The 288,358-nt window shown below is 41.3% G+C and overlaps 5 protein-coding genes and 3 long non-coding RNA genes across 12 annotated transcripts in view; 1 reads left to right on the top strand and 7 right to left on the bottom strand.

The window, feature by feature from the left end:
• The window catches only part of LOC117525675 (serine/threonine-protein kinase N1-like), a 125,661-nt gene extending 25,190 nt beyond the window's left edge, over window positions 1-100,471 (bottom strand). Inside the window, exons 1-10 of one of the 2 annotated variants that reach the window (XM_034187599.1) lie at window positions 99,806-100,471; window positions 35,273-35,467; window positions 28,918-29,023; window positions 26,754-26,902; window positions 26,169-26,289; window positions 11,297-11,442; window positions 8,864-9,077; window positions 6,254-6,448; window positions 2,377-2,486; window positions 2,107-2,250 (exon numbers count right to left, since the gene is read on the bottom strand). In XM_034187599.1, coding sequence (XP_034043490.1) covers window positions 2,107-2,250; window positions 2,377-2,486; window positions 6,254-6,448; window positions 8,864-9,077; window positions 11,297-11,442; window positions 26,169-26,289; window positions 26,754-26,902; window positions 28,918-29,023; window positions 35,273-35,467; window positions 99,806-99,826 — 1,401 coding nt within the window. In that variant the 5' untranslated portion in view covers window positions 99,827-100,471. Of the gene's footprint in view, window positions 1-2,106; window positions 2,251-2,376; window positions 2,487-6,253; window positions 6,449-8,863; window positions 9,078-11,296; window positions 11,443-26,168; window positions 26,290-26,753; window positions 26,903-28,917; window positions 29,024-35,272; window positions 35,468-36,535; window positions 36,679-99,805 lie in introns of those variants that run through there. The other variant, XM_034187598.1, reaches the window with a different exon arrangement.
• On the bottom strand, window positions 49,696-70,576 carry LOC117525677. The gene is made up of 3 exons (XR_004565118.1): window positions 70,566-70,576; window positions 57,395-57,398; window positions 49,696-49,851 (listed from the first exon to the last, which is right to left on the bottom strand). It is a non-coding gene; the product is annotated as an uncharacterized LOC117525677 (long non-coding RNA).
• A 7,345-nt stretch (window positions 100,472-107,816) lies between the features above and the next one.
• On the top strand, window positions 107,817-118,700 carry LOC117526484. The gene is made up of 7 exons (XR_004565302.1): window positions 107,817-108,195; window positions 108,456-108,639; window positions 109,519-109,651; window positions 115,123-115,222; window positions 115,774-115,962; window positions 116,104-116,255; window positions 118,567-118,700. It is a non-coding gene; the product is annotated as an uncharacterized LOC117526484 (long non-coding RNA).
• Window positions 118,701-122,701: 4,001 nt separating this feature from the next.
• On the bottom strand, window positions 122,702-132,761 carry LOC117526604 (GRB10-interacting GYF protein 2-like). Its single transcript, XM_034188662.1, has 5 exons — window positions 132,725-132,761; window positions 132,552-132,686; window positions 132,452-132,508; window positions 124,373-125,310; window positions 122,702-122,856 (listed from the first exon to the last, which is right to left on the bottom strand). The coding sequence occupies exons 1-4, from the start codon at window positions 132,759-132,761 to the stop codon at window positions 124,412-124,414; spliced, it is 1,128 nt and encodes a 375-aa protein (XP_034044553.1). The 3' UTR covers window positions 122,702-122,856; window positions 124,373-124,411.
• A 1,874-nt stretch (window positions 132,762-134,635) lies between these two features.
• Window positions 134,636-221,095, bottom strand: LOC117527124 (proteoglycan 4-like). 4 transcript variants are annotated; one of them, XM_034189306.1, is made up of 5 exons: window positions 220,873-221,095; window positions 142,002-142,649; window positions 141,081-141,174; window positions 135,251-135,414; window positions 134,636-134,926 (listed from the first exon to the last, which is right to left on the bottom strand). In XM_034189306.1, exons 2-5 carry the CDS (start codon window positions 142,543-142,545, stop codon window positions 134,754-134,756), a joined length of 975 nt encoding a protein of 324 aa, XP_034045197.1. In that variant the 5' UTR covers window positions 142,546-142,649; window positions 220,873-221,095; the 3' UTR covers window positions 134,636-134,753. The 4 variants fall into 4 exon arrangements, with proteins under 4 accessions (XP_034045197.1, XP_034045196.1, XP_034045199.1 ...); XM_034189305.1 differs by lacking the exon at window positions 220,873-221,095 and adding an exon at window positions 220,737-220,863; XM_034189308.1 differs by lacking the exon at window positions 220,873-221,095 and adding an exon at window positions 220,737-220,863 and having other exon boundaries at window positions 142,008-142,649.
• Window positions 169,287-180,561, bottom strand: si:ch211-214c7.4 (proteoglycan 4). The gene is made up of 5 exons (XM_034188661.1): window positions 180,546-180,561; window positions 179,580-179,818; window positions 178,243-178,337; window positions 172,425-172,588; window positions 169,287-172,102 (listed from the first exon to the last, which is right to left on the bottom strand). The coding sequence occupies exons 1-5, from the start codon at window positions 180,559-180,561 to the stop codon at window positions 170,676-170,678; spliced, it is 1,941 nt and encodes a 646-aa protein (XP_034044552.1). The 3' UTR covers window positions 169,287-170,675.
• A 7,663-nt stretch (window positions 221,096-228,758) lies between the features above and the next one.
• Window positions 228,759-230,241, bottom strand: LOC117526154. The gene is made up of 2 exons (XR_004565219.1): window positions 229,762-230,241; window positions 228,759-229,731 (listed from the first exon to the last, which is right to left on the bottom strand). It is a non-coding gene; the product is annotated as an uncharacterized LOC117526154 (long non-coding RNA).
• A 2,103-nt stretch (window positions 230,242-232,344) lies between these two features.
• On the bottom strand, window positions 232,345-287,890 carry mcoln1a (mucolipin 1a). Its single transcript, XM_034188439.1, is given in 16 exon segments — window positions 232,345-233,459; window positions 237,017-237,146; window positions 237,257-237,463; window positions 239,686-239,730; window positions 239,732-239,782; window positions 239,784-239,810; window positions 241,453-241,554; window positions 244,404-244,553; window positions 244,661-244,767; window positions 245,036-245,135; window positions 247,757-247,853; window positions 248,119-248,200; window positions 249,976-250,132; window positions 253,491-253,658; window positions 254,756-255,030; window positions 287,541-287,890. Coding segments are annotated over 15 exon segments (1,647 nt in total). The 5' UTR covers window positions 287,572-287,890; the 3' UTR covers window positions 232,345-233,459; window positions 237,017-237,098.
• Between the last annotated feature and the right edge of the window lie 468 nt (window positions 287,891-288,358).

Below are 288,358 nucleotides of genomic sequence, written 5' to 3'. Positions count from 1 at the left end.
AATGGATGCCTGCAAAAACATTTCAAAAAAGTTGGGACAGTGGTATGTTTACCACTGTGTAATATCACATTTCCTTCTAACAGCACTCAATAGCATTTGGGAACTGAGGACACTAATTGTTGAAGCTTTGTAGGTGGAATTCTTTCCCATTCTTGCTTGATGTACGATTTCAGCTGCTCAACAGTCCGGGGTCTCTGTTGCCGCATTTTGCGCTTCATAATGTGCCACACATTTTCAATGGGTGACAGCTCTGGACTGCAGGCAGGCCAGTCTAGTACCCGTACTCTTTTACTATGAAGCCACACTGTTGTAACACGTGCAGAATGTGACTTGGCATTGTCTTGCTGAAATAAGCAGGGACATCCCTGAAAAAAGACGTTGCTTGAATGGCAGCATGTGTTGCTCCAAAACCTGGATCTACCTTTCAGCATTGATGGTGCCATCACAGATGTGCAAGATGTCCATGCCATGGGCACTAACACACCCCCATACCATCACAGATGCTGACTTTTGAACTTTGCACTGGTAACAATCTTGGTGGTCTTTTTCCTCTTTTGTCCAGAGGACACCACGTCTATGATTTCCAAAAACAATTTGAAATGTGGACTCATCAGATCACAGCACACTTTTCCACTTTGCGTCTGTCCATTTCAAATGAGCTCGGGCCCAGAGAAGGCGGTGGATGTTTCCGGATGTTGTTGATGTATGGCTTTCGCTTTGCATGGTAGTTTCAACTTGCACTTGTAGATGTAGTGATGAACTGTGTTAACTGACAATGGTTTTCTGAAGTGTTCCTGAGCCCACGTGGTAAGATCCTTTACACAATAATGTCAGTTTTTAATGCAGTTCTGCCTAAGGGATCAAAGGTCACTGGCATTCAATGTTGGTTTTAGGCCTTGCCGCTTACGTGTAGAAAGTTTTCCAGATTCTCTGAATCTTCTGATTATATTATGGACTGTAGATGATGGAATCCCTAAATTCCTTGCAATTGAACGTTAAACACTGTTCTTAAACTGTTGGACTATTTTTTCACGCAGTTGTTCACAAAGTGCTTATCCTCGCCCCATCTTTGCTTGGGAACGGCTGAGCCTTTTGGGGATGCTCCTTTTATAACCAATCATGACACTCACCTGTTTCCAATTAGGTGTTCTTTGAGCATTCATCAACTTTTCCAGTCTTTTGTTGCCCCGTCCCAACTTTTTTGAAATGTGTTGCAGGTATCCATTTCAAAATGAGCAAATATTTGCACAAAAACAATAAGGTTGGTCTGGTGGAACCTCTTCCATTCTTATCTATAAGTAGATCAGTGAACATATCATAGACCATTTTATAAGTGTTGATTTTTAGAAACTGTGCAAAGCATTTTGTGTCTCTCTCTCTCTCTCTCTCTCACACACTCACACACACACACACACACACACACACACACACACACACACACACACACACACACACACACACACACACACACACACGTGTGTGTGTCAGTGAAATCTACAATAATAATTAGAAATTTCACCCCATCCAGTTATGAAAAGGGAAACAGAGATCAAAATGTTTTGTGTAACAGGATGTCAACATAATTTCTGACGTAAAGTTTGACATTTTACAGGGTGACCCAAAAAATCCCCAGAACCCATAAGAATTGTAATAAATCCTACAAAGGTCCAGCAAAGTAATTGAAATTTGGTGAACTTAAACTTGAGTCTGTGTATGATCATTCCCCAAAGTTTCAGTTATCTTGGTCACGTTACATGAAAGTCATGTTCTTCCAAAATTATGCTCCAAATGGGATGATTTGTTGGTGAAATACTTCCCCAACATGTCTTTGGTCAACCAAGGAAAAGATATTTTGCCTGGAGGCCTACTTCGCCAACAAATCATACCACTGATTCCATCTGCTCAAAGTGATGTTAATCAGTGAAATCACCTGGTAGAGCAGGTGGTTGAAAATAAACCGTGCACCCTCTCGGCCCTTTCTGGAATGAGCTGAATACCCCTGATCTAGAAGGTGGCCCAGCACATAGTAAATGTAATTCTGATAAATGGTCGACATACTGTGAACACCCTAATATGTATGTTATTTTTACATGAGTGTATGCATACCTCAGCCAGCAGCAGGCCCTGTGGCTCCAACTCCAGCTGAACTCTGTGTTTCTGGTTGTCCAAGAATTCCTCCAACTTCAGATACTTCAGAGCACACAGTGAACGGAAGTCCTTCCAGTAAACTGCGATTTCCATTTCCCGCGACTAAAGCGTGCACATGGACAAGTAAATGTGAACAATAAATATTTAATGTTAAAAAATGTGAGGCAAGGGAAACTGTCTCGTTGCAAAGTGTTTAGTATTTGTGTAAGTATATTTCTGAACACTTACTCTTTCTAGCTCTACAGTGAAAGTCTGGTCCCAGGCTTGTTCTCCTACAATCCTCCAGGCGGTCTGACCCACCACGGTGTTGTCCAGCTTTAGCACTGCACTCACCTCAGCTACACACACACAGCAAATGTCATATACTCCATTGGTGATTTTCCTTTGCTGAGTACATGCACAACATGACAATAAAACATGACTGGAAAAAGCTACAATCCTTGACAAATGGAGAGCTGGTATACATTTACGCAAAAATAAATAGAGTTTAAACATTGATTGAATCCCCTTCATTTCTTCCAGAAAGCACTGACACAAGAGTACAACACAAACATGGTTGTAAGCTGCAGACTTAGTATAATGAAGCAAAGGTTTGCTGATATATCGATGGCATGGTGTGCAAGTACGAGACCGCCAAACATCAAAATTAAAGTGACTACTAACCACAGGAAGGAAAACACACCATTTATCTGATGACATGTTAACTTTACTGACAGTGAAGGCATTCAAAATCTGTGATGAAAACATAAATGTGTATGCTTAAATATATTATGTATATTACAATGAAATGAACCATTTGAAAGAGACCAATCTTAACTTTGAGTACGAGGAAGCATTTCGGACATTGGGTCACACCACATCAAGTATACCAAATTAAAGGAAGTTGGATGTGGTAGTAAAAAAGACAGATTCCAGACCTTTCGGTTCCCATCACCAAAACGTATAAATATGACCATTTTAAATTTAGGTCATGTCAACATCTTGCAAGTTCTCTTTATAGTCTGTTGTTAGGTGTGCATGAGCATCACATAAACCTTTGTGCAGCTTCCATATTTGCACTTAAAACTAAAGTAAGTGGATAAGTATTGACACCCAGCATTTTCAATGGTCACAGCAAACCTAATTAACTTAATGTTAATTATTAATTAACATCTTAAGAAGGATGCAATTTTCAACAGGTATACAAGGTACCAGAACTGCTGCAACACGCAATCTGGTCTCTATACAACCAAAGTAGGAACTGTGTGCGCATCGTGAGAATTACTTCAGACCTGTTCCCGGTGGGTGTTGGACTCCACCAGCACTGCTCTTCGTCATTAATCCTGTTTGTGATGTTTACGAATGGCATTTCCAGGTGCATTCAGACTCCTGTTCAGTTTGGTAAGCTCCTAATTGCATCTCGGCTTTTTGTGGATGATGCGGTTCTATTTGAATCATCAGACAGTGACCTCCAATTTGCATGGAGCAGGTCTGACGCCAAGTGTGAAGTACTGTTAATTTGGTTACCTGTTTTTTAATTTAGTATTTGTCTTTTGTCAAATGTTCTTTTCAGTTTTAGTCATATTTAGTAATTTACCATTTTTCTTTAGTCATGTTTTAGTCAACTAAAGGTCTGTTAATTTTAGTCTAGTTTTAGTTAAGAGAGGACACAATGGATTTTAGTCTTGTTTCAGTCGAGACATTTTAGTTTTTTGGCTAAAAAAAGATTAGTTCTGATAATCATTTCAGTCAATATAGTGTTTCACACATCGGAAACACTGAATGTTATCATTACCTGACAAAATACACTTGTTGAATGATAGAAGGTTTGTGGTGTTTTCCCCCGATATTTCAATTCCGCATGGCTTCCCATCAGATATAATTAGACATTTGGGTTTCTTGTAAATCCACAGCACTGTGAAGGTGCAGGTCTTTTGAAACAAAACATTTGTTGAATGCAGTTATTCTACTGGCACAATCAGAATTGGCTGGAAATTTGTTAAAGCAAAGCAGAGTAAAATAAAAAAATAAAATAAATAATTCACATCTTGTAATGTTTTTATTTTAAGAGCCACAACTTGAGCCAATTAAATTTGAAATATGATGCACACTATATATTTCATTATTTTGTTATATTTCATGTTGTATTTGTCATAAAAATGTTAAAATAAATTGATATTTGATGGATATAGCATTTGCTGCTGTGTTCAAAAATCTAGTCTTTTGTCAAATGCTCTTTTTAGTTTTAGTCATATTTAATCATTCACATACCATTTTTATATAGTCTTGTTTAAGTCGACTAAAAGTCTGTTAATTTTAGTTTGGTTTTAGTCACAGAAGAACTCAATGGATAATAATGGAAAGTTAAAAACAAATTGATATTTGATGGATATAGCATTTGCTGCTGTGTTCAAAAATCTACACAGTAGCTTTAATCTGAATCTCAGAGAGCTGATCAGACACTAACACTGTGAGACAGAGTGTACTTGTAAATGTAAATGAACATTAATGCCACTACCATCTTAAACGCGCAGTTATTAAACAAACGTTTTGTCTTTTAGGTCCTTTAATGTGAGCCTCAAAGAGCTGATCAGATACTTTAACACTGTGAGACAGTGTAAATGTAAACTAACACACAGTAACTTTAATGTGAGCCTCAGAGAGCTGATCAGATACTTTAACACTGTGAGACAGTGTAAATGTAAACTAACGCACAGTAACTTTAATGTGAGCCTCAGAGAGCTGATCAGACATTTTAACACTGAGACAGAGTGCAAATGTAAACTCTTTTTTCATTAAATGTTTGTCATTGGCATCAAAATGGATTTACTCCGCAGCACATTTATTATTAATTCATTTTTTAACTCATCGTGTGACATGTAATGTAATTAGTGCCGTTATCTTCTTAAATGCGCAGTTATTAAATGTTTTGGCTTTTAGGTTCCTAGTTTGTATGAAAAATGTAAGTTAACTTTCTGGAGGCTGGTGTCCACTCTAGTGGCCTTTACAGATGATCTACTGCCCCCCTCCTGTAGACAGGAGGAGGAGGAGCTGACACAGCAGCAAGGAGACATACAAAACGGAGACAGCGTTATTTTAAAAGAGATTTCTGAACATTCTCAAAAGCGCCCGCGGTACTTTTATATATTGTGTGCAGCCTTGATGTTTTTTCGTTACAGTAAGAGCTTGTATATGAAAATGGAGAGAAATTTTATTTCAGTTTTTTTTTTCATGCAAAACATTTTAGTCTGGTCTTTTTCATCAACAATAATGCACGTTAATTTCATAGTGTTGTCCTTGTCTAGGTTTTATATTTGGGGAAAGTGCAAGAAGCCCGACTATCCAGGAAGGACTCCGAGTAGATCTGCTACTCCTTCGCATCGAAAAGAGCCAGCTGAGATGGTTTGGGAATCTGGTAAGGATGCCCCTAGGGCATCTCCCTTGGGAGGTCTTCCAGCCATGTCCAATTGAGAGGAAGCCCTGGGGAAGACCCAGGACAAGATGGAGGGGTTATATCTCACAGCTGGATTGGGAATGCCTCAGGATTTTCCAGGAATAGTTAGAGAACGTGACCAAGGATAGGGAAGTCTGGACTGAGCGGCTTGGTCTACTACCAGTGCAACCCGGACAAGCAGTAGAAAATGAATGAATGAATGAATTAATTCATGTAGTTGAACTCGCATGTAGTTTGCCTCTTGAACAGGTTGTGTGGTTTTTGCTGTGCCTATTAAAACAAGCTAGCAACTACAGGGAGAAACATGATGCCAAATATATGTGCAAATGTGTTAATGTACAACTGAATGGGAAATTAAGACCAGAATTAAAGAATGGATAGAATGTGTGGCTGGGGATGTTACCAGAACTTTTTTCTGTACAGCAAATTAGTGATGGAAAACTCTAAACACTGCTTCGGACAGTTTTGAAAGCTCTGAAAAACCCGCGTTTCAAAAATCACATTTCATTTGCCCCCTTTGTTATTGAAATATGAACAAACAAGAATTGTTTTTGGATTTCACATTTAAAAGGTCTGTACATGCACTAGCACATACTTTGCTTGTGTAGTTAAATATTAGAATCAAACATTTCTGAGATGAAATTAGCTCAGCACATAAACATGTACACTTACATGAGAGCTCATCCATCTTGCTGGGTGTTTTCCCACTGACTGAGCCGCTGCGTCCATATAGCCCCTTGCTGCCCCTCATGAATGACCTGGTGTCACCAGGGCTGTAACAGGGCAACATCATAGCTGTTCCTTTACTGCGCCCTGGGACCACCTCCAACAATCCCACACAGCCCAACAACTGCACCTGTAAGGTACCTGATGACACAATTCACATGTAACCAACTAGTTTTCAAAAAAAAAAAAAAGAACAGATAAATAATATACCAACCATGAAGGGTCAACAGTGTTCAGGTTTTCATTACAACCAAACATTTTACCACCTGACTCCACTGATTAACCACATTTAACAGAGGAGAAACTCATCAGTGGATGAGATTGGTTGGAATGAAAACCTGTATAGTGTTGGCTCCTCATAGATAAGGCCACTGTGGAAAAACATATGCCACTTTTGACATAAAAAGAAGCTCTGCATTCTCATCTTCACCAGCATGCAGGTACAGCACATGTAATGATGCCACTTTGAACAAGTCCAATGCTTCAATGTTAGGACTATATCAGCATTAAATGTCAAAATAACCCTTTTTAACATGGTATTAATCCAAATGGCAGTCAGAAACATTGACCTGAAAATGAAAACTGTTCACCCTTTAATGGTGCAGTGGTTATACCTGTGACCAGTGCTTGTAATTAAAGACACCAGCCATTTTGAATGTTTGAACTCAATATATAGAATAAACATGCATGTCATTACACATAGCAAACATTTTCCAGACCATTTGCAGTCCTACAGTGTTAAACAGTATATTTCTTATTAATCAATATGATGGACCCATCATGGACCTAAATGTGAGTTAAGGGTTCTTTCTGGATAATCACGGTTCATAAGCTACAATGAAGAATCAAAGTCTTAGTGTTCATTATATTCCATCTTTTAAAGTGATTCCGAGTCAATAAACGTCTAGTTTTGGCATAAATGCCTGTGTAGCATGTGGATCCAATGGGTCAGTGTTAATGAGGCATCATTCTGTTTGTATTAACAAACTAATTCCCAACAGGCATTTGATTTTAACAATTTTAAAATCTATGAGTGTGACTGAGTCAATCTTGGCTTTGTAATATGTTCTGCAGAGATCATGATCAGCAACAGTAACGTGCATGTTGTATGAACATGCATTTATGCTCAAAATGGGAAATTTAAAGTATTAATCTCTGTAGATAATATGGCCTGTATAAATGGGTTAAAATAAATACACAGACTTCCTGATGCTACACTGTTTATGCGAAGTAGCAGCATGATATTTCCCCTTACAGCTGGTGATTGTGAATGTGCTAGCAATGACAGCAGGCAACACAGCTACTAAAGTGAAATATATGATCACCTACGGAGCGCTACTACAAAGCAGCATGTGCGTACAGTTCTAGCAATTTGCAGATGAATGGAAAATCATTGGAAATTTAAGCACACTGGCACAGACTGTCCTTGTAATGTGACACCAGGCCAATGTCCCTGCACAACAGTGGAGTTAAGAGTTTTGCTAAAAGTCACAACACTGTCACATCACGCTCAGTCAAAACTCAGGAACAGGCAACGGCCTGATTACAGTGTCACAGCATAATGCATTTGAAAATACCACTGTTGCAAAACTGTGAAGTCACAGCATGAGTGCTGTAAACAAACCTGATGTTATTCCACAAAGATAAGTCCCGCATAGCTAAAACTTGCACATTATGTCCAAAAAACACCACCACCACCAACAAAAACATCTTAGAGGAGGAAAGACAAGTGATATGCAAAGGCTGCTTTTGAAGAGCAACTGAAAAAGAAGAGAAAACATTGCACACTCCATGGCTTTTTACTGAATCACAAACTGAGTAGGAGCTGCAGTATTCATTCATTAAAACACACACACAAGCACGCACGCACGCACGCACGCACGCGTCACTAAGAAGGCAAACAATGCACCTAATTAGCAAGCAAATATCCCAGAGTTGGAATAAAAGCCACTGCACCTCCTGACAATGTTCCCTCTGCCACTCAGTCTGGGCAGAATTCAAAGCAAAAGGACAGAGTAATTTAAGCAATTTAAGATAATGTATTATGCTTTGACTCATGAAGACACCTGTCACCTACTAGAGGAAAGTTGCTTAAATTAAATTTTGTTAATTTGTGACAAAAATAATTAAATGGCATGCTGCTTTGTAATACTTTGCTTCCACTTCATTGCTTAGCTTCGTCGGTCCATGCATTCATCAGTGTTAAAAAAAAAAAGCAAACAAACAAATAATAAAAATGCTGATTTCATACAGCACTTGTACAGTGGGATTTTTGCCTAAAGTTAATATGTAAATGTTGCAGACATGAACGAGCGAAGCTCTTCATCATCTCACCATGTCATTTAGGTCCTTCAGACTTTTTTTTGGAGCAAATGCTTCAGGGGAGCATTAGCATGGCTAAAACCATTCAACTTCTGGGGGAACCATTGTTATCTCTGTCAGCTGACACAGGAAGACAGGTAATTGACTATATCCACAATTTAAAAAAAAATAATTTGGACAGCTCAGGGTGGACACCTGCTTGATCTGTATCTGTTTGTTTTTTTTAATACATACCAGTGAGAGGTGAGGGCTTATTGAGGGTGCTGTACTGGTTGGGAAGGTAGGGGGTGCTGTTGCGAGAACTGAAGGCAGAAGAGGAGGCCAAGGCCAGTTCCTCTTTGATGACACTGGCCTTGGGATGGTCCTCTGGCAACTCTACCAGACGCTGGTCAAGAGAGTCTCTCAGTAGATCCAACCGCTGGGAGGACTCACTCAGGCGAGACTGGGCCTGAACAGGAACAAAAAATACCATTATTTCTCAATTCAACACTGCACGCGTGTCACATGTCTCTCCCACAATGCACCCTGTTATATCATTTCAGGGACATTGTCACTTTAGAGAACAAGAGGCATGGTACAAAAAATGGCGTTAAAAAATAGCCTTTGATAGCTGGAAATATTTTTTTCATCATTTAAGAAGTAGAACTTCCACAGCAGTGAAGGAACTGTTGAGGTGCTGATACTGATCAATAAGCAGTTTGTAGTAATGTTGATATGTCAAACCTGGCTAGTGGACAGCCAATATGGCTTTGTAGTATTGCGCTTATTTCATCCATTAAGACTGGCTGCAGTATTTCAGTGATTCCTAATTTAAGAGTGGGAACAACAACAAACTGTGGATACTACATGACTGTCACTGTTTTAAAGACACGTGTCCATTGAAAGTCATTGCAGTTTGTCAAAATACACATGGGAAAAGCAAAATGCATTATTCATTCGCTTTTTTTACTGCTTATCCGGGTCCGGGTCATGGTGATAGCAGACTAAGCAGCTCCTCCCACACTTCCCTATCCTCCACCAAGTCCTGTAACTCTTCCCAGGGGATCCCAAGATGTTCCCAGAGCCTCCTCCCAGTTGGACGTGCCTGGAAGATGACCAGGGAGGATCCTCATCAGATGCCCGAACCACCTCAGCTGGCTGCTTTTGTTGCGTTGCGAAGAAGCAGCGGCTCTACCCATGTGCCCATTGTATACAAATAATGAATGTTTATGAATACAATGGCAAGAATATTACATGGAGGTGAAAGATAAAATGTTCCATTCAACAAGGTGCAATATTTTTTTTCCATTGTATGAATGAAAAACATTGATTATTAGATTTTTATATAATATCTAAATAGACAGACAGCTTACGGCGTACTGGATTTGTTTTTTGTGTTAGAAGAATGAGAACAGTCAATAAGCTCGTTCAAATTGTGCCATCAAAACAAACCCTGCATGTTTGTTTTTAAACTAAGCGCCATTGCAGTGTCAAAGTTTGCAAGAGTGTTAGTGTGAACGAGCGGCCCGTCAATGATTGATTGTTGCATGCATGCAAAATGCAATACATCGTGTTTTTCCATTAAGGTGCATTGCAGCAGTTCTGGTATCCTTTTCTCATGCAGCGCACCCTCCCCCTCCCCCACAGGACACCTCAAGGGACATGATCATATGCCTTTTCCAAGTCCACAAAACACATGTTGACTGGTTGGTCACACTCCCAAGACCTTCTAATATGCCCATGTGTCATGTATCATGTTTCGTTGTATTATTATGTCATGTTTAGTCCATCGTTTTGTGCTGATTTTGTGCCATTTGGGGTTTGTTTTTTGGATTATGTTATCTCTCTGGCTGGGTGTTTCCTACTCTGGTTTTCTTGTCCCCACTTCTCTTGTCTGTCCTTCTTGGAGCTTGGTGGTGGGTGTTACACTCTGTTTGGGCCACGCCCTGTTTCCAATTTGCAATGCATCACGGGGTGTATTTAAACACTACTGGTTGCACTGGTTACTCGCCTGATCGTTGTGCCCTGTGCCATTGTTTCTAGCTCTGTTCCTTGTATATTCTAAGTCCTGCTTCCACGTTGTGTTTGACCACCTGCCTGTTATACCAACCACACCATTGCCTGATGTTTTCGATCTGTTTGCTTCTCTTGGACTGCCTCTGTGTACCGGACCCCACTGATCCCTTCAGTAAACGCCTCAGTGAACCAGAGTTACTGTGTCGAGTCCTGCATTTGTCTCCAGCCATCTCTGTCCGACAGTTCTGATACTAGGAGGATAAAGAGCTGGTCCAACAATCCATGACCATGACGGAACCCACATTGTTCCTCCTGAATCTGAGGTTTAACTAACGGTCTAAGTCTCCTCTTTAGTACACTGGCATAGGCTTTCCTAGGGAAGCTGACAAGTATGACTCCTCTATAACACGAACACACTCTCTGGTCCCAGTTTTTAAAGATGGGGCTGCCACGCCAGTTTGCCAATCCAGAGGTAGTGAATTCCATGCAACATTGTAAAAGATTATTATTATTTTTTTACGCAGTTACAAAAGGGGAACCCAAACTTATGTTTATAAGATGTGACTAATGCAAAAACTGTCTTGCACCTTTCTTACAATTTTGTGCAGAGACGATGGGAATGTGAGGAAGTACGTGCTAGACTGTAAGTGGAAACTGTGAGATGACATTTACCTCAGATAAAGCTTTCTTGTCCTGGATCTTGTTGGCCCCTAAGAGCCTGAGAACATTTTTGGCTCCCTCAGCTACAGCATGCTCCACCCTGTAGTGATGTCTCAGTTCTTCAATACGCAGTTCCACCCCGCACAAGTCCTGATTACCTGCAATGGTGAGTTGGACAGATTACATTATTAAAGCTCCACGTAAAAACACAAACAAAACATATTTGCTACATAGTACAAATCTGGAACACAGACTTAAACATTCCTGGACACACTATTCAATTACATTTGGGGCTGAATTTGAAGGAGGGGCAATCTTTGATCTATGTGGAATCAATGGGTGTCCTGACTGCAACATTTCAGAAAAGGAAGAGGAACTGGAGTGCCTGGCCTTTGACACTGAGCTGCCTGCAAAGAGCTTATAGAATCATGAGGTCACAGGTGAAAGGTGTTTGGTAATGCTGCTAACTCTGTAGGACAGCAAAGGTCCAAGTCTTTGAGTTCCTGTTGACCAATGCCTGAATGGAGTGCTGTGATGAGGGATTTCTTTAAAAACGATATGGAATTAAATTATTTCCCTGAGGTTGTCTTCCAAAACAAGGATATCTTATCGTCTGGCTGTGATGATGAATCCGAATGAAACAACGCAACAGGTCAGATTAAGACTTTATATTTACTCAGTGTGTGAATGGTTTTAATATTTTAAACAGTCAGAACTGTATGAAAGCTCATGTGAGGACTGGAGCTTTAGTTTTAGCTGCTGGTTAGCGCTTGGTCTATTATTTTGGTTTACGTGGCTGAGAGCAACACAGCGGCGTGTTTATTAAAAATACATGAACATACTGCTTCGCTTTAAATACACAGTAATTCTGTGACAGATGATCAGCGTGGACCCTCTTTCTCTGAAAAGGCTTTATTTTACTCTGCTGTCCACTACAGAACACTGTATTGTCGTCTTCTCTGTTTTTCATGGGACCATTACAGTGCCACATACAGGTCTGGCATATACAGTGTTTTCTGTGTCCTACAGCTGACATGGAATGTTTTTAAGCGGTTCAGGAAAGATATTTGTTTTGTTCTAACCGGTTCAGGAACGATGATTTCGGGGGTGGAACCCTAAACCGGAAATGTTAAAATACAGTTTCTGTTCAAAATGAACCAGCTGGGAAAAAATTTCTGGTTCAAAGCCCTGCTTAAAGGTCATGCCACACTGTCACAGTACATAGTTACTGATGTTGCTACTCTTGTGACACAATCATGCCAATTTCTATGGAAAATGTCAGCTTTTTCCCAACTTAAATGATGGCAGCAGATATCCACATATAATAATAGTACGGGATTGGGGAGAATTGAGGAGTGACTTTTCCACATCAGAGGCTCTGGCTTCTATTCCCACAGAATGACAGAACAGATCATTGTGTAAGGATGCAAGGCTTTCATTGCAAGAGCAGATACAGATCATAGAGTACTACTCCATAAGCCCAATTAGCTAAATGGTACTTTAATGATAGAACAACAACCTCTCACAGCAACTAACACATTAAAGTATGCACACATGGAGAGCACAGAGACGAGGAGTGACACGTGGAAAAAAGAAACAGGAAACTCAAAATCAGTCTGTTTAACTTTCATTCAACAGAATAATGATGAAAATAAATGAAGAGAAAATTTGGTGCTCATTTGCTTTGGTTGGTATGTTGCCGATTGACTTATGTGTGAGCAAACCTAAAATTAAGCCTGGTTCATCATATCGTATCTATATGATAATAGCCAAGTGGTCTCTGTGTGTGCATGCGTAGGTGTGCGTGGCTCCGATCAGGGAGAACCTGGGACGAGCTGACATTTGCCATTTGGTATGCTTATATATTTTGGGTCACGGATGAACGTTGCGAAAACAGAAAGTTGAAGAAATTAGTGATATAAGCTAACAACACTGAACAATGGACATTGTGCTGCAATGCACCATGATTCGGGGAGTTTGGGGTTTTAAATGTTGCTATTGTGGTTCATGTTAGTTTCACAGTGTAAAGCCCTGGTCCCAGCAAATAATGAACAGTGAATAATGAGCCACGCAGCATGTTTTATTTTTGGTACGACAGGAGGTATTCAGCAATCGTGGGAGAATAGTGGCTCTGAGAGGCAGAATACTCGGTTAATAAGGCTTATCTCTGAGCGTGGTGCTAATTTCAAGAAATTCAAAATTTTAGCAACAAGAGCATGGGGCAGTTTGTGTACGAGTTACTACAAGGACTAACGAGGATTATAGAGGCAATGGTGTGGTGAGGATGAGGCTGTAAAAGCCCATTATCCGAGCACCTGGCAGCTACGAGGGACTGGAAGGTCAATGACCTGAAGAGAGCTAGCACCACAGTCGCAAAGATTACATTAGTAACACACTACTCCATCATGGTTTAAAATCCATTCCAATCCAAATCTATTTTTGGACAGGCTCAACCCACTTACCCACATAATTCCACCTGCTTTGTGTGCCACACGCTGTATATAAAAAATTATTTTGTAGCAGATTAAGCATTTTCTGTCAGAGCTTGGATGGCGAAAACACCTCTAATCGCTTCTGGAATCACAGATGACTGTTTCATCAGGACCCCCCCCCCCCCCCCCATGCACTGACATGGAGAATGGATTTGAAACAGCTTAAAAGGCAATTATTTGCAATGTGTTTATTGTAATAGTTTGGTAAAACAGTTGCATGTTCATTCCTTCTATATAAGCAGCTGTAAAAGTATGTCTATGATAGATGTAATATCTTGTTAATGGATCAGGAGAGCAGCTGTATTTGCGCACTGATGCAGTAACTCACGTTCAAAATGAGCATTTAGGCAGAACGCCAACTCGCAAAAGAGTGATTTTGCAGTCAATAACGGACGAACAGAAAGTTAAAAGTTGGATCGCGGTGTGAAAATGACTGTTTAAAGCCGCAGAAGAAATAAAGCCAGCGAAACTGCGGCTGGAAAGGATGCCAGCGATAAGGAGCGCAGAGGTGGCTGTCGAACGCAAAATGGCAGCACGCGCAAAAGAGCGATTTTGCAGACATTAACGCATGAACACAAAGTAAAAGTTGGATCACGGTGTCAAATGTGTATTTAAAGAAGCTGAAGAAATAAAGCCAGCGAGAAGGAGCACAGAGGCGGCTGTCCAGAAATGCAGAACGGCAGCACATGCAAAAGAGTGATTTTGCAGACATTAATGGGCGAACACAAAGTTAAAAGTTGGATCATGGTGTCAAAAGAAATAAAGCTAGCGAGAGGAAGTGCAGAGACAACTGTCCAGGAACCCGTGGTTTGGTTCTAGCTGATATGGTGCATTTAATGACTCTGGAACACAGGTGAACAGCAGGCTGACGCACGGTGCACACCGGCTGGACTGTACTGGAGCATGTATTTTGGACTGCGTTTACAAAATGTGACATCTTGAATGGATGCTGTGAATTGAAAACCCACACTTTAAAGGTACCAAGTGTGGGAGGACTGGAGGGTTGGACAAAACCCATGTCTAAACATGCATTAACGTTGCATTACATGGAGGGACACGGATCATATGTGCCTTGACTTGGATCATATGCAGCGACACAAGCCATTCAAGGCTGGACAGGTCTCAAATGAAAGGTCGGTCGTGGCTCACTAGAGGCTGATACCTGGCACGTGAGGCACAGAGAGGTACATAGCGGCACTTTAGTTGCAGATACGTGACAGCTTAAAACGTGGATTATTCTTTGAATAATCGCTGACACACCCATGCATGGCTCATTATTCATGGCTTATTATTCGGTGGGACCAAGGCTTTAGTGTTACTGATGTATTGTGTTTTTGTAGTTAAATGGGTTTAGTCAGTTAAGTGTCATGTTGCCGTTACCATGGGTAACAGAATGAGTGTGTAAAATTAAAAGCACTTGCTTGTGGCTGAATGCAGAAAAGACAAAAAGCTGTGCATGCGTGCAAGCATGGTCAAACTGTGGAGAGTTGACATGTGCCGTTTGGTAGCCTTATTATTCAATATGGTGCAGTTGTCATGTTCCCTTTGCAGAAAAGTACCCCCAAAAATGATGTTTCCACTCCCATGCTTCACTGTTGGGATGGTACTCTTGAGGTTGTTCTCATCCTCCAAACACGGGGAGTGAATTTGAAACCAAAAACTTTTATTTTGGTCTCATTTGACCACATGACCTTCTCCCATGCCTCCTCTGGATCATCCAGATGGTCACTGGCGAACTTCAAATGGGCCTGGACATGTGCTGGCTTGAGTAGGGGGACCTTACGTGCCCTGCAGGATTTTAAACCATGATGGAGTAGTGTGTTACTAATGTAATCTTTGCGACTGTGGTGCTAGCTCTCTTCAGGTCATTGACCAGGGCCTCGTGTAATTCTGGGTTTTCTCAGAATCATCCTTACCCCACGAGGCGAGATCTTGCATGGAGCCCCAGACTGAGAAAGACTGACAGTCATCTTGTGTTTCTTACATTTTCTATTAATTGCATCAACAGTTGTTGCCTTCTCACCAAGCTGCTTACCTAGCGCCCTGTAGCCCATCCCAGACTTGTGCAGGTCTACAATTTTGTTCATGGTGTCCTTAGACAGCTTTTTGGTCTTGGCCATGGTGGATAGGTTGGAGTGTGACTGATTGAGTGTGTGGACAGGTGTCTTTTGTACAGGCGAGTTAAAACACATGCAATTAATACAGGTAAAGAGTGCAGAATAGGAGGCCTTCTTAAAGAAAATCTAACAGGTCTGTGAGAGCCAGAATTCTTCCTGGTTGGTCAGTGATCAAATAGTTATTTAATGCAATTTAATAAAATATTAAATAATAAAAATTTAATAAAATGCTAATTAATTATTTAAAATGACGTGATTTGGCGCAATATAAATGAAATAAATTTAATTGAATTAAAATTCATACAATGCAATTTTCTGGATTTTTATTAGATTCTGTCTCTCACAGTTGAAGTGTACTTACAATAAAAATTACAGACCTCTCCATTCTTGAAAAATGGACAGGGTATCAAATACTTATTTTCCCCACTGTATATACATGTGATTTTTTTTTTAACAAACTTGAAAAAAATTCAAACATTTTTCAAGTTGTCATTTTGGGGTGTTGTGAGCAGAAATGTAAGTGAAAATTAATTTACTCCATTTTGGAATAAGGCTGTAACATAATAAAATGTGGAAAAAGTGAAGCACTGTGAATACTTTCCGGATACACTGCACAGACAGGTACAAACCACAATTTAAGTCGCATATTAAACAATTTTTATATCATGGTTATAGCTCCTTAGAGTCTTCTCCTTTTATTTAGTATTAACCTATTTTTTTTTTCCAAACAGTTCTTAACCACATTTTTACATTTACATTTTTATTCTTGTTAGTTTGTGACTGTTTATTGTATTTTGAACTCACGATTTAACCATGTATCCCTATTCTTAAGGACCAGAATAAAAAAAAGTGCTTGCACATTACTGCATTTATCCTTTTATTCTTATGCTATTGTATCTGTTTTTATAAAATGACATATCATAATGAATAAAATCAATAAAAATGGAGGGGAGTGATTTAAAAGATGCTTCTGATGACTTATCAGCTGTTCAACTTGCTGTGTGAGAGAGACAGAGAAAGAAAGAAAAGGGGGAAGGGAAGGAGATGGATGTGGATGCTTTCATCTCCTAATAAGGTGTTCTGTCTGGTGTGTAGACCTTGCTCTATGAACCCCCCTCCAGCGGGTGTGGTGCCTGGAGATTGTCTGTATATCCACACAAGTGTGTGTGTGTGTGTGTGTTCAAAAAAAGAAGGCATTGAATGTGAACAGCAATCCAGCTGCTAGGAGCAATGGGCAGTCACCGTTCGGCGCATGGGGACCAACTCCAGATGCAGAGACGTTACCTTGGTCAAGGGCAGAGAAAGAAGCAGATCCTAAATAAACATCCTCCTAAATAAGGGGGATTTTCTTAAAAAGAAGATGTGAAAATTCAACTAAAATTTGCCAAGAAGGTACACCTGAGACGCAAGCCTAGAGTTGATGTTTTGGTAAAAGAAAATCCTCCTCTATACCTCTTTATCATGAAGCTATATAACTGGGTACAAAATGCAAAACATGCTCTATGCACAATTTCCCCAGCCACAGAAGCCTATAAATTATTCTGGGTTGTCTTGGTGTCTTTCCTCACTCTTCTCCTTCTTGCACAGTCACAGTTTTTGAGAACTGTCTGCTCCATGCAGATTTACCATAAAGTGCCACACTGTTTGCATTTCTTCGTAACTGATTTAATAAAAAAATTCAAGGCATATTCAGCGACTTGAAATGTTTATGTATCCATCCCCTGACTTGCTTGTCTGAAGAAAACTGGCAATAAAATGGATTATTATATGGCTGCGACGCTACGCGCGGTCTGTTTGGCTGATTACCGGTTGGACATTTTCCCATATCCTGACAATTGGTCTGGCAACGCGTATTTTTGTTACAAACCAGGAAGGTAAAAATATGCTTAGAAAAGCCAAGTCGGACATGAACGCACTCTATTAATATCTCAACAGCATTGGAAAAAACACCCAGATTGACAGCTTACCAACTAACAATCGGACCATCTGTTAGCATGTTCTTCATGGAGGTGAAGAAAGTGAACAAGCCCAATACCGTCAGCAGCATATTTGGGTGAAACTGTAAGTTTGAGTGTTTTTATATATATACATACATACATATACATATATATATACATACATATATACATATATACATACATATATACATACATACATACATACATACATATATACACATATATACATACATATATACACATATATACATACATATATACATTCATATATACACATATATACATACATATATACATTCATATATACATATATACATATATACACACATATATACATATATACATTCATATATACACATATATACATACATATATACATTCATATATACATATATACATATATACACACATATATACATACATATACATACATACATACATAATACATACATACATACATACATATACATACATATATACATACATATACATACATACATACATATACATACATATACATACATATATACATACATACATATACATACATATATACATACATACACATACATATATACATACATACATATATACATACATACATATATACATACATACATACATACATACATATACATACATATATACATACATACATACATATACATACATATATACATACATACATACATATACATACATATATACATACATACATACATATATACATACATACATACATGTCCGTACTGTGTGGGAGAATTTACCCTGAATTTATGTGATTTATTATTATTATTTGCATTTGAAATGTAGGTTGGCTTGACTATGTGTGAGTGTTGTGTGTGTGTTCATTGTAGACACTACAATGTCACAACACACACATGAAGACACTCATGCTCACTCGCACAAATAAGACAAATCCTTTTTTTTCCTCTGTAGTGTTGCAGCACAGTGACTATCCATGTAAGACATCTGGCAGTGTTATCCAGGAGTGAATTTGAGCGACTGCATTCATGTGCTGGGTGCTTTATGTCACCCACACTCAAGATTCACCCCCCCCTTACACACACACACACATACGTCAGTTATAAGAAAATATCAAAACAGTGAGTTTTAAATCATAATGATGGAATAGCAAGTTGCAATTTTGACTTGCTGAATCATAAGTAAGAAATATTTTAGAAATCTCTGTCATCAAAGTATGGCCATAACTGTTCCAAAAGCAAATCAACACAGTATATAGTCAGTTGACATGATTCATGCAAGTTGACTCTTTTTGACTGAGTGATACCATAATATTTGGTTCTGTGTAGCTTTGGTTTTCAAATAACTTTGTGAAAACTCAAGTACTCCAACCTTGATTAACACACAACCCTTCCTCCATGTTTAATCCATGGTTGTGCCCATCGATTCTCCACACGTAGTGCAACAAACGTGCATAAATGCAAGAAAGACGTGACAGATAAGTGAAGCTACACAAATGTAGTGTGTGGAAACCCGGCCCGCGTTGACTGCTGTGTGATTTGTTTTGGCTCCTGTATGTTTGAAGTCTGTGGCTGCTGTAAATGACAAAACTGTTCTAGATGCAAGCAGAAATATGAGTGTAAAATTATATGAAGACAGAAAGTTGAACCCATGCTGTCAGTGCCAGCTGAGGAATTTCACAAATCAAATCATTTAAAATTAGAGAATGTAACTGTCAGCCAGCTGGAATCAGCTGTGAACTTGCCAGTCAGTGACCGCTGAACTAAAACAACATCCTGGTCAGGAATAACTGTGGTACTCAAATATACACAGACCAAAACTTACAACACAACACCCATGTTTATTCATGTACAAACATTAGATGCAAATATAAAACTGAGTTGGTGCAAAAATTACAAAAAGCTGTCATACAGTTTTCTAACATTACCAACAATTTATGATTGTTGAACAGTTCATTTGCACAAGTAAAAGTCTGGATCATCAAAACCAGAACCTTGTGGGGTCCACACAGAACATGAATTTTGTGATGCAGAGAGGTGATCAGCTGTTGCTTTTTGCCTGTTTGATTATGTTCCAGTCCCTTTGGGGTGCTCGAGACAACTCTTGCACCTTGAATGTTTCTAGATAGCACCTCCTTACACTATGATTCAGAATATCCCAAAGTCATTGAGATCTTGAGAATATGGGGCCCATTCAATCAATCAATCAATCAATTTTTTTATATAGCGCCAAATCACAACAAACAGTTGCCCCAAGGCGCTTTATATTGTAAGGCAAGGCCATACAATAATTATGTAAAACCCCAACGGTCAAAACGACCCCCTGTGAGCAAGCACTTGGCTACAGTGGGAAGGAAAAACTCCCTTTTAACAGGAAGAAACCTCCAGCAGAACCAGGCTCAGGGAGGGGCAGTCTTCTGCTGGGACTGGTTGGGGCTGAGGGAGAGAACCAGGAAAAAGACATGCTGTGGAGGGGAGCAGAGATAGATCACTAATGATTAAATGCAGAGTGGTGCATACAGAGCAGAAAGAGAAAGAAACAGTGCATCATGGGAACCCCCCAGCAGTCTACGTCTATAGCAGCATAACTAAGGGATGGTTCAGGGTCACCTGATCCAGCCCTAACTATAAGATTCAAGTCACAAAACATAATTTTGTCTCAATAACCATCTAATTGACACATTAAAAGCTACTGCAACCTGTTTCTGTCACATTTGCAATCGAGCATACAAACAGGTCTACCTCATGCTGATTTTTCCTCATCATTCCATTGTGTCAAAACAATGGCAAGTGATATTTAAACACAAAAATGTTGTGCCTAATTATTTGAAAAATTCGGCAAGGATTACGTGTGGAATTCTATTCCAACTTAGCCGAGTGGGAAAAAAATCTACTCATGTGCAATCAAGTGGAAAGAGCTTTAGAAAAAACAAAATGTAATCAAATTTTATTACTCTTAGGATCTTTACATCATAGCATGAACAAAAATCAACATCACAGTCTTTGAAATTTTTTTTATATATACATTTTTGGGTGTTGCATTGGATGTTTGAGTCAATGTACTTAACTTACAGTTGGCTGATTCGAACAAAAACACCTATCACTGAACTTTCAATTACTTGGGAAGTATCGGTTTTATTTTCCAGTATCTATAATTTAATAAATCTTTTCTCTGTGTTGTCCAAAGGCTACACAGAGGAGAAAATAATAGCTAATTAACAGAAAACAGGGACATTCTGGCAGACTGTAAATGGGCCACCAAAATCTCAATAATGCATCGTATCAGCTGCACATTAAAATGAGCTTGAACCACAACAAAAAAAAGTAGTACAGATGGAGGAGCTCATTGTTTACATTAAATATCAAGAAACAGATGTATTTTAGCACACAAAAGCACAGGTTAATTAATTTCTTTTAAGATATATTACATATGCATAAGAGATAACCATGGTAGGCTAATGGAGTGAAAACTGCTTCCGTCTCTCGTTTCTGACTGACATGTAGCACTGCCCCTAGTGGCAATCCAGTACTGTTAAGGTGAACGACCATAAAACCGTTTCCAAACACTGGTTAGATGACACCAACATGCAGCAGCAGGCATGATAAAAATCAAGGAGCTCTCTAGTTCCTGCACAACGCCCTGGATAATTAACATTAGTGTAATATGGTATAGCATAACCCACAATTATATCGTGAATTATTACAGTTCACATCAGTGGTGAGTTTAAATCCAGTTCATTAACCAACCTCCTACCGTAACATGAAGTGGACAGGAGTGTACCACTTGCCACCCCTCAGCAGCTTACTTACCCAGTCAAAGGCAAAAACCATTTACAGGTGGGTGGACATGGCAATGATTATGGATCTTTTTGTGAAACACTTTGTATGTATTCTTTGAAAGTGCCATATAAATATGCAAGTAAATAAATAAACAAATAAATAAATGACAGTTATTATGTGTAATAGAAAAAAGAACCCCAATAACTTGTGATTTCAATTTATATTTAGGTTTTCTGCAATCAGCACAGGGTCATGAATATAAATACAAATACACCATTAATTTAGTGGCGCTGAAAGTTCCAGAATGTCTGTTAATGTGCCCAGACCATGTAACATTCATTTAATGAACACGAATGACTACAGCTGGTAGCTTCAGTGTGCCAAAATAAAAAAGGCTTGTGTGACAGTCCTTATGGGACTGACCAACTCACAATACAATGGGAAAGTCCAAGTAGCTCAGTAGAGATCTGAGAAATAGAATCTTTGATTCTGACATCAATAATAACTGTTGGGGCCATTTATAGACAATAGGTTCAGTGTCACTATATCTAAATTCTGGATTTGTTAGTGAAGCAGAGAGCTACAACCCCAATTCCAATAAAGTTGGGACAATGTAATTAAAAACAGAATACATGGATTTGCAAATCCTCTTCAACCTATATTCAGTTGGATACACCATAAAGACAAGATATTTAATCCTCAAACTGATAGACATTTTTGTTTTTGAGCAAATATTTGCTCATTTTGAAATGGATGCCTGCAACACGTTTCAAAAAAGGTGGAACAGTGGTATGTTTACCACTGTGTTACAACATCAGCTTTCCTTTTAACAATACTCAGTAAGCATTTGGGAACTGAGGACACTAATTGTTGAAGCTTTGTAGGTGGAATTCTTTCCCATTCTTGCTTGATGTATGACTTCAGTTGTTCAACAGTCCGAGGTCTCCGTTGTCGTATTTTGCGCTTCATAATGCACCACACATTTTCAATAGGTAACAGGTCTGGACGGCAGGCAGGCCAGTCTAGTACCCGCACTCTTTTAGTACGAAGCTACGCTGTTGTAACACGTGCAGAATGTGGCTTGACATTGTCTTGCTGAAATAAGCAGGGACGTCCCTGAAAAAGACGTTACTTGGATGGCAGCATGTGTTGCTCCAAAACCTGGATGTACCTTTCAGCATTGATGGTGCCATGGGCACTAAAACACCCCCATACCATCACAGATGCACGCGGTAAGATCCTTTACACAATAATGTTGGTTTTTAATGCAGTGCCGCCTGAGGGATCGAAGGTCACGGGCAGTCAATGTTGGTTTTCGGCCTTACCGCTCACGTGTAGAAAGTTCTCCAGATTCTCTGAATCTTCTGATTATATTATGGACTGTAGATGCTGGAATCCCTAAATTCCTTGCAACTGAACGTTGAGACATTGTTCTTAAACTGTTGGACTATTTTTTCACACAGTTGTTCACAAAGTGGTGATCCTCACCCCATTGTTGCTTGTGAATGGCTGAGCCTTTTGGGGATACTCATTTTATACCCAATCATGACACTCACAATTAGTGTCCTCAGTTCCCAAACGCTTATTGAGTGTTGTTAGAAGGAAAGGCGATGTAACACAGTGGTAAACATACCACTGTCCCAGCTTTTTTGAAATGTGTTGCAGGCATCCATTTCAAAATGAGCAAATATTTGCACAAAAACAATCAGGTTTATCAGTTTGAACATTAAATATCTTGTTTTTGTGGTGTATTCAATTGAATATGGGTTGAAGAGGATTTGCAAATCATTGTATTCTGTTTTTCTGTACATTTCACACAATGTCCCAACTTCATTGGAATTGGGGTTGGAGCTGCCAGCAACCACTTCAGTAACCTCTGTGCTTCTCTGTTGGTGAATGAATACCTTAGGTGCTGTTATTTCCGGCCAACTGATTCTGTCTGTCTCTGCACACTGAAGAAGTGGTCTAGAATGGACTTTCTGGAAAAAGATTTTAACTGCTGCCCTCAGCTTTGATCAAACTGGTTGTTGGATGATTAGGAAAAACCTAGAAACCACCAAGGAACAGGCCTGTCATGAACTGGAGGCTGAACACCAGTATCAGCCTATAGTCAAACAGATTTTACACTACCATGGACAAAAAAAAAAAAAAAAAGGTTGCCACCCAAGAAAGAGGTCCCTGCTCCAAACTGGATACCTTCAACTTCAACAAAGGTTTGTAGTGGATCACATGGGCAAAGGAGAGAGAGAAGAAAAAAAAAAATCTTTCTGGAGAAAGTACAGAGACGTTTGGCCACAATGACCAGAGGTATGTTTAGAGGAGTACAGGTGAAGCATTGAACAGGACAAAGACGCCCAATCACACAACATTATTGGTTGTGGAATAGATAAAGCAGGATAAAAACTTTTGGAATAGCATTTCCAAATTCCTGATTTGGACTGTGCTTAAAGGACATGTCGCACTGAAATCATAACAATTTCGATTTAGGCTTTTAGTGGGCATCCGATGATTCACCGGGATTACTTTGTGCACTGCCGTGACCGATTTCAAACTATACGGCATTCGCAGCAAACAGCTACGGAGTCTTCAGAAAACAGAGTACTCATGAGTACTTTGTTTTCGACAGGTGATGTAGTTACTAGAAGCGTCCCAGCCTGCGCTTCAATGAGCTGAGGCACAAATTAATTCCAAAGTTTACACAAGTGTGATGCTGTTATGACGACTCGTGTTCAAGTGATAACTGTTCATTTTGATGCAGTCACGGTAAAAGGAGCAGCTGTGAGAAGGTTTTGTGCACCTGCGGCAATTAGTCATAAATGCAGCCTGTTAAAAACGCTATTAAGTGTTCTATATAACTGTGAAGAATCTAATATATATATATATATATATATATATATATATATATATATATATATATATATATATATATATATATATATATACACACACGAGGTCTGTCCGTAAAGTATAGGTCCTTTTTATTTTTTTCAAAAACTATATGGATTTCATTCATATGTTTTTACGTCAGACATGCTTGAACCCTCGTGCGCATGCGTGAGTTTTTCCACGCCTGTCGGTGACGTCATTCGCCTGTGAGCACTCCTTGTGGGAGGAGTCGTCCAGCCCCTCGTCAGAATTCCTTTGTCTGAGAAGTTGCTGAGAGACTGGCGCTTTGTTTGATCAAAATTTTTTCTAAACCTGTGAGACACATCAAAGTGGACATGGTTCGAAAAATTAAGCTGGTCTTCAGTGAAAATTTTAACAGCTGATGAGAGATTTTGAGGTGATTCTGTCGCTTTAAGGACTTTTCACGGTGCGAGACGTCGCGCAGCGCTCTCAGGCAGCGTCATCAGCCTGTTTCAAGCTTAAAACCTCCACATTTCAGGCTCTGTTGATCCAGGACGTCGTGAGAGAACAGAGAAGTTTCAGAAGAAGTCAGTTTCAGCATTTTATCCGGATATTCCACTGTTAAAGGAGATTTTTTTAATGAAAGACGTGCGGGCGGATTGCAGCGTCGGCTCGCAGCCGCCGCGACGCTCCGTCACAGGAAAAACACCTCTGTTGGAAGCCTTGAGGACAAGTTGGAACATCTCCAGCTGATAAACAATTTCTCATATACTCACTCCACTGAAAGCCATCAAAAGCCAACTGGATTTTAACAAATGGTTATCAACACGGAGGTGTTTTTCCTGTGCCGCTGCGTCGCGTCGGCTGCGACCCGTCCGCACGTCTTTCATTAAAAAAATCTCCTTTAACAGTGGAATATCCGGATAAAATGCTGAAACCGACTTCTTCTGAAATGTCTCTGTTCTCTCACGACGTCCTGGATCAATAGAGCCTGAAATGTGGAGGTTTTAAGCTTGAAACAGGCTGATGAAGAATATAAAACATCAGAAACCACTAATTATAAGCGCATGTGTGCAGGGAGATTTACAATCATGAGTCCTTTGATGTTGTGTTGCTATCTGGGACGTTAAATCACAGGTGACATGTCCTTTAAAAGTCAGATCCATGCAGGAAAACAAACATATTTCATTGAATTCAAACAATTCTGGTAAGAAAAGTGGTCACATGCTAGAGCTGAAACAACTAGATTCAGATTAAGATTCAGTTTATTATTATACCCTTGGGTAAACGTTTACAGTAATAAACTAATCGAGTTAATCGATTAAAATCGATTATTAAAATAGTTGTCAACTAATTTAGTCATCGATCAGTTGCTAAATAATTTTGTTTTACCGCAAATGTTTCGTTTCTTCCATATAATCAACCGAGCTTTGCTTTGAATCGTGAACCAATGAAGGAGTGCTTCGAGCTGCTGCTCCATTGGTTTCATTTGATCTTAATTTTTCCCCACTAAAACCTGACCACAGGTTCTGACCACAACTGGGGATGCTAAAGATTAATTTATTTAACTGTTTAAACATTGTCTCCGAAATTTATCAGGTAGCCTTAATAAAAAAAAAAAAATATATATTTTTTAAGTATTTAAGCTCAAAATCACAAATATACAAACATGACCATGTTGATGTTTAACCATAAACCAAACATACCCTGTGTGTCGCCATTCTGCTCGGTGGCCTGCACAGCTTTGCGGATTTGCATACGAATAATGTCGATCTTGGTTTTGCTATCCTGCAGCATCTGCTGAGCGGTCTGGAGCATCTTCTTGTCCTGATCAAATCAAAGACCAAAGACAAGAACCACATCACATAACAGGAAATGTGAAGAAAAAAAAAAATCAAGGAAGAGATTTATGAGACAAAATAGAAAAATAAGAACAATATAATTCAAATAATGGCTGTACTTATTTTTATAGTAATGTAACACTATAACTTCAAGTTTTATAATTAGGGTTTCATATTTAAATGGTGAAGGTCTGTCGACACACGAAAAGGAAAATGGAAATTAAAAAAGTAAATTATTCCAGCACAAATTCCTTTGTGCCCATCTATGTTTGGATAGATACATAGATTTGGTTCCAAACATTTGGACCAGGGAGGCATCCACTTTAGCACCCAAAACCACTTCACCATTGGAAAAACTGTTGTAGTCAGTGCCTTCTGTCATTTACACTGATGGGCTAAACCATGGCTGGAGGAGAGTGCACTGAGTGTGGACAGAGAGGGTGTCCTTACCTTTGTGGAACCATTAGCATAGATGGGGATCATGTTCTCAACTCCCTGTTTGACTTTAAGCTCAATGTTGAGCTGTCTCTCCAGTGCCGCGATGCGGTCTTTGTGGGCCGAAGTCCGACTCACTGCCCCAGGGGACTGAGGACACTCTTCTATGGAGGAAAGGAAATGATTTGAGTTGTACTAAAAATGAGCATGATGTGGCTCACAGTTTGGTCTAAACTAAAAATAGTCTTCATGAAAATTTAATTTCATATCAGATATCTTTACACTCTGGAATTTCTGTGGCCAGGGTGAATGTCGGAAGACGCAAGCAGATCTAATGAGTCAGTGGAGGCTGACCATATGTTCCCACAACAGCATGACATAAAGGTTTAGAAATGTGTCAAAGTCATTACTTTGTCCTCTGCTCAACAGTCCTTATTTATCAAGAATCTGAAGCAAATTATTATTTCTGGCTTGCAGGAGTTTGACCGCAACTCTCCTGTTTTCACAGGAAATGCGTCATTGTTCCAGGGACTACAGTGACTCGTACAGCCAGAATATCTGTTTCGGGAGGAAAGAGACTAAATGAAAAATAGCAAGACCACAAAGACAAAACAAACAAGTGCTGAAACATGGACAAGTAAACGCGCTGAAATATGGACAGGTGCCATGGATAAAATCCACAACAGCCATTTTTTCTATCAGACTGCAATATTCAGTATATTATTCAAGCCTAATCATCTGGTGGTGAAAATTAAGCCATTGTGGAAGTGGCAAATCTTCCAGTTCCTTGAATGGCTGCAAGAGGCTGGTTCTAAAACAGCCACTCTCCGTAGACCCCCATGTTAAAATCCCCAACTTTACTGAAGAAATAAACATGTTTACAGCCTGGTTAAAAAACAAATTAACAAACAAAAAGTTCCTACAGATAGTTTCCCCCATTCATAAGAACTTTACAGGGGGTTATTATGATTTTTTTTTTTAAAATGACTCAGTAGTTGCTACTTTAGACTCATCTTCAAACACATAAATCACAGGGGGGCTGGAGCCTATCCCAGCAGTCATAGGGCATGAGGCAGGGTACACTCTGAACAGGACGGCAGTTTATCAAAGGCCTACTTTAGGCCATAAAGTTATAAATAAGTGGGGACATGGTCTCTTTAAGTGACAGCTGTGTTCCGTGTTCTGTCGAGATGAGATGCGTGGCACCTCTGCTCGACATAAGTCTGTCGAGCTGAGGTGCGTCGTCGAGATGAGGTTCCTCGCGTAACTGCATATGTGTGCACTGTAAAAATTACTTAACGAAGTTCACTTATTTTGATGGGCAAGTAAATGTATAAATTGTTCATCCGAACGTAGTAATGTATAAAATCTACTCACTATAAAACGATACGTATTTTTAACCTGGAGTTAGCTTATTTCGACAGGCAAAATATACATATACATACATTTATGCTCCTAACGTAAAATACAGAAAATGTTTTACTTACTACGCTATAAATACACTGAATACAATTAATAAAAAAAAAAAATTTTTGACAGAAAAAAACAAAACAAAATGCGCATGCGCAGTTGCACGTCAAGCGAGTTACATCATCTCCCCACGTGCAGTTGCGCGAGGCACCTCATCTCGACGGGTGACGTCTTCAAGTCTGCGGTAGGGCGATGTACGCATGCGCAGTAGCACGACGCACCTCATCTCGACATTCACCTCATCTCAACGGGATACCGGCAAGCCGTGCCCAAGGCTCCCGCAAGCAGAAACTGCTAACTGTTGTGGACTCAACTGTGTTTGTTTATGAGTATTTTATTACAAATATCTGAGCTGGCACGGCTTGCTGTTGATTAACTGTATAAATGGACCACCTAAAAGCTGTGTGCTCCAGCATTTATGTTGAGTGAAATTTCAGTTATAGTTGATTTGATTTGTATATTAGCACCATCAGCACTAATTTTCAGGTAGATTGTTATTTTAATTAATCATATTAATTTTCTGCCCCATATAAAAGCCAACCCTCATGAACCACACAGTTCACAAAAAATACACACTAATAAAACTCCCGAACCATGGTTAAGACCAGCTCTCAAGTCCTGTCCTAGTGGTCACACCATACTGTTTAATTCAACGCTATCCATTTCTTAATGAGATGACCAAAGGAATGACAGCGCCTCATTTACATACCTTTATTTTCATCTCCTCCTTTCACCACAATGTGTGCATCAAGCTCCTGTAGCTGAGCATGTAGGTCATCAAGCTTGCGGTTGGAACTCCGTAGCTGATTGTCAACCTGTTAAGATGGGAAAGATTACAGCTTGATTTCTGGTGACACAGAAGAAATAATTTTTGCATGTCACATTTCTGTGCCCACTTAGCAAATCTACAAATCATGAAAAGGCAAGGCCAACATAACACACACACACACACACACACACACACACACACACGAAACTAAACTTCTGACCAGGGATGGGTACTGATAAGATTTCATCGATTTCGATACCATTACTGATTTCGCTTATCAATCCAATTCCTTATCGATACCTCTTGTGAATTTTCTGTGTACTAAAAGTAAACTTTACAGGTTTTCTATGTCAACAACATTTTATTGAGTCTTAAAGTAAATAACTGTGAAATTGGTCACTGGATCCTTAAACTCTGGATATAAATAAACTCTACATGGTGGATCCTTGATCTCTGGACATAAATAGAAATAAACAAAATCTGTAGTTACTGTCAAAAGCATTTCCTTTCAGACATTATTGGCATTAATGTCTTTCCATACATCTGAGCTGAGCTCTTGCAGCTGCGCTGCACGTCAGGATGTAATTCATAAAGAATGCAGGACGTCTCAGTTTGGGACAAAAAAAAAAAACATTTTAGTCAACTGTAGTTCATTCTCTGTATTACAGCCTTTGGAAAGAGGTGTCATTTTATTTAAAGTGGCAATTCATTTTGAAGTTATTAAGTCCCTAAGGTAAGATGGGACCTGATTATTCAAAACCTTATAAGTAAGAAGAAGAATTTTAAATTCTATTCTAGAATTAACAGGAAGCCAATGAAGAGAGGCCAATATGGGTGAGATATGCTCTCTCCTTCTAGTCCCTGTTAGTACTCTAGCTGCAGCATTTTGAATTAACTGAAGGCTTTTCAGCGAACTTTTAGGACAACCTGATAATAATGAATTACAATAGTCCAGCCTAGAGGAAATAAATGCATGAATTAGTTTTTCAGCATCACTCTGAGACAAGACCTTTCTAATTTTAGAGATACTGCGTAAATGCAAAAAAGCAGTCCTACATATGTGTTTAATATGCACATTCAATGACATATCCTGATCAAAAATGACTCCAAGATTTCTCACAGTATTACTAGACATCAGGGTAATGCCATCCAGAGTAAGGATCTGGTTAGACACCATGTTTCTAAGATTTGTGGGGCCATGTACAATAACGTCAGTTTTATCTGAGTTTAAAAGCAGGAAATTAGAGGTCATCCATGTGTTTATGTCTGTAAGACAATCCTGCAGTTTAGCTAATTGGTGTGTGTCCTCTGGCTTCATGGATAGATAAAGCTGGTTATCATCTGCGTAACAATGAAAATTTAAGCAATGCCGTCTAATAATACTGCCTAAGGGAAGCATGTATAAAGTGAATAAAATTGGTCCTAGCACAGAACCTTGTGGAACTCCATAATTAACCTTAGTCTGTGAAGAAGATTCCCCATTTACATGAACAAATTGTAATCTATTAGATAAATATGATTCAAACCACCACAGTGCAGTGCCTTTAATACCTATGACATGCTCTAATCTCTGTAATAAAATTTTATGGTCAACAGTATCAAAAGCAGCACTGAGGTCTAACAGAACAAGCACAGAGATGAGTCCACTGTCTGAGGCCATAAGAAGATCATTTGTAACCTTCACTAATGCTGTTTCTGTACTATGATGAATTCTAAAACCTGACTGAAACTCTTCAAATAGACCATTCCTCTGCAGATGATCAGTTAGCTGTTTTACAACTACCCTTTCAAGAATTTTTGAGAGAAAAGGAAGGTTGGAGATTGGCCTATAATTAGCTAAGATAGCTGGGTCAAGTGATGGCTTTTTAAGTAATGGTTTAATTACTGCCACCTTAAAAGCCTGTGTTGGTACATAGCCAACTAATAAAGATAGATTGATCATATTTAAGATCGAAACATTAAATAATGGTAGGGCTTCCTTGAGCAGCCTGGTAGACATAAAGCCTTAAATAAGACATAAACCATTTCTACAAACGGACACAACCTTTTATTTAAACAATCTTGGAACCTGAAGCCTTGAATCATATTTACTCTTGTTATACACATGCCGTGTTCAACTCAGCCACATTGGGTGTGCAGCCAGTACATTCTGAGCTGAGTGCCGGTCCCAAGCCCGGACAAATGAGGAGGGTTGCGTCAGGAAGGGCATCCGGCGTAAAACAAGCCAACCGAACTATGCAGACTCAGAATCGAATTCCCATACCGGATCGGTCGCGGCCCGGGTTAACAACGTCCGCCACCGGTGCTATTGCCCAACAGGGTGCCGGTGGAAATTGGGCTACTGCTGGGCGAAGACGACGAAGAAGAGGAGGAAAACGCTGCCACGAACAGCGGGAGAAGAAGAAAACTAGAAGGGTGGAAATGAGAGTGGGGACTTTGAATGTTGGTAGTATGACTGGTAAAGGGAGAGAGCTGGCTGATATGATAGAGAGGAGAAAGGTAGACATATTGTGTGTGCAAGAGACCAAGTGGAAGGGAAGTAAGAGCAGGAGCATCGGAGGTGGGTACAAGTTGTTGTACCATGGTGAGGACAGGAAGAGAAATGGTGTTGGGGTCATTTTAAAGGAAGAGTATGGTAAAAGTGTGCTGGAGGTTAAGCGAGTGTCTGACAGGGTGATGAGTGTGAAGTTGGAAATTGAAGGGGTGATGATGAATATCATCAGTGCATATGCCCCACAGGTTGGTTGTGAGATGAAGGAGAAAGAAGATTTCTGGAGTGTGTTAGATGAGGTGGTGGAGAGTGTGCCCAAGCAGCTAGGACAGTACTGGGTATGACATCTGGACAGTGGAAGGAAGACAAGGAGACTTGGTGGTGGAATGAAGAGGTCCAGGAAAGCATAAGGAGAAAGAGGTTGGCGAAAAAGTTTTGGGATAGTCGAAGAGATGAAGAAAGTAGACAGGAGTACAAGGAGATGCGGCGTAAGGCGAAAAGAGAAGTGGCAAAAGCAAAGGAAAAGGCATATTGCGAGCTGTACAAGAAGTTGAATAGTAAGGAAGGAGAAAAGGACTTGTACCGATTGGCCAGACAAAGGGACAGGAAAGGATGTGCAGCAGGTTAGGGTGGTAAAAGATGCACATGGTAATGTGCTGACAAGTGAGGAGTGTGTGCTGAGAAGGTGGAGGGAATATTTTGAAGAGTTGATGAATAAAGAAAATGAGCGAGAGAAAAGGCTGGATGATGTGGTGAGAGTAAATCAGGAAGTAAAAGAGATTAGCAAGGAAGAAGTGAGGGCTGCTATGAAGAGGATGAAGAGTGGAAAGGCAGTTGGTCCAGATGACATTCCAATGGAGGCATGGAAATGTCTAGGAGAGATGGCAGTAGAGTTTCTAACCAGATTGTTTAATAAAATCTTGGAAAGTGAGAGGATGCCTGAGGAGTGGAGACGAAGTGTGCTTTTTCCTATTTTCAAGAACAAGGGTGATGTGCAGAGCTGCAGTAACTACAGAGGCATAAAGCTGATCAGCCACAGCATGACGTTATGGGAAAGAGTAGTAGAAGCTAGGCTTAGAAAACAGGTGAAGATCTGTGAGCAGCAATATAGTTTCATGCCAAGAAAGAGCACTACAGATGCAAAGTTTGCTCTGAGAATACTGTTGGAAAAGTACAGAGAAGGACAGAAAGAGTTACATTGTGTGTTTGTGGACTTAGAAAAAGCTTATGATAGGGTGCCAAGAGAAGAGTTGTGGTATTGTATGAGGAAGTCTGGAGTGGCAGAGAAGTATGTTAGGGTAGTGCAGGACATGTACAAGAATAGTGTGACAGCGGTGAGATGCGCAGTCGGAATGACAGACTCATTCAAGGTGGAGGTGGGATTACACCAAGGATCAGCTCTGAGTCCTTTCTTGTGATGGACAGGTTGACAGATGAGATCAGACATGAGTCCCCATGGACTATGATGTTTGCAGATGACATTGTGATCTGTAGTGAGAGTAGAGAGCAAGTTGAGTCTAGTCTGGAGAAGTGGAGATATGCTTTGGAGAGAAGGGGAATGAAAGTCAGTAGAAGCAAGACTGAGCACATGTGTGTGAATGACAGGGAGCCCAGTGGAATAGTGCAGTTACAAGTAGAAGAAGTGGTGAAAGTAGATGAGTTTAAATATTTGGGGTTAACTGTTCAAAGTAATGGAGAGTGTGGTAGAGAGGTGAAGAAGAGAGTGCAGGCAGGGTGGAGTGGGTGGAGAAAGGGCAGGCGTGATTTGTGACTGAAGAATATCAGCAAGGGTGAAGGGGAAAGTTTACAAAACAGTAGTGAGACCAGCTATGTTGTATGGTTTAGAGACAGTGGCACTAACAAAAAGACAGGAGGCAGAGCTGGAGGTGGCAGAGCTGAAAATATTGAGATTCTCTTTGGGAGTGACAAGAATGGACAAGATTAGGAATTAACGTATCAGAGGGACAGCTCAGGTGGGACGGTTTGGAGACAAAGTCAGAGGTGCGAGATTGAGATGGTTTGGACATGTGCAGAGGAGGGACCCAGTGTATATAGGGAGAAGGATGCTGAGGATGGAGCCACCAGGCAGGAGGAGAAGAGGGAGACCAAAGAGGAGGTTCATGGATGTGCTGAGAGAGGACATGCAGGTGGTTGGTGTGACAGAGGAAGATACAGAGGACAGGGTGAGATGGAAACGATTGATCTGCTGTGGCGACCCCTAACGGGAACAGCCGAAAGACAAAGAAGAAGAAGAAGAAGATACACATGCCGTGTTCATCTTATAAGTGGTGAGGGGAAATGTTTCTCTCAAGCTAACAGACAACACTTACAGTAACAGGAAACGCTGCGGCCCCACTTATACCTGGCATTAAAACATGCAGGCATCCATTTCAAATGAGCAAATATTTGCACAAAAACAATAAAGTCTATCAGTTTGAAGATTAAATATCTTGTCTTTGTGGTGTATTCAAATGAATATAGGTTGAAATCATTGTATTCTGTTTTTATTTGCATTTCACACAACGTCCCAACTTCATTGGATTTGGGGTTGTAAGTTATGGTGGTGTTTTGTTTTGTTTTTTTGGTTTTTGCAAAGTAGATGAATAACCCATCTTCAGCAAGTGAAAAGCCAAAAGCAGAGGAGAATACTGATTTATGGAGCTGCTTCACCTGTGGTCCACAGGACAATCTGGATGTGGGAATGTGTGACTGGTTACATTAACTGACAGTATGCTAACCCATTCAGTCATACATTCCCTTCCAAAAAAACAACCCCCCCCCCCCCCCCCCCCCAAAAAAAAAAAAAAAAAAAGGCTTTTTCACAATGCAATGATGAAATGAAATATGAATACAGCACTCTGCGATGTGATTTCTAACAATTTTGTTTTATGGATATGGTTGGAACAAGTGGGATTATACTTTAGCCTTTTTGTGGTTCTCAAACTATGAGTTTGAGTCACCACTTCTGGGGTCACCCTATTTTAGTCTCTCAACTTAACTTTGAACTTTTTAATATTTCACATTATAAATATTTGTTGTAAGAAACAACAAAAATGCCACAGACCAGTGGCTTTGCATGAAACACACATACTGTATTCAATACAACAGCAAATGTCAGTGATCTCATCTTTAAATGGAACAAATTGCACTAATTGGAGTGTAATTTTCAAAATGGCATGGGTAACTGCCCAAGAACATCCTTGATATTGTTGAGGGATAAGATGGATGTGGTCTGTGTGACAGAAGAACATGCAGATTATGAACCCAAATTCAAGAACACAAAGAAGATATAGATGAAAACAAAGATGATCCTCAATACTCCTGCTTCATGGCCTAAGCAGAGTTAGGATCACATCTTTTCCTAGACAGGGGTCTGAGGAAGGCCACTGTAGTAGGTAATACTTTACTTTCTCTGACAAATCTGAAACTTATATGCAAACCCTTCTACTCCAACATGACAGAATAGTGAAAGATGACACATGACTAAGCACAAGCAGAAAAAGAGCTTATTGTCATTGGTCTTGTGGGGTGGGGGGAGGAACTACAGCATTTCCTGTATTGGTCCTTCACTGGAGAAAAAGTCCATGAAACATCTGTTCTACATATTTCTTCTTTGCAAATTTGCATCTTTTCCTTGTTGATATTTCACATCTTTCATGAGCCGTGAAACCTATGCAAAACCTTCTCCATAGTCCATCTACACTCATACATATGGCTGATTTGACAATCAAAATGTCCAGGGACTTCTAAAACTCTATCAGGGACTGATAGATAAAAGGACAGAGCTTCCTGTTGTGGATTTACCTGCTGTGCGTTTCTCTTGTCAGTAGTAGCCCTGCGCAGGTTTTCAGCTCCCTCCTTGATCTTCAGTTCCTTGCGTATTTCTTTGCGGATACGTTCTCTTTGCTCATCCAGAAGCTGCTGTACGCCAGAGTCAGAGAAATCTGAGTTCTGGTCCAGACCAAGTTGCTCCAGGACAGACAGCCCACCTGGGTCACTCTGGATGAGTCATCAGCAAGAGAAAAGAAAGATGTGGGACATCAGGGGAAAAGGGAAAAGTCATTAAGAACAGAATAAACATCTCAGATTGGTATAACTGCGACCTTACAAAGACACATTATTACCCCTTAGGCTGGTAAGATGAGGTGTTGGGATTAACAATTATTTTGGTAATTATCTAAGGTAACACATTGATTATACACCTAACAGAGTGACTAATACAATGATTATTCAACTGCTGCAATAAGAGGACTAGTAAGGGAAGCCACCAAGACACTCAGATAACTCTGAAGAAGTTATAGGCTTCTGCAGTTACGACTCAGTGCTGTGCAGAAGACTGTGGTAAATTTAATGTCAAATATTGTGAAGATGCTAAATATCTAATATTTATGAATAAATAAAAGTAAAACGTATCAAGCAAAATGTGTCCAAAATACTCTGATCATCAAAAATATTATAAAATATTTTGGATTATCAATTTATTGATTACTATGACTCATCACTGCAGCCTTAGTTGAGAGTGATGAAGACGTAAACACATTTACACTCTGTATTTAAACAGTGTTTGTTCAAATTATTGGGCTCATCTGAAAAAATAAGAAGTTTTTCCATTTTACTTACTAGCTTTATTAAATTGTCATTTATATTTTAGTCTTTATTTTATTTGTTGCCAATTATCATTCTGAATCTTTACATTAGGACCACAATGGAAATAAGTGACTTATAAAAATATACTAAATAAACTGAAATTCCATCCACACAGACACAGTCTTTCACATGTAAGCATGACAACGTCTGGGTGACAGCTGCTCAAATTTCTAGGCTACTTATTCCAAACTAGTCATTGCTACAATTTCTTAATATACCTTGTAGAAAAATTTTCACCCATGCACTCCGGTCACACAAGCTGCATAGGTATTGCTTCCAAAATAATGAGTTGTGTAGACAAAGAACAAGCCAGAAATATTCAGGAACACGCAGGAGAGAAAGTGTGTCACCAGAAAATCAGTTGCTCGCCTACTATTAGATGAAACACAGAAAGCAAACAAGTAAACAACAACACTTGACCTCTGAGCTGTCCTCATCGTCCTCATCACCATGCCAGCACATAGTTCAGACAAACAGGATGTCCCAAAAGATCCAAAATACAGCAACCTCGGTCCACTCCCGGGTTAAGACAAGCAGTTAGTGCCTCACTGAGCAAAATTGGTTGGCGTGGAAATGATAAAATGAGATAAAGAGTTAAGTGAGGGAGGAGGGGGAACGCCTCCAAAAGGCGAGGATATCCGTCCCAACACCAAGCTGGTCAGGCCTTTCCTGTTTCCTCTGATTTAGCGGTTATCAGTGAAGAGAGCAAGAAGGACAGAAACTCCATGTATCAGGAATATATTATCCCTCTAAGTACAATCAGTTTCCTTTTTAAAATTATTTCTGGATGCAACACTATAAGACCATCTTATCGATTAATCAGACTTCTCATAAAGTGAATCTGTGGCCCTATTTCTGTTCCCACACTGGCCAATCATATCATCTCCAGGGAGACCACGAGTCAAGGATGTGTTTTCCAAGCATTAGCTCAAAGCCAGAGAATTATGTTTGGACAAAATCCTACAAATCCAGTCCTGATTTCACTTTCCAGTTACCATATGAAACAGCATATAAGACAGAAACACATTCCAGTCTGAAAACATGCTTGAACCTCTTTATGAGCAGTAACAGCTGCAGTGTGCAAAGTTTGCTAGGCTCACACATCTTAAGCAGGGGCATGATGTCCCTGCTCAATCTTGCACAAAGTTTGTGAGACATGAATTTTCCATTTGTATTTAGCAATTCATAGATATCACATAGCTAGCCGTGCACCACAGCCACTGTTCAGGCTGCTATTAATGTGCCACAGGGCTAAATGTTAGCTGGCTGCCACACCCCATTTTAGGATTGGAGGTGACAAAGTTTATTTTCATAGTATCTCTAGAGAAATTTTGCACTGATGGATCAAATTAAAATACTAGTAGAGTAGTGAAAAGTTTGACCATGACCAAGAAAACATTCCAGGCTAGTGAAGCTATTTAAGGACAAGTACACTTTTTTTTTTTGTTTACAGCTTTACTCAAAAAACATTTTTAGAAATGAAGCCTCAGTGCTTCAGTCTGTCTTTCATTTTGTTCAGGGCCGCCAAAGTCAATCCAGTAGAGATTCACATAGGGAGTTAAAACAAGTTTCTGTAATCTGACTAGGATCAGTTATACACATAGCAGACTAGCTGTTTCACTGAGTGCTCTACTACCCTTTGACAAATCCTTTTTTTTTTTTTCATAAGTTGCTTAACAGGATATATGTGCATGCCACAAGGGCATCTCGAGTAGCGCTCTAAATAAATTTGCACTGTGGTGTTGCTACTTTGAGCAGACAGTGGATTTTTGTAACTCCTGCAGTGGTTGATGTGGCGACACAGTTTGTTGCCAAGTTTGCCTTCCCTAGTGGGTACATTCACAAAAACGATAGCCAGTAGGGGAATTTTTTTGTCACCATATTTGGTTTTCCTCAATGATCCGTGCTGCAACATGAGTTTTGTGATGAACAGAAGAAAGCCTGCAGAAGAAAGCACCGTCAGCAATCTCAGCTGTAACATTCATTCATTTTCTATACATGCTTACTCCAGTGAAAGGTCACGGGGGGCTGGAGCCTATCCCAGCAGTCATATAAGCCTAGTAACTGTGGAACCCTTGGTGAATCCCCCTGGCAGATCTATGTGCAAGCATTCTGGGGTGTGCCATGAATCATATGAATGCAGTGTGTGCACACAATTAAAATGAAATTGTCTTTTCAGCACAAGAAATACATTCTCAAGTGCACAAATTAGCCATAATTGGATGCTTAAATTAACCAGGAAGGAGTTTCATAAAGAAGGTCATATTTATAACACATAAAGTAGATATCAATACCTTCAAAATGGAATCAGTTTGAAGAGTTTTATTTACTGCCCACATGAGCTTTTCTTCTAATAAAATTCAACCACTAAATATTTTTTTTTTTTCAGATTTCAGAGGTTTCTCCCACAATAACTGTTTACCACAGATATGTCAAATTTACATATTTCATAGCCAATATAGCTGGCACTAAGGAGCCAATAAATGGAAAGGCTTCTGTGAGTGTAATGGTATGCTTCAGTGTCTCAAACATGGATGCTCGCAATAGTCAATGTAATATTTTCCATAGTTTGAACATACATAAACTTCACAGTTTAGTGTCAATGTCTGTTGTTTGACTATAGTCCAAGTCTAGATGTGCATGAGAACTGCCACAGAAAATTTCAGGCCTCTAAGTCCATTATTTGCTGAGATATTCTACCTTGAACATGGCTCCAGAAATGACAGCCATAATTTTTGCCTAAAAAACGGCAGACCCCATGCACACTAAATTGGCCATATCTCAGAAACTACTTGGCCTACAGGCCTCAACCTTCAGATTTGTTGTTCTGAATAGTCTGGGAATATTTGGTTAAAATTTAAAGAAAATCTGAGACAAAGTGTGTGAGGCCCCTCAAATATTTGTTGAATTGACATGGAATGACCCTTAGTGATGGGGAGAAGACCTCGAACCATACAAGAATAGCAATTGAATCATTATCGTTTGTGTACCTGTTTGTTAAATGTTGCATCAATCACTGACCTTCAACTGCTTTTCCGGGTTCGGGTCGCGGGGGAAACAGCTCCAGCATGGGACCCCAAACTTTCCTTTCCCATGCCACATTAACCACCTTTGACTGCAGGATCCTGAGGCAAGGCGTTCCCAGGCCAGTGTGGAGATATAATCTCTCCACCTAGTCCTGGGTCTTCCCCGGGGTCTCCTCTCAGGTGGACGTGCCTGGAACACCTCCAAAGGGAGGGGTTCAGGAGGCGTCCTTACCAGATGCCCGAACCACCTCAGTTGGTTCTTTTCAACGCAAAGGAGCAGCGACTCTACTCCGAGCTCCCCACAGATGACAGAACGTCTCACCCTATCGCTAACGGAGACACCAGCCACCCTCCTGAGGAAGCCCATTTTGGCCGCTTGCACCCACAACCTAGTTCTTTCAGTCATTTTCAAAATAATTTAAAATAGTTTTAAAAATGTTTAAAAATTTCAGTTTATCACTTAGCAAGGTCAACTAATTCAATATAAAGAATACACTTCACCCTCGAGCTTCACTGCTGACCCACTGTAGCACATCAAATATGGCAACAGCAAATGAAAATAAATGAGTCATTTCTCATCCCATGCAGCTTGTTAGCAAAGTAGCCCAGTGAGGACGATACAGCAGCAGTGACAAAGGAGGTAATGACTGCGTAATTTATTAGATAACTCCACCAACAGAGGTTAATTCAATCAGACTGTGTGAACAGTCTGGAGAAGCCCAGGGCCAAATGTAAAAGGATAAGACAGAACGTGGTTAAAGCTCAGATCTTGTGTTCCCTCCCTCTGCTGCTTTGTGACAACACAGCCTGGAGTCTTCCTACTGAGTCACCATTCAACACAGACAACAAAGACCATGCAGAGGTCAGGCTAAAGTGTAGCAGTGCCTACATGTTTAAAAAAAAAAAAAAAAAAAAAAAAAGGGGGGGGGGGGGGAGCACGAAAAACACTCATTTTCCCAAACATGATGGCATGCCTCTTGGGGCCGAGGCCGCAGACTGGAGCCCAAAAGTCTGTCTTTTTATAAACCAGTGTCACAACTGAAGAAACATACAATGCACAACAATAACAGTGCAGCCTTCAAGTCTATCTAAAAGTCATTGTTATTCAGAAATCACTGTGTTCTCCTTTCATTCAATGGAGAACCACTTCACCCATTTTTACCTGTTCATCTGTTACCATGGAAGCTACACGTACACAGGCTAATAAACTGTTATACAGAAACTGCTGCCTTTGTAGGTAAGATAGTATGCCGCATCCACACCGGGCGCGACCAGACGTCACAAATCATCAAATAGGAGGAGCTTCCATTCCGCTTCCCGGCTCCGGTTGTCAGTCAAGTTAACATGACGGACCTTGATCACACGGAGCGAGTTGTTGTGGAAAGCTCCCAATTCGGGGAGTATCATTATTTGCTGCACGAGCTGCGTCTGGATGACGGCCGCTTTCAGCGGTCCTTCTGCTTCTGCTGGACCCAGTTTGAGGACCTCCTGTCCCGTTCCCGAGTGCACATGTAAACAATAAAAAAAAAAAAAAAAAAAAACTCGGTTGCTTGCTGTGGGGCACCATTAACTACATCTGTGTAGTTAATAAGTAAAATAATCACCATGGACGATTCGCTCACGCGCGCACATAAAGAGAAAAGAAACTCCGCTGCTTGCTGTGGGGCTGCTCCTCCTCTCTTCCCCCAAAAAATCTGTCATAATTGTGTTTAGAAACCAGTCACCATTTGTTTTATTATACATCTGTGTAGTTAATTTATAAAATAATCTTCAGGGACGATTCGTTTGCGTGCATGTAAAAAAAGAAAAAAAAAAAAAAACTCCGCTCCCGCTGCTGTGGGGCTGCTGCTCGCTCCAAAAACTCTGTCATAATTGTGAAATAAAGGACAAAAGAGACATAAGTCCTGCTCACAGGCTGGCTTCCAGAGACAGGACATGTTCACATCTTCAGTCAAACTCCGGACATCTCCACATCACTACATATTCAGTCCCTGATTGGTTATTGCGTCGCGACAAGACAAAAAAGTTCAGATTTTTCAACTTGGGGAGGAGGGCAACGCGATGTGACGCGACGCAATATCGTGCTACAAACATGCCAAGCACTCAAAATCGCTTCACTCGTGTTGCTTCATTCGCATCCATTGCGTTGTGCTGCGTGGCTTGGCACCAAAACGCGTCGTTCCATAGGGATTACATGGCAACCTGTTGCTGCTGTCGCTCGTGTCGCGCACGGTGGCCCAGTGTGAACGCGGCAGTAGAGATCATTCAAATCAAAACTGTTCGATAATAAACAATGTTAATGCAACGTGACAAATCATACATAGATTTTGCTCAAGAAGCCCCTTTTACAAGTTGAAGAACAGACATTGTAAAACTTAATGAGGCCAAGACAGCATCCTGAATATCACAATAATGCATTTAATATTTTCTAACACGCTTTACATTTCGAGAAGTACAACAGAGAAAATGTAACACATAGGAGACATTAAATAAACAATAATGCTATCCAAAAACACAAATTATTCGTCAGTTATGTTACCAGATACTTGGAAGGATGCTTGTTTTGATGTCCCATCTGACTTTGTTGGTGTCTTGGACCAAAAATTGTCCATTATGTCTGCAATGTTCCAGAACACAAGGCAATGCCTTACAATGAATTAAATTAATTACATTAGACAGATTAAAGCCTCAGTCTGTTTAGTTTTTCAGCCGATTTATAAAAGTGTGAAGATCATATTTATACAAGATCTGAAACATCTTTCGCAGCTCAGCACGTTACAGTATGTGTGCGTGGGGGGGGGAGTTGTCAATTTAATAAGTGAAGTGCGCAACGCATCTGCGCATGCGTGGGTCAAACGGGGGCAAAAATTCCAGCTCCCAAACTCGCACCGCTCCCACTGAATTTCGTATACAGTAGCATTAGCGGACTGTAAAAGTTAAGGCTTTTACAGGGATTGTTTCAAAGGCTTTAAGCCTTAAGCGACGCATACAATAATGACAGGGGCTGTTTTCAAATGGTCAAACGGAATTTATAGGCTTGAAATTTGGCTGAAAACACACGACTGCAAAGCTCCGCCGAGTCCACCCAAAGACAGAAAAAAGAAGAAATGTGGTCGTAAACCTCTGTTTATTCTACACAATTTCGCCACATAAAAGAAAGATCCAGACGGATGTAAAAGACAGACTAAAATTGTAAGTTTCTTGCACACATTTATTTTGTCAATATCCTGAAACAGTGCCACCGTTTTTGTGCATCGGCTTATGACTGTAATGTCGCGCCAAGAATGACGTGGCGCGTAATATTGTAAAATTGACATGTTCTATAAACAAACTGCATGCATGCATATACTGTATGTCTGTCAACTTATCAAAACAAACGTGACACCAAAGAGGTTACATGCAAGACTCACCTTCATTGTCGTCAATTTGAAGCTGGCGGAGTAGCGATTTCTCATCCCTGCTTAGCAAATATTCTGCAATATCCACAGTTTCAGTTTCTGGACTTCGTCTAACCATCCGTCAGTTGCCTTCAAGGGGTCAGAAATTTGTTTGTCTCCAACTATCAACAAGGACTGGTCATTTTTGACAGCAGCGTGCTCTTCCTCCTTTGCCGGCACTCACGGTAGTTTCTGTACCGATGCAGCACACGCAAGCACAACCAGCTCTTCTTTCCACTTCTGTCCACTGCCGTACGTAGTCCTGGTTGTAACAGGCAATCTGCGGATCTTACAAAAACGCTTTAAATCGTCAACTTTCCAGCAGTTGAAATGATCCAAATCACAGCACTCCATACTGCTTTCTGCCACCATAGCTTGTGGGTTGATAGTCGAAGAATTCAGCCTACCCATAATGCACCGCGCGGCCTGAGATGCGCACTTCGCTTATTGGATTGTTCATTGAACTGGATGGTTTGTGGGAAAGATCATTTACAGATCTCTTAATGCCACGTCTCTCAACACTTGGAACGCGATGGAATTGATTTGGTCATCGGCTTCATGTAGCATTTGGTAAGCTATAATGTCAACAGCCAGTGATGACATCAAAAGGTACAATGTGTTTTAAGTGGGGGAAAAAAAAGTCTTGTGTTACAACTCAGCATGTCCAGTCATGCTCACAAAAGACAGAGAGGTCAGTCAGGGAAAAGACTAAGAAAAACAGCAAGAGGAGACAAAGCAGAGAGGGGAGTATGGGGACAACGAGAGAAGGAGAGACAGATGAAAAACAGCTGAGGGTCATAAGGGCTGCAGAAGAAAGTCGAGACAAATGTGTTGAAGGAAGAGACAAATGTGGCCAACAAAACTGATGACTCAGCAACTACATGGCAAATATGCTGTACGGCAACTGTACCAGTCAAGTGTTTCAAGTGTTAAATGTTTACGGAAAGAATCATTAGAAGTGTTTCATGGACTATGTTCAGTGTATAAAGTAATGCATGTCTCCAAGAGGGATTCCCTTCTGGAAGTTATTTATTTTTAAAATATGTGCAAGCTGAAAAAACAGTTTCTTTCTCCTTACAGAAAGAGAGTTGTGTCCAGAAGGGCATCTGGTGTAAAAGTTTGTGCCAAATCAATGCAGATCATAAAAACTATAGTTGAGGAGATGGACAATTCACTGAGCTGGTCCTGAATTGGGAGCAGCCAAAAGGAATACCGAAAGTAAGCAGAGAACGCCTTCAAAACCACTTGTTTCTGAATGTGTTGAATCAACACACATGGGAAATTACCAATACAAACACTGGCACACCTGTTGTGTTAGTGTTACAGATGCACTGTAAACCTGAATGTTCAAAAGATTACGTAGTGTAAAAAGTTTTAAGAAAACGTTCTACTTACTTAAACATTTCAAGTTTGTGTAACATGGTCTTGCTTTTTGAGCAAATTAAACTAAAATTTTGTAATTGAACTAACTGTATATCAAGTAAGCATAACTGAGGCACAACTTAAAAAAAATTAAGTAATTACATATGAAAATATTTGAGTAGCAGGGGTGATAATGGCCAAGTTTTGGTTTTGGTGCAGAAGGTTCCTGGTTCAATCCCACTTGCCACATTTCTCCATGTAATGTGGAGTTGTGTCAGGAAGGGCATCCGGTGTAAAACTTGTGCCAGCTCCACCTTGGATCTGCTGTGGCAACCCTGAGTGAAAAACAAAGGAGCCGGCAAAGGGACTTACTTTTACTAAATGAACACTTTAATTTAATTGTAATCATGAGGTACAAGTAGTATATAATCAAGACTTTTAAGTTTGTGGAACAACAGACTTTTAAGTTTATGAACTCAAAAGATTTGTGGCAATTGATTACCTCAATATTTTTGGGTCCTGCTAACTTCTTTGGGTTTACAGTGTGGTATGTTATAAATAGAGGTGACCTGACCTGGATGGGGATGGGCTAGCTGTCTGCCTGAGTAGGTGCTATCCAGGATCCAAAGCGGTTACATAGTGTGTTGGGTGTGGTGAAGCATGGTACCAGCACATGCTCACAGACGTGACACTCCAATGTAATTAAAGTAAATGCACACTAAATGATGAGATCCACATATGTTCCAGATGAATCCTGGTCAAATTTTAACATTCACATTAAATATATAGATAGAAATAAATACACAATCATTTTACAAAACTTCATATAATAAATAAACCTACAAAACAAGATATTTGTAATAAACATGGTGTTGGAACAAATTCTGTCTTAAAACTGTGTGAGCATGCTATCCCCTCACTGGACAAAAATCCCATTTTCCGCACAATACGTATGCGGAGGTGCAAAACTCCCAAACTGGACAGGACCACAAATCCACTGCTGTGGAAGACTTGTGGAAGTGGATAAAGCTACTGTCTGGAAATGGAAATACTGTTCAAATTCCAAGCTTTTTATACATTAGTGTAAAATTTAACCTTAACCTATATACTAATCCGAACCTCAACACAAAGCAATTGGTAGAGCATCATTACAAAAGTGGAACCACACAGTGCCCTTCCAAAAATAGTGGTTGATTTTGGGAGTGCAGAATTCTCAGGGTTCATCCGCCTTCACATTCTGAGAAGAACATCAACATCACACTGTTAGCTTTCTCTGGTCACCCCCCCCCCCCCCCCCATTCTTTTTTTTTTATCTGACTGGTGAAAACTCAACTGTTCTCTCCAAGTAGCTGCCTTTATGTATGACGGTGTCTTTTTGTTTTTTTTTTTGTTTTTTTAAGGAGAATAAAATTTTAAACTTCCCTGACCCACATTTGGTTAGATTATTTGGTCCATTTTGTTACTACAGATATATATATATACACATGCAGGTTGAATGTAAATACAGTACAGGCTGGTCAGGGTGAAGCTGCTGCTTCATATTTCACAAACAAAATGAGTGTTTGTCACAATGATGCTGGCAGCCACATGAGTCATATTCATCTTCCACTTCAGAAGGGGGAGGGCCACCTGTCAATCAACATCTATTCCTGACATTTAGTGAGCAGAGCACAGACCTGTCAATCACTGTTCATTTCCTACCAAGTGACCGTGTGAAGATCTCAGACAGCTGTCAATCATCTTCAGTCTATTTCATGTCAACGCTACAGTTCTCACAGTGCCAAGGAAGCAGACACAGGTACTTTTTTTGTAATGACAGTAATTACTGTAAAATTCATCCAGGTAATAATGTAAACAGCGTGGTCTAAAGTCTAACATTTGTTTTCACGATGTAAAATAGTAAGTCCCTTCGGCTGCTCCCTTGTTTCCATTCGGGGTCACCACAGCAAATCTGAGGTGGATCTGCATGTTGAAGTGACACGGGTTTTACGCTGTATGCCCTTCCTGACACAACTCCATATTACATGGAGAAATGTGGCAGGGGTGGGGTTTGAACCCTAACCCTTCCACACTGAAACCAAGTGCACTTAACTACTTGGCCACCACCCCTGCCTTGTTTTCACCATGTAATAATCCAAACTACATTTTCAAGATGTTGATACTCAGGAAAGTTTGAGAATGAATTTCTGTGACTCCCAAAAACGTCCTGATGATCCTTAACACACAGTAAAATGAACACCTGATTAAAATATTAATAATAATAATACTAACAGGGCTAAACTGGGCTTAGTATCAGTCTGGCTTTCCACAATGTTATCGTTTCTGCAACACAGACACTGTTTCAGTTTACGTCTATGGTTAACCAGTTCTTTGGTACAATGGTTGTGCATGTTTGAGCATTATGAATGAGTGAAAGCAGTCTACGGTCTGTGACGGCTCAAGGGTATCCAAGTCAAAGTCAACAATCCAGACATAGCTATTCCAACGTCATCAATATCACTGGGTTTTTAACTTTTGGGTTGTGTTTTTTATTTATCTTTTTTTTTGTGAGTGTGTGACTTGTTGCGATCTGGGAGTATGCACTAGTGCCGTGTGCTGCCACAATGTATTGCCGCGTTTCCCATACCACAGATCCATCCTCAAACCGGTTATCTGCCAAGATGGTTGCCACCTAGGACTATTTCCACATCTTTAAAGTAACCATCTATCTGCCGTACCCAGATGAAACCAAGCTGCAATCTTTGATCATGTCAGATGAAGTCAACCTGGAAGTGCAGTATCTTAACTGGCCGACTGAGGCTGGTTCCAAAACAGAGGACTCTGTTAAAAAGTCCTCTCGTAGCATCTTTAGCACAGAGGCCACTCGATGCGGCTGATAGTGGAGAGCTGTGTCTGTTTGGATTATTTTATTACAAACACCTGGAATAATACATCTTGTTGTGTGGTGAAGCATCCTAATGGATCCTCTAAGACATCTCTGTTGCAATATTCAGGCAGAGTTCTTGTCAGATTTAACATTGTACACTAACAGCGTTAGCACTTTTAGCAGCTGTCAGTAGCTTAAGTTTGTTAGGTCCACTTAATGCATGATTACTGAGAAAATAATGACTTCATCGTACTGCTACTGTGAACATGGTGACACCCAGAACATGGCCCAGACACGAGCTTCATATCAGCTGTTCTGGGCCTCTATTGAAAACCTATGAGTGACACAGGTTTTGTCTAGTACATATGCATGCGCACACACACACACACACACACACACACACACACACACACACACACACACACACACACACACACACACACACACACACACACACACCCACCCTGTGGGTTTAACAAGCACCCCTTTGGCCTTCTCCACCTACTGGGGGTCCCCAACACTGAGGAACCTGTGTGTTGTTTACAGAAATGAACCACGTGACCAAAATGTCATAGCTAATGAACATTAGCCACTTTCAGTGAGCACATTGGTGGTGCAGCAAGTAGAGTGTTCACTCAAGGCTTGGTTTCCCAAGCCAGATCTTTAATTAATTTATATTGCCACCATGTTTCATATTGTCATGAGCAGGTGACAATGGCAAGGACATGCATTTCATACAGTAGTAATGTCCCCCCCCACGTGAAGTCTGCAATGTTAACTTATCATACTTGACTCTACATAAATAGAAATATATATGTGTGCGTATATACACACATATACATATATACACACACCCACTGAACAAAACTATAAATGTACCACTTTTGTTTTTGCTCCCATTGTTCAAGAGTTGAACTCAAAGATTTACAACATTTTCTAAATGCACAAAGACTTATTTCTCTCAAATACTGTTCACAAATCTGTATAAAGCTGTTAAAGAGCACGTCCCCTTTGCCGAGATAATCCATTCCACCTCACAGGTGTGACATATCAAGATGCTGATTAGACAGCATGATTATTGCACAGGTGTGCCTTAGGCTGGCCACAATAAAATGTGTATATAGAAAATGTTTTAGATCTTTGAGTTCAGCTCATGAAAAATGGGAGGAAAAACAAGTGTTAATATTTCTGTTCAGTGTAGTTCCTTCAGCTTCACCCTTTTTGACTCGGGGTTGCCACAGCAGATCCAATATGCATTGGCATGTTGATTTGGCACAAGTTTTATGCCAGATGCCCTTACTGACACAACTCCCCATTACATGGAGAATGGGCAGGGGCGGCCTTGAACTGGGAACCTTCTGCTCAGAAAACAAGTGCAGAAATTTTGACAAATGAATAATGTAATATTATTTGAAGTCTTAGACATCATTACAAAATATAAAGTGTGGTGGTAAGTAGGCTACAAAGAAATTTCAGCGCCTATATAGTAGAGCCCGACCGATATATCGGCCGGCCGATATTATCGACCGATATAAGCCCTTTTCAAAGTAGTCACTATCGGCAGAAATTTTGCCGATAGAACGCTGATAATTTCTCATAAACAGAACAGTTACTGAAATAATGTTTGTGTCAGCAATGTAAAATGTCCTTGCACCGTTTGTCCAGTAGATGGAGGTCTGACTCCATTCAACTGAGAGCTGCTTACATCCCTGCTTAAATGTGTTCATCACCGGCCCCCATAGTTCGCCGTCACACTGCACTGATCGGCTGACAAAAGCATACAAGTAAGTTTATAAGGATGTAGTTTGTAATATCTTTGCGATTACAGTCACCCCACATTTCTCCCGTTTCAGTTCAACTCAGTTTGATTAAGTCAGTTTATGTAGTAATGTGTCAAATGTGCTTCATTGTGTCGCCCACGCTTTTTATTAAGCCCACGTTGTGTAGACCGTTTTTCTAGCATGAAAAACTTTTGTTTACTGCTAAGAGGTTGAAACATTCAGATTCACTGTTCGTCCGGAAGGGTTCTGGGAATTACTGCCGTTCGCCATTAACCCTCTGGGGCCGATGGCGTCATACACGATGGCTGGGACCAAGCTTTAGTAAACTGTAAATAACTTTTTAATGATATGAGATAGAAACTTACAGCTATCAGCAAATCAGCCGATTTATCAATTATCGGCATTTTTTTCATCCAACTATCGCTATCAGCATCGGCCTCAAAAAATCCATATCGGTCGGGCTTTACTATATAGATAATGGTGTTTAGTCTTTAAAAACACTACCAGTCAAAAATTTGGACACACTTTCCCATTCATGCGGTCCATTCAATTGAAAGAGAAAGCGTGTCCAATCGTATTTATGACTTTACAGCTACCAAAAAGAAGATTAATATACAGCTGAATGGACAATCATGATGAAAATCATGTTTTTATTTAATTATAGAAATGTTAGCCTCAATTAACTCAATTAGATTTAATCAAGCTTGCAATAGTAGCACTGAATTCCATTTATTCTTCACTGACAAGTGAAGAATAAATGTGAAGTCAGGGACTTGTATCAAGGGAGGATCCATCACGCTTTAAAACTAGCCAGCCTGGAGAGTGAGTGGGCTTTAAAGCCTTCCACCATGTAATCGACAGTCTTACCATCCTCATTACACTCAGGTGCTGCACCTGTGTCTTCAGACTGCCACTTGCTCTTTTCCCTCCCCCTACTAATACAGCAGAACAGCTGACAGAAACGGATGAGAGACACATTGTTGTGGTTTGCCCCTGGTCCTGCCTGGTGTGCTGGTTTCTGTTTTTGTCTCTGTTTTCAGGTGAAGCTGAGGTGGAGTTACTGGGTGCATCAGGGCTCGGCTCCTGGCTGTCAAGCAGCACATGGGCTCTACCCCATCTGTCAAGACTGCATGTGCCTTTGTTTGAGCGGAGTCTCACGGCTGATCAGGATTTCCCCTGAGTGGATGTTCACAGCTGATGTTCATCTCGTCTCATCACCGTTCCAAATTTAACCTCGGACCAGTCATGGGTTCATGGCCAGAATCTACTGCTTACATCTGCTGTTTTCCTCCTGAAGAACCTCCGTATTCCTCTGTGTTGGAATCAGGTTGCCATGGGTTCCCCAGCTGTGCCATTCCATCACTTCCAGCTGGACTTGTTCATTGGGGCTTGCGTTTTGTCTCAGTGTTCTTTGTTTTGTGTCCCATCGCCACAGATGGAGCTAATGTCACTTTTTTGTGTTTTTCCGTTGTGAGTGTCTGAGCTCTTTAACTTTTCTTGATGTGTTTTTTCCTGACTGGAGTCTTCACGCTCCGTACGTTATGTCGTAACTCCTCCGCTGTGGGCTCCCATGTTCACAAAAAGTATCTGGTCGTGTTTTTTCCACTGCCGCTTCCAGGCGCAGTATGTAACCCATCGTGTTTTTCCTCCCGGGATTTTCCAGGCTTTAGAGAGCACCTGTCAAGGGGAGCTTCCATGCTCTGGACTTAATTAATGGTGATTTCCCTGTTAAGCGCTCAGGCTTAATTTGAAGTCTTTGTTTCTCTGCAAGTTTTTCCGGTTCAGACACAACTGCCCGTGTATTTCTTTGTGAGCTTTTGGATTGTAATGATTAAGTTATCAAAATTGCGTTTTTTTGCTGTGCGAGTTCCAGCTCTAAACATTATTTCCATATTTAAAGTGGATCATTCGTGCTTATTCCAAGGTCACGTCTACCTGCCGTTGTGCTTAACCCTTGATCTAATCTGCTGGCCGCCTGCTGTGTTTTTCACCCGCAGCGCCTGGCATTAATCAGCTGCTAATTATCAGAGTCCATTCCATTTCGCTTTGTTTGGTGATCAGCGGTTATTCTATTATCAGAGTTTATTCACGTCGACGCTGTTTCAGGAACAGTGTGCACTGTAATGTAGTTTTTCTACTGACTGAACTGTTAAGTTATTTTGTGCCTTCAGTGATCAGATCCACTAACTGATCACCACGCAGCCGCTAAGTTCCTGAGATTAATGTACCTGTGATTTTCTCTGAGTGCAGCACCCAGAGAATTCTAACTCGCAGTCCCCCTTGTTCAATAAACGTTTAGTTATACGTCCTTGTCTGCCTTACTGCCCCTGCATTTGGGTCTGACTCCTAAACCCGGTCACCAACCGTAACAGACATGCTCACTTCTGCAGAATGATGCCAAGAAATAACTCCAGCTTATGTCTCTGGAGCACTCATGATTGACATTATAAACCAGGAGATGAGAAACATTGGCAGCTAAATAAGAACACACTAAAAGAAATCATGATATAAAAAAAAAAAACTTATGTGATTACATAGTTTTTTTATTACGTAAAAATTTTAATTGGTGTTATTGTAGACGGTACGATAGTTATTTAATTCTGGACAGAATTGATTAAATAAATGCCACAGAGAAACACACATTATGGCATTACTGAACCACAGAATTTTGCATTAATCATGTAAAACATTAAATATGAATGGCACAGGCTTTGTCTAGTATATATATATATATATATATATATATATATATATATATACACACACACACACAGTGAGGAAAATAAGTATTTCAAGACCCTGTGACTTTTCAAGTTCTCCCAATTAGAGATCATGGAGGGGTCTGAAATTTTCATCTTAGGTGCATGTCCACTGCGAGAGACATAATCAAAAAAAAAAAAAAATCCGGAAATGTACTCTTGTAGAGAAGAATAATCAAGAAGTCGCAAAAGCTGGAGTTTTAAACCTAACCAGACCCCTCCTACCGAGAGGCAGACTGTTATAGGCTGGTGACTAAACAATAGCTCTAATTAGCACCTATTGTGCTCTAGTTAACACCCTCCTAATGACAGGGCAGCTGTCCCTCTCCTGATGGCTCCCTTGACGACTCTGCTGATGATGTGAATGACTCATTACCATGAACAAAAGACTGAAACTGCTTTGACCTGAGTACCCCATTGTAAACAGGGGATAAAGCGTGTCTCAGACCCCCTCCCCGGTTAAGGCTAGGTTTCAAACGTTTCACAAAGAATGCCTCTTTGACCCCTCTCTCAAACCATTTCTTCTCTCGGGCTAATATTTTAACTTCCTACTTATTTTATGCAATAAAATGAAAATTAATTATTTAAAAATCATACATTGTGATTTCTGGATTTTTTTTTTTAGATTATGTCTCTCGCAGTGGACATGCACCCAAGATGAAAATTTCAGACCCCTCCATGATTTCTAATTGGGAGAACTTGAAAAATCGCAGGGTGTTCAAATACTTATTTTCCTCGCTGTATATATATATATATATACATATATATACATATACACACACACACACACACACACACACACACACACACACACACACACACACACACACACACACACACACACACAAAAGAACTCTGTTTTTGTGTATATATACTACATTGTGAACTATACTACATCGGTGAACAGTGCCTTTTAGTTGTATTTGTATGCTGTGATTTGTTTATTTACACCCAAAGAAGTTTTTCCTTACCAGTGTTGCCTAAGTGTTTGCCCTGGGTTGCGTGAGTACGGTTAGATCTCATCACTGTGAAGCATGTTGTGGTGACTTATGATGCGATTTGGTAGTATGAAAGAATATCTGAAGGAAGAAAGAAAGTGAGACTCCAGTGTTTCTGTGCAACCCAGTAACAGAAAGAAACATCTGGAGGCATTCTTGTCATGTCTGAGTGATGACATCAGTGAAGATGGAAGGACAGAAGGATGAAGGGGCAGACAAAGGAAGAGCAAACAAGGGGAAAAGGATAGAAGGAATAAAGCCACAAGAGCCAAACATGGTCCAAACCACTATCTGAGAGTATGATGGGCGACCGAGGTTTTGAGCCTGACCCAGAAAAAAGAAGGGCATGGTTTTCATCTTTTGCATTCTGAGAAACCAAGATTTTGTTATATAACATGTTTGAAATATAGAGTAATGTTCAGCCTTTAAGAAGTACACAAACCAGTGATGCCCAGCCAGTTCAAAATGATGTAACTTGCGTGTGGGTCAGTGAAAATTAATTTTAAACATATAAAGTCAAACATTACCTAAAGGCTAATAATGTATGAGAAAACAATTACGGTATACTGAAATATTATTGGTTGAATAACACTAATTGTGAAAAGACAGCACATGCTGACCACAGACATACGTGTGACTGGCGAGTGGACATGAGGACTGTGCACAAGAGAATTTAAAACATAAAAGCACACCTCAAAGAAAAGTAGGGTGTGAGAAATATTTGGAGAGGAAATTCTGTGTAGTAACTGGGCAGGGGTGGCGGCCAAGTAGTTAGTGCACTTGGTTTCAGTACTGCAGTGCCATTTTGCAGGGTAGGCATAATTTTGTCTTTCATAATATTCACGGTGGTCAGGTTGAATTAAAGCATTGGGTGCTGTTTGGCCGCTTGTGGATGGACCTGCACATCACTGACAACTGTTGATAGCTTCTTATTTTGAAAACGTGATTAAGTTGCGGTGAACAGTGAATTTTGTAGAGGATGTCAACACACATCAATTAACAGTACATCATGTAGCACAGCTCAATTAACAGTATACAAAAGGGAACAAATCCCATACTGTGGAATAACTGTACACTAAACAGGCCATAGTTGCAATATTGGATAACTTTGCTCTTACATCACTGTCAAAATTACTGTGCACGTTCTTCTGGATATGATCTGTAATGTGATCAGACATAACGGTAATGAATTTGACCAAAACTAAACGTCTATGATCACCAGCGCCATTGTGGTGAGTTCTCAATGCAAAAAGCTCTTTGTACTTCCTAGAGTGTAATGTAGCCCCACTCACCCACATACACACAAATCTGTAAGCAAGGTCAGATCAGAAATTGCAGTATTTACAGTTGAAGACACTGGGGATCTTATGTCTAATTTATCATGTCAATTACAGTTTTCAAATATTAATCAAATACAACATTCTACAGCCCTCCATGACAGTGTAGGTGTGTCACTCAGACAGGTCATCTCTGTAGATGTGTCTCACGGGGTAAGCAGTATGGATCAAATATAGACTCCATTGATTGAGATGAGCCATTTCACGCAAATGCTTTGCTTACAGCACAACTACAGAATTGTGCAACTTGGAGGATATTTAATCTGAAAACACATTAAACCATAAAATATTGATGAGAACAGACCTTGCGTAATACTTTTTTTTTTTTTTTTGCATCAAGAGCAACTCAAATTACAAACTTTTTGGGGGGGGAATAGTCATTTCATTAACACAACAAATTATGCAACATTTGGAGAACATGTGCAGAGTTGCAAATAATAAATTTCAACATATTAGGCTGTCTATGTGTCAGCCCCACAATAGACTGGTGGCCGGTCCAGGGTGTACCACCTCTTGCAAATTGGCCACTGAGATAGGATCTAGCCCCCCATGATCCTGAAATTAAATTCGGTGTTTCGCAGTTGTTAAATCTTGCACCGTCTGGCGGTCCATGACTCACGCGAGAGATCGTTTCAGCAGAGTTCTGGTTTTGGGCACACCTCATGAAGCGTGGACAATAAGACAACATCGGCGCACAGCAGAACTTTATCACAGGTGCTACACCTCCTCTAGATAACCCTCTCAACTTGAGAGAATGTGTCATCATAATCGCTCATGAACTCGCTGACTTGGCGCCATCCACATCCTCGCTTTGCCATTGTTTATATGCGCTGTGAGATTGCGGAATTCTGCTGGCACCGTGGTGCATTCTGGGAAGTGTAGGCAGCTGCCAGGGGCATTATGGGAAACTACAAACCACTGAATAAGTGGGTTCATTAAATGCACGGATGAATGAGTAAAATAATAAATGATAAATTTTCTTAGAGTGAAATGCCAACCTTGATTTAAAAGGTTCCATTAACAATGCATGTGTGAGAAAAAAGACTGACTGTGACAGTACGCATATTTAACAGCAAATATTTATATCTGGTGTACAATGTCCTTTAGGGCTGCAGCTATCGAATATTTTTGGAATCAAGTATTCTATCGATTAATCAGATAAAAAAGTACTTTTGTATTTTTAAACAATATCAGTAGTGGCAGGGCTCTCCCTAAGCAATGGCACAATGTTGCTGTGCCATCATGCAGATTTTTAAGTTTAGGATGTTCCCTCTCTCTCCGTTTTCCCAGGTAATTATTTATTTTTTCACATTATTAAGTTTTGGAGCTTTGCCAAACCATAAGCCCAGGCGCTCTGTGAAATCTTCAGTCTGCGGACAGGACATTCTTTTTTTTTTCTTATTGCATATTTCATTTGCACTTTTTATTATTGTGATTTATTCAGTGTTTAGTGTATATTTGTACATGCCGTACAGAGCAGCTCAAACCGAAGTCAAATTCCTTGTTTTCTGTGGATACTTGGAGAATAACAAAGCCTTTGAAAAAATGGCTGTGGAATGCAGCATTTCCACAACAGCTGCACTGATAAATTAACTCTACAGCCTGTTAAGAAAAACTCTTATCAAATGTGAATATAGGCATTTTTTTAAATAGTTAAACATGATTAATTTAAAGTGCGCTTCCTTTCGCTTCATCTGCGGAGGTGGAGAGCTGCCAGTGGAGCAAACCACGTTTTAAAAAATATATATACAAACACACTGCTTAACTTTAAATGCATAATAAGCCGTTTCAGACGATCAGCACAGACCCTTTCTCTTAAAAGGCTTTAGTTTACTCAGCATGTGGCTTTGTAAACTTGTAGCATCGCCTGCTACATTGATTAGTGCTTACATTAGTTATGTGCATGCTCTACGGTCTTCTAGGTTTTTTGTGGGAGCGTTACAGTGCCACCTACAGGCCTGGCATATGTACTACAGCTTTAAATGAAGCTTTGAGGCAAAGAATTTGCCTCAAACATTTTTTGTAATCGAATTACTCAATTAATCATTTCAGCCCTAATGTCCTTGCAGCAAAGCCTTCTGCTTAAGCCTACCAAGATAAGGGAGTGATTTTTCAAACATAATAGTGCCACCATATTATTTCCAGAAATTTGCTATAAATTGTTCTATTTGGTGACATCATCCTCTTCTAGATTTGTGCCGTAAGACAATACAGCTGATTTAGTTTCCTAAAATGAAACTACTACTACAAAAAATGTAAACTCCAACAGACACGGTATGAAACTGCTCGATAGATGAGTATTAATACGTTTAATTCATTTTGCTTTCACTGCTGTCACACTTTCATCTGTTTCAGTGCACACAGAGGAAGGGCAGAACCATCACCGAAGAGGAGAAAATAGACAGAAACCATCCATCCCCAAGAGACAGACCAAGACTGAAAAACCCTCAGAGGCGAGATGGAACATGGGAGACAAAGGAAAGAAATGAACAGCCAGAGAGGAATGCAGAGGGGCAGGAGGTAAGCGGGGCAAGGTCTGAGACAAAGCAAGGGAAGAGCAACGGTCAGCCAAAAAGTGAAAAAAGGAGCAGGTGGAGGAGGAGGGGGGTGAACAGCGCAGACTGCCAAAGGCAACTGATGGATAAATGAGCATGTGAGAGCATGCTGGGAGTCCAGAGTCACTGGCAAGTACACAGACCTGAGTCACATGAGGAGAACGAGGACGAGGCAAAAGAGAGAATTCACTGTTCTACAGAATGCGTTCAGCGGTGGGGAAACATTCACAGAGTGGGCACATTTGCCAGGGTCTCCACCAGTGCAAAGTAAAATAATACACTAAAACATCTAAAATCAATTAACTAATCAAGATGGGACATGTACGCTATAATCCTGCATCACACGTTTTTAATTGCACAACTTTTGCAGAGGCCCTACAGATTTAAGACAAAAGAAACTGAAAATGCATCATATCTTTTGGAAAACACAAGTCTGCATGGTCGCATTGGGCAGGAAAGCAGATAGAAAAGGTAGAAGGACTGGAAAGTCTGAAAGAGAATGAAAAACAGATTAAGAAAATAAGATTTGTCTAGAAGAAAGCCCCATTCTTGCATACAGGTTTTTAACAACTTTCTACAAATATACTATGTCACATACACTATGTCACAGTTGTTGTGGTGAATCTTGACTATTGTTGGAATTAAGGCATGTCTTTCTTGTGCGAGTGCTCAGGAGTTTATTCAAGTGGGTTATCAAGCCGACTAGAGCGATCAATGCATACACGGTGGACAACCTGACAGTCCAGAGACAGTATGAATTGTCCACTGTTGCGGACGCAACATGTGGCACCAATAACAAATATGGTGAATAGACTGTATTTATCATTTATTTAGCATCATTCCATCTGGATCAGAACCTCAAAGTGCTTTACAATTATGCCTCACATTCACCCAATCACACAGACACACTCAGACACTGATGTCAGGGTGCTGTGCCATGCAAGGTGGTCACACACCGCAAGCAACTAGGGGATTAAAGACCTTGCCCAAGGGCTCTTAGCAATTTTCCAGTCTGGCTGGGTTTTGAACTGAGGATCCTCTGGTCTGAAGCCCAACGCTTAACCACTAGACCTGGCATGCCCAACCAGCCGATCACAAGTGGTTGGTTCATGCATGACCGAGATCGAAAAATTGCCCGAGCTTTGGCTTGAATGTCACAGCTCTAATCTTGACCACATGACCAACTTGACCAACTTACAAGACTTCTCTATGACAACCCTCTTGCCTTATTACAGCATAGAAGATAATTAATCACAACTGAACCAAAAACAGCCACGATTTATAAGAACGCCATCAAGACTCTTATCGTAATACAGTCTTGTTGCATGAGTTGACAAATATCCAGCAACAACCAAGATAACCTGCCACATCGCAGCAAGATAAAGCAAGACTGCAATATAACAGCAAGAACATCTGTTAAAGTTTTGTTAAAGTGGTGTAAAGGGTCATAGCTGAATTGTACAGGCACTTAATGATGTCAGCACCAAGCGGGAAATACCTGGGTATTCTACAAAGATGGCAGCCCGGGGGCGCTCGGGAGAGCGAAAAGTTCAAATGTCCGATAAAGGTGTGTACTTGCGGGACTCATGTAAAAAGTGCGGAATATCAGCTCTTTAGTATTTTTCTTATAGGAAAGTATTGCATTTCTCTCTGTGTAATGTTCCCCTTTAAAAACAAACTTGTCTATTTTGGCCCCACCTAGCTGGCAGCACAGTGACCACTTGTGTTTTGTTACTGTAAAACACCCACTCTGATTGAAAATAAATGGCAGCTGGTTGCTTTGCTTCCATCTCTTGCAGCTAACGTGACCAAGAGGTGATTTGGGTCCCAGCCATGCTTAACAGTACTGGAAACAATGCTATCAGCAGAACACCCTCTGCTGGACAAACTATGTAATGATGCTATTTCCAAAGGTTAAAGTGTTTTTCTGCACTGTTTAGTCCATAAAAAAGTTTTCATGTTCGCAAAATCAATACCGATAAAGATATGTTGGTGAAAGTATCTGCCAATATATCAGTCGGGCTCTGTTTAGCACAGCACATCAAGCCACATACATGAAATTGACACAACTGGGAAACTATCATAAAGTTATAAGTAGTCACAATCACTTGGCATGGTAAATAATAAAAGTAAAAGCCTGGTCCCACTGGGGAGAAGATTAATTGCGCATGAATTGAGCTTACAAATTACAGGCATTTGTTGGCCAAAAATGACAAATGTCTCAGTATGAATTATGGATATATTAATAATGTATAGCAAATATATGAGGAACAATCACAGATGTATAAAGGAAATAGATCGGACGCATTGCGAAATATTACAGATGTATTGTGAATGCATCTCGCACATATGGTGGAAACAGCGGTTGTATTGTGCACGCACGGCATCTGCATTGCGGTCATAAAAGAAGCGCACTCAGGCCTTTCGGCATCACTATTCACACCAACACCACAGCCTCTGGAGCAATTGCTGGACTTGGACACGTTGACTGTTATGTTGTTGGATGGCAGCAACTATCACACGACATCTTTGGGGATCCATAACTACATCTCCACAGGTGGACTGGCAATGACTGGCAAGTATGTCGATTTCTGTTTGTTATGCATTCGCAAACTGTCCACAAATCAGATGCAAAGCAGACATAATACAAACACTTTATTCGTGGCCAATCTGTCTGCATTTGCTACAACTTATTTTAGTTTGTGATGTGGACGTGATAGGCACGCTATAGATCCGTTTTACACACTGTCCTAGTCCGCTCCCAAGCCGCAATACCCCATCACTTGTGGAGATCAGCGGATAAACAGTGCATAGATCGAGTATGTAAGGTGGATGTCATCCGCAACCAAAATTTTGTGCAACTCAAAAATCCTGGCAATGGAAAACAGTGCCTCTGCAGATAATTGAAGACGTGTGCGGGCGTCAGCCGACTCATACAAGCATGTTTCACGGATATTGTGAATGTTTAGTGAATATAAACCACTTTTGTGCGCAATTCATACGCAAATCTTCCTAAACGCCAGTGGGACCGGGCCCTAAGGGTAATATGGCAACAAATATAATCACTATTTTTCCCCATACTGATTGATATTTAGCACAATATGTCATTTGATAATGCTGTCAGTTTGAACAGTATAATGACTGAAGCTGAAGAAACCAGAGGGTTTATTATTTGAACTTTAGAATACTGTAAATATTAACAAAAGGAACATGAACATTTAACCATTCAAAAAATATTAATCTGCCTTAAAGCAAAACAGTTAGTCCAAGGGCAGATTGGGGGTGGGGGGAATCTGCCATTGGACTTTTAAGATTTAGCAACAATTAACCCAGCTAGATAAATATGTACCAGTCCATGAGTCAGCAAAGTATAGCAAGGTTGTTCACCTTTTCTTAGCCAGATAGTTTAAATGTTTTCCGTTACTTCCCATCATAATGTCATAGGATCACATTCAAGACAGTACAATACAAGTTAAAAAATAAATAAATAAAATAAAGCATCTTTTTTCTATGATTGCATTTTGTCCCCATGGAACTGCGACCAAGACATATTCACAAATCCTGTCCCCTTTCCCCCCTTTACAAAATTGATCTCCCCCTGAGTTAGTTTGCTTTATAAAGCCCCTTTCACACTGGTATATTCGTAGAGCTACTCATTGCAGCATATCGTCTACGCTGCAATGAGCAGCTCTCCGCCCACTTTACGTGGAGTTTTTTCTCAGTACGCAGCAGTATGTTGAGGGCTACGCGCGTAGGACGGAAGAAATTAAACGTTTAATTTTCTTCGGCGTACAGCACAGCATGAAGCCTTCACCTGAGTACACGCAGCACTGTGCTACTGTCCGCTACTGTGAGCCCGCCCATGCTGTAACACCATACTGTACGCCATTTCACACCTCCCGCCGGGCTCCATTGTTCTTCTGGAGCTATAAATACTGCAAGATCGTTGCTTCACTTTATCATACTGGACTCATTATATGAGGACTGTTCACCGTGTCGCAAAGCTGACTGTTGTCATTTCATAAAAGCTCTCTCTCTCTCTCTCATCAGACTTGTGACTTTAAAATAAAAGCGCTCTTCCTCCCACTCTCTCTCTGTGTCTGTGTCTGACCAGACCTATCACTGTGACTTTAAAATAAAAGCGCTCTCTTGCTTGCGTGCGCACGCTCTCTCTCTCTCTCTCTCTCTCACAGACTTGTGACTTTAAAATAAAAGCGCTCTTCCTCACACTCTCTCTCTCTCTCTCTGTGTCTGACCAGACCTATCACTGTGACTTTAAAATAAAAGTACTCTCTTGCGTGCGCACGCTCTCCCTCACTCTCTCTTTCTCTCTCTCTCTGTGTGCGTGTCCAATCAGACCTGTGACTCTTTAAAATAAAAGCGCACTCGCTGCATGTCAGTGCGATAATCAAATGCCCTGACTGATCAGGTCTGATCAAACCTGATCAGAGCTGTGACTCTTTAAAATAAAAGCACACTCGCTGCATGTCGGTGAGATCATCAGACGACCTGTTCGATCAGGTCTGATCAAATCAGAGGACCTGATCGGAGCAACTGGAGGTTTAAAAGTTTAACGAGTCACAGCGTTTTGTTCAGGGCAGCCTTTACCACAGCCAGACTCAGCAGCATCTGGACACAAAGAAAGTGATCCACCAAGACAAAAAAAATAAAAAATAAATAATAATAATGTTAAATGACTGTTTTTGAGCCGCATGACACCTACAGTAGATAACAGAGCGTACTTCCACAGAGGCAGAAAATAGCACTGAACTGGTTTAATAGCGGCATGGTACATGCGACTGTGTGCACACATTAAAAAGCAAACACACGCAGCTGCAAGTATGAATGAACACTGAAAAGGGCCTTTTCAGCACACATTTTCAGCAACAATTCAGTTATTTTTTTTCAAAAAAATCCATGCTCAACGAACAGACAATTTGAACCCAAGAGCCGGGCAGAAATTTGCCACTACCCTCAGCTTCGGACACTGCTGAAGAGAGCTCTATCAAACAGCTTGGCTTCAGAAACCTCCCCCTCCCCTCATCCCCACTTACGCAGAGAGCATGCAGCAGTTGTTGAGAGGTTTTACAGTGGCTCCTCTCCGGTATCGGAAAATGTCACCGATACTGGATTGGATCGGTCGCATCCCGAGTTGCCACAGTTACTTTGAAAAAGTAAGCCAATTAATTAGAGGTGCACTGATCGATCGGGCACCGATCATTATCGGCCGATCACACTTTGATCGGTGATCGGCAAAATGCGCCGATCAAAAGGACCGATCACAACAGTGCAGGCAGTAGCGCAGAGAGAGCTTGGTCCTGTCATGACACGCTTTCCTCTGTGACGTAAACTCATTTTGACTTCTGATATGAGCTGGACGGACAAGGAGAGCAGTCGCCATCATCTAATGCAGTCCATGTCCATCCAGCTCATATCAGAAGTCAAAATGAGTCAAATGGCTCTGAGAGATCTAAACAGACTGCTGTGTAATGAATGGAACCACACTGCCATCTAGTGGATATCCAGTGTGCATGAGTGTGTTTTTGTGAATCAGTAGGCATTTTGATTTTGTTTATTTTTCATATGAGTGTGGAGGTACAGAGAGTACAAAGAAGCTTTGTTCATTTGATTTGCTTATATTGTGAACTGCCATGATACTAAGTTCGAAAAAAAAAAAAAAAATGATTGAATTGATTGACTGATTTGTTTGTGGATCTGTGGATTTCGCAAAAAGAATGTCTCAAAATTACGTCACAGAGGAAAGCGATGAATGCATGTAATTGGTGATCCACAAATGCTGAAACTCAATTCACATATACAATTTCCAGTTTTACAAATGTAATTTTTTTCTTTTTTTTTTTTACAAATTAAGTTTTATATTTGCAAATATATTATTTGCAAAGACCAATTTACAAGTTACAAATATGAAATCTGCATTTGTGGATATCTGAACACACTTGCAAATCAATGATTATTTGTAGATCACCCTGTGTGCATTTATAAATATTAATGAGACAATTTTAACCCCATAGAATGAGGGCTGTATTTTACATTCTCAACGTATTATGTGTAGGCTGTAACCTGAGCAACATGAAACATGGAAAAAAAAAACTTGCTGGTAGAACAAAGTCAGTGTAATAAAACAAAAGTTGGCAGTTATTCTAGTGTCTTTATTTGAATGCATGTTTTTTGTTTTCATCATTAAGTTTTAATGCAAAAATAGTCCTATACATTAGACCTATATTCTTATTTTGGGCATGATCCAAATATGTACTTGATCAGTATCGGCAGATCAAAATTTCAGTGATCGGCCTACAAAATCTTGATCAGTGCTGTTGTGTGGGCCGCCCGAAGAGGAGGTACTGCTGGCCCAACACCAGAGGGCGCCCTGCCTGTCGTCGGGTTTCAGGCACCAGAGGGCGCAGTCGCCACAGGAGTCCGCCAGGTGCTCGGAGCTGACAGCTGTCACACTTCATCATTCATCACATCACATCCATAAAAGCCTGGGAGAGACATCATAACTCTGCCGAGTTATCAGCTTACCCGTCAGGTAAACTACTCAGCCGTTTTGTGCCATTCGCACACATTTTTGCAGCAGAGCTTTTTGCAGTTGTAACCTTTTTGTACACTTGCAGCTTGTAGCCGAGTTTGTGGAAGTTGGAAGGAGTTGGCATTCCCACTCCTCACTCCAGACTTGTTAAGTGTTACATTAGGCACTGCACATACTCTGTGTTCCTGTGTTTGGAGGTGGAGGTTTTTCCCTCAGGAAGGAACTGTGATTTTTGCTGACTGTTTGCTGGGTGTACACACACCCACCTTTAACCTGTGTCTGTTCCTGCCAGCAGTACCGGATCTGACAGCTGGAAGAAGTGGCCACCTGGGGACTCAGGACTTGGCGGCTCCGATGTATTGCAGATCTCCGTTGGCAGTGGAACCTCGTGGGTCCCGGCTCTTCTCTGGATAGGCGTGTCCTACCCTCGGGCCTGCCCACGCGTCACCTTTTGTGTAGATTGATTGACAGACTAAAAGCATATTTGGTTGTTGTGCACATTTGCAGAATAAATTGTTATTTATTCAGACTTCCTATTGGCCGTTCATTTATACCCCCTGTCATGGGTCTGTGTACTTCACTTTGCCAACAGGATAACTCGGCCACGTCATGGACTCCGAGGGGCGTTAACCATCGTTTGAACCACCAATAGAAATGCAAGGTGCGCAGGCTCCACCAGGAGGTGAGTTGGGTGAGCTGCAGCGCATCCTCACCAACTTTATGGCTCGGTTGGATCGGTTAACCGAGCAGGAGATTCACCTCACCCGCAGGATGGAGGCTCTCACCGCTCAGGTAGAGGCGCGCGCGTCAGACGCGGCTGCAGCCACCCCTCCTGCAGGCCTGTTGCTAAATAATGATGATCCAGTGGTGGTTCAAAGGTTCCCCCCCCTTCTCCTGAAGCTTACATTAGTCCCCCAGAACCATACGGGGGTTGTGTCGAAACGTGCGCGGACTTTCTGATGCAGTGCGCGCTCGTTTTTTCGCAACGCCCCGTGATGTACGCGTCAGACCACAGCCGGGTGGCTTTTGTGATTAATTTGCTTCGAGGCAAGGCATGCACCTGGGCTACGGCGCCACTGGGAGCAGAACTCACGGCTCCTGTCGACATATACTGAGTTTATCTGGGAGTTTCGACAGGTGTTTGATCATCCGTTCAGAGGCGAATCCGCTTCTAACGTGCTATTGTCAATCCAACAGGGGCACCGGAGCGCCGCTGAGTATTCAGTCGACTTCCGCGTTGCGGCAGCGAGAGCCAGCTGGAATACGGTAGCGCTCCGCGCCGCCTTTATTAGGGGGCTGTCTCCGGCCCTAAAGGAGCACCTGGTGGCGAAGGATCAGCCGCGGGATTTAGACAGTCTTATCTACCTGGTTATACGGTTAGACAACCAATTAGAAGAACATCGACGGGCGCGAGACGAGGGGCGTGACCAGGCACGCGCCATCCCTCTCCCTTCCGGGTCTGAAGCAGCGCCATCCTCCCCCCACTCCAAGGCCAGAGCGTTCCACGTGATACCAGCTCCCCCTGCTGATGTTGCTATGGAAACGAGCAGGGCCAAAATGAAATCAGATAACAGACAAAGGAGGCTGGCCCGTGGAGAGTGTTTTTACTGCAGCTCGAATGAGCACATGCAGAAGAATTGTCCCAAACGGTCAAAACGTCAACACTCACCCTCAAAGACTGGGCTGAGGGTGAGCCATAATACTCACGAGGGAAAAACACGGAAATCCGCACGAATCCCAGTTCTCGATTGGCCGACTGGGGTTGTGGCTCAATGGAGCGAAACCTGCCACTGGGAGTGTTTAAGATCCTCGGTCCCACCCGGTGCGACTACTAAAGAGGAGGTCTGAGTCCCCCCCAATCTTACCGCGGTGCCAGCTGAGTACCATGATCTTGCTGACGTTTTCAGCAAAGATCTGGCACTCATGTTTCCCCCGCACCGACCATATGATTGTGCCATTGATTTGGTCCCGGGTGCTGAGTATCCGTCCAGTAGACTGTACAATCTCTCACGTCCTGAGCGCGAATCAATGGAGACCTACATCTGGGACTCTTTAGCTGCTGGGTTGATCCGGAACTCTTCCTCCCCGTTGGGTGCAGGTTTCTTTTTTGTGGGCAAGAAGGACGGCGGACTCCGTCCATGCATTGATTATAGAGGGCTGAACGAGATCACGGTTCGCAACCGATACCCGTTACCTCTATTGGATTCAGTGTTCACACCCCTGCATGGAGCCAAAATATTCACAAAGTTGGATCTTAGAAATGCGTATCACCTGGTTCGGATCCAGAAGGGAGACGAATGGAAGACGGCATTTAACACCCCCTTAGGTCACTTTGAGTACCTGGTCATGCCGTTCAGCCTCACTAACGCCCCCGCGACGTTCCAAGCATTGGTAAATGACGTCTTGCGGGACTTCCTGCATCGGTTCATCTTCGTGTATCTAGACGATATCCTCATCTTCTCCCCGGACCCTGAGACCCATGTGAAGCATGTACGTCAGGTCCTGCAGCGGTTGTTGGAGAACCAGCTGTTTGTGAAGGGTGAGAAGTGCGAGTTCCACCGTACTTCTTTGTCCTTCCTGGGGTTTATTATCTCCTCCAACTCCGTCGCACCCGATCCGGCCAAGGTAGCGGCGGTGACAGATTGGCCCCAACCGGTAAGCCGTAGGAAGCTGCAACAGTTCCTCGGCTTCGCAAATTTCTATAGGAGGTTTATTAAGGGCTATAGTCAGGTTGTTGGTCCCCTTACAGCCCTGACCTCTCCAAAAGTCCCCTTCACCTGGTCGGATCGGTGCGAGGCCGCGTTTAGGGAGTTAAAACGCCGGTTTTTGACTGCGCCAGTTCTGGTGCAGCCTGATCCTAACCACCAGTTTGTAGTTGAAGTGGATGCCTCTGACTCAGGGATAGGAGCCATGCTTTCCCAGAGCAGGGAGTCCGATAAGGTTCTCCACCCCGTGCCTATTTCTCCCGCAGGTTGACCCCGGCAGAATGGAACTATGACGTCGGCAATCGGGAGCTCCTGGCGGTGAAAGAGGCCGTGGAGGAGTGGAGACACCTGTTGGAGGGAGCTGTGTTTCCATTTACGGTTTTCACTGACCACTGGAACCTGGAGTACATTCGGACCGCTAAGCGTCTGAACCCCAGGCAAGCCCGTTGGTCACTGTTTTTCGGACGTTTTAACTTCCAAATCACCTACCGCCCCGGGACCAAAAACCAATGGTCTGACGCACTGTCCCGGGTCCACGAAGAGGAGGTTAGAACAGAGCTGTCTGATCCACCAGTCACCATCTTGCCAGAGTCCACTATCGTCGCCACCTACACGTGGGACGTGGAGAACGTCGTCAGGGAGGCCCTGACCCATCACCCGGACCCCGGCGGTGGACCAGCGAACCGTTTGTACATCCCACCAGATGCAAGGGCTGCGGTTCTGGACTTCTGTCACGGTTCCAAGCTCTCCTGCCATCCAGGGGTGCGAAGAACCGTGGCAGTGGTCCGGCAGCGGTTCTGGTGGGCGTCGATGGAGACCGATGTCCGGGAGTACGTCCGGGCCTGTACCACCTGCGCCAGGGGCAAGGCTGTGCATCAGCCAGAACAAGGACTCCTCCAGCCGTTGCCTGTACCTCGACGCCCCTGGTCACATATAGGCCTGGACTTCCTCACGGGCCTCCCTGCATCCCAGGGAATGACTACCATCTTGACGATAGTAGACCGGTTCTCCAAGGTGGCCCACTTTGTGGCCCTCCCGAAGCTCCCGACGGCCCAGGAGACTGCAGACCTCCTGGTTTCGGATCGTGGTCCCCAGTTCTCCTCGCAAGTCTGGAGGAGTTTCTGTAGGGAACTGGGGGCCACCGCAAGCCTGTCGTCCAGGTACCACCCCCAGACCAACAGACAAGCAGAGTGGGCTAATCAAGATCTGGAGCAGGCCCTGCGGTGTGTCACCTCCGCACACCCGATGGCCTGGAGTCAACATTTGGCCTGGATTGAGTACGCTCACAACAGTCAGATCTCATCGGCGACCGGCCTCTCCCCATTCGAGGTATGTCTGGGGTACCAGCCCCCATTGTTCCCGGCCGTAGAGGGAGAGGTCGAAGTCCCCTCGATCCAGGCCCACCTCAGGAGGTGCCGTTGGGTGTGGCGGACAGCCAGCTCTGCCCTGCTGAGAGCCCGGACAAGGGCGAAGGACCATGCAGATCACCGACGCGCCCCGGCCCCCCCGCTTACCAGCCCGGGCAGGAGGTCTGGCTTTCCACAAGAAACATTCCACTGAACACGGACTCACCAAAACTGACAGATCGGTACATCGGAGCTTTTCTCATCCTGAAGATCATCAGTCCAGCCGCAGTGAAGCTGAAACTTCCAGCTTCACTGCGGATCCACCCCGTGTTTCATGTGTCAAAAATCAAGCCGTACCACACCTCAGACCTCTGCACCCCCGGACCAGCGCCGCCTCCTGCCCGCATCATCGACGGCAAGCCTGCGTGGACGGTACACAGGCTCCTTGATGTTCACCGGAGGGGTCGGGGGTTACCAATATCTGGTGGATTGGGAGGGGTTCCGGACCCAAAGAGCGCTCCTGGGTGAAGAGGAGCTTCATCCTGGACCCGGCCCTCTTGGCCAATTTCTACTAGCGACACCCCGACAAGCTTGGTCGGGCGCCAGGGGGTGCCCGTTGGGGGGGGTCCTGTTGTGTGGGCCACCCGAAGAGGAGGTACTGCTGGCCCAACACCAAAGGGTGCCCTGCCTGTCGTCAGGTTTCAGGACCCAGAGGGCGCAGTTGCCACAGGAGTCCGCCAGGTGCTCGGAGCTGACAGCTGTCACACTTCATCATTCATCACATCACATCCATAAAAGCCTGGGAGAGACATCATAACTCTGCCGAGTTATCAGCTTACCCGTCAGGTAAACTACTCAGCCGTTTTGTGCCATTCGCACACATTTTTGCAGCAGAGCTTTTTGCAGTCGTAACCTTTTTGTACACTTGCAGCCGAGTTTGTGGAAGTTGGAAGGAGTTGGCGTTCCCACTCCTCACTCCAGACTTGTTAAGTGTTACATTAAGCACTGCACGTACTCTGAGATAATCCATCCCACCTGTGAGGTGGGATGGATTATCTCAGCAAAGGAGAAGTGCTCACTATCACAGATTTAGACTGGTTTGTGAACAATATTTGAGGGAAATGGTGATATTGTGTATGTGGAAAACGTTTTAGATCTTTGAGTTCATCTCATACAAAATGGGAGCAAAACCAAAAGTGTTGCGTTTATATTTTTGCTGAGTGTATATATATATATATATATATATATATATATATATATATATGTGGTTTTAATATTTCACAAAGAACGCTGGTTTACAGCCTCAAGAAACAGCTAATCCAGAGTCAGTCATGCAAGTTGTGCATGCCTGTCACAGTGCGATAAAGTGTGTGGTACAGTTTGTAAGTATGCAGGAAAGCTCAAAATATACTTTAAAAACTCTGTTGGTCAGAGTGAGGATGTGCAGCTGTACGCACTGAATGATAGAGAAGTCATGAATGAAGATGTACATGAAGTGCATATGACTGTGCAGGAACAACAGCTGGGAATTCACTGCATTTGTTGTGTGTGCGCATGTGAGAGTATTACGGGTTATGACAGTTACGCACAGGTGTGGCAGCAGAGAAACCAGTGCAGCAGGTCTGTAGCTTTATCTATTTACACAACCTGAAGAATCACACATTCAGCCAACACCGAGTGCATAGTCATTCATGGAGGACTATTAGTAACTTAACATTTACAGTAACAGCATGAATTGTATTTGGAGCATTGCATATACATGACTTCTTTTCTTTTGCATTACATCAGACTTATTACCGTTTTAAATTACAAATTCATATCAAAATGTGATTTCATTTCAAGACATTCTATGTAAAGCTTTTTTTCTGTTTTTTGAAGGAAGGAAATTGACAAGTTATAAATGAATGGCTTCATTGGGTGTTTGGTTGTCCCACTTGATACAGACATAACAGATTAGCTACATGTCTTTTCAATACCTGCCTTGAGCCTTCCATCCATGGAGTCAGTCAGTTTCTTTATGTGCGGAAGAGCAACCTTTCATGCAGCAGCAACCACAGCCTCCAAAATGCTGTTCAAAGAGGAGTATTATTTTCCTTCACTGTAAATTTCACTTTTCAAGAACGGCCCACAAGTTCTCCATAGGGTTTATGTCAGGTGAGGAAGGGAGCCACGTCATTATTCTGTCACTTCTGAGGCCTTTGCTGGCTTGCCAAGCAGTGGAGTACTTGGATACATGTGATGGAGCATAAAAATCATGGCCTTCCTGAATGGTGCAGACTTTTTCTTTGTATCACTTCTTGAAGAAAGTATAAAAACTGGCAGTAGGGGTAGGAGTTCATTTCAAGTCCAAATTCAACCCCAAAAAGGTCCAACAGGCTCATCCTTAACAATAGCAGCTCATACCAGTACCCCTCTGTCACCTTGCTGGTGTCTGACTCAAAGTGTTGCTGTGTTTCCATAAGTGATCCAGCCACAGGTTCATCCCTCTGCGCCATCAAGAGTCACTCTTATTTCATTTGTCCTTAAAACCTTCTGCCTTCAGATGTGTCTTGGCCAATTCGTACCATTTCAGTTTGTGAGTCTTGTTCAGTGTGGTCATGTTTCAGCTGTCCTCAACTTGACCATGAGTCTGAGCACTGAACACATTGTCCTTCTGGAAACTCCAAGTAGATCACAATTCTTGATATTGTGGCAGTGGACGATAATGGGTTACTACAAGTAGTAGAGTCACATTTAATTCTTTTTAGGTCTTTTGCAGTTAAGGCATTTTGCAATTTGACTATATAGTGTTTGTTAAATCTCTTTTTTGGGAGCTCATTTCCCCTGAGGTAAAGAAGTTGCCTAAAAATTGTACACAGCTTAATATTAAAGGATTATTAACCAAGGACAAGGTTAATAATTCAGTTATTTTATGGCTGTTTTTGTAGCTGCACTGACATTTTACATGTCCACTTCGAGCTTGTTTGCTGTTCATTCTTCCAGTTCAAACTCGTCAGTGTAATAAAATTTGCTTTGTCAGTCAATTTCTTTTTTCGCTTTTTGTTTAATTTTGCTTTTAAATTTCTTGTTTAATGAGGGAAATGTTGTGTGTCACCTTGGTTCCTGCCTCTGAGCTGATCATCACAGCTGTCACTTATCACCTGCCTCATTCACTTCGTTTCCCTCTCGTCTTGGTCGGATGGTTAGCAAGGCTCGGATAATGACATGGAGTGTGAGGAGGTTCTGGTTCCAAAGCCATGTACCACGGCATCACTGTGGTTGCATTTCGGTTTTAAAAAGTAGGGCTGCCACGACTAGTCACGACTACATCGACTATTGAAATCACCAACAACTAATTTAGTAGTCAACGAGTCGTTTATTTTATTTGTCTTTGTTCTTCTCTCAATTCATAGTTTTAGGCAGCGAGCTGTCCTGCCATCATCTGGACGTTCAAATTTTGAATAAGACGGCCGATTAAAACAGTGACCGTCTTGCTCATAGCCGTTTACCAAAGGAGCTGTGTGTGCGCGCGTGCGCATGCGCGCAGTCAACTGGCTGCAGACTGCGAGCGAGGGAGGGAGATTCCGGAGGCACGAGATGTACATTCTGCGAGAACCATCAGCGCACGTGAGACAACGAGTACAGAGCAGCGAGAGAATTTTAACCCGAGTGAACATGTTAAAAACAAAAATAAACCATGGAGTTGCCTTCACTTCGCTTTCCACTTTCTCTACCGGTGCAGTTCGGACGCTGCTGTCCTGTTCACACCATGTGCGTGTTGTATACTGAATTTATGAGATCATGAGATGAAATAAACGGTCAAATATCCTTAAAAAAAGAGAATATATAAATGAATTGAGCAAAAATGACGCATACACGGGTTAAAAATAAAAAAACCTGATGTGGAGAAGCTGTGCAGCTGTTATTTTCCAAAGGTATGTACACTCAACAAAAATATAAACGCAACACTTTTGGTTTTGCTCCCATTTTGTATGAGATGAACTCAAAGATCTAAAACTTTTTCCACATACACAATATCACCATTTCCCTCAAATATTGTTCACAAACCAGTCTAAATCTGTGATAGTGAGCACTTCTCCTTTGCTGAGATAATCCATCCCACCTCACAGGTGTGCCATATCAAGATGCTGATTAGACACCATGATTAGTGCACAGGTGTGCCTTAGACTGCCCACAATAAAAAGCCACTCTGAAAGGTGCAGTTTTATCACACAGCACAATGCCACAGATGTCGCAAGATTTGAGGGAGCGTGCAATTGGCATGCTGACAGCAGGAATGTCAACCAGAGCTGTTGCTCGTGTATTGAATGTTCATTTCTCTACCATAAGCCGTCTCCAAAGGCGTTTCAGAGAATTTGGCAGTACATCCAACCAGCCTCACAACCGCAGACCATGTGTAACCACACCAGCCCAGGACCTCCACATCCAGCATGTTCACCTCCAAGATCATCTGAGACCAGCCACTTGGACAGCTGCTGAAACAATCGGTTTGCATAACCAAAGAATTTCTGCACAAACTGTCAGAAACCGTCTCAGGGAAGCTCATCTGCATGCTCGTCGTCCTCATCGGGGTCTCGACCTGACTCCAGTTCGTCGTCGTAACCGACTTGAGTGGGCAAATGCTCACATTCGCTGGCGTTTGGCACGTTGGAGAGGTGTTCTCTTCACGGATGAATCCTGGTTCACACTGTTCAGGGCAGATGGCAGACAGCTTGTGTGGCGTCGTGTGGGTGAGCGGTTTTCTGATGTCAATGTTGTGGATCGAGTGGCCCATGGTGGCGGTGGGGTTATGGTATGGGCAGGTGTCTGTTATGGACGAAGAACACAGGTGCATTTTATTGATGGCATTTTGAAAGCACAGAGATACCGTGATGAGATCCTGAGGCCCATTGTTGTGCCAACATCCAAGAACATCACCTCATGTTGCAGCAGGATAATGCACGGCCCCATGTTGCAAGGATCTGTACACAATTCTTGGAAGCTGAAAATGTCCCAGTTCTTGCATGGCTGGCATACTCACCCAACACGTCACCCATTGAGCATTTTGGGATGCTCTGGACTGGCGTATACGACAGCGTGTACCAGTTCCTGCCAATATCCAGCAACTTCGCACAGCCATTGAAGAGGAGTAGACCAACATTCCACAGGCCACAATTGACAACCTGATCAACTCTATGCGAAGGAGATGTGTTGCACTGCATGAGGCAAATGGTGGTCACACCAGATACTGACTGGTATCCCCCCCCCAATAAAACAAAACTGCACCTTTCAGAGTGGCCTTTTATTGTGGACAGTCTAAGGCACACCTGTGCACTAATCATGGATTCTAATCAGCATCTTGATATGGCACACCTGTGAGGTGGGATGGATTATCTCAGCAAAGGAGAAGCGCTCACTATCACAGATTTAGACTGGTTTGTGAACAATAATTGAAGGAAATGGTGATATTGTGTATGTGGAAAAAGTTTTAGATCTTTGAGTTCATCTCATACAAAATGGGAGCAAAACCAAAAGTGCTGCATTTATATTTTTGTTGAGTGTATTTGTTCAATCGTGAGCTTAATGTAATGTTCAAGCACAAAACGTGACTGATAAGGAGAAAAAAAGACTTCATCACACTAAAATGAACTGGAGCCAGAATAAAAATACAAGCTGCTGATTTCTGTTAAGATGCAACTATATGTTTTATTCATTTCAAAGTGAGTTGCCTCTTACTGTATTCTGATTTACTTATACAAAAAAACAACAACAACAAAAAAAAAAACATGGGGAGTTTATATGTTTTATTCATTTCAAAGTGAGTTGCCTCTTATTGTATTCTGATTTACTTATACAAAAAAAACAAAACAAAAAAAAAACATGGGGAGTTTGGTGTTTGCGTTTGTTCCACAAAGTTTTAAAACACAATAAAATGTTCACACTTTTCTTTATAGCAGTTCTGTAATTCTGTAAAATGAAGATAAAAATAAAAATGTTGCACTATTCTCAGTTTCTCCACTCACAGAAGCCAAACGTTCTTCCAGAGTTGTGTAATTATACTACAATAGTAGAATATAAAGAGGGGAAAAAAGAAAAAAAAAATAGTCAATATAATCTTCAATCGCAATTATTTGCCTGACAATTAATCGGCTCCAGAAATTCCTAATCGTGACAGCCCTAATTGTCACCTCATTTCTGCTTAAAGCTGCACTAGAGTCATCATCTATCTCAGCAACAGATAACTGAATCTTTTGTACAACAATCATTTCCACATAAATTCAGCATTATTTCATCTTAAAAGACGGAGGAAGTGATCAGAGCGCAACAGCCGCGGCTGCTGCATTCACTACTCCGTCATCTCAAAGAATCAGTAGCAACTCACCGATTATCACCTTGTTTTTGCTTAAAACTGACTTTAGAATGATTTAAAAGGTTTTACCTTGTCAGCTGTCATTCCTTCCTTCATAAAGTAATGGGATATGTTGTCTTTATGATATGCTGCTTTTCTTGATGATTTGGCTACTAAAATCAAGTTTCATTGTGTCCACAATGACAATAAAGTTGTATTCTATTCTATCTATTCTAAGTAAATTCTTTCAGCTTCGCTCCATTTGGGGTCACCAGAGCAGATCCAATATGGATTTGGGGTATGTTTGATGCCAGATGCCCTTCCTGATGTAACTCCACATTACATGGAGAATGGGCAAGGGTGATCTTGAAAGAAATTGTTCAAAAAAGAAACTGTTACATACCAACCAACCCCCCCCCCCCCCCCCCAAAAAAAAAACAAAAGTAAGTATGGATTGATTTCGAAAAGTATTTTCAAAGTAAAAAAAAAAAACACAACAACAACAATTTAACATCCTTTCAGTAGTCCTTGTTTTGACTTTCAAATATTGTAGTGCTTTCACAAAAATAGTGATAAAAATAAATTCAAAGCAAGTTGAAAACACAGATTAGATAAACCCTTCGTGACGCCACCTACAAGTATAAATTTTCCGAAGAGCTTGTTTTGAAGCTCAAACAGGGCAGTTAAAAATGATAAGTCTACCTAACTCCAGCAGCGTGGGCAAAAGTAGCTTGACGAGGAAAGGCTGAACCAAACCCCCCCCCCCCCCCCCCCCGACCACCACCAAAGCTATGGTGAACAGGCTAACGTTGGGTATTTTTAACATTTTTTGTGGATCTGGATGTTTTTTTTTTTATAAGCAATGGCTTGGTTGCAAGTGTGAAACATATTATTAGCATAATGCCTAACTGTTACAAAGTCACTGAACCTAATGTCACCAAGCTACTTGCTAATTAATGGGAACCTGGTTCCAATGGCGGTGACAGGTTAAATGATACTAAAATTTCACTCAGTGGAAGTACTGGACCACAGTCTACTTGGATGTTCCGTTTTTACAATTAATTTCCCACTAAGCCATATTTGCAATAAAATGGTGAAATCCCAGCAGCTAACAACCATTGTTAATGAGAGTCCTGAGTCAATCACACAGCGGTAACGCAAAGCAACTACACCCAAAAATGTATATATTTTTGGCTTAAAATAAACTAGTGAGTTTAACCTCCATCCTACCATGTCATTGTAATAAACAGGGAGACTACCTATCAAGACCATAAGAAGTATTATGTACCAAGCTGGCAACATTTAAACATTTATTTCTGCTGTAAAGTGGGGGATTGGTATGGTCAATTCTATGGGAAGTGACCATTCAAGGGACTGCAAGATTTGTCTCTTCCACGCTGGTTTCATTTTTCATCACAGGAGGTTGCCACTCGGTTGAGACCAGCAGTACTACTCACATGCCCATCCAGCTTTAAAAACATCATGCCACTTGGGCCTTATTTTTATGCCATGGCTGCAAATTCTCAAAGGACAATCTATGCTATCAGAGTAATTTGATCTCCAATCCATTATCAGGAGACTGTCAGTGCAGTGTTTGCCATTGTAATAACGGCCATATTCTATTTATATCGCAAAAGTACACTCTGTGCCAAACACACAAACTCTGTTGACCATCCATATTCCTGCACAGTAAGGAAAAAATAAACATGATATCAAATATATGTGTATACATTTGCAATGCAAAAGCACATTCTATTAATTTTTTAACAATCACATACTGAGCCCACATAAAATAAGTATCTTATTAATGCTGCAATGTATAAACATCTGTATCAACATCATAAAGATCTATAGATGTAGATGGTCACTGTACAGTGGGGAAAATAAGTATTTGACCCCCTGTCAGTTTTTCAGGTTTTCCCACCTACAAAGAATGGAGAGCTCTGTAATTTTTATTGTACGTCCACTTGAACTGTGAGAGACAGAATCTAAAAAAAAAAAAAAAGATGATTTCTAAATAATTAATTTGCATTTTGTTGCATAAAATAAGTATTTGACCCCTAGAAAAACAGAGCTTAACAATTGGTACAGAAACATTTGTCTGCCATTACAGAGGTCAGACATTTCCTGTAGTTTTTGACCAAGTTTTTACACACTGCAACAGGGATTTTGGTCCACTCCTCCATACAGATCTTCTCTAAATCGTTCAGGTTTGGAGTTTCAGCTCCCTCCAAAGATTTTCTATTGGGTTCAGGTCTGGAGACTGGCCAGGCCACTCCAGGACCTTGAAATGCTTCTTATGGAGCCCCTCCTTAGTTACCCTGGCTGCGTGTTTGGGGTCATTGTCATGCTGGAAGACCCAGCCATGACCCATCTTCAATGCTCTTACTAAGGGAAGGAGGTTGTTTGCCAAAATCTCGCAATACATGACCCCATCCATCCTCCCTTCAATACGGTGCAGTCGTCCTGTCCATTTGCAGAAGAGCACCTCCAGAGTATGATGTTTCCACCCCCATGCTTCACGGTTGGGATGGTTTTCTTGGGGTTGTTCTCATCCTCTAAACATGGTAAGTGGAGTTGACTCCAAAAAGCTCTATTCTGGTCTCATCTGACCACATGACCTTCTCCCATGCCTCCTCTGGATCATCCAGATCAGGGGTGGGCAACGAGGGCCGAGACACTGCAGGTTTTCCTTGCAACCAATCACCTCAGCAGGTGGGTTGCTGATTAGCTTCTCTCTTGAGCATAAACACCTGATCATTAATGAAATCACCTGCTGAGGTGACTGGTAGCAAGGAAAACCTGCAGGGTCTCGGCCCTTCATGGCACATGATTGCCCACCCCTGATCCAGATGGTTACTGGTGAACTTCAAATGGGCCTGGACATGTGCTGGCTTGAGCAGGGGGATCTTGTTGCCCTGCAGGATTTTAAACCATGACAGCATCATGTGTTACTAATGTAATCTTTATGACTGTGGTCCCAGCTCTATTCAGGTCACTGACCAGGTCCTCCTGTGTAATTCTGTGCTTTCTCAGAATCATCCTTACCCCACAAAGTGAGATCTTGCATGGAATCCCAGACTGAGGGAGACTAACAGTCATCTTGTGTTTCTTCCACTTTCTAATAAATAATCATAACAGTTGTTGTCTTCTACCAAGCTGCTTGCCTGTTATCCTGTAGCCCATCCCAGCCTTGTGCAGGTCTACAGTTTTGTCCCTGGTGTCCTTAGACAACTCTTTGGTCTTGGCTATGGTGAACAGTTTGGAGTGTGATTGACTGAGTGTGTGAACAGGTGTCTTTTATACAGGTAACAAGTTCAAACAGGTGCAATTAATACAGGTAAAGAGTGCAGAATAAGAGGGCTTCTTAAAGAAAAATCAACAGGTCTGTGAGAGCCAGAATTCTTGCTGGTTGGTAGGGGATCAAATACTTATTTTATGCAACAAAATGCAAATTAAGTATTTAAAAATCATACAATGCGATTTTCTGGATTTTTTTTTTTTAAGATTCTGTCTCTCACAGTGGAAGTGTACCTACGATAAAAATTACAGACCTCTCCGTTCTTTGTAGGTGGGAAAACCTGCAAAACTGACAGGGGGTCAAATACTTATTTTCCCCACTGTAGTTGTGTTCGATAACAAGTGTGAATTCCTCACTCAGACTTTAGAGAGAAAGAGTGGTGTGTGTGTGTGTGTAAGATGATGTATATGGCTGTGTCTGGAAGAAAACTGTTGCTACAACTGACTACTTGACACTGCAATTTACATGTCAATTTATTTCACAAAAATATTTGACTTTGAAAGACACTTTTCTGACTCAGTGTGGTCTAAGTGAAATTTTTAGTAGTCAATTTCAAGTTGTGTAACTGGTACACAAGGTCAAAAACCTCAGACAAGCTTGAATTTGGGCGTGTTATGATTACAATTGTGGCCACCGGGTTCCTGGATCTCTAAAAATATTATACACAATAAGCCACAGGGACTTCATGGATTGTGATGGAACTTAATCCAGTACATTAAACCTTGCCCTTTCAAAACCTTACAAGGCTGGTATTTGTGATACAAGTTAGGGTCAGTATTGTCCTTGTTGTGCAATAAAATGTACAAGTGTTAGCGGTAACACACAGCTTTTAAAGGAGCTTTTTAACATGACATGATGCCAAATGTAACTCTGGAAACTTTAGCTTAATTCACTTAAAATTCATCTGAAGTTGATCCATGAATTCACTGGATCAACGCCATCCACGTCCTTGTTAGCCATCGTTTACATGCACTGTGAGACGCCGGAACTCTGCTGGCACAACGGTGCATTCTGGGAAGCGCAGGGGGCCCCAGGGGCATATGGGAAATGTCAAAGTACCAAACGTCAAAGTACCACTCCATTACAAGTTACTTCCCAGCCAAGGCCAGCACTCGTCTTACAGCTGGGTGGACTGATTAGTGCTTTGTCCAAGGACACAAACAGGTAGCACAAAGGGGATTTGAAGCCAGGTTTACATATTAGGAGGTCAGCTCTTTATCCACTGAACCACCTCCTCTGCACTTATGCAATTGAACAGTAGATATATCATAACCTTTACTGGTAGAATACTCAACAACATAAATATTTGATATTTACAGCCTTAATGCCAACCAAAATCCTCAAAAGGTCGAGTGTAAAATGTTTTTTTATTTACAGTAAAGTAATGATGGACAGTGTGACTGTTTTATTAAAGCAATAAACCAAATTTAAACTAGAAGTATGTGTGCACGGCACGCACATACACACACTTTTCTCTTCGAATTGTCTACACTGGAAGACGGCTCTCGAGATCCAACCATAGCAGAGAAAAGATTGGGGGAGGCCAGCAGGTGGTGTGTAGTCTGGACAGATGAGAGCTGGAGAGTAAACAAGACAGAGGCGTGCACTAACAGAAGAGCAACATGGTGGATCACTTTACACTCACGAATATTACCGCTACAGAACCATTCATCTGAGATAGTTTGGTCAGGCTGCATTAGAGAGAGGCAACTATACATTTCCTCTTGAACGTGGACGGTCTCTGAAACAACACTGGAAGAAACACTCCACTAAAACAAAAATAACAAATTACCTTCTATCCAGGTATAATTCTACACGACTACATGAGTAGGATTCCTGGAATCAACACTTAATCTAAAACATCTTCAGGATGTTAAGAGTTTTTGGCCAAATGTTTTCAAATGCATAATGGCACATATTAAGACTAATGTTTGTGACTTTATTTGAATTGGACTTATTTTCTATTGCTCAAGTCCCAGATCTGTATTGGAAGTGAACCTGGTCTAAAAAAAAAACTGTGCAAACAGAATAAAATGCAACTTAGGCTCAATTCTTTGTGTGTCGCTTAAAATATCCAAGATAAAGTCCAGGAGGCAGTTTCTGCTAATCCCAGTCATGCCAATTCAGTTTATTTGGTTCATCAAACCCAGGTGAGCATTTGATTAGGCAAACTAGAGTAAATCATCTGAGATTATTGTAGTCATTGAGACTGATCTGGGAAACTATGATCACCAACTCTGTGATTGGAGAAATGGCAATGGGTATGGCACAAATTTATATTCCTGCAGAGCAAAAGAGCTGCTATTAAAAGAACAACAAGTAAGCCCTATGTAGGCCCTGAGGCCCACTGGTGTCAGTGCCTATCCTTGGATTGTGTAGCATGAAGCTGTTTACAGTCAATGACTCTCCCTGGACAGGACACCAGTCCATCTCAGGTATGGCCACGTGATCTATGACGTTGCGACCAAGTGTAGGTCATATGGCATCTGACTGCTTGAAATTCTACCCATCGGGGGTTGAAATGTTAAATTGTTTCCAGATGGCATGAATTTTTATCATATTGGCAATATAATATTATGAATCCCTTACTTAAATGTCATGGAACAAAATTATAGCGGTGCCAAAAAAAAACCCTCTTTTTATGACTTAAATTTTAAAAACCCAAAGGCTGTACACCTTTAAGTTATTGCTTCTTGGAACAATCTTATGGCAGTTGTAGAGATGATTAACCAAATTAGTGGTTATTAAACACCATAACAATGCTGAGCAATGGGATTGATACATGTGGGCCATGAAGTCTGGGCACTGTAGTAATAATAATAATAATAATAATAATAAACAACCCAATGATGGAAAGTAATGGTCTAATCCCAATACCCTCTTTTCACCCAACCACTTCACCCTTTTCCTTCATTTTGTACAATTATGTCTGTGCGAAATGAAGGGAAAGAGTGAAGTAGTAGGGTGACGGAAGGGTATAGGGCCAAAATGTTTATAGCATTATTCTGTTAAGCTAACCTAGGGTACTCATGCTTGAACATCCTCCTGATGTTGCTGTTTTCTACACACTTCAGGCGTGACCGAGGCCAGCAGGAGTTGCTGTGCATGTGGTAGTCAATAGGCCTCACTCCCCCGACAGCAAAAGGATGTGTGTATCTAAGGAGAAGGAGGGGTTCAATGGAAAGTGGAATGCCTGAGTGTATGGTTATGAGGTCATGAGAATTATGGGATGTTGGTTCCGGTGACGTCACCACACCGAATGGCAGCCTAAACAAGCCTCTCCGCAACGAATCATTAATCTTGCCTCATAATAATAGCCAAATAAGACATTTTCGACAAATACCAGAAAGTGTGGATGAGGCGAAGATGGGGAAAAAGGATAGACAAAAGAAAAACTCAGCTGCAGAGTCTAACAAAGGACAAAATACAGCAAGCAGCTCCCCTGCACAGACCCTGTTCCCTGCTAAAAGTATTCTACAAGGACAAGGCGAGACTGTACCAGACAGTGGTGGAAGCAACCGAAGATATGAAGGACAGAGGACTGCCTGTCTCTGTTGTCACACCGAGAAAGAGCCTGGTCGAGCAGCTGTTCACGGTGGGAGGTCATGGACAGAGGAAGATGGGGGAGGAGCGACAGAAGAATATCAGAGAGAAACTGCGTCCGTTCAGGAGACAAGTCCCACCCTCATAGGAGAAAAACCATAAACTCTGATTAAGGGGGTGAAAAATTATAAACTCTGATTAAGTGGGTGAGCGAAAGAGAATCAGATTTAAACCATATTTAGGTAACTTGCATGGATCAGTATGAACTGTATTATTGGTATATCTATCCTTCTCCCTTATCCAAATGAGAATATATACATGGGAGGAATATGATGTTTCGTTTCCGGATGATGGACAGAGACTGCTTTGGGGGCCCTCATCCCACAGGTAGCAACTAAAGGTTCTCTTTAGCTTAGTTCAGGGTCAGAGACTCCAACCTTGGAGTCACACTTGTTCTTTCACTTGTTTCTTTTCGTGTGTTTTTTTTTGGTTTTTTTTTGTTTTTTTTTTCTGGACTGTTCAGGGAGGAGACTTGTTATTTTTGTTTTGATAATATCAATGTTACATATGCAGATTAACTCATATGACTAGTGGCACAGTGAAATTCAACTCATATAATGTTAATGGGCTGTTGAATCCAATCAAACAGTAAAATCCTGTCAAAAAGGAAGAAGGAACAAACCCATTTAGTATACGTACAGGAAACACACGTAAATGGCAATTAACATAGAAAACTGACACACATGGGCTTCACTAATTTATTTTTTCATCCTATAAAACAGGATGTAGAAGAGGAGTTGCTATCCTTATTTCTAACAGGCTAAATTTTGAAAAGATCTTTGAAATGAGAGACAAAGAGGGAAGATTTATCCTAGTAAAAGGAAATATAGAAGGTAAAGTTTCACCTTAAAACCCATCCACACCCTGTAACTGTGCTCTCAAGGACGCGGGGCAGCTCACGCAGATAAATTCAATGTTCGTCCAGCTAATAACATGAACTGAGACATCTGATCCCACTTTTTAGTATGGTTTGTAATAAACAGTAGATTAGAATTAGTGGTGTCTATTTCACTAACCATGTGTTTTATCATTCAGTAATCTCTGCTTTGAACGCATTGCTGAGGCAGACAGTGACAGCAAAACGGGCTAGCTTAGCAATATTTATTTTTCAAAGGCTGAAAAACTTTATAATCATAGTAGCAGGATAAAACACATCAGTGAGAGCCTACCACTCTCATGGCATTCATGTCCATGATGAACAGTCTTAAACATCTGACCACAAGTAAACGGTATACAAAGTTACCGCAAACACATCCTGTTCAAATTATGAGCTATACAAACAAACCTGACGTCAATGGACATGGATCAGTCAGGGAGCCTTACTAGCTAAAACCTGTGTGTCACCATCTAGGGAGTGTAGAAATATTTTAGTATATGAAAAAACTAAACAGATTATCACAGTTTAGGAGAGGAAAGCCAAAAAGTGTTCTTGAAGAGTGACTGAAGCGGGGGGTGTATACAACACATCGCACCCACCACACCCTGTGCTCAAATAGCCAACATGCATAATAATAGGATCACACATAGCAAGTCGAAATACAGTATTCACATCATACAGTGGCGCCTCTACACTGAATTACTCCCCAGGTGAGACTCCTCCAAGCACCCCCCCCCTAAAAAAAAAACAAATTTGGACTAAAGTCCCTTTCACACCGGGGGTGCTCCGGGTTGCTCCCAGTTGCGCCATGCGTCATTATGACGACGCTGCGTGGAAGCAACTCAGTAGTGACACGATGCAGCTCGGCACCACAACAGCGCGAGGGGCGCAAAGGAGGAAGCAAGTCGGGCGCCGAAAAATTAAACCTGTTTAATTTTTTTGCCGTCCTGTGCTTGACGCAGAAAGGAAGTGGTTCCAGCGCAAGTCGGGGCAAAGAGGCGTAACTCTGGGCAAAGAGGCGTTACCCGGCGTGACTTGGAAGCCAGTTTATGATTCCTGCTGTGTTCCATTGTTCCCGCAGTATAAATCACGCAGGATTGTTTTTATACTGTGTACTTAATGCACTAAAAACTACATGCTGAGAAAAAAAAAAAAAAAAAAAAAAAAAAAGACCACAGAAAAAAAATGCTGACTGTAGCTCAGCTCCTTCTCTGTGTGGAGCTGTCTGGTGAAGAGAGGCACTGTGAGGCAGCAGCAGCTTCTTCTCTCACAAATGTGTTTAAATAAAATCCATAAAAGTCCTGCTCACAGACTGATTGCCAGGAATATCCAGTAAAAAGTCAGGACATCTCTAGTCCACTCATGGACGTTCGTTCACGTGCACGCATGTGAACAATTAAAAGAAAAAAAAAAAAAGCCTGACTGCAGGCATTAGTTCCTTGTTCTCTGCTCAAACTCTCACATCACTGTTAAAAAAGGACAAAAAGGACATAAGTCCTGAGACAGGACATGTCAACATCAAGGAGAACTCCAGACAACTCCACATTTGCTTACGGACGGTTCGCGCGTGCATCTCGTGGTCAAAGGAGGAAAGAAACTATAACAGTACTCAGAGCACAGCCCTGCAGCTCTGCACAAGAACAAATATAAAGTAGAAGAGAAGTCAGAGTGCACAGTCTGTCTGCATCCAAACTGTGCACTCTGACTTCTTCTGTGCAGAGAACCTGCAGGCTGCGTTCTCACCTCCTCTCTGCCCCCTGCTGCACGCACCTGACGCAGATATTCCTACGTCGTCATGACACCACAGGAAGCAACTGGGAGCAGCCCCGGTGTAAAAGGGGCTAAAGAGCCATTTTTACCCAAGGCTATCAAATATGGCCATGGTGTGTCTGTGCGCCTGTGCTCAGCATAAGTCCAGTCCTGTTACTGCCACAGTCTTCAAATTCACAGGACAAGTTCAAAGATGGCTAACCTTGACCTATTTCAAGAGGTTAAAAAGTCACTTGCAGAAATTAAATCATATTTAATATAAAGGGAGGGAAAAAAAAATCATGCATACAATGGTTTTTGATTTCTACTATGAGCTGTACCACGCTCATAAGAATCACCCGGCTCATCACGCCGCTACTGTCTGTATTCACCTTATTCAGCCCCGCCTACTTTTACAACAGAGGCATTTCCATTTTGTCTTAGGACTTCCGGTGAGCGGTGTTTTCAATATAGAAAAATGGAAGATATTAGATGGGTAGAAACAAAAACCTTTTTGAAAAGCTCAAAGGGATCGACTCTGGCTCACCCACGGGTCATAACAGAGAGGAAAGAAGAAATGAAAAAGTGGCCCTTGATTATTTTTAAGTACTTTGTGTTGTCACTAGGCGTGGACAGTTTCGCTATGAGGAACTACGAGCTTTGTGCCACACAGTGCCACTGAAGCTCATATAAAAGCACAATCAAGTTAAAATACTACCCGATAAGTAGTACCACCATAATGCCAAGATTACATAATGTTAATATACGTATGGTGTTATTTCATGCAGTGCTTGGTTGTATCAAACGCCAGAAAATTAGTAAATAAGATAGCAGCTAATGCTATAAACACAGCTTACCCGTTTGTCTCACGAGCATCCGCTGTGGCTTCTTCAACGAAGCATTATAGTTCAATCATTTCTCTGGGTAAAGATCCAGTGGTGTGGGTTTTTCTCCATAAAATGAAAAGAACAGACATAGGGACGTCTGTGTGGATTTTTCAAATTCAGCGCCTTTAGCCAGCACCGGAGATCCTCGTCTTTCAATGGAGGAGGGAAAAAGTTAAATGCTCATCCACAGCACTCAGATCGCTCCTTTCCATGTTCAAAACGTTCTGAAAGCAATAGTTCCCTCTCCTTCCAGTTGTTGTGGCACCCACGAACTGAACAATGAATGTTGCTCATGTTTGGACATTTCTGGCGTACTGTGTTCCCACGTAGCTAATCATCAACTCAGTGGCAAATCGGAAGTTGTTTGACAAAATGGAGCCACCCACCCTGACTTCCTGAATAAGGTGAATAAAGAGACTTTTCTTCCACCATGCGCCCTCCCTCCCCTTTTCACTTCTGTGCATCTTCTCAACCAGGTGCATGGGGTGCCAATTTGCCAATTCTCCACACACGGTTTTGCAGCGCAGATGAATTCTTTTTTTCTTTTTTTTCTTTTTAAGAGCTTGTGCTGCCCCCCATGTGTTATGAAAAAATGCAGAAAAATTCAGAAAGTTTTTCATCTAGTTTTTATCCTTTAAGCAGCAGATTTGACAATGAAATCAGTTTCAGCTTTTGTTCAAATAAGACAATTATAAAAAGGAGTTCTATTGTTATATAAATAAAATTAACAAGTCATCAGAAGATGACATCCCCCCAGTCCCCACAAATCAGTAATACAAAGTGTCTGGGGAGTAAATCCTTGTGCTAAATACGGTCTATTATGTTGTGTGGGCCGCTGAAGAGGAGGTACTGCTGGCCCATCACAACCAGAGGGCGCCCTGTCTGGAGTGCAGGCTCCAGGCACCAGAGGGCGCTGCCGCCTCACAGGAGCAGCCGGGGTGACAGCTGTCACTTATCGCCTACGACAGCTGTCACCAATCATCTGATCAACAGTGGTATATCAGCAGGACGATATCTCCACCTCTTTGCCGAGATATCGCTCTACCAAGGAGGTAACGATCTCAGCTGACTGTGTTGACTTCCTGACAGGAATATCTGTTGCTTGTGTGTGTTGGACAGCAGATATTCTGTTTCTTTTTCCGACGAGAGGTGGAGGTGGTTTTCCCACCATACGTGTTGCTGGTGCACACGCACCCACATCTAACTGTTTTTGTTCCTCGCCAGCAGTACCAGATCCGACAAGCGGAGGCAGTGGCCACCTGGGTGTTCGGGACTTGGCGGCTCCAGTATTCCCGGGGTTCGGTGGTGGAGGAAATCGTGTGGTTCCGGTTCTGCTTTGGACGGACGTCTCTTATCTTCGAGCCTGCCCACGTGACACATTTTTTGTAAATTGACTACTTGTCTACAATTGTAATTCGCCGTATTGGTTGTGCTTCTTCACAACAGTAAAGTGTTGTTATTTGACTTCCTCCATTGTCCGTTCATTTGCGCCCCCTGTTGTGGGTCCGTGTTCCTACACTTTCACAACATATTAGATAATAAACGACCCTTTTATTTTTTTTAACTATATGGATTTGAATGACGTGCGATTACACCAATCATGCTTGAACCCTCGTGCGCATGCGTGAGTTTTTTCACGCGACGGTGATGTCATTTCCCTGTGGGCAGGCCTTGAGTGAGATGTGGTCCCGCCCTCTCGGCTGAATTCCTTTGTTTCACACGCTGCTCGAGACGGCGCACATTGCTTTATCAACATTTTTTCTGGACCTGTGAGGAATATCCAAGTGGACACTATTCGAGAAATTAAGCTGGTTTTCGGTGAAAAGTTTAACAGCTGATGAGAGATTATGGGGTGTTTCTGTCGGTGTAAGGACTTCCCACAGAGCAGTCGTTTCCATGACGACTCGGCGAATCTGTGTGGGTCGCGACAGGAAAAACACCTCTGTGTTGAAAACCATTTGTAAATTCAGGCGGCTTTTGATGGCTTTCAACAAGTGAGAAACTGAGAAATTGTTTAACAGCTTGGGCATGTTCCAACTTGCCCGTTAAGGTTTCCAACGGAGGTGTTTTTCCTATCGCGACCCCCCGCGGTTGGGTCCGGCCCGACATGCAACTCTGCCCACACGTTCTTTCATTACAAAATGTCCGTTAACAATGGAATGTCCGAATAAACTCCTCATGTCGACTTCTTCTGAAAGTTCTCTGTTCTCTGACGACTTCCTGGATCAACAGAGCCTGAAATGTGGAAGTTTTCAACTTGAAAAGGTGAGACGCTGCCACCTCGAAGCGCAGATCGCCGTCAGGCGCCGTGGGCCGTCCTTACGGCGACACTACCTGACCAAAATCTCTCATCAGCCGTTAAAATTTTTACCGAAAACCAGCTGAATTTATCGAATGGTGTCCACTCAGTTGTGCCTTACAGTTTTGAAAAAATTTTGATCAAACAAAGCAGCAGTCTCTGAGGCATTCCTAAACAATGGGGAAAAAAAAAAAAAAAAAAATCAACGAGAGGGTGGGCGACTCCTCACTCAAAGACTGCCCACAGGCGAATGACGTAACCGACAGGCGTGAAAAAACTCTCGCATGCCCACGAGGGTTCAAGCATGTCTGATGTAATCACACATGATTCAAATCCATATGGTTTATGAAAAAAATAATAAGGTCGGATACTTTTCTAATAGACCTCGTATTAATGAAATTGGTCAAGTGGTTCCTGAGATATTGTGCTAACAAGCAAAAACAGAGACAGACAGACTAGACCCCCCCCCCCCAGTATTTTGTACTGGAGGGATAGAAAAAAAAAGGAATGGAATCTCACTCAAAAAAATGTGGGCAGAAAAAAAAACTGGCAAAATGACAGAAAAACTCTGCCTCACTGGATTATAGCTACAGTGTGTCACCTTACATTTACACTCTGTCACAGTGTTAAATTGTTTGACACAGCTCTCTGCCTCACTGGATTAAAGCTACTGTGTGTCAGTTTTGAAGGAGAGAGCACATGCCATGTCCATCAAATATTAATTTGTTTTTAACCTTTGAAACATTATGACGGAGACAGAACATAAAATGGCATGAAATATAACAAATATGAAATGTAACACATTTAAGTTAAATTGCTTCACGTTGTGTCTTCTACACTCCTTTGATATCTTGGCTGTGTGCTGAGGGTCATGGTCCTGTTGAAAGATGAACCCTCACCCCAGTCTGAGATCAAGAGTGCAAATTCTTTGCCTCGAGGCTTCATTTAAAGCTGTACTACATACGCCAGGACTGTATGTGGGGCTGTAACGCTCCCACAAAAAACACTGAAGAAGACCATAGTGCTAATCAATGGAGCCGGCGATGCTACAAGTTTACAAAGCCACACGCTGACTAAAAAACCTTTTAAGAGAAAGGGTCCACACGGATCGTCTGAAACGGACTTATTGCGCATTTAAAGTGAAGCAGTTTGTTTGTATATATTTTTTTTAAAAACATGTTTTGCTCCACTAGCCGTTCTCCACCTCCACAGATGAAGCAAAAGGACGCGCACTTTAAATGAGTCATGTTTAATGATTATAAAAAAGCTTTAATTCAGATTTGGTAAGAGTTTTTAATCAACAGGCAGCTTTTGTGGAAACGCTGCAATCCACAGCTGTTTTTCAAAGGCTGTGTTATTCACCAAGTATCCACAGAAAACAAAGAATTTGACCTTGGTTTGAGCTACACTCTGTACAGCATGTAGAAATATACACTAAACACTGAATAAATCACAGTAATAAAAAGTGCAAATGAAATATGCAATAAGAAGGAAAAAAAGAATCACTGAAGATTTCACAGACTGCCTGAGCTTATGGTTTGGCAAAGATCCAAAACTCTTAATATGAAAAAATTAATAACCCTGCAAAACAGAGAGAGGGAACACCCTAAACTTAAAAATCTGCATGATGGCACAGCAACATTGTGCCAGTGCTTAGGGAGAGCCCTGCCACTACTGATATTGTTTAAAAATACAAGTACTTTTTATCCAATTACTTGGTTAATCGATAAAATAATCGATAGAATATTTGATTCCAAAAATATTCAATAGCTGCAGCCCTAATCCAGGATGTCTCTGTACATTGTTGCATTATTATTATTATTATTATTATTATTATTATTGTTTGCATCATCTTTCCCTCAATCCTGACTACTCCCCAGTTCCTGCTGCTGGAACATCCCCACAGCATGATGCCGTCACCACCATGCTTCACTGTAGTGATGGTGCATGGTTTCATCCAAACATGAAACATGGTGCCAGGCATCATAAGTTCAATCTTTGTCTCGTCAGACCAGAAAATTTTGCTTCTCATGGTGTGTGAGGCCTTCAGGTGCCTTTTGGCAAAGTCCAGTTGGGCTGCCATGTGCCTTTTACTAAAGGAGTGGCTTCTGTCTGGCCACTCTACCATACAGGCCTGATAGTTGTCCTTCTTGAAGGTTCTCCTCTCTCCACAGAGGAATGCTGGAGCTATGACAGAGTGAGCATCCGGCTCTTTGTCACCTCCCTGACTAAGGACCTTCTACCACGATCACTCATTTTAGACGGGTGACCAGCTCTAGGAAGAGTCCTGGTGGATCCGAGCTTCTTCCATTTACAGATGATGGAATACACTGTGCTCATTGGGACCTTCAAAGCAGCAGAAATGTTTCTGTATGCTTCCCCAGATTAGTACACTGAGACAATCCTGTGTAGGAGGTCTACAGAACACCCTGTGTGTTCTCTCAAACACACAGAACTGACAATGGCAAAGAGAATTAAATGCTCAAAGGTGTGGTGATACATGTTAAATGGTGTATAGAAAATAAATCCTTGTTAATTTGGTTTTTAATTTGATTATTTTTTCTTACAAATTCAAAGGCTTTATTTTAACCTAAACTGAAATTACTTATTAACAAAAGTTGGAGAGCTCAGGTGCAAATCCTGACTTAAAAAAAAAAAAAAAATTAAATTAAAATAAATAAATAAATAAAAAATGCAGCTCTGAAGTACAATGGCTGGGCCACCAGAGAGCAACAGTTCATTACACAGGGATTCAAAGTGATTATTCGTAATTAAAATAAATAAAAATCCATACAGATCTGCAGTGCCAAAACAGAAAAAAATGCAAAAGAGCAACCCATTCCCAAAAATCAAACTGACCCTTCCAAAACAAGGAGAGACAAGATTGAAAACTAATAATCTCTACCTAAGGCAACTGTCTCAAAACGTGCATACCCAGTGTCCATGTATTTCACAAAAGGAATAATTCAAACAATTGTTACTAGAGACAAGAGGCAAAGGCAGAGTCAGAGTCACAATCACAATCGCAGAAGCCAGTGGAGGTCGAACACGGAATGATCAGAATCTGGGAAACATGACTACATTAACAACTCAAAGGGAAACACGACTGGAATACTCAATGGGACCGGCAAGAAACTGCCATCAACTGCAACGCTCTAGCACCCATATGAGGAGTCACACACACCTTATGAAAAGACATATTCCCATCAACAGTGGAAACACTGAGGCACGAGGGCCTCATGAGAATTACTGCCAGAAATGGTATTCCACAAGGGAACTGTGCGCTGACAAACAACATGGGCCAGGATCACAAGGGAAATAACTAATGAAGCCTTAACTTGGGATAACAAGGAGAACCAGAGGAGACACAAAAGAGCGCAGAGAAAAAGACACACTAGAGGAGGAGAACTAAAAGCCGCAAGCATGCATAACTTAAAAGTAACCCAAGGGACACCTGTCCGCTGCACCACACACACATGGGAAAAGACCACATAACCAAAAAGGACAGCCAGCCAGAATCACAGAAAATGTGCCGTGAATACGAGGAGAGAGGTGTGAGGGGACTCAAGAGGCGGACAGAAACACACAGACAGGAGGGAGAAAATAAAAGAATGGAGAGCACATAAACCTAAAGTAAAAGACACCTGTTCACTGCCCTCCCTGCGCAAGGAGGAGGTGCACGCAGAACAAGCAGAAAGGAAACCATTTGGTTGTTCTATGTGCAAAAGGTGTGCACACAATGCTGGTATGAAATAAACCCAAATACATGTGAAAAACAAGATGAGGAAAATCTAAATGAACAAAGTGCTGAATAAAGTGATGCAGTAAAAATCATATATAATGGATTCAGGTGGACCAGCGAAATATTAGTTACAGCCAGGAGGCGTTCTCTGATCTACGGGGAATCCCCAGCTCTATTTAGGCTTACGTATTTCCTTGATTAAAAGCCTGACCTTGAATCAAGACCTACTTCATTTGATGACCGGATCAAAACTTTGTCTGAAAAAAATAAATAAATAAATGCATGCCTGCCTTAACCGCCGGACATTATGTTACAAGATACATTTGGTCGAGTCACTCTCTCTTCTAAGACAGCTGCGGAGTGGTACCTTAAATTCCTAAAGCCTGATTTATGCTTCTCCAGCCCCGTAACTCTGTGGTCATGCAATGGTGTTGACGTGCGCGTTACCCTTTTAAAATTCTTTGCCACGTCTTTATGCAATTTACTGCAGGAACAGTTGCTTTTTCTGGATTAATTTGTCCCTCAACAAGCTCCACTTCTGTATACAATCATCAACCTTCAAACCAAGGATACAGTATGTACAATTTTCTCCATGAATTGTGGGTCATTTGAGCATCTTTTTCTGACTTTGTAATATGAAGTTGGCCACATTTGTGGACTTTTCTGTCAAACACATCTGATCCATGATCGAAAAGGAATCAGCTTGTGCACTGCAAAAACATCAAGAATATGACGAAGAGGAAGGAGTGAAAACGCAAAAGTGACAAATTACAGAACTTTGCGGTCTCAGATTTAGCAAGTGCACAGGTTTACAGTCACACAAAAGGCTGTGATCTAAAGCGGTCATCTTTGGTTCATCACACCCAGGGATGTGTGTGAAAGTTACCATATTACAGTGCAGGTAATAAGCAGCATTTTGTTAATAATCACCGGCCTTGAATTATGGCCTGTGTCGTTTAGGTCCCGTGTCTGAGCATGGTTTGAAAAAATAAACGGCTGATCTTTTAATCAAGGAAATAGGGTACCCACTTTCCACAAATTAGCATGTGTCAGTGCTGAACTTCATTTTGTACCTCTGTTATTGGGCATGACCAGACCTCTTTGTCCGGTATATGCGAAGGGTTTTTAATGGAAATACATTACAATGGGGAGAAACATTTTATCTGATGTGAGCAAAAATCCGTTACACAAAATCCATTATATACACTGTTTATTACATGGAAAACAATACAAAAGCATTGGGACTTTTGCTTTTGTCCGGTGAGTGTGAATATCCGGTTTATACGATGACAGTTTAGGCGAGTTTTACTGTATGCACAAAAAGAGACTAACCATGACGGGAATGTGGGGGAAATACAAAGAAAAACCATGAGAAAACAAAAACCCAGAAAAACACTGTACCAGTCTGCACACCAACAGGCAACTTCTGCTGCACATCATAAATTATTAGCACACACAAGTACCAGTTATGTGCATGCCTGTTTAGAGAAAACTATACTGTAGTAGCAGTAGTCATACTTTGTGAAGTACTCACATTCATACTTGTGTTTGGCCATAGAAAAATATGGTATCAGGTCATCCCTGACACTAAGCAAATAAGAAAATGTTAGCAAAATATTGACTGTTATTGAATTTACCAGTTTTGCTGGAAGTTGTGGACAAAACTACTACATTGGTGGTTTTAGATTAAATATACTTTATTGATCTCACAGTGGAGAAATACACATATGACATTGTTTATGTGCACTAAGTTTGAAAAAGTTTCATGGAAGCAGTTTGAGGGGAAAACAGTTTGTGTCTCTTCCATGTGGCTGCTGCAAACTCAGTGGGTTGATGTCAGCTTGAACTTACTAAACTTTCACTTATTTCCAGCCCTTCCAATATTGTGAATCCACTTGTTTCTAAGTGTTGCATTCTTAGGAAAATTGAATTTCACGTTTATCCCTGAGATGGTTATTAAAGCATCCAGGGACATAACAAGCAATCCCCGGCATTCTGACCCTTTTGTTTACTTCCTGAGCATGTCTGTGCATCTGCAGCAGGCACACATTCCCCACAATCCCCTGCATGACCAAAATCCAATATGGCAGGTATGTAATCCCCCTACTCAGCTGACGAAATATAACAACAGTAATCAATGGCACATCTGTGCAAACCATTTTGAATGTTTTCTTTTTAACATCATCAATATTGGGAATATTCTGCCTCCCTCAGAGCACTGCAAAGGAAGAGGACAATAGATTCAGTGTTAAGATGAAGTCATGGCAGCTGTTGGACAGTTCACACTGTTGGTTGATGAAGAAAGTGGGGACAGAAAGGCCACAGCCACAAATGCTGATGCAGACAGCAGAAAAATTGATTTTTCTGCCAGCATTAAAACAGTATTTTATTTTAAAAACAGGAGGCTTTAATGTAATCCATCATAGCCATGGGAAAAAAAAAACACAACATCCATATATTTGGAAACAAAAACCTGACAGACATGTACAGGAGATAGAAGCCCTGTTTATTTGTTGATCCAGAGGGAAAGGATGCACCTCCAGCAACAGGTAAAATGTTTGAGTCTTGTGTGATTTTAAATGAGTGAAAATTGTAACCACAAGTACTCAAGACCAATTAACTACTATCCACAGACTAAAACAAAGGTACACAGCATGAGACAGATGAGGACAATGGTCAGCAAATCAGTTGAAATCTAATGGACAAAAAAGTGTATGTGCACATATTCCCATTATTATCACACTTGGACCCCCCCCCCCCCCCCCCCCCCCAAAAAAATGTACTTCATGTCTTTGGTCACTCCTATTTTTATGTTAGTTCAAAGATCTCACAAAACCCTGTCCACTGCTGGCCATTATCTTAATGGAGGGTCTTTTCATTTCAGTGACCATATTAAGAGGCTACACCTTGCACACCACCTGCATGAGATGCATGTCTCTGGTGCGGATCAAATAATGCAGGTGCAGTGATTCCATAGAAATTCAGATGTCTATTTTTCACTTTTAAGGTAAGCAGTTCTGAGCAAAAAAAAAAAAGACAGCCAGTAAAGTGATCTGTAGGCAGTTCAATTAATGTCATACTGGCAACTGACATAAGTGCGATAACATTCAATGAAATCAGAGTAGATGATGGATGTAGCCTCCTGAACATTGCCATGTCCCAGGACAGACAATTTTGCATTCCAAGTTGTGCTGGAAGGCAATGTAATGACTGCATATAACGCCACAACTGCTCATCAACTACTACACAAAAATGAAAGCTTTAAATGTTCCACCTTGTATCAAGTTCAGCAGATTGAAGTTTAACTGCAATACTGGCTCACTAATTTCAGTAGTGTCAATTTCTTGCTACTCATCTGCCTCCTCTTCCTGCCAACAAATTCAATGTCATTATCCACACAATGTATTTTACTTTGCTGCTAATAACACGACTGCATAATAGCAATTTACCTAATGTTTACATGCTATGTCAGGAAACCCAGCTGTTTTACCATGGCACACAAGCATTCCCTATAAAATGCAAAGCAAGCAGCCTTCTTTCTTGTTAATATCTTCAACAAATGGGTGATGCCTAATGAGAACAGTATGTGTATAAAGTACCTCAAAGTCATACTTGAGTGGAAGTACAAGCATTGTACCATAAAATTACTTTGGTAAAAGTTAGTCTCCTTTAAAAATATTACTTGAATAAAAGTCTTAAAGTATCTGACATTTAATGTACTTAAGTATCAAAAGTAAATTTCATTTCATATAAAATGTACTTTAAGTACAAGTACTGAGTAAAAGTGAGCAGTTAGAATTCCATGTACTTGCATCATGTTAAAGATATTAAAGACTGCTCTTAACCCATCTGTGGCATTATCACCTTCAGGACGCAGGCAGGATTACTTTTTGTGCAACACCTTCCAGCCGAGCTACAATCACGAACAGTGTTGCCGCAGTTAGTTTGAAAAAGTAATCCAATTAGTGATTACTCCTTGAAAAGGTAACTTAGTTACTTAGTGATTGCTCCATTTTAAAAGTGACTAAGTTAGATTACTAGTTACTTTATTAGATGCTTTCAGCAGCTGCCAAAAACAACCTCCCTGCCACCTCAACATGGAAATGATAACCTGTTTTGCCAATACTCACTTTGTAGTGACTGTTTCTTGACATCTTTGAACATAAATACTTGTTTTATAAAAAATAAAATAAAGACATCTTTCTTTACCTCATTTAAATTTTGACAGCACTGTAATGGTAAAACTTACAATTTCTAATCTACATCATTTATACAACCCCAATTCCAATGATTTTGGGACGTTGTGTAAAATGTAAATAAAAACAGAAAATTATTTTTTTATATTGACTTTTACGTTGTCGTAACAAGTAACGAAGATGGTTAAGGGAAATGTATACATTTTATTGAGGAAATGTAGTGGAGTAAAACTGAAAGTCCCCATAAATGTAAATAAAGTACAGATACATCAAAATTCTACTTAATTACAGCAACAAAGTATTTCTACTTCGCTACATTACAACACTGTGTGTATATATGACAGAGAGACAATTAATCTGAATAGTCAGAAGAAGAAAGTTGCATTTCCTTGACTGGCAGATTGAGGTTGGCTACAAAAGTATCAGAAACCCATCTTAAAATAGAACTAAACATGTTTAAAGCATGCAACAAAAAACTGTTTTGGTCTATATAGCAAATTTCACCCTCCACAACAACTACATAAGGGGTGAATTTTTTTTGGAACTTATTAATTCAAGATGTTTTAGCACTTTTAGCAGGAATTGGTAGCTTGATTAGTTAGGTCGTGCCAATCCGTCCTTCATTTGTCCCAGCACTGTCACCCACGCTCCACTTTATCCAAATAGGTGTTGGCCGTGATGTAGCGTGACGGCCAGTATGTATAACAGTCTGTGGTAATAAAAATATCACCGTTTTGCCTTTTTGCAGTTGTGTCACCCTGCAACTCTGCACACAAAAGTGTCATGGTCCTATGATACAGCAAGACTGAGGCACCCATATGACAAATCTGAATACAACCCCTGGCAAAAATTATGGAATCACCGGCCTCGGAGGATGTTCATTCAGTTGTTTAATTTTGTAGAAAAAAAGCAGATCACAGACATGACACAAAACTAAAGTCATTTCAAATGGCAACTTTCTGGCTTTAAGAAACACTATTAAGAAATCAAGAAAAAAAGATTGTGGCAGTCAGTAACGGTTACTTTTTTAGACCAAGCAGAGGAAAAAAATATGGAATCACTCAATTCTGAGGAAAAAATTATGGAATCACCCTGTAAATTTTCATCCCCAAAACTAACACCTGCATCATATCAGATCTGCTCGTTAGTCTGCATCTAAAAAGGAGTGAACACACCTTGGAGAGCTGTTGCACCAAGTGGACTGACATGAATCATGGCTCCAACACGAGAGATGTCAATTGAAACAAAGGAGAGGATTATCAAACTCTTAAAAGAGAGTAAATCATCACGCAATGTTGCAAAAGATGTTGGTTGTTCACAGTCAGCTGTGTCTAAACTCTGGACAAAATACAAACAACATGGGAAGGTTGCTAAAGGCAAACATACTGGTAGACCAAGGAAGACATCAAAGCGTCAAGACAGAAAACTTAAAGCAATATGTCTCAAAAATCGAAAAATGTACAACAAAACAAATGAGGAATGAATGGGAGGAAACTGGAGTCAACGTCTGTGACCGAACTGTAAGAAACCGCCTAAAGGAAATGGGATTTACATACAGAAAAGCTAAATGAAAGGCATCATTAACACCTAAACAGAAAAAAACAAGGTTACAATGGGCTAAGGAAAAGCAATTGTGGACTGTGGATGACTGGATGAAAGTCATATTCAGTGATGAATCTCGAATCTGCATTGGGCAAAGGGGATGATGCTGGAACTTTTGTTTGGTGCCTTTCCAATGAGATTTATAAAGATGACTGCCTGAAGAGAACATGTACATTTCCACAGTCATTGATGATATGGGGCTGCATGTCAGGTAAAGGCACTGGGGAGATGGCTGTCATTACATCATCAATAAATGCACAAGTTTATGTTGATATTTTAGACAATTGAAAGGATGTTTGGGGATGATGAAATCATTTTTCAAGATGATAATGCATCTTGCCATAGAGCAAAAACTGCAAAAACATTCCTTGCAAAAAGACACATAGGGTCAATGTCATGGCATAGGGTCAATGTCAATGAGCAGATCTGATTTGATGCAGGTGTTAATTTGGGGGATGAAAATTTACAGGGTGATTCCATAATTTTTTCCTCAGAATTGAGTGATTCCATATTTTTTTTTCCTCTGCTTGGTCTAAAAAAGTAACCGTTACTGACTGCCACAATCTTTTTTTCTTGATTTCTTATAATGTTTCTTAAAGCCAGAAAGTTGCCATTTGAAATGACTTTAGTTTTGTGTCATGTCTGTGATCTGCTTTTTTTCTACAAAATTAAACAACTGAATGAACATCCTCTGAGGCCGGTGATTCCATAATTTTTGCCAGGGGTTGTATAACATAACACTAAGGTGGCCAAGTGATGCTGTATCATTAGAGGGTTTATCACACTCCAATCAAAACTCGCTCACCTTCAACCACTTACTCCAATTAAGGGTCGCACGGTGTCGCACCTATTCCAGCAGTCATAAAGCGTGATGCGGGGTACACCCTGGACAGGACGCCAGTCTGTCGCGGGGCCACATATAGATAAAAACACATCCACACCCACGGACAATTTAAAGTATCTAATCCACCCAACCTGTGTGTCTTTGGATGTGGAAGGAAACCGAAGCACCCGAAGAGAACCTATGCAAACATGGGGAGAACACGCAAACTCCACACAAAGGCCACAGGTGGGAATCAAACCCGTGACCTTCTTGCTGTGAGGCAACAGTGCTAACCATGAAATCCACCATCCCTGTGAACATTTTCGAAAGTGAGAAATGTATTTTGTTACCAATTTTGCAATCCCTCTTGCTCTGGAGTCAAAATATGAGTTATAAATGTGGCCAATCTGTGGCTTTTTACCCGAGACCGAAATATGGCCATCAGGTATCGCAAAGGCCTTGTGTCCATCTGTCCGTCTGTGCTCAGCATAAGTCCAGTCCTATTACAGCCCGGGTCTTCAAAATAAGAAGGAACATTCTTGGGACACAGACCTTGGACAAGTTCAAAGATGGCTAACCTTGACCTGTTTTAAGAAGTCAAAATGTCACATTCTGTTTCCTATTTTTATGCTCATACGGCCGAGGGCATTTTAGCATTGTGTTATACAACCTCAATTCCAGTGGTAGTTGGGACAGAATACAATGATTTGCAAATCCTCTTCAACTTATATTCAATTGAATACACCACAAAGACAAGATATTTAATGTTCAAACTGATAAACTTCATTGTTTTGTGCAAATATTTGCTCATTTTGAAATGGATGCCTGCAACACGTTTCAAAAAAAGCTGGGACAGTGGTATGTGTACCACTGTGTTACATCACCTTTCCTTCTCATGACACTCAATAAGCATTTGTGAACTGATGACACTAATTGTTGAAGCTTTGTAGGTGGGCTTCTTTCCCATTCTTGCCTGATGAACAACTTCAGTTCAACAGTCCAGGGTCTCTGTTGTCATATTTTGCGCTTCATAATGTGCCACACATTTTCAATGGGGACAGGTCTGGACTGCAGGCAGGCCAGTCTAGTACCCACACTCTTTTACTACAAAGCCACGCTGTTGTAACACGTGCAGCATGTGGCTTGGCACTGTCTTGCTGAAATAAGCAAGGACGTCCCTGAAAAAAATGATGCTTGGATGCAGCATGTGTTGCTCCAAAATCTGGATGTACCTTTCAGCATTGATGGTGGCATCACAGATGTGTAAGTTGCCCATGCCATGGGCACTAACACACCCCCATACCATCACAGATGCTGGCTTTTGAACTTTGTGCTGGTAACAATCTGGATGGTCTTTTTCCTCTATTGTCTGGAGGACACGACATCCATGATTTCCAAAAACAATCTGAAATGTGGACTCATCAGACCACAGCACACTTTTCCACTTTGCGTCTGTCCATTTCAGATGAACTCGGGCCCAGAGAAGGTGGTGGCATTTGTGGATGTTGTTCATGTATGGCTTTCACTTTGCATGGTAGAGTTTTAACTTGCACTTGTAGATGTAGCGACGAACCGTGTTAACTGACAGTGGTTTTCTGAAGTGTTCCTGAGCCCATGCGGTAAAACCGTTTACACAATGATGTCAGTTTTTAATGCAGTGCCACCTGAGGGATCAAAGGTCACTGACATTCAATGTTGGTTTTCGGCCTTGCCGTTTACATGTAGAAAGTTCTCCAGATTCTCTGAATCTTCTGATTATATTATGGACTGTAGATGATGGACTACCTAAATTCCTTTCAATTAAACATTGAAAAACACTGTTCTTAAACTGTTGGACTATTTTTTCATGCAGTTATTCACAAAGTGTTGACCCTTGCCCCATCTTTGCCTGTGAACAGCTGAGCCTTTTGGAGATGCTCCTTTTATACGCAATCATGACACTCACAATTAGTGTCCTCAGTTCCCAAACACTTATTGAATGTTGTTATAAGGAAAGGTGATGTAAACATACCACTGGCCAAGCTTTTTTGAAACGTGTTGCAAGCATCCATTTCAAAATGAGCAAATATTTGCACAAAAACAAAAAAGTCTACCAGTTTGAACATTAAATATCTTGTCTTTGTGATGTAGTCAATTGAATATAGGTTGAAGAGGATTTGCAAATCATTGTATTCTGTTTTTATTTACATTTTACACAACGTCCCAACTTCATTGGAATTGGGGTTGTACACAGGTCTATTTCATAAGTAATGTTTCAAGGAAGCTGATAGCCACACTTTATATTCTTGCCCACCAGCAGTGTTGCATTTCACAACTTTAGCTACATTTTGTTTTGCTTTAAATACTCACAACCAGTGTTTCCACTAGGATTTTTATTAGCAGGTGCAGCAGACAGCTGCTAATAATTATTGTATGTAAATGTCTTTTAAAATGTCTTCAAAAGTGGGCCTTTACTTGGGGAAGGGGGGACAACCCTTTCAACCTATTGCCTTTCTGGCTACTCACCTGTACTGTCACTGTAAGCAGGAGGAAAACAGCCACAACAATGGGGAAAAAAAACATTTATTTATTTATTTTGTGGAAATAGCTACCTGATTGGCCTGTAAGAAGGGTATATCACAGGTGCCGTCCATCAGAAACGGACTTGGTGCATATTTTAAGTGAAGGAGAGTGAATTTTTTTTTTTTTTTTTTAACTGGCGCCATGGCAGTACTAAGTGCTGCCTGTTACTGCTCCATGTTTATGAAAGAGAGCGAGACTGACGCTCTGTCAGATACACAAGATGTACTATTTCATAGAGAAAAATTTGCCAGATGAACTGATGAGTGTATTTCTGTGGAACACTTTGTTCACTGGATTATTTCAACGTCAGCCCGGATGCTGATCAAATAAATGCATGCACGCACATCACAGACAGTATTCTGTTTTTTTTTACATTTCACACAATGTCCTAACTTCATTGGAACTGGGGTTGTATTTAAGCCTGTTATGATATTTAATACATAGATGAGTTTCCTGGAGAAGAATCACATCTGTTTTAAGATGTTTCAAATGGGTGAAAACCCTAGACCTCGTTACAGGACCATTCATGCCCTTCACATACAGTATATTCCATTTAAGAGAAAACAATGTGCAACACTGCTAGGCAGCAGCCCTGTTCCGACCTCACAAACACTTCCAAAATTGGCAGGTGCATTTGAGTTAAAAAAAAAAAAAATCCCACCTCAACAAGGTTTCTAAACTACGGTAACAGTTTAATTTGTTTAATCTCACCTTCTCCATACATTTGAGAAGGTGAGAAACTGAAATTTAGAAGAGGCTAGTAAATTAGGCTAGTAAATTTGGAAAGTTATGAACCCAAACGGTCACTGGGCGAAAACCCTTAACCCTGACACTGGGCCCCAGAAACACCAAAGTGGACCACCAACCATCCTTATTCATCAAAGATGCAACTTGCATCATTATAAAACCCTCTTCCTTTGACTTTGCGTGTGTGTGTAAAATGATGGTTACTTTACAGATTAGCCAACATCCAGGCTGCAGACAGCAAACTTCACTTACTTGAATGGAGTCGTTCGCCATCCCTGCAGCTCAGTCTGCTTTCAGTCGATGATGTTTCACAGACAGTCCGTGCACATGTGGGGTTTGTCTCCCACGCAGTATTGCCTTCTTTACGTCTGGATGATAAAATATTTCTAAAAACAAACGGCAGACTGAGATCTGAACTTTATGCAGTCAGTCTGCTAATACAAAGGCAAACAGTCTGGAGGTGTAATCCGCATTGTTGCTGTGACCGCGCCCCCACAGCGCGTCCGTGTCAAACGGACGGTAGCGCAAAACAACAAAAAAACACTCAAACCTACTTGCAGACACGTCGATTTTTTTGTTTTCCTTAATGTCTTGTATGTATAACACCATCCACAGAAAACCGGCGAGGCTCACTCATTCTCCTTGTTCTTTTTGGCTGCCATTCAACAGCTAGCAAGCGCGCTGATAAAAGTCACATCCACAAAGAAGATCAGATAATAACCGCAGCCGCTTCCTGCTCTTCCTCCACGGTCATATCCGTCAGACAGAAACACGCCTCAGCCTCAGTCACCGTCACATGCCACCAAAAATAAATAAATGGATCACAAGCCGGTCAGCCCGGGGAAATTCATGAAACACCCAAAAAAGAGTAAAAACACGTCAACAAATAAACGCGTCGGTTCTCGATGTGGCGCACAGCACGCGCAAACAGCGGGAGCTGCGCGCGCTCCCGATGCCTGGCCGCTCATTGGTCCAGGCAGGGCAAGCCGGCGGCGCGCGGGCACCCGTGTGTCACGTGACCATGCAGCAGCCCAAAACGCGAACCGTAAAAGTTCCAGTCTGTAATCAAGGTACTCGCGTGTGTGGAGCAAAAACCCGAGAAGAACACAGAAACGTAGTGCCGATGCGTGGCTTTTCCCCAACTAAGCAGAAGCGTATCCACCTGGTACACACAGCCAGGGGAGTAACACAGGGGGGTGTTGATGGGGCACCCACCACCACCCTAAAAAAATTTTAATCCAACAAATGTGAAATTTTTATATGGTACATGTCACATACCTCCATGCAAGGTAGTTGCAACACACCACATGCAGAAAAGTGAGGATTACGCACGTATGTGACATATGAACACAGTTTCACAAGGCAATCACAATAGCAATTAATGCAACCCTTACCAAAAAATAGTACTGATAAGTATATAAAAAGTAAACTAGAAGTATACTTGAAACATACTTGCATATACTACTTTTTGGTAAGGGAAATGTTATGCTTGTACTCTGCATTGCATGCAAATTGGGACAAACTGATTTTTTTTTTTTTTTTTTGCACTGTTAAAACTGTGTCCTCGTGTGTTGGAGGAGGCTCAAAGCAAAGTACCAATCTCCTGCCATCTGGAATGAGGCAAACCCAGAAGTGGAAAATCTTTTGAGACTGGCTCCAAAAGTGAGTTACTTCCCAAAGAAATCCATGTTAAAATGTACAACTTTTGAGGGGAAATAAACATATTTACAGCTTGGTACAAAAAAACTGTTTTAGTCTTTAGTTTTCCCATCATTGCAACTGTAAAGCAGGTGAACATAAACCATAAAATTATGAATAATTAGGGGCATGGTCACTTTGAGTGTGTGTGCCATGAGTCAAGTCCAAAGTTTGCTTGCAGAGGCTGCTAGCGATGGCCCCTAGCTGTTGCAGACCAAACGTGGCTGAGCATTTTATGACAAATAGCTATATAAAGTTTGCTGTGTGGTTATTTTTTGGAATGAACCATCTAAGAAGTTAGAGCTCCAATATTTCCATCAAGAGAATCTTTTGTGTTATTTAGTTTCTTAAGTTAGCATCATTGTTGGGTATCTGTAGCTTGGTGATGTTAATTCCAGTGTTACTCTGCAGTTAGTGAGGAAATAAGATGGCCGTAATTTCAAATACTCTCACCCAAGCCACCTACCATGTAAACTATCACCCAGACTACAAAGTATGTGTTAATAAAACCCCTGAACCAAACATACATTTAGCTCTGAGATGGAGCATTTTCAAGCTTCATTCTTCCAAGCAGGGTCTTGCCTATGCGCCACCTCTATACCCATTTATGAGTTGACCGGTGTCGCAGACCAAACGGTCCCCCTAAAGATCGGCCCACCCTACCTTCACTGTGCATGCACCATTCGGAGCATCCACAGTATTTCACAGATTATCGCCTCGTTTCCATTTAAAATTGCACTCCAGTCATCATCTATCTCAGCGACAGATATCTAAAGCTTTTCGTGATGCCATCACAAAATGGTGTGAGATAGGGTTGTAAATTCAACATACTGCTGCTTTAACTGAAGCACTAATTGTGTAGTGTGGTGCTTCTACAGCACAGGTTTCATGGTTATAATCCTGTGTGAGTGTTTTTCAAGAGTCAATAAGGGAGTTGGAACTGTACCACATTTGAATAGTCTGCCTTGTTTGCATGGAGCAAATTTGCCTACAGAAAGACAGGAGCATTCACAGAAGGTAATCCCAAAGCTCCAGGATACACACTGAATATCCTGTATGCATGGCAACAACATAGACGCTCTAATAACTGACACTAATACAAAGTCATTTATAGGTACCATAGGAACCACCAGACGTTCAAAATCCATACTTATTATAAAACAGAAAAAGAACACTATGTGTATAAACCTACTAGCAGATGAAATTTAAAAAGATATACCAACCACAAAACATAATAATGAGTATAAGCTGTACTGTATATCACATAATGGGTATACAAATATTGAATGTTTATGAGTTCAATGGTATGAATATTTCATGAGGTGAAAGCTGGAACAAACTGGTTTGTTCCAGCTTTCACCGAATTAAATATTCGTTCCATTGAAAGAATGTAAAAACATTCATTATTACCTCCGCCAAGGAAGTTATGTTTTCGGTCGCGTCCATTTGTTTGTTGGTTGGATTGTTAGCAGGATTACTCAAAAAATCCTCAACGGATTTCAATTAAATTTTTACCAGGGGTGTATCTTGGCCTAAGTTAGAAGTCATTAAATTTTGGTAATGATCCGGAACACGAACCGGATCCAGTAATTTTTTTAAGGATTCTTTATCATTGCAGGATAGGGCCAATTTCAACATTTTTGCATCTAACTTCATGAAGACGGGTCACAAAGGCTGAACAAAACTTAAGTTATGACACAACAATAATTTAGCATTTGTTTCTCCTCATTGAATAAACTTATTAGAAAATAAAATAAAAAAACTTGTGTAGTTCATGGAGTTTCTTTTTATAAATACATTTGCTGAAGATCTAAGGGTTTAACCACTGAATCTGAAACATGACGGTAGATGTGTGAAACGACATGGAATAAGACTCTTTGCCAAAGGGTATTCCATGTGACGTCAGTGACCCTATGGCCTTGGCGGAGGTTTGCGCTCTCCGAGTGCTTCTAGTTTGTTTGATATAATGGCTAAAATAGATCATTGTCATTTGATATTATATTAATTTATAAACAACAGAAAAGGGACTTACATTTTGGTGCGGCACTGCACTGACTTTGTGTACTTCAAGAAAAAAAAAAAGGAAAAGAGTTTGTGTACGATCCTCACTCCAGCAAAAATCACGTTAGAAATTTGTCCAGCTTTGGTGCATCACTGCTGCTCTGACATCAACAATCGAACATGAACTTTAAATAAGAGTCCAAAAATAATTCTGACAACGTCGTCCGCACTGCCGTGCACCAACTCTGTGCACTTCCAAAAAAAAACAAACAAAACAAAACAGACTGTGTACTCCCTCAGTGCAGCGAAAAAAAATTGCGTCAGAAATAAGTTCAGCTTTTCATTCTAACTTCCTCCTAACAGCCTCCAGACGGCTTACAGCGCAGTGGATTTGTTGTGTGTGCATGGACGCACGTGCGTGTGTGTGTGTATATACATATATATATATATATATATATATATATATATATATATATACATACACACACACACACACACACACACACAGTGCAATGGTACCAAACGTATGAAACCAAATTTGCACACTAAATGGAACCAAAGTGCACTTTAAATGCAATGCAACACAAATGGGATGAATAATCCATGTCACGTGACATACAAAGCACCAATCAAATGACAAGGATCCACTCAGCCGTTATATAATAAATATACTGTGTATTTACAGTCCTCAAGAAGACGACTGATGTGACATCTTAAGCAGAAATCTCAATTCCACTTAAAATTGTTGCAGTCTCTCTTAACGTTAACACAAAAACATGATGCTTATTCTACTGATTGCCAGTGGCATCAGTCAAAAAGAGATTTGTCAGCATTCCGTCTACATTGCTGATTCAGTAGAGCAGGTGCACATTATAGCTGGGATGTCTGTGACATGCGTGCATGCATTTATTTGATCAGCATCCGGGCTGATGTTGAAATAATCCAGTGAACAAAGTGTTCCACCGAAATACACTTATCAGTTCATCTAGCAAATTTTTCTCTATGAAATAGCACATCTTGTGTATCTGACAGACAATCAGTCGCGCTCTCTTTCATAAACATGGAGCAATAACAGGCAGCACTCAGTACTGCCATGGCGCCAGTTAAAACAAACAAAAAATTTCACTCTCCTTCACTTAAAATACTCGTATGCACCAAGTCTGTTTCTGATGGCCGGCACCTGTTGTTGTGGCTGTTTTCCTCCTGCTTGCAGTGACAGTACAGATGAGTAGCCAGAAAGGCAACGAGTTGAAAGGGTTGTCCCCCCCCCCCCCGCCGAGTAAAGGCCCACTTTTGAAGACATTTTAAAAAGACATTTACATACAATAATAACAATAACGTAATACTTATTAGCAGCTGTCTGCTGCACCTGCTAATAAAAATCCTAGGTGAAACACTGGTAGTGAGTATTTAAAGCAAAACAAAATGTAGATAAAGTTGTGAAATGCAACACTGCTGGTGGGCAAGAATATAAAGTGTGGCTATCAGCTTCCTTGAAACATTACTTATGAAATAGACCTGTGTACAACCCCAGTTCCAATGAAGTTGGGACATTGTGTGAAATGTAAATAAAAACAGAATACAATGATTTGCAAATCCTCTTCAACCTATATTCAATTGAATACACCACAAAGACAAGATATTTAATGTTCAAACTGATAGACTTTTTTGTTTTTGTGCAAATATTTCCTCAATGCCTGCAACACATTTCAAAAAAGCTGGGACAGGGGCAACAAAAGACTGGGAAAGTTCTCAATGTTCAATTGCAAGGAATTTAGGGATTCCATCATCTACAGTCCATAATATAATCAGAAGATTCAGAGAATCTGGAGAACTTTCTACAAGTAAGCTGCAAGGCCGAAAAACAACACTGAATGCCAGTGACCTTCGATCCCTCAGGCGGCACTGCATTAAAAACTGATATCATTGTGAAAAGGCTCTTACCACGTGGGCTCAGGAACACTTCAGAGAACCATTGTCAGTTAACACAGTTCGTCATTACATCTACAAATGCAAGTTAAAACTCTACCATGCAAAGCGAAAGCCATACATCAACAACATCCAGAAACGCTGCCGCCTTCTCTGGGCCCGAGCTCATTTGAAATGGACAGACGCAAAGTGGAAAAGTGTGCTGTGGTCTGATGAGTCCACATTTCAAATAGCTTTTGGAAATCATGGACGTTGTGTCCTCCGGACAAAATAGGAAAAAGACCATCCAGATTGTTACCAGTGCAAAGTTCAAAAGCCAGCATCTATGATGGTATGGGATGTGTTAGTGCCCATGGAATGGGCAACTTACACATTTGTGATGCCACCATCAATGCTGAAAGGTACATCCAGGTTTTGGAGCAACACATGCTGTCATCCAAGCAACATCTTTTTCAGGGACATCCCTGATTATTTCAGCAGGACAATGCCAAGCCACATTCTGCATGTGTTACAACAGCGTGGCTTCGTAGTAAAAGAGTGCGGGTACTAGACTGGCCTGCCTGCAGTCCAGATCCTGTTGCCCATTGAAAATGTGTGGCGCATTATGAAGTGCAAAATACGACAACGGAGACCCCAAACTGTTGAACAACTGAAGTCGTACATCAAGCAAGAATGGGAAAGAATTCCACCTACAACATTCTCCTCTACTTGCACCCACCTTGTGTGTTTTTTAAGAGCTGACGTAACGTGAATTTCTCCTCTGTGAGATCAATAAAGTATATCTTTATCTTTACAAAGCTTCAACAATTAGTGTCCTCAGTTCCCAAATGCTTATTGAGTGTCGTCAGAAGAAAAGGTGATGTAACACAGTGGTAAACACCACTGTCCCAGCTTTTTTGAAACATGTTGCAGGCATCCATTTCAAAATGGGCAAATATTTGCACAAAAAACAATAAAGTTGATCAGTTTGAACATTAAATATCTTCTCTTTGTGGTGTATTCAGTTGAATATAAGATGAAGAGGATTTGCAAATCATTGTATTTTGTTTTTATTTACATTTTACACAACATCCCAACTTTATTGGAATTGGGGTTGTATTTAAGAGGTGAGACTTGTGTTTAATAAAGCCTATACCTATCAAACATATATATAAATATATACATAATAATTTAAAAAAATGCCACAATCAGTCTAGGTACCGACCTTTGAGATTGCATCAGGCCATGCCTAGCATCCACACAAACTTATCTTTTAGTCTGACACTTACAGTGTCAGAGCATGTAATCCTGTAACCCTGTCAGTGTCAGAAGATGCTTCACTCCTTCAAGCATGTCCTGGAAAGTCCTTGCATATCTCTGGTGCACCTTTCTCCCTTGGGCTCCCCAAAACATCATTCTTCCTGGTCACGCTGACTACACCATATTTAGAGTTCTTGGATAATACAGTGGTCGGCCTGAGAACAGAAATGGACAACTACACAGAGATGATCGTTCTAGTTAGTAGCTCTCACACCCCACACACTACACAACTCAGAGAGCACCATCTTCATTCAACAACAAAACGGGCCGCAACTCACTCAGGTAATATTTACAGTCATGGTGTAACCAATAAATTACAACTCGTATGTGGTTTTTAACACCGACACAATGTCACAGTAATCATGAAAACACTACAGAAATAACACAATTAAATAATTACTGACTGCTATTTTCCGAGAGGTTTTGCTGTCCAGTCTCCACCTAGAGTGAACGGCTCACCTGGCTGCCACATAGCCACCACTGGTGAAGTCAGTCATCCTTGGTGACCACATCAACTAGCACATAGTCTTTTAAGTGTCCACAGGAGGCTGCAACGCCCTGAGAAGTCTCAATCTGTCCAAAGCATGGGGTTCCACAGTCATCTACCCTTTGAGCAACAAGGCAACGGAATGGCAGAAGGTAAGAACACAAACAATCACATACCAGACAGGAAATCCACTAACACCAGGCTAGAAACAAAAACAAGGTGAGGTAGCAATATGTCAGCAACAGGAAAACATGATGAATCCCTACAGGACTTGTACAGGAACAAGAGGTTCTGGCACAAGTGACAGAAAACTGAAGGCAAAATTGCACAATTTGAGAGGAAACTGGCATGTGTGTGAACAGGAAACAGGTGTGCACATGAACATGAAAGAAGCCAACCACCACCGAGAAGCATCAAAATAAAAGCACCAATGTAAGCACAAAGAACACAACCATGACACTTCTTGAATGACTGGCAAAATATTTCCTTCCCTAATGTAAATCTTGACTGTGACAACCAAACACAATGCATGTCCTTGAAATGTTTGCGGCATATATGCTTGTTTTCAAGAGACACACATTACATTACATGACATTACAGACTTGGTGGCTATTTGTCATCAGAAGTTTGCTTGCATGGCTAGTGCTAACAGGAAGTAGCACGAAGTGGCTTGATGACCCAACAAAAAGTAACTAAAACTTTAAATGACTCAATACAAAAATAATTAATTAATTAATTCAATAAATAAAACCCTTTAAAAAACTGCAAAGCACAAATAAAAATAGACTAAATTTTTATTTTAGTTTTAACCTTTGACCTCCAAACAGCCTATAGCGTTAATAAAATGGTAACTATAACAACTCGCCTGTTCCAACCCAAGAAACTGTACCGTGAGTGCTATTTATTTATTTAACGGATAAATTAATTCATTTCAATTATTTGGCATAACTCGCTGAACTCTTTACAGTGATGGTCACTACATCAGTCGGTTAATTCATGCTTTTGCTCACAAAAGTTAAGTAGCGAAAGCTAACGATTCGGATTTATGCAGCAGGTCTAAAAGAACGATTTCTTAAATAATACCAATTTACTGTATGTGGGGCAGAACCCATGACGGATAATAAAGTTCGGATGGAAGGCCACGACACCAAAATGCACCCGTTTGATGGAGACACGCTGGTGGACCAAATGCAGGAGGACATGGAGGTTCCTCAAAACTCAGGACAAGGTCGAATAATCCCATATTATCACGTCAATTATGTTCAATCTGTGTAACTAATCTGTGTAACATAACTCCACATTGCATGTCACAGCCTTTGTGAAAAGAACCAAAATAAGAATCATCTCTGCCAAAATGAATAGGAAACGACAGCTTTTGAAATGGGAATAGTGACGACATAGAGGTTTTTTCTTTAAAAATCTGTGCTATTGTTTTAATTTTTTTTGTTATTAATTATTCTTATTTTTATTTGTTTTTTTTATGTGCAGTAATGTGTCACTCGGAGGTGGAGGCGCTGTCTGTGTTGGCTGACGTTGCATTGGCGCCATCGTGTGGTGATGAGGCGTGTTTGGATGATGTGGTCAAGATGGAACAGTGCCTCAAGTCACTCCAGATGCAGCACCAGTTCCTGATGAACATAGCAGATTTCTTACAAAACCAAGTGATGAATGGGTGGGGGTTCGGTGTGACATCACACATTGTTTCCATGTACGAGGTCTGTCAATAAAGTATAGGTCCTTTTTAATTTTTTTCACAGGAAAAACACCTCCGTGTTGATAACCATTTGTAAAATCCAGGCGGCTTTTGATGGCTTTCAGTGGAGTATCTGAGAAATTGTTTAAAAGTTGGGCATGTTCCAACCTGTCCTTAAGGCTTCCAACAGAGGTGTTTTTCCTGTGGCGGAGCATCGCGGCGGCTGCGAGCCGACGCTGCAATCCGTCCGCACGTCTTTCATTAAAAAAATCTCCTTTAACAGTGGAATATCCAGATAAAATGCTGAAACCAACTTCTTCTGAAACTTCTCTGTTCTCTCACGATGTCCTGGATCAATAGAGCCTGAAATGTGGAGGTTTTCAGCTTGAAACAGGCTGACGACGGCGCCTGGGAGCGCTGCGCGACGTCCCACTGCATGGGAAGTCCTTAAAGCGACAGTATCACCTCAAAATCTCTCATCAGCCGTTAAAATTTTCACCAAAAACCAGCTTAATTTTTCGAACCGTGTCCACTTCGATGTGCCTCACAGGTTTAGAAAAAATTTTGATCAAACAAAGCGCCAGTCTCTCAGCAACTTCTCAGACAAAGGAATTCCAATGAGGGGCTGGACGACTCCTCCCACAAGGAGTGCTCACAGGCGAATGACATCACCGACAGGCGTGGAAAAACTCAGGCATGCGCACGAGGGTTCAAGCATGTCTGACGTAAAAACATATGAATGAAATCCATATAGTTTTTGAAAAAAATAAAAAGGACCTATACTTTATTGACAGCCCTCGTATGTGTTTTGGGTTTTTTTGTTTTTTAAGGCTTTTTTTTTTTTAATCTGATCTACAGTGTGGGTGAGCATTTTGCTTCAACAGTGCAAAATTTCCTGTACACCTGTCAGCCTTACCTTAACTACTTGGAATCCACAGCTCGGACCTCTTCCCACCAGTGCATCCCTCCCCTGTTTGACTTCTGTTCAAAGGTAAATAGTTTAATAGTTTAGAAAATATGCCCTTTAAACTAAAAGTGAAAACAAATCTCTACAGCATGATAAGAATAAGTAATGAAATCACCAATGCCAAAATGACGGAATGCATAAATGTGGGCACACTTTAGTATAATGCAACCAAATCATAATTTTTACAGCCAGTTTTCTTTACACAAGTCAATGGATGGACACATGAACATTTCCAAGACAGGGAAAGTGTCTTGGACTCCTTTACATCAAACTTTCATTCATTCATTTTCTGAACCTGCTTATTCCAAGGGTCACGTGGGGGGGCTGGAGCCTATCAAAGCAATCACTGGACAGACTCCCAGTCTATTGCAGGGCTGACACATACAGCTGTGCTATTGACATGGAATTTTCACCAGATGTCAGTAACAACCCAAGTAATACATTCTTGATAAAAATTTGCCAAGATGATGATGATGATGAAACGAGGGTAACAGCCCAAGTAATACATTCTTGATAAAAATCTACCAGGATGATGATGATGAAACAAGGGTGGACATTTCAGCAAGACAGTGATCCCAAACATGCAGCCAAGGAAACTCAGTTGGTTTCAGAGAATGAAAATAAAGCTGCTAGAATGGCCCAGCCAGTCACCTGACATGAATTCATAGAAGAGGCCCACGGAACCTTCAAGATCTGAAAACTGTTTGTGTCAAAAATTGGGCCAAAATCACACCTGAGCAATGCATGCAACTCGTTTCTCCATACAGGAAGTGTCTTGAAGCTGTCATTACCAACAAAGGCTTTTTGTACAACGTATTAAACAAATTACTGTAAACATGTTCAATACTTTTTCCCTGTGTCATTCCATTATATGACACATAACTTAATTTCTGTACTAATTTGTTTTGGTTTCTTTGCATCTATGGATTACTTGGGTTGTTATTGACATCCGCTGAAAATTTCATGTCAGTAGCACCTTTAGAAATATATTTACTGAGAAAAAAGTTTTGATGTGTTCAATACTTATTTTACCCGCTGTATAGACATACAACCTCATTCCCACTCCCACTCACACCTATGGTCAATTTAGAGTCACCAGTTCCTGTAACCTGCATGTCTTTGGAAGTGGGAGGAAGCTGGAGCACCTGGGGGAGGACATACAAACTCCACAGAAAGGACCAGGTCGAAAGTGAAGCTGAGAGGCAATATTGTTAACCAAGATATACAAACAGTGTAATCTTCTTCTTTGTCTTTCGGCTGTTCCCGTTAGGGGTCGCCACAGCAGATCAATTGTTTCCATCTCACCCTGTCCTCTGTATCTTCCTCTGTCACACCAACCACCTGCATGTCCTCCCTCAGCACATCCATAAACTTCCTCTTTGGCCTCCCTCTTCTCCTCCTGCCTGGTGGCTCCATCCTCAGCATCCTTCTTCCTATATAACCTGGGTCCCTCCTCTGCACATGTCCAAACCATCTCAATCTCTCCTCTCTGACTTTGTCTCCAAACCGTCCCACCTGAGCTGTCCCTCTGATATGTTCATTCCTAATCTTGTCCATTCTTGTCACTCCCAAAGAGAATCTCAACATCTTCAGCTCTGCCACCTCCAGCTCTGCCTCCTGTCTTTTTGTTAGTGCCACTGTCTCTAAGCCGTACAACATAGCTGGTCTCACTACTGTCTTGTAAACTTTCCCCTTCACTCTTGCTGATATTCTTCAGCCACAAATCACTCCTGCCACCTTTCTCCATCCACTCCACCCTGCCTGCACTCTCTTCTTCACCTCTCTACCACACTCTCCATTACTTTGAACAGTTGACCCCAAATATTTAAACTCATCTACTTTCACCACTTCTACTCCTTGTAACTGCACTATTCCACTGGGCTCCCTCCCATTCACACACATGTACTCAGTCTTGCTTCTACTGACTTTCATTCCCCTTCTCTCCAAAGCATATCTCCACTTCTCCAGACTAGACTCAACTTGCTCTCTACTCTCACTACAGATCACAATGTTATCTGCAAACATCATAGTCCATGGGGACTCCTGTCTGATCTCATCCATCAACCTGTCCATCACCACTGCAAACAAGAAAGGACTCAGAGCTGATCCTTGGTATAATACCACCTCCAACTTGAATGAGTCTGTCATTCCGACTGCGCATTTCACCGCTGTGACACTATTCTTGTACATGCCCTGCACTACCCTAACATACCTCTCTGCCACTCCACGCTTCCTCATACAATACCACAGCTCTTCTCTTGGCACCCTATCATAAGCTTTTTCTAAGTCCACAAACACACAGTGTAACTCTTTCTGGCCTTCTGTGTACTTCAACAGTATTCTCAGAGCAAACATTGCATCTATAGTGCTCTTTCTTGGCATGAAACCATATTGCTGCTCACAGATCTTCACCTGTTTTCTAAGCCTAGCTTCTACTACTCTTTCCCATAACTTCATGCTGTGGCTGATCAACTTTATGCCTCTGTAGTTACTGCAGCTCTGCACATCACTCTTGTTCTTGAAAATAGGAACCAGCACACTTCATCTCCACTCCTCAGGCATCCTCTCACTTTCCAAGATTTTATTAAACAATCTGGTTAGAAACTCTACTGCCATCTCTCCTAGACATTTCAAATGCCTCCACTGGAATGTCATCTGGACCAACTGCCTTTCCACTCTTCATCCTCTTCATAGCAGCCCTCACTTCTTCCTTACTAATCTCTTGTACTTCCTGATTTACTCTCACCACATCATCTAGCCTTTTCTCTCGCTCATTTTCTTTATTCATCAGCTCCTCAAAATATTCCCTCGACCTTCTCAACACACACTCGTCACTTGTCAGCACATTACCATGTGCATCTTTTACCACCCTAACCTGCTACACATCCTTTCCAGCTCTGTCCCTTTGTCTGGCCAATCGGTACAAGTCCTTTTCACCTTCCTTACTATTCAACTTCTTGTACAGCTCGCAATATGCCTTTTCCTTCGCTTTTGCCACTTCTCTTTTCGCGTTACGCCGCATCTCCTTGTACTCCTGTCTACTTACTTCATCTCTCTGACTATCCCAAAACATTTTCGCCAACCTCTTTCTCCTTATGCTGTCCTGGACCTCTTCATTCCACCACCAAGTCTCCTTGTCTTCCTTCCACTGTTCAGATGTCATACCCAGTACTGTCCTAGCTGTCTCCCTCACCACATCTGCAGTACTTTTCCAGTTGTCCAAAATTGCTTCCCCTCCAACCACTGCTTCTCTCACCTGCTCGCTAAATTTCACACAACAGTTTTCCTCCTTCAGCTTCCACCATCTGATCCTTTGTTGAGCTCTCACTCTCTTCTTCTTTACCTCTAAAGTCATCCTGCAAACACCAAACCATATACAAACCAGTGCCCGATTTACAGTTGTAGAGGCCCAGGGGCAAAGTGAGGTGTGGAGGCCCCTACAGTACGCGTGACCTGCTCTGATGATGTGACCATGGATGAAGGCTTAGATGAAGTGCCCATGAAATCTGTCATTTTTGACATTTTTGATAATAGTTCTGATTCCCTTTTCTTCTTCTCTTTGGCCAGCTTTCTCTTTGTTAGCCCCACTTTGAAAAGTCCTGACCCCTTGTGTCTGTCTTGCTGCTGGCTTCCACTCATGCTGACAAAAGGAAATGGGAATTATTGATTTTTGGACAAAATTGTTTACCAGTTGGCGTAGTATATATTGAACATTGGGGAATATACCGACTTCCGGTTGAGATTATACTCGAATAAGACCAGAAGCTGTTACTGTTTTGAAGCTATTACGGTGAAACTGTTACATTTGGTGTAACTTGTAAGATGTAATATTGCGAATTGGTAATGTCATCAACACAGTTGACGACATCGATTTGACGGTTTGTCATAGTAATAATTTTTTTGTGGAGGCCCCCTATTTGTGCAACTGCCCACCATGTCCCTATGGTTAATCGGGCCCTGATACAAACAGTGTAATATTGTGTGGTAAACTTGTCTGGAGTAGACAGGTTCTCAAAACCTGAACGAACATGAAACAAGGAGACTAGTGAGAGAAGCCACCAAGAGACCTATGACAACTCTGGAGGAGTTACAGGTTTCTGTGGCTGACCTGGATAATCTGTTGCAAAGTTAACTGTGGAGTGGAACAGAGAAGCATTTCTTAAAAGAACATCTGAAATTTCAGCTGCAGTTTACCAGACAAGCCGTAGGAGATGCAAGGCTAGATTTGATCTGAGTTCTCTTAACAAAGAAAATTTTATTAATTCAACCAAAAGCAAAGCAACAAAATGTATAAAATGATCAAGTTATTTTGCATGGTACAGTCATGTGTGAGCAATGCTGTGGAGTGCTTATGGGAGCACTTTGAAAAGACATAAAAACATTGAGGGCCCCTTTGTACATCAGTTTTAAGCAGCGCAGCCCAGTGGGTTCATTGCTAGTTTTTCACCTGATGTAGTAGTCATTTTTACTCCGCCGCCTACAATCTTGATACCACTATGCACACCTGTAGGAGTGTTGGTCTAATAATCATGTGCTGTGATGGTGTATTACAATGAAGTAAAAGTGGAAGTTGAGAGACAATTAAAGGACTCAAATAAAAACAAATAATAATACTTACATTGTGTCTGGCTTGAGACCAGAAGATCCTCGGTTCAAATCCACACCTGACTGGAAAATGGCCCTTGGTCAAGGTCTTTAATCCCCTATTGCTCCCAGTGTGTAGTGAGTGCCTTGCATGGCAGCACCCTGACATCGGGGTGAATGTGAGGCATAATTGTAAAGTGCTTTGAGTGTCTGACGCAGATGGAAAAGCGCTATATAAATGCAGTCCATTGTGTTACAAAGTATTTTTACCTTGTTTGATTGTACTACTGCACCAGGGAACCGTTTCAGGCAGAAATTTAATATGAAAATGGAAACAAGAAGGTTGTTAAAGGTAACAAAACAGATTTTACACAGTATTAATTTTAATTTTATTAATTATTAATGAATTTTCTAAAATGTGATTTGTTGTATTTTGAGTAATCGTTCTAAAAGGAACACTGACAAATATAGATGGAAATGGGGCCTTTTTGAGTGTTTGAACATGACTTTAACAAGTCAAGTTAAAAAATTAGTTGTCTGTCTTCAGTTTGGTTCTGCTTCACTCAGATTCATCTTCCCTGCACATTACCTTATATGGTTGTGTATATTCTTATTCATTATAGACCCACAACTGTCTGAAACATTGACATGTCTGTATTGATGCTGATGCATTGATTATAGACTGAGTGAAGTCAGCACAGCTTTGACTGACACTTGCTGAAGTTGTTGAAGGGCATTCAGAGAACTGGAGTTTTAAACATCTTCATAAAATCACTTTCACTGTACAGTGGTATCTATTGGTGGAGGTCTGTAAACTCTCAACTCTGGTTATATACATGTATAAAAGACCTGTTTTTATTCACTGTATGAAATGGTTTTATGGCAACAAACTAATTTTACTGTGTGTGTAGCTGTAGAATTGTCTCAGCAGATGTCTGACAAGTTGGATCAGCTGGTGTTGACGTACGCCAACTGGGACTTTCTCTCTGTGGACATCACCCAGCACAACAGGTATTAAAGCACAGAGTTTCTTGACCAGTCATATTGGTATATCAGAACACTGGATTATAGTGTGCTGGGGAGGATTTTATAGAGTCAGTTTTTTAAAATCAATAATGTGCTTAAAAATACATACTTGTAGTGGCCAAGGATGTGAGTGAGGGGAACATATAACAGACACAGAGTTGGGCCTTAAAGAATTAAGGTGTAGATTTTTGTCTAGAACCATAAGGCCACATTTCAGATCAAGTAATCCTTTAAATATTTTAGAATATCACATCTATAGGTAGCTAACTAGCATTTATCATCTTCACAGATTAATGTTGTATCGTCATGGAATTGTGGGACTTTAGGGATGTTCAATACAAAACCCCACTAAAAGGACAATAAAACCAATTTTTTGTTTTATGTTGATGAAATTATCAGCATCGGACATTTTGAAGTTTTTTGTCTTCTTTATTTCTTTGCAGCAAATTTCAGTGAGTTTTTCTACGGTAATTTTTCCATTTTAATTGCACTACTCTAATCTTAGACTCCCGCTGCCCTCTCTTCCACTTCTTCAGCATATCTCCCCTTTCCCATTGGCCAGTTTCACTTCAGAGGAATGCAGGTGACTGTGTTACGCTTCTGTAAACCGGCACCGTACACGGACCTGGCCAACATCAGTCCTGTACAAACGCATATTGTGGAAAGTGGAGACACTCAAAGACAAGCAGCAGAAGGAGGCAGAAAACTGACTTAAGCACAGACTAGTGAGTCGGAATTAAGAAAAATTAATTTAACAGAAACCAAAACCTGTTTCATGTTTTTAAGAGTTGAATGTAACAAGTTACACTAAGAAGTTTTAAACTTTTTTTGTTGTTAACTCTTTTTGTATTGTGTGACTGATTCAGTTACTTCTTGTGCTATGAGGACCTTCCGGTACCCACTGAGGATAAAGAGGGACAACCAGTCTAGTGCTCAGAGTGAAGTGATCAGGTTGTGGACTATCAGTCAGTGGGTTCAGATCAAACCTGACCCCCCACACAGGGACCATCTTCGAGTGGTATGCCAACATTTCTCTCTATGCCATTCTAACATCAATTGGCTATACAAGTGTTAGTTGGTTAATGATGAAAGGATTTTGTCTGTGTACCCACAAATGTTCTGTGGGGATGTGAAATGGCAGATTTGTTGTTAGATCTGGAAAGCAAAAGGCAACCTTTATTGTCAGAAATCGGCTGTAAATTTCTTCTTTTGCCTGTCAGTATCAGATCACATGGTGGATAAGTCGACCTGCGGCAACATGCATAAAAACAGTGCAGATTCACCGCATATCTCTGTTTGCACAGATACATTCACATTCTTTTCACCAGAGTTGTGACATGGTCTGGTTTTATAAATCTCAATCATTGAAAAACTGTACGCATGCAGCCTTACCACTCTGGGCACGTTTGATGAACCTGTATAAAATCGTGGGGTGGAACTGTATCAGACCTGCTTAGAAAACAGGAGCAAATAAAAGCATAAAAAACAACCCCCCCCCCCCCCCCCAAAAAAAAAAAAAAAAAAAAAGTTGTTTGGGGGAGCCTGATTTCCACTCCTGTCTCTTGCCATGAATGGATATGCAGACTTTCTGGGTCTGCTGGAACCATTCTTGTGAGCTTAGGATTTTCTTTCACCAAAACATCAAATCTGGGTTTGCATCTCAAATGTACCTTCTGGCAAGTTATAGCTGAACTTTCAGGTCTTCTTTTTAATAAAATCCTTCTCTGTACCACTTCATCATGAAGCTGTATAACTGGGATACAAAATGCAAAACATGCACTATGCACAATTTCTCCAATCTCAGCCACAGAAGCCTATAACATCTTCTGGGTGTCTTGGTGGCTTTCCTCACTCTTCTTCTTGCGCAGTCACTCAGTTTTTGAGAACTGTCTACTCCACACAGATTTACCATATAGTGTCCTCTGTTGTATTTCTTCATAACTGATGTAAAGTTCAAGATATATTCAGTGAGTGGAATGTTCATGTATCCATCCCCTGACCTTCTGAAGAAAAACTGGCAATTAACTGATTACTTACAGGTATTATACCAAAGGGGGCCATTACTTATGCACCCCGTCATCTTGGCCTTTATATTTTGAATTAATTTATATCAAGTTGTAGATTTGCTTTGAGTTTAAGGAAGATAATTTTAGAAATTTTTATATTGAGAAGCCTGATTTACTTTTTATATTTGAAATGGCATAAACAAATTAAAATGTGTGAAATACTGAGGGCTGAATACTTTTGCAAGACACTGCATATATATTTTGGGGGAATAACATAGCTGACTGAATTTCTTCAGATGCTTTGCACCTAAGGTGTCAATTTTTAATAACAAATTGTTAGTATTATGGTGGTGTCATTTTGAGTTCAGTACGTATCTATCTCCAGAACTGCCCCCTTACCAACTTAAAAGTTGTTAAATTTTTGCAACCAAAGCATTTGTCAAAGCAGACTGTGGAACTCGGGGACTTTATTCCTAACAACTGTTTAACAGAACTAGGGTTATATTTATATAAATAAATGTGCTTTGACTATAAAAGCTGTATAAGGGTGATCCTTAGACTACGGGCATTTATGTCCTTTTATCATATTGTATGAAAAACAGAAAAAAGGGGAAATTTCACACTTTTATAGTTATGTTTACAATGAAAATGTGTTAAGAAATTTGTTCTAGTAGTCTGTGATGACTGTTCACCTTTTTCAAGCATCATTATATTGCAAATATTGCCATTTTGTACTTGTCCCACACTCCAGACTTTTGATCTTCAATGATAAAAATGAATGGTAAAGAAACGTTTTTTTCTAATGTTTTAAAATATCTCTGAATAAAATATCAGTAAAATAATCAAATAATAATTGGTGTATTCAATGTCATAACAACTGTTGTGATTTTTTTTAAACAAAATGTAGTTGTCCCACACTATTGCCATAATTTCCACCACCAACACTGTAATGTCCCTTTAAAACAGTTTGTATGAAAGATTGTTTGGGTAGTTTCTGTGGAGATAAACAGTGACATCAGAGCAATGTATATAGCACCAAATCACAACAAACAGTTGTCTCAAGGCGCTTTATATTGTAAGGCAATGGTGTGGTGGAAATTACATTTACAAGGCCAATAGTGCCCGTATCACCCATAAATGCAGTCCATTCCATAAAAACCCTCACGATTGCGCTAAAGTTGAAAGACCCTGAACGGTTCGCCCATGTTTAAGCTCTTGCAATTTCCTCATCATTTCTAACAAAGACATCAATCCCAAACTTTATTGAAATTGTAGCATTGGCTTACAGTTAAATTTTTTCCCCCATGTTTGTGTTGGTTTCAGGATCTTGGTGTAAAATTCCTCAGGGTAAATATCTTAGGATGATGTTTTTGGGCCTTGAAGAACCATCCAGCTGCAAAGCTACAACTACCTGCTGCAGCTGCTGTCATCTCAGCAGTGACATAAACCACCCCTCCGGTCCAGGTACGTATGAGTCTCTGCGGACAGCAGACAACCAACCTGACATCTGCACACAACGCTGCTGCTGACCCGCCAGTTCCTTTTGGAGAGTGGATGGGACTCGTTTCCCATCCGATACCTGTGAGCCAGTTATTTGGGTTCAGAAAAGGTTTAATAAATTTTAGAACTGAATTGTTGAGCATTTACAAGCTGTTAAAATATTGGAACCTAAACCAGCTACATCTGTTATTTAAAAAGTCTGTTCCAGTTTCATTGCTTTGTGTTCTGCTGTGTTTTGCAAATTTTATACAGATTTACATGTTTTGGTGCACAATTTAAAGACTGTTGTACTGTTAAGAATGTTCTCAGGCATTATAAAAAAATGTTTATTAACATGAAACATTGCATTGTAATAATTACACCATTGCAGATTTTCATCCTTCATATGTTTAAAGAAAATAAGGAATATTTTAATTCGGAAGCTGCTGTAATGCGGCTCTTCAGCAGAGAAACACTAATTCTGTTTCTGTCACTTTGTATAAATTACTATGCACAGTGGCAGACTGGGTCATATCGGTGAGTCTAAACAACACATGAAAGTTTCATATTTTGCATTATGAGGTTATAATTCATTCAACTAATTATCAGTGCTCGTGGCTCAACATAAAGGCAATTTTCTTCCAGAGAAAAACCTTAACATTTACAACCAACTCTATTCAGGCTGTGTTTTCATAAAAAACTAAAGGCTACTGCTAAATGTCTACTGTACAAATTAAGTTTACTTCATTACAGTGAGAACTTTAACACTGAAAAACATTACAGATGTCCAAGGAAACAAGCTAAAGATCCAGCAGTGTAAAAATGCAGTGAGCATTAACGTGTCCTGCTAACATAAAAAACAATAACACCCGTGCTTCGGAACTGCTTTTAACAGACTTTGGTGAGACATGCGACAAACTAGTGAGTAAAGGGAAATTTCTGTCCTGGATTCACCAGTGAGAAAAGGCAACAATATGACTTAAAGCACTTGATGAGAAGACTCAGTTTCACATTTAATTTGCTAACATAAAAAAAAAAAAAAAAAAAAAAAAAAAAAAATACAGTTCTGCATGAAACAGTGGAAGATAAGAAAGGTGGAAATAAATAAAACTGGCAAAAACTGAAGAAGCAGTAATAAAATTGGCTTCATCTTTTGAGAGGCTTACTGACAAAGTTTGAGGAACAGTTTAAAAAAAATTTGACAAAAAAAAAAATAAACAGCAGCAACAGACTGACAACACAACCAAGGACGTATAATGAAAACACATACCACTGTTCACAGCTGTTTCTACACACCACCACCTGGAATTATCTGATGACATGTAGTTTACAGTACTCTCCCTTTAAACCAATCATGCCATCTTTAGTTTCATCCTCACTCGTGTTACAAGTTCCAAATTTAATCGTGTTCTCAAGTTCCAGTCTGTTTGCTGGACATAGTCTGTAGCAAAGGCTTTGTGACATTTTAGCCTGCCTAGATACAAACGGTCAAAGTGTTTTTTTTTTTGTTTTTTATTAATTTGAGGGGGGTACATTTACACCAAACTAAAAGCACTGGCTGTGAAAGTGTTGGTTTATTCAAATAATACAAAAAAGTAGATACAGAACAGTGTTTGTCTTCAAGATTAATGAGCATACTTTTGTCTTCGTGGGAGGAGAATAATAGAGCCTCAGAAAAAAAGCAAGCTTTCCATCTATATACTCTGTTCAGGAGAAACACGGCTGTAACCCTCAACACTATCCCTTTAGCTGTGCTAACAACTTTAAAGTCAAGTCATTCTAATTAACAGTGACAAGTGACACCTGTTGTTTTTAAACAGGGTTAAACTTGTTATAGATTTCTGCAATAGCCAAACTATTTCAACAGACATCCCATAACCTCTATCACAATTCCTCAACTTCTATCCACAAATTGTCAGCTCTTTAAAAATAGTGATTCCAAAGAATAATTTGTCAAGTAAACTCAAAGATTAATCGTCAAGCCAGTGTTTCAGAAAATTCTTAAAATTCTTATCAAAGTGCATGTTTCAGAAGTTCAGTGAAATTCAGTTGCTCTTGAGTAGCAACACATCTCCAGTGTCAAAAATCAAGACTATCATTTTAAAAAGAATTATGGCTTTCACAGTGTTTAAAATAAAGAAGGGTTCCGCTACATGTGTCAGTTTAAGCTTGGTTGTGGCTGTTTGGCACAGTCCGTAACCTTTTGTCCATGCACGTGATAGTCCACGGCAGGCATTTGGCATCAAGAAAAGCATCCAGTTTCACCCCTGTTCATCAGCTGCAGTGATGCATCATGGGATTCAATCATTAAGCGTGGGCTAAAAGGACTGAAGTGTAATATCATCCACCAGTCAGCGTGAAGTGTTTCCAACAGTGTAAAGGTGTCAAAGACGAGGTAAGAGAGGTGCAGAGTTAACATGTGGTGTCTGTCAGTTTTTTGTGTCACAGAGATCACGGGTTCACTCTGGCAGCAAGCAAGAGTTTTCGTTGCCTTTACCCGAGCCAAAATACACACTGCACACAAATGTAGGATCTTAATTGCAACTTTAACATCTACGTATACCTACCCATTTGATTTGCAGCATTGTCCACAAATAAACAGCAGGTTAACTGCAGCACCAGAGCAAACAGCATGTTTCATGTGCTCATTTGAACAGTGCAGTTAGAAGTCATCCAGATGTCTGCAGCACCACAGGTTCCATCTGTGTCACTTATCAAAGGACATTTTACTCTCAGTTCTGCTTACTGTCATTTTCATCCAAGCATTCTGAAACATAACCTTTTTGTTTAGCTATACCTAGAAGGTGCACAACAGAACTACTCCAATGTGACATTTTGCTCAACTCTGGTGCATTTATCTGAAATCCTGAAAGACACCCGATGACCTCAGTTCACTGAAAACTAATCTGTATTTGATTTCAGCCCATAGAATCAGCCTTGGAGTCCAAAAAAAAAAAAAAAAAAAAAAAAAAAAAAAGCTTATAAGTAGTTACTCAGGCCTCCTGAATGCTCTGCTCAACTTTGACAGTTGGTTTGTTGGCAGGAAATCCCTTTGAATAAGTAGTTCAGAAAGGAATGAACATAATCAAACAGGTTGAACTATTAAGATTTACAAATATTCATCCAATCACCCGACGCAAATGTCAAAGGTGAATCGAACACCGAGACGTGACCAAAGATATGTTCATGACAATTACAAAAAAAAAAAAAAAAAAAAACAAAAAGGTGAACATCCTTTTGCAAAGCCAGCTCAGATCCAGAGTCTGTACCACAACATCTGGTGGCAGACCAAACCAATGGGTGATTCTTAGACTACGGGCACTTATGTCCCTTTGATCATATTGTATGAAAAACAGAAAAAAGGGGAAATTTCACACTTTTATAGTTATCTTTACAATGAAAATGTGTTAAGAAATTTGTTCTAGTAGTCTGTGATGACTGTTTCACCTTTTCTCAGCATCATTATATGCAAATATTGCCGTGTTTGTGCTTGTCCCACACCCCAGACTTTTTGATCTTCAATGAATGGTAAAGAACGTTTTTTTTCTAATGTTTTAAAATATCTCTGAATAAAATATCAGTAAAATAATCAAAACATAATTGGGGTATTCAATGTCATACAACTGTTGTGATTTTTTAAAACAAAATGTAGTTGTCCCACACTATTGCCGTAATTTCCACCACAACACTGTAATGTCCCTTTAAACAGTTTGAATGAAAGATTGTTTGGGTAGTTTCTATGGAGATAAACTGACATCAGAGCACATGTATATAGCGCCAAATCACAACAAACAGTTGCCCCAAGGTGCTTTATATTGTAAGGCAATGGTGTGGTGGAAATTACATTTACAAGGCCAATAGTGCCCATAGTTAAAGAATCACCCCAATACTCAAATTTCCAGGAACCAATACTGAAACTCATTTTCCCCCATACATTGAACAGGTTAGGTGTAGCCTGGAAGCAAAAACATTTAGATTCTGGAAGAAAGACTTCAAGTGTGAAAGTTTGACCATTCTAATCTTTAAGCAGATATGCACCCATTAGGTTACACTTATACTTAATATACAGAAGGAATCTTGTGCTTATTTCACATTTGTATTTACAGCTCCCTGCAGAAACAGACATACGAGGTCTATTAGAAAAGTATCCGACCTTATTTAAAAAAAAATAAAAAAAAAAAGACATGGATTTGAATCATGTGCTTGCGTGAGCCAACCTTGAACCTTCATGCGCATGCGTGATTTTTTTCACACCTGTTGGTTGCGTCATTCGCCTGTGAGCAGGCTTTGAGTGAGGAGTGGTCCAGCCCTCTCGGTGGATTTTCATTGTCAGGGAAATGGCTGAGAGACTGCCGCTTTGCTTGATCCATTTTTTTTTTTTTTTTTTTTTTTTTTTTTTAGAAACTGAGGGCACATCCATGCGAACACCATTCGAGAAATTCAGGTGGTTTTTGGTGAAAATTTTATGGGCTTCAAAGACATTAAGGGATGTTACTGTCCCTTTAAGGACGGCCCACAGCAGCTGTGGGGCGCGCTGCGCTCCAGCTGCCATCTACAGGCTGAGCGACCATTTCATTTCTAAACGGATCGCGGCGTTGCTTTGCACGGAATTCCTCTGCACGTCTGTCTCAATTTGCCAAAAAAGTGCTGATGTCCACGTCTTTTCACGGATAAAACACAGCGTCCAGTTTGGAAATGAACGGCACATTCCACTTGTAACGAGGAGTTTGTCATGGAAAGAGGAAAGGACGCTTCGCGCGTCACGACGTCAAGCGAGACAAAGAACACCTCCGTTTCAGAGTGCCAGAAGGACAAGCTGGGACATGTACAGCTCTCCACAATTTCTCCGATACTCACTCGACTGGTAAGCACTGAAAGGCATGTAGTGGGTGCCGCGACACGCAAAGCAACGCCATGATGAAGCATCACAGAACATGTTCTGGCATGTCCAGGCTCGTCCATAATTTCTTGGATAATCACTCGCCTGAAAAACCACCGACAGCTGAACGCCATCTCAAAGCCGTCCTGTGAGACCAAAATGGAGGTGGTTTTGTGTCGGTCCAGCAGCGAATCCATTGTGACGTGCGAAGCCTCCGCTCGTCTTTCCATGACAAAATCTCTTGTTAAAAGTGAAATCTGCAGGAAAATAGTTGATGTCCAGCTCTTGTGATAACCAGAGAAATTGCACACGATGGTCACGGACCCACAGAGCGATCAGTTTAGAAATGAAATGGTCGATCAGCCTGTCGGTGGCAGCTGGAGCGCGGCGCGCCCCACAGCTGCTGTGGGCCGTCCTTAAAGGGACAGTAACATCCCTTAATGTCTTTGAAGCCCATAAAATTTTCACCAAAAACCACCTGAATTTCTCGAATGGTGTCATGGATGTGCCTCAGTTTCTAAAAAAAAATTTGATCAAGCAAAGCGGCAGTCTCAGCCATTTCCCTGACAATGAAAATCCGCCGAGAGGGCTGGACCACTCCTCACAGGCGAGTGACGCAACCGACAGGCGTGAGAAAAAAAAAAAAAAAAAAATCGTGCATGAAGGTTCAAGGTTGGCTCACGCAAGCACACGTGATTCAAATCCATGTTTTTTTTGTTTGTTTTTTTAAATAAGGTCGGATACTTTTCTAACAGACCTCGTACACCCCAAAGTCATCGACACCGTGGGTGGGTGGTTGTGGGACGTCACTCAGTGATGAGTCTCCAGCTCGACCACGGTCCACTCCCCCTGAGGGGAGCTTCCAGTGGCCTCTGGGGAGAAACTGCTAACAGAGGTGACTGTGGCAGAGGGGGGAGTGAGAGGAGGCAGCAGGTTAGGCCACAAGCTGCTCTCCAGAGGGCTTAAGGTGCCTCCTCCACCTCCTGGGAGCAGCAGCAAGGAAGAGCAGCCATCTCCATTCAGAAGCAGGGTCTGAGTGATCAGTTGCTGGACTATGTCCACTTTCTCACCCCAGTCCAGGTCCAGAGGCGGCGGTCGCGCTGAAGAATCAGGAGTGCAACAAGAGGCATCACCATCCTCAGAGGAGTGTTGAGGGCAGCTCTGGGTTGCCGGGGAGGAGTCTTGATATTTGTCATTCTCCACCACTGTCTTTCTTATGGGGTTGAGCTCCTCTACTCTCTCCACTTCACCTTCAGCCTCATCTTCACTGTTCTCCAGAGCTTCATAGATGGTGCACAGTCCAGAGGATGGAGACAGCAGGACAGTCTGACCTTTGGCCTGCTGCAGCTCCTTCCCTTTGCTCTCCATCACATCCCCCTGATCCTGCCTTTGCCACTCATTCCTCTTTATCTCTTCTTCTGCTTCATCTTTCTTCTTCCTCAGCTCCTCTTCTTCCCTCCGCTTCCTCTCCTGCTCCACCTCTTCCAGGGGTTTGTTCTGTTGTTCTCGCCGTTGTTGTAGTTCCTGCAGTTGCCTCTGGTGTTGTTCCAGCCTGCGCAGTTGGGGGCTTTGTGCCTGCTGCCCATGACTCCTGGATGGGAGGTCAGCACCAGTCAGCCCAGCAGTATTGGGAGGTTTGACGATATCGCAGTAGGTTCTGACGTATGCAGGGTGTTCACGGGAGTGGAGGTACGGAAGTGCAGTGAAGCCTGTGAGTGAGAGTAAGTGGGAAGGAAGATTACAGCAGTGACGTTTTACTTAAAAAACACACACACAAAGGAAAAAGTTACAGGCAGCAGGACAGTGAGAGCAGTGCAGAAAATCAAAGCAGACAAGTGTGACAGAAACACTGTAAAGCCAAGCCCAAAGGTCTGCAAGTAGCCTGAAGCAAACATTTAGTAGTTTTGTGACAAAGAAGAGAACCAGTAGCTACTGAAATACTTTGAGATGTGAAATAATGAAGAATACGTAAGACTACAACCAGGTGAGGTGACTGGGGGTGGTGGTTTTGGCAAAGTTGGGAAATTTGAGCAGAGAGCAATTGTGTATTTTTAAAGCAGTTTTACAAATGTGTAACAACTGAAACACCCAGAAAATAAAGATTTGAATGTGGGGGGGGGGGGGGGCAAGGCAACAAACCTCCTGTATATGCAATTAATGACTATGGTGAGAGAGAAAAAAAATTTTTTTTACTGCAAACTTGAGAACCTGTAAATGGAATAGTTTTCTTTTCTGAAAGTTTACCAGTGATACATGCAAGAGCTCCATGCACTTAGTCCCACAGCATCACAAGTCAAATAGGTTTCATGTTAAACTAAATGGCACCTACAAGTTGTCAAGCAACACCTTTTTACCCTGAACACGCCAGGCTACAGTAATGAGATGAATCAATGCACCACATGGACATGCATAAGCTTGTATAAGTCAAGGGCTGCAAAATTGTGTAGCAGGAATGCTTAAAAAAGGCAACAGAAAAGAGCAAAAGAGGGCAACACACCCACAGTGAACGCCAGAGATTTAATGTAGGAGCAGGAAGAGGTGGAGGAGGTCAGGCTCTTCGGGTAGGACGCATGGCGACGTTGAAGTTTGATCATTTGATGAAGAGATTTAGTAGAGTTGAATCTTGAATCTTTTGTTTGTTCCTCTTGTCTGGACTAGTTCATGGATGTTGACAGACGTCTTCTGTCACTAGTGTGAATGAGCTCTTGTTTTGTCCAGAGGCACAGGCCAAACATGACTGAAGCGTTATGATTTACTGATCCATTGTTGGCAACATTGATGAGTGAGAGGTGTATATGATAGTACTGAACTCAAATGGTGAAACTAAATCTTTTACAATAAAGTCCCAAACTCAAAATTACACTCCTGGGGCTTCATGTACAAAGACTTGCGTGGATTTCCGACTGAAACATGGGGTACACTAAAACACAGAAACCGGCGTATGCGCAAAAATATCCAGATGTATCAAAGTGTGCATGTTCCGTTTGTACATCCTACTGAACGTGGAACTGAGCGCAAATGCAGAGGTACCAAACTCCTCCCTCTCCATGCCCTATTTGAATATGTAAATTTATGTAAGTAGGTCCTAGGACATGGGATAAACCCTCTGATCATTCCATATGAACACAAAAGAAATTATACAGAGTGTGAGCTACAGATGAATGAAATGACGTGGAGACACGCAGGGATAGATTATTTGGTACCCTGTCAAATGGAATAAACATGAAACGGCGTGTGTGTGAGGCTGTAACTGCTGTGGGCTCAGAGCAGCGCACGCACGCACACACACTTGACAAATACTGAACACGGAGACAATCGGGCGCTTGCTAAGAAACACTGCAGCTCTAGTTTTACCATCAAGCAAAACAAAAAGGTAATAAAAAAAAAACATTTGAATGCACACATGCCCATGTCTGGAATTACATGAATAAACTATACTCACTAAGCAGCACCGTGCCAGCCCCCAAGCTATTCCCAACCCAATGCATTTGCGCATCACATATGATTTGTACATTGATGGAATGAAATTGTTTCCTATTAAGCCAAAATTCATCAGATTCCCAAGGGATTAATAAAGTTCTTTCTAATCTAACCTCTAATTTTTAACGTTTGCATGTGATGTACCTGGATGACATTCAGATGATTGTGTCCCACACAGCTGGCAAGGCTCGGCTCAAGGTTGACAGGCACACTCCTGACTGATCAGCCAGCTCGCGCTGGAATGCACGTGTTGCCAAGATGCCCAGTGTGGTCAGTACCTGTGTGGACACAGACAACCCCTGGCTCCTCGCCATATTACGCTCTGACCGCACAATTCCAGTAACAGTGGCCTTGGTAATCAAAAGCAGCCTATGAGCCAACTGTCATTTGCAATTAAATCCTTGTGTTCCCTGAATACACGCTCACATCGGATTGCACCATTTGCAAGGTCCTCTGACAACACTAACGCAGCCATTGTTAATAGCATTTTTCTTCATCGCTTTGCACATGCTTTTATATTCACCCATGCAATTGCAAACACGTGGGTGTGTTAATTATTCGTAAGTGTCCAGTGTTATCACCGACGACTTGTTTTTACACTATTAACAGTTTCCGAGCATCGCCTGTAAGTGTCAGCAATGGAACAATAGCTGTAGAAACGGGCATACTCCAGCCATGAACTTGGCGTAGTGCACCAAACATTTCCACGGTCATTTCACTTTTGATACATCTGAATGTTAGCATGGAGATGGACGTACTCCACCTTTTGTACATGAGGCCCCAGCTCAAAATCAGCATCACCCTGATTTTTCAATATCTAATTTCATGAAGTGTCTGCCAAAAAAAAAAAAAAAAAAAAAAAAAAAGCATTGTGTAATTTCAAAAAGGAAATGCACACTAAAGTTATTGGCATCCATTTAAATTTTTTTCTGAAAATCCAAAATCCATAAAAGCCACCTATTGTTAAAGCTGTACAGCCTATTAAATTTCACAAAACTGACAATTTAGTTTCTACTGAAATCCAAACATTATAATGTGTTTATTTTTGTAACATTGCAAAATTACAGCTCACTCTAAGAGAACATACTTACCTGGGCGGAATTTCAAGATTATTTTATTTTCCTTTTATCATCTACAGGAGACCACACATGTGTGCATGAATGTGGTTTAGAGATTACCTTTGACCCTTGCGTGATGCATGTTCCCGGAGCATGCATGCTCACACCCGTAAGATGCCTTGTAAATCATTTTAGATGTTAACCTAGGTTCAAAAATAGTGTTTTTAGATTTAGAAGTGGTTCTCTCACAACCTCTCCAAAGTATGAGAAGCATTTTACATTTATACAGAAATAAGGTGTTTGAGCATTTTCTGCCATCTTGGTTTATTTGTTTGAGCGAGCAGCCAGCTGACCTTGCACTGCTTTTCTCTACTTTGATTGGCTGTCGCAATGTGCTTCTCAGCCTCCCCCGCATGATCAATGACGTCGTTACCAAATGTAGGGCATGGCTGTTTGCTTGAAATTTTTCCCTTCAGGGGAATAAATCCATTTGTTCCAAACAGAACAAATTTTGATTATATTGGCAATGTCATATTATGAAACCCTTATTTAAAAGCTAAGGAATAAAATTAGTGGTGTCAATGAAAATTATTTTCATGGCTAAAATCTTAAACCCAGTGCTAGTAAACCTTTAATTGTCAGTGTTTACATAAATTAACCAAGTTTCACTGCAATAAAAAGGGCCCAATTATTCCTGGTTTCATCTGTGCAATTGTGAAGAACAGTAGGGATGGGATGACTAGTCATAATCGTTGACTACGACTAGCTAAAAGCCGACTTTTTTTTTAATGTATCAGCTAGTCAAAAGCCATTTAATAAGTTCATTTAACCCGTAAATAATAGACCTGCAGGAGCTGCCATCAATCCCTTCACTCAGTGAAGAAAGGGTGTGTGAAGCTTTGCAGGTGAATTACTCAACTCAAACAGGTAGTCTATGCCTAGTAAATCAATGCAGGTATTGTCTTCATGCTAATGCCATTTTCTGTATTTGTAATTTTGCGCTTATATTTGTTCAAATAAGTGTCACATTTGCATTTCACCATGTAGATTCGAAATTGGCTTAATTCATTCAGTGTCAAATTCAGTCATTGACTAGACAATGACTAAGGCACCCAACTAGTCAACTAACAAGTTTCATTAGTTGCTCCAACCCTAAATAACAAAGCATCAGAAATGCAATCGTCACAGAAGTTCCAAAGCCTAAAAAGAGAATTGACAAATATCTGAAGATACCAGTTTTAACAGTTTGTAATGTTGCCAAGACATTCTAAGCCTTAAACTCAGATGTCTGAAGATTGATGAACTACACAAACCACCCAAAAAGTTCCAGGCTGACCTGGAGCAATCTGGAGTGGTAGTTTTAACTTGTATCCTATGCTGCACACTAAACCAAGTAAGACTGTTGAAAGGAACCAAAACTAATGAGACAACAAGAGACCAGACTCATACTCTTTGTGATATTGTTTTCTGGACAGATGAAACCAAAGTCAAAGTTTGAGGCGAGGTTCTTGGCTATTTCAATAGGACAAAAACCAAAGCACACATCCAACAACACAAAATAATTGTTGAAAGGAAAGGACAGACCACTTTGAACTGGCCAGCAGTGAGTCCTGAGCCAAATACACTTGAAAACCTGAAATCCATTTCAAGAAGGAGCCCAAAAACAGCAGTGGAAGATATAATCAGTTACATTAAACAATAGGTATGGTTTGTGTTTGAATCACAAAAAAAAAAGATTTGTTTTTACTTTCTTGTTCTATAACCTTTGATCATTTCATTAAACATTGATTAAAAAAAAAAGGGATGATGATAGCTGGAGCCAAAGGGAAGGGCAGCCATGGCAACTCAGAGGGATTCATTGTTCAAACTTTTGTGAAGCTTGTTAAAGATGTATTAATGGAAGAAAAACACTTCAGAGAGATAATACAGCAAGGTGATCTTATTTAATTGTAAGGTCAATGGCCCCAGTTGTATTTTATATCTATTGAGCTCAAAGCATTTGACACATCTTCAAAACCACTCAGCAGCAAACCACATCCAAGAAAGGGATCACTGTAAACTGTACATTTCCCCGATTCAAAGAGCACAATTAAAAAAAAGCAAATAATTGTCATTCTGGTTTATCAAAGAAAAATCCTAAATTTTACTAATTTTAGCTTTCAAAATGTGAATTTGCTCCTTTTATGTTTTGAATTACTGCAATCATTTTGGATGATCAGTCGACTGCAATTTTAAAATCGTTTTGCAGTTCAGACAGTTTAGGTACAAGTTATTTACTTAGACCACTCATGAAATAACATTTACACATTCAACTACTAACTGCAATTGCTGAATTACCAGTCCAAGTTGTGAAAGGGACAGTGATAGAATGTTTCACAATTTTTCTTTACTCCACATCCAAGTCACCATCTCAAAGTTGTTCAACAAGAGCACGCCATGGTAAAGAAAATAATTACAGGAATGTTTATTTAAAGCTTAAGACATACCTACCCAGGCCTAAAGGCAGTGTAGACTAAGTGCGGGGTCCATGCAGGGGGGCACCACAAATGAGGGAAAAAACAAGTAGTTAATTTCACTATTCTTATACTAAAAGTAGTTATTATTGAATATAAAATAAATGTAAGTCAATATTTTTAACTGCATAGCAAAGACTATGATAATAGTTTCCTCACCCCCCACCCCCAACGTGTCTGATGAGTGGAGCCCTCCTCCAAAAAAAGTCCCAAACTGTCTGGTCGCGATTAATTACATGAACAACAAGTCAACAATGTAAAAACGGACCAAACTGTTGGTGCCCAGTGGAGGAAAATTGGGAATAACAAAAATTGGAGGAAAACGGTGACCAATTGGGTACAGTATAAAAAAAAAAAGAAAAGAAAAAAAAAAAGGACAAATTATTTCTTTCTGTTGCATTGCGTCAGTGTCAACGTGCCTTCATCCATGGTTTGCCAATTCCCAACTCCTAAGGCATTTTGGGGTGAGGTTCACCTAAACTGTCCTAACCCAAATAAACTGTTTTGTTGGGGTGGTAATAGTTGGTAAGAGGCTTTGAGCGGAGTTTCTCCCATCAGTTTGACATGCATTGATTGCCAACATCAGTGACCAGCTGTTTACATTTTTATTCAAGCCAACCTCACGGGAGGGTCTGAGAAGTTATGGTTAGAGTTAGAAGGGGTAGAGTTAGAAATACCAAAATAATCGTACTAAAAAAACAATCGCCACAAAAATAAGCATGAGACTGGGCTAGAAATGGCATGTGGTTAAGCAAAGCTTATATTTTTCCTGCTGTAATAGGTACAAAAAAAAAAAAAAAAAAGCCATAACATAGATGTAAACTTACCTGATTATTTGTGTTACATACAGTTCATGATGTCTGTTTATTTGCGCACATCAACCTCCCTCAATTCCGTGGAGGTGCCGGCGCCTCCATGTGGGAGTGTCTATATATTGCAAATAGGCACCTAATGGTGTCACATTATTACTCCCCTTTTCAGATGCTCTTTTGGGGTATCTAAGCATAACTATGTGGTCTCCAAAACAACTCCTATGATTATGTCATAGATGAGTTTGCTACAAGGAAAATGAGGAGTCGAGCTGTAGTAGGCAATGTGAGGGTGAGGACATGTTTAGGTTTGCAGTTGCAAGGTTTCTAATTTGTTCTGTTCTTAACTGTTTTTATTGACTTGTTTGACATTTTATTCTATAAAAAAAAACACAACAGTTTCTTGTGTGAGTGTGTGGGTGGGGAGCGCCATTAAAAATCTTGCCTATGGCGCCAAATTGGACTGGACTGGCACTGCTTTAACGTTAATCATGCCAAAAGCTGAACAGAAAGAAAACTTGGGATACATTTAAAGTGCAAGAAGAGTGACAAGCTAATTCATGATTAAGGAAAGCTACAGGGAAAAAAAAAAAAAAAAAATACAAGTTTACAACTGTTAAACTTATGTATAAGTCAGATAAATACACATGAAAAACGTAATAGTCAATTCCACATTTATTTTTCATTGATTTTGTTTTTGCACTGTAAATAGAGTCGATTCTATGCCAGTTCACGACAAGCAGGAACATCTTTTTAAAACAAGACCAAACCCAAGCACACAGAAGAGTAAATAGGTATTGCACATATAGGAATTAAGCCATATAGTCATAATGGAATCTTGCTCTCTGTTTTTAAATGTGATTTAATGTGATTACATCCACCCCCAGAGATTTCAGGACAACAGGAAGTACAGAGATATTTTGTGGAGATGGAATGGCCAAAGGAGACAAAGGATACGCAGGCAGCCCAGAGCAATGAACTATACGTTACCTGCAAAAGAGTCGTCAGTTTGTTCACAGATAGCTTTATAACAGGGGGGCTGGATTCCTCATCTGGTTGCTCTAGGAGCTCACAGGAGCTTTTCCGGGACCTTGTTCTTCTTCATCACTTTCCATTAACTCTGCTTCCTGGTACCTGTATTCAGCGTAGTGCTGCTCTTCCATTGTTGGCTGGTTGTGAACCTGCTGGACAGCACACGGCTCCTTGGACTCCTCAGACAGCTCCTCTAGGGAAACACACCAGGGCTCTTGGGGCAACTCTCACCTGTTGACTGGCCATTGAGTTTGAAGCTGATGGTCATTACGTCAAACCCAGAAGTCACAGAGGTAGCTGAAGGTAGGGTGAAGTCTTCCCCAGCACCACCTTCCACAGCCTCGGACTCTGCCTCCTCTCCTTCCTCCACAGTAGATAGGCAGCGTTGACCAAGAGGCTGACTTCAAGGTTGCATGGGCAGATTCCTGACCTATCTGATGAATCCCCAATCAACTGAACCTCTCCCTCTGTGTCACTGGCTTCATCATCTGTTACAGATGATGAAGATGCAGTTGTGGGCTCTCCCAGGATCTCATCAGCAGGGAGGGTTTCTGCTTCAGCCTCTTCTTCTCCATCCAAGTACATGCTGAGGTCTTGTGCTCTACCTCAGGCTGGTAATGCTGCGCAGGCACAACTCCAGCCTGAGTGCGAGATTGGTGCTTCTCTTGATCGTAGTCACCAAGTTCCTCTGGGGTACTTGGTTTCACTGCTCACAGTACTTGACAGTGACATTCCTGGGGCAGAGAGGTGAGCTGGAGCTAAGTTCTGCATCAGGGGTAGGCTGGGCTGATTCATATACATATGAGACGCTTCATTTTGCACTCATGTGTGACAGAGGGATGATGAGGAACTTCTCGATTTTCCTGGAACACAGGAAATGGACCCAAGTTCTAACCAAGGCTGGCTTGGGATTGTGTTGGGGTCTCAGAATCTGCTTGCCAAGGGTCAGTGAAGGTGCTAACCACAGCTCCTGCTACCTCCAACATCTGCTGAGGCTTGCGCCCATGGATCTACAAGCGGGTTCTGTTGATTCCACTGAGCAGCTGGGGCTGAGGGCAGCAGGTGAGGAGGAGGTGGCAGTTGGGCCAACCTTGTTCAAGTTGTCCAACCTTTCATCCTCGACAAAGTCATCCTCATCTGCATTGCCATAGCTTTCTAGTCCACTCTCTGTTACACCCTCACTGGCCATTTCTACATCTTCATCATCATCCACATCATTATCGTGCCTGGGTCTCTGTGGTCCTCTGCTTGCTCCGAGCCAACATCCATGTCACAACCACGATCGTAGTCATCCTCATCATCCTCTTCTTCCTCAAAGTCATTAACTGGTATGTCAGGAACCTTCTCAAGTCAGGTGAACCTGCCGAGGCTCCTTCAATGTCCATAGCTCCTTTTAGACTGCCGTCCCCCAAATCGTCAGTGCTTCTGTGCCCTCCAATACGCCAGGGGCACTCAGTTCAGAAGCTCCCTGCTGACTGCCACTGACCTCTTCAGAATCCAGTTCAGACAGCAATGCACCACCATGCCCTCCAAGCACATCCACCCAATGGCCCAGCTGAGCCAGGACGAGACTCTTCAGTGGGTTGTGTCGCACCACTCATTTCTGACACAGAAACCAGCTGACTTCCCTCTTTCTCCTCTTCATCCTCCTCCTCATTGAGATTGTCAGAGGAAACATCTGAGGTGCAGCTGCTGTTGGAAGTGATTTAGATGTAGTACAATCTGCTAATGAGTAAACTGGCTCCGACGGCTCTGTACGAGAGGCCACTTCAGATAATTGAACTTCACTGGGACACAGGGTCTCTCCTGCATCACTAGAGGAGGAGTGGAGGCGTCTGTCTGCTCATGATTTGGAGATATTTGTGGGATGGTTGTCCTCTCAGGACTGTGTGGAGACCAAGCAGCGCCATTGTCTTGCGGAGTCTCTTTGTCAAAGCCTTTGGAAGATGCCTCTTCTGGTGCTGAGGTAGCAAAAAGGGATGGTTGCGGTAAAACTACGGCAGCCTCTTTGGGAACTGTTGGAAGTGCTGCAGCAGCCGGTGTACTTGTAGAACTCTGTACTTTTCCAGGCCCACTGTGCACTGGGACGTCAGTCTTCTTGATGGCAGTGAAAGGCGGCACAGTAGGGTTAAGGCCTTTCTTGCCTGAGAGTTGCTGACTGTAGGTTTGTTGACTGGTAAAGCAAGTGGGGGCCGGCCCGATGGCTGCTTGTTAACAGCACGGACTTGAGCAGTGGTTACAGCAGGTTTTTTAGTAAGCTTCAGTGGGTCTTGAGTTTTGGATTGCTTGGATCTGCTACCCTGCGTTGACATAGGTTTTTTAGCGGCAGAGTTAAGCTTTGTGGTGCCTGGGTTTTTGAGGCTTCAGGTTTTTTGGGAGCAGCTGATGTTGCGGGTTTCTTGGCCACTGTAGCAGAATGCGGTTGACAGACATCTACAGCAAACAGAAACCAAATTCAATACAGCCAAACCAGTTTCAATAGAATGTTGTCATTTATGAGCATGAAAAAATGGTCCCTAAGATTTTGAATAAAATGATGTCCTTCATACATGCATGATAAATGCCCTTTTCTTTCAAAGGTCTACAGCATCATGGGAGAAGTTTGTAATTGAGTTCAGCTCCATGACCTTGTGTCAAAAACATTGCTAGAATAAATTCAGCCTTAAATGCAGTAATTTAGTTCAAACTATTAGAGTATCTTGCCATATCATTTTTAAATTCCAGCCCACAAACATTTGTTAAACATAAGTTTCAAACCTTTAACAGCAGTGGGTTTGGAAGACTGTACTGTTGTGGTTCGGCCACTAGAGGGTGCTGTAGTAACTCTGGGGGCTGCAGTTTTGGCCAATACACTGGTAGAGGGTTTGGTTGTAGCTTTGGTGGGCCTGGTCATAGCAGATGCAGGCCGAGATGCAACAGGCCTGGAAGTGGAAGGACAGAATTAGACAAAGTAAAACGGATGCTGCTTATGTTGTGACTTGCCCTCTGTTGCAACAGTTAGATTTGTAAACCTGATACTCTTCTGCTTGAATTCATGCATAAGGACAAAGAAATTACCTGATCTGACATTTAAAAATAAATAAATTTCACCATGGGAAACCCAACAGAGCCCTAGTCATCTATTACTACACTGACACCACCATATGGAAATTGTATTAAAAATATTAAATTACTTTTCTGTATTCACTAAACCTGGAACACACACACACACGTTGCCACATCTGCCACCATCCATGTAGACCACTGTTTATTATTTTTGATTTCCATCATCTGTGAGGACATCATGGAAGTTGAGACATGCAGCTCCTTGACATTAGACACACAAGTTTTCCATGGAAACGTGGATTTTCGCTTTTGAAATGGTCAGGAACCAATAATTCTATATTTGCTACAATGCCTTGTTGCACTCCCTCACCTACAAAATGGACAGTCTGTATGCCCGGGTGGTTAGCATCCAGGACCTAAGATAGTTCCGTGATGTCATGAGACCCAGATCTGGATGGTTGTGTATGGAGACATTTACTTTACTTTTTAACAGCAGCAGTTAAGAGGAGGTAACAGAAAACAGACTTTTTTCCATATCTGACGTTGCATACAGGTAGAATGTGAGCAGACAGGACCACTCATTATAATAGAAATCAAGACCAAAAAAAGAACAGAAAAAAAGTTTCTGTAGACTGAGATTGATGGATGAACCACAAATGAAGACAGAACTCAGACTTAAAAATCCCACAATGACCCCAAACAATTCATTAAAAGTCTCCCTCTGTGCTTTCATGGGTCATCAATGTTTGAAGGTTGCTGAAGTCTTTAGCTTGATTATGTCGTTCTAGTCTAGTCGTCTCTCTCAACTCTAGTTGTCCAGCCCCACCCTCTGGTTCCCCCCCAGCTCTCTCTCTCACATGACTATTTTACAGGATTTAAAGACACACCACTTAATGTTCTCATCCCTGTTGTGTACTGAAATACATTAAAAATGGTGGAATTATAATGTCTGAATTATCGTTTGATAATGAAATCGAGTGAACACAAGTGCAGCCCCCCCCCCCCCCCCCCCTTGCCTGCCTCTCTTCTGTGATGGAGAGACTGCACTTGCTCATATGAAACTGCAGGGATTGTAAAAAGCACTAGAGTTCAACTGGAATCCTGCCAGGACCATTTAAGAAAGTGGTTTCACTTATTCTCTGCTCGCGTTCCATTGGTTATCTGCACAAATGAACTGAACCATGAGGGCAACTGCAACAGAGCTCAATTAAACTAGGCAACACTTGTCTGGTGTGAAAATACCCTAACAAGAGGGCAGGCACTGAGGGGAATAATGGTGCCTGGACCCTACACATGGTTCCAGGGTGCTGGCTGTAATGGTTCTACTGTTGTGTTATTACCGATTACATTTCCTGCCAGAGGAATGATTTATATTTATTCAAACACCAAAGGGAGGATCATGTCAACTACACAGCCATAAATGGCCTTTCTTAATCAAACTAAAGATCATTGCAAGGGTAAAGGTCAGCACAGGGACAAGTCAGATATTTTGATGAATCCTTTGTAATTAACTCAAACACAATCTCAAATGTTTACCAAGATCCAAACAACACAACAGTGGATATTAATACCCACACAGCTGCAACATTTGGCCAAAGTTCAAAGTGCAACCATGTCACATTCCAGGGAACCTGTGTTCCACCCATCCATGACTTCCTGTTTCTGGTTGTTCCTTCAAACACAGCAGGATGCTGGACTCCACTGGCACACCTCCGTTTCAGACTAAATATCCATTTGGATCTTGCCTGAATGAAAAGGACAGGGCTTGGACAGTTGGTTCAGTTTATCCCCTTTTCATTTCAGTCTTTCTAAAAATAATGGCATTTCCCCCCCTTTTACACTGACTCACAGAGCACCACTTGGAGACAAATAAAAACTGAGCATCAGGAAGAATGGTGTATATGACTTGTAACCCATCCAAAACAACTACTTTGCTCCTTCCTGAGAGTAGGACACATTCTTTGGGCTGTTGTGGCCCCACATTTATCAGCTTGACAATGAAAAGTGAAGGCCTGAGTCCAGCCAGCAGACAGAGTTGTAGCCTAGCACCAGCACTGGCTCTTCACAAGGCCCAATGATTTATGCTCTAGACCTTTTCTGTGAGGACATTAATCCCTTCTACTAAGATTGCTAGACAGAAATCACAGCTTGTTGCCAAAAGTCCAACAGAGAAAAAAATATTAAAAAAAAAGAATTGAGAGGAAAGCATGTTGAGCAAAGCAAAGGCACAACCAAATTGCACCAGTGTCATTTGGAAATGACATTACTTCAATAGGTAAAGACCGTTACCCACGACCAAACCAGCCAATTCTCAATGGTGACCCATTATACATCTGACGATTAATGTGTTCCAACTAAATTTCTACTTCCTGTTGTGACTCCTAAATTTTGGTGCCTCTATGTAGGAAGACCACAAGAAGGTACAAATAAATGCAAGAAAGGCTGTCCAAATGTCTACCAGTGCAAAGACATTACAACAGAGGTTAGGGAGATTTAAATTTGGGTAGGATGGCAAAATAATAACAGCTGCACTTGTCAATTCTAATTGGTCAGCTGTGCAGTGATATTTGTGTGCAGGGCACATTCTATTAACTATACACAATCTTCCACAGATGGACACTAAACACCAGAAACAATGAAGACCATACTAGACAGGTATATCACTTCAGTAGTAACAAGCTTCCCCTGACCCCCAACACACCCTGATCTATATCAGCAGTCTCCAAGACTGTTGTTGAAGAGCACCCACCTTACATGTTTTCCATGTCTCCAGACTATCCACAACAGATCCTCCAAATCCAACATTTCCCAGCTCTTGACTGACCAAGAACACCTGATTGACCAATTAGGCATGGTCAGAGCAGGAAAATATAGATGATGATAAATGCTCTGCAGGAGCAAAGTTGGAAACCGTGATCTATTTTACCTCGCTGAGACAAAATACAAGGCTATCAATACCACTGAAAAAGTTTAGACACAGTACATGCCACATTTTACTTGAACAATCTGTTCTTTTGGGGGCCAGGGGTAGTTTGGTCAACAACCACTTCCAGTGTGTCAGTAATGTAGAAGATAGTTGGTATAGTTTGAAAAACAGGGTTTATATAATAATTTTAAAAAGCTACTCAAGTACAAGAGCAATGTTACTAAAGCAGTGTTGAAGCTAAATACCTTCATGGTAGTACCATAATGAATGCTTAAAGCAATGCTTAAAACTTGTGTTCTGCTGCACTGCTCAGATTTACAACTGAAAGTCATGATTCAGACGAAGCCTGTTGATTTGGCCACGTGATACCACAAGAACCAGCACATATACACATTAGGACCATCATTAAACAAAGGCTTCAACATTGGCTTTTCCATTATACAGGTGGTTTAAAATGCAATACCAGCACGAGGGTAGACACCTACTGCTGACTGGGAATGTGCACTGACTGAGGATGTGTCCTTGGGAACAAGCCAAAGAACAGTCACATAAAAATGATCTACTACAACTGATATCAGACATTGACAATGAACTTCACACTGATATACATCAAGAATAATCACCTTGAGCCGGTCTGTGACACCCTGTAGTACATGTCATCAAGATGTTCAACGCTATGGATCATAGCCACATTGATCAACTCAACACTATGATTGAAACAATATAACTGACTAAATGGCTAAAGTAATCCACTAATATTTTAATACTTGAATAGTCTTTGGAATCCATTCAGGCAATGCTGTTGTATTTCAATTACAGGATGGCATTAGTCAAAGCTCTTCCCGCGAGACAGGTTAGAGACCACTGGTGTATCATTAATAAAAGTTAATATTAAAATCGAGCCTTTAAGTAAAGCAAAGATCCAGAGGATCTCAGTCCTCTGTCAGAGTTGATTTTCTGCATTCCAAAGAAATAAGACATTATCAGCCCAGGTTAAACTAATGGGAGCAGAATACTATCAAGTTAACTATTTACTAGACAGCGTCATATCAACATCATCTCTGTGTGCGATCAGCTCAGGTAACAGTTCTGAGCAAAATTTTTTATTCTTTTAAAAATTGATAGGGAAGCCATATCTATATATTACACACACACACGCGGCGAGTTAGCCATTTTATGCATGTGTAATACAGATGAATTTTAGGCATGTCATTGTATATTTCATGTCACTTTAGTTAAGGTGTAGTAAGCTGCACTGTGTGTATGTTGTCATCAATTTTCATAAAGCAATTTTTGGCATTCATGAGACTCAAGTGAATGATGATAAAAAAGGTGATAGCATGTCACATCGCTGCAATGCTCCGGCATGCCGTACACAGCAGGTAAATTTTAATTGGAAAAACGCGTGCTTTAACTGGCACACGTAGTAAGTATAGTGTGATGTTTGCTACCTGACCTGAGTACCACATGAACTGAAAATAAGGGCTCCGAACTGACTGTGTGAGTTTTCATGCATGTACTCTTTCAACTTAAGGGCCCCAGTGACCTCCCCCTTGGTGCCCCTAGTCACCATAGCAAGTTGGTGTCAACTTGCTTAATTACTGCGGCTGTGCATAGTGAACACACACACACGGTCAGCCTTATTAGATTTTTAGTGATAATTTCAGAGATTCTCCATTTGGAAACTGTGGGTCTCCATCTGATAAAATAGTTTAACTATCATCAGGTCAGCCATTAACAATACTGGGAACATTACAGCTGAAGCGATATTGACAGTATCTTAAGTGCACACACACACTTTCACAAAACAAATACAAGGAACACAAGAACACGTTTTATTTCATTTTGGTTGAGATGGACAAATCATTTTCCTTTAGATGCATTTTTTTCTGTCTGAATAACCCATTAGCAGCACTCATGTTTGTTATCACAAATCAATTGAAATTTTATTCCATAATCATCTCACTTCTCACAAATTTATTATCCACAATCTAAGATATTCAGTAGTTCATGATGAATTGTGCTAAAATGACTAGTTCAACAAAAGTGAAAACAAACACTGTAAAGCAAGTTTTAGCAATTTTGTTCAATTTGGAGCAACTTTACCCAAACCACTCATTTTAAACCAAGATTGTAGCTGTGCCATGAGGAGGAGGCTGACATCTGAACCCAAGATAGAGGGTCCGTTGGTGGAACAAAAGTAGTACTTCAGTGTGGCTCAACTGTGGCCCTCTGTCTTAGGTTATTTCTAACAACATGAGTCACAATCCCAGAACAAAGTCGAAATCTGACTCGATAACAGTCAAAATCCCACAAAGCACATCACTCTACACTACTTTCCAGGGCACCAACATAAAGTCACCCTTTCATGCAGGTTAAGGATAGATTACATAGTTCACTGCAGATCTGCAGGCAAAGATGCAAGTTTAACAAAGACAAAAAACAGTTGATTGAGATGAAAAACAGAAAGCAGTAAGAGTACTGTTTGGGGAGGGAGGGGAGTCCGGTTTCCCTTTTAACATCATTTAATAAAGGCGGCCATTTCTACTCTGAACAGTCAATGGCCTGGTATATTTACTTTGTCACCTGATGCGCATGAGTGGTGGATATACATGCCTGGTGGTCTTTGAAAGGCTGCTACCATCAGTTTTTGATGCGGCTGAAGTGCTGGGTTTTGGGGCATTGGTAACAGCTGATCTGCTGGCAGCAGCTACAATAACAAATAAGAGGGGAACATCACTAACATAAGACTGAACTGAGTGAAGAGAGGGGGGAAAAAAAGGTTTCACTCTGCACAAAATGATATAAGTCATTATAACTTATCACATATTTCAAATTTAACATTTATTCACTATTTGCACTGGTGTCTTAAATCTGTGTTCATACTCAAAGGTTTTTTTTAGTGCAACAGATAAACAATCCTGTAAATGGATGGATGAAATTACTCTTGAAACAACTGACTAGCTACCTGAATTTTCCAACAGGAAGCCATTTAGGGGTCAATAGAAGAATTACACAGGAGTCATGATAACTGAGCATGACATGGCCCAAACTATTCCTTTTAAAACTCTGTTAACTCAGCTAATAATTTGCATTACTTTTGCCCCAAAATTGGTGCAATTTTAACTTTTGACCCCTGTACAAACTGACCTTTGTCACCATGCTTACTGTTTTTACTGTCGCAGATAGTCCAAACTATACCTTTTTTGAATTGTTATGATCAAGTGAATAATTTGAACATAATGTTTTCAATATGATTAGCGCATCTTTTAATTTTGACCCCTGTGCAATTCTTCAACTGACCCCTGCCTGGCTGCCTATTGAAAATTCAGGTGGCTAATCAGTTATTTCAAAAGAGCAGTGTCTTGTGCTGAATTTGATGCTTGTATCACCACTGGCAGGATTCCGCTCTAAATACTCGTATTTTCTTATCTGCTGCACTACTCATATTTCCAGCTGAAACCGCATGACAAATCTGACTCACTCTCTAAAACATGCATACAAAATTATATATAAATAAAAGTCCTTGAGACTCACATGTACTTTTGGGTTTGGGCTCGTTAACAGTCTCGGCTGCTGGTCTCCTGCTAGCCGTTGTTGCTTTCCTCCCATTTGTTACTGTAGCAGCAGCAGAGGTGGTCCAAGCAGGTCCAGACATCTTGTCAGGTACCCTTGTTTGGTTCTTAACTGTAAAAGATGCTACCGCGCCTCCTGCTGGTCTTTTCGGCACTGCTCCTACCACTGAAGCTTTCGTTGTAGAGGTTTTTGTTGTCACTGCCACGCCAGTCTTTGCAGAACGATTGTGAGAGGATTTTGCATCATTCACCATGGAGGCCGGGGCAGCACCTGGCCGTGGGTTACATACAGATGTTCCAGCGTTCTTAACACTGGGCTGCTTTTTAGAGACAGCTTTTGGTTTGACTTCTGGATCTTTTGCTGTCTTACGAGTAGCCTCCTGACCAGCAGCTTCCTGTGGTTCTGATGGGGGAGAGTCTTGTTGAGGTTCGTTACCCTGTGGTAAGGAAGGATTTGCTTCTGCTGTTGGTTCTGTGGTTTCCATGGTAACACCATCCGGTTTCATTCCCTCCTGAAGTGTAGGAGCAGATGTTGCCGATGTTGTAAAATAAAAACCAGGGGCTCAACCTCAGCACCTTGAGTGAGTAGTTCCTCTTACACTTCAATGTCCTGCAGGGGGAAAGCGAAAACTGAGATTAATATTTCAGTCGTATTAAGATACTGAATGTTTCATGAAGTTATGACAAGCACTACTGTAAGCCAAACACCATTCCTTCTCCTGCTAATGTACAGTCCGTGACAGTTATTCGCTCACCGATTTAACACAGAGCCGATGTGACTGTACAGGAAACACCAATCCAACTCCTGAAACTATTACAAGCCACAATGAAAAGACACAGCAAGACGTAAAGTGTGCACTTCAAGGTACAGGTCTGACAAATCTGACAGGGTATTATTTTGCTCCAGATGACTTCTAGCATCTAAATACTGAAAGTGAAAGCTGTGGTTTGAAGTCGTGAAAGCAAACGGAGCATCCACAAGCTGGTGACACGAAGACCACAGAGGATGAAGAGAGGGAGGAAGCAGGAAATGAGCAGCAAATTGCTGATTTGTTTGCAATCATCTTCTGCTATGCAGATGCATATTGTTAATGTTCATGTTCTCCATGTTTGTCGAAGAGAGATTTGTGCTCCAGAGAAATCATCAACACTACTGGGACATCATAATCTAATCAATCCTGCAAGAGGCTGTGGTGAAGACGTGAAAAGGACAAAGTGTATATGTGCAAGTCATGCTGGTCTTTCACTCACTCACTGACTCTCTCTCTCGCGCGCACACACAAAAAAAAAAAAAAAAAAAAAAAAAGAATTTCTCCTACTAATCACTGCCTACATCAGCGTTCTCCATCTACCTACAGACTGTAAACATTAGCAGTCTAATAGCTGGCTGGAGTCACTGGTCCAAAACCGGTGAACGAGTCATCTATGTGGGTGAGTAAAACCAGCTGCTACAGGTCTGACTAGCATATGTGCTTTTCCACCACAGGGACTCGCAGAATTGGCTTATGATCTGGTTTAAAGGACATGGCACACGTTAACATCCCGGTTAGCAACACAACATCAAGTATTCATGTCTGTCAGCACACCTGCGGTAATAATTTGTGGTCGCTGATGGATTTTATTGCCAATTCCTGTTGGGCAAGTCAGCATATCCAGAGAATGTCTTACTCTGCATTTGCTGCCATTTCTCGGCCTGTGATATACATTTTAGCAAACAGAAACATCCCGATGGCTGACAGACCGAGTGAAATGAATGCTGTGATGTCCGATAACGAAGCTTCTGAGGGAGCTTCAGTAGGGTTTACTAAAATATTGCCCAACGTTTGGAGCCAGAGGTCCAGCAGTGGGCCCCTGCCGCTGACAGAGAATGTAGCTGTCGGGGATGATCATGTGGGAAATACAAAATGGTGAGAAATCACTGAATTAATTAACCCTGTTCAGGCTTTTCCTTTTATGTTTTGTTCTCCCAAGTAGAGATGGTAACTTTGTTAATTTTACCTTGCGAGAGTGTCGGATTTTGGATCTCTGTCAGATTTTGGATTTTGATGTGTGCGGAGTCTGTTGTCTACCGGAGCAGCACACAATTTTAAACCTGTTACAGCTCCCACTGTGACTACACGCAGAACTGTCAGCTGTTTTTCAGGCTGCCTGACCACACAGATGTATTTCTGATTTTTCACAATTATATTGACGACAACATGTACAAAGCTGAGCCTCTAGCAGACTGTTTAACAGGCTGCATTCATGATTAATGGACATACACGCGCACCAAGTCTTCTCACAGTGGACAGCAGCTGCTGCTTTTACCGTGACTGCACCAAAATTAACAGTTATCGCTTAAAAACGAGTAGTCATACACGACAGCACACTTGTGTAAACTTTGCAATTATTCTGCAGCTCTGTTCTTAACTTTAGCAGCTACATTCTGTTCAACAGCATGCTGGGACAGTTCCTCAAAGCTATGTAAATGCTGTTGGAAACACTCAAAAAATAAGTTCTCACTAGTACTTTGTTTTCGGCAGTCTCTGTATTTGCTTATTGTGAATGCCGTATACTTTGCACAAAGTGATCCTGGTGTATCAGATGGTCACCAACAGTCTACAACCCCTGGCAAAAATTATGGAATCACCGGCCTCGGAGGATGTTCATTCAGTTGTTTAATTTTGTAGAAAAAAAAAGCAGATCACAGACATGACACAAAACTAAAGTCATTTCAAATGGCAACTTTCTGGCTTTAAGAAACACTAAGAAATCAGGAAAAAAAAAAAAATTGTGGCAGTCAGTAGCGATTACTTTTTTAGACCAAGCAGAGGGGAAAAAAAAAAAATGGAATCACTCAATTCTGAGGAAAAAATTATGGAATCATGAAAAACAAAAGAACGCGCCAACACATCGCTAGTATTTTGCTGCACCACCTCTGGCTTTGATAACAGCTTGCAGTCTCTGAGGCATGGACTTAATGAGCGACAAACAGTACTCTTCATCAATCTGGCTCCAACTTTCTCTGATTGCTGTTGCCAGATCAGCTTTGCAGGTTGGAGCCTTGTCATGGACCATTTTCTTCAACTTCCAAAGATTTTCAATTGGATTAAGATCCGGACTGTTTGCAGGCCATGACATTGACCCTATGTCTTTTTACAAGGAATGTTTTCACAGTTTTTGCTCTATGGCAAGATGCATTATCATCTTGAAACATGATATCATCCCCAAACATCCTTTCAATTGATGGGATAAGAAAAGTGTCCAAAATATCAACATAAACTTGTGCATTTATTGATGATGTAATGACAGCCATCTCCCCAGTGCCTTTACCTGACATGCAGCCCCATATCAACAATGACTGGAAATTTACATGTTCTCTTCAGGCAGTCATCTTTATAAATCTCACTGGAACAGCACCAAACAAAAGTTCCAGCATCATGACCTTGCCCAATGCAGATTCGAGATTCATCACTGAATATGACTTTCATCCAGTCATCCACAGTCCACGATTGCTTTTCCTTAGCCCATTGTAACCTTGTTTTTTTCTGTTTAGATGTTAATGATGGCTTTCGTTTAGCTTTTCTGTATGTAAATCCCATTTCCTTTAGGCGATTTCCTCCCATTCGTTCCTCATTTGTTTTGTTGTGCATTTTCGATTTTTGAGACATATTGCTTTAAGTTTTCTGTCTTGACGCTTTGATGTCTTCCTTGGTCTACCAGTATGTTTGCCTTTAACAACCTTCCCATGTTTGTATTTGGTCCAGAGTTTAGACACAGCTGACTGAACAACCAACATCTTTTGCAACATTGCGTGATGATTGCCCTCTTAAGAGTTTGATAATCCTCTCCTTTGTTTCAATTGACATTTCTCGTGTTGAGCCATGATTCATGTCAGTCCACTTGGTGCAACAGCTCTCCAAGGTGTGATCACTCCTTTTAGATGCAGACTAACGATGCGATCCATTTGATGCAGGTGTTAGTTTTGGGGATGAAAATTTACAGGATGATTCCATATTTTTTTCCTCAGAATTGAGTGAGACCATATTTTTTTCCCTCTGCTTGGTCTAAAAAGTAACCGTTACTGACCTGCCAGTTGAAGTGGTGGAGTTGAAGAAATTGTCCATGACAAGGCTCCAACCTGCAAAGCTGATCTGGCAACAGCAATCAGAGAAAGTTGGAGCCAGATTGATGAAGAGTACTGTTTGTCACTCATTAAGTCCATGCCTCAGAGACTGCAAGCTGTTATAAAGCCAGAGGTGGTGCAGCAAAATACTAGTGATGTGTTGGAGCGTTCTTTGTTTTTCATGATTCCATAATTTTTTTCCTCAGAATTGAGTGATTCCATATTTTTTTTTCCCCTCTGCTTGGTCTAAAAAAAAAGTAATCACTACTGACTGCCTCAAGTTTTTTTCCTGATTTCTTATAGTGTTTCTTAAAGCCAGAAAGTTGCCATTTGAAATGACTTTAGTTTTGTGTCATGTCTGTGATCTGCTTTTTTTCCTACAAAATTAAACAACTGAATGAACATCCTCCGAAGCCGGTGATTCCATAATTTTTTGCCAGAGGTTGTAAATAAAAGTATGATTTCGGTGGGACATGTCCTTTAAGTGGGTACTATGGGAGTTCCATATTACCTGCTTAAACTCTCACCAAATGAGATTTTGCTGTTCCTGTCTCACGCTGTTGCTTTTAATGGATTCAAGTCTAAAAGCATTTGCATATTAAACAGTAGTGATTTGTCAGATAATGCCTGTAGTAAAAGCCTTTAGTCTCCACTGACGGTTGTTCCCAAACACAGTGTAGTATTGCTGAAGCTGTACATCATTTCAGGATCACTGTGATGTGCAATGGCAGCTGTTTAGAATGATCTCCCCACCCACATAATTATTTGTTACCTTGAATTTATTTTTTCATGTTAATAGGAGAAAGACTGCAGGGATGGTGGGAGAGGGGGTGTGTTTTTTTTTTTTTAACCCTTTGGGGCCGATGCCATCAGATATGATGGCTGAGACCAAGCTTTACTAAATTATAAACAACTTTAATGATATGAGATAGAAACTGTTTTTTTTTTTTTTTACTGAAGTTAACTCCGGACTTTTTGATCCACCATCGACCATCTCTGTACTCCTCATAGAAGCTGTGTGATGACGTGCAGAATGTGTGTCCCCGATCGGAATTGGTTCACTGTCACAGTTTTCCAAATCCAATCGTAGGGCAGATTTACCTCACGTGATAAACCAAAGGATTGTTTTCAGGACTGATATCTTACTAGTTGGCCCGTCTGAATAGCCCCCTAACTCCTCCAATGTGCCCTGCACCATTACACACAGCGAAAGTGAAAACAGATGGAGAGCCTTGCATGACAATCTCACATGCTCAAACAGAGTGTGTAACTATCAGGACTGCTCCATTAGTTTGCATTTGAATGTTACTGGATTACTCTGTGGCTCTCTCCCTCTGGCTTAAAGCACTGTTTCCATATCAATGGGGTGAGGGACAGGGGCCGCTCCTCAGACTGTAGGAGCCAAAGTGTGAAATGAAAGCTGCTTGCAGAGTCAGACAGAAGACTCCAAAACACAGTAGAAGTAGAAATATGTGATGTAACCTTTGTGTAATAGACAGAAATTGCTTTGAGATGAAGAGAAACAAAAACGCATAGACCATATTGTATATATTGCTCAAACTGTGCATTTGTGTTTATTGTACTGTCTTTCACACAAGACCTCAAATTACCTTTATAAAGTCTCAAAACAGTTGTTTATTATAGTTTGCTGTGTGTTTTGAATAAATGTGGGGAAAATTATTTTCCGCTTTACTTTTTCCTTTGTTATTTCTGATTGTAAACCTTTATTACACTTATAAAACACAACAAAAGCATATATATTATGAAAGAACAGGTTGTTCTGAAAAAAAGAGACATTAAACTTGATTGTGGGATGCAGGGAGAGCTGTTAACAGCAATAATAAAACATTTATACCAGGTGAGTGAACTGTCCAAAAAATGCCCTTGGACCCCAGAGGGTTAAATAAACAAAACAAGCATCAACATCTAGCCATCAAAAATTAAACTACCCAGAAAAGTTGCAGAGTTGCAGTTCCTTGCTTAAAGCTAGCTCCAAAAGTAAGCCTATTCCCATAGAAACCAATGTTAAGAGGGGCAACTTTAGAGCACAAAACAAACATGCTGACTGCCCATTACAAATAGTTTTGGTCTCTATAGTTAGTTTCCTCCTCAGGGGTCGAAATACATTTTTTAGCCTACTTGCACTGGTCCTAGTAACAAACAACAACAAAAAAATACTTGTGCCAAAAATAAATAAATAAAATAAAAAAGTTACCTGCACAACCAAAGTCACACGGGCCCACTTCGAGTTGCTTCTTCCTGTGGCGTCATGACGACGCAGGAATTTCTACGTCAGGTGCACGCAGCAAGGGGAAGAGGGGACGTGAGAATGCAGCCTGTGGGTCCTCTGCACAGAGAATCAGAGTGCACAGTTTGGCTGCAGCCAGACTGTGCACTCTGACTTCTCTTCTAGTTTATATTTGTTCTTGTGCTGAGCTGCAGGTCTGCGCTCTGAGTTCTGTTATAGTTTATCTTTCCTCCTGTGACCACGAGATTCGTGTGCGTGTGAATGAACTGTCTGTGAGTAAATGTGGCGATGTCCTGTCTCTGGCAATCAGTCTGTGAGCAGGACTTATGTCTTTTTTTTTTTTTTTTTTTTTTTTTTTAACATAGTGATAAGAGAGTTTGAGCAGAGAGCAAGTAACTAACAGACTGCAGCCAGACAGTTTTTTTTTCCCCCCACGTGCACGCGTGAACAAATCATCACAGCAACTCGCTCCGTGTGTGAGAGTCATAAAACGCAGGGAAGACAAAGACAACACACTGGAAATTGTTTTTTTTTTTTCTTATTTATTCCTTTATTGGTTCATTCTACTGGTGCTTATAATTGATAAAAATTGGATAAAGTTACTTGCACCAGTGCTAGTGAAGTATAAAATTACGTGCACCGCTCGAATAATACGTGCACAAACTAGCACATGCACGTACTATTTCGAGCCCTGCTCCTCCATGACAACTGTACAAGGGGTGATTTTTTTATTTAATAACCCATTAGTTTAAGAACTTTTAACCTATAGTTATGCATAATTAGAAGCAGCATTGCTAAGAGCGACAGGTAGTATGTGCTGCTGTTGCAGTCATACCTAGTTGCTGTGGAGGACAGTGTCAGACCCTGAGAGTTTTACGACAAGTATCTAACAATGTGGCTTGTTGTGAGGGTGTTTTTAGACCTACAGTTTGTCTGGCTCTGTTACAGGGGCCAAAAATGTAAGACTTTGCACTAGTTTTTCCCCTTTGCTTGGTTTGTTTGCTGAACAGTTTACTCAGATACATGTCCTATCCAAATATATACGCAACACTTTTGGTTTTGCTCCCATTTTGTATGAGATGAAACTCAAAGATCTAAAACTTTCCACATACACAATATCACCATTTCCCTCAAATATTGTTCACAAACCAGTCTAAATCTGTGATAGTGAGCACTTCTCCTTTGCTGAGATAATCCATCCCACCTCACAGGTTTTACTTATTTGTCAACCGGTTTAAAGTGCGTGTTTGAAATAAATCAAATACTTTCAGAAGTGTGCAGTTACTGAATGGAAACTGTTGACATCCTTGTACAATGCAACTCCAGCACGTGACCAAATGGCACATTCGAGTAGATTATTAAAAACCATTTGTGTGAAGGTCAGGCTAATAAGACCTGTGCTGGCAGGTCCAACAGTTATGTTAAAGATAAGCAAGTCTCCGCTTGCAGTTTTACCACATTCATACTGAAGGGAGCTGCAGACATGTGTTCCTCTCTACTCCTCAGCCACATCCTCCTCTCCTCCTGCTGCCTCCTACTAGATCTGCTTCCAGTAAATTACTACACAGATGGTGTGACCAGTAAAGGCTTTGCGTGACCTGGGAGACTTGCTGCGTTAGAACTGGATCAGGAGAATGTGTATTCTAATGTGCAAAAGAAATACACAGTTTTGAATAGAACAAAGGTTTAAAAGGCAGGAAGATCACAGTAAGTGTTAAAATAAGAATACGCAAGAGCTATAAAAAAAAGTTAGAAAGGAATGACAAACTGAAGATGGCAGTCACCACAAAAATAAGTCTCAAGAACTAAGAATGGAAAAGTAAATTCAAAAAATGCAAACCAAATATAGCTCAGCAAGTAACCCACAAAACATAAAAATAAGTAATTAAAAAACACACACGCTTCTGTTCACTGAATGTCAATCATGTACGAGTAATCATAATTAAAAACAAACCCACTAAAAATATCTAAAAAATAAAAATTTCTACTCAAATTTCATCTTGAGGACTGCATTTTCACATGCACAATATTCAAATTTAGAACAAGGTTTGCAACACTACCCATGTAACGTTTTTGTGGCAACCCCCAAATAACTGGTTTAAAGGCCAGAGAACAATCCTGTTTATCACCACTTACACATTAATATATGAGGCAACGCCACCAAATCGTGTCCCACATTTATTTTCTGACTGCTGCATATTTACATGGTGAAAACATTTCCAAATATTAATTACACAGGCATCACTGTACTTACTGTAGCTTAGCCACAGCTTCTGAAACAACAAACAAAAGGCACCACTGGTTGATAGCCCTGGAATAACTTGCTCAACTAGTTTGTATACTGATAACAGTTGAAGCATGGACAGACAGACCCTTTTGGAAAAATGGGGCAAATTCATGTGCCATGAAACTGTTCAGCCATGGACCACAAACTGGACCCGCTTGTGAGTTTACCCACATCTGGCCTGTACGGCATCTTGTTCTCTGGTCTCTGTTACTAATCTCCAACTCGAACACCAGAGAATTTGAGAAGGGTTGAGGAAGCCAACACAGTGCTCACATTGTTCAATTCTTTTTGGAAAGAAATACAAAAAACACAACTTTAACATAGATCAATTAGCCCATCTTTACAGCCCCTGGGACACCGTTCCATGAATTGCATCCATTACCATCAATCCATTAACATGGAATATTAAAAGTGATATCCATTATCTCACTCGAAAACCATACAAACAAGCCAAATCTGAGAATCCTACACAATTCGTACTGCACATGTCACAGATAAATTTTAGTCACCAGATTAGTGAAAGCAACACAGACACCCCCCCCCAACCACACACATCTAGGAAAGGTTCATCTCTGGTCCTACTAGGTTTTGGTATAGACAGGAGGCTGCTGCCGACCAGAAGTATTTCAAGTCAGACTTTGAAGTAAGGTTTTAGTGCTATTCTTGTTTCATTCCTCAGCCAACAAGACGGTCTGACAGGATCCTTGATATGAGCGGCATGGTTCTAAATCTGCCAGTCCAGTTACCAATGCCAGGGGAAGGCAACATGAATCATATTTCTCAAAAGATCTGCAAATAAAACTGTTCAGCCAGCTGACACCATGGAACTAAGCAGACTCAAAGTAAACAGGTCATTAAACTCAGTTTCACAAATACAGTGTTTGACTAAATTACAGACAAGCAGTGCACAGGAGACTGTTTAGCTACCAATAAACAAAAAAATTATCAGTAAGCATATGAGAGTCTTTGGGATTCATCTCTCCAATAACTGCACAAATGCCAGCAGCATTAAATAGTCAAGTTGAAGGGCTCGCGCATTTAGTGAAAGAAACTCAGTTTTGATTCAAAGCTCATTTGCATAACACACCTCCTTAGTAAGCGTCAAGTCCGTTTAAGACCGTACAGCTACAATTAGTTAATTATAGTTAATTTGTTAAGTGTCACAGCCGTTACAACGTAGAGAGCAGCTCAAGACAAAAGGCACCTTGACACTTGCACAAATCTGATCTGCGCACTAGCACGCAATCTGGCACGCCAATGAGAGAGAATGGTTTCATCAGCAAGTTCTGAGAGGAAATGAGTCATTGAAATTTTTATTTTATGTAGTGTGGTGTCAAGCGGGACAACAAATCGTGTGGCAGTGAGGGAATCAAATTCGTGCAAGTGTCAAGGTCCCTTAAGAGTGTATAGCTTATCTAAAGCAGGAGAGAATTGTGTTTATAAAGACAGGCATCACTGAAAGTTTAGTGGAATCCATCCAGAAAGAGCTCAGTTTTTCCATTCCATCTACTCCAATAAGGAGACAAGTCTTTTGTGCCATCAGGTCTCATTTTGACCCCTTTCCCAGGCAGTTTATCTACATGAGCTGTACCCTCTCTGGTTCTGCCCCTTTAGACTGTGCAGACAGAGCTGGTGCTGAACAAAATGGGTCACGTAATACTGTGTCTACTACAAACAGAGGGATGGAGCCACACTGGCAGCAAAGCAGGGGTTTGAAATACAGACCGTGCTGGAGGTGGAATTGCCTGCTGATGCATTTACACCTTTACGCCAAATAGTGGTACAATGCAGTTTAATGACCTCAATGAGGAAAAAGTCAAGTAAACCAGGAATATTTTGTAATAATTTTCCATATTCAATCGCTTGTGTGTTTGACTAGCCACTGGCCTGGTCAGATCGGGCTGCACTTAACGATTACTGCTGGTACTACTACATGGTGATTAATAGAGTGCAAGAGCCTAAAGCAATAGTACAGTCAGAACAAATCTGATCCGTCCACATTCCAGCGCCGCTTGCTTCCGTAGGACTCCTCGTGTCTGCACAGTGACAGCTGGCACTGTGCGTGTGTAACTGTGATGGAGGAGAGTGTGAGAGGGTCACAGGCCTGTGAATGAGGCCGTGTAAAAGGACCACACGAGTGACTAGATAATGTGCTGACATCAAGTCATTTGCATTCTTAAAACATAAAAGACCTGAATTTCACTTACTCAACACTTTCTGCATCTTCATTCCTTTCTACATTCCAGACACTTCTTACCTGTATTCATACCAAAACACAGCTTAAAGATTTTAACATCTGATAAAACAGGCCTCAAGTTTAAAAGCAAAAAAAAAACCCAAAACTTAAGTCTACTTAAGTTCTCATATTTGAAACATATATATTACAGCACCATTACATGTGGGAGTGAAGTCAAAATTCCCCCCTTTTCCCCTCCAAAAAAGCTTATGTTTCTGATGACACCCTCCACAGAGGCCAGGAGTGACCACCCACTTCAAGGGCTCTGGTTCCACAAAAAAAATCCCATTCATGCTCTCTATTGACCGTTCAGAAAATCCTTTTATAAAAAGTTTCTTGAGCCTTGAACCAAGCCTATCAGATATAAGATGAATCATGACCATAAAAAGATTTGAATTTAAAAAAAAAAAAAAAAAAAAGGAGAGAAAGGAAAAAGCTATAGGACTGTAACTAACTAACCAAAAGGAACTACTCATCCCATAATGCATTGCAAATAATGAGTTTTGGACTCATTTTGTAGTCTGATGTGTACAGTAAAATATAGCTGTATAATATAATAAATGTAGTTATCGTACAGTGCTTCATTCTCAACTGCAATCAGTTTGTGTTTTTCCCTCACAGCAGCAACAACCACCGGATTAGTCATGCACTCAACACATTTCTGTCAATGCCAAGCTGCATACCACTTCTTCTGTGGCAAATATGGTAGTTTAGTGAGCAGTAAATTACAACCATCCATGACAAAAGATCAACTAACAAACAAGTGAAAACAAAAATATAACAAAAGAGATATAAAGTCTGTAAACTCCAGTGCGGCAGAAGCATTTACAAGCACACTAAGTGCAATGTTCTGTAGGTTGAGCCACTGAGCTGCTCACTTCAGCAGCATTTCCCGTGACATATTAACAGAGTGCACCAGCTGCAAAAACAACTGGTTACCCTGCAGTTCACAGGATTTATAAAAAAAAACAAAAAAAAAAAACCCTGTTTTCAATTTAGGACTGTGGGTAGTGTAGTTTTTTCTGGTAACGTTGAAAAAAATACATTTGTTAAAAAAATAAAGTTTTTTGGAATGAAAGATGTGCGGAGGATTTCGCACGTCGGCATGAAAGCTCAGGACGCGCAGCAAAAAAAAAAAAAACACCTTCATCTTGGAAGTCTCACAGGACATGTTGTGGCATGTCCAGCTGTTACAATTTCTCGGATACTCACTCGACTGAAAGCCATCGAAAGCCGTCTGAAAACCCCCCCCCCCCCCCCCAAAAAAAAAAAAAAAGTTGTTTGGGGGAGCCGATTTCCACTCCTGTCTCTTGCCATGAATGGATAGCAGACTTTCTGGGTCTGCTGGAACCATTCTTGTGAGCTTAGGATTTTCTTTCACCAAAACATCAAATCTGGGTTTGCATCTCAAATGTACCTTCTGGCAAGTTATAGCTGAACTTTCAGGTCTTCTTTTTAATAAAATCCTTCTCTGTACCACTTCATCATGAAGCTGTATAACTGGGGATACAAAATGCAAAACATGCACTATGCACAATTTCTCCAATCTCAGCCACAGAAGCCTATAACATCTCTGGGTGTCTTGGTGGCTTTCCTCACTCTTCTTCTTGCGCAGTCACTCAGTTTTTGAGAACTGTCTACTCCACACAGATTTACCATATAGTGTCATACTGTTTGTATTTCTTCATAACTGATGTAAAGTTCAAGATATATTCAGTGAGTTGGAAATGTTCATGTATCCATCCCCTGACCTTCTGAAGAAAACTGGCAATTAAACTGATTACTTACAGGTATATACCAAAGGGGCCATTACTTATGCCCCCGTCATCTTGGCCTTTATATTTTGAATTAATTTATATCAAGTTGTAGATTTGCTTTGAGTTTAAGGAAGATAATTTTAGAAATTTTTATATTGAGAAGCCTGATTACTTTTTATATTTGAAATGGCATAAACAAATTAAATGTGTGAAATACTGAGGGCTGAATACTTTTGCAAGACACTGCATATATATTTGGGGGGAATAACATAGCTGACTGAATTTCTTCAGATGCTTGCACCTAAGGTGTCAATTTTTAATAACAAATTGTTAGTATTATGGTGGGTCATTTTGAGTTCAGTACGTATCTATCTCCAGACTGCCCCTTACCAACTTAAAAGTTGTTAAATTTTTGCAACCAAAGCATTTGTCAAAGCAGACTGTGGAACTCGGGGACTTTATTCCTAACAACTGTTTAACAGAACTAGGGTTATATTTATATAAATAAATGTGCTTTGACTATAAAAGCTGTATAAGGGTGATCCTTAGACTACGGGCATTTATCCTTTTTCATATTTATGAAAAACAGAAAAAGGGGAAATTTCACACTTTTATACTTTGTATGTTTACAATGAAAATGTATTAAGAATTTGTTCTAGTAGTCTGTGATGACTGTTTCACCTTTTTTCAGCATCATTATATGCAAATATTGCCATTTTGTACTTGTCCCACATCCAGACTTTTGATCTTCAATGATAAAAATGAATGGTAAGAAACGTTTTTTTTTCTAATGTTTTAAAATATCTCTGAATAAAATATCAGTAAAATAATCAAATAATAATGTGTTTCACATGTCATACAACTGTGTGATTTTTTTTAAACAAAGTAGTTGTCCCACACTATTGCCATAATTTCCCCACAACACTGTAATGTCCCTTTAAACAGTTTGTATGAAAGATTGTTTGGGTATTTCTGTGGAGATAAACAGTGACATCAGAGCACATGTATAGCACCAAATCACAACAAACAGTTGTCTCAAGGCGCTTTATATTGTAAGGCAATGGTGTGGTGGAAATACATTTACAAGGCCAATAGGCCCGTATCACCCATAAATGCAGTCCATTCCATAAAAACCCTCACGATTGCGCTAAAGTTGAAAGACCCTGAACGGTTCGCCCATGTTTAAGCTCTTGCAATTTCCTCATCATTTCTAACAAAGACATCAAATCCCAAACTTTATTGAAATTGTAGCATTGGCTTACAGTTAATTTTTTCCCCATGTTTGTGTTGGTTTCAGGATCTTGTGTAAAATTCCTCAGGGTAAATATCTTAGATGATGTTTTTGGGCCTTGAAGAACCATCCAGCTGCAAAGCTACAAACTACCTGCTGCAGCTGCTGTCATCTCAGCAGTGACATAAACCACCCCTCCGGTCCAGGTACGTATGAGTCTCTGCGACAGCAGACAACAACCTGACATCTGCACACACGCTGCTGCTGACCCGCCAGTTCCTTTTGGAGAGTGGATGGGACTCGCGTTTCCCATCCGATACCTGTGAGCCAGTTTTGGGTTCAGAAAAGGTTTAATAATTTAGAACTGAATTGTTGAGCATTTACAAGCTGTTAAAATATGGAACCTAAACCAGCTCCATCTTTGATTTTAAAAAGTCTGTTCCAGTTTCATTGCTTTGTGTTCTGCTGTGTTTTGCAAATTTTATACAGATTTACATGTTTGGTGCACAATTTTAAAGACTGTTGTACTGTTAAGAATGTTCTCAGGCATATAAAAATGTTTATAACATGAAACATTGCATTGTAATAATTACACCATTGCCGATTTTCATCCTTCATATGTTTAAAGAAAATAAGGAATATTTTAATTCGGAAGCTGCTGTAATGCGCTCTTCAGCAGAGAAACACTATTTCTGTTTCTGTCACTTTGTATAAATTACTATGCCAGTGGCAGACTGGGTCATATCGGTGAGTCTAAACAACACATGAAAGTTTCATATTTTTGCATTATGAGGTTATAATTCATTCAACTAATTATCAGTGCTCGTGGCTCAACATAAAGGCAATTTTCTTCCAGAGAAAAACCTTAACATTTACAACCAACTCTATTCAGCTGTGTTTTCATAAAAACTAAAGCTACGGTGCTAAATGTCTACTGTACAAATTAAGTTTACTTCATTACAGTGAGAACTTTACACTGAAAACATTACAGATGTCCAAGGAAACAAGCTAAAGATCCAGCAGTGTAAAAATGCAGTGAGCATTAACGTGTCCTGCTAACATAAAAACAATAACACCCGTGCTGGAACTGCTTTTAACAGACTTTGGTGAGACATGCGACAAACTAGTGAGTAAAGGGAAATTTCTGTCCTGGATTCACCAGTGAGAAAAGGCAACATATGACTTAAAGCACTTGATGAGAAGACTCAGTTTCACATTTAATTTGCTAACATAAAAAAAAAAAAAAAAAAAAATACAGTTCTGCATGAAACAGTGGAAGATAAGAAAGGTGGAAATAAATAAACTGGCAAAAACTGAAGAAGCAGTAATAAAATTGGCTTCATCTTTTGAGAGGCTTACTGACAAGTTTGAGGAACATTTAAAAAAAATTTGACAAAAAAAAAATAAACAGCAGCAACAGACTGACAACACAACCAAGGACGTATAATGCACATACCACTGTTCACAGCTGTTTCTACACACCACCACCTGGGAATTATCTGATGACATGTATTTACAGTACTCTCCCTTTAAACAATCATGCCATCTTTAGTTTCATCCTCACTCGTGTTACAAGTTCCAAATTTCGTGTTCTCAAGTTCCAGTCTGTTTGCTGGACATAGTCTGTAGCAAAGGCTTTGTGACATTTTAGCCTGCCTAGATACAAACGGTCAAGTGTTTTTTTTTTTTGTTTTATTAATTTGAGGGGGGTACATTTACACCAAACTAAAGCACTGGCTGTGAAGTGTTGGTTTATTCAAATAATACAAAAAGTAGATACAGAACAGTGTTTGTCTTCAAGATTAATGAGCATACTTTTGTCTTCGTGGGAGGAGAATAATAGAGCCTCAAGAAAAAAAGCAAGCTTTCCATCTATACTCTGTTCAGGAAACACGGCTGTAACCCTCAACACTATCCCTTTAGCTGTGCTAAACAACTTTAAAGGGCGTCATTCTAATTACATGACAAGTGACACCTGTTGTTTTAAACAGGGTTAAACTTTTATAGATTTCTGCAATAGCCAAACTATTTCAACAGACATCCCATACCTCTATCACATCAACTTCTATCCCAAATTTGTCAGCTCTTTAAAAATAGTGATTCCGAATAATTTGTCAAGTAAACTCAAAGATTAATCGTCAAGCCAGTGTTTCAGAAAATTCTTAAAATTCTTATCAAAGTGCATGTTTCAGAAGTTCAGTGAAATTCAGTGTTGCTCTTGAGTAGCAACACATCTCCAGTGTCAAAAATCAGACTATCATTTTAAAAAGAATTATGGCTTCACAGTGTTTAAAATAAAGAAGGGTTCCGCTACAGGGTCAGTTTAAGCTTGGGTTGTGGCTGTTTGGCACAGTCCGTAACCTTTTGTCCATGCACGTGATAGTCCACGGCAGGCATTTGGCATCAGAAAAGCATCCAGTTTCACCCCTGTTCATCAGCTGCAGTGAGCATCATGGGCAATCATTAGCGTGGGCTAAAGGACTGAAGTGTAATATCTCCACCAGTCACGCTGAGTGTTTCCAACAGTGTAAGGTGTCAAAGACGAGGTAAGAGAGGTTGCAGAGTTAACATGTGGTGTCTGTCAGTTTTTTGTGTCACAGAGATCACGGGTTCACTCTGCAGCAAGCAAGAGTTTCGTGCCTTTACCCGAGCCAAAACACACGCACACAAATGTAGGATCTTAATTGCAACTTTAACATCTACGTATACCTACCCATTTGATTTGCAGCGTCCACAAATAAACAGCAGGTTTACTGCAGCACCAGAGCAAACAGCATGTTTCATGTGCTCATTTGAACAGTGCAGTTAGAAGTCATCCAGGTCTGCAGCACCACAGGTTCCATCTGGCACTTATCAAAGGACATTTTACTCTCAGTTCGCTTACTGTCATTTTCATCCAAGCATTCTGAAACATAACCTTTTTGTTTAGCTATACCTAGAAGGTGCACAACAGAACTACTCAATGTGCATTTTGCTCAACTCTGGTGCATTTATCTGAAATCCTGAAAGACACCCATGACCTCAGTTCACTGAAAACTAATCTGTATTGATTTCAGCCCATAGAAAGCACGCCTTGGAGTCCAAAAAAAAAAAAAAAAAAAAAAAAGCTAGTAGTTACTCAAGGCCTCCTGAATGCTCTGCTCAACTTTGACAGTTTGGTTTGTTGGCAGGAAATCCCTTTGAATAAGTAGTTCAGAAAGGAGAACATAATCAAACAGGTGACTATTAAATTTACAAATATTCTCCACACCCCGACGCAATGTCAAAGGTGAATCGAACACCGAGACGTGACCAAAGATATGTTCATGACAATTACAAAAAAAAAAAAAAAATCAAAAAGGTAACATCCTTTTGCAAAGCCAGGCTCAGATCCAGAGTCTGTACCACAACATCTGGCAGACCAACCAATGGGATCTTAGACTACGGGCACTTATGTCCTTTGATCATATTGTATGAAAAACGAAAAAAGGGGAAATTTCACACTTTTATAGTTATCTTTACAATGAAAATGTGTTAAGAATTTGTTTCTAGTAGTCTGTGATGACTGTTTCACCTTTTTCTCAGCATCATTATATGCAAATATTGCCGTTTTGTGCTTGTCCCACACCCAGACTTTGATCTTCAATGAATGGTAAAGAAACGTTTTTTTCTAATGTTTTAAAATATCTCTGAATAAAATATCAGTAAAATAATCAAAACATAATTGGGGTTTCAATGTCATACAACTGTTGTGATTTTTTAAAACAAAATGTAGTTGTCCCACACTATTGCCGTAATTTCACCACACACTGTAATGTCCCTTTAAACAGTTTGAATGAAAGATTGTTTGGGTAGTTTCTATGGAGATAAACTGACATCAGAGCACATGTATATAGCGCCAAATCACAACAAACAGTTGCCCCAAGGTGCTTTATATTGTAAGGCAATGGGTGGTGGAAATTACATTTACAAGGCCAATAGTGCCCTAGTTAAAGAATCACCCCAATACTCAAATTTCCAGAACCAATACTGAAACTCATTTTCCCCCATACATTGACAGTTTGAGGTAGCCTGGAGCAAAACATTAGATTCTGGAAGAAAGACTTCAAGTGTGAAGTTGACCATTCTAATCTTTAAGCAGATATGCACCCATTAGGTTACACTTATACTTAATATACGAAGGAATCTTGTGCTTATTTCACATTTGTATTTACAGCTCCCTGCAGAAACAGACATACGAGGTCTATTAAAAAGTATCCGACCTTATTTAAAAAAAAAAAAAAAAAGACATGGATTTGAATCATGTGCTTGCGTGAGCCACCTTGAACCTTCATGCGCATGCGTGATTTTTTTCACACCTGTTGTTGCGTCATTCGCCTGTGAGCAGGCTTTGAGTGAGGAGTGGTCCAGCCCTCTCGGTGGATTTTCATTGTCAGGGAAATGGCTGAGAGACTGCCGCTTTGCTTGATCCATTTTTTTTTTTTTTTTTTTTTTTTTTTTTTAGAAACTGAGGCACATCCATGCGAACACCATTCGAGAAATTCAGGTGGTTTTTGGTGAAAATTTTATGGGCTTCAAAGACATTAAGGGATGTTACTGTCCCTTTAAGGACGGCCCACAGCAGCTGTGGGGCGCGCTGCGCTCCAGCTGCCATCTACAGGCTGAGCGACCATTTCATTCTAAACGGATCGCGGCGTTGCTTTGCACGGAATTCCTCTGCACGTCGTCTCAATTTGCCAAAAAAGTGCTGATTCCATCTTTTCACGGATAAAACACAGCGTCCAGTTTGGAAATGAACGGCACATTCCACTTGTAACGAGGAGTTTGTCATGGAAAGAGGAAAGGACGCTTCGCGCGCACGACGTCAAGCGAGACAAAGAACACCTCCGTTTCAGAGTGCCAGAAGGACAACTGGGACATGTACAGCTCCACAATTTCTCCGATACTCACTCGACTGGTAAGCACTGAAAGGCATGTAGTGGGTGCCGCGACACGCAAAGCAACGCCATGATGAAGCATCACAGAACATGTTCTGGCATGTCCAGGCTCGTCCATAATTTCTTGGATAATCACTCCTGAAAAACCACCGACAGCTGAACGCCATCTCAAAGCCGTCCTGTGAGACCAAAATGGAGGTGGTTTTGTGTCGGTCCAGCAGCGAATCCATCGTGACGTGCGAAGCCTCCGCTCGTCTTTCCATGACAAATCTCTTGTTAAAAGTGAAATCTGCAGGAAAATAGTTGATGTCCAGCTCTTGTGATAACCAGAGAATTGCACACGATGGTCACGGACCCACAGAGCGATCAGTTTAGAAATGAAATGGTCGATCAGCCTGTCGGTGGCAGCTGGAGCGCGGCGCGCCCCACAGCTGCTGTGGGCCGTCCTTAAAGGGACAGTAACATCCCTTAATGTCTTTGAAGCCCATAAAATTTTCACCAAAAACCACCTGAATTTCTCGAATGGTGTCATGGATGTGCCTCAGTTTCTAAAAAAAAATTTGATCAAGCAAAGCGGCAGTCTCAGCCATTTCCCTGACAATGAAAATCCGCCAGAGGGCTGGACCACTCCTCACAGGCGAGTGACGCAACCGACAGGCGTGAGAAAAAAAAAAAAAAAAAATCGTGCATGAAGGTTCAGGTTGGCTCACGCAAGCACACGTGATTCAAATCCATGTTTTTTTTGTTTGTTTTTTTAAATAGGTCGTACTTTTCTAACAGACCTCGTACACCCCAAAGTCATCGACCACCGGTGGGTGGTTGTGGGACGTCACTCAGTGATGAGTCTCCAGCTCGACCACGGTCCACTCCCCCTGAGGGGAGCTTCCAGTGGCCTCTGGGGAGAAACTGCTAACAGAGGTGACTGTGGCAGAGGGGTGAGAGGAGGCAGTTAGCCACACTGCTCTCCAGAGGGCTTAAGGTGCCTCCTCCACCTCCTGGGAGCAGCAGCAAGGAAGCACCATCTCCATTCAGAAGCAGGGTCGAGTGATCAGTTGCTGGACTATGTCCACTTTCTCACCCCAGTCCAGGTCCAGAGGCGGCGGTCGCGCTGAAGAATCAGGAGTGCAACAAGAGGCATCACCTCCTCAGAGGAGTGTTGAGGGCAGCTCTGGGTTGCCGGGGAGGAGTCTTGATATTTGTCATTCTCCACCACTGTTTCTTATGGGGTGAGCTCCTCTACTCTCTCCACTTCACCTTCAGCCTCATCTTCACTGTTCTCAAGCTTCATAGATGGTGCACAGTCCAGAGGATGGAGACAGCAGGACAGTCTGACCTTTGGCCTGCTGCAGCTCCTTCCCTTTGCTCTCCATCACATCCCCCTGATCCTGCCTTTGCCACTCATTCCTCTTTATCTCTTCTTCTGCTTCATCTTCTTCTTCCTGCTCCTCTTCTTCCCTCCGCTTCCTCTCCTGCTCCACCTCTTCCAGGGGTTTGTTTCTGTGTTCTCGCCGTTGTTGTAGTTCCTGCAGTGCCTCTGGTGTTGTTCCAGCCTGCGCGTTGGGGGCTTTGTGCCTGCTGCCCATGACTCCTGGATGGGAGGTCAGCACCAGTCAGCCCAGCAGTATTGGGAGGTTTGACGATATCGCAGTAGGTTCTGACGTATGCAGGGTGTTCACGGGAGTGGAGGTACGGAAGTGCAGTGAAGCCTGTGAGTGAGAGTAAGTGGGAAGGAAGATTACAGCAGTGACGTTTTACTTAAAAAACACACACACAAAGGAAAAGTTACAGGCAGCAGGACAGTGAGAGCAGTGCAGAAAATCAAAGCAGACAAGTGTGACAGAAACACTGTAAAGCCAAGCCCAAAGGTCTGCAAGTAGCCTGAAGCAAACATTAGTAGTTTTGTGACAAGAAGAGAACCAGTAGCTACTGAAATACTTTGAGATGTGAAATAATGAAGAATACGTAAGACTACAACCAGGTGAGGTGACTGGGGTGGTGGTTTTGGCAAAGTTGGGAAATTTGAGCAGAGAGCAATTGTGTATTTTTAAAGCAGTTTTACAAATGTGTAACAACTGAAACACCCAGAAAATAAAGATTGAATGTGGGGGGGGGGGGGCAAGGCAACAAACCTCCTGTATATGCAATTAATGACTATGGTGAGAGAGAAAAAAAATTTTTTTTACTGCAAACTGAGACCTGTAAATGGAATAGTTTTCTTTTCTGAAAGTTTACCAGTGATACATGCAAGAGCTCCATGCACTTAGTCCCCAGCATCACAAGTCAAATAGGTTTCATGTTAAACTAAATGGCACCTACAAGTTGTCAAGCAACACCTTTTTACCCTGAACACGCCAGGCTACAGTAATGAGATGATCAATGCACCACATGGACATGCATAAGCTTGTATAAGTCAAGGGCTGCAAAATTGTGTAGCAGGAATGCTTAAAAAAGGCAACAGAAAAGAGCAAAAGAGGGCAACACACCCCAGTGAACGCCAGAGATTTAATGTAGGAGCAGGAAGAGGTGGAGGAGGTCAGGCTCTTCGGGTAGGACGCATGGCGACGTTGAAGTTTGATCATTTGATGAAGAATTTAGTAGAGTTGAATCTTGTCTTTTGTTTTTTCCTCTTGTCTGGACTAGTTCATGGATGTTGACAGACGTCTTCTGTCACTAGTGTGAATGAGCTCTGTTTTGTCCAGAGGCACAGGCCAAACATGACTGAAGCGTTATGATTTACTGATCCATTGTTGGCAACATTGATGAGTGAGAGGTGTATATAGTACTGAACTCAAATGGTGAAACTAAATCTTTTACAATAAAGTCCCAAACTCAAAACACTCCTGGGGCTTCATGTACAAAGACTTGCGTGATTTCCGACTGAAACATGGGGTACACTAAAACACAGAAACGGCGTATGCGCAAAATATCCAGATGTATCAAAGTGTGCATGTTCCGTTTGTACATCCTACTGAACGTGGAACTGAGCGCAAATGCAGAGGTACCAAACTCCTCCCTCTCCATGCCCTATTTGAATATGTAAATTTATGTAAGTAGTCCTAGGACATGGGATAAACCCTCTGATCATTCCATAGAACACAAAAGAAATTATACAGAGTGTGAGCTACAGATGAAGAAATGACGTGGAGACACGCAGGGATAGATTATTTGGTACCCTGTCAAATGGAATAAACATGAAACGGCGTGTGTGTGAGGCTGTAACTGCTGTGGGCTCAGAGCAGCGCACGCACGCACACACACTTGACAAATACTGAACACGGAGACAATCGGGCGCTTGCTAAGAAACCTGCAGCTCTAGTTTTTACCATCAAGCAAAACAAAAAGGTAATAAAAAAAAACATTTGAATGCACACATGCCCATGTCTGGAATTACATGAATAAACTATACTCACTAAGCAGCACCGTGCCAGCCCCCAAGCTATTCCCAACCCAATGCATTTGCGCATCACATATGATTTGTACATTGATGGAATGAAATTGTTTCCTATTAAAGCCAAATTCATCAGATTCCCAAGGGATTAATAAAGTTCTTTCTAATCTAACCTCTAATTTTAACGTTTGCATGTGATGTACCTGGATGACATTCAGATGATTGTGTCCCACACAGCTGGCAAGGCTCGGCTCAAGGTTGACAGGCACACTCCTGACTGATCAGCCAGCTCGCGCTGGAATGCACGTGTTGCCAAGATGCCCAGTGTGGTCAGTACCTGTGTGGACACAGACAACCCCTGGCTCCTCGCCATATTACGCTCTGACCGCACAATTCCAGTAACAGTGGCCTTGGTAATCAAAAGCAGCCTATGAGCCAACTGTCATTTGCAATTAAATCCTTGTGTTCCCTGAATACACGCTCACATCGGATTGCACCATTTGCAAGGTCCCTGACAACACTAACGCAGCCATTGTTAATAGCATTTTCTTCATCGCTTTGCACATGCTTTTATATTCACCCATGCAATTGCAAACGGGGTGTGTAATTATTCGTAAGTGTCCAGTGTTATCACCGACGACTTGTTTTTACACTATTAACAGTTTCCGAGCATCGCCTGTAAGTGTCAGCAATGGAACAATAGCTGTAGAAACGGGCATACTCCAGCCATGAACTTGGCGTAGTGCACCAAACATTTCCACGGTCATTTCACTTTTGATACATCTGAATGTTAGCATGGAGATGGACGTACTCCACCTTTTTGTACATGAGGCCCCAGCTCAAAATCAGCATCACCCTGATTTTTCAATATCTAATTTCATGAAGTGTCTGCCAAAAAAAAAAAAAAAAAAAAAAAAGCATTGTGTAATTTCAAAAAGGAAATGCACACTAAAGTTATTGGCATCCATTTAAATTTTTTTCTGAAAATCCAAAATCCATAAAAGCCACCTATTGTTAAAGCTGTACAGCCTATTAAATTTCACAAAACTGACAATTTAGTTTCTACTGAAATCCAAACATTATAATGTGTTTATTTTTGTAACATTGCAAAATTACAGCTCACTCTAAGAGAACATACTTACCTGGGCGGAATTTCAAGATTATTTTATTTTCCTTTTATCATCTACAGGAGACCACACATGTGTGCATGAATGTGGTTTAGAGATTACCTTTGACCTTGCGTGATGCATGTTCCCGGAGCATGCATGCTCACACCCGTAAGATGCCTTGTAAATCATTTTAGATGTTAACCTAGGTTCAAAAATAGTGTTTTTAGATTTAGAAGTGGTTCTCTCACCAACCTCTCCAAAGTATGAGAAGCATTTTACATTTATACAGAAATAAGGTGTTTGAGCATTTTCTGCCATCTTGGTTTATTTTGTTTGAGCGAGCAGCCAGCTGACCTTGCACTGCTTTTCTCTACTTTGATTGGCTGTCGCAATGTGCTTCTCAGCCTCCCCCGCATGATCAATGACGTCGTTACCAAATGTAGGGCATGGCTGTTTGCTTGAAATTTTTCCCTTCAGGGGAATAAATCCATTTGTTCCAAACAGAACAAATTTTGATTATATTGGCAATGTCATATTATGAAACCCTTATTTAAAAGCTAAGGAATAAAATTAGTGGTGTCAATGAAAATTATTTTCATGGCTAAAATCTTAAACCCAGTGCTAGTAAACCTTTAATTGTCAGTGTTTACATAAATTAACCAAGTTTCACTGCAATAAAAAGGGCCCAATTATTCCTGGTTTCATCTGTGCAATTGTGAAGAACAGTAGGGATGGGATGACTAGTCATAATCGTTGACTACGACTAGCTAAAAGCCGACTTTTTTTTAATGTATCAGCTAGTCAAAAGCCATTTAATAAGTTCATTTAACCCGTAAATAATAGACCTGCAGGAGCTGCCATCAATCCCTTCACTCAGTGAAGAAAGGGTGTGTGAAGCTTTGCAGGTGAATTACTCAACTCAAACAGGTAGTCTATGCCTAGTAAATCAATGCAGGTATTGTCTTCATGCTAATGCCATTTTCTGTATTTGTAATTTTGCGCTTATATTTGTTCAAATAAGTGTCACATTTGCATTTCACCATGTAGATTCGAAATTGGCTTAATTCATTCAGTGTCAAATTCAGTCATTGACTAGACAATGACTAAGGCACCCAACTAGTCAACTAACAAGTTTCATTAGTTGCTCCAACCCTAAATAACAAAGCATCAGAAATGCAATCGTCACAGAAGTTCCAAAGCCTAAAAGAGAATTGACAAATATCTGAAGATACCAGTTTTAACAGTTTGTAATGTTGCCAAGACATTCTAAGCCTTAAACTCAGATGTCTGAAGATTGATGAACTACACAAACCACCCAAAAAGTTCCAGGCTGACCTGGAGCAATCTGGAGTGGTAGTTTTAACTTGTATCCTATGCTGCACACTAAACCTAAGACTGTTGAAAGGAACCAAAACTAATGAGACAACAAGAGACCAGACTCATACTCTTTGTGATATTGTTTTCTGGACAGATGAAACCAAAGTCAAAGTTTGAGGCGAGGTTCTTGGCTATTTCAATAGGACAAAAACCAAAGCCACATCCAACAACACAAAATAATTGTTGAAAGGAAAGGACAGACCACTTTGAACTGGCCAGCAGTGAGTCCTGAGCCAAATACACTTGAAAACCTGAAATCCATTTCAAGAAGGAGCCCAAAAACAGCAGTGGAAGATATAATCAGTTACATTAAACAATAGGTATGGTTTGTGTTTGAATCACAAAAAAAAAAGATTTGTTTTTACTTTCTTGTTCTATAACCTTTGATCATTTCATTAAACATTGATTAAAAAAAAAAGGATGATAGCTGGAGCCAAAGGGAAGGGCAGCCATGGCAACTCAGAGGGATTCATTGTTCAAACTTTTGTGAAGCTTGTTAAAGATGTATTAATGGAAGAAAACACTTCAGAGAGATAATACAGCAAGGTGATCTTATTTAATTGTAAGGTCAATGGCCCCAGTTGTATTTTATATCTATTGAGCTCAAAGCATTTGACACATCTTCAAAACCACTCAGCAGCAAACCACATCCAAGAAAGGGATCACTGTAAACTGTACATTTCCCCGATTCAAAGAGCACAATTAAAAAAAAGCAAATAATTGTCATTCTGGTTTATCAAAGAAAATCCTAAATTTTACTAATTTTAGCTTTCAAAATGTGAATTTGCTCCTTTTATGTTTTGAATTACTGCAATCATTTTGGATGATCAGTCGACTGCAATTTTAAAATCGTTTTGCAGTTCAGACAGTTTAGGTACAAGTTATTTACTTAGACCACTCATGAAATAACATTTACACATTCAACTACTAACTGCAATTGCTGAATTACCAGTCCAAGTTTGTGAAAGGGACAGTGATAGAATGTTTCACAATTTTTCTTTACTCCACATCCAAGTCACCATCTCAAAGTTGTTCAACAAGAGCACGCCATGGTAAAGAAAATAATTACAGGAATGTTTATTTAAAGCTTTAAGACATACCTACCCAGGCCTAAAGGCAGTGTAGACTAAGTGCGGGGTCCATGCAGGGGGGCACCACAAATGAGGGAAAAAACAAGTAGTTAATTTTCACTATTCTTATACTAAAAGTAGTTATTATTGAATATAAAATAAATGTAAGTCAATATTTTTAACTGCATAGCAAAGACTATGATAATAGTTTCCTCACCCCCCACCCCCAAAGTGTCTGATGAGTGGAGCCCTCCTCCAAAAAAGTCCCAAACTGTCTGGTCGCGATTAATTACATGAACAACAAGTCAACAATGTAAAAACGGACCAAACTGTCTGGTGCCCAGTGGAGGAAAATTGGGAATAAAAAAAATTGGAGGAAAAACGGGACCAATTGGGTACAGTATAAAAAAAAAAAGAAAAGAAAAAAAAAAGGACAAATTATTTCTTTCTGTTGCATTGCGTCAGTGTCAACGTGCCTTCATCCATGGTTTGCCAATTCCCAACTCCTAAGGCATTTTGGGGTGAGGTTCACCTAAACTGTCCTAACCCAAAATAAACTGTTTTGTTGGGGTGGTAATAGTTGGTAGAGGCTTTGAGCGGAGTTTCTCCCCATCAGTTTGACATGCATTGATTGCCAACATCAGTGACCAGCTGTTTACATTTTTATTCAAGCCAACCTCACGGGAGGGTCTGAGAAGTTATGGTTAGAGTTAGAAGGGGTAGAGTTAGAAATACCAAAATAATCGTACTAAAAAAAACAATCGCCACAAAAATAAGCATGAGACTGGGCTAGAAATGGCATGTGGTTAAGCAAAGCTTATATTTTTCCTGCTTGTAATAGGTACAAAAAAAAAAAAAAAAAGCCATAACATAGATGTAAACTTACCTGATTATTTGTGTTACATACAGTTCATGATGTCTGTTTATTTGCGCACATCAACCTCCCTCAATTCCGTGGAGGTGCCGGCGCCTCCATGTGGGAGTGTCTATATATTGCAAATAGGCACCTAATGGTGTCACATTATTACTCCCCTTTTCAGATGCTCTTTTGGGGTATCTAAGCATAAACTATGTGGTCTCAAAACAACTCCTATGATTATGTCATAGATGAGTTTGCTACAAGGAAAATGAGGAGTCGAGCTGTAGTAGGCAATGTGAGGGTGAGGACATGTTTAGGTTTGCAGTTGCAAGGTTTCTAATTTGTTCTGTTCTTAACTGTTTTTATTGACTTGTTTGACATTTTATTCTATAAAAAAAACACAACAGTTTCTTGTGTGAGTGTGTGGGTGGGGAGCGCCATTAAAATCTTGCCTATGGCGCCAAATTGGACTGGACTGGCACTGCTTTAACGTTAATCATGCCAAAAGCTGAACAGAAAGAAAACTTGGGATACATTTAAAGTGCAAGAAGAGTGACAAGCTAATTCATGATTAAGGAAAGCTACAGGGAAAAAAAAAAAAAAAAAATACAAGTTTACAACTGTTAAACTTTATGTATAAGTCAGATAAATACACATGAAAAACGTAATAGTCAATTCCACATTTATTTTTCATTGATTTTGTTTTTGCACTGTAAATAGAGTCGATTCTATGCCAGTTCACGACAAGCAGGAACATCTTTTTAAAACAAGACCAAACCCAAGCACACAGAAGAGTAAATAGGTATTGCACATATAGGAATTTAAGCCATATAGTCATAATGGAATCTTGCTCTCTGTTTTAAATGTGATTTTAATGTGATTACATCCACCCCCAGAGATTTCAGGACAAACAGGAAGTACAGAGATATTTTGTGGAGACTGGAATGGCCAAAGGAGACAAAGGATACGCAGGCAGCCAGAGCAATGAACTATACGTTACCTGCAAAAGAGTCGTCAGTTTGTTCACAGATAGCTTTATAACAGGGGGGCTGGATCTCATCTGGTTGCTCTAAGGAGCTCACAGGAGCTTTTCCGGGACCTTGTTCTTCTTCATCACTTTCCATTAACTCTGCTTCCTGGTACCTGTATTCAGCGTAGTGCTGCTCTTCCATTGTTGGCTGGTTGTGAACCTGCTGGACAGCACACGGCTCCTTGGACTCCTCAGACAGCTCCTCTAGGGAAAACACACCAGGGCTCTTGGGGCAACTCTCACCTGTTGACTGGCCATTTGAGTTTGAAGCTGATGTCATTACGTCAAACCCAGAAGTCACAGAGGTAGCTGAAGGTAGGGTGAAGTCTTCCCCAGCACCACCTTCCACAGCCTCGGACTCTGCCTCCTCTCCTTCCTCCACAGTAGATAGGCAGCGTTGACCAAGAGGCTGACTTTCAAAGGTTGCATGGCAGATTCCTGACCTATCTGATGAATCCCCAATCAACTGAACCTCTCCCTCTGTGTCACTGGCTTCATCATCTGTTACAGATGATGAAGATGCAGTTGTGGGCTCTCCCAGGATCTCATCAGCAGGGAGGGTTTCTGCTTCAGCCTCTTCTTCTCCATCCAAGTACATGCTGAGGTCTTTGTGCTCTACCTCAGGCTGGTAATGCTGCGCAGGCACAACTCCAGCCTGAGTGCGAGATTGGTGCTTCTCTTGATCGTAGTCACCAAGTTCCTCTGGGGTACTTGTTTCACTGCTCACAGTACTTGACAGTGACATTCCTGGGGCAGAGAGGTGAGCTGGAGCTAAGTTCTGCATCAGGGGTAGGCTGGGCTGATTCATATACATATGAGACGCTTCATTTTGCACTTCATGTGTGACAGAGGGATGATGAGGAACTTCTCGATTTTCTGGAACACAGGAAATGGACCCAAGTTCTAACCAAGGCTGGGCTTGGGATTGTGTTGGGGTCTCAGAATCTGCTTGCCAAGGGTCAGTGAAGGTGCTAACCACAGCTCCTGCTACCTCCAACATCTGCTGAGGCTGCGCCCATGGATCTACAAGCGGGTTCTGTTGATTCCACTGAGCAGCTGGGGCTGAGGGCAGCAGGTGAGAGGAGGTGGCAGTTGGGCCAACCTGTTCAAGTTGTCCAACCTTTCATCCTCGACAAAGTCATCCTCATCTGCATTGCCATAGCTTTCTAGTCCACTCTCTGTTACACCCTCACTGGCCATTTCTACATCTTCATCATCATCCACATCATTATCGTGCCTGGGTCTCTGTGGGTCCTCTGCTTGCTCCGAGCCAACATCCATGTCACACACACGATCGTAGTCATCCTCATCATCCTCTTCTTCCTCAAAGTCATTAACTGGTATGTCAGGAACCTTCTCAAAGTCAGGTGAACCTGCCGAGGCTCCTTCAATGTCCATAGCTCCTTTTAGACTGCCGTCCCCCAAATCGTCAGTGCTTTCTGTGCCCTCCAATACGCCAGGGGCACTCAGTTCAGAAGCTCCCTGCTGACTGCCACTGACCTCTTCAGAATCCAGTTCAGACAGCAATGCACCACCAGCCCTCCAAGCACATCCACCCAATGGCCCAGCTGAGCCAGGACGAGACTCTTCAGTGGGTTGTGTCGCACCACTCATTTCTGACACAGAAACCAGCTGACTTCCCTCTTTCTCCTCTTCATCCTCCTCCTCATTGAGATTGTCAGAAGGAAACATCTGAGGTGCAGCTGCTGTTGGAAGTGATTTAGATGTAGTACAATCTGCTAATGAGTAAACTGGCTCCGACGGCTCTGTACGAGAGGCCACTTCAGATAATTGAACTTCAACTGGGACACAGGGTCTCTCCTGCATCACTAGAGGAGGAGTGGAGGCGTCTGTCTGCTCATGATTTGGAGATATTTGTGGGATGGTTGTCCTCTCAGGACTGTGTGGAGACCAAGCAGCGCCATTGTCTTGCGGAGTCTCTTTGTCAAAGCCTTTGGAAGATGCCTCTTCTGGTGCTGAGGTAGCAAAAAGGGATGGTTGCGGTAAAACTACGGCAGCCTCTTTGGGAACTGTTGGAAGTGCTGCAGCAGCCGGTGTACTTGTAGAACTCTGTACTTTTCCAGGCCCACTGTGCACTGGGACGTCAGTCTTCTTGATGGCAGTGAAAGGCGGCACAGTAGGTTTAAGGCCTTTCTTTGCCTGAGAGTTGCTGACTGTAGGTTTGTTGACTGGTAAAGCAAGTGGGGGCCGGCCCGATGGCTGCTTGTTAACAGCACGGACTTGAGCAGTGGTTACAGCAGGTTTTTTAGTAAGCTTCAGTGGGTCTTGAGTTTTGGATTGCTTGGGATCTGCTACCTGCGTTGACATAGGTTTTTTAGCGGCAGAGTTAAGCTTTGTGGTGCCTGGGGTTTTTGAGGCTTCAGGTTTTTTGGGAGCAGCTGATGTTGCGGGTTTCTTGGCCACTGTAGCAGAATGCGGTTGACAGACATCTACAGCAAACAGAAACCAAATTCAATACAGCCAAACCAGTTTCAATAGAATGTTGTCATTTATGAGCATGAAAAAATGGTCCTAAGATTTTGAATAAAATGATGTCCTTCATACATGCATGATAATGCCCTTTTCTTTCAAAGGTCTACAGCATCATGGAGAAGTTTGTAATTGAGTTCAGCTCCATGACCTTGTGTCAAAAACATTGCTAGAATAAATTCAGCCTTAAATGCAGTAATTTAGTTCAAACTATTAGAGTATCTTGCCATATCATTTTTAAATTCCAGCCCACAAACATTTGTTAAACATAAGTTTTCAAACCTTTAACAGCAGTGGGTTTGGAAGACTGTACTGTTGTGGTTCGGCCACTAGAGGGTGCTGTAGTAACTCTGGGGGCTGCAGTTTTGGCCAATACACTGGTAGAGGGTTTGGTTGTAGCTTTGGTGGGCCTGGTCATAGCAGATGCAGGCCGAGATGCAACAGGCCTGGAAGTGGAAGGACAGAATTAGACAAAGTAAAACGGATGCTGCTTATGTTGTGACTTGCCCTCTGTTGCAACAGTTAGATTTGTAAACCTGATACTCTTCTGCTTGAATTCATGCATAAGGACAAAGAAATTACCTGATCTGACATTTAAAAATAAATAAATTTCACCAATGGGAAACCCAACAGAGCCCTAGTCATCTATTACTACACTGACACCACCATATGGAAATTGTATTAAAAATATTAAATTACTTTTCTGTATTCACTAAACCTGGAACACACACACACACGTTGCCACATCTGCCACCATCCATGTAGACCACTGTTTATTATTTTTGATTTCCATCATCTGTGAGGACATCAATGGAAGTTGAGACATGCAGCTCCTTGACATTAGACACACAAGTTTTCCATGGAAACGTGGATTTTCGCTTTTGAAATGGTCAGGAACCAATAATTCTATATTTGCTACAATGCCTTGTTGCACTCCCTCACCTACAAAATGGACAGTCTGTATGCCCGGGTGGTTAGCATCCAGGACCTAAGATAGTTCCGTGATGTCATGAGACCCAGATCTGGATGGTTGTGTATGGAGACATTTACTTTACTTTTTAACAGCAGCAGTTAAGAGGAGGTAACAGAAACAGACTTTTTTCCATATCTGACGTTGCATACAGGTAGAATGTGAGCAGACAGGACCACTCATTATAATAGAAATCAAGACCAAAAAAAGAACAGAAAAAAAGTTTCTGTAGACTGAGATTGATGGATGAACCACAAATGAAGACAGAACTCAGACTTAAAAATCCCACAATGACCCCAAACAATTCATTAAAAGTCTCCCTCTGTGCTTTCATGGGTCATCAATGTTTGAAGGTTGCTGAAGTCTTTAGCTTGATTATGTCGTTCTAGTCTAGTCGTCTCTCTCAACTCTAGTTGTCCAGCCCCACCCTCTGGTTCCCCCCCAGCTCTCTCTCTCACATGACTATTTACAGGATTTAAAGACACACCACTTAATGTTCTCATCCCTGTTGTGTACTGAAATACATTAAAAATGGTGGAATTATAATGTCTGAATTATCGTTTGATAATGAAATCGAGTGAACACAAGTGCAGCCCCCCCCCCCCCCCCCTTGCCTGCCTCTCTTCTGTGATGGAGAGACTGCACTTGCTCATATGAAACTGCAGGGATTGTAAAAAGCACTAGAGTTCAACTGGAATCCTGCCAGGACCATTTAAGAAAGTGGTTTCACTTATTCTCTGCTCGCGTTCCATTGGTTATCTGCACAAATGAACTGAACCATGAGGGCAACTGCAACAGAGCTCAATTAAACTAGGCAACACTTGTCTGGTGTGAAAATACCCTAACAAGAGGGCAGGCACTGAGGGGAATAATGGTGCCTGGACCCTACACATGGTTCCAGGGTGCTGGCTGTAATGGTTCTACTGTTGTGTTATTACCGATTACATTTCCTGCCAGAGGAATGATTTATATTTATTCAAACACCAAAGGGAGGATCATGTCAAACTACACAGCCATAAATGGCCTTTCTTAATCAAACTAAAGATCATTGCAAGGGTAAAGGTCAGCACAGGGACAAGTCAGATATTTTTGATGAATCCTTTGTAATTAACTCAAACACAATCTCAAATGTTTACCAAGATCCAAACAACACAACAGTGGATATTAATACCCACACAGCTGCAACATTTGGCCAAAGTTCAAAGTGCAACCATGTCACATTCCAGGGAACCTGTGTTCCACCCATCCATGACTTCCTGTTTCTGGTTGTTCCTTCAAACACAGCAGGATGCTGGACTCCACTGGCACACCTCCGTTTCAGACTAAATATCCATTTGGATCTTGCCTGAATGAAAAGGACAGGGCTTGGACAGTTGGTTCAGTTTATCCCCTTTTCATTTCAGTCTTTCTAAAAATAATGGCATTTCCCCCCCTTTTACACTGACTCACAGAGCACCACTTGGAGACAAATAAAAACTGAGCATCAGGAAGAATGGTGTATATGACTTGTAACCCATCCAAAACAAACTACTTTGCTCCTTCCTGAGAGTAGGACACATTCTTTGGGCTGTTGTGGCCCCACATTTATCAGCTTGACAATGAAAAGTGAAGGCCTGAGTCCAGCCAGCAGACAGAGTTGTAGCCTAGCACCAGCACTGGCTCTTCACAAGGCCCAATGATTTATGCTCTAGACCTTTTCTGTGAGGACATTAATCCCTTCTACTAAGATTGCTAGACAGAAATCACAGCTTGTTGCCAAAAGTCCAACAGAGAAAAATATTAAAAAAAAAGAATTGAGAGGAAAGCATGTTGAGCAAAGCAAAGGCACAAACCAAATTGCACCAGTGTCATTTGGAAATGACATTACTTCAATAGGTAAAGACCGTTACCCACGACCAAACCAGCCAATTCTCAATGGTGACCCATTATACATCTGACGATTAATGTGTTCCAACTAAATTTCTACTTCCTGTTGTGACTCCTAAATTTTGGTGCCTCTATGTAGGAAGACCACAAGAAGGTACAAATAAATGCAAGAAAGGCTGTCCAAATGTCTACCAGTGCAAAGACATTACAACAGAGGTTAGGGAGATTTAAATTGGGTAGGATGGCAAAATAATAACAGCTGCACTTGTCAATTCTAATTGGTCAGCTGTGCAGTGATATTTGTGTGCAGGGCACATTCTATTAAACTATACACAATCTTCCACAGATGGACACTAAACACCAGAAACAATGAAGACCATACTAGACAGGTATATCACTTCAGTAGTAACAAGCTTCCCCTGACCCCCAACACACCCTGATCTATATCAGCAGTCTCCAAGACTGTTGTTGAAGAGCACCCACCTTACATGTTTTCCATGTCTCCAGACTATCCACAACAGATCCTCCAAATCCAACATTTCCCAGCTCTTGACTGACCAAGAACACCTGATTGACCATTAGGCATGGTCAGAGCAGGAAAATATAGATGATGATAAATGCTCTGCAGGAGCAAAGTTGGAAACCGTGATCTATTTTACCTCGCTGAGACAAAATACAAGGCTATCAAGTACCCTGAAAAAGTTTAGACACAGTACATGCCACATTTTACTTGAACAATCTTGTTCTTTTGGGGGCCAGGGGTAGTTTGGTCAACAACCACTTCCAGTGTGTCAGTAATGTAGAAGATAGTTGGTATAGTTTTGAAAAACAGGGTTTATATAATAATTTTAAAAAGCTACTCAGTACAAGAGCAATGTTACTAAAGCAGTGTTGAAGCTAAATACCTTCATGGTAGTACCATAATGAATGCTTAAAGCAATGCTTAAAACTTGTGTTCTGCTGCACTGCTCAGATTTACAACTGAAAGTCATGATTCAGACGAAGCCTGTTGATTTGGCCACGTGATACCACAAGAACCAGCACATATACACATTAGGACCATCATTAAACAAAGGCTTCAACATTGGCTTTTCCATTATACAGGTGGTTTAAAATGCAATACCAGCACGAGGGTAGACACCTACTGCTGACTGGGAATGTGCACTGACTGAGGATGTGTCCTTGGGAACAAGCCAAGAACAGTCACATAAAAATGATCTACTACAAACTGATATCAGACATTGACAATGAACTTCACACTGATATACATCAAGAATAATCACCTTGAGCCGGTCTGTGACACCCTGTAGTACATGTCATCAAGATGTTCAACGCTATGGATCATAGCCACATTGATCAACTCAACACTATGATTGAAACAATATAACTGACTAAATGGCTAAAGTAATCCACTAATATTTTAATACTTGAATAGTCTTGAATCCATTCAGGCAATGCTGTTGTATTTCAATTACAGGATGGCATTAGTCCAAAGCTCTTCCCGCGAGACAGGTTAGAGACCACTGGTGTATCATTAATAAAAGTTAATATTAAAATCGAGCCTTAGTAAAGCAAAGATCCAGAGGATCTCAGTCCTCTGTCAGAGTTGATTTTCTGCATTCCAAAGAAATAAGACATTATCAGCCCAGGTTAAACTAATGGGAGCAGAATACTATCAAGTTAACTATTTACTAGACAGCGTCATATCAACATCATCTCTGTGTGCGATCAGCTCAGGTACAGTTCTGAGCAAATTTTTTATTCTTTTAAAAAATTGATAGGGAAGCCATATCTATATATTACACACACACACGCGGCGAGTTAGCCATTTTATGCATGTGTAATACAGATGAATTTTAGGCATGTCATTGTATATTTCATGTCACTTTAGTTAAGGTGTAGTAAGCTGCACTGTGTGTATGTTGTCATCAATTTTCATAAAGCAATTTTTGGCATTCATGAGACTCAAGTGAATGATGATAAAAAAGGTGATAGCATGTCACATCGCTGCAATGCTCCGGCATGCCGTACACAGCAGGTAAATTTTAATTGGGAAAAACGCGTGCTTTTAACTGGCACACGTAGTAAGTATAGTGTGATGTTTGCTACCTGACCTGAGTACCACATGAACTGAAAATAAGGGCTCCGAACTGACTGTGTGAGTTTTCATGCATGTACTCTTTCAACTTAAGGGCCCCAGTGACCTCCCCCTTGGTGCCCCTAGTCACCATAGCAAGTTGGTGCAACTTGCTTATTACTGCGGCTGTGCATAGTGAACACACACACACGGTCAGCCTTATTAGATTTTTAGTGATAATTTCAGAGATTCTCCATTTGGAAACTGTGGGTCTCCATCTGATAAAATAGTTTAACTATCATCAGGTCAGCCATTAACAATACTGGGAACATTACAGCTGAAGCGATATTGACAGTATCTTAAGTGCACACACACACTTTTCACAAAACAAAATACAAGGAACACAAGAACACGTTTTATTTCATTTGGTTGAGATGGACAAATCATTTTCCTTTAGATGCATTTTTTTCTGTCTGAATACCCATTAGCAGCACTCATGTTTGTTATCACAAATCAATTGAAATTTATTCCATAATCATCTCACTTCTCACAAATTTATTATCCACAATCTAAGATATTCAGTAGTTCATGATGAATTGTGCTAAATGACTAGTCAACAAAAGTGAAACAAACACTGTAAGCAGTTTTAGCAATTTTGTTCAATTTGGAGCAACTTTACCCAAACCACTCATTTTAACCAAGATTGTAGCTGTGCCATGAGGAGGAGGCTGACATCTGAACCCAAGATAGAGGGTCCGTTGGTGGAACAAAAGTAGTACTTCAGTGTGGCTCAACTGTGGCCCTCTGTCTTAGGTTATTTCTAACAACCATGAGTCACAATCCCAGAACAAAGTCGAAATCTGACTCGATAACAGTCAAAATCCCACAAAGCACATCACTCTACACTACTTTCCAGGGCACCAACATAAAGTCACCCTTTCATGCAGGTAAGGATAGATTACATAGTTCACTGCAGATCTGCAGGCAAGATGCAAGTTTAACAAAGACAAAAAACAGTTGATTGAGATGAAAAACAGAAAGCAGTAAGAGTACTGTTTGGGGAGGGAGGGGAGTCCGGTTTCCCTTTTAACATCATTTAATAAGGCGGCCATTTCTACTCTGAACAGTCAATGGCCTGGTATATTTACTTTGTCCACCTGATGCGCATGAGTGGTGGATATACATGCCTGGTGGTCTTTGAAAGGCTGCTACCATCAGTTTTTGATGCGGCTGAAGTGCTGGGTTTTGGGGGCATTGGTAACAGCTGATCTGCTGGCAGCAGCTACAATAACAAATAAGAGGGGAACATCACTAACATAAGACTGAACTGAGTGAAGAGAGGGGGGGAAAAAAAGGTTTCACTCTGCACAAAATGATATAAGTCATTATAACTTATCACATATTTCAAATTTAACATTTATTCACTATTTGCACTGGTGTCTTAAATCTGTGTTTCATACTCAAAGGTTTTTTTTTTAGTGCAACAGATAAACAATCCTGTAAATGGATGGATGAAATTACTCTTGAAACAACTGACTAGCTACCTGAATTTTCCAACAGGAAGCCATTTAGGGGTCAATAGAAGAATTACAACAGGAGTCATGATAACTGAGGCATGACATGGCCCAAACTATTCCTTTTAAAACTCTGTTAACTCAGCTAATAATTTGCATTACTTTTGCCCCAAAATTGGTGCAATTTTAACTTTTGACCCCTGTACAACTGACCTTTGTCACCATGCTTACTGTTTTTACTGTCGCAGATAGTCCAAACTATACCTTTTTTGAATTGTTATGATCAAGTGAATAATTTGAACATAATGTTTTCAAATATGATTAGCGCATCTTTAATTTTGACCCCTGTGCAATTCTTCACTGACCCCTGCCTGGCTGCCTATTGAAAATTCAGGTGGCTAATCAGTTATTTCAAAAGAGCAGTGTCTTGTGCTGAATTTGATGCTTGTATCACCACTGGCAGGATTCCGCTCTAAATACTCGTATTTTCTTATCTGCTGCACTACTCATATTTCCAGCTGAAACCGCATGACAAATCTGACTCACTCTCTAAAACATGCATACAAAATGATATATAAATAAAAGTCCTTGAGACTCACATGTACTTTTGGGTTTGGGCTCGTTAACAGTCTCCGGCTGCTGGTCTCCTGCTAGCCGTTGTTTGCTTTCCTCCCATTTGTTACTGTAGCAGCAGCAGAGGTGGTCCAAGCAGGTCCAGACATCTTGTCAGGTACCCTTGTTTGGTTCTTAACTGTAAAAGATGCTACCCGCGCCTCCTGCTGGTCTTTTCGGCACTGCTCCTACCACTGAAGCTTTCGTTGTAGAGGTTTTTGTTGTCACTTGCCACGCCAGTCTTTGCAGAACGATTGTGAGAGGATTTGCATCATTCACCATGGAGGCCGGGCAGCACCTGGCCGGTGGGTTACATACAGATGTTCCAGCGTTCTTAACACTGGGCTGCTTTTTAGAGACAGCTTTTGGTTTGACTTCTGGATCTTTTGCTGTCTTACGAGTAGCCTCCTGACCAGCAGCTCCTGTGGTTCTGATGGGGGAGAGTCTTGTTGAGGTTCGTTACCCTGTGGTAGGAAGGATTTGCTTCTGCTGTTGGTTCTGTGGTTTCCATGGTAACACCATCCGGTTTCATTCCCTCCTGAAGTGTAGGAGCAGATGTTGCCGATGTTGTAAAATAAAAACCAGGGGCTCAACCTCAGCACCTTGAGTGAGTAGTTCCTCTTACACTTCAATGGTCCTGCAGGGGGAAAGCGAAAACTGAAGATTAATATTTCAGTCGTATTAAGATACTGAATGTTTCATGAAGTTATGACAAGCACTACTGTAAGCCAAACACCATTCCTTCTCCTGCTAATGTACAGTCCGTGACAGTTATTCGCTCACCCGATTTAACACAGAGCCGATGTGACTGTACAGGAAACACCATCCAACTCCTGAAACTATTACAAGCCACAATGAAAAGACACAGCAAGACGTAAAGTGTGCACTTCAAGGTACAGGTCTGACAAATCTGACAGGGTATTATTTTGCTCCAGATGACTTCTAGCATCTAAATACTGAAAGTGAAAGCTGTGGTTTGAAGTCGTGAAAGCAAACGGAGCATCCACAAGCTGGTGACACGAAGACCACAGAGGATGAAGAGAGGGAGGAAGCAGGAAATGAGCAGCAAATTGCTGATTTGTTTGCAATCATCTTCTGCTATGCAGATGCATATTGTTAATGTTCATGTTCTCCATGTTTGTCGAAGAGAGATTTGTGCTCCAGAGAAATCATCACACTACTGGGACATCATAATCTAATCAATCCTGCAAGAGGCTGTGGTGAAGACGTGAAAGGACAAAGTGTATATGGTGCAAGTCATGCTGGTCTTTCACTCACTCACTGACTCTCTCTCTCCGCGCGCACACACAAAAAAAAAAAAAAAAAAAAAAAAAAAGAATTTCTCCTACTAATCACCTGCCTACCATCAGCGTTCTCCATCTACCTACAGACTGTAAACATTAGCAGTCTAATAGCTGGCTGGAGTCACTGGTCCAAACCGTGAACGGTCATCTATGTGGGTGAGTAAAACCAGCTGGCTACAGGTCTGACTAGCATATGTGCTTTTCCACCACAGGGACTCGCAGAATTGGCTTATGAATCTGGTTTAAAGGACATGGCACACGTTAATCCCCGGTTAGCAACACAACATCAAGTATTCATGTCTGTCAGCACACCTGCGGTAATAATTTGTGGTCGCTGATGGATTTTATTGCCAATTCCTGTTGGGCAAGTCAGCATATCCAGAGAATGTCTTACTCTGCATTGCTGCCATTTCTCGGCCTGTGATATACATTTTAGCAAACAGAAACATCCCGATGGCTGACAGACCGAGTGAAATGAATGCTGTGATGTCCGATAACGAAGCTTCTGAGGGAGCTTCAGTAGGGTTTACTAAAATATTGCCCAACGTTTGGAGCCAGAGGTCCAGCAGTGGGCCCCTGCCGCTGACAGAGAATGTAGCTGTCGGGGATGATCATGTGGAAATACAAATGGTGAGAAATCACTGAATTAATTAACCCTGTTCAGGCTTTTCCTTTTATGTTTTGTTCTCCCAAGTAGAGATGGTAACTTTGTTAATTTTACCTTGCGAGAGTGTCGGATTTTGGATCTCTGTCAGATTTTGGATTTTGATGTGTGCGGAGTCTGTTGTCTACCGGAGCAGCACACAATTTAAACCTGTTACAGCTCCCACTGTGACTACACGCAGAACTGTCAGCTGTTTTTCAGGCTGCCTGACCACACAGATGTATTTCTGATTTTTCACAATTATATTGACGACAACATGTACAAAGCTGAGCCTCTAGCAGACTGTTTAACAGCTGCATTCATGATTAATGGACATACACGCGCACCAAGTCTTCTCACAGTGGACAGCAGCTGCTGCTTTTACCGTGACTGCACCAAAATTAACAGTTATCGCTTAAAAAACGAGTAGTCATACACGACAGCACACTTGTGTAAACTTTGCAATTATTCTGCAGCTCTGTTCTTAACTTTAGCAGCTACATTCTGTTCAACAGCATGCTGGGACAGTTCCTCAAAGCTATGTAAATGCTGTTGGAAACACTCAAAAAATAAGTTCTCACTAGTACTTTGTTTTCGGCAGTCTCTGTATTTGCTTATTGTGAATGCCGTATACTTTGCACAAAGTGATCCTGGTGTATCAGATGGTCACCAACAGTCCTACAACCCCTGGCAAAAATTATGGAATCACCGGCCTCGGAGGATGTTCATTCAGTTGTTTAATTTTGTAGAAAAAAAAAGCAGATCACAGACATGACACAAAACTAAAGTCTTTCAAATGGCAACTTTCTGGCTTTAAGAAACACTAAGAATCAGGAAAAAAAAAAATTGTGGCAGTCAGTAGCGATTACTTTTTTAGACCAAGCAGAGGGGAAAAAAAAAAAAATGGAATCACTCAATTCTGAGGAAAAAATTATGGAATCATGAAAAACAAAAGAACGCGCCAACACATCGCTAGTATTTTGCTGCAACCACCTCTGGCTTTGATAACAGCTTGCAGTCTCTGAGGCATGGACTTAATGAGCGACAAACAGTACTCTTCATCAATCTGGCTCCAACTTCTCTGATTGCTGTTGCCAGATCAGCTTTGCAGGTTGGAGCCTTGTCATGGACCATTTTCTTCAACTTCCAAAGATTTTCAATTGGATTAAGATCCGGACTGTTTGCAGGCCATGACATTGACCCTATGTCTTTTTACAAGGAATGTTTTCACAGTTTTTGCTCTATGGCAAGATGCATTATCATCTTGAAACATGATATCATCCCAAACATCCTTCAATTGATGGGATAAGAAAAGTGTCCAAAATATCAACATAAACTTGTGCATTTATTGATGATGTAATGACAGCCATCTCCCCAGTGCCTTTACCTGACATGCAGCCCCATATCAACAATGACTGGAAATTTACATGTTCTCTTCAGGCAGTCATCTTTATAAATCTCACTGGAACAGCACCAAACAAAAGTTCCAGCATCATGACCTTGCCCAATGCAGATTCGAGATTCATCACTGAATATGACTTTCATCCAGTCATCCACAGTCCACGATTGCTTTTCCTTAGCCCATTGTAACCTTGTTTTTTTCTGTTAGATGTTAATGATGGCTTTCGTTTAGCTTTTCTGTATGTAAATCCCATTTCCTTTAGGGCGATTTCCTCCCATTCGTTCCTCATTTGTTTTGTTGTGCATTTTCGATTTTTGAGACATATTGCTTTAAGTTTTCTGTCTTGACGCTTTGATGTCTTCCTTGGTCTACCAGTATGTTTGCCTTTAACAACCTTCCCATGTTTGGATTTGGTCCAGAGTTTAGACACAGCTGACTGAAACAAACCAACATCTTTTGCAACATTGCGTGATGATTTGCCCTCTTAAGAGTTTGATAATCCTCTCCTTTGTTTCAATTGACATTTCTCGTGTTTGAGCCATGATTCATGTCAGTCCACTTGGTGCAACAGCTCTCCAAGGTGTGATCACTCCTTTTTAGATGCAGACTAACGAGCGATCCATTTGATGCAGGTGTTAGTTTTGGGGATGAAAATTTACAGGATGATTCCATATTTTTTTCCTCAGAATTGAGTGAGACCATATTTTTTTCCCTCTGCTTGGTCTAAAAAAGTAACCGTTACTGACTGCCAGTTGAAGTTGGTGGAAGTTGAAGAAAATTGTCCATGACAAGGCTCCAACCTGCAAAGCTGATCTGGCAACAGCAATCAGAGAAAGTTGGAGCCAGATTGATGAAGAGTACTGTTTGTCACTCATTAAGTCCATGCCTCAGAGACTGCAAGCTGTTATAAAAGCCAGAGGTGGTGCAGCAAAATACTAGTGATGTGTTGGAGCGTTCTTTTGTTTTTCATGATTCCATAATTTTTTCCTCAGAATTGAGTGATTCCATATTTTTTTTTCCCCTCTGCTTGGTCTAAAAAAAAAGTAATCACTACTGACTGCCTCAAGTTTTTTTTCCTGATTTCTTATAGTGTTTCTTAAAGCCAGAAAGTTGCCATTTGAAATGACTTTAGTTTTGTGTCATGTCTGTGATCTGCTTTTTTTCCTACAAAATTAAACAACTGAATGAACATCCTCCGAAGCCGGTGATTCCATAATTTTTGCCAGAGGTTGTAAATAAAAGTTATGATTTCGGTGGGACATGTCCTTTAAGTGGGTACTATGGGAGTTCCATATTACCTGCTTAACTCTCACCAAATGAGATTTTGCTGTTCCTGTCTCACGATGTTGCTTTTAATGGATTCAAGTCTAAAGCATTTGCATATTAAACAGTAGTGATTTGTCAGATAATGCCTGTAGTAAAAGCCTTTAGTCTCCACTGACGGTTGTTCCCAAACACAGTGTAGTATTGCTGAAGCTGTACATCATTTCAGGATCACTGTGATGTGCAATGGCAGCTGTTTAGAATGATCTCCCCACCCACATAATTATTTGTTACCTTGAATTTATTTTTTCATGTTAATAGGAGAAAGACTGCAGGGATGGTGGAGAGGGGGTGTGTTTTTTTTTTTTTTAACCCTTTGGGGCCGATGCCATCAGATATGATGGCTGAGACCAAGCTTTACTAAATTATAAACAACTTTAATGATATGAGATAGAAACTTTTTTTTTTTTTTTTTTACTGAAGTTAACTCCGGACTTTTGATCCACCATCGACCATCTCTGTACTCCTCATAGAAGCTGTGTGATGACGTGCAGAATGTGTGTCCCCGATCGGAATTGGTTCACTGTCACAGTTTTCCAAAATCCAATCGTAGGGCAGATTTACCTCACGTGATAAACCAAAGATTGTTTTCAGGACTGATATCTTACTAGTTGGCCCGTCTGAATAGCCCCCTAACTCCTCCAATGTGCCCTGCACCATTACACACAGCGAAAGTGAAAACAGATGGAGAGCCTTGCATGACAATCTCACATGCTCAAACAGAGTGTGTAACTATCAGGACTGCTCCATTAGTTTGCATTTGAATGTTACTGGATTACTCTGTGGCTCTCTCCCTCTGGCTTAAAGCACTGTTTCCATATCAATGGGGTGAGGGACAGGGGCCGCTCCTCAGACTGTAGGAGCCAAAGTGTGAAATGAAAGCTGCTTGCAGAGTCAGACAGAAGACTCCAAAACACAGTAGAAGTAGAAATATGTGATGTAACCTTTGTGTAATAGACAGAAATTGCTTTGAGATGAAGAGAAACAAAAACGCATAGACCATATTGTATATATTGCTCAAACTGTGCATTGTGTTTATTGTACTGTCTTCACACAAGACCTCAAATTACCTTTATAAGTCTCAAAACAGTTGTTTATTATAGTTTTGCTGTGTGTTTTGAATAAATGTGGGGAAAATTATTTTCCGCTTTACTTTTTCCTTTGTTTATTCTGATGGTAAACCTTTATTACACTTATAAACACAACAAAAGCATATATATTATGAAAGAACAGGTTGTTCTGAAAAAAAGAGACATTAAACTTGATTGTGGGATGCAGGGAGGAGCTGTTAACAGCAATAATAAAACATTATACCAGGTGAGTGAACTGTCCAAAAAATGCCCTTGGACCCCAGAGGGTTAAATAAACAAAACAAGCATCAACATCTAGCCATCAAAAATTAAACTACCCAGAAAAGTTGCAGAGTTGCAGTTCCTTGCTTAAAGCTAGCTCCAAAAGTAAGCCTATTCCCATAGAAACCAATGTTAAGAGGGGCAACTTTAGAGCACAAAACAAACATGCTGACTGCCCATTACAAATAGTTTTGGTCTCTATAGTTAGTTTCCTCCTCAGGGGTCGAAATACATTTTTTAGCCTACTTGCACTGGTCCTAGTAACAAACAACAACAAAAAAAATACTTGTGCCAAAAATAAATAAATAAAATAAAAAAGTTACCTGCACAACCAAAAGTCACACGGGCCCACTTCGAGTTGCTTCTTCCTGTGGCGTCATGACGACGCAGGAATTTCTACGTCAGGTGCACGCAGCAGGGGGAAGAGGGGACGTGAGAATGCAGCCTGTGGGTCCTCTGCACAGAGAAATCAGAGTGCACAGTTTGGCTGCAGCCAGACTGTGCACTCTGACTTCTCTTCTAGTTTATATTTGTTCTTGTGCTGAGCTGCAGGTCTGCGCTCTGAGTTCTGTTATAGTTTATCTTTCCTCCTGTGACCACGAGATTCGTGTGCGTGTGAATGAACTGTCTGTGAGTAAATGTGGCGATGTCCTGTCTCTGGCAATCAGTCTGTGAGCAGGACTTATGTCTTTTTTTTTTTTTTTTTTTTTTAACATAGTGATAAGAGAGTTTGAGCAGAGAGCAAGTAACTAACAGACTGCAGCCAGACAGTTTTTTTTTCCCCCCACGTGCACGCGTGAACAAATCATCACAGCAACTCGCTCCGTGTGTGAGAGTCATAAAACGCAGGGAAGACAAAGACAACACACTGGAAATTGTTTTTTTTTTCTTATTTATTCCTTTATTGGTTCATTCTACTGGTGCTTATAATTGATAAAAATTGGATAAAGTTACTTGCACCAGTGCTAGTGAAGTATAAAATTACGTGCACCGCTCGAATAATACGTGCACAAACTAGCACATGCACGTACTATTTCGAGCCCTGCTCCTCCATGACAACTGTACAAGGGGTGATTTTTTTATTTAATAACCCATTAGTTTAAGAACTTTTAACCTATAGTTATGCATAATTAGAAGCAGCATTGCTAAGAGCGACAGGTAGTATGTGCTGCTGTTGCAGTCATACCTAGTTGCTGTGGAGGACAGTGTCAGACCCTGAGAGTTTTACGACAAGTATCTAACAATGTGGCTTGTTGTGAGGGTGTTTTTAGACCTACAGTTTGTCTGGCTCTGTTACAGGGGCCAAAAATGTAAGACTTTGCACTAGTTTTCCCCTTTGCTTGGTTTGTTTGCTGAACAGTTTACTCAGATACATGTCCTATCCAAATATATACGCAACACTTTTGGTTTTGCTCCCATTTTGTATGAGATGAACTCAAAGATCTAAAACTTTCCACATACACAATATCACCATTTCCCTCAAATATTGTTCACAAACCAGTCTAAATCTGTGATAGTGAGCACTTCTCCTTTGCTGAGATAATCCATCCCACCTCACAGGTTTTACTTATTTGTCAACCGGTTTAAAGTGCGTGTTTGAAATAAATCAAATACTTTCAGAAGTGTGCAGTTACTGAACGGAAACTGTTGACATCCTTGTACAATGCAACTCCAGCACGTGACCAAATGGCACATTCGAGTAGATTATTAAAAACCATTTGTGTGAAGGTCAGTGCTAATAAGACCTGTGCTGGCAGGTCCAAACAGTTATGTTAAAGATAAGCAAGTCTCCGCTTGCAGTTTTACCACATTCATACTGAAGGGAGCTGCAGACATGTGTTCCTCTCTACTCCTCAGCCACATCCTCCTCTCCTCCTGCTGCTCCTACTAGATCTGCTTCCAGTAAATTACTACACAGATGGTGTGACCAGTAAAGGCTTTGCGTGACCTGGGAGACTTGCTGCGTTAGAACTGGATCAGGAGAATGTGTATTCTAATGTGCAAAAAGAAATACACAGTTTTGAATAGAACAAAGGTTTAAAAGGCAGGAAGATCACAGTAAGTGTTAAAATAAGAATACGCAAGAGCTATAAAAAAAAGTTAGAAAGGAATGACAAACTGAAGATGGCAGTCACCACAAAAATAAGTCTCAAGAACTAAGAATGGAAAAGTAAATTCAAAAAATGCAAACCAAATATAGCTCAGCAAGTAACCCACAAAACATAAAAATAAGTAATTAAAAAACACACACGCTTCTGTTCACTGAATGTCAATCATGTACGAGTAATCATAATTAAAAACAAACCCACTAAAAATATCTAAAAAAATAAAAAATTTCTACTCAAATTTTCATCTTTGAGGACTGCATTTTCACATGCACAATATTCAAATTTAGAACAAGGTTTGCAACACTACCCATGTAACGTTTTTGTGGCAACCCCCAAATAACTGGTTTAAAGGCCAGAGAACAATCCTGTTTATCACCACTTACACATTAATATATGAGGCAACGCCACCAAATCGTGTCCCACATTTATTTTCTGACTGCTGCATATTTACATGGTGAAAACATTTCCAAATATTAATTACACAGCATCACTGTACTTACTGTAGCTTAGCCACAGCTTCTGAAACAACAAACAAAAGGCACCACTGGTTGATAGCCCTGGAATAACTTGCTCAACTAGTTTGTATACTGATAACAGTTGAAGCATGGACAGACAGACCCTTTTGGAAAAATGGGGCAAATTCAGTGCCATGAAACTGTTCAGCCATGGACCACAAACTGGACCCGCTTGTGAGTTTACCCACATCTGGCCTTGTACGGCATCTTGTTCTCTGGTCTCTGTTTACTAATCTCCAACTCGAACACCAGAGAATTTGAGAAGGGTTGAGGAAGCCAACACAGTGCTCACATTGTTCAATTCTTTTTGGAAAGAAATACAAAAAACACAACTTTAACATAGATCAATTAGCCCATCTTTACAGCCCCTGGGACACCGTTCCATGAATTGCATCCATTACCATCAATCCATTTAACATGGAATATTAAAAGTGATATCCATTATCTCACTCGAAACCATACAAACAAGCCAAATCTGAGAATCCTACACAATTCGTACTGCACATGTCACAGATAAATTTTAGTCACCAGATTAGTGAAAGCAACACAGAACACCCCCCCCAACCACACACATCTAGGAAAGGTTCATCTCTGGTCCTACTAGGTTTTGGTATAGACAGGAGGCTGCTGCCGACCAGAAGTATTTCAAGTCAGACTTTGAAGTAAGGTTTTAGTGCATATTCTTGTTTCATTCCTCAGCCAACAAGACGGTCTGACAGGATCCTTGATATGAGCGGCATGGTTCTAAATCTGCCAGTCCAGTTACCAATGCCAGGGGGAAGGCAACATGAATCATATTTCTCAAAAGATCTGCAAATAAAACTGTTCAGCCAGCTGACACCATGGAACTAAGCAGACTCAAAGTAAACAGGTCATTAAACTCAGTTTCACAAATACAGTGTTTGACTAAATTACAGACAAGCAGTGCACAGGAGACTGTTTAGCTACCAATAAACAAAAAAATTATCAGTAAGCATATGAGAGTCTTTGGGATTCATCTCTCCAATAACTGCACAAATGCCAGCAGCATTAAATAGTCAAGTTGAAGGGCTCGCGCATTTTAGTGAAAGAAACTCAGTTTTGATTCAAAGCTCATTTGCATAACACACCCTCCTTAGTAAGCGTCAAGTCCGTTTAAGACCGTACAGCTACAATTAGTTAAATTATAGTTAATTTGTTAAGTGTCACAGCCGTTACAACGTAGAGAGCAGCTCAAGACAAAAGGCACCTTGACACTTGCACAAATCTGATCTGCGCACTAGCACGCAATCTGGCACGCCAATGAGAGAGAATGGTTTCATCAGCCAAGTTCTGAGAGGAAATGAGTCATTGAAATTTTTATTTTATGTAGTGTGGTGTCAAGCGGGACAACAAATCGTGTGGCAGTGAGGGAATCAAATTCGTGCAAGTGTCAAGGTCCCTTAAGAGTGTATAGCTTATCTAAAGCAGGAGAGAATTGTGTTTATAAAGACAGGCATCACTGAAAGTTTAGTGGAATCCATCCAGAAAGAGCTCAGTTTTTCCATTCCATCTACTCCAATAAGGAGACAAGTCTTTTGTGCCATCAGGTCTCATTTTGACCCCTTTCCCAGGCAGTTTATCTACATGAGCTGTACCCTCTCTGGTTCTGCCCCTTTAGACTGTGCAGACAGAGCTGGTGCTGAACAAAATGGGTCACGTAATACTGTGTCTACTACAAACAGAGGGATGGAGCCACACTGGCAGCAAAGCAGGGGTTTGAAATACAGACCGTGCTGGAGGTGGAATTGCCTGCTGATGCAATTTACACCTTTACGCCAAATAGTGGTACAATGCAGTTTAATGACCTCAATGAGGAAAAAGTCAAAGTAAACCAGGAATATTTTGTAATAATTTTCCATATTCAATCGCTTGTGTGTTTGACTAGCCACTGGCCTGGTCAGATCGGGCTGCACTTAACGATTACTGCTGGTACTACTACATGGTGATTAATAGAGTGCAAGAGCCTAAAGCAATAGTACAGTCAGAACAAATCTGATCCGTCCACATTCCAGCGCCGCTTGCTTCCGTAGGACTCCTCGTGTCTGCACAGTGACAGCTGGCACTGTGCGTGTGTAACTGTGATGGAGGAGAGTGTGAGAGGGTCACAGGCCTGTGAATGAGGCCGTGTAAAAGGACCACACGAGTGACTAGATAATGTGCTGACATCAAGCGTCATTTGCATTCTTAAAACATAAAAGACCTGAATTTCACTTACTCAACACTTTCTGCATCTTCATTCCTTTCTACATTCCAGACACTTCTTACCTGTATTCATACCAAAACACAGCTTAAAGATTTTAACATCTGATAAAACAGGCCTCAAGTTTAAAAGCAAAAAACAAAACCCAAAACTTAAGTCTACTTAAGTTCTCATATTTGAAACATATATATTACAGCACCATTACATGTGGGAGTGAAGTCAAAATTCCCCCCTTTTCCCCTCCAAAAAAGCTTATGTTTCTGATGACACCCTCCACAGAGGCCAGGAGTGACCACCCACTTCAAGGGCTCTGGTTCCACAAATAAAAATCCCATTCATGCTCTCTATTGACCGTTCAGAAAATCCTTTTATAAAAAGTTTCTTGAGCCTTGAACCAAGCCTATCAGATATAAGATGAATCATGACCATAAAAAGATTTGAATTTAAAAAAAAAAAAAAAAAAGGAGAGAAAGGAAAAAGCTATAGGACTGTAACTAACTAACCAAAAAGGAACTACTCATCCCATAATGCATTGCAAATAATGAGTTTTGGACTCATTTTGTAGTCTGATGTGTGTACAGTAAAATATAGCTGTATAATATAATAAATGTAGTTATCGTACAGTGCTTCATTCTCAACTGCAATCAGTTTGTGTTTTTCCCTCACAGCAGCAACAACCACCGGATTAGTCATGCACTCAACACATTTCTGGTCAATGCCAAGCTGCATACCACTTCTTCTGTGGCAAATATGGTAGTTTAGTGAGCAGTAAATTACAACCATCCATGACAAAAGATCAACTAACAAACAAGTGAAACAAAAATATAACAAAAGAGATATAAAGTCTGTAAACTCCAGTGCGGCAGAAGCATTTACAAGCACACTAAGTGCAATGTTCTGTAGGTTGAGCCACTGAGCTGCTCACTTCAGCAGCATTTCCCGTGACATATTAACAGAGTGCACCAGCTGCAAAAACAACTGGTTACCCTGCAGTTCACAGGATTTATAAAAAAAAAACAAAAAAAAAAAACCCTGTTTTCAATTTAGGACTGTGGGTAGTGTAGTTTTTTCTGGTAACGTTGAATAAAAATACATTTGTTAAAAAAATAAAGTTTTTTGGAATGAAAGATGTGCGGAGGATTTCGCACGTCGGCATGAAGCAGCTCAGGACGCGCAGCAAAAAAAAAAAAAACACCTTCATCTTGGAAGTCTCACAGGACATGTTGTGGCATGTCCAGCTGTTACAATTTCTCGGATACTCACTCGACTGAAAGCCATCGAAAGCCGTCTGAATGGTTTCCAACACGGAGGTGTTTTTTTTTTGCTGCGCGTCCTGAGCGGCTCCGTGCCGACGTGCGAAATCCTCCGCACATCTTTCATTACAAAATCTCCTGTAACAGTGGAATGTGCCGCAAAAGTGCTATGTCCACCTCTGTTGCCATTTCTGTGGTAGTCACACGATGTCCTGGATCAACACAGCGTTCAGTTTAGAAATGATCTGGTCGATCCAGCCTGTCGAATGGCCGCTCGGCATGCCACGCGCCCTCCGTCGCTGTGGGCCATCTTTAAAAAGGTTTTAACAGTCCATAATCCGCGTGACGCCGACAGAATCTTCACCGATATCCACCTGAATCTATCGAATGGTTTCCAACTGCCTGTCTCTAACAGTTTCTGAAAAAAATTTCATGGAGCAAAGCGGCAGTCTCTCAGCAAGTTCTCAAACAAAAGAAATCCGACGGGAGGGGTGGACCAGTGCTCACTCAAAGCCTGCCCACAGGCGAATGATGCAACCGACAGGCATGGAAAAACTTACGCATGCGCACGAAGGTTCAAGCTTGGCTGATGCAATCACACGTGATTCAAATCCATATAGTTTTTGGAAAAAATAAAAAGGTCTGTTACTTTTTGGACAGACCTCGTAGATTAAAACACGAGTCATCAGGAGATGATGTATCCCCGATCACCACAAATTAGTAATAAATGCCAGGGGGAAATAACCCAAGTACACCCTGATGCTAAATATGAATGAAATTGGTCAACTGGTTCTTAAGACATGCTGATCGCTATTAAACCCCCGTATTTCATACCAGGGGTATAATAAAATAGTGGGGCGGGATAGCAAAACAATTGTTCATTTTGTGATAGAGGAATGGAATTTGGCACACATATTCTAAATGAATGTTTATTTTCAGATATGGAGCCATCCTGAATAGGGATGCACCGATCCACAATTTTTCACTTCCAAGCCGATCCCGATACCTGAATTTGGATACTTTTCTGATCCAATACCAGAGCTCTGTTTGCTTTAATATTATTATCATCATTACTGTTGATTTTATGAGGATTTTCTTAAAGGAGACCTAAAAGTTCAGCTACAATTTACCAGAAGGTGTATCTAAGTTGAAAGCCTAGATTTGATGTTTAGGTGAAAAAATTAAGTACTTTTATTTTTTATAGACTTAAAGAGAAAACACAGCACTCTCTGTGCCTGTCTCTCTCCCTGCCTGTCGTTCGCTCTCTTTTTCTCTCCCTCCATCTCTTTTTCTTCCTCTCAAAAACGTCAGTTTTCGTGCTGCAAAAACTTCGTACTTTTTGGAAACACAAAGCCTTTCAACTGTAAAATAAATGTCAGACGCTCACTCGCAGCATTGTAATGGAGACTTTTTCCCTTTCAGCGGACAGAATCTCTGTTCGGCTTCACGCTGTACTGGCGTTTTACATCCTTGGAAGAATGAAACGGCTAACATTTTAGCACACATTTTCAGCAACAATTCAGTTAATTTTTCGGAAAATCCATGCTCAACAAACAGACAATTTGAACCTGAGAGCCGAGCAGAAATTTGCTGCGAACCACAGCTAGAACACCGTGGAACAGAGCTCTCCCAAACAGCCCGGCTTCAGAAAACCAAGAAAAAAACAAGCAAAGAACAAACAGCAGTTGAGAGGATTGACAGTTGCTCTTCATTATGTCGTAGGTTGGACTGGTATTTCCCGATACATGAATTACAGCAGTATCGGAACCAGATACTGATCCGGGATCAGATCGGTCCCATTCCTAATCCTGGAGCTGACCACTAATGAGCTACAGGAGTCAATAAAGAATTACAGGGGTCAAATTTTAAAGATGTGCCAATTATTTTGAAAACTATACCACATTATTTGTCTGATTATAATTCCAAAAAGGTATAGTTTGGACTATCCATGACTGAATGTTCTGGAGTTTTGGGATAAAAACTGAAAAAATGGTGACAAACATGTCATGATTTGCCCTGGATCTGGTCCTGTTTTGCCTCTCATATGTGAGACATTTATCTTTGCTTTTCTGTTTATCGTGATTTCAGTCTATGGTTATACAAGTATGTATCTGGTCATTGTATTTTAGTCACTTGTTAAGTCTCGTTTTGGTTTTGTTCTGATTATCTCTTTTCTTTTTCATCTCTTTTCCTCAAAGGGAGTTTTTCCTTACCACTGTTGCTCTGGGGGTTGGTAAGGTTAGACCTTACCTGTGTGAAGCGCTTTAAGGCAACTCTGTTGTGATTTGGCGCTATATAAATGAAAATAAATTGAAATCTGTGCATATTACTTTTGTCACTGGTTTCATGCTCTGTTTATTATTTATTTTCTGCGAAGCCATAAGTTGCATTTCTGTTATATTGTTGCCACTTGTTTAGTCCCCTTCTAGCTTGGTCTCTGCCTTTATTTTGTTACTGATCACTGTCTGTTCATGTCGATATTTTTCTTGTCGATATTTGCTTCTTCTCTACGTTAGGCATTTCAGTTTCTATCAGTTGGTTGGGGTTTGATTTTCAGTCACTCAGTCTGCTTCTGTTAGTCACGCCCACCTGTCACTCTACTCCTGTCTCACCTCTGTCTTGTCTGATCACGCCCTTCCAGCACATTCCTGACACCTGCATCTTGTTTCCCTAATTACTGCACCTGTTATTTAAGCCCCTCACTTTCTCCAGTCCCTGCCAGTTCATTGCGATTTTCCACATTCCAGCCTGTAATCTTACTGTTTTTGCCTTCTTGTGTTTTGACCAATGTTCTGTTTTTGACCTCATCCTTGCCTTTGCCCGTGAATTTGTCTGTTCGTGTCTTGACCAGTGCTTGTTTTTGACTACACCTTAGCCCATCGCCTTCTTGTACCGCTGGCTCCCTGACTGACAACCTGTGTACCGAATTCCAACCAGATTTTTGATATTAAGCCTTCTTACTCTCACACCTGTGTCTGAGTTTAGCATATTTGTCCAACCACCTTCTGTGCCACGCCTATTTGGACCTCGACAGAAGACCAGTTTCAGTATGTACAGGGGTCAAAAAAGTTGGTTAAAGTTGCTTGGTTATTATTATTGGTTGAAATTAAAGGATTAATAAATGGAATAGTTTTGACTGTAGTGAATGTTTATCTCCAAAGTAAAGGTCAAACAAGGTCAACGTCCATTGGATTCTATGACGTATGACATATGTTACCCCGTAACATAACTAAGCATGACAGATGGTGCAAACTATTCCTTTTTAAATGCTATTAATGCAACCAATAATTTGTATAATTTTTTACCAAAACTGGCGCAAACCTTTGGACCCCTGTACAAGCTGAAACTGACCTTTGTCACCATTTTTGCTGTTTTTAATCTCATAACTCCATGGAATTCAGTCATAGATAAGCATTAGTTAATTTAGAATATGTGTGCCAAATTTCATGCTTTTATCACAAAATGAACCATTTTTAAATGGAAGTTTTAGCTAAGCTGCACCATTAAAACGCATCTTGCCCATCAACTGAATTCCCCCGTCACACAAAGCATTTGTCCTTGTAGAAAAGTTTCCCTACTTTTGGCCATCAGGAGTGTGTCTGGATGTCATTTGACAGAAATTATTATTTCTTGTTTCCAAGTACTGCACTAATGGTGGTCTAGAGACTGGATTTTTTTTTCTTCAAAATAAATAAATAAAACTATGTAGGCAAACTCTTCCAACGGTACACCACCATTACTTCATAAACCATCCCCCAGCACATTTTTAGACTGGTTTCATAGTCATGATTCTGGTATCAAAATGGCTTCCAACATACAAAACCCATTTCTCTTCTGCACTGCATGACCACAAACAGAGACGTGCATTAAACAGAGTCTGCAAGTTCTGCCAAGGTGATCTCTTTTGATTGAACAAGCTTACTGGCTTCTTCATTTCAGGAAAGAAAAAGCATTTTTGGAGCAAACTGAAACATCGGGTCCCCGAGTACTGTAAGACCAGATTTCTTCTCCAGCCTCAGTTGTAGTGAGACCTGTATAAACGGTGTTGTTAACATGGCAATGCCTTAGTTTGACAGCGTTTCATTGCAACCTACAGAAACGCTTGCAAATACGTTTCCATTAAAGTTAAATAAGATGGGAATTGCAGAGATGTTTTTGAGAGTGAATACGTGCACACACACACACCCACCCCCCCACCACACACACCCACTTAGTCGGGTCATTGAAGTACTTGGACTCAATCAGTATGCAGATCACGTAAATAAAATTTTCCTGATGCAGAAAATACCACAAGAATCCTGTTTTCAGTTAACTCTGACCATGGAAATATGTGACAAAAGAATGAAAGTTGAGTAAAACAGTTTTTTGTTTTTGTTTTTTTTAACACTGGATTGAATGAAAGCTTTGTGACATGGCTTTTGGGGGGGGTACAAAGTCCCCTTCTTTTGCTCCAACTTGCATTTAATCTTTCACCAAGCGATGACAGTAATCTGAAGCTAAATTTGTAGTACAAGTGGGTCAGTAAACTAACTCCAGACAAACGGGAGACGTGTGTGTACGTTTGTTGCTTTATCTGACCATACAAGGCAGTCGTGTCATTTCTGCTGCATCATGAGACGAGTGTTCACACACACACACACAATTTATGTGAAGACAGACACTACAGCACACTTTCATGTCTCACAGTATGTCAACAGTGGCAGAGTGCATACTCTTCTCTTATTTTATGTATATGCAGTGTAGTATTACACCAGGCCGAGGCAATTTATAGCACAATTTATCTATTAAATAGTACAAAAATGTTTCAGATCAAGGAAAGTCTATTTCTAAAAACATTTTTCCTTTACAATTAACAGTTTAAACTTGAAGTATTTTATAGTGGTGGTCTGACAACCCGCCACTGGCTCCGTGTTCATTTCACAAACAAACCATTAAAAAGTTGTGTTATGTGTGACAAAGAGCCATAGGTGATTGAGAAAAAAGAAACTTGTTTTAGGGTAACTTGAGGGTGGTCTTTCTAGAATATTTGAGTGTGAAGTTGTACATTAATTGATGATTAAAATGTAATTTGCTTATGAGCAAAAAAGGGTTAGGTGTCAAATTAAACCTTTTTAAGTACCTTACATGCTGAAAATTTAGATTTTTCAGGTACTAATCATTTGCATCACTAATGTCTTCCAAACCAGTTGAATATGAATTAAATCTCCAGTTTGCTCAGAAATTGCTGTCTGTTTCCAAAACTGTCTACATTTCAACACAATACAAAAACAGTTTTTAACCAACTTGTCATGGACAAATTCTGAATTAAATGACACATAAGAGACATTATGTCAAAAATCTTTTGGACAATATCATCCATCTTAAAATCTGATATTTATGAATAGCAATGCCATGAAGATTCATTTTTCAGTCACTGTTTTTCCACTTATTACCTACTTCACTGTCAATTTATTTTTGTGCATAGGTGAAGATCTCCAGATCTCAGTTTCCATCTTTTTACAACACAAAGTATGTAAGCAAAATGGTAATTTATTATAGTGTTATAATAAAGCATGCAACTTATTTTTCCCAGAAGAATGTTTTAATACAGCAATGTGATCTTTAAGGTTTAATTGAAAGAAAATGGTTCACTGAGTGAAATGAAAGCTCATTGTTTACAGACCTTGTCCCATAGCCTACAGTCAGTGTGCCTGGAAGACCTCCCAATGGAAATGACCAGATGCCTGAACCACCTTAACTGGTTCCTTTCAATGCAGAGGAGCAGCAGCTCTATTCTGAGTCCCTCCTGGATATTTGAACTTCTCACCTTGCCCTGAAGCGTAAGCCTTTATACACTATGAATGCAATTCATTGTTGCTGCTTGTACCCTTGTTCTGTCACTACCTAAAGCTCATGACCATAGATTAGGATAGGAGCCCAACTCAACTGGTAAATCTGGAGCCTCACCTTCTGACTCAACTTTCTTCACCACAACTGTCTGGTACAGTTTCAGAAAGACCCCCAACACAGCTCCATTTTACCATCGAAGGGCCACAGACAGTTTGTGAGATGACCCCCAAACTCTGAATTCAAGCCACAGTTCAGAGTGAAGCATAGTGGTGCAAGCATCATGATATGGGTATGTTTCTTCTACTATGGTGTTGGGCCTATATATAGCATACCAGGTATCATGGATCAGTTTGGATATGTCAAAATACTTGAAGAGGTCATGCTGCCTTATGCTGAAGAGGACATGCCCTTGAAATGGGTGTTTCAACAAGACAATGACCCCAAGCACACTACTAAACCAGCAAAATTAATGCCTCACAGATGTGAAGAAATCATGAAAAACTGTGGTTATACAACTAAATACTAGTTTAGTGATTCACAGGATTGCTTAAAAAAAAAAAAGAAAAAAAGTTTGAACATAGTAGTTTTGAGTTTGTAGCGTCAACAGCAGATGCTACTATTATTGTGAACACCCCCTTTTCTACTTTTTTTTCCTAATAGCCCAGTTTCATAGCCTTAAGAGTGTGCATATCATGAATGCTTGGTCTTGTGAGAATCTACTGGTACCTTGTTTCCCATGTAACAATAAGAAATATACTCAAAACCTGGATTAATCTTTTTAGTCACATAGCACTACTATTATTCTGAACACTACTGTATATTCTGAAAGCACAGGTTGTCCTGAAAAAAGGCAAAACTTGATTATGGGATGTAGGGAGAGCTGTTAACATTTATGCCAGGCAAGTGAACTGTCCAAAAAATGCCCTCAGACCCCAGAGGGTTAACATACCATTTCTACCAAAGGGAAATACAATCTTTCCAGCTATAAGCACTCCCCACTAACCCCTGTCAAATCATCATTAGTATTCATTACTACAATATGATACTTCTATACTGATAAATGTTTCTGCAATGTCAGAAAAAAAAATAAAACTGTACCATGTAATGCTGAAATGATTTGTTAGTTAGCAGAACTGACTGGTCAGTCTCATCTTAACCTCTGATTGCTTATCACCCTTTCCATGTGAGCATTTCTCCTCCTCAATTTAAGCTGTCTGTCTTTGTGCCAAACAGAAACAGGATCTTTAAAAACTGTCTTTGGGCTCCAGTAAAAATTAGTCATTTCACAATCTTGACATGTTATACTTAAAATCCCATTAATTTCTTATTCAAATAATGGTAACCTGCAGCCCTAATTAAATATTTTTATATATACCAGGTCTTCACAGCAGCACAGAAATAAACAGGTCTTTAAGGTATTCCCTACAGCAAACTCAAATATCACTGGGGCACAACATCTTGTACAATGTCTAACAATCAGACTGACTTTTTTCACAGTGATGCTGCAGACCTTATTGGACAAAAAACAAAATGTGTTTTCCATTTTAAAAGCTAACCAAGAAGAAGGGAAAAAAGGAATAAGTCTTTTCCTTATAGTTCTATTAAGGTCAGGCAAAAATGAGTCATACAGTCTACACTTTACTTTCCAACTTTAACAAGTTCACTGAACATCTGCAGTGCCACATAAAATTTTTCTCACCACAAAAAAAAAAAAAAAAAACTTTCAATTTGTTAATTAAGACAAAACCAGCTAATGCCACAATTTGAGAAAATTTGTTCAATTCAAATGTGATTTAAAAATATTAGTAGTAAATTAAAGTAAGAAAACTTGCCATTCCCATATTTGGTGTGGTGATTATTTGCCTTCTTTCAGATATGACAAGAATAACCAAGAAGGAAGAACACTAACAATCTGTTTCAGACCGTTACTGTCAACATCCTGTAGTGTGCACGAACAACGCATTTATGCAAATGCAGATAACACCAGTCAGTAAAGCCACAATATCAAACATATCCCTGCTGAATAGATAACTCACTCCAGTGACCCCCCACCCCCCACAGCTGAAGGTTACTTAAACACTTCCACCCAGAGGTCATTTGAGGTTTGTGTGCAAGTGAGTCTTCACAAGTACTGGAGGACTGGGAGGATACTCTTGCCAATGCAGTTTATTTTCCTGGTTTAAACAAATGGCAGTAATTGCACCACCGTAGCATGAGGATGAATTTTGATGCATGCTACAAGAAGTTGAGCAGTTTCCAGTTAGTCAGTCCCTGTTTTTAGAAAGAACCAGGGGCAATTTGGTTTGGTTTTTATTATGGGCTCCAATTAAAATCTCTGTTCAAGAGCTGCAATGATTAATCTATTAAATTAATATTGGTTGAATTTTGTTTTTGTAATTGTTGAAGTTGAATTGCAAAGTTCTGGAGGGACTGATTTGAGGAAGTCATCTTTGCTTTTGGGAAAACACTGATCAACATGTCTAATCATTTTCTGATACTTCACAGACCAAGTAATCAGTTGTTGCACAGTGGCTTCATGGTTAAAGATAGATCAATTTTATTCATCCCAAACAAAATTATTTTGGCAGAGTACAGACAGTAAACAATAGTTAAATACACAATTACATAAAGTGTTAGTATTAAATATATATTTTTTTTTAACAAAAAGGAAAAAACTTTATGCAAAATGATTGGAAAATATATTGCACAAGATGTTTGACAAATATTGCACATAACTCTGAATAACTGTTCCTTATGTATTCATCCTGCAAAAGGGGGAGGGATTATACAGTCTGATTGCCACAGGTAGGAAAGACCTCTTGTGGGATTCTATGGTGCACCTCAGTGGTCTCAGTCTACGAATGACAGTGTGGCATACAGGGTGTGGGAGGTTTTTTCCAGAATGCTGAGCAGCTTCTTCCTCTCCAACATCACCACAGACTCCAGCTCAACCCCCAGAACAGAACCAGTTCTCCAGATGAACTACTTGAATTTGTTCAAGTCAGCTGTCTTCAGCCTGCTGCCTCAGCAGACCACAGTGTCAAAGGTGACTCTGGAGACCACAAGTGACAAAATATCTGCAACATATTTCTGCATACAAATTCATTATGTGATGGCGCCTTTATAGCAAAATGTGTGCCATTAATAGCTCTGATTACATTTGGGAACCCGGCTCTCGCTACAAAATGCGCTGGAATGTACATTCGGATGATTGCGTTTCACACAGCTGGCATGGCTCGGCGCAAGGTTGATTGGCACACGCCTGTCCGATCGGCCAGCTCCCGCTGGAATGACCCTGATGCCAGGAAACCCATCGTGGTCAGCACCTGTGTGGGCACAGACAACCCCTGGGTCCTCACTGTATTGTGCTCTGGGCCAACCGCAGTTCTGTGCACACCTCCAGTAACAGTGGCCTTGGTAATCAGTTTCAGAGCCAATTATTTGGAAATAAATCCTAGTGTTCCCTGAATACACGCTCACGTCGGATTGCACTATTTGCAAGTTCCTTTAACAATGCAAACGCAGCCATTGTTTGTGCCATTTAACGCATCAGTTTGCATGTGCTTTTATATTCATCCATATAATTGCAAACACGTTCTACATGTTAAATGTTCAGTGTGTCTGATATGCACATCACTCTGATGAGTTCTTGTTTTCACGTTATTAATGGTTCCCTGCGTCACCTCTACATGTCAGATATGGCACAATAGCTGTTGAAATGTCTACACCAGCCAGGATTTTTAGGTGACGCACCGCACATTTCCACTCTCCGGTTACTTTTGATACATCTGCACATGGACATGGAGATGAGTGTACATCAGGTTTTTGTATGTACAGGAGGTCCCTGGTGGACCTGAACTTCTGCCATTTATGGATGATTGAGGCCATTGTCCTCTTTGGGACCTTTAAAGCAGCAGAAATGTTTCTGTACCCTTCCCCAGATTTGTGCCTTGAGACAACCCTGTCTCGGAGGTCTACAGACAATTCTTTTGACTTCATGCTTGGTTTGTTCTCTGACATGCACTGTCAACTGTGGGACCTTATATTTAGACAGGTGTGTGCGCCTTTCCAAATCATATCCAACTGAATTTATCCCAGGTGGACTGAAATTAAGCTGTGGAAACATCAGGGATGATTAGTGGAAACAGGATGCACCTGAGCTCAATTTTGAAGCTCACGGCAAAGGCTGTGAATACTTACGTACATGTGAATTTTTGTTGTTGCGGTTTTGCTTTTTTAATAAATTTACAAAAATCTAAAAAACACCCAACAACAACTTTTTTCCCCACACCGTCATTATGGGGTATTTTACGGCAAATTTTGAGGAAAAAAAATAATTTAATCTATTTTGGAATAAGGCTGTAACATAAAATGTGGGCAAAGTGAAGTGTTGTGAATACTTTCCGGACACAGTGTAAAACATAAGTTAATTTACTGTGAAATCATACCTATTACTTGTGGGTGTGACGTTCGCTGTGATTGTCATTGTGATCAGGAACTTGCTTTTATGGCCTCAAAATTAACTACATTCGAGGACTGGAACTTGTGTGCAGATTAGATATACATCACAACTTAAGTGTAACTTTAATAATTTATTGTGATTTATCTGCTTTTTGTAACATTAGGCCATGGGGACGAGTCAGATATACTTCAAACACTTCATGAAAATTCAGTAAGGTATAGCTTATATATTATATTACAATTCTAAGGTGGAACTATGCCAGTATACAAAGGTATATCTAAATATCTAAAAAGGAAGAGTAAAATAGGAGAGTAGAAAAGAGTAGAGTTGAGCCACTTAGGTGCCTGGTCTTGAGAACCAGGGATGTCATAAATAAGATTTACAAAAAACAATGCACATCACATTTGAAATGCATTGGGAGGGCTGGAGCCTATCCCAGCATGCGATGTTTGATTAATTTCTTTTCATGCTCAAAATGAAAATTGAATGCAGTGTTGCACATCCACCGCTGCAGTGGGCAACCGCAATTTCAGAAAATAAATAAATAAAATAAACCTGTAGTATGTAATGCTGAACTGATTTGTTGACTTCTGTGGACTCCCTCGTGTGGATGAGGGGGTCAGGGCCACGGCTCCCCGGATCCTTGCCTAGTTCCAATCACATGTCTGGTTCAGGAACAGGCTGCACAACCTTTAAGTAAAGGCTCAACCCCATCCTTAATTTTTTACAATGTCTGGCTGCCACTCCTTTAAATAAATAGGCAGGGCTCAATTTGATCTCTGGGGAAAATTTCTCAGTCCCCCGCCCCCTTTTTTTTATAAAGTCTGTTTGGAACAGAAGCGATGTCATTAATACACAGAACAGGTCTACAATTTGCTGTGCCCCCTGTTGAATGAGTGGTACTGTATGTCCACCTCAAGTCAACCAGAAATCAAATTATAGATGATAAAATTAAATATTGCAATGTCACATCTGTTTTTCCCCCACCCCTACTACATACACAACAGGTTCCACTTAAGTTGAGAGCCTCCCCCTCCCACACACACACCAAACATGTTCTAAGAAGGACAACTCTCCACAGAACACAGCAGAGAGCAAGCGGTTATACGCTGGGTGGACTGAAGGTGCTCGTCTTTAAGGGGGAATGGATGGGTTCGGGGCTACCGACTGCAGCCTGAAAGGCTTCAGAAAAATGGGTTACAGTCTGTTCTGAAGCTGGCAGGCCTTTCACCAAGCATGAGCCAAAACTCACCGTCATCAAGACAGGCTGTCATTGAGATCAATAGGCTCAAACAAGGAGCAGACGGTAAGCATTTATGAGAAAATTAACTTAATAGGGTTCAACGGACAATAACTAAGAAGGGGCAACTGGTCAACAGCCTAAAGAAACACTGATCATTTGAGGTGTGCACACGCACACACATACATATGTTAGTGTACTTTGAGGGGGAGGATGGGCAAAGAAGCTCTATTGTCTGTCTGCACCCCACAATCTCAGTACTGAGGGGAGTGGGGGTGGCTGATGGATTAACTGGTGGAGTGGGACAGAGGAGCAGCTGGCATAGACAACTTCACCGAAAGACTAAGATAAAGGCTGCAGAACATGCTGCCTTCATCATATTTATGACCCGGTTTACTGAAAGCATTTTTTTTTTAACACCTCATCTACCCATTTAAAAAGACTAGCAGGGGTGGTGGCCATGTGGTTAGTGCACTTGGTTGCAGTGCCCTGCCACATTTCTCTATGTGGAGTTGCATCAGGAAAGGCATCCGGTGTAAAACTTGTGCCAAAAATCAACACGCAGACCCACCTTGGATCTGCTGTGGCAACCCCGAGTGAAAACAAGAGAGCAGCGGAAGGGACTTACTTTTATTTGCTACCTATTTAAAGGCTGCTGGTCTGTCAACGGCAAATCTCTGCAGCAAACAAATGTGTCACAGCTAAACCTTTGTAAAATACACAAATTTACACAATGGGAAGATGCGCATACACATCTGAAAGAGTGAAACCTTAAAATAATCCGAACTTTCTACGTACCAAAACTAGGTCTGTCAGATTTACAGAGATTGGACCTCAGCATTAGATCACCAAACAGGAATTCCCTCTGTTTTGTATCAGTCAAGTTGGGGTGTTATCTCAAACAAGAAAGAGGCATCTTATAATTGACCCAAGTGTGGCCTGAAATGCCCCCTCTTTTTTTTTTTTTTTTTTTTTTTTTTTTTAAATAAAGGGCGTCACTGTGCCAACTACCACAAGTGATGTTACGGATCCGCTTATGCAATTCCCCCCCCACCAAAAATCAGAATTTACCAAATATTTATCTGGCAGTTTCAACATTAAAAAACAAAACAAAAAAAACCCCAATTCTATTTAATTTATTAATTCCAGAGAGACTCAATTGCCAAGGCAGGCCAAAACAAAAGGAAAGTGGGCCACACATGGTCTGCGGGCCACACAGTGGGCAGCCCTGCACATGAGCAGCCACAGAGAGACAGAAGGAAAGAGTTTATCCTGCCGTGTGCCCATGTTTGTTTTTACAGCTTCACCGCTGTGAAACAATCACAAGACATTTTGTTTGACTGATTCATAGTTTTGCTCAAGTTCAAGAATATGACAGACCCTCATCTGTGAGGTTTCGTCACCTCAGTCGCTTTCAGAAGTTCCCTCTGTTCAAACGGTGCAGCAGGCAGCGTCACTGAGCTAATATAAGCTCTCGTAGCTGATATTGGTGAACTTTACATGCTGTGACACTTCGGAATACTGTTTGCAGCAGGTACCTGCATCGCCAACGTGAAAACGTGTACTCGGCAGCAACATCCAGTGTTCAGGTTAGTTGCTGTGATCTGGCCAATGGAAGCGCACCATTGAGCACAGTCACTGCAGAAAATGACTACTTTAGGTCGTCAAAGACGCGTGGACTGGTCTCTAGATCACACTGTGCCAAGTAATGATTTAGGACTTGTGGAAAAACAAGTCCCTTTTGACTCTTTACAAATTAAAAACCTAGAAAGCTCCAGATTTAATCCAACTATAGAATCCATGTCCACAGCACTGAAAGCATCCCACAGCTGAAGTCCAGCAGTGGAGGGTGTGGCTCAAAGACAGATCACTTGTTCTTAAATTTTTCAGTAAGGGAACAGGAGATGATGTGTGGTGCAGGTACTTTTTCCACTAGTCAACATTTAATGAATGGAAACACAAAGCAAAACTATGAAGCAAAAACATGTAACATTATTAATACCCTAAATCTGGTGAAGGAATAAATTTTCTGCTCACTCCCCCCCATACACCCTCTTTCCGCTCTCTCTTTTGGATGCTACTAATAGACAGACTTCAATTAAATGCTGATTCACTAAATCAGTGCATTAATCTTAGTTTAGCACAGCGTCAGACTGACAGGATCTCAACCAAAAAGGGAATGCACAGTGATGCAAAGTGATCAATCTTGACAAAATGAAAAGCAGCTGTACAGTATATAGCTTTTAAAAAAATAAAAATCCACCTAGAAGTGAGGATTTAATTACAAGGTAAAAGCAAACCCTCAGTGCACCAGCTACAGACAGATTGATGCCACACTGGAGATCCTGTGGGTCAGTTACCATCAATTACTCTGACCGGGCAGAACTGGAGACAGACAAGTGCCACTCTGATACCTCACGTGCACAACAGTCACATCCCCAAACTGTTTAAACGGTTATTTACTCGTTACTGGTACAAAGTGGGAAGAGCAAGTAACTGCAAACTCAACATGTACAGACTGACATGCCTTGAAAACTAACCTTAGATTAATGACTGAAACTTCCACACAAAAAATTAAAAATAAACTGGAGGTCTGTGAACAAGCTTATTAAGCCCCAACTTGCATAATAAAAAAAAAAAAAAGAAAAAAAGAAATTTAAATTTCAAGACGTTACACGTTCAAATATTGACTATGATCCACCCTCGTGCAGTTTGCTGATTAAACCATCATTACCTGTAATGTTTGTGCTCTACAGTGTCACAGACAATCCATATGGCAATATAAGCAAATAATTTAGAATAAAAAGCTCTTTAATAACAACAATGATACAGATTCTCTTTTGGGTGGCATTCATGGCCACTAAAGTGAGCTCAGACTATGAAAGTGCTGAAATACTTTTTCAATAATTACAGTGCACAGAGTCCAGCTTTGTCCCAGACAGACCGAGTGCCTAAAAATGCAACGCTAGCGCCCACCACTTTATCCTAATGGGCAGGAAGGCTGCCAGCCTCTAAACCACAGTGACGAGTGTTACAGCGCCACACCAGCTCCCCAGCCCACAGAACAAACAGAGCCAAAACTGACAGTTAAATGATGACACACTAACCCGAACATGAAGGCCAGCCTAAAACAGTGCAGTAGAGTATGCAAATACTATGGACTGAAAGCCAACTTCACAACAGATACACGAGTCCTGTACAGGGGACAAGTTTGTTATTGAATGGCCCAGACTGAGCAGTTTGTGAAAGGGGAGGATTATAAACTACAAATTCTCCAAGTGATAAACTAAAACAACTCTGAGTGCATGCATCTCCCAAAGTCACCACCCCCACTCAAAAAACCTGCAATGATCAATAAAGGCTTAATCACCACATCTGGATGTGCTTCCAGTTAATAAATCAATCAATCAATCAATCAATTTTTTATATAGCGCCAAATCACAACAAACAGTTGCCCCAAGGCGCTTTATATTGTAAGGCAAGGCCATACAATAATTATGTAAAACCCCAACGGTCAAAATGACCCCCTGTGAGCAAGCACTTGGCTACAGTGGGAAGGAAAAACTCCCTTTTAACAGGAAGAAACCTCCAGCAGAACCAGGCTCAGGGAGGGGCAGTCTTCTGCTAGGACTGGTTGGGGCTGAGGGAGAGAACCAGGAACAAGACATGCTGTGGAGGGGAGAAGAGATCGATCACTAATGATTAAATGCAGAGTGGTGCATACAGAGCAAAAAGAGAAAGAAACAATGCATCATGGGAACCCCCCAGCAGTCTACGTCTATAGCAGCATAACTAAGGGATGGTTCAGGGTCACCTGATCCAGCCCTAACTATAAGCTTTAGCAAAAGGAAAGTTTTAAGCCTAATCTTAAAAGTAGAGAGGGTGTCTGTCTCCCTGATTTGAATTGGGAGCTGGTTCCACAGGAGAGGAGCCTGAAAGCTGAAGGCTCTGCCTCCCATTCTACTCTTACAAACCCTAGGAACTACAAGTAAGCCTGCAGTCTGAGAGCGAAGCGCTCTATTGGGGTGATATGGTACTACGAGGTCCCTAAGATAAGATGGGACCTGATTATTCAAAACCTTATAAGTAAGAAGAAGAATTTTAAATTCTATTCTAGAATTAACAGGAAGCCAATGAAGAGAGGCCAATATGGGTGAGATATGCTCTCTCCTAGTCCCCGTTAGTACTCTAGCTGCAGCATTTTGAATTAACTGAAGGCTTTTTAGGGAACTTTTAGGACAACCTGACAATGAATTACAATAGTCCAGCCTAGAGGAAATAAATACATGAATTAGTTTTTCAGCATCACTCTGAGACAAGACCTTTCTGATTTTAGAGATATTGCGTAAATGCAAAAAAGCAGTCCTACATATTTGTTTAATATGCGCTTTGAATGACATATCCTGATCGAAAATGACTCCAATATTTCTCACAGTATTACTAGAGGTCAGGGTAATGCCATCCAGAGTAAGGATCTGGTTAGACACCATGTTTCTAAGATTTGTGGGGCCAAGTACAATAACTTCAGTTTTATCTGAGTTTAAAAGCAGGAAATTAGAGGTCATCCATGTCTTTATGTCTGTAAGACAATCCTGCAGTTTAGCTAATTGGTGTGTGTCCTCTGGCTTCATGGATAGATAAATCTGGGTATCTGCGTAACAATGAAAATTTAAGCAATACTGTCTAATAATACTGCCTAAGGGAAGCATGTATAAAGTGAATAAAATTGGTCCTAGCACAGAACCTTGTGGAACTCCATAATTAACCTTAGTCTGTGAAGAAGATTCCCCATTTACATGAACAAATTGTAATCTATTAGATAAATATGATTCAAACCACCGCAGCGCAGTGCCTTTAATACCTATGGCATGCTCTAATCTCTGTAATAAAATTTTATGGTCAACAATATCAAAAGCAGCACTGAGGTCTAACAGAACAAGCACAGAGATGAGTCCACTGTCCGAGGCCATAAGAAGATCATTTGTAACCTTCACTAATGCTGTTTCTGTACTATGATGAATTCTAAAACCTGACTGAAACTCTTCAAATAGACCATTCCTCTGCAAATGATCAATTAGCTGTTTTACAACTACCCTTTCAAGAATTTTTGAGAGAAAAGGAAGGTTGGAGATTGGCCTATAATTAGCTAAGATAGCTGGGTCAAGTGATGGCTTTTTAAGTAATGGTTTAATTACTGCCACCTTAAAAGTCTGTGGTACATAGCCAACTAACAAAGATAGATTGATCATATTTAAGATCGAAGCATTAAATAATGGTAGGGCTTCCTTGAGCAGCCTGGTAGGAATGGGGTCTAATAAACATGTTGATGGTTTGGATGAAGTAACTAATGAAAACAACTCAGACAGAACAATCGGAGAGAGAAAGTCCAACCAAACACCGGCATCACTGAAAGCAGCCAAAGACAATGATACGTCTTTGGGATGGTTATGAGTAATTTTTTCTCTAATAGTTAAAATTTTGTTAGCAAAGAAAGTCATGAAGTCATTACTAGTTAAAGTTAATGGAATACTCAGCTCAATAGAGCTCTGACTCTGTCAGCCTGGCTACAGTGCTGAAAAGAAACCTGGGGTTGTTCTTATTTTCTTCAATTAGTGATGAGTAGAAAGATGTCCTAGCTTTACGGAGGGCTTTTTTATAGAGCAACAGACTCTTTTTCCAGGCTAAGTGAAGATCTTCTAAATTAGTGAGACGCCATTTCCTCTCCAACTTACGGGTTATCTGCTTTAAGCTACGAGTTTGTGAGTTATACCACGGAGTCAGGCACTTCTGATTTAAAGCTCTCTTTTTCAGAGGAGCTACAACATCCAAAGTTGTCTTCAATGAGGATGTAAAACTATTGACGAGATACTCTATCTCACTTACAGAGTTTAGGTAGCTACTCTGCACTGTGTTGGTATATGGCATTAGAGAACATAAAGAAGGAATCATATCCTTAAACCTAGTTACAGCACTTTCTGAAAGACTTCTAGTGTAATGAAACTTATTCCCCACTGCTGGGTAGTCCATCAGAGTAAATGTAAATGTTATTAAGAAATGATCAGACAGAAGGGAGTTTTCAGGGAATACTGTTAAGTCTTCTATTTCCATACCATAAGTCAGAACAAGATCTAAGATATGATTAAAGTGGTGGGTGGACTCATTTACTTTTTGAGCAAAGCCAATAGAGTCTAATAATAGATTAAATGCAGTGTTGAGGCTGTCATTCTCAGCATCTGTGTGGATGTTAAAATCACCCACTATAATTATCTTATCTGAGCTAAGCACTAAGTCAGACAAAAGGTCTGAAAATTCACAGAGAAACTCACAGTAACGACCAGGTGGACGATAGACAACAAATAAACTGTTTTTTGGGACTTCCAATTTGGATGGACAAGACTAAGAGTCAAGCTTTCAAATGAATTAAAGCTCTGTCTGGGTTTTTGATTAATTAATAAGCTGGAATGGAAGATTGCTGCTAATCCTCCGCCCCGGCCCGTGCTACGAGCATTCTGACAGTGTGACTCGGGGGTGTTGACTCATTTAAACTAACATATTCATCCTGCTGTAACCAGGTTTCTGTAAGGCAGAATAAATCAATATGTTGATCAATTATTATATCATTTACCAACAGGGACTTAGAAGAGAGAGACCTAATGTTTAATAGACCACATTTAACTGTTTTAGTCTGTGGTGCAGTTGAAGGTGCTATATTATTTTTTCTTTTGAATTTTTATGTTTAAACAGATTTTTGCTGGTTATTGGTGGTCTGGGAGCAGACACCGTCTCTACGGGGATGGGGTAATGAGGGGATGGCAGGGGGAGAGAAGCTGCATAAAGGGTTTCCTTTCATAAGAGAATTTGTGGCATATTCCTTTATAACTGGCCTGTATAGTAGCTGCTTGATTTTGGTAACAGAGAAACCAATACAGAAGCTGGAAAACTGTCAGAGCACATACCTCCATCAATGAAGCTGTAATGGTAAACAACATCCTAATGCACCACCATGATGCAAGGCAGTGATGATGCGTCATATATCCAAGTCTTTAAACCACTTATGAAGTGTTTAATTTGATGGGGGAAGGGGCAGGCCCCTTTTCTATTGTTTCCTTTTATTTTGACCATCAGAGTTCTGTCCATCAGAATTCAGAGCATGTACCATGTCACACACCGCACTCCGCTGTTTTTCCAAAATGTGATCACAGATGCCTTTATTAGATTTTTCACAGTTAAACTGATGACAACACTTAGAAGCGCTCACAAAACTGAGCCTCTCTAGCACTCTAGCCTCTAGACCGATTTTAACAGGCTGTGTACATGATGAAAGTGTACACGCACTAAGTCTTGTCACAGTGGAAAGCAGCTGCTGCTTTTACTATGACTGCACTGAAATGAACAGTTATCACTAAAAAATGAGTCATAACATGACATCACGCTTATGTAAACTTTGCAAATGATCTGTGGCTCTTTTCTAACGTTAGTAGCTACATTCCATTCAAGTACACTGATGTTTTCCTCAAAGCTATGTAAATGTTGGAAAAGTTATGATTTTGGTGCAACATATCCTTGAAAACAGAAGAATAGAAATGATGCACACCACTATCCAACACCAAAATGTCAAAGACTGTACGAATGTCTTGGTACCTCGAGAATTTCGATTTTTCTGCCATTTTCTTCTTAAAGGTCTCCCTGTTCACTGTCAGTGGCTTCAGCATCGTTAGCCTCCGATCTGGTCGATCCCATGGCAGACAGCATCAACCGAGTCGGTTGTGCACCGGCCTCAGCGCCAGCATGCCCCCTCCCCAGACTGACCGTCGATCACAGTGCCCTGCACATTGGGACATTTTTTTTGGCTGCTCCTCCTTGGCTACATGGTCTGTGGTCACTGCCAAGATGAAACCAAAAAAAAAAAAAAAAAAAATGCAGAGCTCATCCTCTGATCATTGGGCTTCATGTAACAATTGGGTTTTGTCATGTTTGTGGCATCTGGATGTCTTGTGCACTTCTTGGGGTGGAAAAAGCGTTTGAGATAATCTGAAAAGGTAATTATTTTTAATAATTATATTGTAACGGCTTGGTAAAACAGTTGCATTTTCACTGCTTCTTATAAGCATCAGTAAAATTATGTTTCTTATGGGTTTAGACAGTTGTTTGATGCTGTTACTGACCAACCAAGCGCCTGTTTATGTTACGTTTTTACACCTCTCGACCTTTGAGCCAACCTGGTCACGCATGCACATAAATAAAAAAAAAAAAGTGAAAAGGCTTATTGGAGAAGTACAAGATTTTGTATATCCTTAAAAATAATTCTGCACATAGACATTTCTCTTTATATTGCGTGTCCCACATCACTTTGCTCTAAAGATAGAATTTTACCCTTCTAATCCAAAAATATTGCCGTTTGGTTTTACAATTCATATCCTGTTGATAAAACCATCAGCCTAAAACAAGCACACATACGAGGTCTGTTAGAAAAGTATCCAACCTTTTTATTTTTTCAAATTCATCAGGTTTTGAATCACGTGTGCTTGCATGAGCCAACCTTGAACCTTCATGCGCATGCGTGAATTTTTTCACGCCTGTCGGTTGCGTCATTTGCGGCCATCAACAAGCTGAAATGACCAGATCATTTCCAAAGTGAACGCTGTGGTGATGTGGGACCGTCGTGTGACTATCCGAGAAATTGCGGAAGAGGTGGACATCAGCACTTTTTCAGCACATTCCACTGTGACAGACGATTTTGCCATGAAAAGAGTGGTGGCGAAATTCATCGGCACAAAGCTGATGGCGCAGCGAAAGCGCCTTCGTATTGAAGCCCCACAGGACATGTTGTGACATGCCCAGCTCTTCCACCATTCGAAAGATTTAGACGGCTGATGTCCACCTCTTCCGCAATTTCTCGGATAGTCACACGACGGTCCCACATCACCACAGTGTTCACTTTGGAAATGATCTGGTCATTTCAGCATGTTGATGGCCGCCTGGAGCACGGCGCTCTCCACCGTTGTGCGGCCGTCTTTAAACTGGTTGTACTGCTCCTTAATCTGTATGATGCCCATAGGATCGTCACCGAAAGCCGTCTGAATAATCCGAATGTTTCCACCTGGCTGTCGCCCAGTTTCTGGCAAAATCTGATGCAGTCGCGCTGCTCCAGTCGTTCCGCCATTTTCCTCGCAAAGAAAAAACACCGTGAGACTACACCCATCCTCACACAAAAGCTACTTACCGGCAAATGACGCAACCGACAGGCGTGAAAAAAATTCACGCATGCGCACGAAGGTTTAAGGTTGGCTCATGCAAGCACATGTGATTCAAATCTATCAGGTTTTTGAAAAAAAAAAAAAAAAAAAAAAAGGTAGGATACTTTTCTAACAGACCTCATATAGTGCAGAACAGCGATTCAGATGTTTAAATTCAAGCGTAATTTGTAAGTTATCATGTCCTCACAATGTGGGCTTATACCAGCTGACAGGTTTGAGCCCTTGACCTCAGACATCCATAATATCCTCTTACAGCTACTGCATTGATACAGGAGACCAAACACCAAGATGAATAAACACCAGAATTACGGACCATTGAACCATATCATGCTTACAGTACAACACTGAATATGGCAAAGCAAAACCATTACCTTTTTTGTTACTGGCTTTATGTTCCATTTTAAAGAAAATGGGAGGGTCTTTTGGAATGACATTTAAGATAAGAGATTTGGCATTTAACTCGCAGCGCCACACTTGAATGTTTACCATTATTTCAGCATGAACAACAAAGGGTTGCCAGATGACCTACTTGTTTGTTTGTTTTTTTGCAGTTAGATGCAAATTCCACTGCTCCATTAGACACCGGTTCTTGAAACAGGCCATTAGCCAGAAAACCAAAGGTCTTGTACAACACTGACACCAGGAAAGCAAGAACAGATGTTTGGGATAAATGAACATCTCATGATGAAACATTAACAATTCTGTGTTAAATCTATGGTACTACTGAAAGTTGCAGGCTTCTGTTTCACACATCTACAATGTGACCATTGAAGTACAATTTCATTTTAGGTTTGGGGATCTCTAGGCACCCAGCCTCCCTATGCATGATTTCTTTTTCCTCACTGTGTGACTACTTGGTACTTTTCAATGCAAAATAAATTTAAGGTCAAAGTCCTGTTAGAAGTGACTTTTCATAAGGTAAATTAGATGTGACCAAATGTCAGGAGTATGAATTTAGCACTTTAAGTTTCTTTTGGTGGTGTCAGGTTCCCCCCCCCCCTTACTTTTTTCAGTTTCTGAATTCTTTTTCAGATAATTTTCACAGAACATTGGTTATCTTTACTATGCACAATTTGTTATTGCTTTTTGGCATGTGGTTTCTGACTGCTAACTAGAAGATAGACAAACAGGCATAAAATTGGACCCGCCATCCACTTTTGGTGGTGTAGATAAATCCATAACAGAAAAATGAAAGTGACTGAGGCACTTTTGATTGAGATATAATGCAAAATGTCCAACAACTGGCCTTTTCAATATTAAATTCAAATGACCACAAAATCCACAATCGGATCAGACTGTCAGTTGATAATTAGTGCCAGTCTGCACCTCACTTTCAAAAATGAGAGGGCTTGGGGCATGTTTGATCAAGATATAGTGTAAATATACATTAAATGGGGTTTTCAATGTTAATTGACCACACAATCTGTAATCTGGATCAGATCCAGATCAAACTTTGTCAGTCAATAAAGGATAACATCCTACATAACACACTCAAATATGAAAGAAATTTGAATTTTTTTTTGACAGTTATGAATTTCTGAAAATTCATTCAATGTTAATGGATAGGGATTTCTCCAATTTTCCAAGATTTTCTTGACTTTGACCTTGAAAACTGAATCAGTTCTTGCCTATCAGGATAGGAATCCTCTGCAAAAATGTCAAAAATATGAAAAATTGTGCATTCCAGGTAGTTCACAGGCAGACAGACAAGCAGGGACAAAAACAACCTCTGCCCAACTTCACTGGTGGAGGTAATGATCCATAATGTGTTTGCTTAACAGCTAAACCATATTTGCACTAAGGACGCACGATCCACAATTCTTCACTTCCAATTCAGATACCTGAATTTGGATATTTGCCGATACTGATACTTTTCCGATCTGATACCAGAGCTCTGTTTGCATTATCATCATTATTGTTGATTTTCTATGAGGATTTTCTTAAAAAGGAGACCTGAAAGTTGAGCTACAATTTGCCAGAAGGTGTATCCAAGATGAAAGCCTAGATTTGATGTTTTGGTGAAAGAATTAAGTACTTTTATTATTTTTATATACTTAGAGAAAATCTCAGATTTTAATGGAGTCCCCCCCCCCCCCCTTTCAACAGACAGAATATCTGTTCGCTGAGCTGCCGTTTTACAGCCTTGGGACAATGAAGCTGCTAACTTTTTAGCACACATTATCAGCAACAATACAGTTAATTTTTCAGAAAATCTGTGCTCGACAAAGACAATTTGCACCCGAGAGCCAAGCAGAAATTTGCCACTAACCACAGTTAGAACACTGTGGAAGAGAGCTCTCTCAAACAGCTCGGCTCCAGAAAACCTATACCCCTCTCCTCTTCCTAGGCAATAAACAAGCAGAGAGCAAACAACAGCAGTTGAGAGGATTCGTAGTGGCTCTTCTCCAGTATCGGAAAATGTTGCGGGTTGGATCAGTATTTCAAAGATGGCCAACCTTGACAGATTTTAAGAGTTTAAAAGCTCACATTCTGTTTCAATCTGTTCTGTATGTCTTTGAGTGGCAGGAGTGAGAGCCCATCAGAGCAGAGCTGCATCTTGACGCCAGTGGCTGGTCTCTCCAAAACCGCTTCATTTTGTGTGTTTATATACGTTTCTCATATATTATGTAAATGCTACCGAGAAATAAACACTTCTAAAACTGAAAACGCAGTTTTTGGAACCTATTAACACCTTTGAACTTATTTTGCCAACGTTAGCATGGTGATGTGACACACTGGTAGCTAGCTGCAAAACTTTCATTTGTGTATAAATATAACCTCTTTGGCATAGCGAGAAAAAAAAACACTTCTAGAACTAAAAATGCTGTTTTAGTAACCTCGGGAGTCATACTGCTGCTTGTATGTTTGTGTCTTTGAAACTTCAGTTTATACTTTGTATGATGTATATGTATAGTTTTATATACATATGTATAATTTGTACTTTTAGTTAAAGGCAGTGCTTAATTTGTAAAGTGGGAGGTCCCGGAGCGCAGAGGATGGGTGGCTCCGGTGCACAAAAAAAAAAAAAAGTGGGGGGGGGGGGGCTTGCGAACAACGCTGTGCGCCACACCGAAAATAAACTGGGCATGTATTGTAGGCCTAATAACACTAGTCACACCAAATCCGGATAGAGTACAAATTCCTGTTTAATGATGTATAGTGGTCCCTCATTTATCGCGGGAGTTACTTTCTCCACGTTCACACCGGGTGCGACTGCAGCCAGAGGTTGCCATGTGATCCCTATGTAAGGACGCGTTTTTGGCGCCAAACTGCGCAGCGCGACGCGAGTGAGCGTTTTGCGCGTTTGTGGCACGATATTGCATCGCGTCATGTCGTGTTGCCCTCCTCCCCAAGTTGAAAAATCTGAACTTTTTCGTCTCGTCGCGCCATGATGACCAATCAGGGACTGAATATGTAGTGACGTGGAGATGTCTGGAGTTTGACTGAGGATGTGAACATGTCCTGTATCTGGTAGCAGCCTGTGAGCAGGACTTATGTCTCTTTTGTCCTTTATGCGAGAGTTTTTGGAGCGAGCAGCAGCACCACAGCAGCGGGAGCGGAGTTTTTTCTTTTTATTTTACGTGCGCGAGGGAATCATCCATGGAGATTATTTTACTTATTAACTACACAGATGTATAATAAAGCAAATGGTGACTGGTTTCTAAAGACAATTATGACAGTTTTTTGGAGAAAGAGCGAGGAGCAGCCTCACAGCAAAGAGCAGAGTTTCGTTTTTGTTTTGTTTTTTAATGTGCGCGCGCGAGCGAATGTCTGTGTGGAGAATATTTTATTAACTACACAGACGTATAATAAAACAAATGGTGACTGGTTTCTAAAGACAATTATGACAGTTTTTCGGAGGAGGAGCGAGCTGCAGCAAGCAGCGGAGTTTCTTTTTTTTTATTGTTTATATGTGCGCACGTGAATGGGACAGTTGGTCCTCAAACTGGGTCCTGCAGAGGTGGAAGGACCGCTGAAAGCAGCCGTCATCCAGACGCAGCTCCTGCAGCAAATAATGATACTCTCTGTATTGGGAGCTTTTCACAACTTGCTCCGTGTGATCAAGGTCCGTCATGATGACTTGACGCCGAGCAGAATGGAAGCTCCTCTTATTTGATGACGCGAATTTTCGCAGCGAAAGTCCACCCAAGAAGAGCGACACACCGGGCGAAGGAGGCGCGTCTATCGCCACGCGACCCCCATGAATTTGTAGCGTCTGATTGTGCCTGGTGTAAACGCGGCATTAAATCCGCGAATTAGCGCTTTTTTTTTTTTACACTACTTATGTTTTAAGGCTGTAAAGCCCCTCACTACACACTTTTCTCAAACAGGCATTAACATTTTCTCACGTTTCTCTCTTGTGTAAACACTCTTTCTTCTGTGCGAGAAGATTATAAACAGACACATGCAGAAGACAATGCGCGGCTGTCCCTTCACTCACTGCCTCCGGGGGTACGGATGCGGGACCCGCAAAGAATCCAAGTCCTCTCTCGGTGGCCACGGAACTCTGCGGCTATGGTCAACATCTGGATCAAAACAGCGAGCGTAGCCTCTGGACCTGTTGCCAGATTTGGCGCAATTCTGCACAGCAGACAGGAGGGTGGCGGTGTGATTGGCAGTGAGAGCAATCGGTGATTTTTTTTTAATATATATATATTTTGTTAGTCGAGAGGTGGTGGATCACGGATCCAGTATAAATAGCTGGCGGAGCCAACGCCAGAGGTTCCGGAGCGCGCGTCCGTGGTTCCGGAGCGCGCTCCGGCTTGCTCCCCCTCAAATTAAGCCCTGGTTAAAGGGGTAAGTGTTTATAAGCTCTTTGCTTCTGCCTACACCCTTTCGGTTGCACGTGTGCATTGTTGGATTGTTTTTTTTTCTTTGGTAGGTTTTGTTGTTCTGGATTTGTGTGCACGCCAAATAAAAATTCAAAAAAAAAAAAAAGGTGCAACACTGGAACAAGTGATGCTGCTCTGGAGTTCAAACTCTTGAGTTAGTCAGCAACAGCATGAGAAATCATGAAGACTATGCTATTCTGTTTTCGTTTGGAAGTGGGAATAAACATTTATTATATGGCTGTGATGCTACGCACAGAGCATCACAGAGCGTCAGCTCGGTCTGTACTGTCAACACCTCGGTTTAATATTTCCCCGTACAGACCAAGCAAGCGAAGTTAATAATCCTTTAACACACCCATCTACAAACAGAGGAGAGGTTTCAGAGGAAGTGACAGTCTCCCCAGTGAGCAGCTGCATGTTAAATACCTTGTTGTAGCCAAGAAAGAGTCAGCGATCCCCACATCCAACCCTGCCAACCACACCCATTCCAAAATACACTGGTTATGTAATGTGGATTTTAAACCAATAGTTTGATGACAAACCTCTGCAGGGATGAACACAAACATCTTACAAAAAGTCCATTGCAAGATACAATCAAGCCCACATAAATGAAATATCAGTTTATCCACAGACCTGATCAAGTCCACACACCCCTCATCTCTTTTCAGAGGAGCAGTCACAGGCACAAGCTTTCAGACATATATTCATTTTGTTTTTGAGCAAAAACAAGACCTGCCACAGGTCTGACATCAAAATACAGTACCCAGGAACACTGCAGTATAACTAGCACCAGCACCAATGACTTGCAGAGATGGTTTCTAGTCCCATTTACTGCTGCAAGTGAAGCACACCACAAAAATGATTCTCCTGTACTTGAACGTGCCACACCCACTTTTTCCAAGGAGTGTGGCTTTCCCACTTCTGCTAATGTACACTGGCATCATCTCAACCAACATTCAAAGACTGTCAAGTGGCCATTCACCTTCACACTTTTATACCAACACAAAAGACCACGGTACATACCAGTACCAGAAATTACATAAGAAAAATTTAAATGGTACTCACAGTTTTAGCCTAGTATAGCATGTTAGAAGAGGGAAACATAAGTGAGCAATCTCTCAATATTTAAAAAACATCAAGATCCAACATTAGTAGGGCTTGACACTGCCATTTTCCCGCTGGCGATTTGGCCCACTGCAATTTATAAAATTATGGCTTGCTCGGGCCATTATATATAAGATTTCAGGTCAAAGAAATGTATGTTGTCCATGCCTGGAGCATGCGTTGAACAGGGTTATTCAAGAGAATGCAATTCGGTGTAAATTCCCCACCTCATCGCCACAATTTCTTATTAATATAGCATACGTTAGAATCCATGAATGCTCCACACTCAAACAGTTGGTGGCAGTAATGCACTGTGTTGATTTGCAAACCGCCAATAAACTCAGAAGAGAAAAGAGCGTGCATTCAGCCTTAGCCCGACAATTGGCCCTGAATTGGGCCAGATACTGCCCTCTCTCTCCTAGCCTGTGATTGGTTGGCAGTCAAGATGCCGACATCAGCCTCACTTTGATGTGACACGAGCGCTGCTCTCCTATTGGTCGTTTAGAAGTGGGAATTCACACTCCAAAATGAAGTCCAGTATCTGGCCCAATTCAGGGCCGGTTGTTAATATGGCCTTTTCCCGTTACAGATCTTCCACAATCTTCCTGAGCACCTTTAAATTCTCAGAGCGAGAAGCTGCAGGAAACGATGAAGACGCGAACAAAACAGAAAAGCTTTGAATGAATAAATTAAAACTAATGTGTTTAAATTACAACCACCGAAACCTGGACAACAGCCAGACAAAAAGTCAGTTCCAACTTAAAAATTTATTCACAACACTTAAATAGTAAGTAAAATGTAAAATAGCTTAAATTAGTAAGTGCATGCAAGGTCAGTTCCAACTTAAAAAAAAAAATGAATATTTGAAACAAAATAACAGGTTAAATAGTATTTACCATTTAACACTTATTCTGCACAAGTGTTATTGACATGCTCAACAATGAATAACAAATAAGTGACAAAACGTTATGTACAGAGTAGGTTCAAACAAACAAATTCAAACAAAAACTCAAATGTAAAAAAGCTGTAAACTAATGGCAATTGTGCCATTTTAGTGTTAAATTTCAGCCTTAGAATGCATGAAATTGCATCAAAATTTTAAAATTTCACTGGCTGTAGTTGGCATCACACACATATGGCTGGAAAAATAGAATTTTGATCGGGCCAGTAACTTCTCAAAGCTACTGGCCCTGTGAGCCAGAAAGTGGTCAATGTCTAGTTTTATATATATATATATATATATATATATATATATATATATATATATATATATATATATATATATATATATATATATATATATATATATATATAAAAATAATAGGACCATGGGAGTAAATTTGCTGATCAGTTGCTTCTGACGTGCTGCAAAATAGTTTTGAAACTACATGCCAACATTTCAGAATTTCTTTTAATATTTTCAGTACCCATAGTTCTCTGCATATGCCAGAAGCAAAAAGTATAGCACTGGTACCACAGTCTCTTATACAAAGAGACTGGTAGTGTGTTTTTGAAAACATGGTTGTGATTGGTCCATCTGATACATTGGCCGCTACTGGCTATCACGCCACGCTCTGTGATTGGCTGTGGCGTAACCGCCAAAAATGTAAGTTGGTTCCACTCCTCCAGAGACTGTGGTACCAGTGCTATGTTGTAAACAAAGGCTGCAGCCAATCAGAGAGCGGCGTGTCTCAGCCAATTAGCAAAATGTCAGAATCCTGACTAAAAGTCACGTGACCAAATAACCCGATACCGACTCCTTTGCATTGGCTGGAGGAGTGGAACCAACTTACAAAAAATAAAACTAAAGTGAAAATAAAAACATGCAGCAGTGCAGAAGTAAAAACTAGCCTTCACACAGAAAGTCTCAGACTTTTTTGTTCCCCCGCCCCCTGGTGTTAATTTCTTAAGTGTTAAACTAAGTGGAAAAAATGGAAGTGGCTATTCGCACGGCCGCCGTGTCCATAACTCATTTAGCTATTCGCACGGCAAGAGTCTGGTGGCAAAACTTGGAACTACTTGTATAAAACAAACAAACAAACTGCATTAAATAAGAGTTATGGACACGGCTGCCGTTCGAATAGGGTCGGCCGGAAAAAATATCATGTTTGCTTTACACAAGAAGATTGTGTCAGTGTGGCACATGGAGTACTGACCAGTCCAGTGGGCGTGGCTCAAATAAGCAAGAGACACTTCCTTTACATATGTCACAGTACTAAAATCCAGCATTTCCTGATTTGAGTTTTGATTTTATCACTGTAGTTTCCACATATACAACCGCAGATCTGCAGGCCTTATCTTTGACATGAAACTCCACCTACAAAATAAATAATTTTTAGATAGTGTCGCACCTTTAAATGTTTCCAATACGCTGCTCGGGGCGCAGCTGTGCATCTTCCACAAAGCGTGATCTGAAGCTTTAATGACCTATTATGTGCACGCACGTTGCTCCAGGCCGGTGCTCAGCCTCACAGAACAATAGAACGCCCACCCGGGAAAACACATCAGGGCACAGAATGATCAAGAACCATCGCCCAAACACTCCGTGTCACATCCAGCACAAAGTGCCCGGAGCTGCACATGACAGCGACGACTTTCACCACAAACGCGTGACAGAAAACAACAAACCAGCGAGCTTCACGGTGAGTTTTTACGCTTCACATAAAAGATTTGCAGCATTAGTCCGGCGGTCATATAATTCTGTCCGTACCTTTCAAACGCCGACACTTGAAGACGCCGGGGAGAAAGAGTCTCCGCCCCGCCGGCGCAGCGCGGAGATCAAAACGAGCCGCAAACTTCACCCAACCACAAACAATGGAGGCGCGAGCGCAGAGGATGTGCGTTACCTCTTGCCGTCCGTCCGCGTGTGCTCCGCTTCTGGAAGGCTGTGCCCGCGGCGGGGAAGTGACACAGGAGAAGCCGGGCACCGAATTGAAGTGAAAGCGTGTGCAAGAAAGAAATGCAGATTATGTGCGACGGCCGTCCAATCAGGAGCGAGAAGATGGTGGCTATGCAAAGCAGCAGTGACGTCACACTGCAGTCCCACCTCCCTGTGTTGGCGCGGTTTCCAAAAAGGTTTCTGGGATCCGACAGTCATTTACACTCAACAAAAATATAAACGCAACACTTTTGGTTTTGCTCCCATTTTGTATGAGATGAACTGAAAGAATGAACTGGACTGAAAGAAGCTGTTGCTCGTGTATTGAATGTTTATTTCTCTACCATAAGCCGTCTCTAAAGGTGTTTCAGAGAATTTGGCAGTACATCCAACCAGCCTCACAACCGCAGACCACATAACCACACCAGCCCAGGACCTCCACATCCAGCATGTTCACCTCCAAGATCATCTGAGACCAGCCACTCGGACAGCTGCTGAAACAATCGGTTTGCATAACCAAAGAATTTCTGCACAAACTGTCAGAAACCGTCTCAGGGAAGCTCATCTGCATGCTCGTCGTCCTCATCGGGGTCTCGACCTGACTCCAGTTCATCGTCGTAACCGACTTGAGTGGGCAAATGCTCACATTCGCTGGCGTTTGGCACGTTGGAGAGGTGTTCTCTTCACGGATGAATCCCGGTTCACACTGTTCAGGGCAGATGGCAGACAGCGTGTGTGGCATCGTGTGGGTGAGCGGTTTTCTGATGTCAATGTTGTGGATCAAGTGGCCCATGGTGGCGGTGGGGTTATGGTATGGGCAGGCGTCTGTTATGGACGAAGAACACAGGTGCATTTTATTGATGACATTTTGAATGCACAGAGATACCGTGACGAGATCCTGAGGCCCATTGTTGTGCCAACATCCAAGAACATCACCTCATGTTGCAGCAGGATAATGCACGGCCCCATGTTGCAAGGATCTGTACACAATTCTTGGAAGCTGAAATGTCCCAGTTCTTGCATGGCCGGCATACTCACCGGACATGTCACCCATTGAGCATGTTTGGGATGCTCTGGACCGGCGTATACGACAGCGTGTACCAGTTCCTGCCAATATCCAGCAACTTCGCACAGCCATTGAAGAGGAGTGGACCAACTTTCCACAGGCCACAATTGACAACCTGATCAACTCTATGCGAAGGAGATGTGTTGCACTGCATGAGGCAAATGGTGGTCACACCAGATACTGACTGGTATCCCCCCCCAATAAAACAAAACTGCACCTTTCAGAGTGGCCTTTTATTGTGGGCAGTCTAAGGCACACCTGTGCACTAATCATGGTGTCTAATCAGCATCTTGGTATGGCACACCTGTGAGGTGGGATGGATTATCTCAGCAAAGGAGAAGTGCTCACTATCACAGATTTAGACTGGTTTGTGAACAATATTTGAGGGAAATGGTGATATTGTGTATGTGGAAAAAGTTTTAGATCTTTGAGTTCATCTCATACAAAATGGGAGCAAAACCAAAAGTGCTGCGTTTATATTTTTGTTGAGTGTATTTCACTGTTACCAAGAAAAGCTTTTACTTAGCAAATGTCAAGGGACAAAAACAAACAAACAAACATGAAATTCTGTGGTGAATTAAGACATTTTTAAACAAACATAAACATACACAGATGTTAGGAACAATAAAGGAGCACTCTTTGACGCGCACACTGAAGCCACAGTCGGAAGCGTATGCTCTTGTGATCATCTTGGCTCTGTTTTTTTCATAAATTTTAGCAAAAAAAAAAAATAATAATTTAAAGCTACAGTGTGTAGGATTTAGTGTCACCTAGTGGTAAGGTTGCAGAATGCACTATGCCATTGCTGGTCATGGTATTGTTTCCCTTCACATTTTTGCTTGTTTTGTCTTGTGATATGTGTGATCCAAAACAAGGCTTCGCAAACCTGCACAAGCACAAGCAACCATTCGACAGTACACAGGGGAGCAACCACTGGTCTCTCTTTGTTTTTTTATTTTTCTTCAGTCTTTCGCCCATGCTGCAAAATTCAAAAAGCAGAGTAAGTATGTCCCTTTTGGGCTACTGTATTAACATGGCGGTTCAATACGGTGGTCTCCATGAGGGGGCCCACTCCCATGTAGATGGCAATGGGTTGATTGTAAGCTTCTTAAAACACACTGATTTATTCTTGCAGGTAATTTGCATTCATGAACAGAGGGTTATGAACACTATATTCTATTTCTGCCAATAAATGCCCCTAAATCCTCTCCACTATAACTTTAAGGATGCCAAATCCAATACTGACCAAACCTGGAAGGTACAGTGGGCCTATGGATGGTAGGAAGTGGTTAGATTTTGGTTAGGATGAACGAACAGTTATGATAAGAGGTCAAGGTTAAATTTAGATTGTAGAGCAAGTCAGGGTCATTTTTCCAGCCCCATGCTATCACTTTTATGCAACCTTAATATCTAATACCTAACCTCTGAGAGCTATACTCACCTGTGACACATTTATTTGTTTAAAATTATCTTCTGAAAAATGGTGAAGAATGAATAAATGAGGGTGTACTGTGCACCCATTTGGCAAGTTACAAAATCACTGCAAGGTCAAAAAAACAAAGAGAAATAAAAGCAATAAAAAATAAGAAATAAAAGCAATAATCATTAAATCTGGCTTCATGAAGTAAATGGAAGTCCTGATTTGTTAATAAAACAAGTTGGAACACTCGGAGGGTGTCACTCCCACTCCTGACATGTTTGACACTGATTCATGCAAATGAATAGTTTTGGGGAACAAACTACTATTCTAGTATGTTTAATCCAGATCAGTTTGTGATTGTAGTTAAACATTTATCACTTTCAGTTTGATCTTTTGAGATCATCAAAGGTCAGAGGTTATGTGACCAGTATAAGCATCACATATGACTTCATATTTGTGTTGAATAGAAAGCGTGTTTTTTTGTTTGTTTGTTTGTTTTTTTTACCAAATCCTAGAAACAGCCATTCTAAAAGAGCCCCGATATGTAATTACTGGACCAAAACGTAGACCCCCCCCCCAAATAAAATTCACTTTATTCTTGGACAACCTTCTCTTCCACTAAGTTTGACTGAAATCAGGTCAAAACTCTGGATTATTTTGTAGAAACTCCACTGCCAGATGTAAAATTCAGATCTGCAACAGCTGGTTTTAGCTGCAGCTCTTGTCCATTTTAAACAGGTCTTCCCACCTGGTGGTCCTCGGGCCACATTTGGTCCATACTCCCTTTGTTTTGGCCTGCAACAGCCAGTGAAGAGCTCCATGCATATTGATAAATTGTTGTGAAGAAGATTTAACCAGGTTAGTCCCATTGAGATCAAGACCTGTAAGGGAGACCTTGGCTATTATGAAGTTCCCAGTTCACCTAACCTGCATGTCTTTAAATGTGGGAGGAAACCCACACAAACACAGGGAGAACATGCAAACTCCACACAGAAAGGCCACAGGTAGAAATCGATCCCATGACCTTCTTCCTGGGAGACAACAACCATAAGCCACCGTGCTTTATTTTAATTTCCACAAAATATTATATATTTAATTCTAATTTGATTTTAGGTATGAAATTCACACAGCATCAACATTTATTTTTTGGGCCTTGGCAGTCCAGCCAATGTGTGGCCCTTCAGAGCAAAGAATTTGGGCACCTTTGGTTTAAACCAACTGGCTTAAAAACAGGTTGTTTCTCATAAACCCCAAAACAGTTCCTTTTGGGATACATCCCATCAGTGTCCACCAAAACGAGCTATGTTGCCCATCTGCACACACTATTAAAACAAATTTGACTTTTTGTCATTTTTTTCTGTGGTATGGGAAATGAAAATTTATGCATGGAAATAAAAATGAACTCTTAGAGAATAAAAATAATAATAAAAAAAAATAAAAACTCAAAACAGGAGGCACAAAAAATCTGTATGTGAATAGTACATCCTCTACTGTTCTGTGGTACGAGTCCACAAGGGCGTGAGTTTGAATGCTTTTTTTTTGAGCTGCAGCTGCAGGCTTCACAATAGGAATCAATGAAAAGAGAGAAAGCAGTGCACACAAAGACTATTTCAGCCGGCAGGAGCATGAGGAAGACATCTGACATCAAATATGGCGTTCTCGAATACAAAGTCAAAATAATAAAACGTGAAGCTGTAAGCACCAACAAATTACAGTGCATCTGGAAAATATTCACAGCGCTTCACTTTTTGTGCATTTTGTTATGTTACAGCCTTATTCCATTATTATTAAATAATTTTTTTGCCCCTCAAAATTCTACTCACAACACCCCGTAATGACAACATGAAAAGTTATTTTTTGTATTTTTTGCAAATTCATTTAAAAAAAACCTAAGAAAACACATATACATAAGTATTCTGTTGTGTGGGCCGCCAGAAGAGGAGGTTACTGCTGGCCCACCACCAGAGGGCGCCCTGCCTGAGTGCGGGCTTCAGGCACGAAAGGGCGCTGCCGCCATGGACACAGCCGGGAGTGACAGCTGTTACTCATTACTTCCTGACAGCTGTCACTCATTCTTCATCACCTCACTCCAATAAAACCCAGACGTCATCTCCACCTCATCGCCGAGATATCGTAATTCATTGAATGTAATATCCTCAGCCGTTTTGTGTTACAATATATCTGTATATTGTGAGTGTTTGCAGGAGTACCGGTTCCTCTATCTGTGGAAGCTGAGTGAGTGCAGGACGGCACGCTTTTCGCCTGAGGAATCACCTGCGGGACTCATCACATATTGAGTGAGAGGTGGAGGTGGCATTCCCACCGTTGTTGTTACTGGGTGTACACACACCCACACTGGACTGTCTTTGTTCTCGCCAGCAGTACCAGATCCGACAGTCGGAGATGGTGATCACCTGGGAATTCGGGACTTGGCGGCTCCAGTATTCACCAGGTTCGGTGGTGGCAGAAATCGTGTGGTTCCGGCTCTTCTCAGGACAGACGTCTTCTATCCTCGAGCCTGCCCACACGTCACCTTTGTAATTTGACTGTAATCATATTCTGAGATTGTCTGTATATCGTTGTGCACATTTCCACACATTAATTGTTACTTTTTGGCTCATCTATTGACCGTTCATTTGCGCCCCCTGTTGTGGGTCCGTGTCTTTCACAACATATTCACACCATTTGCTCAGTACTTTGTTGATGTACCTTTGGCAGCAATTACAGCCTCAAGTCTTCTTGAATATGATGCCACAAGCTTGGTGCACCTATCTTTGGGCAGTTTTGCCAATTCTTTTTTGCAGCACCTCTCAAGCTCCATCAGGTTGGATGGGGAGCGTCAGTGCTTTTGAGATCTCTCCAGAGATTTTCAATTGGATTCAGGTATGGGCTCTGCTGGGCCACTCAAGGACATTCACAGAGTTGTCCTGAAGTCACTCCTTGATATCTTGGCTGTGTGCTTAGGGTCATTGTTGTGCTGAAAGATGAACCGTCCCCCCCAGTCCTGAGGTCAAAAGCGCTCTGGAGCAGGTTTTCATCCAGGATGTCTCTGTACATTGCTGCATTCATCTTTCCTTCAATCCTTCTAGTCTCATAGTTTCTGCTACTCAAAACATCCCCACAGCATAATGCTGCCACCACCATGCTTCACTGTAGGGATGGTGCCTGGTTTCCTCCAAACATGACACCTGGCATTCACGCCAGAGAATTTAATCTTTGTCTCATCAGAGCAGAGAACTGTGTTTCTCATGGTCTGAGAGTCCTTCAGGTGCCTTTTGGCAATCTCCAGGCAGGCTGTCATGTGCCTTTTGAGTGATTTCCATCTGGACACTCTACCACACGTCTGATTGGTGTATTGCTGCTAAGATGGCTGTCCTTCTGGAAGGTTCTTCTCTCTCCGCAGAGGAATAAAAACTACAGCATATTCAGCTCTGAAATTTTATATGCATTATGGAAAAATTTAAGAATTCCTCCTTTGGAAAAATTTGTTGATTGTTTAAATTTTTTTTAAACAAAATCTCTAATTTGTAAATATCTAAAATGGTCCTGATTAGCAATCCAAACCTGTCTTTAAGGTCCTGAAAGCTCATTTTCCCTTCTTTAAACAAAGAGTAGTATGTAGTAAAACCAGATTACACATCTTAAATCCTGAGTCAAAATTACCTGGATCAAATTGAAAAATTCTGCTTTTGCACATAATTGGTACCTTTTTACAGTATCACTCCATGTCTTGATAGAGCTTTTAATTAAAGGATTGCTAATGTCATTCAAAACATTTTTCTTTGAGGGATCACCAATAGTTCTATGAATTTTCAAACTAAAATGTCGGTAGCTAAACATGATTTCATTTTTGAAGGCCATATTCACATTCGGCACGCAAAAATGCACTATTTTATTGCTAAGGCCTTTTCAATTTCAAAAATTTTGAAATTCATCCATAATTTGACAACGTAATGCCCAGTGTGAAAGGGGCTTAAGACTGGTGGTACAGTGGGATGCGTGTGGACTTGTTGAGGCAGGCACATGTATCATCTATCATTTGTTGGGCCACTAAGGCCTCTCTTGATTGCCCCGTGTAAGCATGGACCCAAAGTTTTACCTTGACCTGTGAGCTTAAGTTTTAAACTGATTTTTCCACCTCAAACTCAAACCACTTTGTCTACAGATTAAAACTCAAGTTATTTTGTTCACACATGGGCGGGTTTGACACACAGAAGCAAAAACAATACCCCTGCATGTGCTCCCACTGTGCACAGGTGTAACAACAGTAAACCTTTTTAACCATGTTCTGCCTCAGAATACTTGATCTTCCTGAGGTATGCCAGTAAACTATTTTCAGCTGCTTCTTTCATATGAATAAAATCAACACTAATAGCATCCATCATTATTATATCAGAGAGCACAGAAAGATGCTAAATCCCCTCACATCCATTTCAGATTGCTTCATAATATCGTTACACAAGGGCGTGGCACAGAAACAGCATCAGGATGGAGTGTTAATCTAAGGGGCTTTTATACACAAACTTAGTCTTTGAAACCTGTTTCGTTGTGTGGTTTGATTGTTTGCCCAAACACCACATGCACATTGAGCTTCAGACAGCTGCACACAACAACAAACCACAGCATGCACTCAAACTAACAACCAAAACACAAATCACAGCTGCACACTCTGATTCTTAACACAAAAAGTCCAGAAGTTCAAACGGTTTGTCACCACTGAACAAAGGCACACATTTTTCACAAGCGGAGCCCAAAATACTGCGCACCTGAACATTAGCGCACAGAAAGTGACAACATCTCTAAGCTTCAATCCTGAAAGTACTGAATAAAGTCATCGTAGAAACAATCACATCGAGCACAGCATGCATCTGCAGCAATACTCTCTGCATGAGGGTGGAGGATCTGTTTATTGTGTGAGGCACTGTGCACGTACGTGCACACACATACAGCTCAGAGTGGTGGTATTAGTACATATGCATGATGATTATTAGGTTAAGTGCACAGAAGGCAAAGACGAGCTGCAGCTGTTGCATTAGTTTTCAAACCATGAAGAAACTCAATAACAAGGAAATTACCTCACACATTAAAAAAAGACCCAAATGGACTTTTTCTTGATCCGACATATAGGTTTGTAAAGCATGAATCACCAATAATCACATTTTCTTCTATGTGATTGTTATATTTTTTTAAACCCCCTTTTCACATGTAAACAAAACAATCAAGAAGCTTTCAGCTTCCTTTGGCAGGCTGCTGGTTAATGACATTGCTCCACCTTCTGACATATCATAGGAACCATAGGCAATGACTGACAAGTGCAATAAAATTACCACACACATAAAGACTGCAGCAAGGTTACAATCTGAAGAAGTGATCCAAAACCTTATATTTAATAATCAGCTCATTAGCAAAGTACAACAAGCATTAGGTTACTTTGCACCTTTTGTGCATCTCAAGTACAGAAACAGTGCAAGAATGAAAATAAAACATTATTTACACAAGAATGTTACAAAGGTAGATCCAGGTAGAACTTGGCGATATAAAACTTATGTTGATTTGGCACCATGTTACACTTACTGTAATATGTAGCCTAAAACTGTGACTGTGGACTTTTTAAATTTCTTTTTAATAAGAGACTACACTTGAAAAGCACCTTCTTGAAGACTGCTAAACCATGAGGCTGTCTTTGCATTGTGCATTTATGACCCAGTCTCAGGTCAACAGGTTAAAAGTGACATTGTTATGAAAAAGAGGAACAGCAGAAGTAATATATTCAGTACAGTGACAATAAAGGCATCTTATATTTTAGTAAAAATCTGACAGATTAAAGTTGCACTGCTTTCAGTCTTTCTTCCTGCAGGAAGATACAGCTTGTAGGTTACCCACTGTATTGTCCAGAAATACAAAAGCAGCACTTCTATTTTCTAAACAAAGGACAAAGTCCTCTTTGTGACCAGACACACACGTGGCCCTGCAGAGGTCCACACTGCACTTAAGTTCAAAAGATAACTGTGACTGCTGGAACCAGTGGGCTCTTACCATACAGTGCACACGCATATTTTTATACATATATATGTGTGTGTGTATATATATGAACTGCAGCAGTACCCATGCTTGATTCCCCCCTGTGCATATTTTCCTGTTGTATCCTGTTTTGGCCAGTTGAAGAAATGTTGATGCTTCTCAGCTCTGGAATGGCTGAAAAACATCTCTGAATATCTTATTTGTGTTGGCTAGAGTAGAAAAAGCAGATAAATATGTAGGTCAGGAAGGCCTGAATATTACATTACACAACCACAAATAAAAGACAATTCTATTCTTGATATTCAGAGTGGATTCAACAGCTTATCAGCATTCTTGGTGTATCACCAGACACTGAGGTGAAATGTCAAAGCTGGTAAAAATCAATAAGTAATAATAACAAATTAATTGGAGGCTCTCAGAGAGTACATACCTCCACCAAGGCCACATACAGTAGTGTTCAGAATAATCGTAGTGCTATGTGATTTAAAAAGATTAAGCCAGGGTTGAGTATATTTCTATTGTTACATGGGAAACAAGGTACCAGTAGATTCAGTAGATTCTCACAATCCAACAAAGACCAAGCATTCATGATGTGCACACTCTTAAGGCTTATGAAATTGGGCTATTAGTAAAAACAAGTAGAAAAGGGGAGTGTTCACATAATAGTAGCATCTGCTGTGACGCTACAACTCAAACTATGATGTTCAACTGCTTTTTAGCACTCCTGGAATCACTGAACTAGTATTTAGTTGTATAACCACAGTTTTTCATGATTTCTTCACATCTGCGAGGCATGGAGTCAAACCAACTTGTGGCACCTTTCAGCTGTTATTCCACTCCAAGATTCTTTAACATTCCACAATTCATTCACATTTCTGGGGTTTTGCTTCAGAAACAGCTTTTATGATGTCACCCCCACAAGTTCTCAATTGGATTTAGGTCCGGGGATAGGGCAGGCCACTCCAAAACATTAATTTTGTTGGTTTGGAACCAAGATTTTGCTCGTTTAGTACTAGTGTGCTTGGGGTCACTGTCTTGATGAAACGCCCATTTCAAGGGCATGTCCTCTTCAGCATAAGGCAGCATGACCTCTTCAAGTATTTTGACATATCCAAACTGATCCATGATACCTGGTATGCGATATATAGGCCCAACACCATAGGAGAAACATGCCCATATCATGATGCTTGCACCACCACGCTTCACTGTCTTCACTGTGAACTGTGGCTTGAATTCAGAGTTTAGGGGTCATCTCACAAACTGTCTGTGGCCCTTGGACCCCCCCCCCCCCACAAAAAAACAATTTTACTCTCATCAGTCCACAAAATATTCCTCCATTTCTCTTTAGGCCAGTTGATGTGTTCTTTGGCAAATTGTAACCTCTTCTGCACGTCTTTTATTTAACAGAGGGACTTTGCGGGGGATTCTTGCAAATACATTAGCTTCACACAGGCGTCTTCTGTCACATCACTTACAAGTAACTCTAGACTGTCTTTGATCATCCTGGAGCTGATCAATGGGTGAGCCTTTGCCATTCTGGTTATTCTTCTATCCATTTTGATGGTTGTTTTCTGTTTTCTTCCACGTCTGTTTTTTTGTCCATTTTAAAGCATTGGAGATCATTGTAGATGAACAGCCTATAATTTTTTGCACCTACGTATAAGTTTTCCCCTCTCCAATCAACTTTTTAATCAAACTACGCTGTTCTTCTGAACAATGTCAAACGTCCCATTTTCCTCAGGCTTTCAAAGAGAAAAAGCATGTTCAACAGGTGCTGGCTTCATCCATAAATAGGGGACACCTGATTCACACCTGTTTGTTCCACAAAATTGACGAACTCACTGACTGAATGCCACACTACTATTATTGTGAACACCCCCTTTTTCTACTTTTTTTTTTTTTACTAATAGCCAATTTCATAGCCTTAAGAGTGTGCGTATCATGAATGCTTGGTCTTGTTGGATTGGTGAGAATCTACTGAATCTACTGGTACCTTGTTTCCCATGTGACAATAAGAAATATACTCAAAACCTGGATTAATCTTTTTAGTCACATAGCACTACTATTATTCTTAACACTACTGTATTACTTTAAAGGTCTTATAGATTCTGGATCCAAAATATGTTCCATGTCTTTTTTTATCTCCTCACCTTAAACACCATCTGTGGGCTGTGATAACTGCATAACTTCTCAATGCTCCTCCACCCCACAATCATTCAAAGTACAACAAATAGAATGTGTTGGCCCAGTGATAGTTCCTGATTTTGAACTGTGCCTGCAGTGCACAGCAGAGTGTTACTGCTTGTTTCCTACTGACACCGTGCTTTTTGCATCCGCATTCTGTTAATAGTCAACACTTTGCACTCATTTGTGCATCTGTGGGTGTGTTGGTCTTAAATTGAGATGTGGCCAAGTTCAACATTAAGGCATTACTATTTTGAAGCAGTAGAAAGTGACTGCGCCATAACACCAAAAACCTTGAGCTCAGTTATTTATTTTTTGTTTTGTTTTCGGCTGCACTCAGGTGCTCGCGTTTGCCACAGGGGACCCGGCAGAGATCTGCATTAGATTTGCCCAAGCTGTACGCTGGTTGCCCTTTCTGACAAAACTCCCAGTTGTACAGGAAAACGTGGAACTCCTGGTGTTGTTAAAGGTACTACTCATTAACCTGCTCTGTTTCACTTCTGACATCAGGGCTCCACAGAGCGGCATGGCTGTAGTTTTCCTGCCATTTATACAGTGCAATATTTAAAAAGAAACAATATTCTTAAAGAAACAGGTTAACGATGAGCGGACACTCTTCTTGTAGTCGTAGCACATTAACAAATCAAACTGCACTGAAACTGACCTACTAAAACAAAATTACAATGAATAAAAGGTGCAATTGGTGGACAAAACTTGAAACTTTAATAACTTTGTATTGTACCATATTGTTACACAGATTTTCTTTGGGATGGGAGGCAGGAAGCAGCAAGACCATATTGTGTTAGCTACAGTGTCCAGGTACAGCTGGAATGGGGAGGAGGGGTGTCAGAGGAGGAGGCACAATGCTTCACCTCAGGGTGATTTAGTGGATGACTTTCTGCTTCCAATCACAAGCTTTGAAGTTTTGCCTGCAGTACTGTTTCTTCGTCAGAAAACCTGATACTTGACTTCAGCATCTAAACAGCAATGTGTCAGGTGCTGGAGCACCTGTGTTTTAAAGAGAATGACAGATGACACTCTGGTTTATTTCATGTTATGCCCAAAACAAACCCATGAAAGGTTTGCACCATGCCCCTTAATTTGCACTCAGATAACGCACTACTTTAAATAGCAAATATAAGTAGGACACATTCCAAATGCAGTACCTCTATGCACTTTAGACTGTGCATCATATATCATCAAGACAGGGGCCTTTGGTGTTACATGTCAAAGGCATACTATAACTCTGGAAAACTAATTTTGTATTAAAAAACAAAGTAAGTTTGTTCACCTTCTCCCTTTTTTCCACTCGGGGTCACCACAGCAGTGATTGATTGATAAATTCCTTAATTTATGAGGCAAGTCTTGACTTCTAAAATATTAATGGAAAAAGTAAATTAAAACAATCTGATACAATCTGTAATAGTGTCATCTTTTTCGTGACTCTTGTTCCACTATGTCTGTCAATAAGAAGGGCTACTGCTGGTTTAGGTCATCAGAGTGGATTTGGTTCATAAAATACTGTGTTCAGTCATTAAAACCAAAAAGAGACTGGAAACAGAAAAATGTTTCTGTATCAGACATCTATGATGCTGCAAAGTTCTCCTGATACAGAGGAAAGGTTCAGACAGTCCATCCTGAAGTTTCTTCTTCATAAAAGAGTAAACAAAATAAAATAAGTGGTCCAAGGTCTGGTCACACATTCCGTGTGGAGTTGCCACTCCTTCAGAGGAGTGTTGAGATTTGACCCAAATACAGGAGTGGCTGGTGTATCTTTCTGGTCAGCAGGGGGTGCCACTGAGGCTGCAGAGGACACAGAGGTTATCCTCAGTTTACCAGGAGGACATCCTCGTACGTTGTCATTCTATGGGAAATCAAAATTGGTTGCCATTATACTCACTGATATTATTTTACATAACCCTCATGTGTTCATATTCCATGTTGATTAATGATGAGCTTTTAAAGAAACACTCCAAACTCTGGATAAATTATGTGATAAAAAAAAAAAAAAAAAAAAATATATATATATATATATATATATATGATTCCCTGGAAAGCAAGAGAAATGTGGACTGACATGACCTCAGAATGTTTACAAGTTACTGCTAGCATGTAGATGTATGTAGGGGGCATGTAGGTGCAACTCAAATTTCATACATCCTTTTTAAAATTTAAAGGGGAACATCAAGATATTACAAACTCGATTCTATTTTTAGACATTGCTAGGGGGGAAGGAGCCTGAGCTTGTGCGGGAGGTTGAGAGATACCGACTAGAGATAGTTGGGCTCACCTCCACGCACAGCTTGGGCTCTGGTACCCAACTCCTGGAGAGGGGCTGGACGCTTCATTTTCTGGTGTCGCCCACGGGGAGAGGCGGAGAGTTGGGGTTGCATCGCTTCCCTACGCCTTCGGGTCGGGGACAGGTCTCTCACCGTTGTCTCTGCCTACGGGCCGAGCAGCAGTGCAGAGTATCCGACCTTCCTGGAGTCCCTGGGAGGGGTACTAGATAGCGCTCCGACTGGGGACTCCATTGTTCTCCTGGGGGATTTCAACGCCCACGTGGGCGGCGACAGTGAGACCTGGAGGGGGGTGATCGGGAAGCACGGCCTCCCCGATCTGAACCCGAGTGGTGTTCAGTTGTTGGACTTCTGTGCTAGTCACAGTTTGTCCATCACGAACACCATGTTCGAGCACAAGGGTGTCCATAAGTGCACGTGGCACCAGGACACCCTGAGCCGGAGGTCGATGATCGACTTTGTAGTAGTATCATCTGACCTTCGGCCACGTGTCTCGGACACTCTAGTGAAGAGAGGGGCAGAGCTGTCGACTGATCACTTACCTGGTGGTGAGTGGATCCACTGGGAGAGTAGGAAGCGGTAAGACCTGGCAGGCCCAAACGTATCGTTGAGGGTCTGCTGGGAACGACTGGCGGAACCTCTGTCAGCGAGGTCTTCAACTCCCACCTCCGGGAGAGCTTCTCCCAGATCTCGGGGGGAGGTTTGGAGACCTGGAGTCCGAGTGGACCAGGTTCTCACCTCCATTGTCAATGCGGCTGCTCGTAGCTGTGGTTGCAAGGTCTCTGGTGCCTGTCGCTGCGGCAATCCCCGAACCCGGTGGTGGACACCGGAAGCAAGGGATGCCTATCAAGCGAAGAAGGATTCCTACTTATCTTTGTTGGTTAGGTGGGCCCCAAAGGCAGCTGACAGGTACCGTAGGCCAAGCGTGCCGCAGCCCGTGCGGTCGCAGGGCAAAAACCCGGTCTGGGAGGAGTTCGGGAGGCTATGGAGGAGCACTATCGGTCGGCCTCGAAGAGATTCTGGCAAACCGTCCGACGCCTCAGGAGGCGGAAGCAGCTCTCCACCAGCACTGTTTACGGTGCGGGTGGGGAGCTGTTGACCCTGACTGGGATGTTGTCGGGCGGTGGAAGGAGTACTTCGAGGATCTTCTCAATACCATCGTCACGTCTTCCGAAGACGGAAGCAGAGGACTGGGGACTCGGAGGCGGACTCATCCATTACCCAGGCCAAAGTCACGGAGGTGGTTAGAAGCTCCTCGGTGGCAAGGCTCCTGGGGTGGATGAAATCCGTCCTGAGTACCTTTAAGTCTCTGGATGTTGTGGGGCTGTCTTGGCTGACACGCCTCGCAACATCGCGTGGCGATCAGGGACAGTGCCTCTGGATTGGCAGACCGGGGTGGTGGTCCCTCTGTTTAAGAAGGGGGACCGGAGGGTGTGTTCCAACTATAGGGGGATCACACTCCTCAGCCTCCCCGGTAAGGTCTATTCCAGAGTACTGGAGAGGAGAATTCGACCGATGGTTGAACCTCGATTCAGGAGGAGCAGTTGTGGTTTTCATCCTGGTCGCGGCACACTGGACCAGCTCTACACACTCCATCGGGTGCTCGAGGGTTCATGGGAGTTTGCCCAACCAGTCCACATGTGTTTTGTGGATCTGGAGAAGGCATTCGACCGTGTCCCTCGGCGCACCCTGTGGGGAGTGTTCCGGGAGTACGGGGGTCCGGGGTCCTTTGCTAGGGCTATCCGTCCCTGTACGACCGCAGCAGGAGATTGGTTCGCATTGCCAGGTAGTAAGTCAAACCTGTTTCCAGTGCACGTTGGCCTCCGCCAGGGCTGCCCTTTGTCACCGGTTCTGTTCATTATTTTTATGGACAGAATTTCTAGGTGCAGCCAGGGTGTAGAGGGGGTCTGTTTTGGGAACCACAGAATCTCGTCTCTGCTGTTTGCGGATGATGTGGGTTCTGTTGGCTTTGTCAAATCAGGGACCTTCAGCGTGCACTGGGCGGTTTGCAGCCAGTAGTGGAAGCGTCCCGGGATAAAATCAGCACTCCAAATCCGAGGCCATGGGTTCTCGACCGGAAAAAGGTGCTTTGCCCTCTTCAGGTCGGTGGAGTGTCCTTGCCTCAAGTGGAGGGAGTTTAAGTATCTCGGGTCTTGTTGACGAGTGAGGGGACGGATGGAGCGTGAGATCGATAGACGGATCGGTGCAGCATCTGCAGTGATGGGGTCGCTGTATTGGACCGTCGTGGTGAAGAGAGAGCTGAGTAGGGGGGCAAAGCTCTCGATTTACCGATCGATCTACGTTCCGATCCTCACCTATGGTCATGAGACTTGGCTCATGACCGAAAGAACGAGATCGCGAGTACAAGCGGCCGAGATGAGTTTCCTCTGCAGGGTGGCTGGGCGCTCCCTTAGAGATAGGGTGAGGAGCTCGGTCACTCGGGAGTTGCTCGGAATCGAGCCGCTGCTCCTCCACGTCGAAAGGAGTCAGTTGAGGTGGCTCGGGCATCTTTTCCGGATGCCCCCTGGACGCCTCGCTGGAGAGGTGTCCGGCAACGTCCCAACTGGGAGAGGCCCCGGGGAAGACCAGGACACGCTGGAGGGACTACATCTCTCGGCTGGCTTGGGAATGCCTTGGGGTTCCCCCCGGAGGAGCTGGAGGAGGTGTGTGTGGATCGGAGGTCTGGGCGGCTTTGCTTGAAGCTGCTGCCCCCCGCGACCCGACTCCGGATAAAGCGGAAGAAATAGGATGGATGGATGGATGGATGGATGGATGAACTTCTACAGTCTTGAGTGTGATGCTATACGTTATGCAAGGAACACAAGATTTGAAATGTCTGTGGCTAAAAAGTGAAACCACCCGCGCTACACGATGCTGAATGATGCCTGGTACAAATATATCCAGCTGAGTCACTTGTTGTTGAAATAGAGGGTTCAGAAGCAGCATTCGGTAGAAATTGTTTGTTTGTTTTTTGTTTTTTGGGGAGGGCAGGCAGTGTGCCTGCTCCCCCCTTCATGTGTTTGTTCAGCTTCTTTAAATGCAGCTATTGGAAAATAAGCATGAGTCTGTACTTTAGAACTGAATTCCTACAGTTTGCACTCAGATCATAGTTTTTACTGATCACCTGTCACAGCAGCAGAAGAAGGAGCAGGGTGACGTCTCCAAACCCTTGAACTTCCCAGAGCCTGGCGCGTCTGTGCACTCCGCTATGAAGGCATGCAGGTCCGTGATATGAATCGTTTCCTGGTTTGGTGCTGATAACATCAGAGATAAATACAGTACATTTTGTTTCTGTCTGATGCCAGAGTTGTTTGTTTTTTAAACACTGTCGCATTAACAAATATTAGTCCACCTCATGTCCTACCTTAATGGCCTCATACGCTCCGGTGATCAGAGCAATAAAGAGGGACAGCACCATGTAGATGAAGAGGGAGATGAAGGTGTACAGGTAAATTTGACTGAACAGCCACACCATAGTGCTGCTCTCCTGCAACTCTGAGAACGTCACAAACATGTCGTCCCCGTTAATGAGCGAGAACAGGCACTCCGACACCATGGACAGAGAGCGAAACTGAAGGACAGAAAACAGGAAGCGCCATCAAAACCTCCACAAGTGTAGAAAATCAGAGACAAATTTAAACATTCTGGGTGCAAAGCCCGCCAGTCTGCAACTCTACAAAAGTTAATTAAAAGGAGATTAACCTGAAAATGACCGTGCAGACAGACATAAGTCCTTCCCCACTTTGCATCACAATGCAAGTGATATCTTATCTGAGGGTCCCTAAATAACTGTTCATTTCTGAGACAATGTCATTCTAGCAGTTCGAAAAGATCCCCTGAAAAGACCAAGTACCAAATACATCCAGTTGTCACCTTAGGACACTGGGTAGTGACTAGTCCCACAACTATAGAGTATGACAGGAAGCACAAGGACCCTAAAGATTTGGAGCTTCTTTCTCCTACAAAGGTGTATGTACTGACAAACACCTCTGTCCAGTAACATCATGAATCCTTAAACTCATCATGGGCTTCTCTCAATCTCAAAGACTGAACAGCCAAATGCAGTGAGGGGTCATGTTTGATCACTTCCTATGGAATCTTTATTCTGTCACTTCTGATACTAGTATATTTCTGTAGCTTCAGTTCATGCTCACAGGGATTCAGGCTTTCTCCTCACATGAACGCTCATTTCCTTTCGTTTATTGAGTCATGCACTGTTTCAGTGCTCACAGCCTCTTGCTCCAGTGCCAGAATTTCTAGATTCAGTGCTTGTGATCTCAAATTGAATCTCCATGTTTGACTTCCTGTTGCAGACAAGTCTATTTTCCAGGCGTTTCCCAAGGTTTGCCTGCCGGATTTAGGCACTGCTACATAGGATGTTTGCTAACTGTTTGGACTCTGCATAATCGCCTGGATTATTGCTACCTCTTTGCTCATTCCCACATGAACACTTTTGCCACACAGACTGCCTTCACTGTCTATCCTGACAACCTGCAACTTTATCTGGATCACTTGCTGGTTGATGCCCTGAGAGACTCTGTGCTTCTGTGAACTTCTCCTCTTTAACTTACTGAAAATTATCTGTGCTGTAAATCAAGACTTTATATTGTCCCCACTGTGTTGTTCTCTGCATTCACCATTTCTCCAGTTGTGCTATACACAGTACATCACTGCCAAGTAGCGGTGTCACAATACATGCATTTGTATTGAACCGTTCAGTACACGTGACGGTTCGATGCACAGAACTATACACAGACTACACGTATGCCTCTACACACTATGATCATAGACACGTGTATTTGTTTCTGTAAATCACTGACATTAATTTATCTTTTTCTTCCGAATGTTTGTGTTGAGTGACTGTCGCTCTCAAGCTGCTAACAGATTAAAGCTGCTTTATGTAAAAACCAAACTCATATTGAACTGTGACGTCTAACCACAAACATGAGCTGAATCGTGACTTTTGTGTACTGTGACACCTCTACTGCCAACATAAGTAGAGCTGTAACATAAGTGAATGTCTCTACAAGTACAACACTTTCACTGCACACATATTCCATTTTGACACCAAAGTCTAGAAAGTCAGTGAATGCCTACATCTAAACCCTGACACTCACTTAATTTCTCAGGGTTGCAATCTGGACATCCACTGGTTCTGGTCCACAAAATCTAGGCCAGTAAACATTTCCTCACTAACAATGGCACCAATGCTCCTGGTCTCCACATCACTACCTACATCCAGTCCATGTATTTATTGAACAGTGAATGAACCAGAACATATCTCTGATGAATGCCAGAAATCACTGGGAAGAGGTCAGAGATTCTGCCCCTGCTTTGCACAACACTCACAGTATCTGTGTGTAGGCTGGCTATGATGTCCAACGAACTTATTTGTTACACTTGCAAATTTTCAGGATGCCCCAGCTCGATCAACCAAATCAAAGGCTTTACAAAAGTCATATAGGATGAAAACATTGCTGCTTACTTAGGTTATGAGTGTTAAACAAGCTTAGCAGAAACAAATTTTTTAAAAGTCCACATTTTAAAAACACCATGTTCAAAATTCATATGTGATTATAGTGTTTCAGATTATTCTATCATAATCTTTTGTTTGTCAAAAAGTGAGACAAAAATCATTGAAAATAAATACTGCTGCTCCGTGTCGCTATATTTATTTAATACTGTGAAATGGAGGGAGATAAGCATGACCCTTGTCGAGCCCCTCTACAACCTGACTAACATTATTTAAACAACACATTTTTGTGCAGAACAGCTGCAGAAATTTGCAACCACCTTGACATTGGTATGTCCAAGGACAATCCAACCACAGAAGCAGTAATCCAAGGTAGATGACGGCCACACAGCAGCAGAAGCGAATCACACTGGGGAAAAGCTGCTCGAAGCGTCACGATCAGGATCTACGTGCAGCACAGAAAAATCAAAATTACAAATGTGAGAGAGAAAGCAAAGTGATTAATATGCAGATACAAAGCAAAATGTCCAATGTAATGCACTGATGTAATGTTATATGTATATTATAATTTGTTTCAGTTAATTGCAGATCCTCATCTTTTGAAAAGCCACACTGTTGCACAGGCAGGTTTTATACTTGCAAACTTAACCATCCTCCTGGATAAATAAAATGGACTGTTTTTGTCAATTAGCCTTCCTCAGACTGATTCCATCGGTGTGACGTTGTCTGTTTTGTGCAGTGGTCACAGCAGCAGAATGTAAGTGACGTCACTGCATGCTGGAAGTGAACACGGTGGCTTTGATGGGGTCACAAATTGTGGTATTACGTGGCCTTTCTTTTGTGTTCACTGTGTCGTTGTATTGCCTCCACACTGTCAAAAATAGAGACGCTGCACAACAAGCATATCAACCAAATTACACAGTTTTACTTCAAAAATGAGCAGAAATGCATATTCTGACCTTCGACCCCCAAAAATCCCTCACTGTATCTCTGTAACCACTGGAGATACAAAACAGATTTTGAGAATATATAACTGTAACCTCAGTTTTTTATTGTTTGCTTGTTTTACCCAAATTAATCTTTTTCCTGAAAATAACTGGAAATGTCCCTTTTGATCTTAGTAATATTACTGTGCGTTTTGATGTCAGCAGTTCAATATATTAATTTCCTACATGTGTAAGAGATAAGCTTACAGAATGGGGGGAAATAGAAAATTACAGTTCAACATTTATCTGTCTATATCTGGGAATAAGAAGATGCAACCAGCCCATAAATGTGTTCATAGCGGATGTTGCACTGTGATAAAAAATGTACTTGCTGGGTGCGCAGTGCTTTCTCTTTTATTTCATCTAATCGTTACTTTCTCGTTATCGTTTCAGCCATCTGTATTCATGAACACTGGACTGTATTTGGTCATTTAGCTGCAACATTTCTGCCATTTCATGTTCATAGAATTCTGTGTTATTCTTCTGTTATATTCTGTTAGTATGACCACAGTAAATGGTCCCCCACTGAGTCTGGTCTGCTCGTGGTTTCTTACAATAATAATAATAATATATAATAATAATAATAAAAAAACAGACTTTTTTCTTCCCACTGTAGCCAATGTTTGCTCACACAACTGGTGAGCCGGACCAGTGGTTCCCAACCTTTCTCCTTGGACGCCCCCACTACTTGTATCCAAGTAGAATCGAGTCAGTTTGGGAAACCAGAAGTCTTGACTTGGCTTGTGTCTGGTGCCTTGAGGCTATATAAATAAACTGAACTGAATTTAGACAAAACTCAACATCTATAGAATTTGCAAAATACTGGTACTGAATGTTGGCCCTACCATGGCTAATTAGTCACAAAATTTAAGAGGACTGACTAAAAATAAGCAGCAGCACCAATGGACCTTAGGGCATATATTGTTCTTTTTCACTTCTTTTCATTGGAAACACTGGCATTATTTTACTGCTGTGTTGGACGTTTTGCTTAATAAATACAATAACTAATAAATACATTTTAATCCATTAAGAGGAACACGTAAAAAAAAAAGGATGTTACAACATCATCATCTAATGCACAGAAATGTATCCATTACTCACATTGTACTTCTGGAAGAATGTGAGGTAGCGAATGACTCCAACCCACACCAAAAGAGTGGAAGTCCCCAACAAGATACCACACAAGTCATATGATGACAAACTCTGTCAGGACAGAAGAAAAATAACATGAGCAGTGTAGAGTTACAAGAAGTGCAAAGCATGACCGTGAGCTTATTCATGGTGGAAATCAACAAGGGCTTAAAATATTTTGTGGCTAACCAGTAACTTGACAGCAGTTAAATACCTATTTGTTACCTCAGCCAACAAAGTTGGAGGAGGTTATGTTTTTGCCCCTATTTGTATGTTTGTGAACAGCCTGGATCCCACAATTTTTCATATATCATTATGAAAGTTTTACTACTGAAAATTCAGATCCTGGTAGGCAAGACAGATTCAATTTTCAAGGTCATAGGTCAAAGTCAGGAAAAATCTATCTTTAACATTGAACAAATTTTCAAAAATTCATAACTCTGTCAAAAAAGATCCAATTTCTTTCATATTATGTAGGATGGTATCCTTTATTGACTGACAAAGTTTGACCCAGATCTGCTCCAGATTACAGATTTTGTAGCCATTTAAATTTAACATGGTAAACCCCATTTAATATATATATTTTACATTATATCCTAATCAAACATACCCCAATCACTCTCACATTTGAAAGTGAGGTGCACACTGGTGTTAACTATTGACTGACAAAGCTTGATCTGGATTGTGGTTTTTGTGGACATTTGAATTTAATATTGAAAAGCCCATTTGATGTACATTTTGTATTCTATCTCAAACAAAAGTGCCTCAATCACTCTCATTTTTCTGTTATGGATTTACCTACACCACCAAAATTGGATGAAGGTTCCAATTTTATGCCTGTTTGTCTGTCCTCCAATTACAACCCCTGGCAATAATTATGGAATCACCGACCTCGGAGGATGTTCATTCAGTTGTTTAATTTTGTAGAAAAAAAGCAGATCACAGACATGACACAAAACTAAAGTCATTTCAAATGGCAACTTCCTGGCTTTAAGAAACACTATAAGAAATCAGGAAAAATAATTGTGGCAGTCAGTAACGGTTACTTTTTTAAACCAAGCAGAGGGAAAAAAATATGGACTCACTCAATTCTGAGGAATAAATTATGGAATCACCCTGTAAATTTTCATCCCCAAAACTAACACCTGCATCAAATCAGATCTGCTCGTTAGTCTGCATCTAAAAGGAGTGATCACACCTTGGAGAGCTGTTGCACCAAGTGGACTGACATGAATTATGGCTCCAACATGAGAGATGTCAATTGAAACAAAGGAGAGGATTATCAAACTCTTAAAAGAGAGTAAATCATCACGCAATGTTGCAAAAGATGTTGGTTGTTCACAGTCAGCTGTGTCTAAACTCTGGACCAAATACAAACAACATGGGAAGGTTGTTAAAGGCAAACATACTGGTAGACCAAGGAAGACATCAAAGCGTCAAGACAGAAAACTTAAAGCAATATGTCTCAAAAATCAAAAATGCACAACAAAACAAATGAGGAATGAATGGGAGGAAACTGGAGTCAACGTCTGTGACCGAACTGTAAGAAACCGCCTAAAGGAAATGGGATTTATATACAGAAAAGCTAAACGAAAGCCATCATTAACACCTAAACAGAAAAAAACAAGGTTACAATGGGCTAAGGAAAAGCAATCGTGGACTGTGGATGACTGGATGAAAGTCATATTTAGTGATGAATCTCAAATCTGCATTGGGCAAGGTGATGATGCTGGAACTTTTGTTTGGTGCCGTTCCAATGAGATTTATAAAGATGACTGCCTGAAGAGAACATGTAAATTTCCACATTCATTGATGATATGGGGCTGCATGTCAGGTAAAGGCACTGGGGAGATGGCTGTCATTACATCATCAATAAATGCACAAGTTTATGTTGATATTTTGGACACTTTTCTTATCCCATCAATTGAAAGGATGTTTGGGGATGATGAAATCATTTTTCAAGATGATAATGCATCTTGCCATAGAGCAAAAACTGTGAAAACATTCCTTGCAAAAAGACACATAGGGTCAATGTCATGGCCTGCAAATAGTTCAGATCTTAATCCAATTGAAACTCTTTGGTGGAAGTTGAAGAAAATGGTCCATGACAAGGCTCCAACCTGCAAAGCTGATCTGGCAACAGCAATCAGAGAAAGTTGGAGCCAGATTGATGAAGAGTACTGTTTGTCACTCATTAAGTCCATGCCTCAGAGACTGCAAGCTGTTATAAAGCCAGAGGTGGTGCAACAAAATACTAGTGATGTGTTGGAGCGTTCTTTTGTTTTTCATGATTCCATAATTTTTTCCTCAAAATTGAGTGATTCCATATTTTTTTTCCCTCTGCTTGGTCTAAAAAAGTAACCGTTACTGACTGCCACAATTTTTTTCCTGATTTCTTATAGTGTTTCTTAAAGCCAGAAAGTTGCCATTTGAAATGACTTTAGTTTTGTGTCATGTCTGTGATCTGCTTTTTTTCTACAAAATTAAACAACTGAATGAACATCCTCCGAGGCCGGTGATTCCATAATTTTTGCCTAGGGGTTGTATCAGTCAGAAATCAAGTGCCAAAAAGCAATGGCAAACTGTGCCTTGCAGAGATAACCAATGTTCTGTGAAAATTATCTGAAAAAGAATTCAGAAAGTGAAAAAGTTGAAAAAAATCTGATGAGATGATAAAACCTTTCATCTGTACTTCAAATTACTCCTGGCAAACTCAAACACTGTTCTGAAACTTTTCAAACAGTCTTCTTTCAAACACTGATCTGGAGTCCACATGAAAATGCGTGTTGTGCTGCCACCTTCTGGATGGTTGAGGAATGTGTATCCATATCAATTTAATATTTAAAGGCTACAATCGGGGCAGAGTCTGTATGTGCAGGAGCGCATGCAGCCTGAAGTGCATTCGTGGGAGCATAACGAACCTTCGTTTCAATGCCTATTTTAATCATGCTGCCAGTGATGGTGAAGATGTCGCTGATGATAAGGAGGATATACCAGCCGTTGATGAACTCCAAACGGTCTGCCCAGCAGACCTTGCGATCCAGCCTCTCTCTAAAGAACTGCACAAATTCCTGAAAAACATGCAGAATTTACAATCCATGACTACAAACTAAACTAAAACTCCACAAGGACTGGCTGGATTGTAATGTTCTTGTTTTGTCCTGTTGCGTTTCCTGACCTGTTGAAGCATGATACCTCGCAGTATGGAGCGTCCACACAGCACCAGTGACAGCAAACACACCAGAGCCACGACTACATCAAATGCTACATGTGTGTAGTTCTGTGCTGAAGGTGTACAGGAAGGACTCAGAGTTGTTAGTCATCCTTTACTGAACAAATACCACAAATGATGATGTAGTAAAACACTCACAGTTACTGACACATACTGCTGTGCAAGAAACCTTCGGTGGAATTTCCAACTGGTTCAGGTATGTAACTGTATTACCAGTAGATCTCATACCACTTTATAACTGCTTGTCACTCTTTAAGGCGTGCCACTGTGTAGTGTACTGTTAATTAAACAGTATTGTGAGGTACTATGATTCACACTCACCCTGTCCTGAGATGCTGGTGTCTGTGCATTCCTTTATGACTGCCTGGTTTTCTAACCTTATCTTCACTTTGCCACTGTGGGCCTTGTTGTCCAGAAGTATCTGAAGAGGAAGATACCAGAAACATTAATATTTTTTTGACCTAAAGTGTTTTAGCAATTTTTGTTGATCCCTAGGCTTTTGGGGGTCCAGGGGCATGATCCACTTTTGAAAAAAAAATGGTGCAATTTGGTGCATTCTGAGAGTAATTTGGTCAGTTTCTCTTGTCTTAAAACACAGTGGTATGTCACTGTTATACTGGAACAAAATATGGCTAAAGTCTTGATTTCAATGCAATTTATTTACTACCTTGTATGTATTGTCTGTATTACATTTCCACAAATGGACTGACTGCATTAACAGACTTTAATTCTGCTTTTATTGCTTTTATTCTACATTTATCACATTCTAAGTGTGTCTATAAAACAAATCAATAATTACACACTGACTGCTTTTAGTAAATAACTCACTTAAAGACATGATAGCTATTGCCACTTGTAAGTCATTTAAAACTGATGGAATAGCTAAAATCATATAACCTGCAAAAAAAAAAAAAAAACAATAATTTGACTTCAAAAATAATAATGACAAAATAATCATTTTAATGTTAATCAAGTCCATGGTTTACTCACCAAGCAAAGTCAATTTTTATGCACAGCTGAGCACAAAACGGGCAAATTGAGTCTGTATGATGTGCTGTGGATTACTTTTTGAAATATTTAAAAATGGTACCCGAGTCAATTAACATTGTGAAATTCTCACCTTGTCCTAGTGATTCAGAATTTGAACCGCTGCTATATTGTTAAAAAAATTTTTTTTTTTTTAGAAAAACAGAAGGTCCAGCTTTCTTCACCTGAAAAAAAATGTAAGTGGTAATGATGAACTTGCAACATATGAAATAACTAAATTTGATACTGAAACCAATTTACACAGACTAAAAAGTACTTATGTCTTCCTTCTTGCAAGAAGAATAAAAAAATGGAATGGGAAAAATAATCCCCAAAATTATCCTTAGATAAAAAAAAGAGCCACAAACAAGTACAAAAACAAGGACATGCTACACAACATCAACGTATTCATGATTATAAGTCTATCTGCGCAAATGCGGTAATAATTAGTGGTCGTTGATGTGTTTTATTGCTAATTAACACTCTCACTCAGCAAGTCACCAGGTGCATTTACAGAAAACGTTTTACTCTGCATTTCTCAGCGTGTGACGTACATTTTAGGACAAGTAGAAAAATCCCAGTGGCTGTCAGACAGAGTGAAATGAATGTTGCTACATCAGATGACAAAGCTTCTCAGCTTTCTTTTGAAAGTGAAGGTTCGGATTTACAGAGAAGGTAGAGAGAGGAGATGACACACTTCACCCCAAGTCTCTTAACTTTTTCAGAGTCTGTTGGATTTTGGATCCTAACGTGCTGATGCTGCTGTCTGTGTCGCAGGACACTATTTTACTGCCACCATGAATGCGGACCTCCCCGCTGTTTTTCAGGCTGCCTGATCACACAGATGCATTTCTTAGATTTTTCACATTTATATCGATGACAACACTTATAGGCATGCACAAAGCTGAGCATCTAGCAGAGTGTTCAGGCTGCATTCATGAATAAGTTTTCCCACAGTGGAGAGCAGCTGCTGTTTTTACCACGACTGCATCAAAATGAACAGTTATCAATTAAAAACGAGTCGCCATAACATAACATCACAGATACTTTGCAATTAATCTGTGGCTCCGTTTTTGACGTTAGCAGCTACATTCCATTCAAGTGCTCGCTGGGATGTTTTCCTCAAAGTTACATAAACACTGTCAGAAAGACTCAGAAATGTTATGAATTCACTGCAACATGTTCTTTAAAACATAGAAGAATGGAAATCATGCTGCTCGGCTGCATGGGCTGTAGTCACCACCAAGACAAAACAAAACATGCAGAGATCATCCTCTGATCACCGGGCTTCGTGTAACACTTGTGTTTTGTTATGGTTTGTGTCATCTGTATGTAAATGTAAACAGGATAAAATAAAGAGCTGAAGTTGTTTATGTGAAATTTCCCCGCAAAAATGGATTTGCATGGTGTAAGATTCCACCAAATCTCATGCAAAAACATCACAAAATGACGCCACTTATTCCATTGTCTGGGGAGAAGCCTGCAGTTTTATATGACGAAATAAACGGAACATGAAAACACATTCTGACGGAAATCCATCCACAAACGGAGGTTTTGCAGTTCTGTGCCCTAATAAATTGTACACTAACTAAATACATTTATGTGTAATCTTGTAAAGGTCACTAGTCTTTAATATTTCAATTATATGGGAGGTGATGGTCTAGTGGTTAAGCATTGGGCTTGAGACCAGAGGATCCTCTGTTCAAATTCCAGTTTGACCAGAAAATCACTAAGAACCCTTGGTCCTTAATCCCCTAGTTGCTTCCGGTGTGTAGTGAGTACCTTGTATGGCAGCACCCTCACATTGGGGTGAATGTGAGGCATTATTGTAAAGCGGTTTGAGCATCTGATGCAGATGAAAAAGCGCTATATAAATGCAGTCCATTTACCATATGCTTTCCTAATGTGCAGAAAGCAGAACTTTTAAGTCTTTGAGGATAATTCATATTCTTTAACTATCATGTCATCCCTTATTTGTGGACCAGAACTTCACTTCCAGTTTCAGTTGTTGCTTACCTTTATGTAAAAAGTGTAACAATCTGGGATCTCATTGTTGATGATGGTCTGTACATTAATGGCTTTCAGCTGGAACTCTATGGTCACATTAATGAGTCTGGACACAGAAGAAAAAACAAAACAAAAAACAGATGTACAGATATTGAAAGAGAAGTTGAGGCAGAAATTTTAGGTTTGCAGGATAAGTAGGTGTACACATATTCCTGTTTGAAATCACTATCAGTGCACATACACACAACCCTAACTGTGCAGTGTTGATAAGTGACTTGCAGAATATTATCAGCTACTACAGACATAAACACCACAAAACAGAAGATAAAATCATGTTATAAAATATAATTAATAAAACAATGACACCTTACTTATGGAACTTGAGGGTAAAATTCCTGTAACTGCTGGTGAGCGGAGATGAAGGGACGGCGAGGGGATTTACACCCACACACTCTGAAGACAATGAGAGGACACAGAAAAAAGTCAGAGAGCACAAAACTAACATTTACTCTGCAAGCAGTTCAACAAAGGCCTATAGGTGAACTTCAATAGAATTCTTCCATTTTCAGATTTGACAAACAAATAATATATAATATGACATAATATTAATAATTTGGGAGGTGTCACAGTTTAGCAGCACTAAATACTGGGATGGACACAGTGGTGCTTGTACCTGGCCTGGTTGTGAGTTTTCTTCCCATGAATTATTATTAAGTTGTTACATTTTACTCTTTTGAATTTTAAAATCACAGAAATATTTATATCGAAAAGGATTTTGCAGTTTTCCACTCAAATTTTGATTTCATTTTTTATTGTTTTATGATTGGGTGTGTGTAGACACGGGCAATTTCTCAGATTAACAAATCAGTGAACAGTTTGTGTTTTAAAATGTGAAAAAAGGATAACTACCACAATATACAACTGACAATACAATTATAAAATACATATAAATCTCTCCATGCATGCACCCTGTCATTAGTGTGTGTACACACTGTACAGACCACACTGTAAAGCAGACTGAGGATCCGATGGCTAAAAGACAGCCTATCAGTTGTAATACAGTCCATTTACCACACCCCCCTGAAATGGGTCTTGAATAAAGTCAGTGAATTTTTCATTTGCATCATTATCAGAAGTGTTCCAGAAACATGTGCCATTATGATGCCGTTTGCGTAGTTAATTTTCCAGTTCCTTTTTATTTGTTCAATTCTGAGAAGTAAGACTCGTGGCCTACAAAATCTTTAATAACTACACACCCAAGATCACAAAACAGACCCACTTCATGTAAATATGAAACTACAGAAACACTAGTGCTATAAAAAAAAACATACGTTTATTTAAAATATTAGTTAAGAACAATGTTGTGTAACATTTTTAAAGGTGTCATATTCTACTGTTATGCACCTTTTTTTTTAAAACAAGTTAATCCAGGCCATAAGTTGATTATAATATTAATAAATATAAGTTTGTAGCTAAAAATATGGCAGACATTTAGGTGACATCTTTAAAAACATTTTCAGATCTCTTTGGGTGTACTCACACGATGTACTCTGGACTTCGCTCAAGCACAATACACCCCAAATTCCAGTTTTTTTTAACTAGTGTGATTGCTCTTGGCCGTGGTCGGCCTGCAGGCTCAACTTGTAGAGGTGGTTTGGGGTGTGATCCACTTGGACATTACCCAGGCCACATGTAGTGTGATCACATACAACACAGGAGCACTGACGTTCCATCACTGACGTGAATGTTCAATTTAACAAATGCTACTATTATTATTACTGGTGGCTACCTCCTTACATAAAACTAATCTCATCAGCTTGCCCCGAACATTGAGTGTGAGTTCGGGTCAGTGAGGAGAGGGCAAGGAAGGAAGTCATGGGCACCTGGGCCCAGTGATAGTATGCCCTAAGAAATGACTTATTGATGTCTGTTTTTTTAAATGGAAAGGAGCAACTACTCACCACGTCCTGCCCTCCTCCACTGCCCCCACCCCCACCCAAAAAACCATCTGGGCAAGTTTCAGAGGACCAACAGAAATCTAGATATAGATCTCCAGAAGTCTCAAATGAGTCATTTCAAGCATAAATATTGTGTGAAAGTTTATACATGCAGACATAGAATTGTGAGTCTTTAGGGATGCTTAACATGAAATCCTAAAAAACCATGTAACTGCAAATGTTTGCACAATACGACCCAGTTAAGTTAGTGTTATAGTATTATTTGTATACCTGTGATAACCTGAGGGTCTATACTGAAAGTGTTGTTGGCTGGGTCAATGTGTCCCTTCTTGTAGTACTCCTGGCAGAGGGAGAGAGCGCTACCATTCACCCCGACACCATAGACATAGGCATAGCGTCCCACTGTGGTCTCTGGTAAGGCAAGATACTGCAGAAGGTACAAGAGTACAGGATGAGTTCTGATTTATTCAAAACAAAATGGAAAAATGCCACTTCCTTTGAATTTTGTTTTACCCTTGAAAAGTCAGGATTTTCTCTATGGTTTGGTCTATGTATCTATGAGCACATTAATAAAAAAAAGTCAATAATAGGAATAGTATGCACATTAAGAGGTCTTTTTTATGACTTCCTTACAGCTAAACAAGTCTGGCCAGTGAAGCTCACTTCCACTTTATACTTTTGGAATGACCTAATCCTCATTCAATAAGGAAACTGTCCCAACCCCCACCCAATGAAGCTACTTAAGATCATAACTTCAAACTGTGTCAAGGAGCGTTTGTTAATTTGCATTTTGTGCTGGTCCCTTTTAAATTATATTTCATAGAAACATGTGCAGCCTCACCCTCCTTGGTAAAGTCTACTCCAGGGTCCTACATGTGTTTTGTGGACTTGGAGAAGGCGTATGATCAGGTACCCCGGGAGAAACCGTGGGAGGGGCTGCGGGACTATGGAGTGAGGGAGTCCCTTCTCAGGGCCATCCAATCTCTGTACACACAAAGCGAGAGCTGTGTTCGGGTGCTCGGTAGCAAGTCAGACTCGTTTCCGGTGGGATTTGGCCTCCGTCAACGTTGAGCCTTGTCACCAATCCTGTTTGTGATATTCATGGACAGGATATCGAGGCATAGTCGGGGGGAGGAGGGTTTCCAGTTTGGTGGGCTTAAGGTCTCATCACTGCTTTTTGCAGATGATGTGGTTCTGTTGGCTTCATTGGCCTGTGACCTCCAACACTCACTGGATTGGTTCGCAGCTGAGTGTGAAGCAGCTGGGATGAGGATCAGCACCTCTAAATCTGAGGCCATGGTTCTCAGCAGGAAACCGATTGATTGCCTAGGGAATGTGGTCTTGCCCCAAGTGAAGGAGTTCAAGTACCTCGGGGTCTTGTTCATGACTGAGGACACATTGGAGTGTGAGATTGGCCGGAGAATCGGCGCAGCAGGGGCAGTATTGCATTTGTTCTACTGTACTGCTGTGATGAAAAGAGAGATGAGCCAAAGGGCGAAGCTCTCAATCTACTGGTCAATCTTCGTTCCTACTCTCACCTATGGTCATGAGGGTTGGGTCAAGACCAAAAGAACTAGATCGCGGGTACAAGCGGCCGAAATGGGCTTCCTTAGGAGGGTGGCTGGCGTTTCCCTTAGAGATAGGGTGAGAAGCTCGGTCATCTGTGGGCAGCTCGGAGTAGAGCCGCTGCTCCTTCGAGTTGAAAGGAGCCAGCTGAGGTGGTTTGGGCATCAGGTAAGGATGCCCCCTGGGTGCCTCCCTAGGGAGGTGTTCCAGGCACATCCATCTGGGAGAAGACCCTAGGGAAGACCCAGGACTAGGTGCTGAGATTATATCTCCACATTGGCAAAGGAACGCCTCAGAATCCTCCAGTCAGACGTGGTCAATGTGGCCCGGGAAATCAAAGTCTGGGGTTCACTGCTAGAGCTGTTGCCCCGTGACCCGATCCCAGATAAGCGGTTGAAGATGAGTGAGAGAAACATGAGCGCAATCAAAACTCTCCAATCTCATACAATTTGTGCTCTGCACTGGTACCAAAATAGGGTTAATACAGCAAATATCAATCAATCAAGTTTTATTTCTAAAGCGCTTTACAACAACCAAAGTTGATCAAAGTGCTGCGCACAGTTAAAAACAACCATAAGATAAAACATATACATCTAAAATATATTAAAGTTGTCGATTTCCAGGGAGTCACAGCTCTATGTGTCAAAGGCCAATTGAAACAAATGCGTTTTCAGCCTGGCTTTGAACAGGGGCAGGGATGAGATGGAGCAAGAGAGTTCCAGACTCTAGGACCTGCCACGGCAAAGGCACGATCGCCCCACTGTCTATACCTCGACCTTGGAACCACTAGCAGGTGATGGTCTGAAGAGCGCAAGGCTCTGCTGGGCTGGTAAGGAGTCAAAATGTTTCTGAGGTAAGTCGGTGCGAGGCTATGGATTGAACTAAAGATGAACAACAAGAGTTTAAATTGTATTCGGAACTGAACCGGGAGCAAATAGAGGGAGTAAAGAACTGGTGTGATATGGTCGTATTTGCGAGTGCTGGTGAGGAGGTGAGCAGCCGCATTCTGCACCAGTTGCAGAAATATGTCGTGGTTGGCTGAATTACTTGATTGTGTGATTACATAAGCATAATAACAAAAATTTTAAAATAAATAAAAAACAATTATCTTGTCACTCATCAAATTAAAAGTGCACATAATTAGGATGAAATGATTAGATGGTGGTTAATGTTGATACACCACATCAATCAAAAAAGCAAATTTATTTTGCCCATGCAATGTCTTATAGACAAGCCTCCCACCTGCTGGAGGGTTAGTGGAGGCACCAGACTTCATGTGAGCATTAGTTGACAAGTTAAGCTAGCAACTACACTGCGAAAAACTCTGTTGGATGTACACGATTTAAATATGTACCGGTATGTCGGTTTCACATGGTCATAATGTGTCCAACTGATATAATTTTCATCTCTATTTAACTGAGATACATAAGAAAATTATGTTATTTGCTAACATTCTGATTATGTGCAATCGATGTACATATGTAAATCATGTAAAGTCATGCTTTTTCTTTTGTTCAGTGTGTTGTACATAGGCAAAAGTGGGCTGAAATATTCCGTAGAACGTGAAGCTAAAAGAAGGGATCAAGCGTGTGGCTTGGGATGATGCTGAAGCATTTTGCCAGTCCTGAAAACTGGTGAAAAAGTTGAAACACTGCTTGGGAAAGTTTGAAAGCTTTGCAACACCTGTATATCAAAACGGATGACAACACGTGTTGTGCTAAATAGGGCCTGATTACATCAACAACTATTTTGAAACACAAGTTTACCAAAATTTCAAAACATTCAGAATTCAGCACGGGTTTGCACGCACACGAGTACACATGTTGCTTCTTGAACAAAGAACATGACGTGAGTTCTGAAAGTCAAAGTCTTAATTAAAAAGTAAATACTTAATGTCCCTTTCAAATAACTATTTGTGTATTTACAGCATATCTTAATTTTGCTTTCTTCACCGACTTCTATTCAACAAGTTACTTCTAAAACAACTTGAGATGTGCCATAAAACAATGGTCACAATCGGCCTTCTTCAATCTGGAGCTGCTTAAGTGGGAAGACATTTTCATGTTTGTGTAAATATTACATTGGTTGATGATGATAGAAAGTGCACTTTTGACTTTTTGAAGAAGAATGTTGACCGTTTAAAATGGCTTTCATTTGCAGGTCTTTTTGTTATTGGTTTCACAATTTGAAGCGGTCTTTATCTCCCTTTTATGGTTTACCTTTTCTACAGCATAGAAGATGTGATCGTAGACGTCATTCTGTGTGTAGACTGCAAAGGACGCATCAAAAGACTCATCGTAGTCTTTAAGGAAGAGGTGCTTGAAGGTCACAGTGTTTTCCTCCTTGAAGTTTACCACAACCTGGTTACTGAGGCCAAATAACACCAACTATAACAAAACAAAACAGCATGTAGAATGAATTATGGAAGGCGCAATACTACATTTTTCATGTCTGATATAATAACAATACTGAAACCTTCAAGATTTGTCAATACCAATACAATTTTTGTATTAAAACAAATAATACATAAATAAATATATTTATCTGAATGTACTTTGTGAACCTAGCCATGTAATAGCCTTCTCACACAGACTGCTTCAGCTCCGCTGTCGAAGGGATAGATACAGGAAATCTTTCCTGCCACATGCTATCACACTGTATAATAAAAGCTGATCCATCCTTTATCAGTATATTGAGACACCCCATGACATCTGGTGTATACTGCTAATCCATATATCGGCTCTAATATACTGTTACTGTACATTATTACTGCACACTGTACATTATTATTGCACACTTTGCTGTACATATTATATTTTGTTCTTTATTTCGAATTTTAATTTTATATATTTTATTTCTATTTTATTCCTTATTTTATTCTACTATTAATAGTGGGAACAAGGGTGCACTGTCTAAGTGTAAATGCTGCTACTGCAAAGAAATTTCCCAGCTTGGGATGAATAAAGTATTTCTATTCTATTCTAAAAACATCAACTCAAACTGTGAAACAAATATTTTAATCCCCTAAAGGCAAACATACACAGCCCATAACGTAACTCAGAAATACAATAATAATAACATTGCATGTTTTTAAAATTTCAAACAACCAATCCAGTAATTTTGGTCAAAACTGGACAGATACCATATGAAATATTGGATAACTGCATCCTACAATGAATATACAGAGTACAAAGAAAAACCCTCTAACTGTTATTCAGCATCATATGTCTGACCAATCAGTAAGTTCTCCTAAATGCATTTTTTGTACTTAATATTTCATTAACTGTATATTATTGGCATATTTATTGTAGGATGCAAAGACGAAATCTGTCTCAAGCAAAACTAGAAGTAGTGAGGAAGTATATGTACACTATGAAGATGCAAACAAAAAATGTACAAAAAACGTGAACATACATTCTTTAATCATTGTGAGATGATTTATTTTAAATAAAATAAAAAATGAGATATGTTATGAATTCTGTACCTGCACAGTAACAATAATGATCTTGATTAATTGCAGGGCTAACTTGAAAGGTTTCCGGCCCTTAGCGTGATATTTGTCACATGGACTCATGAAGAAATATTTCAGTTTCCTGCGAATGGCTTCCTCTTCCTGATCATGTGCTACCCAGTGACCTCCCAGCGGTGTAGGAAACTGAATGTTTCCATGACTGTTGCAGGGGTGGTTAACATTGGTGTCATGCTCGCTGCTGTCTGTGGAACCGTAGTGAGACAGAGAGCTGGACAGCCGCTCTCTCTCTGAAAGACAGAAAGAGAAAAAAAAAGAAATGTTCCTCAGTAATTGTCATAACCATTTTGGATTTCAAATTAAAAAGTCTGCTTCATTCAGTATGATAAAATAAACCTTTAACCAAAACTCATACTGTAAGAGAATTCATTAAGGAGAAGTTAAACATACAAAAGAGCTGCCACACAGCCATCACCTTTGTCAGGTGAAAATTTATCATTTTAAACAACTTATTGGGATTTGCAGTGCTTTTCAGACTCTCCTAATGCCTGAGAAAGGATCATCTCATCTCAGTCAGAGTTAAAACAGCATACACCTCATGTATTTATCAGAAGTACTGTGCCAAAAGTAGAATGAACATAAAATACAACAGTAATTAATAAAATGCCCCACTTAATTAGAGTAGAGCAGGTAGGTGAGTGGATAAGGAGGTGGCCTGCCAAGAAAGGCTATGCACGTGACGTAGTCAAACCTGGAAGCCAGCAGTATACCAGCATGCTGGATGGTACACAAAGCAACAGTGTTTTGTGAATGAATGCCGGTAAACGTACAAACTCCTGCATTTGTGACAAAACAATGACCATCATTAAAGCAGCTTACTTTGGTATGAAGAGTATTTATAACATGTATTTTACCTGCATGTTCTTGCTAAGCAGGAACATTAATTACCCCATGCGCTATGGGTGTACGTGATTTTCATTGGCGCCATTCAAAAAACAAAACGGTACACAAAGCAGCTCACCTTTGCTGTGATGATTTGAGACTTTTGAGATTTGAGATTTGTCTTATGATGATCTTGTTCATGGACCCTGCAACAAAGTATGTATATCCTTGATGAAATAGTTGTAGATGTCTGGGTACTGAATATTAGGGATAGGGATGCACTGATACCACTTTTTCCCAGACTGAGTACAAGTACGAGTACTTACATTTACATTTACGAATACTTGATAATACCATTACAGTTTTATGATGACTTTCTAAATGTTTTATTCATCAGTTTTTCCTCACTTTTTGACTATAACTGCTACCAGTATCATTAGCTTTGTTTTTATTTACAAACATTTCACTTAAATCATGTAACTTCATTTTCTGACTTCAACAAATTGTCCTGTGAAATGTCTGTGAGCATCAGTGTTGCCACAGTTACTTTGAAAAAGTAATCCAATTACTGATTACTCCTTGAAAAGGTAACTTAGTTACTTTACGGATTACTCAGTTATAAAAGTAACTAAGTTAGATTACTAGCTACTTTGTTAGTTACTTTCAGCAGCTGCTGACACTCCCCTACCACCTTAGCATGAAAATGATAACACATTTTGCCAATACTCACTTTATAGTTACCTTTTCTTGACTTCAATGAACATAAATACTTGTTTTATAAAAATAAAATAGACATCTTTCTTGACCTCATATTTAAATGTTGACAGCACTGTAACTGTAAAACTTACAATTTCTAACCAACATTGTTTATAAATGTAACTATTAAATTATTTTGAACATTTTTCTAACATTTAAATTCTTTCTCAACATTTTAATTGTTAAAATTATTATTATTATTATTATTATTATAGTATTACTAGTATGAAAAATTGTTTTCAAAAGTGGACCTTTAATATAAGGGGTCGAGGGGAGCCCCCCCCCGGTCTGGATTTGCCCCTGGTTTGCTGCCTGAGCAGGAAGAATTGACCACGTATTTATGGAAAGAGCATAACCAGACTGACAGGCAGGGAATTTTTTTTTTTTTATGTTTTTCAGCATTTTTTTTTACTTCATGTCAGCTTCAGAAAGGGACTTTAGGCGCATTTGGGTGGAAAAAACAAGCATTAGCATTTGTTAATGCGTGCGGATCAGCTGTTTTCAGCGAGGACCCACACGGAGCAGCAGAGAGTTTTAAAGAAAAAAAGTGTAAAAATGTCTTAGTAAAGCTCAGTGCTGGTGTGCTGCCGTCACCGCGCTTTGAGAGACAACAACTGTTTTCAACTCTGAGCTATACTACAGAAAACAGATGAAAAGCTCGCAGCATCAAACACTTCATGGGCAAAGTGGGCAGTTCCGTTGAACCGCGACCTCCGCCTGCCCATGAGCTGCCGTGATCGACCCACAATACAAACACAATTGAGAGGTTGACATCATGCTGCTGTAAAAGGGTATCGGATGTCGAGTATCAAAGCAGTTTTATGATCACAAGTAAATATATACGGGATCAGGACGATACCCGATACTGGTATCGGCATCGGTGCATCCCTAATCAGGGACACAGTCATATGTCATAGGTGTCAAACTGATTCCAGAAAGGGCCAAGAGGGTGCAGGTTTTCTTTGCAGCTACTGACTCCACCATTTGACTCCACTGATTAACATCAGTTTGAACAGATGGAATCTGTTGTGTGTGGGCTGCCAGAAGAGGAGGTACTGCTGGCCCACCACCAGTGGGCGCCCTGCCTGAAGTGCGGGCTTCAGGCACGAGAGGGCGCTGCCGCCATGGACACAGCCGGGGGTGACAGCTGTCACCCATTACCTCTTGACAGCTGTCACCCATCTACTCAACATCATCTCACTCCATAAAGACCAGACGTCATCTCCACCTCGTTGCCGAGATATCATACTTCATTGGAGGTAATATCCTCAGCCGTTTTACAATATTGTTTGTATATTGTGAGTGTTTGCAGGAGTACCGGTACCGCTGTCAGTGGAAGCTGAGAGAACGCTAGAAGGCACTCTTTTTCCCTGAGGAATCTTCAGTACTCTGCAAGTTATTGAGTGAGAGGTGGAGGTCGCATTCCCACCGCTGTTGTTACTGGGTGTACACACACCCACACTTGACTGTCTTTGTTCTCGCCAGCAGTACCAGATCCGACAGTCGGGGATGGTGATCACCTGGGAATTCGGGACTTGGCGGCTCCAGTATTCACCAGGTTCTGTGGTGGCGGAAATCGTGTGGTTCTGGCACTTCTCAGGACGGACGTCTTCTATCCTCGAGCCTGCCCACACGTCACCTTTGTGGATTGACTGTAATTATATTCTGAGATTGTCTGTATATTCGTTGTGCACATTTCACAACATTAAATTGTTACTTTTTGGCTCATCTATTGGCCGTTCATTTGCGCCCCCTGTTGTGGGTCCGTGTCACTACACTTTCACAACAGGATGTCTCGGCCAGCGTCATGGACTCCGAGGGGGTTGTCACCCGGCTGTTGAACGACCAATGGGAGAGCAGGGAGCGCAGGCGTCTGCAGGAGGCGTGATTGGTGAGCTGCAGCACATTCTCACCGCCTTTACGGCTCGGTTGGATCAAATGACCAAGCAAAACATCCTCCTGAACCGCAGGGTGGAGGCTCTCATCGCACAGATGGCGGCGAGCGCTCAGGGTGCTGCTGCAGCTCCTCCTCCTGCCGACCCTGTGCAGGATATAAATGTTCCAGTGGTGGTTCAACAACCCCTCCCACCATCCCCTGAAGCATACATAAGCCCTCCTGAGCCGTACGGAGGTTGTGTGGAGACGTGCGCGGACTTTCTCATGCAGTGTTCGCTCGTCTTCGCACAACGTCCCGCCATGCACGCGTCAGATGCTAGTAAAATAGCTTATGTGATTGCTCTGCTTCGGGGTAAGGCACGCGCCTGGGCTACGGCGCTCTGGGAACAGAACTCACGGTTGTTATCAGCATACACTGGGTTTGTGGGGGAGTTCAGAACAGTGTTTGATCACCCTAACAGAGGAGAGACCGCTTCAACTGTGCTGCTGTCAATGAGACAGGGACGCGAGAGCGCAGCCGCTTATGCAGTCAACTTCCGCATCGCGGCTGCGAGGTCCGGCTGGAATAACGTTGCGCTCCGCGCCGCCTTCATAAACGGACTGTCGTTGGTTCTGAAGGAGCAGCTGGTAGCTAAGGACGAACCGCGGGATTTAGATGGGCTTATCGATCTCGTTATACGGTTAGACAATCGGTTGGAGGAACGCCGTCGGGAGCGAGGCGAAGGACGTGGCCAGATACGCGCCGCCCCTCTCCCTTCCGGGTTCGAAAAGGGGCCGCCCTCCCCACGCTCCACAGCCGCAGCGCTCTGTGGGGCAACAGCTCCCCCTGCTGACGTTGTTAGGGAAATGCACAGGGCCAAAATGAGGAGGCTGATCCGCGGGGAGTGTTTTCTCTGCAGCTCAAAGGAGCACATACAGAAAAACTGCCCCAAACGGCCAAAATGACAACACTCGTCCTTAGAGACTGGGCTAAGGGGGGGTCAAAACATTCAAGTGAGACACACACAGATTGCCACACGACTCCCAGTCATAATCATGAGCGGGGATTTAACCCTTCAAGCCCCAGCACTGGTGGACACGGGGTCAGAAGGGAATCTGCTAGACAGCAGATGGGCAAGGGAGGTAGGGCTCCCTCTGGTGGCGCTTCCTTCGCCAGTGCAGGTGCAGGCACTAGATGGCGCCCTCCTCCCTTTAATCACACACAAGACACAACCAGTAACTCTGGTGGTGTCTGGAAACCATCGGGAGGAGACTGAGTTTTTTGTAACTCCTTCTACCTCCCGCGTGATTTTGGGCTTCCCATGGATGTTGAAGCACAATCCCCGGATTGATTGGCCGTCTGGGGTGGTGGTTCAGTGGAGCGAAACCTGCCATCGGGTGTGTTTAGGATCCTCGGTTCCTCCCGGTTTACAGGCTAAGGAGGAGGTCAAAGTCCCTCCCAATCTGACGGCAGTGCCGGTTGAGTACCACGATCTTGCTGACGTCTTCAACAAGGATCTGGCACTCACCCTTCCCCCGCACCGTCCGTACGATTGTGCCATTGATTTGGTTCCAGGCGCTGAGTTCCCGTCCAGCAGGCTGTACAACCTCTCACGACCTGAGCGCGAATCAATGGAGACCTACATCCGGGACTCAATAGCTGCCGGGCTGATCCGGAACTCCACCTCCCCGATGGGGGCAGGTTTCTTTTTTGTGGGCAAGAAAGATGGCGGACTCCGTCCATGCATTGATTACAGGGGGCTGAATGAGATTACGGTTCGCAATCGATACCCGTTGCCATTGTTGGATTCCGTGTTCACCCCCCTGCATGGAGCCAAAATCTTTACTAAACTGGATCTTAGAAATGCGTATCACCTGGTTCGGATCCGGAAGGGAGACGAATGGAAGACGGCATTTAACACCCCGTTAGGTCACTTTGAGTACCTGGTCATGCCGTTCGGCCTCACCAACGCCCCCGCGACGTTCCAAGCCTTGGTTAATGACGTCTTGCGGGACTTCCTGCACCAATTCGTCTTCGTATATCTGGACGATATTCTCATCTTTTCTCCGGATCCTGAGACCCATGTCCAGCATGTACATCAGGTCCTGCAGCGGTTATTAGAGAACCGACTGTTTGTGAAGGGTGAGAAGTGCGAGTTTCACCGCACGTCTTTGTCCTTCCTGGGGTTTATCATCTTCTCTAACTCCGTCGCCCCTGATCCGGCCAAGGTTGCGGCGGTGCGAGATTGGCCCCAACCAACAAGCCGCAGGAAGCTGCAACAGTTCCTCGGCTTTGCTAATTTCTATAGGAGGTTCATTAAGGGCTACAGTCAGGTAGTTAGCCCCCTGACAGCCCTGACCTCTCCAAAAGTCCCCTTCACCTGGTCGGATCGGTGCGAAGCCGCGTTCAAGGAGTTGAAACGACGGTTCTCTACTGCGCCAGTTTTGGTGCAGCCCGACCCTAGCCGCCAGTTTGTGGTTGAAGTGGATGCCTCTGACTCAGGGATAGGAGCCGTGCTATCCCAGAGCGGAGAGACCGATAAGGTTCTTCACCCGTGTGCCTACTTTTCACGCAGGTTGACCCCGGCTGAACGGAACTATGAGTCGGCAATCGAGAACTCCTTGCGGTGAAAGAGGCTCTTGAGGAGTGGAGACACCTGCTGGAGGGAGCGTCTGTGCCATTCACGGTTTTCACTGACCATCGGAACCTGGAGTATATCAGGACCACCAAGCGGCTGAACCCCAGGCAAGCCCGCTGGTCACTGTTCTTCGGACGTTTTGACTTCCGGATCACCTATCGCCCCGGGACCAAGAACCAGAGATCGGATGCCTTGTCCCGGGTACACGAAGACGAAGTCAAAACGGTGCTGTCGGATCCACCGGTGCCCATCATTCCGGAGTCCACTATCGTGGCCACCCTCACCTGGGACGTGGAGAAGACCGTCCGGGAGGCCCTGGCACGGAGCCCGGACCCCGGAACCGGTCCAAAAAACCGTCTGTACATCCCACCAGAGGCCAGAGCTGCAGTCTTGGACTTCTGTCACGGTTCCAAGCTCTCCTGTCATCCAGGGGTGCGAAGGACCGTGGCAGTTGTCCGGCAGCGCTTCTGGTGGGCGTCTATGGAGGCCGACGTCCGGGAATATATCCAGGCCTGCACCACCTGTGCCAGGGGCAAGGCAGTACATAAAAAGGCCCAAGGACTCCTCCAGCCGCTGCCGGTGCCTCATCGCCCCTGGTCCCACATCGGCCTGGATTTCGTCACGGGCCTCCCGCCGTCCCATGGCAACACCGCCATCTTCACGATAGTGGACCGATTCTCCAAGGCGGCCCACTTCGTGGCCCTCCCGAAGCTCCCAACAGCCCAGGAGACAGCAGACCTCCTGGTCCACCACGTCGTCCGTCTGCATGGGATACCCTCCGACATCGTCTCAGATCGTGGTCCCCAGTTCTCCTCACACGTCTGGAGGAGCTTCTGCAGGGAACTGGGGGCCACCGTGAGCCTCTCGTCCGGGTACCATCCACAGACGAACGGACAGGCAGAGCGGGCCAACCAGGAACTGGAACAGACCCTCCGCTGCGTCACATCCGCGCACCCGACGGCCTGGAGTAACCATCTGGCCTGGATCGAGTATGCGCATAACAGCCAGGTGTCTTCTGCCACCGGCCTCTCCCCATTTGAGGTGTGTTTGGGGTATCAGCCCCTGTTGTTTCCCGTGGTGGAGGGAAAGGTCGGTGTGCCCTCGGTCCAGGCCCACCTGCGGAAGTGCCGTCGGGTGTGGCGCTCCGCCCGTTCTGCCTTGTTGAAGGCCCGGACGAGGGCGAAGACCCATGCAGACCACTGGCGATCCCCGGCCCCTGCTTACCAGCCTGGGCAGGAGGTGTGGCTTTCCACGAAGGACATCCCCCTCCAGGTGGACTCCCCGAAACTTCAGGACAGGTACATTGGCCTCTTCAAGATCCACAAAGTCGTCAGTCCTGCCGCAGTGAAGCTCCAACTCCCGGCTTCACTGCGGATCCATCCGGTTTTCCACGTGTCACGTATCAAACCTCACCACACCTCACCCCTCTGTGCTCCCGGACCGGCGCCGCCTCCTGCTCGGATTATCGACGGGGAGCCGGCTTGGACGGTGCGCCGGCTCCTGGACGTCTGTCGGATGGGCCGGGGGTTCCAGTACTTGGTGGACTGGGAGGGGTATGGACCCGAAGAACGCTCCTGGGTGAAGAGGAGCTTCATCCTCGATCCGGCCCTCCTGGCCGACTTCTACCGTCGACACCCCAACAAGCCGGGTCGGGCGCCAGGAGGCGCCCGTTGAGGGGGGGGTCCTGTTGTGTGTGGGCCGCCAGAAGAGGAGGTACTGCTGGCCTACCACCAGTGGGCGCCCTGCCTGAAGTGCGGGCTTCAGGCACGAGAGGGCGCTGCCGCCATGGACACAGCCAGGGGTGACAGCTGTCACTCATTACCTCTTGACAGCTGTCACCCATCTACTCAACATCATCTCACTCCATAAAGACCAGACGTCATCTCCACCTCGTTGCCGAGATATCATACTTCATTGGAGGTAATATCCTCAGCCGTTTTACAATATTGTTTGTATATTGTGAGTGTTTGCAGGAGTACCGGTACCGCTGTCAGTGGAAGCTGAGAGAGCGCTAGAAGGCACTCTTTTTCCCTGAGGAATCTTCAGTACTCTGCAAGTTATTGAGTGAGAGGTGGAGGTGGCATTCCCACCGCTGGTTCTGTGGTGGCGGAAATCGTGTGGTTCCGGCTCTTCTCAGGACGGACGTCTTCTATCCTCGAGCCTGCCCACACGTCACCTTTGTGGATTGACTGTAATTATATTCTGAGATTGTCTGTATATTCGTTGTGCACATTTCACAACATTAAATTGTTACTTTTTGGCTCATCTATTGGCCGTTCATTTGCACCCCCTGTTGTGGGTCCGTGTCACTACACTTTCACAACAGAATCAGTCTGTCAGTGAAATCACCTGGTGGAGTCAGTGGCTGCAAAGACAACCTGCACCCTCTTGGCCCTTTCTGGAATCAGTTTGACACCTATGTCAAATGCAAACAGTTCTGAAAACATCCACACAAAAAAAAAAAAAAAAAAATACTGGTCCTGAAGGCTAATCCACACAATGTTTGTCATATATCTACCCTTCGCTGACTTCGCCAGTTGCATGTTCATTCCTTCTTGTGAGCAGCTGTTAAAGTATGTTTATGATAGATTTAACATCTCGTTATAATAGTTCAGACGAGCTGCACTTTGATGTGGTGTGCTGACGCAATCACCCGCACTGTTTTTGAATTGTTTGCACAATGTTAAGCGCCTTGGGGCAACTGTTTGTTGTGATGTGGCGCTATATAAATAAAATTGATTTGATTTGATGTTCACTTGAAGTTCACGTAATTAATGCGTGATGGAGATTTTGAACATTTCAAAATTTTCTTTGCACACGTGCACAAAGCCGCGCACAGTTTACAATGAGTCAAGTTACAATGAGAGGAGTTTATTCTACTGCATGACAGAGCAAGTGCGTGGATCAAAGTCATGCAAGTGCACTGTAACAAGCATCAGATGTTTCAGACAGCATCTGCTGTCTTTCATTAGTGAACTGTGAATGAGATTTTGAAGACAAGTGGTATGTAATGTAGTATGTAAATAAGAGTCTGAATTGGTGGGTAAATGAGGCTCTGATGTAATCAAGTAGCTCCTTAAAGGCCCACTGACACTTGCACGACTTAGATGCACGCATCTGCATGCCCTGTGTCGTGCAGGAGAGTAAACTCATCTTTAACGAGTGTCGACTGAACATCAGAGGGGCGCCGGTGCGTGCAACTGCGCAAAGAGAATTTTGAGATGTTCAAAAAAAGAAAAAAAACTTTCATGCATAAATGTCGTGCAACGATGCGCTATCTATTCACCAACACTACGTGCAGCTTGTCAAGTCAAGTAAAGAAGTGAACAGTGCGATTGGTTGCGTCAGCACACAGCGTCAGAGCACAGCTCGTCTGAACGATAACAAGATGTTAAATATATCACAAACATACTGTTACTGCTGCACACAAGAAGGAAAGAACATGCAACTGTTTTACCAAGACATGACAATGTAAACATGACAAATAATTACCTTCTTAGATGGCTCCAAATGCTTTCTCCACATCATTCAGCGTGCGCGCGAGAACAGCTGGGTGATTCTTAGACTACGGGCACTTATTATGTCCTTTGATCATATTGTATGAAAAACAGAAAAAAGGGGAAATTTCACACTTTTATAGTTATCTTTACAATGAAAGTGTGTTAAGAAATTTGTTCTAGTAGTCTATGATGACTTTTTCACCTTTTTTCAGCATCATTATATGCAAATATTGCCGTTTTGTGCTTGTCCCACACCCAGACTTTTGATCTTCAATGATAAAAATTAATGGTAAAGAAACGTTTTTTCTAATGTTTTAAAATATCTCTGAATAAAATATCAGTAAAATAATCAAAACATAATTGGGGTATTCAATGTCATACAACTGTTGTGATTTTTTTATTTTATTTTATTTTAATTTATTTTATTTATTTTTATTTTTTATTGTTGTGATTTTTTTATTTTTATTTTATTTTTTATTTTTATTTTTTTTATTTGATTTATTTTATTTTATTTTTTTAATTTCCACCACAACACTGTAATGTCCCTTTTAACAGTTTGTATGAAAGATTGTTTGGGTAGTTTCTATGGAGATAAACAGTGACATCAGAGCACATGTATATAGCGCCAAATCACAACAAACAGTTGCCCCAAGGCGCTTTATATTGTAAGGCAATGGTGTGGTGGAAATTACATTTACAAGGCCAATAGTGCCCATAGTTAAAGAATCACCCAGCTACGGCTGGAGCGATTAGAGCCATTTTCAACAGCCAAGTCGCAGAGAAAATTATTAATCCACTCTAAAATAATTATTTTATATACACAGCATGCAACACACAACATGTGGCAGCCAGTGGAACAAAGCACGGCGTCCAGCTGGAAACACAGTGGGTGGGATCGTCACGACAATGTGCGTGCATCCAAGTCGTTCAAGGGGGCCTTTAGGCTGCATCAACTCGGCACTAAGTTGCATCAACTTGCCGTCGTCATGACGCCTCATGATGCAACTCGAAGCAGGCCCGGTGTCAAAAGGGGCTTTAGACCACAGGAGCAACTACTCATTTACATAGGGCATTACATAGCACTTGTCTTTAGAAACTCATTCAGAGTTCACTGATGAAAGGCAACGGATGCTGTTTGATCCCCACACTGACAAGCAATCTGGCATGTCAGTGAGTAAATGCACCGTAAACTGTTGTAAACTGCGTGAACTGTGTACAGCTGTGTGCCAGTGTGCAAAGAAAATTTTTAAATATTCCAAACTTCTGGCACGCATGTTATTCATTTCATGAACTAGTCGTGAACATTTCGCAACCTATTTAAAAACACTGAGTAACAGTGTATGTCATTGCGCGCAGGGCATCGGAATGATTATGTTGAGATGTTCCATCTATAATAAACATAATTTTACAGATACATTATCTATCTCATGAGAAGGAATGAAAATGCAACTGTTTTACTAATCCATTATAATATATATATATATATATATAAAATAAATAATTACCTTTGAGACAAGATTCCAAATGTTTTCTCCACCGCGACGACACACACAAGACAACCTGTAGCTGCAGATAATTTCTCTGTGATTCTGGGAGCGATGAGAGAATGGTTTCATCAGCCACGTTCTGAGAGTAAATGCGTCATCGGCTACAAAATGATTATTTTATATAGGGTGGCGTCAAGTGTGACAAAGCATGGCATCCAGTGTGGCATCCAGTGGGACAAAGCAGGACGCAATGGCACGACGAATTGCGCAGGAGTGCAGGGATCAAAATCGTGCAAATGAGGACCTTATCCAGTTGTTTGATTTTGTTTTTTGTTTTTTTCACCTTGATGTCTAACCTTTATTGACGTGAATATATGAATTGTATTTAAAGCATTTGAATGCATGCTCTGTATTTTAGGTATTTTAACATATGCAATGTATTTTAAATATCTCAATCCTTACATTGTACTTTAGATATTTTAATGTATACTCGTACACTCTACTTTAGTATGCATTACTATAACAAGTCATCAGGAGATAACATATGCCCCTGGCTACCACAAATCAGTAATACAAAGTGTCGGGGATCACCTGAGTATACGCTTATACTAAAGAAATTGATCAACCGGTTCTTGAGATATCATGCTAACAGGCATGGCAATGACAATATCTTGAATATCTCGCTGGGACCCCAAAGTCACCACAATCGACTGATGTCGAGCGATCAGCCAAGTATGTAGTGTTCAGAATAATAGTAGTGCTATGTGACTAAAAAGATTAATCCAGGTTTTGAGTATATTTATTATTGTTACATGGGAAACAAGGTACCACTAGATTCAGTAGATTCTCACAAATCCAACAAGACCAAGCATTCATGATATGCACACTCTTAAGGCTATGAAATTGGGCTATTAGTTAAAAAAAAAAAAAAAAAAAAAAGTAGAAAAGGGGGTGTTCACAATAATAGTAGTGTGGCATTCAGTCAGTGAGTTCATCAATTTTGTGGAACAAACAGGTGTGAATCAGGTGTCCCCTATTTAAGGATGAAGCCAGCACCTGTTGAACATGCTTTTCTCTTTAAAAGCCTGAGGAAAATGGGACATTCAAGACATTGTTCAGAAGAACAGTGTAGTTTGATTAAAAAGTTGATTGGAGAGGGGAAAACTTATATGCAGGTGCAAAAAATTATAGGCTGTACATCTACAATGGTCTCCAATGCTTTAAAATGGACAAAAAAAAAAAAAAAAAAAAAACGCATGGAAGAAAATGGAAAACAACCATCAAAATGGATAGAAGAATAACCAGAATGGCAAAGGCTCACCCATTGATCAGCTCCAGGATGATCAAAGACAGTCTGGAGTTACCTGTAAGTGCTGTGACAGTTAGAAGACGCCTGTGTGAAGCTAATTTATTTGCAAGAATCCCCCGCAAAGTCCCTCTGTTAAATAAAAGACGTGCAGAAGAGGTTACAATTTGCCAAAGAACACATCAACTGGCCTAAAGAGAAATGGAGGAATATTTTGTGGACTGATGAGAGTAAAATTGTTCTTTTTGGGTCCAAGAGCCGCAGATAGTTTGTGAGACGACCCCCAAACTCTGAATTCAAGCCACAGATCACAGTGAAAAACTGTGGTTATACAACTAAATACTAGTTTAGTGATTCACAGGATTGCTAAAAAAACAGTCTGAATATAATAGTTTTGAGTTTGTAGCGTCAACAGCAGATGCTACTATTATTGTGAACACCCCCTTTTCTACTTTTTTTTTACTAACAGCCCAATTTCAAAGCCTTAAGAGTGTGCATATCATGAATGCTTGGTCTTGTTGGATTTGTGAGAATCTACTGGTACCTTGTTTCCCATGTAACAATAAGAAATATACTCAAAACCTGGATTAATCTTTTTTAGTCACATAGCACTACTATTATTCTGAACACTACTGTACACCCTAATGCTAAATATGAATTAAATTGGTCAACTGGTTCTTGAGATATTGCACTAACAAGTAAAAATGGATAGATGGACAGACATGCTGATTGCTCTCTCTCTCCCCATATTTCATATCGGGGGGATAAAAAGTGTAGTGTGTGGTGTGGCATTGACATCATCCTTGTAAAAAACAAACCAAAACCACAACTGTTCCATTTGTTCACACACACCATTTTAAAGAATTTTAAAGAATGTTACAATAAAATAATACATTCTGTAATTTGGTGTAAGAGAAAATTGGACAGTGTAGAGAGAAAGACATTTTTTTCTGGGGAATTCCAGCCTCAAGTCATGAAATGTGGCTGTTTTGCTCAAAACAATGAGTGTAACTAACAAGACAGGGCTGACAATTTATAGTCTGAGGCAATTTTGGAAAATGCACCATTCATGGATTTATCTGATGGGGAAAGCCATAAAGTGATCTAATTACTTGTCACATGTTTCAGCTTGGGGGAAAAGGTTGTTATGAAAAGGGAAGCAAGGCAAGTCACTCAAAGAGTCATAATGTTTATGGTTCTCCCTTCTTCTATAATTTAAGTATAACACCATCTCATTACCAGTAGCATAACTATTTGAGGGTATATAATGATGTGTGCAGGATCTTGCTGATCCAAAAATTGATGTGTTTTGTGGTCCGTGATACACATACAGTAATTTTTCTTTTATGAACTGATTCCCATCTGCTCAAAGTGATGTTAATCAGTGAAATCACCTGGTAGAGTTGGTGGTTACAATGACAACCTGCACCCTCTTGGCCCTTTCTGGAATCAGTTTGAGACCTCTGCCCTAAGGGATCTTACTTAAACATTATTCTCTAAATCAGCATCAGCAGCATCAGCAGAGTCAGATAAACGGCTGAGTGTCACACGTGTCAGAGCAGCACGATCAACAGATTATGCATGTTTACTGAATGGAACTGGGAAGTGGAACAAGGAAATAACCACTATTTCTTAAATCTGATTCCTCATACACTGACTGCGCAATGAACAGACCATGAAAAAAATGTAGACATGTCTAACTTCATATTCCTTTTTCGCGTGAAATAAATGATAAACCATGTTGTGTTTTTCTACTTTTTAAAACCTCTTTGTGTTGTCTGTGTTTTTTGTTTTTGTCTAGATGAAAAACTTACCAGCTTTAGTATGTCTTGATGACTCGCCAGAAATGTGTAAAGGGCTTTTTCATTAAAACTGCTGCATCGTGACATTATCAGGAATTGCATGCAAAGACAAAGAAAAATTTACAACACCAATAACAACCCAACTACTGTATTTATAGTTTCATGCAGACAAAAGGTAAGAGATCAGATTCATCAATGACTGTGTTAAATGTCACAGATAGCAATCCGCAAAACAATAAGCGGATCTGGGCCACGGACTCAGTTTTCCGGGGTTGAAGCTTTCAGATAGTAGTCTGTGCTGGTAAAAGAAAAAGAAAAACAAAATTTCTTTTGAATTTGAAATTATCTGAGTCTTGTGGTTCACGCGTGTGGCACACAACACGCTGATGTGACTGCAAGCCTGCCAATGTCAGACATAACTGAGAAGCTGCCCAACAAGTTGTTGTCGTCAGAGATCGAATCTGGTCTGGTCATAGTCTTGGGCAGAAATTGAACTTTTGGGTCTCCCCAAAAAAATAAATAAAAAAAAATCAGGGTGTCCAAAATTTTAGGTGTCAGCCAGCTGTGATCCCTGGGATTCCCCTGGGAAAATTTCGAAAAAAATATTTTAGTTATTAAATATTTATCATTCTGACTGTAAAAATCTGATTAGATTTTGCTTCGTTAAGTAATATATTTTCTTTTCTGCCCGACATTATTGTTAATGCAACCTATACCCTTTCTTGCCTTGTTCAAATGTTCAAATTAAATAAATGGTAAATAGACTGCATTTATAGAGCGCTTTTCCATCTGAATCAGATGCTCAAAGCGCTTTACAAATAATGCCTCACATGCTGCCATACAAGGCGCACACTACACACCGGGAGCAACAGGGGATTAAAGACCTTGCCCAAAGGCCCTGAGTGATTTTCCAGTCAGGCTGGGATTTGAACCAAGGATCTTCTGGTCTCAAGCCCAATGCCTTAACCACTAGACCATCACCTCCCCTAAAGCATGTGCTTTTGTGATGGTTTCCAACTTTCCATGAACCTGTAGCTGTCCTGTGCCTGACTCGACCAACTCTAACTCACTGCATGTGCTTGTTTAAACCCCCTGTAGCTGGCACATTGCTTCTTTCTGCACCCCTAAACTTTGCATCTCTGTCTCTCTCTCTCTCTCTCTCTCTCTCTCTCTCTCAGTTGTTTAATTTTGCAGAAAAAAAACAGATCACAGACATGACATATTTATTCCATATTATATTCCATATTTTTTTCCCTCTGCTTGGTCTAAAAAAGTAACCGTTACTGACTGCCACAAATTTTTTCCCTGATTTCTTATAGCGTTTCTTAAAGCCAGAAAGTTGCCATTTGAAATGACTTTAGTTTTGTGTCATGTCTGTGATCTGCTTTTTTTCTACAAAATTAAACAACTGAATGAACATCCTCAGAGGCCGGTGATTCCATAATTTTTGCCAGGGGTTGTATGTCACAGGGAGTGGGTGTCTTCTTCTGCAAGCCTCCCGCCGTCATGTGTACCAGCATGGACTCACAGAATTTTCTGTATATTTGTTTTGTCAACTGTGTCGGTAGCATGGTCCAAGCAGAGGGTCACCCCTTTGAGTCTGGTCTGCTTGAGGATTCTTCCTCAAATCATCAGAGCGTTTTTTCTTAAAACTGTCACCTGTGTGCTTACTCTAGGGGTTGGTAAGCTTTGTTGTGATTTGGTGATATATAAATGAAATAAATTCAAATTAAACAAATTAATTAATTAAGAGAATTAATGCAACCCCTCTACATTCTGCAAAATTACTTTTGCTGTCAGATTACACTCTGTGTGAGCACCTGTGTGGATATGGCCCATACTATGCCTTTTAAGAAGTCTACCAAAGACTGTCAAAATAGGGGCCTTATATTGTTTTTATATATATATTGTTTGTTTATATATATATATATTGTGTATATAAACAGGTCTGACAGTAGCTGATAGTAGCTACCAAATGTTCTATGGCAACGTGATGAGTTTGTTCTGTTATACTGAAAGATATTCAGCAATGAACCAATTACTACAATCATATGAAAGCCAAAGTTGGTGAGTGGATTGTATAGATGCTGTGTGAACTGGGGGCGGCATGATGGCTTAATGGTTAGCACTGTTACCACACAGTGTGAGAAGGTCCCAGGTTCACAGCCCACCTGGTCCTTTTGATGTGGAGTTCGCATGTTTGCGTAGGTTCCCTCTGGGTGCTCCATGTAGGTTTGATGAACTGGAAATTTAAAATTGTTCACGTGAGAATGTGTTTGTGTGTCTATGTACAAGTGTCAGTCCTGCGACAGACTAGAGGCTTGTCCAGGGTGTACTCCGCCTCTCGTCCAATCACCGCTGGGATGGGGCTCGAAGCCCATGTGACCCTTAACTGCAATAAGTGGGTTCAGAAAATGAATGAATGAATGAATGGACCTGGTGTGCAGACTTATGTGACATATAAGCACAATGATATAAATAAACGAATAAAACAATTCATTTAAAAAAGCAAACCACTGCATGCTATCAACCTTTTTCTTTGGATATTCAACTTTGAAGCTTCTGCTGCTACACTTCCATAGTACATTTAATTTATCCTTTTAGAAACAGCGAAAACAATATTTGAAAAGCTCAACAGCAAAACATAAATAGCTTACATGAAATCTATTATAAGTGAGGGCTGTGGATTACGCTGATCACCAGGAGAATTATTTCTGAAAAGACAAACAGCATTTCAGCACAACAAAACAAAATTCCATTCACTCCTACTATAATGGAATCCTCACAGAAATATAAGACATGAATATCTCAGAATCACAGCACACAAACTACCTAAATGCACCGGCACCCAATTTAGAGAAGACAGATAATATACACTCAACAAAAATATAAACGCAACACTTTTGGTTTTGCTCCCATTTTGTATGAGATGGACTCAAAGATCTAAAACTTTTTCCACATACACAATATCACCATTTCTCTCAAATATTGTTCACAAACCAGTCTAAATCTGTGATAGTGAGCACTTCTCCTTTGCTGAGATAATCCATCCCACCTCACAGGTGTGCCATACCAAGATGCTGATTAGACACCATGATTAGTGCACAGGTGTGCCTTAGACTGCCCACAATAAAAGGCCACTCTGAAAGGTGCAGTTTTATCACACAGCACAATGCCACAGATGTCGCAAGATTTGAGGGAGCGTGCAATTGGCATGCTGACAGCAGGAATGTCAACCAGAGTTGTTGCTTGTGTATTGAATGTTCATGTCTCTACCATAAGCCGTCTCCAAAGTCGTGTAGAAGAATTTTTAGGTCCATATTTGAACTGTGATGAACTATCAAGTGTCCTGATCCGAACTGTATGTCCTCTGGTTGAACTAGCAGGTGTTCAACCCAAAAAAAGGGCTCTATTAGTCATTTAGTCTGTCAGGGGCTTTCCAAGGCCTTTTAGGTGCTTTCCCGCAGGCCACGTGCGGGGGCCTCAGGCCAGCTGCACGTGTGGCTGAGGCCACGTGCGGAGGGGGCCTCAGGCCAGCTGCACCTGTGGCTGAAGGTCTTTTAAAAAAATCAGTTGTAAATCCTTCATGTTTTAATGGGAGCATTTGTCACATTGAAATAATGGCCTAACACCTGCTTAGGGTTCACTAGAGGACGCTTCCAATAGAAAACCATGTCTTGGGAATGAAATAAATAAAAAAGTCGAAGGAGGAGCGATGCCCGCGGGTCTCCAATAAATAGACGAGCGCGGTTGTCATATTCAGTCTCTCTAGAGGACTCAGTTTGTCTAAGCTTTGTGTCGAAGGCTTAAATAAACTTAAAAACTCTGTGCATTTTATCTTGCTTAAGGCTGAATTATTCTAAAGTGTGTCATTTTCTAGCATATCACTTGCAATTAGTTTGTGTTATCTAAAAGACGACATCCTGAGAAGACTAAAGACGAGCCGCGACAGAACTTGGCGAGCCAGCTTCAGGAGGGTCCAGGGGCATTCCGGCAGCCTGGGGCAGTCCAGCTCATCCCTCCAGACCGTAAATAACAGTGATCACGACTAAAAGGTAAGCAGAAACCTTTTATAACTTCTGCACGATCTGGAGGAGTGAGTCGGGATTTCCGCCCAAGTTGACAGGTGATATTTTTTAATTGCCTCTTACCCAAAAGAACCTGGACTAAGAAAATTGATAAGAGACTAAAAAAAGATAAGATTGAAAATTATCAGGCCTTGTAGATAAAATGCTCAGAAGGTGTGTGTGTTCCCGGGAAAAAGAATGTCTATGTGAGTGAAAGGTCAGGAATGTTCATGAACTCTGGTGCGGAAAGAGTGCGTGGAGAACTAACCTGGATGCTTGGGGAATAATTGGTGTTGAAATTCGTTACTAACGTGCCGGCTGATAGCATGCGCTGTAGGGGTTAATTTAGGGGAGTATACTGACAAATAGATACAAGGTAATACAAGGTTATTTAAAGAGTTTAACAGAGACTGAAGTGAAATAAGTGAGAAAAAAAGAGTTTAACAAGAGAATACGTGCAGAGAAAGCACAAGATAAGCGCCTGAGGGGGCGCAGTAGAAATACCGTACGTGATAAAGAGATTTAAAGAGAAAAGTGCAAAGAAGCACAGCTGACAGTAAGTAAAAGAGCTCAATAAAGGACGTCATTTTTTAAGAAAAGAGAAAAACTATAAAAAAATAATAAAATAAATAGAGAGTTAGTGCAGAATACATGAGAATTAATGAAGCAGAAAATAGTGCAGTAAGGCACCAAATACACGCTTGTGGGGCGTGGGAGAAGAATAAGTAATTAAGTACACAGTAATATGAGTTTTTTTATAAGAAAAGAAAAAGAGAATATTTTCAGTGCAAAGGCACATTAAGCTCACGAGGAGCTCAGTAAGTGAAAAAAAAAAAAAGGCAGAAGAAAGTGCAGAAAGGCACAGGATACGCACACGAGGCGCGGTAAGGCGTAGAAATAAATGAAATATTGTATGCTCAGAAAGGAGCTTGTGAAAATAATATATTAAGCACAGGATACGCACGCGAGGCGCGGTAAGGCGTAGAAGTAAATGAAATATTGTATGCTCAGAAAGGAGCTGGTGGAAAATAATATATTAAGCACAGGATACGCACGCGAGGTGCGGTAAGGCGTAGAAGTAAATGAAATATTGTACGCTCAAAGAGGGCTTGAAAAAAGTAATATATGAAGTTGCTGACAGCGCCGGAGAAGCTGTCTAACGTGAAGAAGAGATACATGCTTAAACAGAACACATTGGTGTTAAGTGAATAAAAAGGTTGTTTAAAGCCGCGGAGTGAAAAGTGGCAGAAGTCTAGATAGAGATATATAGAAAGTTGTTTTTAATAATTTTTGTGTATAAAGCTTTTGAAGATTGGTGTGTGGGAGAGTGGAGAGTAATCTGTGTAAAGCTGTGAGAACTTGCAGGCTGGCTGACATACAAGATTAATGTGAAAGAGTACGAGGGGGAGGTATTTAGACCCAACAGGAGGACTTGGGAGGTGCATGACAGGCAGAGAGGAAAGTGTGAAACAGACAGTGAAGAAAAAGACAGGAGAAGAGTGCTATGTAAATACAGAGAAGGTAGATATTATTTCAAAGAGAGAAAACTAATAAACAAACATAGCAGAAAAAGACGAGAAGCAGAAAGTTAAAAAAAAATAGAAAGTCGGGAGCAAAGACATTAGGAGGTGTTAGGGTTGTAAGAGGATTAAATAAATAAAGTTGGTTATAAATCAAAAGAGATAAAGCTTAGATTATAGTGAAAAAGCTGACAGACTGATCAATGCTTGGGACAGTCATTGATGGGAGACTTAAGTGATGATGAAATAATACTCCCAGAACATTACTTGACTGACGGAGACATCGAAACCCAGGGAATCAGGACACATTTTTGGCTGGAAAGGACCTATTTTGACAGGGTAGGAGCAGAACATTGGCAGGACGAACAAGAGATCAATCAGAAATTATGGCAGATTACTAAGGTAATCAATCTGAAGCAAAAGAAAGAACAATTCCCTCTAATTAATTGGGAGCTGCTGATAAGACGTCTGTGGCATCAGGGTTTAACCCCGTGGCTGGAGCTGCTTGTGCTGACCCTAATAAAGAACTTAGCATACCATTAAATCATTTAGTAACACTACCAACCGATCCAGGTGAAGAACTGTTTCCTAGGTTGACTCTGACTGTGGTCCCAAGGAAGGTTCGGTGGGAAACAGGTAAATTTTCATATTTAGTTAAAGAAAAAGAAGACGGGCATAGCAGTTGGAAATTTAATCCTTTTAAGGGTTTAAAATACAAAACAGGTGTTACAGCCAGCAAGTTATTGGTCTGGATCAGGACAGCCCCTGAGGGACTACCAGAACACCATAGAAACACCTCACATAGCGTTTGTCAGGGTTACATGGGTAACTCTCAAGGTCAAGGTCGGGAAAGTACCCCGCTAGACTTAGTACTACCTGATCCGCATACTATACTATCAAGCATCCCTGCTGGAGCAAAATGGTACACGGTAATCGATCTGTGTTCAGCCTATTTCAGTGTGCCTGTGCACCCAGACTCACAACATTTGTTTGCATTCACATTTCTGGGACAACAGCTAACGTATACACGGCTACCTCAGGGACTGAACCTGTCCCCAGCCATCTTTAACAAAGTCCTGGCTGAAGATTTACAACACCTTGATATACCCAGTACATTGGTGCAATATATGGATGATCTCCTTATTGCATCAGAGACTCAAGAACAGTGTGAAAAAGATTCATTAATTGTATTGCATGCATTGGCAGATGGAGGTCATAAAGTAAGTAAGGACAAATTGCAGTTCTGCAAACAACAAGTAGAATACTTGGGAAGACAGTTGTGTGGGACCACGCGATGTATAGCCCCAAGCCAAGTGGAGGCTATAATCAAGGCTCCCAAACCCCAAACAGTGGGACAGATGCTTTCATTCCTTGGGATGGCAGGGTACAGTCGGCCGTGGATTTGTGATTATGCTATAAAAACTGCACCTTTGCGTGCCATGATTAGAGCAGTGGGGCAAACAAGCAATGCAGCTCTCCTTGTCTGGACAGATCAGGCAACGGGAGCTTTTGAGGCCCTAAAAACAGACATGCAATCTGCTCCCGCGTTAGGTAACCCAGATTATGGGAAACCTTTCCATTTGTATGTTACTGAAAAAACTGGATATGCTTGTGCTGTACTAATGCAGGAAACAAATGAAGGAAAACAACCATTGGCCTATTATAGTACAAAGCTTGACAACATTGAAACAGGATTGCCACCATGCTATCAGGGTCTAGCAGCAGCTGCCTTTGCATTTCAAAAAGCATCATCCATAATCATGGGACATGCAGTAACGTTGTACACGTCGCATCAGTTACATGCCCTGCTAACCAGTCAACGTTTTGTCTTAACACAAGCTAGACGCACTGGATATGAAGTTGTGTTGTCCGCTCCAGAAATAACAATACAACGTTGTCACACGGTGAATCCCGCCACCAAATTGACCACACCGTTAGATGGTACTCCACATAACTGTGTGGCAGAGACAGAGAAATTTTTGAGAGCCAGAGAACATTTGTATAATCACGCCATAGATGCAGATCTAACCCTGTTCGTGGATGGCTCATGCTTTCGGGATGCCGCAGGATTGCATGCGGGTATGGGGATTGTTAAACTAAACACGGATGGCGAGACCTTTGAATTACTGGAGTCCCAAGGAATTGATCAGCCTTGTTCAGCCCAACTGGCAGAAATCAAAGCCTTAACTATGGCTTGCCAGATAGCTAAAGATCAACGTGTTAATATCTACACAGACTCAGCCTACGCTTATGGCGTATGTCATGTACATGCAAACATTTGGAAACAAAGGGGATTCCTGAGAGCAGATGGCACCCCTGTCACTCATGGAGAAGCGATTTCCCAACTGTTACAAGCTCTCCAATTACCATCTGAGGTAGCCATCATTAAATGTGCAGGTCATCAAAAGAATAATAACATCATAGCTCAAGGTAACAATCTAGCAGATGACGCAGCGCGCAAAGGAGCACAAGGAGAAAATATGTTTCCCCTGCTAACCATCCAAGATTGTGCCCCACTGGTTTCACTTGACGCACTGATAGTGGCTCAAAGTAGGGCCAGTGGAGAAGAAAAACGAATGTGGGTTAAACGAGGCGCTATTGAGACACGCAGTCAGGGGCCAGCGGACAAGCTGTGGCGCAGTAGTCATGGACATTTTGTGTTACCCACCAATTTATTACGACATGCAATCATTTGGGCCCACGGACCCGATCATTGTTCGCGAGTCCAAATTATGAACAAACTAAAAGCTGTCTGGTGGTCACCATATATGGCAGCAACAGTGGACCGTTTGTTGAATGAGTGTGAGGTATGTGCACAGTACAATGTCCGGAAATCATTCACAGCCCCTTTAGCCCACATTCCGGTCCCTGATGGGCCATTCAGACATCTTATGATGGATTTCATAGACATGGGAGCTGAAAATCGAGTTAAACGAATGAGATATGTTTTGGTAGTGATATGCAGATTCAGCCGATGGATTGAGGCAGTAGCCTCTGCAAATCAAGACCATAAAACGGTAGCCAAATTCTTGTGCGAGATGTCTTTCCAAGATTTGGCATTCCAGATACTATCTCATCTGACAACGGTAGGGCTTTTGTAGCCAAGGTTACACACGAAACATTCAAACAATTGGGTATCAAACAGAAGTGTGTTTATCACCCCCAATCAAATGGGGCGGTGGAACGGGCTAATGGCATTTTAAAGAACAAACTAGCAAAAATCATAGCAGACAGCAATGGCAAACTAACCTGGCTGGATGCGTTGCCGCTTGCTTTATTGTCAATGCGCTCACAAACTAACCGACTAACCCATTTGACACCATTTGAAGCTCTTACAGGTCGGCCGATGCCTATTCCATACCTGAGAGGACCCTACGAAGGACCATCGCTGGAGCAGCTACAAGACGAATGGCATAATTATCTGAGACAGTTAACCCAAATACACAAAACTATCTTTTTGCAGGTCAAAGGTGCTACAGAAGACAGAGAAGCAGAGATTCCACTCGAAAATCAGAGCATCCAGCCTGGTGATCTGGTTTACGTCAAGGTGTTCAAAAAGAAGTGGGACAGGCCCCGCCGAGAAGGTCCTTTTAAAGTTATTCTTGCCTCACGTACAGCAGTCAAAGTAGACGGTAAGGACACTTGGTTTCATTTAAACCACTGCTGTAGGGTTGGTGGCCCAGCGCCCCTGCGGCCTCGGCAAGCTCGTCTTGGCAGAGCCGCCGGGCCAAGGGGGGAAGCAGGAGAAGCCAGAGACCCTACAGCAGCACCGAGGGACGGCCACGCCTCCCTGCAGCCAGAAGAAGCACCGAGGGAAGGCCACGCCTCCCTGCAGCCAGGCGAACACCGGCCAAGGCGCTCACAGAGACTGATTGAACAAAGACAACGCACAGCTTCAGAGAGTAGTGGATCCCTGCCAGATAGAGCAGCGACAGACTCAGATGCAGACTCAGCGACAACTGGAGACGTAGGCCAACAGACAGACAGAAATACAGACCGACAGATAGACAGGCCACAGGAGACATCAGACTCGGACAGCAACTCAGTAGATTTACCGACAGAAGAACCGCAGGAAGTACAACCCAGACAAAGCACAGATACACCACACATCCCTAGTGACAGCTCATCTAGTGACGGCTCACTTAGTAGCACATCTAGTAGCACATCTCAACAGTCATCAGAGCAATGATTAAGGAATTATTCAAGGGATTGACAATACTACTGGTGGTCAGTATGGGAGAAAATAGACATCCAAAACATACAACGGACTGTGCCGTGGCCATGGCCGCAATAGCAGCTAAACAAGGCATTCTAAACACAGGAAAAACATATAATTTGGTATACATTAAATCAAAAGCCTACAAGAACATAGGAATACAGGGAAAGCTGGGGGATTACATATTAGGCGAAGCCATTAGCATCAAATGTGAAGAGGAGGGAACACTCAACATAGAGGTAATTTGTGATAAAAGAGGATGCAGGGAAACCAAGCAAGACGTAACTGTTACAGTACATGAAGCCACAAAATGGGTAAAAATCAAACCAAGGAAAAAGAGGACAATTAGAAGCCTAGAAACAAGCAGTCACTTAGGGAGATGGGATCCCAGTACAGACCTAGCCCGCACACAAGGGTTGAAGACCAATTTATTTTACCAATGGTTGAAATTTTCGGCTAGGCAGATCAGTGAAAAGCCTTGCATAGCCTGTCACCGGAAAGGTGTGATACCTCAGGCTAAACCCCTACCTGATATCAACAACTGTTATAGGAGTCCCCAACATAACTCAGACCAAGCAGAATGCTATACACAATGTGTTATGAAAATGGCAGTAGGTGATGAAAAATATGCTGCCGACAGTAAACTTTGTCCAGTGCCCCTAAGTACAGAAGGAACCGTTCCACCTATGATTAAAATAGAGAAAGGGATGATACACCCATTCTGTATAGCTAAAGGCTTAGTAGCACAATACATAAGCGATTGGCAGGTAGGGACGACCCAGCCAAAACACCACATACAGTGTATGCAAAAGCAGCAAGAATACAAACCGGCCAAAACAGCATGGAACATTACCGTCTGTCACACCCTGCCAGCAGCAGGCATACAGTGTGAACAAATAGTACCGGCCACAGGGGGGTCGGTAATTGGACTGAATCTCACCCATGCTTCATGGGTATCTACTCCAATTTTAGCTAAGGGAACGGTACCCTTAGCTGACATCTTTTGGATATGCGGACAAAAAAGGAAACTCCTGTCATCGCTGTCCCCGAATTGGAAAGGCCTTTGTGCTCCTGTGATGCTCACAGGAGCAATAACAGTAATTGAAATGCCGAATTCAATACAACCCATGCCACAGAAACTTCGTAAGAAAAGAGGAATAATGACGTTTAAAACAGACTACAACATCACAGTAAGAAACGGGATACCAGAAGGGATACCCCGACAGTTAGAAGCCATAGACAGTAGCAGAGTTAAAGCAGATGAAGATGCGGATAAATGGGGATGGGCATTGGCTCTGTTCGGGGTTACTCCAAAAATCCGTTCTAGGTTCCAGGAGGTGCAGTGGATTAATTACTTGTGGTATAATCAGCAAAGATACCTGAACTGGACATTGGCAGCAGTAGGAGCCTTAACCGAACAACTGCACGCCACCTCGCTAATGACAATGCAAAATAGATTAGCTATCGAGATGATGATGGCTGATGAACAAGGAGTTTGTATTATGATCAAAGCCACCGAATGTTGCACAGCTATTCCCATGCGTACAGGGGAAGACGGAAATTTGACAGAGCTCTTAATCACACTTGAGGAGATGCAACAGGAACTGTTAAGTAACTCCATAGGAGGGAGAAATGAAACTGACGATTCTGGATACATTGTAGGGAATGGAATGAATATTGGCCCACTATTTTCACTGTTTGGGACTCTAAGGAGAGGGTGGATATCATGGAAAGACTGGTTATACCAGATAGGTGTAATCTTGGTACTAACAGGGGTGGCGGTCTTGCTGGTAATATGTTGTGGTATTCCCTTGATAAAATTTCTGGTCAATAAATTGATTTCATCCACAGTAGGACAGCTCCCACTGCTAGCCATCCGAGCCCTAGAAGAAAGCACAAACGAAACAGACAGAGAACCAGAATATATGGAAATGGATGAAATACCAATTATCCTCCCCGACAGCCCCCAGCTCCCTAATATTGTGGCGTATACCCCAGATAGGGAGGACTGGGATGGACCGTGCTTGGTGATATTGTAGACGAGGAAGAAGACATGCACGCACATTTACATTCACACACATGCACCCACAAAAATGAGGGATAGGATAGACAATATCTGAAAGAATGACATGGAGCTGTAATAATGAACGTATATGTATATTACTAGGACACAGGAGTATGGCTGAGAGACCAGACTCCCCTGATCAGGGACCTATGCCTGATCTGCCTCTATCAAGTCTGATTGGACTCTCAGAACTGTTTGGAGAAGAGGATATACAGGAGGGATGGTCGAGACATGATTGATCGCCACAGCCGCCTTCCATCCAGCAGCTAAACCAGTTGGCAACAGAAGGATCTTCATCGTTCCAGCACCTGGCGATGACGGCTTCACAGAATCTGCCTGCAGCAAGAGTCGGCCCGAGGACTCCACCATCACCTGAAGGACCCTTTGGACTCAGGAACACACCCCTTCCGCAGATGCCATGGAGACAGTCACATGTGCCAGTGGCAACGATACCCTCCAGGGGAGGCAGCCAAGGTCGGCCATATGCAGCAACCGCCCGAGTGCATCCTAGACCCAATTCACTGCTAGGACCTGTCCCCAGCTTTCCACCCCCAAGGCATGAGAGATATTCTGATCAGCCCAGTACCTCTGGAGGAGGATCAGCAGGGGTAGACCTTAGCCGAACTCACCCACCAGGACAGAGGGGAGCTTTGTACAGGCTACTAAATGCCCAGAGTGTCCCACCCACTTGCCTGTGCGACATCAACAATACTCCCCCCACACACAAAATGCCTTCCCCCTTGTACTTCCTGTCCCCTGGACTGCACAACCTTAATCTGGTCATGGTCACCCCACAGGACATGGCAATCTTGGTTCGAGAGCTTCGTCTTCCACAAGAGTCTGTTCCAAAAACCTTGGAGCAGCTCCTGCCCCTCACAAATCACATTCCCCATGAGCTATTTGAGGAAATCATGCCACAACTAAGTCAGACAGCTGCATACCTGTTCAGGATACACCGTGACAATGCCAACATCTCTTGTGCTCAGGAGGGCCTCCATACTCAACTGTGTGGTCTTCAGTCTAGTATGGACATGCTAGCCTGCATGATGGAGCATATGGAAAGGGAACAGCTAGGGCTGGCCACCACCACCCTGAATGTGGGCAAGAATTCTCTGGGGGCCCTGTACAACCTGGCCAAGCAGCACAAGGAGCTGGAAAGATCCATCAGAGAACTGCACGACTGTCTGAAAGCCAGAATTCCTGATCCTTCCCCCACTACCCCTGAAAGGCCAACCTCCCCATGTTCCCCAACTTCTCCCAAAACTTCAGATGCTGAGTAAATGCTGAGGAGCGCGGACTGACGTAATGGCACTGAACACGGACTATGATCTTGGTTCTTGAGTTTGAATTGCGGACTGGTTTCAGAAATCTGAGTGTAACTAAAAACAAAGAAGGATATATGTTAGTAACGAAAGTTGGGTAAATGTCTGTCCTTACAATCATCTGCGTAACACAGATAAAGCTAAATGCATACACATAGATATCACATTGCAAAGTTATAAAAAGGGGACCCTTACACGGCGTGTTTGTAGATTTAGTAGTAAAAATGCACCATAGGGACCCCTTTTTCTTAAATTATAGCATGCCTCAAGAGACATGCATCGCCTAAATTTGGCGTCTGGCCAAAAAGGGCATTAGAAAACAAGCTGAAAAAGAAGAAAAACAAAGTGGAGAATGTTGAGAAATGGCCTATAATGAAAACCATTATATGATTGACTAAGGCAAATGACTTAAGGACGGACATGAAGGGAAACCATTTATTGTGTTTATCATTTAACTAGACATAGCTGCGCTAACCTTAGAATAGTTTCTTGATTGGTTGACTAAATAGTGGTAACGTAGGCGTTATTTGATGCATTTAAATAATAAATGTGTGACGCTTTAACAAAATAATATGTAGAACCAAGTATAATGGGTTGGAGCCTCTGGTTGAGAGTCAATAGATGCCAGAAGATGATTGGTTGCACTGATGTCAATGTGAAGCCTTTACTTTGCCATGATTAAGAGGTTGATGTAACTTGTTTTATGTGGCCATTTTAAGTGCCTTGAATTACACCAAAACTCAATGTTTGAATGTCACCTTGTGTTGATATAATCCAGCTAATTGCTCACCTTGTGCCTTAGTATGTAGGTTCACCTGCACTGCAATATATTTACCGTGTGAAGTATCACTGATATTCATATCCGCACCAGAGTTATCAGTAACTCGAGTGATGTGTTTTTCTTTTTTATTGCAATGCACAAATGAGGATGTCTTGTCAGTAAACAACCCAAGAGTATAGTTGATGTAATGGGACTCTTTCGAGTCCCAGAGGAGGGACTGTAGAAGAATTTTTAGGTCCATATTTGAACTGTGATGAACTATCAAGTGTCCTGATCCGAACTGTATGTCCTCTGGTTGAACTAGCAGGTGTTCAACCCAAAAAAAGGGCTCTATTAGTCATTTAGTCTGTCAGGGGCTTTCCAAGGCCTTTTAGGTGCTTTCCCGCAGGCCACGTGCGGGGGCCTCAGGCCAGCTGCACGTGTGGCTGAGGCCACGTGCGGAGGGGGCCTCAGGCCAGCTGCACCTGTGGCTGAAGGTCTTTTAAAAAAATCAGTTGTAAATCCTTCATGTTTTAATGGGAGCATTTGTCACATTGAAATAATGGCCTAACACCTGCTTAGGGTTCACTAGAGGACGCTTCCAATAGAAAACCATGTCTTGGGAATGAAATAAATAAAAAAGTCGAAGGAGGAGCGATGCCCGCGGGTCTCCAATAAATAGACGAGCGCGGTTGTCATATTCAGTCTCTCTAGAGGACTCAGTTTGTCTAAGCTTTGTGTCGAAGGCTTAAATAAACTTAAAAACTCTGTGCATTTTATCTTGCTTAAGGCTGAATTATTCTAAAGTGTGTCATTTTCTAGCATATCACTTGCAATTAGTTTGTGTTATCTAAAAGACGACATCCTGAGAAGACTAAAGACGAGCCGCGACAGTCGTTTCAGAGAATTTGGCAGTACATCCAACCAGCCTCACAACCGCAGACCACATGTAACCACACCAGCCCAGGACCTCCACATCCAGCATGTTCACCTCCAAGATCGTCTGAGACCAGCCACTCGGACAGCTGCTGAAACAATCGGTTTGCATAACCAAAGAATTTCTGCACAAACTGTCAGAAACCGTCTCAGGGAAGCTCATCTGCATGCTCGTTGTCCTCATCGGGGTCTCGACCTGACTCCAGTTCGTCGTCGTAACCGACTTGAGTGGGCAAATGCTCACATTCGCTGGTGTTTGGCACGTTGGAGAGGTGTTCTCTTCACGGATGATGCGAAGGAGATGTGTTGCACTGCATGAGGCAAATGGTGGTCACACCAGATACTGACTGGTATCCCCCCCAATAAAACAAAACTGCACCTTTCAGAGTGGCCTTTTATTGTGGGCAGTCTAAGGCACACCTGTGCACTAATCATGGTGTCTAATCAGCATCTTGGTATGGCACACCTGTGAGGTGGGATGGATTATCTCAGCAAAGGAGAAGTGCTCACTATCACAGATTTCGACTGGTTTGTGAACAATATTTGAGGGAAATGGTGATATTGTGTATGTGGAAAAAGTTTTAGATCTTTGAGTTCATCTCATACAAAATGGGAGCAAAACCAAAAGTGTTGCGTTTATATTTTTGTTGAGTATATAATATTGCAACCTGGGTGAAATAATCTTTAAATGACTATGTGGGAACAGATGGCTGATTACTGCACACATCTTCCTTTAAGAGCCACCTTTGCTCCCTTAAGTCCAAAAACAACTCTGACATATTACAGCACCACAATCAGTGGAGCCACATTCTAGCTACCCACATGAACAAACCTGCAAACACTGCAAAGTTGATCATGTGCATGTACTGTGCTCAGAAATGTGTGAAAGCCTTTATCATGCATGAGAGAACCAGGTCATTTCAATGTTCCCGTTTCAGTAGATTTGTTAAACGGTAACTGACAGTGTGCCTTCGTTGGCTAGCGACAAAGTAACACCTTACTTTAGATCAGGGAAACCAATATTCACCTCTAAAACTGGAACAACTTTAGACCAGGGGTTTTTGTGTGGGAGAGCGAGTCCCCCTCAGAGAACAAATGAATAGCTGCTCCCCCACGGACACACATTTCAACATCTTTGTGTGTTTTTTATTCTTTTGCACGTCAAACACATTTAAAATGTGAGTGGATTTAAAATGTGTTTGTGCGATTTTAAGGAACTGTCTATGCATTTACACATTTTACAGCCTTTGTAAACATTTTAAACATGTTTTTAAAGAAATTCTATTCTTTCACACATTTTACACCCTTTTCAAACATTTTAAATGTGTTTTAAAGAACTTTCTATTCTTCTATTTTTACCTTTTGTCATATTTTAAACATCATTTTTTAAAAACATTTAAACATCTCTGTGTGTTTTTAAATGTCTTTGGCACAACTAACACATTTTAACATAAATAATATTAATTCAAACAGGGATGGGTACTGATAAGATTTAATCGATATCAATGCCATTATCGATACAATTCCTTATCGATTCCCCTATCAATACCTCCTGTGAATTTTCTGTGTACTAAAAGTAGACTTTATAGGTTTTCTATGTCAACATTTTGAGTTGGTCACTGGATCCTTGATCTCTGGACATAAATATAAATAAACAAAATCTGTAGTTTTTCTCAAATGTAACTCCATACCTCTGAGCTGAGCTCTTTCAGCCGGCTGTGCTGCACGTCAACATCAATGTAATTCATAAAGAGTACAGGATGTCTCATTTTGGGAGGAAAAAAAATGTCTTGTCTGTTGTAATATTTTGTCTGTGTTACAGTGTTTGGAAAGAGGTGTCATTTGATTTAAAATGGTGACTTGCTCCGACCGGAGTCTAACTTGACTCGGCAGAGAGTTGCGCACTGTTTGGAGCTGTGCAAAGGGAAAGGAAGGTGATTCTCATTTCTTGCCTGCAACAAGACAAGAGTCCCAGTTAGTGACTTTAATCCCCACAAAAGTGACTCACGATTGACATTTTTAAATGGCTTTGAGAGGGGTTAAGAAGCAGACTTGCCGCTTCTAAACAGCAGCAAAGCAATGAACCGACAAAGCAGTGGGTCGGAGCACTGCTTCGCTGCTTCAAGAAGAGCTACTGCAGAAGCGGTTGATTTCAGACCCGCTGCAGGGTCTGCAATCAATGTAAAGAAATGATCACTTTTCCAATAAAACACCCTCAAAAACAACAACCGCTCTGACAGACCGATAGGGGAATCATTAGGCAAAAAGGCTTTTGATGTCAGTGGATCGAATCATTTCTTAATGATTCTCGAAGAGAATCAGGGGTTTTAAAGACCCTGAGTGATTTTCCAGTCAGGCTGGGATTTGAACCAAGGATCTTCTGGTCTCAAGCCCAACACCTTAACCACTAGACCATCACAAATCTGGTATGGGGTAATCTCAGTACGTGACACCGGTATATTTGAAAACAAAGGTGATGGATAAGTACAGACTACGATAGATTATAGTTAGGTACAGACTAGAATAGATTAAAACTAATACCACCACCAAATACTAATAATTAAGTGGAATTTCATGAAAATTTCAGAATTGCAACCACAGAAATTAAGACCATGAAATTCAAATTAAATAAACTAATTTACCTAAAATACTAACTACTAATCATAAATTAGGGGCGCAACTGAAGATTATTTTCAGAATTGTTTAACTGATTATCTTCTCGATGAATTGATTAGTGGTTTGTCAGAAAATTGTGAAAAATGTTGATCAATGTTTCCCAGAGGTCAAGATGCCTCCAAATGTCTTGTTTTATCCACAACCCAAAAGGTGCCGTTTACTGCTGATAGGAGTAAAGAAAGTAGTAAAATATAGTAGAATGTACTCATATTTAAAATTATGACATTTTTAAATCACTCAAAATGATTATGAAATTAGTATTTTTATTTACATTTTTAAAATTCATTTTAAATTCATTTATTTAGTTATGATTGACAACCTGACCAAAAAAGGTACAACCCTGACTGATCTGTAATATCAGTGTTTATTTATACAGCCGTTTGTTTTGTGACGTGAGGGACAGCCACTGAACAACAGTGCTATTATGACCACTAGAGGGGGGTGGATCGATCTTAATATTGCTAATATCGATATCAACGCTGGTATTGCTATTGAACAATCCTCATGTAAAAAGATCGATACTCAAGTTTTTTTCTCTCCTGCATGCAATGAGCACTGCGCTGTATCACACATGGAGCAGCGCACCCTTGTATTGTGGTTTGTCAGCCCTCTACCTCAGGAGATTTTGTTTTAAGTTGTGTTGAGTAATTTTTTTTAAAACAAAAATGTTGATTGTGATAATAAAGTATTTTGCTGTCACATACAATGTTTGGCGAAATTCTATCCTAGGTCTTTTGGATCCTTTGGATCTATGAAGCTTAAATATGAAAAAGTATCTGTATCGGTATTGATATCGGTGATACTGGGCCTGTATTTGCTTGGTATCGGATCAATAAAAAATTCCCAGTATCGCCCACCTCTAATGACCACCGGAAAAACCAACATTCAACAAAAAAAGGAGTAAAGTCCTGAGTCACACAGTATGGACTTGATGTTGAGAAACTTACAAATGTCTTTCAGTTTGAGTCTGCTTCAAAATGGAAAACATTACCTGAACAGTCGTGGTGGTGTGTCGTAGCCATGAAGGTGAAGTTTTAAAAACAGTAAACATCAAAGTAAAACGGAGTTTTGTTGTTGTTTTCTTGGAGCAGTTCGAAGCAGCAGCAGTAGTATTAAGTTGCCTTCCTCCTCTTCACCGTGTGTCTACACGTTCAACACCAGGAACCGGCTGCTCTCTTCAGCAGGCTCCAAATCACTCCCATGTCTCCTCACTCATAGTCCCTTACTTTAAAATAAAATAAAAACAAAAAACACTTAAAAGTTCATTATACTGTAGTCGTAATCATGGTAACACTAGTTTGCTCAAAGGAGCACAGCATTCTATCAGCGAGATCAGACTCAAGCTCGCGAAACCAAAGTATCGCGATAGCATGCTTTGTTGTTCGCGTCACCACGTGACCACTTTCAACAACTTGCCGACTGTAGTGGGCCTATATAAAAAGAGTGGCGTCAACTCAGAATATGGTGCCATTTTGGTTCCAACTGTGCCAAACTACTGAATGAACCTTTAATGTTTTCAACATTTTTTAAAAATCATTTAACCACATACAGCACCACATACAGCAACACATCCAGGTACAGGTACAATAAAAAACTAAAAATAATTAAGATATCAAATTTACATTAATTTACAATTACTGAAGATTTATTTAATTAATTTAAAGCCTGATTTATGCAGCTGCAGCTTTGTAACTCTGTGTCATACAATGACATGCATGACAGTTTTAAAGTTCTCCGTCTCTGGATTACGCTTTATTCTGGACTAATTTAACCCTCAACAAGCGTTTCTTTCTACAATCATCACCTCCA

Source organism: Thalassophryne amazonica, chromosome 15 (assembly GCF_902500255.1).
Source record: "Thalassophryne amazonica chromosome 15, fThaAma1.1, whole genome shotgun sequence".
In the NCBI taxonomy this organism is placed as follows: domain Eukaryota; kingdom Metazoa; phylum Chordata; class Actinopteri; order Batrachoidiformes; family Batrachoididae; genus Thalassophryne; species Thalassophryne amazonica.
The sequence above is the reverse complement of the archived record's forward strand: the minus strand, read 5'-3'. Positions and strand labels throughout refer to the sequence as shown.

What these genes read in the sequence shown, in the direction of transcription:
- si:ch211-214c7.4 (XM_034188661.1), bottom strand. An exon ending in AGCCTTTCAAAGACCACCAG is followed by an intron (nt 172,589 to 178,242) that starts GCATGTATATCC and finishes TTCCACTTCCAG; the next exon opens with GCCTGTTGCATCTCGGCCTG. An exon ending in CAAACCCACTGCTGTTAAAG is followed by an intron (nt 172,103 to 172,424) that starts GTTTGAAAACTT and finishes TGTTTGCTGTAG; the next exon opens with ATGTCTGTCAACCGCATTCT.
- LOC117527124 (XM_034189306.1), bottom strand. Translation starts at nt 142,545, where the DNA reads ATGAAACCGGATGGTGTTACCATGGAAACCACAGAACCAACAGCAGAA. An exon ending in AGCCTTTCAAAGACCACCAG is followed by an intron (nt 135,415 to 141,080) that starts GCATGTATATCC and finishes TTCCACTTCCAG; the next exon opens with GCCTGTTGCATCTCGGCCTG. An exon ending in CAAACCCACTGCTGTTAAAG is followed by an intron (nt 134,927 to 135,250) that starts GTTTGAAACTTA and finishes TGTTTGCTGTAG; the next exon opens with ATGTCTGTCAACCGCATTCT.
- LOC117526604 (XM_034188662.1), bottom strand. Translation starts at nt 132,761, where the DNA reads ATGACCATCAGCTTCAAACTCAATGGCCAGTCAACAG. An exon ending in AAGTGATGAAGAAGAACAAG is followed by an intron (nt 132,509 to 132,551) that starts GTCCCGGAAAAG and finishes CAACCAGATGAG; the next exon opens with GAATCCAGCCCCCCTGTTAT. An exon ending in AACTGACGACTCTTTTGCAG is followed by an intron (nt 125,311 to 132,451) that starts GTAACGTATAGT and finishes TCTCACTCACAG; the next exon opens with GCTTCACTGCACTTCCGTAC.